General features: G+C 40.6%; 5 protein-coding genes and 2 long non-coding RNA genes across 11 annotated transcripts; 4 read left to right on the top strand and 3 right to left on the bottom strand.

Moving 5' to 3' along the window:
• The first annotated feature begins 43,553 nt into the window (after nucleotides 1-43,553).
• LOC118227235 lies at nucleotides 43,554-45,067 on the top strand. The gene is made up of 3 exons (XR_004765213.1): nucleotides 43,554-43,633; nucleotides 44,622-44,650; nucleotides 44,866-45,067. It is a non-coding gene; the product is annotated as an uncharacterized LOC118227235 (long non-coding RNA).
• Nucleotides 45,068-54,600: 9,533 nt separating this feature from the next.
• galntl6 (polypeptide N-acetylgalactosaminyltransferase like 6) lies at nucleotides 54,601-169,489 on the top strand. The gene is made up of 13 exons (XM_035417141.1): nucleotides 54,601-54,902; nucleotides 55,257-55,522; nucleotides 82,301-82,409; nucleotides 87,067-87,205; nucleotides 92,077-92,243; nucleotides 148,867-149,052; nucleotides 151,304-151,487; nucleotides 160,780-160,897; nucleotides 163,313-163,420; nucleotides 163,756-163,977; nucleotides 167,016-167,132; nucleotides 167,662-167,811; nucleotides 168,590-169,489. Exons 2-13 carry the CDS (start codon nucleotides 55,388-55,390, stop codon nucleotides 168,755-168,757), a joined length of 1,803 nt encoding a protein of 600 aa, XP_035273032.1. The 5' UTR covers nucleotides 54,601-54,902; nucleotides 55,257-55,387; the 3' UTR covers nucleotides 168,758-169,489.
• A 3,582-nt stretch (nucleotides 169,490-173,071) lies between these two features.
• On the top strand, nucleotides 173,072-191,484 carry galnt7 (UDP-N-acetyl-alpha-D-galactosamine: polypeptide N-acetylgalactosaminyltransferase 7). 2 transcript variants are annotated; one of them, XM_035419116.1, is made up of 12 exons: nucleotides 173,072-173,468; nucleotides 174,690-175,138; nucleotides 185,266-185,432; nucleotides 185,941-186,071; nucleotides 186,226-186,305; nucleotides 187,047-187,229; nucleotides 188,190-188,307; nucleotides 188,795-188,917; nucleotides 189,286-189,504; nucleotides 189,663-189,761; nucleotides 189,979-190,107; nucleotides 190,284-191,484. In XM_035419116.1, exons 1-12 carry the CDS (start codon nucleotides 173,346-173,348, stop codon nucleotides 190,419-190,421), a joined length of 1,959 nt encoding a protein of 652 aa, XP_035275007.1. In that variant the 5' UTR covers nucleotides 173,072-173,345; the 3' UTR covers nucleotides 190,422-191,484. The 2 variants fall into 2 exon arrangements, with proteins under 2 accessions (XP_035275007.1, XP_035275006.1); XM_035419115.1 differs by lacking the exon at nucleotides 187,047-187,229 and adding an exon at nucleotides 186,609-186,791 and having other exon boundaries at nucleotides 173,074-173,468.
• Nucleotides 191,485-192,787: 1,303 nt separating this feature from the next.
• On the bottom strand, nucleotides 192,788-195,017 carry hmgb2a (high mobility group box 2a). The gene is made up of 5 exons (XM_035419124.1): nucleotides 194,891-195,017; nucleotides 193,947-194,105; nucleotides 193,605-193,756; nucleotides 193,278-193,452; nucleotides 192,788-193,187 (listed from the first exon to the last, which is right to left on the bottom strand). The coding sequence occupies exons 2-5, from the start codon at nucleotides 194,091-194,093 to the stop codon at nucleotides 193,020-193,022; spliced, it is 642 nt and encodes a 213-aa protein (XP_035275015.1). The 5' UTR covers nucleotides 194,094-194,105; nucleotides 194,891-195,017; the 3' UTR covers nucleotides 192,788-193,019.
• Nucleotides 195,018-197,186: 2,169 nt separating this feature from the next.
• LOC118227977 (scrapie-responsive protein 1-like) lies at nucleotides 197,187-215,806 on the bottom strand. Of its 4 annotated transcripts, none has more exons than XM_035419126.1 (4): nucleotides 215,233-215,806; nucleotides 199,742-204,782; nucleotides 199,000-199,244; nucleotides 197,187-198,391 (listed from the first exon to the last, which is right to left on the bottom strand). In XM_035419126.1, the coding sequence occupies exons 2-4, from the start codon at nucleotides 199,916-199,918 to the stop codon at nucleotides 198,337-198,339; spliced, it is 477 nt and encodes a 158-aa protein (XP_035275017.1). In that variant the 5' UTR covers nucleotides 199,919-204,782; nucleotides 215,233-215,806; the 3' UTR covers nucleotides 197,187-198,336. The 4 variants fall into 4 exon arrangements, with proteins under 4 accessions (XP_035275017.1, XP_035275019.1, XP_035275018.1 ...); XM_035419128.1 differs by having other exon boundaries at nucleotides 199,742-204,762; XM_035419127.1 differs by lacking the exon at nucleotides 215,233-215,806 and adding an exon at nucleotides 213,875-213,914.
• LOC118227978 lies at nucleotides 207,813-282,580 on the top strand. Its single transcript, XR_004765389.1, has 3 exons — nucleotides 207,813-207,876; nucleotides 264,143-264,255; nucleotides 282,409-282,580. It is a non-coding gene; the product is annotated as an uncharacterized LOC118227978 (long non-coding RNA).
• Nucleotides 220,514-222,984, bottom strand: hand2 (heart and neural crest derivatives expressed 2). Its single transcript, XM_035419125.1, has 2 exons — nucleotides 221,716-222,984; nucleotides 220,514-221,219 (listed from the first exon to the last, which is right to left on the bottom strand). The coding sequence occupies exons 1-2, from the start codon at nucleotides 222,229-222,231 to the stop codon at nucleotides 221,121-221,123; spliced, it is 615 nt and encodes a 204-aa protein (XP_035275016.1). The 5' UTR covers nucleotides 222,232-222,984; the 3' UTR covers nucleotides 220,514-221,120.
• Nucleotides 282,581-288,358: the final 5,778 nt, after the last annotated feature.

Genomic DNA, 288,358 nt, shown 5'->3' with positions numbered 1-288,358 from the left:
GTGAAATTATTTCTGATTGAATCCCATTTGGAGGCAATGCATTCAGGGTTTAAAAGTCTAATGGTCTTACGCTCTAATATAGTCCACTGTGGCCAGCTTTGCTGCTTGGATTAAAATGACTACAGATAGTGAGCCAGTTCTCCTCTGTGTTATTGCAGATAACATTGTACCTACAGGGCAAGGAAACCAGAGCTTTCTGCTTAATTTAAAGTTCAAAATCACAATCTTTTTCTCATGACATTCAGAAGAAGATTATGGGTACTTATTACCTAACTATTTTGTAATTATTCAAAGGTAACTTTAAATTAGGTGAGCAGTTCCTGTCTAGTAACCATGTAACGCAGTTGCTATTCAAAGAACTATTTCTAACACGTTTTTACACTTCACGTTGAGTAGGCAGTTGCCTTGCACTGACCATGTACTATGAAGGTGTAATACAATTACCCAGGTATTAGGTCGTTTACTGAAATGTGACATGAGCCCGAAGTTAGGCTCAAATTTCCTTAAAATGAAAATGTTAAAAAAGACCCCATATGAATTTGTAGCTCCTCATTTACCTGAAATGGAACCATTGTGTTGTTTGAGACTTTTTAAAAAATGCCATTGCAAGTTTGTTCATTAATTTCTTGTAACCTGCATAGATGTTCATATTATAGTTTTAAACCTACTACATAAAGCAATTATAATAATTTCTTTCAGGTTTTTGGAGGCAAAAATATTAATATTGATTGTGTTGAACCTGAATATTGATTTTTAGAGCCTTTTAAATCTCAGGGTCTGACTTTATAATGCAAACTGCATGTAGTGTACAAAAAAATGAAGGCACTGGTGTGCCAGAAATGTGTGTGCAAGGGCAAAATGTAAACAGGGTTCTAATACCAAATACCAATGCAGGACTAAGTATGATTTTCCCATTAGCAGTCATATCCTCAGTGCTTATCAATGATTTATGGAGCTCTTCATTGTTCTGAAGATGCCATAAAGCACGCCACTGAAGACAAGAAGATGAGGTGGTTTGTTCTGCCATGAAGGGTCACGCATGACTTTCACTTCATAACAAGGGGAATAATCGATTCCCTTTCTGCTAGCTCCATTCAAACTAAACCGAAGACCTGCCAGCCTGATGCAAAGCTTCTGTTTTAATGCTATGTTTACATCTGATGAAGATAATGTACTGTACATGATGTACTGTACTGAACAATATGCTATTTTTAACTGAGATTCTATATGCTAAATGCCAACCTTCAGGTTAATTGCACGACGTGATAGATGAACATTCACGAAGTAAAAATTTTATAGAGTGCCTGAGAAGAATGATCTAGCAGTGTAAAGTGAATTAGCTGTGACACACTATATCAATAACAAAGTTTTATATAATACAATGGAAGTGGATTGATTTTTGGTTTTGAAATAATGGCATAAAATATACACTATGAACTAAAACCTGAGTATTAGGATAACTGGTAGTGTTCCCAACAGTCACCCTTCTCCTTTTTCCTTTATCATCCACTGGCTACTGAGATTGACACGCATCAAATTCAAAACCTTGGTAGATACCAGCCTGAACTCTCCATTCCGCAACCTCTGGTGGGGTCAGGTAACATGGCAACATGCTCCTCCCCCCTCTCACAACCCCAAGGTACAAGTAGCTGGTAGCAGTAATAGCACATAGTTACTACTCAGTGTTGACTCCCATCTGACCCAGATTGTGCTTCAATTTTTTACTTGACCAATACTCAAGTCAGGTGTTTGAAAACTCGGTGGCTAGGCTGACTGCCCTCATAGCCACACAAAATGTTTTTGAACATGCAGGAGGTAAATCATAATCGCTGAAACCCCCTGAGTATGAGTTTACCTCAGAAGGAAAAGGACGAGGATAAACCCATCATTTATCATTCAGATCAATACTCCAGTAGCCTGTCTGTACTGTGATAAGGGCATTACTCTTAAAGGGTCTTCTGAATGCAGTGGAAATAATTCACAGCTTAGGGTATAATCAGACAAATATATCTTAAGTTTTCATAAAGACCGGACTTCCATCAGTAACCTCAAACCTTGAAACTGTCAATCAATCAGAAAAGGCCATCACCGTCTGACAGCTGAATTTAATCAGAAATCAAACAAAAGAGCTTTTCAAGGTGGTAAGACTATGAGACGATATTTTAGACAAACCAGAAAGGTTAGAGCTGCTTAGTGGCTGTGATTGTAAAGATATTGAACACAAGCACTGGCTGAACTTGGTAGTTGCAGGTTTGTGCCTCAAGCTACTGTATATCACAAAGTATGATTAGAAAACCACAGTGGTGTGACCTCAGGAACATAGGTAGGCTTAACCAATCGCAGTCCTGAAGTGGCTTACTGACTGAATTATGGTTTTTTAAGGATGTGTCATATAGAAGAGCCCCAATGATCAGGCAACATCCAGCAAATAAAGCCGAAACAGGTTTGTTGTTCATGGATCTCCGGTCAACGTCCAGTGGACATGCACATTCGGTGGTGTATCTGATGATCTTGACCGAGACCATAGCTGAACTTTAAAATATTGTCAAATGTCAAACGGTGTCTTCTAACGGTGTCCAGATGCAACAACTTTGAAATCTGGCTACTCACAGGAATGCCCCACAGACTAAATTGGCGACGGTCCATGGGTTTTGAATGGGCTCGATTTTGCTCAGTAGCATCCAAATCAATTCTATGCCTGCTGTGAAATATAATAGGCTATATGCAGTCTGAGAAGGAGTCCCTGTGCATTATGAAATGTTCAGAAATATTTATTACCATTTCAGAACATATTACATGGTATTAACCCTTAGAATAGCCAAATCAAACCGTGCAGGTGGTAGGTGTGGGTAAAACTGATTGCATATTAAAAAACGAAAAAATCTACAGTTTTTTTTTTTTTTTGTGTTGCAGAGATGGTGTTTTTAAAATAAGCATGATTTCTTCAGTCATATGGATAGATGCTATGCTAAACCCTAGTAGTGCATCCAATCCCATCTTCAAAGACAAGACTGTGTCTACTAAACTGCTTGCTAATAAAACTTATTGTTGTAGATTAAATAAATCAGCAGATCAATCGGCAATGTTGTTCATGACTCTAAATTCATAAGAAAGACAGGTGACGATTACTTTGTCAAAGCTACTCCATCCATAGTCCACCAAAGTGTTTTCCCAAAAATGCAAGAGAAAGAGACAGAGAAGTCACAAGAGAAAAGGAACAAAACTGTGGACAGTTCAAGGGAAATGATGAAAGAGGTAAGCAAATGAAAACATTTGTATGCAATGCCCTGGTGTGAGTAATGACAGCCAAGAATATTAATTCAAGGGTGTTCTTGGGTCTCTGTTTTTTTTTTTTTTTTTTTTTTTCCTGTCCCCAGTCACTTAATCTCACTCAGGGGTTGATCCACTAAGGAAAAAGAAAATCTCCATGGAATGTACAGTAAGACAGGCCTGCCTTTAAGGCTCTTAAACAGGTTGGTGTGCAAGTGCTGAAATACATAGATGTATATTGCATATTGCAGTGTTTTGCCCAGGTTTTCATTGGAGCACTGAACACTGAAGGGAAATGCAGAGTTAATCATTGTTTCTTGAATTTATGGGCTGTGTATCAAAACTATGGCTGTCCAGGGTTTGGGTGAGGAAATTGAAACCTCAAAAGCACATTAGAAATAAAGACACAAAACAGAACTTGATTATTGCATTGCAGCCATGTTTGGCTGGGATAAAAAAACAATCAGATAGGGTTCATATTAAACATATTCATTACAATACTGATCTAATATAAACATTAGTGGTAGCACAGTTCTGTGCAAAGACATTTGAGCGGGAAAAAGATTATCAAAACAGTGACTGCGCATTTTGCTATTTCATTCATTTGTACATGCCAAGCCCTCTTCCCTCTCCCAAATAATCAGCATTCCAGAATGGGATAAAAGGGTTAAAGGTGGGTAAAAGGTGGCTCTGACCATGCATGACCACTCAGGCCCACTGGGGTTATAGCAATGCTGACGGCATAATCCAGGTCTGTGCCCATATTGTTCTCAAAATGATTATTTATGCCCCTGTCACAGGGAGGAAGTGATGTGCACTGAATTCCGAAGACGGCTCTGCGGAACAGCCGGTTACCGGCGGGAGAATCACGGGGGGGGGGGGGGGGGGGGTTGGGGGGGACGCAGCTATTCGGCAATGACTTTCCCATTCTGAGGGTGAAAATATGCGCTGAGGTAAAAATGAATAACTAAGCATCCGGCTATGCGTCCCTGTCGGTGACAGCGCACCCCCTGGGGATCAGTCAGTATTACACGCTCGGTTCAAGCCTTTTCCCGGCGGCGAGCGATTGAATTTCAATTTCCTCACGGTCTTCAGGGAAAAGGGCTCACAGGTAGAATATATCTGACACACGGATGCCAGGAATATAATGATATCTACAGTATATTAAACTCAGGAAAGTTATGTATATTTTACATTGATGACAACATGGACATACTTCAGCCTGGACATTTCTGTTTACCCTGGCTTCAACAGCAATGATGTGCAACTATTTCAGCCAAACTTGTCTTAACAAACTTGGATAAGATTATATGACAATTAATATTCAAATTCTGAAAACAATTCAAATCAATCAAAAATGGATGACATATATCATTGTGATGAAAGCTAAAATGTACCTTTCACTTGATGTAATATTTGTAATATAATAAATGTTAATTATCTATTCAAAACTAAAATTACAGCCAGGGTAGCAGAGTAGTGTAATAGTTGGAGAACTGGGCTTGCAACTCCAGGGTTACAGATATATTTCCCAGGGAACATTGCTGTTGTCCACTGGGTAAGAATGTCTGCTGAATACCTTATATTAAATTATGTAAATGTATTGTATGAGCAGTGGCTGATCTGACAGATGCTGGTACACAACTGAACAAATAGAACAATAATTCACTTCATTCTTGTTCTGGCCAATAAATTTCACACCTACAATTGTATTTAATCAAAACTGTGCTTATGCTAGATGACTCATGTCATTTACAATGCCAATTTTAATGGCAGTTTTAATATGCATGCATTTGCTGAAATAAATATATCAGTGCAATTATTGTTTGAAGTTGTCCCTCTAGTGACTGTTAGTATATGATATCAAGGACTCTATTCTACTATCAGTTACTTATACTTGCCTAGACTCAAATACTTATCAGGTTATGTTATGGATTAGTTTATCAATGCACTTCAGTAGTGGTGTTTTTGTCCCAACTGTGACCTTTCTATACTTACATTGTAAGTGGACAAATATGCAGTGACTCGCACCACAGCTGTCATGATAATTTGTGTGAGATATTTAAAAATTGTTACTTGAGTAAATAAAAATGCATACATATGGTAAGTGAGTAGCAATACAGTTGCCTTCAAAATAGTGAATCTCCTCACCACTAAAGACACAGGGACTAAATTACTCGTATGCATCTATCTACATTATGTTCATAAGACAGAAAACAGTATAAAAATAAAATAAAATAAAAAACTGTGACAAGTGGAAGGAGGAAGAAGGAATAGGGCTTCTGTGGCATCATGTCACAACTGCCCGTGCCAGTTGTGGGGTCATTGAGTCTCAGAAATAAAAGCGCACTACTTTGCAATCACTGAATGTGGAATGTGGAAACATCTCATGCCTCATACCTACCAAATTAAATAAAAATCTGTTTTACACTTGTATTTAATATGCATTTTCCGGCTCTGGATGATTAGTTTACCTGCACCCAGAAGACAAGTGTTGACTCATTATATCTCCACATATGCAGGTAAACACCAGGCAATTTTGGGGAATGGATTACAAATAATTTCATCTGAAATTGGTTTATTTAATATGCATTTTCCTGTTCTGAATGAGTAGTTCACCTGGCCCCAGTTAACAAGCTTGACTCACATATGCAGGCAAACACCAAGATTTATTATTTATTTATTTATTTATGTTTTTTTGTTTTTTTGTTTTTTTTTGCCATTTCTTTGTGTTACATTTCACTGGAGTTATGATAGACATGCCTGTATAATATCCAGTCACATGATGATTTGGACAAATGACAACATAACTTGGATTCACAATGAAAGAAGGTTCCGGCATTCATTTTAAGATCTTTTTGGAATTTGAATAATTCCACGCATTGAAATTATGATAACTGCTAACATGAACAAGAGGGCAATCCTGATTGAATCCTGTAGAATGGCCCGATTTTAAAGTCTAATTTCTTACATTTCTGGGAATGTAAAGCACTTCAGAATATGATATAACAGTTAGTTCTGAGCAGGTTTAAGGGTGTGAAGAGGATTACGATGAACAAAGAGCTATTATTTTCTGCCATAGAACGACTGCTGTTCAACTTCCGACTCAAGCTGTGTTATTATTTCCAATCCTGGAGGATGGTACTGCTGAGCAACATCTGCTGCTGGTGATAAAGGAGCTAATTCTGCTCATTCCAAGAGCGTCTCGTCTTTATACACTCAAAAAGTTCATATGGAGGAGCAGAGACAGTTTGAGAAGAGCGTGCAGTAATTGGAAACCACTGATATTGAGATGAATGTGACCTCATTAATGCAACAGGGAAAATCATCAACATAAACAGCATTAGGGACTTAGGGATCATCATCATCATCATAATCATCATCATCATCATTATCATCATCATCTCCATGCCAACAGATAATGTGGTGCACGTTGAGCACAGGGTCTTCCTCAGTGCAGTGTTCTTTCTGAATGTTCCAGAGGCCGGTACTGGAGGTGGTGTGGTGATGCTCATGCCTACCCACCCCAGATCACCCTCTGTCTGCCCCAACCCTGACCAGGGGCACTACTGACCCTCTGTAGCCACAGAGAGATGAGCCAGTTTAATTTCACTGGAAAATGGACGTGACTGGAAAAAGCACCTTCACGTGGAAGTCATATCATAACTTATGAATCTAGCTCGTCCACATTGCTTTAACAATGTATTTTTGAAGCTAAGTATATACTTAGTGATATTTAAAAATGGTGTGTGTGGGTTGGAGAAATGCACAAAACAAATGGCAAACGATAAGAGAAAACCAACTGGAAGATAAGGCTGCAGAAATTATATGTTTTTACACAAAGATGCAATTAATGTACTTATCTGTCATCTGGGTACTGCTGATATATAATTAACCGATTAAGCTTTTCAGTACTGAACGCTTGTGCATTATGCAGAATGACAATTATCCTGCAAGTGTCATGTACTGCCTTCTTACTGCTAGAAATCTATGCTTCTGAAAGTGAAAGCTTTCTGAAAGGTTTTTGCTTGAGATGCATGTTACCCATTTTAAACAAGATAATGCAAATACTATGTCAAGTGTTTGACTCAGCTCATGTTTGGACAGACCCCTCAGACTAACCTGTCCATGTTCATACTGCCTTGCCAAGCTCTAACGACCAGCATTGCTGTAGTCTTTTGTACCGTCTGCAAAATACTGTAAACGCAAACATTATTGTCAACAACAATTTTCTGACAATGTATAAGGTGTGACTCATAAAAATTGATGTGAGTCCCCAAAGCTGTTGTATTATGCATTCAAGGATTGACTGAATTCTGCAAAAGTTGTCAAAATTGTGCCGTGTTGTTGAGATGGCTAAAGCGACACTGTAAGGTGTCAGTGATCAAGTCCTCCTCTGAGTGCATTTCACAGAGACCTGCTGAATTTGTTTCTATGGGAACCTTTTCCTTTTTAGACCCAAGGGCTTTGGTCTGGCATTTTCAGTGTCTTTCCCTCATTTTATTGCACATTCTGAACGTGCATTGCCTCGCTGTGGGTGTTTCCAGGGAAACGCAGGTGCCCTGACAGTATGGGAGGGGCACCGATACTCAGGTGGAGCTGAAGCCCCTCACCTTCCTGTGAGAGACCTGCTCAGGTGAAGCGCGGTCAAATCCGGTCATTATTCATCATTACGGCCAGCCCCGTTTCTCAGAGGAGCCAAGCTGCGCGGGGCGGACCGTGCGGTCGCTCCGGCTCTTATTATTTCCAGAAACGCTCCTCACCTGGTGGGAAGGAAGCCATCACCGGCCCTGCAGAGGGAGGACCAGGGTCACAGACATCATCTGCCTGTGTCACCGAGGCTAAGCTCTGCATGCTAAACAGCTGTGGGGGGGTCTGGCCGCATTCACTTATCAGGGCAGGTGCAGACCTCCTGCACCAGGCCTCTCCCTGGGAGTCATGTGACCTTTCTATCTGCAGTGAGCCTCTCCAGGTCTCACGGCACACTTTTCACTCAAGTCATTTGTCTCAGTCAAGAAAAACTTAATTATTCATTACTTTCACCTCAGCCAGCACCTTGAGCTCAATTTAGCTCCAAAAGACATTACACATGCACCACATGGGTGCATCCACAATTCAATTAATGTTGTAATCGCACTGGTTTATATTAAAAACTCTGAACTTGCCTCAGCAACTCACAAACACTTGCAGAGCGTGACTGACACAAAGGAATGAGAGATGAGAATCAAATTACCGTTTCAAGACGCAAACATCATGTTTGAATCCCAAAGTTCATATACGACATGGAGAGATGCATGCGTATATGAGTGGGGAGATAAGCTTATCTCCGGGATCTTCTGAAGGGCTTCAGTGTTTGGTTACAGGGCTTGTGTCTCTCAAACAAGTTATGAATCCCATACAAAGAGGTATTTATCAGCATAACAGGTGAGTTTCAGAGTTCAGTGCTGGGCTATATCCTATTAAGGCAAAAATCAAAGAAACTATAGTCATTTCTAAGTGCTTCATGTCCCCTTTAATCTGCATTTATGATTATTATTTAGTTGCAGTACAGCATTTGCACATTATACCATCTCATATCTGGAAAAATACATTTGGAGGAAGTTTATTATGCTCAACATGCAGAAATGTAATGCAGTCATATGTCATCAACACAGATACATACAATTTACCAACAATGTTTCCATGGCAACAGGGCTGACACCATCCTGTTAAAATTCATAAATACTGGTTTTGTGTTACCATGACCACCTGCAATAACATCAGAACTCCCCTCCCTTTTATACAGTATTAGCATTTCAAGAAGGTGATAAATTAAGGCATAATTATTAAAAAGCCACTTTTGTGGTCTATGGCAAGCTGTATATCACAAGATAGCATAAATCAACATGTGCATGCTGATAGACTGAATTATGGTAATGAATTACAGCGCTCACAGACTCTTACATATTCACTTATGTACGCATTAATGTGCCATGATGAAGTAGGTAACGGCAAGCTGACACAGCCACAACAACAGTCTGTTTGGATGCTACAGTTATTACTTGCTTAAATCTAGTGCAGATTTGGCAATTTTGTTATAATAAATGTAAGACCTCATGTGTGTAGAGAATGGTATGAATTTTGTTTGTGGGTGTGGTACATGTACGGTTTTTCAAGAGAGAAACAAGACGTAAATCTGAAATTAAACCTGAGGCAAACCTAGTTACTCCTAGATTATGGAGGGAGAAAAATCCTGAAAGTGGTCAGTATAAGAAATAAAGTTTTATTTTATACCCTACCGGGCATGACCCACAATGCACTGGAGCAACAGAAAGCACAAACTATGCTTTAAAGACACTTCCCTCACAGAACAACATATAGTGGCTTACAGCACTCACATCCATCAGTCAATAATATCACTGTTCATTTCTTACCTTAGGCTAATCTAAATTATGAGTAATATATTTAAGGAAAAAGTTGTTTTCCATTTAGCACACTGTGCCTACTCTGAAGCATTGTTTGGCAACATAACTCACCAAGTAACACTATTAACAGTGTACACAGGGGCTATGGGAACTGATTTGCTGTTACCTGAAGGTGTATAGTGAGAGAGATTCAACACTGGTGAGAGTGCTAGTGATTAGGAGATTGTTGACAGTCTTTTAAACACGTAAGAAAGTGGGACCTTGATTACATCCTGTGATTATGCAGTCTAATGCTTAATTACAGCCTATGCCCTAAACTCAGTAAACACATGCATGCTTTTTTTGTTTTTATACAAAATGGCATGCCACTTATTTTCAAACATATTGACAATGTTGTTGGGCATTACATGTACATAATGACAATCAAAGCCACTGACTGCATCCTTGTCTGAGACTAACTGATTACATTTTTAAAAGCCAACTTAAGCGACACTCCAAAACGGTAAAATTGTGTCATTTTGATAAACAGAAAGGATCAGCTACAAAATAAATAAAACATAGCTGATGGTCCATTTTCATAAATGGCTGTTCTGTGCTAATGTACAAATCCGTACATACTGGAATAGTTACAGCATGCTTCTTGCAAGATCAATCAAAATTAATATCAATCAAAGATCAATCAAAATTACAAAAAGATAGGAGGGAGCTGATGTTCAATTTTGTATACTGAGGACCATTACAGAAATATTTGACATACTAAAAAAAACCAGTTATACATATGCATTATATTATATTGGACTGTACAGCAATGCATGACAGCATAGCAGGGGAGAGCGGGGCAAAACCTAACATGGGGTAAAATGTAACATTTTAGGTGGATGCATCAAGTTTGAAAGGCGTATTTCAGGGACTCTCCCACCCCCCACCCGCACATCCACAGTCAAAAACAATTACTACTATGCTGGAAGGGAATGTACATGTAAGAGCCACACTACTGCAAATAGTTATGTGCGTGAGAACCAAGCGTGGCCCTTCCATATTAACTCTTGCTGTCCACATTTACCACATGCACAGATAAATTTGGAGTCTTCACTGCTAAATCACTGGGACAGAAAAGTCCAGAGGCTACTCATAATTACAGCTAATTAAAATGTGCCAAATAGATGTGTCTAGAATTTATAACTGCTCATTAAACCTGTAAAGACATTGATAATTGGATATTAACCTCTGTAATTTTCATCCCTGTTAACTGCCACAGTGAATTGTGGAAGTAAGTTGGAACTTAAACATTGTATTAACAGACAGGGTAAAATAAATTGTGGGCTACAGTTTTCACTTTGATTATATAAACACTCCTACAGGTTTTTAAATGTTTCACTCTTGGCAATGGTATGGAAGTCTAAATAGGACTAGGGAGCACAGTTTCCATTATAAAAGCAGGCAAATCTTTAAAGTTGGCCTGTTAGGTCTGGTCTGTAGAAACTTTCTAGACCCCTGTGGTTTTCAGTCTAGGTCCGTCTGCTGGGAGAACAGCAGGCTTCTCCCATCTGACAAAGTGCTGTTTTCCACTGACCAGCTAGTCACATTCAAGAACAGCCACAGAGCATCAGTCACTAAACTCACCTCCTTCTGGTTTATTGTTTATGTCTGTGATATTGCAGGCAAAGCTTTGCCCAGAATAAGCGCAGGGGTAATGTAATCTGCTACTACGCGTGTCTGTATCTTGACAACAGCAATTAAAGCCCCCCTCAGCTGTCATCTCCTGGAATGGAGGGCATTCAATTTTCAACAGTTTGTCACCACAGCTTTCCCTCTCAGAGAATCAATGGGAGGTGATGCCCCTCTGTCAATCATTCCTCTGTCCCTCGTGTAGGTCCCATTCCAATGAGACCATGCTACATCACACTGAAGGGATTTACTGACATGTCTAACCAGCATTTCTCTTGCCGCCATCTTTCGGTTTTCAGTCTGAATATCTCAGACACGTGTCTTGGTTTTCTTAATGTTTGACTTTCAGATTTCTGTACATCTAGTCCATATATAAATCCTTCCCCACACCCACCTTCCCTTTCTCCCCAATCGAAGAACTCCTCACTGTAATCATTACAAACACTGAGTGTGGAAATGAGTTTGTAAACTTATAAAGCTTATAATAACAATAATAATAATAATAATACTTTATTTATATAGCACCTTTCATACATAAAATGCAGCTCAAAGTGCTTCACATAAAATGAGAGGGAAAAAAAGAAATACAAATAATAAACAATAATAATAATAATATAAAAGGATAATATAATAAAATAATAATTATAAAGTTTGGTGTGCATCTTCACTAAAAGCAGAAGTGTGGTGCAGGCTCATAGCTTAAGGGCTCTCTAATTGCAGCTCTCATCCAGAGAGCATCCTGACCCATAGAGTCAGGATGAGAGAGCTGTTCAGAGAATCCCACTGCTGTTTGCTCCTCTTCTCAATATCTTTAACTGCCACGTCTCCGCTAATTATTCACAATTATTGTTTGACAACCGTGATTAGATAACGGATGATGAATACTGATTGTATTTCATTTTTAAATAAACTTCTGACATCTACCAGCAGATGTTTGGCCTCTCAAAGTCCAATTAAGTTAAGAGCTGACCCATAAGACTTCGGGTCCCAGCTGGATTCTGGGTAATGGGATCTCATCTGGACCCTCCAGAGATCCCAGTGATATATTGACTGGTGCAGCCTAAACCCAAGTCAATATAACCAGTACTCCTGATGAAAATTAATTTTCTTGTTAGCAACTCTTCTTGTCTTCTTGAAAGTTGAGTAATTGCTCCCTGTGTAAGTGCAACACCCACTAATTTGTAGCCTTGATTTATAGGTCAAGGTCCTCCTGTAACTGCCTCATTACACTCCAACTCAGTCACAGCTTTTGTGGTCGTGGAACAAATATTAAAAAGAAACTAGACTAACTTATTAGAGAACAGCCAGCACTGAAGCACCTGCAACAGTGTCAGCTCTGAATATAAGCACCATCCCTGTCTTGGTTCAACTTCTGATGTCTCAACTATATTTGATCCAGCTGACCATGAGGCAATCAGGATTTGGAAATCCATACTGAAACGGGTATGTCAAGCAATGCTCACAAATGCTTATCCTTATACCTTTCTGACAGTTCATGTCAGCGCCTCAAACTCAACGCAGTGCCCACCGGTTACATCCTTGCCCTCCAGGATCTGTCCATATCCTTCGGTAACACAGTAGTGCTCACATCACTGACTGCCAAAAATCTTGGTGTAGTCCTGGATAGAAAATTATCTTTCACAAAGAAATTGTCATAGTATATCAAAGCTACCTTACCAGGCCCTAATGTTGTCCTGACTGCTGCAACTCTCTCATTGCTAGTCTCCCTGCTGGTCTCCCCTCCAGCTCATTTAGAACCCTGCTGCTCATCTCATCTAAAGATAGCCGGAATATGCCCGTGTCCTGCATCTCATCTCCATCCATTCAGTGGTAAGTAACTCTTCTCAGTAACTCTTCCCGCATTCACTCCACACCTTTTCCCCTAACAGTCTCCCCCACCTGTTAACCCTCGTGCACCACTCTCCAACTCCAGAACTCTCCAAAGCTTAATATCCCGTCACCCTGTTACCTGTTCTCTTGATCCTATTCCATCCCTCCCTACTTCAGAATATTTCCAAGGCTATCATTCCTTTCATCTCCTCTCTCACCAGCAGCTCTCATTCCACCAGCATGGTCCCTGCTGCTCTTAAGAGGGCCCATGTCAATGCTCTCCTGTCACTCACACTGGCATATTAAGCAGCAAATGGAGCTTCCCCTTCCTATCTTCAGACGATGGTCACATCATATACCCCGTTTTTTTATAAAACAAATACATACATATACAGACATAATATGTATATAGGCTTAGGTGCACTTAAGTTATCCATAGCATGACTCAATATGAAACGTATGCTTGAATTTTTATCTTTTTTCATCATAGATTGTTCAGTTCAGTTGTCACCAGAATTACCTTGCAGAACTGCTTGTGAAGAAAATGACTCCTGCATTTGTTTTTTAATGAAACTGTGGGACAAATGTTGATTGAATCCAGGCCAACGTCTCATGTTCAAAACACATTATTTTTTCCTCATTCTTTTCATTTTTCCATAGTACTTTTCTTCAGACACTGGTGATGTTTTGACTGCATTCAGTTAGTCAGCTGTCCTGACAGATTGTTTATCGAACTGGTGACAATCCTTTTTCCCTTCTCAAGCTGTTTCTGGCAAATTCATGAATGACTTTATATATATTAAAAAATTCAGTTTTGGTACTTTGCCTTCATCCTTCTGAAAAAAAAGGGTAAATGCAACATGACAGGTATCCTCCTCCGTTTTAAAGGTCTCATTATGTCTCATTGCGTAGGAAGAAATCAGCTGCACAAAGCCAAGGCTTATTAAAAAGAGCAAGCTTGAAAAACATGGGAAATGATCATAAACAAGACTGTGACAAGACAAGGTAGTATACATGCAGTATACAAAACCTCTTGTGCCCCTCTGTCTCGTTTGACAAATGTTGGACAGCTGGTCCTCGTCTGGGTTTTGATATTTTTTATTTTTTCATTTTTTTAGTTTTAGTTGTAGTAGTAGCGGTCATTGTAGCATTAGTAGTTGCAGTAGTCTGCTGTAATAAATTTGTCAATGGTAATTTTTGTCATGTTTAGGGGCTTGGGAAGAACACTAAATGTGTTTGTTAGGGGTTTGACAAAGTGCTCCACAAACACTTTAGCTGTCTTTGCATCAAATAATTACACAATAGTATCAAAGGTACACTGGATGGATTACTACTCTGCAGTAATATGATTTTGAAGAGCAAAGAATATATCAGCTTTCACTCAAGACGTTAATTTCTTATGTCAGCTTATCAGTGTGGGTGGCGAGTCTTCAGGGAATCAATATGTATGTTGTGTATGTCCATACATATTAGTCCATCTCTGTGTTTAGCAATGCATGAATGTAGGGGAAGCCTTGGATTTGGTCTCAGGCATAATAATTTCAGCTATGGGTCTCTGCTACCATTGTGCATGAGGAACATAACAGCCATTTGTCTCTCTTTTCTCCCTATGAATCATACTATTGCGGAACTCATGTTTTATTCAGTTCATGCGCCGGCAGAAAACTTCTCCCGATAGGAACAAATGAAGAACTACTTACTGCAAAAAAGTAAAGGTTCAGGACATTCATACAAATGCCCCCTACGTAAATCAGTAATAGACCACCGGTGCCAGAACACAGGTTGTTATTGAAAACAGGGCACAGCCTCCCCTGAAAGCTGTTATAGTACCAGAGACCAGATATTTTTTACATTTGTGACCTCTGGCCCAGTTCAGCCTATTTAAGCTCCACTGCATCTTTTCACTAATAGTCTCAACAAAGTCTGGTTAAAATAAGACAAACAGGATTTGCCGCCATTCGCTATTCTTATTTCCTTAATGGCCAAACCCCCTGCCTGTTTTCCCCTTACATTTTAACACTGTTCTCAGTGTTAGAATTGACTGCCTTTTCTAAAGCTGTAGGCCAGATCTGCCTCCTGCATTAGACGATTGCATGGTTAAGCAAACAATTTTTAAATAACTACTTCTTATCATTATTATAGTGTAATATCAAAAACGAATTAAAAGAATGTTGTCTTCAGCAGACAAGTGATTGCTTTTTCAGCTCAAGTGCAAAATTGAGGACAAGTCGGTTCAATGAAAAATAAAAATGGAGGTCCTTCATTTTCTGCAGATTTGGTTTGAGGTCAATGAACATTGAATTGTGGTACAGAACATAACTAAAGTACATGAATTATTGAATATTTGGAAGAACACATAATCTGTGCCTTCACGGACAATAATAATTTCCCTCTTACCTCTTGCTGTTAAGTGAAGCTCACTGTGCTTTAATCCCATTAAACAGACGACTAAGCATCCCCCATTTATCTTAATTAAAGTTCATTTCAATCACCGTCTAGTCTTTGGGACGTAAAGATTGCCCTTAAAGTAAGGTTCTTCACGTAGCAGCATGGCTCCCTGTGGACACATCCATTAATGGGGAATTACAATGCTGACCTGAATTTAGCCACCGCTGGAAGTAAGCAGTTTTCTCCTTTCCAATAAATCAAGCTGAAAAAAAAAAACAGGCGGAAGCTGCAAAGTTGTTCAAAAACTAAAGATAATAAATTCTCTTTAACCTTGCTTGAGTCTTATGATTCAAGATTTTCTAGATTCCATGGAATTGGCCTATTTGTCATTGTTTTTCCTGGACACGGCAGTCTAATCTCTGTGCTGGAAAGCAGGCTCCTGCTGGTGGAGGGAGTGTGTGTGGATTGCGAGACAATGAGGTGTTTGGGTCTGAACGCCCTGGTTTACCACAAAGCACATAGTGGGCAGGATGTGCCCATGCTGATGCCCCCTTAAACCAGCTGAAATTCCCTGTCTGTTCTCCACCCCCAACCGCTGCTCACAAAGCTGCCACCTTTACTCAAAATGAAGACCATTTCACACAGACATCACAGCTCAGCAATGACACGTTAAATCTCAGATCGAACACTGTCTCTCAAACTGCCGCCTGTGTGACTCAGGCTGGAAACTTTTGGTGCAAACCTTTCTTGCAGCACTTTTTCCATTTCTGCCTGAAAATGTGTTTTGTTATTTCCCATTATCTCTGTAATCTAACAGTATTGTGCATAATATTATCTTTGAATTCCCTTAAACAGGTGCCCAAAGCAATCCATATATTTTCTTATTGAAATGTCAGTGGGAATGGTTTGCGCTCAGAGATACACTCAGCTGCTCCACATAGGAGCTCAGATTTGGAGCATCTAGGATTTTATGCTTTCTCACTCTGGATGTGCAGTGATCACATGGCTAAAAGGCAGTTCCTTCCATTCCCATCTCTGCTTGTCTGTAATTTCATTCCCACAAATCACTGTTTGCTTGTGCTTTACAGATTCATCTTCGAGGGAGTTTGACTTTGTTTATTTCGTTTATGTGCTTGTGATCTGTGATCCTCTCTTCTCTCTTTCTCACAAGGCTCTCCAATGAGCATTTTATCGGTCAACAATGGCATCTGGGGGGAGATTTTGCTAACTCAGAGGCTCCCTGCATCTGCAGCATAGTGACATCATAGCCTCCGCAGCTTGGTTTCGACCTCCCAGTGGATCAACCAAAACAACCGTCGGAGCACTGCCAAGTCTCAGTTGCTGAGCCTACTTGTGTGCCCGCATTCATGGTCTTTATCTTTAAGGTTTCTGTGACCTGGTGTTAGACCTGTGAGCCAATGGGGGCAGTATTATCAATTTATGGTAGCCTTCACTTGCCATGTTGGAAAAATTTTGTGGCACTGTGGAGTTTTAATTGGAATAGCGCTGCCCCTCGACTAGTCCGGACGCACCCGATTGCCCATGACAACTTATTTCATAGCTGTTCTCCATGTCTGCAGGATTGACCACTATCCACCGCCTGTGGACGTGGCTGGTAGCAGTTGGCTCTGCCCCAGCAAGCTAGCTGTACCGTCGCACTTCCACCCACGCATAGTGTCTGATCTCAGAACCATCCGGCATATTCCATTTCTCCCCACAACACTGAAACCCCTTTCATACCTTGCTTCGTAAAGCTATTATCACCATGATGAATGATGTGTGCATCAGCAAAGAGTGACATGACAGTGGTGATTTCAAACGTTTCTGTTCCTGCCACGAGAGGAAGTGATGATTACAATGATTGCCTGTATCAACGGGTGTGAATAATTTGACCGGCACAATATTGCCCCATTTTTCAAACGTGGCGAGTCAAATTCTTCAGTGGAACATGACCTTTTGAGCTACAAATAATGCTGTTTTAGACACCAACAGCCTCTCTGACCTCTCTTTGTTTTATATTGGGATCTGTGTAAATTGGAAACTTTCCAATTCTGACTGTCAGTGTCTTTCAGAAAACATGGCGGCATCTTGAACACAGCATTTAAAGAAAGAGGTTACTAACCAAACATCAATGCTGGCTGCCGTGGTAGCAAAACAACAAACAAAAAAAATAAGATTTTTTTTCAATAATTAAACTTCCTGATTTGTGTTAATGAAACAATAGCATTTATAGCATTTATCATGGCGTGTCACCATCATGACTGGCATGACAGGGACTTTATTTCCCTATTGTATATATGCAGTATCTGCTGTAGTTGCCACAAATCATTAGATGTTTCAGTCATATGTATATAACTCAAAGGGCATAGAGGACAGGATTTTTTCCCTAGGTGCTCTGAAGAATTTCAGATTCAATAAAGTCACTTTGATAAGATGTTAATCCTCACCACTCATCCTCTTGTGTCTCTATTCAGAGAACCCCCTGTGTGAAAACAAGAGACAATCCCAAGGGAGATCAGGTCCCACATCTATAATTGGGATCTTCCGTGACCTCTTGTTTTGTCACCTTCATAAAACAAAAGTGGGCTCAGCATTAGACTCAGACCAGTGTAAGATTAATTGAAACTGCAGACGGTGATAACTAAATTATTTTTTTTTTTAACAAAATTATCTCATTATTATAATCCCATATTTGCCACTTATTTGTGATAACCTTGATGGCATTTTAATTATGAAACCATGCCTGTTTTTAAAGTATGACTGCTGCTGTGATAAAGACAATGCTTAGGTAGAAAGGGCAGGGAGATTAGAGCAAACATTTCCCTGGCTTTAATTAATTATACCGAACAAACTGCGAAAAGGCACTTCATTTCAGACGGGGATTAACTGTACTTTTTCACCCTCAGAAAATAGCATTGCAATCATTTGCGCTGCACACACTTGCACACACATACACTCACACACACACACACACACACACACACACACACACACACACACACACACACACTTAGTCTGGAAGACTAGCCCAAAAGAACATGATGTTTCAGAATTACAGAGAGTGGAAATTTGTAAGATGAAACTATTTGTGCACATATGACACTAATGTTAACTAACACATTTCATGATCATGTGACTAATGGGCAGAGATACCTGACCTCAGCTTGTTTTTTTACTGGCTAAACCAGCTTGTATGACACTCATATGCATGATCATGTGCATTTGATTATACATTGAAGAGATTTTACTCTGCTTGGTAGAGTGACAGCTGATCTCCTTTAATGGCTGTACCTCTCCATGCTACATAAATAAACATGTCTGATTTACAAACTACCCTAAACTCATAGAGGTCATTTTCCATGACATTAGCAAACATGGAGTTCCCTGAGGCTGTGAAGCAGAAGTACAATCACTGAAATTCAATACAATAAATGGTGGGCTGTTTTATCCTTCATGAAAAAAAAAAAAATTCTCAGTGTATTTCCTTAAAAACATTCCTGCATTTGGTGATCACACCAGGGAATATTCAATGCTGACAGTATTTCTGGGCAACCTGGTCATTATTCCAAATGCCAGTTTCTTCTCAGGGTAGTAAACACACTGACAGTTCTGTGAGTTCAAACGGGTTAGCATCCTACTTCACATGTACCATCTAGCCACACCTGTCAGAGTTCTGTGATTAATTAATATTCCAGCATAGTACTGGGAATTCCACCGCAAATCAATGTAACCTTTTCAGTTATGAATAATGAAGTAGAGATAACGTGGCCAGTGTGGTCCCATTCAGCAAGGCCATGTGGGTCAGGACTAAGTGATTAATGCTGGGAAGAATAGAAGCCTGGAGACATGCCTGTCAAAAAAATAAATTAATTAAAATAAATGAAAAAAACACTTTTTTTCATTTATTTTCTGGTACAGTACCATTGCCTCTTTAAGTGTAAAAGACATTCCTTACTCACCTGTGATGCCTACATATCTTACATTTAATTTTTTTTTTTTTAGAAGTATTATTTATTTATTTTTTTGTGTCTGGGATATGGTTCCAGTGAATGAGACATGATTCCAGTGAGTAGTGTGCAAGATCAGATGAAACAGACCTGAAAAGAATGACCTGTCGAATGTGTCTCCAAAAGCAATGACAGCTGTCTAATTTTCTCTTTGTTCTTTGCCCTCTGCACACACAAGGCACACTGTGACACGTGGGGCTCATGGGATTGATCACGTCAACTTAAGCTCTACTTGGTGCTCTCTTTTGAGTTGAATTTGGATGAGGTATTTACAGTGGTACATCAATATGGATACTTCTATATTGACCAATGAGTATGCGATTTGAAAGATTTCTCTGAAATGGCTCAACATGTGAAATCTTGCCCTTTGTTGCTCGGGACAGAAACCCACATCACAAAAAAAGGCTCACTCGACCGTTTTGCTAATGGTTTAATGCACCAACGTGAAGGGTACAGTAGACACGCATTCTATGCCCCATTGTAAATTCTCGCCATGATTCAGATCAAATCGCTATGAATTCTCCTATGGGAAGAATCATTCTGTGTCAGTAGCCCCAGCTTAAACTGAATCACAGAGATGCTTTGATCTTCCTCTTTTGGAGTCTCTTAATGGTGTCGTTTTTATTTTTTTTTAAATTGCTGAATCCTCCCAGTCTGTTTATTCCGAGAGGACGGGGAAGTGGATGAAAGTGTACTTCCAGGACCTTGAATATGTCAAATGTGCTCCAGGCAGCGCAAAGTGCCCCCAGAAACAAGCTCTTATGGCAAATTAGAGGACATAATAGCCCCAGTGTGTTACTGCATTACCAAAGCAGGAGAAATGGTGAGGAATGGTGGAAAATGGACGATGAGTAGTGAGAGACGGAGAGAGAGATAATAAAAAATGATGATATAAAAATAGAATGGTCTTAAGTGCGACACTCGTTTCATCGTTTCACAGCTGTAGACATTGTTGCACGACTGATGGTGGCATTGCCTACAATTATATATAATAATTGTCAGTGCAGTTTTGGCCTCAACATCAATTTGCAAAGAGCACCATTCTAAACCTTTGAAACATATAGTATGTCCGTGTCCATGTATAATTCCACTCCATACCATTCCAGTCCTTCAGTCGGGCACTCAAAATTATGGATGGAAAAAAAAATACATTTCAACAATAGCATAGCAAATACTTTAAATGTACATATATACACTCATGTATGTAGTATACAAGTTATTTCTGCATAATGTTTGTGACACTATAATCACATGAATTACTACACAGTTGGTATTGAACCAATGTGGGGCTTAACCAAGGGTTTTTAATCCACAGTAAATGTGTAAGTCAAGAATACAGAAATAGCATTGCGTAGGTGTGGCATTACACAGAAGTAAACAGGGATATGTCAATTCTATTGATTCAGGCAATGGATCGCAATTCAATTCATGAACTGTATAATGGCCATAATGGTCTATGAGAATTTGTGTCCATTAATTAATTGGATTTCAATTAATTTTGTGAAGTTACTGAATTTAAATAGTACCCTAAATATATATATATTTATTTATTTATTAATTATTTATATTTTACTCAACCCAGCTGTATCAGTAAACATCTTGCTTTATACACAAATTCCTGAAATGAATATGACCCTTGTGCACTCTGAAAAAGTGCCTGGCTAAATATTATTGATCCCAATAACAGTTGTTAAGTATCATAATGATACATACCTTGTATAGTGTTGCGTTACAAAAGCCATTTTTAAAAACCTTTAAATGTTTCAGAGTTTTTTTTTTTTCTTTGCTTTTAATGAAATGGAGTTAATCTTTCTACCGTGATAGGAAAGTACCAGCGGTGAAGCCAAGCTGATCATTCGACCCTTAATCACCACGGGAACGGAGAGGGTCACAGCCCTGACCACAGACAAAGGGCCTTGACACCTGGGCTTCGGCGCGGCCCGCCACAGCATCGATTTCACATTAAGCTGACAGCCCTTTCCACTGCGTCCTGCCACGGTCATATTTCAAGCATTTTACTCTCCGGCGATTCATCAAGGTAATGGCTCTCTCAGCCAAATGAGGGATTACAGTGTAATATTGACGCAGGAAGGGTTAGGAAAATAGCCAGGACTTCTGCAGTTTTTCTGTTCTTGCTGTTGTCATAGTTGCATTTTTTAGGGACTGTAACACTCTGTTTTCTGCTTCATTCCGAAAACCTTGTTAATTGTGGTTCATTGACCTGCTTATTTCAAGAAGAAACACCGTTAGTCTACCATGTAAAAGATTTATTTAGTTAATTAGTTATTATTATAATCATTATTATTATTATTATTATTATTGTTGTTATTATGTGTTTGGTCATGTGTGTGTATTTGTTTGTGTATCTGTCCGCAGCTAATCTTGCATACTACTGGGCCGATCAGCCTAATACTTGTTGTGCATGCTGACATCAGCCCAATGACCTGAATTCTCAAATATTTTGCAAATCGGTCAACGACAAGTATTTTATTTGAATTAATTTCAATCATTGTCTATTGAAATACATTGAGTGCTAACTTCTCACTACTCCTAACCGACCGGTAGGGGCCGCAAGTGATCAACAACTGCTTCCGTTTGGAATGAAAGACCAGAAACGTAAAATGTCAATTTCAACGTCAAAATGCCAACAAAATAATCCGCCAACTAACGGGGTACGTTAATGTTTGAATTTTGTTTGTTGGCATTTTCATGTTGAAATTGATATTTTACATCGCTGGTCTTTTGGAATTGTTCCTGTCCAGATTTGAAACAAAAGTGCCAGACTATAACGTCAACGTTAGCTCTGTCTAACACATCATGGCTGATATGAATGAAATTAGCTAACATGTCACCACATTTAGCGTTACTTCACTGAATCGGCGTTTTTGGGATTTTCAGTGGCAAAAACTTGTAATATTGTATTTGTCTGGTTGCATTGATTGTGTAGCCTCTATTGTTGCATCAGCAAAGCTAACATGCCTGGAGGAGATCTGCACTCTACTGAGTGCATTCTTCTAGTTGTTATTGTTATTATTTGTTGTTGTTGTTGTTTTTATGGTATCCATAAATCCATTTCACCCCTATTTTAGTTGTTCAACTACCATCATGTACATACATGAAGTACACGAAGTTTAGGGTACGAATATCTTCATTTAGAATGTGTGTGAATGAGGCCTTTGAAACTCTTATCTGTGCATTTATTGGTGATTTCAGAATTCCCCTTCACTAAACAGCACAGACTTTTAAAAGTTTCAGAAACTGCAGGCGCTAAAAATGCCAAAATTCTAAATATCAGCAAGACTGGCATTCCTTCATGCTGTGGGCTAGTTTCCAGGCAGCTCCTTGGGCATCAGCTCTAGTCAGCTGTAAACTTGGTAACCTAATTGCCAGGCAATTCCTCGGGCCATGCCCCTGCACAGCTGCTTATTTAATTAGGAGAACACGCATGAGATTCTGGGGGCATTTTCTTCCGGCAAATGCTTTGTATTTTTATTAATTCTTTTTTTTTTTTTTCATGTCATGTCGCTTTTTTAACAAGCTTCTAAAGTTTATCATTGCATTTCATTACTGCTTTTATAGCATACTTTCACAGTACAGTGCATCTAGAACTGAGTCATTGATGGAAATGTAAAATGAATCTAGTTTTCATATGAGTAAAGTCATTTTTTAAATCATATTGACAGCAGTTGAAATTTGTACTACCATATTTGGCTGCATACATTTAAATAGACTCTCAAAGGATATTCACTTAAGGATAAATGATGAATTGCTGCTATTCTATAAACTCCAACCCTCGGCGGTACTTAAATGCACATTAAATACTACAGAAGCAAGGTTTTAAAAAACAACTCTGTCCCCTTTAGATTCCAATTAACCTTCAGACCGTGCAGCACTGGGGAGTTCTGAGGGCTCCCAAAGAGTATAATTACATTTAACAGTCAACTTTGGTATCAAAGCCAGAAAGTTTGCTTGTCTTTAATCAGATTAATGTTTTTCCATGCATGGCACAATAAGAGATTACACAAGGAGAGTTTTCATCTTAATCCTATAATGTTATACTGTAGCTTCTGTGAATGTGTGTGAAGGGGGGGATGATGTGCACTTGGTGTGACTGATTATGTTGTGGGGGCGGGGGGGGGGTTGGCAGGCAATTTCACAGAAAAATATAAGCGAATGAAATGTAGAAATATTTTACATTGAGGGTCATGGTCTTTACAAGATCATAATACATTGCAAAGAGCACTATTCTAAACCTTTGAAACGTGCAGTATGTCTATTATGTTTAAGTCATGATATGTGTGCTGACCATTGTGCTGTACTCCTTTTTTAATGAAATGCCTAATTTTCCAGTAATGCCCTCTGATTCGTTACACAGACCATTTCCCATTCATGTATTTTAACTGTGTGTGTGTGTGTGTGCATGTGTGCAACGATGCATTGGGCCATGTACGTAATATGTGTTTATGAATAATTATGTCTGTTATTGCTCTCAGTTGGGATTTACTGATCAAAACAGACAAAAATTGATATTTGCTTTGAAATAGATTTCTTTTTAATATTTCATTAATTGAAATATGAATGCAAATGCATTAGCTGGTGACTGTTAATGAGAAGAACATCTTCTCATCATCAATTGCGGCACATATGGTGTTTGATCGTCACTGTACTATACAATTAACACGAACGGGATGAAGCACATGTTGCGCTGCTACTGCTACTGCGCACATCGTAATGCAATAGCATGTCGTTTCGACGTCATCTTCAGACAATAATACAAAACACCCTAGCCAAAACGCCCAAATTGACAAGAAAGGTGCTCCTATGATTGTGACAAGTTACATATGATGATGCAGGGAACAATATAATGAATAAGCATCAAGCTTAAACAAATAAATAAACAAATAAAACAATTTGAATTTTTCATTCAGTCTGTTAGGACTAAAAATAATATAATTGTGTCAACAGGTGTTGACTGTGTTAAGTGCATGCTGAGTCACAGGTGTTTTCCTCTCCTTACTTAGTCATTTGTGCCATCGCTCGGCCACTCAGAAGGATGTCATTCTGGAGCCATAATGGAGTAAAGCTGCCCTTCAGGGTCATTGCGTGAGCAGCAGAGCTCTGTTTCCCTCGCCTCTTTATTAGACATTTAACTAGCAATTACCTGTGCACCGTAACCTCCCCCACAGTCATTGTAAGCGTAGTGGTTGGTTACTAAATTAGACATGAGACAAATAGAGTTTGGGCAAATCTTAGCAGTAGCTAATACTAAAGGACCATTTTTCTTTCATCTAAATAAGAACAAAAAAATGCTTTCATAACACCGAAATTCCTGACCAAATGTTAAATACTTTTGAAGTCTTCTATGAGTCAAATACTTTTATTTTTACTAGAATAACACAATTGCATACAGTTATAACTTTGTGCTCATTATCCATGTGAAGGGCAGCCTTCTCTTTGAAAGTGACAGGACATAATCAGTTTCCCATCTCTAGCTGCCCGCAAAAGAATACAAATCAATGTCCGTACAGATTTGTTAAGTCTGGCTTGATATGTGAGGTCAGTGTCTGTTTTGAGTCAAGGCAAGGATCTAAGTTAAATACACAAACATGACTTTATTCACATGGCTCCCCATTAAAATTGCGGGTGTTGGTGGATATCCTGCTCCCTAAATCAGTTCAGGGAATTCAAGAGTGATGTTTATTGAATCTGTGATAGGAGAGTCTACGCAGCAATCAGCATTGCCAACGCAAATTCTCCCACTTTTCCCAGAACGTAATGAGATTTTCAGTGATTTTTCTATGTATGAGAGATGGGGTTGTATTGCTGTATGATGGACTCTTCACAGAGACAGAATGAAGTCTAAGACTGGTGAACAAAAAGTATAGCATTAGACACATTACTTCAATGAATGTATCTGACCCTGCCTTAAATGAGTCCGTACACTAACGGCACTAATTAGACTAAGATTTGTGTACTGAGATGTAGTCAGATTATCTTTTTTCCATTTATTGATATATTTAAAATCAGCCTATATTTTTATAATGTGTCGGAAAAGCATCCATCATTACATCTCAGTTCCTTTACTCAGAGGCCCAACACATGAATTGTATTCATATGAAATTGTGTTTCATTTCCTAGTGAAGCACCTGTACATACAAAAATCATTCATCAGAGGCTTCTGCCCTCTAGGCAACAGTTTGCTTTAGGAATATAGACCTCGTCGTTGTTCTTCACATTTCAGCCTACTGCTGGATTGCACTTCCAGAAATTTCAACATTCATTTGTTAGCCTCACCAAAAGTACTTGCGGCTCATATGTAATTAAATTTTAAGCCGAACACCACACAGCAATGTCTGCTCACGAACGTTTATTTGTAATATTCATGAGTTGCTCTGCTTCAGTTCGCGTAGTTTATCCTCTAAATTCCATTGAATGAGTTTTTTTTTTTCCTCATTTAACTTTTTCCCCACATTTTGGCTCACTGATTTCCTCAGGCATATAGAAAATGAGAAAGTACATACTGTCTAACACAACTAACCGTTATATCAGAATATATATTGTAAATTATGCATAAAGATATTACACCCGGATATGGATATTAGTTTAATTACTTTCTTTGGAAGACAAGATCTCATTATTTTTGTGATAAATTCAGTACCAAAAAGAGTTCTATAACCTTGAAAGTATGGTATAAATGTCATTCTGCAGCTTGTTAAGTGCCTGAGGAGAGTGGATAACCTGTTCCAACTGAATTTAAGGCCTTTTCTTCAGTATAAAAGCATCCTGATCAATGACTCATTCAGGGCTCAATATTGCACAGACAAAAAGGGCCAAAACAGAAATTCAACTCCTTCTCCAGGAATGTAGCTGCTCTGATACTATTACACAGCTTTAAACTATAACAAACAGCCACAGTTAACTGACCGGGATTCAGCAGAACTGAGCAAACCACCTGACACGTGGAATTTAATTGAGTCTCCTAGGAATGCAGTTTTCTCGTAGCATTTGTCACCAGTAGTGTCAGCAACATAAACGTGAAATGAACGGGCACAACAGTTCTGTGGTTATGGCCTCTAGTGGTTGGAAATCATTACTGCAGGAGCCACACAGTCAGTCAGTCAGTCAGTCAGTGCTCACCATTAAAAAACAAAAAAACAAATAGGAACAAATAGACAGCATATCACCTATGTAGCCCCTAGGCCTAAATATTGGACGTTGCAAGAAAAACAGTCCTTCCTCTCCTCCCAGATAGAGCCTTACAGCTTGACCTGGTCACTCTGAGTGTTTTCTTAATACTGAGCTACTCCTAAACTAAATATAATTTCCCTCCTGAACGCTGTCAGGGAGATTAGAAACAGCAGCGTGTCTGCCTGTTGTGGCTAAATGAAACTGAATAAATCCCTCTTCAGCATTCATTCATGTCATTCTCCCATCAGTCAGATTTCATTCTGTCTCTGGTTACATTGTGAGCTCATAGTGGCCTGTTGCTCAATCCAGATAGTACTGAATAGTGTTTATCATGCAGTTTGGTGCAAAGAGCCCAACGTCATATATAATCCCAAAAGAGACAGTCAAGGAACTAAACAATCTTTCAGACATTTCCTTATTCAAATGACAAAAAGTTATGTCAGCTGAGTTTTACTGTGGTTATTTTATTTTTTTAAGAAAAAAACATTTGCAACCCTACAACTAATGCCATAAATCTATTGTTAGATTTTATAAATGTTAGATTTTTTTTTAGATGATTTTCAAGGAAAGTCATATATTAAAAATTTTATAAATGTGTTTGTTTGCGTTCTATGTCTTGTTCCACCACAATAAACCCAAGGGAAGACTGCATCTCAATGGCATTCAGGGTTTCCCTCAAAATGAAAAGGAAGCTCTTTGCCAAAGATAACAGGAATATATTTCATGCAAATTACTTTCTGGTATTTTAGCTATTTATTCTTGTAAACTTATGATGAGTATTCATCATCAGCGAAGCACACACTCTGGTTTTATAAGTAATGCTTTCCTCTGGTTGAATTGGCAAGACATATTAATAAAAACAAGGACAAGGGGAAAAAAGGCATTTAAAACAGTGTACAGGTCCCCAAGTAAATGGATAAATTAATGGAACAATATATATTAATTTGCTCATCTGTCACAAATCTTGCTAAAACTGACACTTCACAAGAAATCATATGCCAATTGTAGGTGGTATTTTGGCACAAATACAGGGCTCACTGAGGAACATCTATAGCACTTCATAAAACAAAAGCGACCTCATTCAGTTGCTTCACAGTGGTCCTTTTTTAATAAGACCCTGTGAGCTTGCTAGTTTAAACAAGACCCTGTTAGCATGCTAGTTTTATGCCCATGGCCATCAATGCTACATGAAAGTTATTATTGTAAATAAGGATTTGGATGGATTCTTTACATTGTTCATTGGATATACTGTAGTTTAATTGCTGTCCGCAAAACACTCCTGTCTTTGCTCAAATGGCAATCAAACAACAAGTCAGAAAAGTTCCCATAATGCCCTCTCTTCTTGTTTTTCAATCTCATTTCATTTAATCGGTACTAAAAATGACCAATGTGCCTCAGTAATATCAAAAATAGTGGTACGCCGTTGTCTTTTAAATAACTTTTGCCTGCTCATTATTCTTTTATTAAAAATTAACTGTAAAACAGAATTGAATAGAATAAAGTAGAATGCAATCAACAGTAGTTTCTGATGTATTCAGTTCTAATTAAGAAACTAAGGAGGCACAAGCAAGAACAATTATAACAACATTTATGAAATGGCTCAACCCCTCTGACTTTAGTTATATTTCCAATGGCATGTACTCCCCATACAGTTTCATTTGATGCTCTAAGCAATGCGGTCAGGTTCGCCCATATTATTTTGTTTGCTTTTAACTACTAACTGTTCATCCATGTTCTTTAACTTGTGTAAAGATAAAAAAGTATTTAAATCATTGCTGATACTAGCTCTAAATCAATAAATTAAATTGTGGCTTCATATATTACACACCAGACCCATTCCAGAGATGCTGAATCCACAAAAACAGATATTGCTCCAGCTAGTGTATGCAAGCACTCAAAGCATTGTAATCAAGTTAGTGAAGAGTGTTAATAGGTAGTGAGTACCTATGTTGCGCTATGTGAGAGAGAAGGGCAGCTTTGCTAAGTGAAGATACATTGCTTCTGCAGTGCAGGAGTAGCCTTGTGTATATTTGCAATTAAGCAGCTGCTCTGTTCCGATCAGTTTGGATGTAGATATGGAGATAAAGCATAAAACACGAGATACCAAAGAAGCAAAGACGCTGAGAGAGACACAGGAAAAACAAAAGTCCGAGAACAGGGACTCCTAACTCTGAGGTATTGGTGACTGATAAAGATGTGGCACCATTTCACATTTCAGCCAAACATTTACTTTAAAACAGAAGGAGTGCAGCTATGACATTATACTTATGGATTAGCACTGTGTGCTTCCTGCAGAAGTGAGGATATGTTGTGTCTATGAAATACGCTACAGAGATTGTGTTTTAGTCTGTATCTGCATAATGAGATAATCCCTCATTCTTGCATATCCCCATGAGACACCACATTCAATGACTTCAGAGCCCCGTTAGCCAATTAGCCCACCGTCTCTTTGAGAAGGACAAGGAAACCCTGGCTTCTCGAAACCGCGGGGGCGGGGCTCGCAAGATTTCCCGGATTAATGAACTCGCTCAGGCGTGGCGCCGTTAGACCACTCAGCACAATTCATTCCCCAGACCTGGTCTTTTGCCGGCGTAAAGCGTACGGCCCGTAAATGAGGGTGTCCAGGAAGCCGGCACAGAACACGGGCACGGTCTCCGATTAATCTCCTCTTCTCATCGCCTCGTTTTATCAAGACTGATAAGTCCGGAGAGTGCCCGGAGCCTGGGGCTCCAGGTGAGACCGGAGTCGGGGGTTGGGGGGGGGGGGGGGTGTTGAGATATTGGCTCATTTGCTGCTCAGGTTTGCTGAGGGAGAGACAAAAGGAAACAGACACTGGGGCTGCTGGGAGAGCTAGGGCGCACAGCTGTGAAATTGGATTTTGTCCATAAGTGTCTGTTTCTGTTTGACATTTTCTCTGGAACCTAAGTAAATTACAATGGATCCCCTGCACTGATGTGATTCTTGTCTCTCTCCGGTGTGGATGGATTGCCATTCTTCAACAGAGACGCCTGTGCCATCGCACTTTCTGCAGGGTCTGCCCTTTTTAAAATGAAAGTGCTGGACGCTTCATCGAAATATAAAGCAAAAGCTTTCCAAATGATGTCATTTCAAGCTCACATATTGGGCACAGACTACACTGAGATAAACAGAAAAGGCAAAAAGCTGTTATTAATGTTATATGTGTCGTTATGTTCTATGGACGTTCTCTTCTTTTATTTGTCGACTCTCTAATAAATGGAGATTTATGAAACTCATAGAACAGCGGGTAAACAAAAATGCTATCCCATACAATGCAGGTGCCTAAACGGCAACACGGAACAGTTTAGGCGGGGTTATGTAGCACAGCCCAACACTGGTAGCTGCATTTGTAGCAGTATTTGCCAAAGCAAATAATTTAAATCCATTCCCAGCTTTGTTAATATGACAGTTATTACAATACAGGCATTATGGTCCAATTGCTGAATTGTGAAGCAATAACAATTTGACCCTCATTTCTGCAACACATTTTTAACAGCCTGTTTTCAAAAACCCTGCCTTTGCTACACATTGATATTGTGGCATACCTTTTTGGTGCTATTTCTCATAGATTTTTCATGAGCCTTTGTAGATATGTTTAGTGTGATGTATAGGTTTGTTATGTATTTATTATATCGGTATGTGATATTTCATGTTCCTACCAATTCACTGGTTTTTCTTCTACTTACCTTGCTTGTCTTCGGTTGGTGATTTGGTGGATACCTGCAAATGAAACAAGAAACAAGAAAACTAGATTAATTCAATGCAGGGAGAACTCACCGCTGACATTTGCATGTCTGAAAAGTTTGATTCTGCTGTAAAAGCGAGATGCAACAAAATTGGGTAGTTTTGCCTGTTTTATTAGCCTTGATGCCTTTCTCTGTGTAATGAGTTTATTTAATGGCTAGAACGATTCAGTTCTGTGCTAATATGTACTGTATTATCAATAAGAGCAACAAACTAGTGCCTGTCACAGTATGATCTGTCAGATACTACTGTCTTTACACAAGAAGACCATTGTTGAGAAGTTCAAAGCAAATGACACCCTTTTTGCATAAATCATGTGTTATGAAACCACTCCTAATCCAGGCATAATGTAGTTTTTAACCACTCATTCCTCAGCTTGCTTTGGAAGTCATCTGTAATCTGCGATACACAATAATAGCCTGTTGAACTTCAGCTGTGCTGAATGCAGTCGGCCTGATTTGGATGTGGCTGGTTGCATGTTTGCTTATTAAAACATAATTCATTTAATACAGCGTCTCCCGGGATGGCTACCACGCAGTGATGGGTCCGTAAATGGGATTATCTGATGCCTCCATGAGAATTATAGCACACCAGGGAGCCATTCTGTGGAAGATGCAGTAAAGCTGAGCGTGGTTTCCGGACTCCCCCGAGATCTTATCAGATAAACTGATCTAATGGGGAAAAGGATAATGCCGTGAGTCACCAGGTCCCACGCGAGGAGTTACTGACAGCAGTGTGCTTTATAGTTTTCCTAGCTGTGCATTCGTCGGACAAAGTGCAAAGTTGTTATAATGTAGATAAGGGGACCGCCAGAAAGCTACACGTAGTGTAACACCACTGCCTGTGTGTATCCGTGCACAACTAAACACTCAGAATAGAATTATGCTAAATGAGAGAAATAAATGCTGTGCAGCTAAATTACCTCAAGCTATTTAAGGTAATTAAACTGTCTATAAAATACAATGTTGTTTTGAGTTGTTTATGTTCAAAGGGAGAGTGTTTGTATTTTTATTATTTATTTAATCCATGACAAAATTGTTTAATTGTCACAGTCAGTAATTAGCAGTGGCTCCAGAAGTTACTGTATCTAGAACATGAGGTATATGAGGTGTACAGAAATAACGTACTTTGGCATGTTTTTTCCCCCTAAAGGAGACATTTACAATGACAAACGAGCACAAATTTTGCATTTCTACAATGACCTTTTCCTTATGTGTGGGAGTGGGAAAGAAACTGCAGTTCCACCCCAGAAATATTCTGATTAAATATTCTTTAAATAGTAATGAGGTGGAGGAAGTGTATAAATCCTTCTCATGGTGTGAGCGTAGCCCTGTGTTTGTACATGTTCCAGATCTTTGGACGCCTTAGGTGAGGGATTTTCATGTAATACTTACTGGACTAAAAGACTCATGGGCTGTTTGAGAACCACTGAATGTATTTAATTTTCACATTTCAAATTGTACTTTCACATTTGTTTTTGTTTCTTTAGGTACACACATTTATTTGAAAACCTTAACTATTTGCAAAAGCAGGCAATCGCAATTCAAATTATATTACGACTGTTATTGACATCGGTTCTCTACTTTGAAAGGAGTTGACAATCAATAGCAGTACTGTCACAGCGATCAATAAAAACTTCCACACAATGACTGAAATCAATCAAGTCAAATTATGTTCAATAAAGAACATGGGCCTGATTAGCCATCTGGTCTATTTCAGTGTTAAGAGCTTGGCTATAGAAGCACTAAGGTGCATTTTCACTTACAGGTGGCACCTTAGAGAGCAGCGATTGGGGGTGGAGAGCAGACGGGGCATTGGTGCTGGTTAGAGGGGCGCATCAGCATGGGCACGCCCTGCCCACTAACTGCTTTGTGGTAAACCCACCTCATTGTCTCACAATCCACACACACACTCCCTCCACCAGCAGGAGCCTGCTTTCCAGCACAGAGATTAGACTGTCGCGTCCAGGAAAAACAATGACAAATAGGCCAATTCGGATTCCATGGAATCTGGGGAATCTTGAATCATAAGAGTCAAGCCAGGTTAAATGGCAATTGTAATCCTTAGTATGTGTTCAAGCATCGCATGCCCCGCAACTTCAGCTTGATTTATTGGAAAGGAGAAAACTGCTTACTTCCAGCGGTGGCTAAGTTCAGGTCGGCATTGTAATTCCCCATTAATGGATGTGTCCACAGGGAGCCATGCTGCTACATGAAGAACCTTACTTTAAGGGCAATCTTTACGTCCCAAAGACTAGACGGTGATTGAAATGAACGTTAATTAAGATAAATGGGGGATGCTTAGTCATCTGTTTTAATGAGATTCAAGCACAATGATATGCGCAGGGTCTCGCTCTGCAGCAAGGGGAAAGAGGGAAAATACTGTTGAGTTTCTGTAGGTTATGTGTGTGTGTGTGTGTTTTGTTTTTTCCTAGTGTATAATCCCATAATTCACTACGGAGGGTATTTGACTGTCTAACCTCAATAAACAACCTACTTTAGAAAATGGCCTTGATCCTCCACATTATGCGAAAGTCAAGATCAGTTTATTTAAACACAAGGAAAGTGGTTTGAAAGTAACTTGAGGGGAAAGGCAACCAATGCTGACACTTAACAAAAGGAGAATTATGAGCAATGATAAAGTCAGGTTGTCTTATTTTAAAACATATTTGGCTGTAGCTGTTAGTGAAAAGGTCTTTCATCTTTAGTTGGCATGCACCAGGAGAACCTTTAAAGGTGATCCATGACTTTAAGTTCGAGAACTGCATTAGTCTGATTTACAGGGAGAGCACAATGGGGCATAAATATGGAGAATGTGCAGAGATCTGTGTTCCCCATGGATTTTTCTCCCAGGCCGGAGAGATAAGTTAGAGAGTCCCATTCCCACCGACAATCCCCTGCTTTGAACAATGCTGTGGCAAAGTTGTCCTTTTTTTTACAGCTGAAACATAGGTTCAGGAAAAAGTTTTAAAATTAAGTTCAAAAGTAAATTCTCCCTCCACTTTTGTTCTGTTGGCAAACATGCACAAGAAACCATCGGAATGTTAATTTTACTCATGCATGAAAGGGGTGGGGGTTGGGGGTTGGGGGGTGGGGGCTGGGGGGGGGGGGGGGGCAGTGTAGAAATGCGCTACAATTAACTTTGTTGACTCACCCCTGCCTACACAAGGCGGGAGTTTTATTTATCTGCTTTCTCTCGTTGCATGAATTAGCAGGTGCGCTACCTCAGGGGAGGAGCAGAGTTAAAGGGGAAATCTGCTGCTTGCCAGCTGCGCAGTCCTCCTGTTAACAGCTAGCTGCCGAACGAACGTGCGCGTCTGTGGTCTGTGCGCCCATTGTGACAGTCCTTCTCATGTGTTGAAGTGAGCAGGGGGATTACGGTCTATTATCTGATGCAAGGTCAGGCTGTGAGCAGTGCGCACTCGCTGAATGTTCATGAGCACGGAAACCTCTGGCCGCCTGACCTTGCCAATAGCTATGCTCATCTGCTCTTTTCTCTTCTTCTGTCGAGAGAGAGAAAGAGAGAGAGATAGAGAGAGTGTGAGAGACAAAAAGAGAGACAGGGAGAGAGAATATGCAGCTGTGAGTTCAGTTTCTCTCTTGACAGTGCTAAGTATCTCACTTTTTCGAGTATTCCTTCAGAGAGGTACCAGAAAGGCTAACGTATTCTGAAGAAGGCAACACCGTGATTCTGTTTCCTTTTTAAAAAAATTGTGCAACCAGTTTTGTCATTATGTGATGCACAAGCCTGTTGTTCTTTGTATTCGAATCCACATACTGCAGGCCCTCCCTTGTCCTACCTTCTGTTAAATCAAATGCCACAATGATACAGTTACTGTAGACTATAACACAGAAAATGCAGTAGCCTAACAAGCTCTGCCTTCTCTAGTATGTGCTGTACGTGCACTTGCAATGCCGCCGAATGAACATCTGCTTACACGAGTAATTCCGAGGTAAGGATGACCAGCCTTAGGGCACGGCGGGGTCCTCGGAGAGTCAATTTAGCGGCAGGCTGCAGCTAGCGGCTGCCGAAGACCAGATGGCTCCTCCGAGCAGCGGCAAACGCGCTCTTCCTCGGCCTGCGCGCTCTTCCTCGGCCTGCGGCTCCTCCGCACGCGTGTGGGGAACGCGCTGGAGTTCGTGAGGCGCACGCAAGAGCACACGGGAAGGTGCGGTTCGGCTGTGCGTCTGCTGATCCAGCACGCAAGGAGAGGATACCGACACCCAGCTCTACACAAACACCCATTCACTCCCCCAGTGTGATAAGTGCTGCATCACAATGTATAGCATGAACCACAGCGCAAAGAGAAGGAGTGGCTGAGGATGAGTTGGCAGTCGACAGCCAGTGAACAGTATGTGTACTACAAACATAGTACAACTGCATAGGAAAATAAGTACTCTCTACAATAACTCTGAAAAGAATATGGCCTATTTACACTCAAAAAATTAATTGTCTGGTACAAGTACATAATCAGTTGAAGTCATATATTTAATAACATACAGCCACTGTCCATAATATTATTATGCAAATCCAACGATTCTTCTTTTTTTTTGTTTTCCCACTCTGTTCATGTAATGAGACTAATTCTCTGACAGGTTTGTGATTTTAAAAATTGTTCTGATCTGATATTTCTTTTAGTTTTTTTAATGTCTGCCATGTCTTCTATTAATCTGTTCCGTAGTGCCTGTATCTGATACTTGCTTAATGTGGTCATGAATGCTGGCTATGACCCTGCATTATTGAGGCTATAATAACATGTGATATACTAAACAGATAAACTGATAGACACTAATGTACAGCGTGTATCCTAATATTGCATTTATGTAATTCATTATTTTATGGTGGTATTTTTGTCGATACTTAAGTGCCTTATGTTTTTCAAATAAATTGGTCTAGCTTCTTTTTAATATTAGCTTCACGACCACAAAAGCTGTGACTGAGTTGGAGTGTAATGAGGCAGTTACAGGAGGACCTTGACCTATAAATCAAGGCTACAAATTAGTGGGTGTTGCACTTACACAGAGAGCAATTAGTCAAACTTTCGAGTGGAAGAAGAGACAGGTTTGTAACAAGGAAATACATTTTCATCAAGAGCACTGGGTAAACTGACCTGGGTTCAGACAGCATCACTGTACACAATTTGAGTGCCGATAGGTCTTTAAAAATATGTTTCCTAACACAAAATAGTATTCACAAACAAACACACACAAACACATGCATGCACTTACACACACATTAGGTATGGTGCTGAATTTTTGATATGTTGTACAGTTTCCGAGTTCTCATTTACACCGCCCAGTTCCAGTTTACTCCACACCCACTTCCATTTTTATTCCAATGCAAATACTGATAGAAATAATTTTGTTGGTTGAACAAATACAGATACAAATATAAATAGTGGCACCTCCCTCCACCAATAACACACACATTCACACACACACACACACACACACACACACAAGGAAAAACTAATCATACATTGAGTGCAGTAGAAATGAAGCTTATCTGGTCGGCACAGCTGAAGATAAACTGAAGCAGAAAGATTGATGTGCTTTATACCATCCTGTGACTCTCAGCATCTTCCTCTCTCCACCTGCAGAGAACCATTTTTCAGGTGTGTAATAAAAGGCTACTATAGCAAAGCTGAAGATTGTCTGAATTCTGGGTGTTTGTGGGAAATGGGGGGGGGTGAGATGGGGGGTCAGTGGAGTCCTTGGGGGGTCCCAAATGTCACCATGATCATTTGGACCATCACCATTACTCAGAATCCAGCTGGGACATGAGGTCTTAGGGGTCAGCTTTTAACTTAATTGGACTTTTGAAAGGCCAGACATCTGCTGGTAGATGTCAGAAGTTTGGCATTTTAGGAAAGGAAAGGAAATATAATCAGAGTTCATCATCCATCATATAATCAGCGTTGCCACGCAATAATTGTCAATGATTAGTCGTGATGCAGCAGTTAAAGATATTGAGAAGAGGAGCAAAAAGCAGTGGGATTCTCTGAACAGCTCTCTCATCCTGACTCTATGGGTCAGGATGCTCTCAGGATGAGAGCTGCAATTAGAGAGCCCTTAAGCTATGAGCTTGCACCACACTTCTGCTTTTAGTGAAGATGCACACCAAACTTTATGCTTTACTAACTCCTTTCTGCACCCAGTGTTTGTAATGATTACAGTGAGGGGCTGTTTGATAGGGGAGAAAGGGAAGATGGGTGTGGGAAAGGATTTAAATACTGTATGGACTAGATGTGCAGGTTGAGAAATCTGAAAGTCAAACATGGAAAAAACATGAAGAAAACCAAGACATGTGTCCAGGGATGCAGCTATGAATTCTCAGGCCAGGGACAAAATATATTGGCAACACCCCCCCCCCTCCCCACCCCCCCAACTGCACCACTCCCCTTCACCCCCTCTGAAAGATGGTGGCAAGAGAAACGCTGGTTAGCCCTGTCAGTAAATCCCTACAGTGTGATGCATGGTGTCATTGGAAAGGGACTTAAATGAGGGACATGGAAATGATTGACAGGAGGCCATCACCTCCCATTGATTCTCTGAGAGGGAAAGCTGTGGTGACAAACTGTTGAAAATTGAATGCCCTCCATTCCAGAAGATGACAGCTGAGGGGAGCTTTAATTGCTGTTGTCAAGATACAGACACGCGTAGTAGCGGATTACATTACCCCTGCGCTTATTCTGGGCAAAGCTTTGCCTGCAATATCACAGACATAAACAATAAACCAGAAGGAGGTGAGTTTAGTGACTGATGCTCTGTGGCTGTTCTTGAAAGTGACTGGCTGATCGGTGGAAAACAGCACTTTGTCAGATGGGAGAAGCCTGCTGTGCTCCCACCAGACGGGCCTAGACTGAAAACCACAGGGGTCGAGAAAGTTTCAACAGACCTGACCTAACAGGCCAACTTTAAAGATTTGCCTGCTTTTATAATGGAAGCTGCGCTCCCTAGTCCTGCTTAGACTTCCATACCCCTGCCAAGAGTGAAACATTTAAAAACCTGTAGGAGTGTTTATATAATCATACAGTGAAAACTGTAGCCCACAATTTGTTGTATGCTGTGTGTTAATACAATGTGTCAGTCCCAGCTTGCTTCCACAATTCACTCTGGCAGTTACCATGGATGTGAATTACAGAGGTTAATAAACAATTATCAATGTCTTTACAGGTTTAATGAGCAGTGATAAATTCTAGACCCTTCTCTTTGGCACATTTTAATTGGCTCTAATTACATGTAGAGCAGCCTCTGGACTTTGCTGTCCCAATGATTTAGCAATAACGAATCCAAATGTAGCTGTGCATAAACGCGGAGAGTAAGATTAAATATGGAAGAACTCATTCAAACAACCATGCTATTCGAAATAATGTTCAAGACATAGCAATACCAATCTGTGCATAGTATATAACAAATTTGAATGCACCCACTGTCAGAATAGCTATATGGTCAATTAAAATAATTACTTTGCTGACCTTTGTATCTTACCGATGGATAATTTGATGTTCACCATTTTAAATAACAAATATTTGAATAAAGGATATCCATTAAATTTAAGTATCAATGAGGTAATGGTATGATGTAGCAATGTTACCCACATTTTGCCCATCCAGAATGTTATCTTTTTTTATATTTTCCATCCTAAAGAAGAAATTCAATTGCTTGAAATTGTTGCATTGACTCATCAATTATTATATCATGTTTTAGGGATATTCTGACATGATTCATTTTATGATCATCATTATTATGTTCAATGTGCATGTGGTTATCTCTACTTTCCGGTCTGCCTCATAGAAATGGTACAATACAAAGAATAATTTCAACATTGAGAGTTTTGCTTCTTTTTTCTGTCATTGACAATTTTCAGTTCAATGCCGTGCAATATTTTTACACACACTAAATAAATATCAAGTAGAGCATTTTAAAAACTGTGCATGTCTTTTGAAATTCTAATGTAGTCTAAATTTGCACTGGAAACCCCATGAGGAATTAAAAAAAGCCTGAAAGCTGTTACCACACTATCTTATGGCGAGAATTGGCTCTCGCTGAAAATAGCTGTCTGTCCAGAGTCAGCATTTACAAAGATTTGCTTCAAAAGGTTCTTTAAGAAAGAGGAACACTTTTGTCCAGATTGTTTTTTGATTACTGAGATACCGTACCATACAGAAACCACACACGCATTCACTCTTCACTCACTCTTTAAGTCCCTCACTGCTGGGCAACAGCATTGTTGAACTAGATAACTTGCAGGAATGAGCAGGTGAAGCAAGTTCTGTCAGGAAACTCAAAAATCACAGCCAACCAATCGGCCGCCCCCTTTAACCGCATACACACACATTTCCACAATCATCCAATTGCCTACACACAACACTCTTCTCTTATCCATCCAATCACAGGCAGACATCACCAATGGAGTGCCTTTTTAAGCCAACAATCAAATCTCTCAGTGCTGCTGCTTGCCTGAGCCGCTTTTGCATGTGTCACTGCTACTGCTCAGAATTGTGCTCACCCTCCACCACCGCGAGTACTACCTACCTTGTTTGGATCTGCTTCTAGATACCGAGGGGTTTTCAGGTATTCCTCCTGTTTAGTAGGGGAGATGTTTAGTACTCCCTGTTAGATAGCGTAGTGCATGCTGGTGCGCGCACTAATACCTGAGGCAGATCCATTCACAGCCAAACCAAAAATATGTATTTACATATCAACGTAAATATTTTAATACGTGAGTTGTCGTGACTGAAATGCATATTAGAGTTTGTACAGGCAAACAACAAAAACTGCAAAATGAGCCTTATTTCACTCAAAGGTGGATGACGCTAAAAGAGCAAAGACTCACATACACTTACGTAGATTATATTGTACATAGAGGCGCAAAAGCAAAAAGTGAATAAAGCTTAACCTCATACCTGTATTATTTCAAATCCAATGACCTGGAGTAGAGAGCCAACAATAAATATGTATGACACAAACGCAGAAAAAGACAAACACAAATACATTTTTTGGTTAAGAGCTGTGGTTGTGGTTAATAACTGAACCACCATTGCTGAATTATATTGCTATCAGAAGTTAAAATTGCCAAATGTAGTTGTTTTTTTTTTTTTTTACCAATCTATGAGCATTGCCTATACAGTAACTTCTCAATGACAACAGTATGTCCTGGCATTGTTATCATACCGCCATTATCTCATATCATATCCAAAACTGAGACTCTCCAATAAAGAGCCCGGATATCTTCTTCTTATCCAGAATGACTTACAGTTTGCATTTTACAGTACACAGATTCTATGTATAGAACTGAATACCACATTATTTCCCACACTGATGCTCTTCATTATAGATACACGTGTTTGTTGTTGCATTGAGTATATACGGTGGCATTTTGGTGTGTGGCACTACAAGAGAAATTTCTCACGGGAAATAATTTCTCAGGGGGCATGATAAGGTTTTCATTGTTTACGCATGGTAAGGGCTTTTAGTGTGCTCTTTCTTTACACTGTGATAAATACTCCCAATAAAAATCCTGACTGAGCTGTCTATTCATGAAGCAATCTCTCAGTCTCCGCCATTTTTTTTTGTTCCTTTTTTATCCTACTACCTCTCACCTCCAGAGTCCCCGCCATTTAAACTCCCTCCCTCACCACCCACGATCATTATAGATAACTATTGTTAGATATCTGTAATATTTTCCAGCGTCGGGGCCGGCCTGGTCTGGTTTTTAGGTACGTTTTGTCTAGTGCAAACAACCAGACAACGTAATAAGTGATCTTAGCAATTTGTGTATTTGGGTGTGACATTCATACACGAACAGGCTCTGTTCTGAAATATGAAGAAGTGAGATTAAGTGTATTGACTCATTCATGAATGTTTTTATGTTCTTTTGAAAATTAACAATTTCCGCTTAATATGTGGACATGTTAGCATGTGTGTATATGTGTGTGTGTATATATTCAAAATAATCACAGATAATGTTTTGAAATTAATTATTTCTGTGCATGCATGGAATGGCATGGGATATTAACGTTGCATCATTGTTTTTATCACCATTTCAAATGATGTAAAATGTATTGTGCGAGCTTTAACTGTAAAACAATAGCAAAATAAAATTACATGTGAGAATAGCTTTGCATTACGTTATGCATGACTCTTTAATGGTTAATTTAATGGTTTTATTAGTTGCTGAGGCAAGTTCAAAGCTTCTAACATAAACCAGTGCGATTACAACAGTAATTTAATTGTAGATGTACCCACATGGTGCATGTGTAATGTCTTTTGGAGCTAAATTGAGCTCAAGATTCTGGCTGAGGTGAAGGAAATGAATGATTAAGTTTGTCTTGACTGAGACAAATTACCTGTGTGCCGTGAGACCTGGAGAGCCTCACTGCAGATAGAAAGGTCACATGACTCCCAGGAAGAGGCCTGGTGCAGGAGGTCTGCACCTGCCCTGATGAGTGAATGCGGCTGGACCCCCCCACAGCTGTTTAGCATGCAGAGCTTAGCCTCGGTGACACAGGCAGATGATGTCTGTGACCCTGGCTCCTCCCTCTGCAGGGCCGGTGATGGCTTCCTTCCCACCAGGTGAGGAGCGTTTCTGGAAATAATAAGGGCCAGAGCGACCGCGCGGTCCGCCCCGCGCAGCTTGGCTCCTCTGAGAAACAGGGCTGGCCGTAATGATGAATAATGACCGGATTTGACCGCGCTTCACCTGAGCAGGTCTCTCACAGGAAGGTGAGGGGCTTCAGCTCCACCTGAGTATCGGTGCCCCTCCCACACTGTCAGGGCACCTGCGTTTCCCTGGAAACACCCACAGCGAGGCAATGCATCTCGAGCCAAATAAAATGAGGGAAAGACACATGAAATCCCAGCCCTGAGTAATTATCAGAGGAAGAGAGAATACTCCCATAAGCTAAATGAAAAGATCATTTTGGAACTATAGATGCACCCCCTGGTGTGTGGTGATGGTGATGGTGATGGTGGTGGTGGGGGGGGGGGCTGTTGGTACAGATAGAAATGCTGAGACGAAAAATGATTATGCAAAGAACTTAAGATGGTTAAGAAAAAGGCTTGCGATTAAATGACCCTTAAAAGTGAGATTGTTTCAGTGATAATATGACACTTAAATTAAGTACCCCTGGGAGAAATACTGTAAAGTTATTATTTTCTGTTCTACTCTATTCGTGACATCATCGGTGACCATCTGGTGTTGTGTAAGACTTCATGGTTGAGGTTTTCCACGCTGAAATAGTGGGTTTACATTAACCTCAGTATCAGTGGATTCTGATTATTGCATGTCTTCGTCAAACTATTTCTACATAAAGAAGAGAAGAGTACTGCCATGAGTAGAATTAACCCCTTCATCACCACTAATAGATGCAACTCAGCAACATTAAATTTAAACATAAATTATTCTAAAGCAGGATATAATGCCTTATTGTTCAACAGTAAGCCGCTTTGGGGTGTTATTAATGAAATTACAGCATAACATGATTTAATGCAGACCTAAATGGAAACAGGTCTCAGAGTTATTTTTTATGTTTCGGCATAGGCCTGTGTCACTCATGATTATTAAAGGATATGTAGAAAACTGCTCTAATTATTATAGATCTGAATAACCTACATGAACTTGAAGTATAATTCAATGAAGAAAAAAACAAACTTTTTTTAGAATTAATTAAAGACAAAAATGCAATACATGTTCAAATTTCCGTTCCAATTGTTCAAGTAATGTGGACAATAAAGTACTATTACCGCGGCTTTCCTTGTGTATGTTAATATGCAATGCTATAAACATTTGCTTTTGATGTGCCAGAGCTAATCTCTCAAATTAATCAAACTTGCTGGTACCAAATTAGTACATTGCTAATGTTTAGCCTTTGCTAATGGCACATGGGTCTTCCATGGTAGCTTTGCCAGTGCGAGAGCAGCTGGATCTTGGACCATAGTGAGACTATCTTCATGTGTTTTTTCTTTTTTTTTTTTCTGAGACCTAATGCCCCTTCTCAGGCTGTGGGGACATGATGCCACAGAAGAAATCCAGGCCTGCCCTCCTCCCACATCGCAACGTCGAATACAGATATCATTATATTCCAGGCACCCATGTGTCAAATATATTCTACCTGTGAGCCCTTTTCCCTGAAGACCGTGAGGAAATTGAAATTCAATTGCTCGCCGCCTGGAAAAGGCTTGAACCGAGCGTGTAATACTGACTGATCCCCAGGGGGTGCGCTGTCACCGACAGGGACGCGTAGCCGGATGTTTAGTTATTCATTTTTACCTCAGCGCATATTTTCACCCTCAGAATGGGAAAGTCATTGCCGAACAGTTCCGTCCCCCGTCCCCCCCCCCCCCATGACTCTCCCGCCGGTAAAAGGCTGTTCCGCAGAGCCGTCTTTGGAATTCAGCGCACATCACTTCCTCCCTGTGACAGAGTCATGAATAATAATTTTTTTTAAGAACAATATGGATACAGCTCCCTATAAACCCAAATGCCAGCAGAGGATACATCTAGACAAAGGCACTTATCTGGAAAGGCAGAAAAAATTATGTTGGATCTTTCCTGTGCCATTAGCCTGATAAATTTTGTACACGTTTGCATGAATCAATCAAACTGGACCTCTTATCATCATAGCCCTACTGTTGAGATCGGCTGCCAGTTATGTGTTCATACCAAAAACCTCTGCAGCAGCCTTTCCACAGTCTGGCCAGCCTGGTCAAGCTAAAAGCTCTAGCAAGTTTGTGCCAAGAGCAAAAACCAAAAGACACTGTTTGGACAGGCTCTAAATCCCACCCATACACAATGCCTCCTAAATTTTAACACTGTACTCTGACAACGTTTTTATATTTAAAAAACTAGTCATAACCCCATCATTGACTGTGACAGTACCTATTTACTTTGACTACTCTGACGAGGGCCTAGGAAATAAGAACGGTTCCAAAATTTTAAGCTTAACTAGAGCATCAGCAAAGCCCTGAAGAGGCTGTAAAAAAGAAGAACTGATGTGCATTCGCTCTCTCATTGGCGGTATGAATGTGGATCACGTCATCCTCATCATAAGCAAAGGCTTGTGAAACTGAATGAACTCAACGACTCGACTTTCTTTCACGAAGTATGAATCAGGTGAGTTATGAAGATACAGAGCATCACAATGCGGCTTGAAATAGGTGCACAGTAAAAATGTGCACCCCAGACATTGAGAAAAGCTTCAATTCACAGTCAGTGCAGGCATACATTCCATTGCTTTTATGCCATATTGAAAGCCTTAGGCGAAAGATGGTTATATACTGTTAACTTTGCGCTAATCACATCCGTATCCCCAGACTGTGACATGAGTGATGACCGATCCACAGCTAATATACCCCATACATAACAACACGCTGCAGCACATTGTGCTTAACAGCTGCGAATCTACTCTGTGCGCTACAGTAGATTCATAGAGAGGTTTCAGAGCAGTCAATAATTCCAATTAGTTTTATATTATCATAAAACTACTTGCAAACCTTGTCACTTGAGCAATGCATTGTGTAGCTTTATGGTGTCATTTGTTAACTTTTAATGTGGTCAATCAAAAAAAATGTCATTATGAATTGCCTTTGTCATAACATAAGGTGCAATAATAATTCAGACAGGATGGCTTCACACATTTTTCCCATGGCTTTATAACCTATGAGCATATATTACTTTGTCACAACCGCATGAATTTTTAATATTGAAGTGTTATAGTGCGGAGTCAGTTTAGATGAAATAGCTTTGGGATTTTAAAGTACTTTTCATGAACCCAAAGTGAAAATGGAAGTTAACCCACTCAAACTCAAAGCACAATTCGGCCAATTTATGGCTCCATATCAGAGCCCATAAGTGTTGAAAGACACTGCGATAAGGTGACAGAAGACAGACAGGGAAATGGAGGGGCTCATTGCACACTTCAATTAGATTTTTTATGTTTCTGTACGTCATATAAACTCAATGACCAGGTCACAAAACCAAACCCCGGTCAGATTAATAGCCAATTTTGTACACAAAGCATTTCTTTATCTTGTTCATTCTCTCTGTTCTCAGTTCTTTCAGTGTTTTTTCTTTTATTTTGGTTTCTCTACCTCTCTTTCAGACTTGTGGGAGACTGAGGATTTCATACAGGTCTGTGATGAAACTTCTACTTCCACTGCACTTGTGCTTTGTCTGTATGGCTGAGGAAAATAATACATTACTCTACATCATAGAGCACTGTATGTATTTTAAACATGATACCACACTTGTCAAATAAATAATACATTTGATGCCCTTGGAATCACTAGTGGATGATTGCATAGCATCAGAAAACTAATCAATTGTTCTCTGTCTTCCTTATTTAGAGCCCTGCCTCAATAGCACTGCTGTTGATCTGATGATACGTTGTATCTACAAGCTGTGGAGAAAAGTTCCGTTTGCAGGGAGAATTGTACGGCAAGAAGTATATATGAAATTGAAGAAGATTACACTCATAGATGGTGCCAGTGTACGGAGCTGGTATTGGACACTAGTCACTATCAAAGAATGCTGCCCGCACACTGCGCAAAAAAACAGACCAAGCAAGCATTTCAGCACAAGCTGTCATCAGTAGTTGTCATCCACGCAGCTTAACACAGTTTTTTTTGTCAATGCGGCTTAGTCTATAGCGAATGAACAGTCATGCAGCTGACATCGATTGGTTTCAATTAAAACTCTGTGGCTCATGACTCAGATTGTAGTCAGTAGGCAGTACTCTTGTGAGTAGCAAGGCTGTTCACTCCGGTGTTATTTTTCCACTGCAACTGCACAGCTGTGACCTTCTTTACACATAGTAGGAGTAATGTAAATATATGACTGAATGCAATGACTTGGGTTTATAGTGGAAAATATGCTTTATGATAGGAAAATCATATACGCATTTCAAGCTAAACATTTCAGAAATATCTACAGAAACTAGTCAAATTATTCCCCTTTTCTATGTTTTAAAAACTTACTTACTTACTTACCTTGTACCTTTGTCGCTATTTTCATGGTAAAGTCAAGAAACCTGAGCAAGGATTCAGGAATATGGATTGCAAGGGTATTTTTGAGACCTAAAGGTAATCAGAAAATGTGTTCATACCCATGGATGTAAAATATATCAGCTCTTGAAAATCAAAAGTTGCAAAAATCCATAAAGTCTAAGCATATATTAAAAAAAAAAAAAAAATCCATGATCTCAGTCCTAATTGAAAAAAAGGAGCAAACATTTAAATAAAATTTAAAAATTGTCATCTGCAGAAATATTAATTGAGGCATCAGGATAATGGGATGCCATTTGTTTGTGTCTTGATAGGAAACAGTGTGATGCTCGGAATTATATTCGAAATATAGCAATGTGCATGTCCCATTCATTGTTTAATGATGCTTTTACACATTTAAATAAATATGAAATGTCAATGAACATAAAATGTTCCTGGGGCTAAAAGAATGAGCATTATAAGGTTTTCACTTGACTGAACCAATAACCAGGAACATTTCCAACAAAATGACATGAGCTGACTATGATATTGCATACTGAATATCATGTTTAATGAATGACTAGCTCTTCTCGTGGGCATAACAACCTTACAGCCAACTGCTTAACTTTTTTCCCCCAATCTTTTTACGTTCGCTGTACGGGTCGAGTCACTGCTGTGACTTCCACATCCACGCAGAAGGATGCACTGAGCCGAAACGCCTGCGCTCTTTTCAAACACCAGTCCGGGAGTTCTTACAGCGCATAAGCCGCACAATACTGCAGGAGCGCTAGCGCCAATTGGCGGAGATGGGAATCTCTTACTGTCAGCGACTGGCAGCCCGTAGGCACCTGGCACGCTGTCAGAAGGAGCTGAAGCTGCGCTAACTCAGGCCCTGTCTGAGCCAACCGTGTCACCCCATTGTAAACTGGCGGTTTTTCATCAACTGACAACATAAGCCCAGATTTGAGCCCGCACATTCCGGGTTCCAGTAGTGCTTGCAGTGCATGCCTTTACCGAATGTGCTAGTCAGTGGTCATAGTCTGGCCTGTTTGTGTCTAAAATCTGGTCTCATCACTTTAAAAAACCTCTTTTGGACAATTTATGATTAAAAGCAGCAGTCAGCCAGTGATGGCCTCCTCAGGTTGATTGACATTTTTGACGTTTGAGGTAATAAATAGAAGTCTGGTCTTAGGGAAAGACAGATCAAGAGATATTTGTCTTGATTAGAGCTAAACCTGTGAATTATTTCCTCTGCCTTCAGAAGACCCTTTGGGAGTAATGCCCTTATCACAGTGCAGACAGGCTACTGCAGTATTGATCTGAATGACAACTTATGGGTCTATACTTGTCCTTTACCTTCCTTTACCTTTTGGCTAAAATTAAATTGAACATTCAGGTTTAATTTTTTTAAACATAAACATTCATTTTGTCATTTGCTACATGTGCTGTACATGTATTTTAATGTGGTTTGTGCCTTTTTTTCTTTTTCCTGACATTTGAAATTCTCAAGCATAGATTTAGGCCATAACATTCCATAACAGCAATGACCACTGGAAATATGGGAGAGGGCACATAAACATGAATGTTTTTTTTTTGTTTGTTTGTTTTTTCACTCCACTGTTCTCCAACTGAGCTGCATAGTTATACTGTAGAGAAATGTACACAGCTGGTGTATGCAGACAGAAGGTGTCCAATCACCTGGATGAGTCAATATTGCATGATGAGCCAAATAATACCCAGCCAAAGAGACATTTACCCCCAGCACCACTGCATATATAGGATTCTCTATAGCTCGAATGTGAATGAGGGCCTAGGATAGGTTGTATAAAATTATTTATTTTGTTCGTAAAACTAGTTCAGCATAAGTTAAGATAGGCTATAAGACCCTCTGGTTAACTTTGAGTCTATGTTAATAAGACAGCTGACAAAATATCATAATTTTAAATCTTAATTATAATCTGTATATCAAAAGTTTTGTATCCAATTTAAGTTACATTTTGTTTCTAATTAAAAAATAAATCTCTGTACTGATCTATGGCTGGTCATGCATGTAATGTACTCTTTTCAGCAGACACTTTATAAAACGGTTACATAATGAATTTCCATCCATCATATTGCATAATTAACCTGAAGGGTGGCGTTTAGCACATTTGAATCCCGGTTAAAAATAGCACGTTGTGCAGTACAGTACATTGTTCTCATTCGATGTAAACACGGCATTAAAACCGAAGCTTTGCGTCAGACTGACAGGCCTTCGGTTTAGTTTGAATGGAGCTAGCAGAAAGGGAATCGATTATTCCCCTTGTTATGAAGTGAAAGTCATTCGTGACCGGTCACCGCAGAACGAACCACCTCATCTTCCCGTCTTCGGCGTCACGCTTTATGGCATCTTCAGAACACGGAGGAGCTTCACAAATCACCCATAAGCACCGAGGATCTGGCTGCCACTTCAACGCCACGATCGCACTCAGCCTGTTTCCGGGGCTTTGTGGCTGTTAGGGTATTTAACACAGTGCAATTTCAAACACTCTTCTGGGGTGAAGCTTGTAATACTGATTTTTTTTTTTCATGTGATAACTTCTTCATATTTATGAGATTTTTTTCAAAAAATTATTTATAATGCCTTCAGAGCATATATACCAAAAGGAAGGTCATCACAGTGTATAAATTAGTAGCAATAAGCATACCGTAACGTACAATTGACAAGCAATTGCTCAATCTTTCGATGACATTATGGCCAATTATGCCCTACCAAACTGTCAGTCAAAGCCACCACTGGCTGGGTTTGGATTTGCCACCATACTGTGGCAGCATCCATACACGGAACCGGTGTCTTAATAGGATAAGCCACCCTGCAGCCCAGGAACATGCATTCTAATTGCCATTGCATCCACTCCTATGCAACAAGTCATACCCAATCCACCATACATGGCATAAAGAATTGTAGAATGTTTGCTGTACATTCTCCTGCTCTGTTTTGTAACATGGTTGCTCTCTGCAGTCTATTTAATAAAAGCAGAAAAGCTGAACAGTGTGGTCTACAGTGCACTGTCAGAGACCATTATGTTGTAAAGCCTTTCATGCTTTGGCTTCAGAAGGATTTAAAGCCAAAATAATTTCACCTTTAACAAAGACATATTTCAGTCTGCTACAATTATCGCATATTAAATTTGATCCTGGGCATAATTAGCCCTGGGTCATTTTATGAATTTTAAAAGAAAGAAATAATTGTTCATTTAAAAAAAAAAAAAAAAAAAAACTGAATGAATTAGTGCATGCAAGTCCCTGATCTTTAATACATTATCTTTCCTGAGTGCTTAACTGACTTTGAAAAGTAAAGAGGTATCCTCAGAATTCAATCCTTTCTTGTTAAAATAAATAAATATTAGATTGAAAATAAAAGAAGATTTAATATGCATCTCCTTATGTTTATCTCCTTCCTTTGAGATATAGCTAGAGATTTAAGCCTCTTTTTCAGAAACTGGATGGACTATTTCAGGTTTCAGAAATTGAGGACAGTGTATTGCAGTAAATGGTCATGCAAATATATCACATAGTTGCACATGGTTGCATCAAACTTGATCAACAATCAGAGATTGTAGCCATTTAGTCATTTTTGCAGCTCTTACCTTGAAGGACTTCATATTTATGATGTTTTTTCCACTCAATGCTGCTATATGCATTTACAAGAGGAATTTACAAGACAACATTAAATCATGTTTACATCAATAATATTAGCTGATATAATTGATAGTCCCTGCAACTGTTTATAACAGTAATCATTTATATATGTCCTGGCTGGACATGACAACTGTGTCATTGAAATAAAATAAAAAGTGTCGCATTTTATTTCAATCACTGTATCACAACATGAGGCAAGGTTTTTCATATTTATAAATGTAGCCTTTGGATTGTGGTAGTCCAGGATGTGTTCACGCTCACTGTCTACTTGACTGGTCAGAGAACAAGGTGTGACTGACATGTTGCAGGAGGTCAGGTTGAATGGAACTTGGGCTGACTTTGACTTTGACTTTGACCCCAGCGGCTGGACGATTTTGATGGTCTGTAACCTGTAAACTGATATTCGAATCTATATGTGGCAGATAAGATACGAAGGGATATATTTGATTGTGGTACAGATAATGGTCTCTGTGTGTTTTATACAGTAGTTACCTGCAAGAGGAATGCACACGCTTCTTATTCAGCAGGGTAATTGGTGTTTTGTAACCTGTGTTTCATAGGTAAAATGGATTTTCATTCTAATGTTATTGTCAATAAGCTTTTTCAAGTGTATCTGTTTGTGTGTGTGTGTGTGTGTTTGCGTGCATGTTTGCATGTGTGCATGCGTGTACGTGTGTGTACGTGTTTGTGTGTGTGTGTGTGTGTGTGTGCTCATGCGCTAAACATATCTCATTATCATACTAGTGTAAAAGTATAAACTAGGTGAAAGTGCTTATGTCTTACTGTATAAGGACACAGTCACAGTTCCCGCATTGCTCCATGTAAAAACCATCATAACTGATTCATCTACCTCATCCAGTGGGAATTCATGATGCAATCAAGCTGATTTTATGTTTTTTTTTTTTTTTTACCTTGGGAATATATCATAGGATTGCTCCAATTTTTTATAATTAAAGCTGAATTGTCTTTAAACATGCTTAATGTTCCTGTCCCATCAAATGTGTTCTTGTCTGGGACTTGATGGACATGTGGTGCTTATTAATTATGAAAAGAAGGAGGCTCCACATGAAGACAAAATCATTCCATAAATGATATTTAGATGTGGGAGCTTGATGAGATATATTGGCTGTTGAACAGATGAGGGTTGTTTTCAACAGTACTGCACAGATGGCATTCTTATCTGCAATCTTAGTGAGTCCCAGAGGCTAAAAATGATACTATTCCCATTGACTTTGGCAACCTTTTGGGATTATTCACCTGCAGCCACCACAGGAAGGGGCAAATCCTGCCCAAACATCCTGGCATTGTCCCCTTGGAGAAAACAGTGTGAGCCTTGGCTTGAGTTTTGCACAAATATGAGGGCTTCAATGCATTTATTCATCAAACTAAAGTAATATGTATACATGCAAATTGTATTTTAAGCAACCTGAGGCAAATATATAGAATATATACAAATGATGCATGTTCAAATTGTTTATTTGATTATCTTAAAGGTGCTGAAATACTCCCACTTACCAGGTACAAAGTGACTCATTATACATTGGGTGTTAATAACATTGTATTTTAAGCTACATTTATCCATACATCACCACCTGCACTGACCTATTTGTACGGCAGCTCTGTAACAGATGACTGCTGTGTAATTAACTAGAAGCCGACCCTGGCGATACCTTGCTGCGCATGATGTGCAAGGGAACCACGATGATGTAACTGCGTGTGTGATATTTCAATGCTGCAGTAAGGGCTCAGTGCACAGTGCCCCAGGGACTGAAGGGGGTGGAATGTTATATGTACACCGCACAATGGCACTCTCTCCGTCTGGAACTGGCACAGGTACTTTAGCGTTATTCCCTCAACAAAACCAGGACGACAAACTAAAATGAATTATATTAATAACAAGCATTTTTAACAGCTCCACCCCCCCTCCCCCCCAGTAAAAGCCTGAGCCACAGCAGTAATGTCCTGCTGAACCTAAAAAGAATGTCCATCTAGATCAGCAGTTTCTGACTGCCGATGACAGATGATACAAAGCAACAGCAAGCGCAACACTCAATCCCCTGCTCCCGCCTTACTGGAATAAATGCATATCTACAGAGACCGGTTCAGTAAATGCTGAACAAAGACGAACACTGATGACATGCTGATGGTTGAAATCCTGTATTTAATTTAGTTTTTTTTAATTGAGTTTAGTGTGAAAATTGTTCTGCCTGATGTGTTTGTATGTATCAGAATAAATAGCAGATACTGTAGAGCATAGCTTCCACTGCTGTGCATCCCTGTTCCCAAGGTGGCCTATTACCATACTGTATATGCAAATAAATTATTGAGTGTGCAACTAAACCTAGGAAATGCAAACAGAACATGGGTCAGCATGCAAATATTCCACCCAGGCCCTTGGGTTTCACATGAGGTATTTTTTGTTGATTTTTGTTATGACTACAACTAGGACTAATCTTTCCCATGAAGTGATCTAACATGAAACTCCTCCTCTCCTTGTGGCAGCATCCGAAAAACATTTTTTTTTTCTGTTTGTACAGGCATAAATAAATATGTTTGCAAACATGTACACACAAACATACACATGCATAAATTCAGGAGCACTACAGGAAGAGTGGTGCTGCAGTAGGAGCCTGACAGTCCATGAATAACAGAAGCCATCTCCTCTTCTCCCTACATTCAGTACGTCTTTTACTGTCGCTCCCTCGACTTGTAATTTTTCATTTCGTGCTGGAAGAGACTTCCGGTAAATAAGTACTTTTGGCTCTTTGGGTAGATCGATTTCAATAAGCTTCAAGTTTTCAAAAACAGTAATAATGAGCATTGCCTTGAAAATACTGGTTTTCCAATCATTGAAATGCATGCAACATCGCGGACAACAGTACAGCTATTTGCATTTTGAAAGTAGGTTTCAAAGAGCTATCACAAAACAAATATTTTATGAAAGCCTTAATGGAAACTATGGCATACACTGAAAAGGTCATTCTTGGATCAATTAAATTGATAGCATATAACCTATTCTATTTACATATTCTATTTTGCATATCTATTACAACCAAAAACTAAAATTTATTTCTAAAACCAAAGACCTCACAGCTTAATTATGCAGCTGACATTTGGACAGATGTAACATTATACTGTGAGGGCCGGTCATGTTATGCAATGAATAAGATACAAGTTGTGGTATTTTATTAAAGATATAGTCACATGGTGCGCATTTGCCTTGCACTCCATCGCAAGCTGTATGCTGATCTGCACATGATTTAGGGCACCCTCTGTTGGTGGATTCTTTAATATCTTTTTTTTTTTTTTTTTTTTTTTTTGGACATTTATAAATGAACAAAGTTTCTGAAAATGTCAACCTTTCACTGGAATGCAGGTTCAGTTTATGTTGAAAGAATGTCATTTCAATGTACAAATATTCCTCAACACAGTGTATACACCCTTGCATTTACAATTCAAAGAACAAGTGCAGACAACTTGTTTATCAGCACATGAATACAGTACAATATTTTGAGGTTTGAGAGCTAGATTTAGCCTGGCCTTTCTTTTTTTCTTCTTCCCTTTCGTATTTTTTTCTGTCAATAATAGGGGCAAAACACAAAAATAGCTCCAAAGAACTATCTCTCCTGCACGTTAGCCTATGTCAACAGGAACACACCATTAAAATCTAAATCAAGAGGTAAGGCCTCAATAAAATAGCAATTCTGCCAGTAGCTACAATGTGCAGTATACTTCTACATTGTATTACATGTTGCTTCTAAAGGTAAGTAAAGATGCTGTTCAATGCAACTGTAGGATTTTATTTTCTTTGACAGTATGCAGCTTTTCCAATGTTGAAAAACGAAATATCCTGTATGAAACACAAATCCTGCATATTCTGCGCAAAAGCAAATGATTAATCAAGCCAGAAATGTCAGCGGTTATTAATAAGTACATGGTATGCATAAATAATTCATAAATACGCACAATTCAAGGAGGAGCGACCACAGTGTAAGAAGGACAAAGGAGCCAAAACGAATAACGCAGTTTTATTAGGTCAGAAAGACTGGGAGGAACACGGGAAGCCACAGAAGGGAAGGAGAGGGACAATAAGTTGTGACTTTAACCTGACCTGATGACAGGAACGCGAAAGATCCGGGCTGTTCCCCAAACACATACAGCTCGGCAGACCAGGGAGCTGACGTCGCCGCTGTCTATGGTCCTGAAGCAATCCCAGTCTCTGGGAAATCACCGTGAATTTGCATGATTAAACCCGTGTGACTCACGCGGAGAGACAGATTTTAGAAACTGCATGAATTAACATGCTCTTTCAACCTGTGTGTTTCCTTTTGAACTGACATGTACTGACATTTTAATTAAATATTCAGCCAATCCTCAACGTGTAATGAAAAGTAGGCCTATATGTTTTTTTGTCATGGTGATAATTTTCCTTGTCCCTAATCAACATGTTATACCTATGTTGTTAACATAACACATGGGCTATTTATCAGTGCTGTTTATTTGGCTAGGGTGAACATTGCCAGGAGGATTCCCTTAATTAACGGTGAGCTCTGAAAGAGACTGATTAACAGTTTTCATCATGTACTCCTCTCCCAATTTGGAATGTTATTGCCCAGTTGTATTTTCCCCCTGAGGAGCTGTCAGCCTCAGTTAGCACGGGTATAATTTGACACCAGGCCTGCAGGGCACATCGCAAAACTCAAACAGCGCTTTAGCGAGATGAGCCACCCAGCCGCCTCGCAACACAATATGGGCCTGTATCGAAATGCAGCGGTTTGCCTTCACATCACTGACATAATCTTCTGTCTCAAAGACATTGAACAATAGCTAGCAATAGAGGATTAAATGAAGACTATTAGTTTTTTATATAGTTGAAGACTATTATAACTATTAGAACACACTAATTAACATTATGTACATACAGTAACACAGTTGTAATAAATAAATATAAATTCACACATAAATGTAAACGCACAAATGAGACTTCCATAAGCCTCAACTTAGATCACATAACCTATTTATGTCAAAACTACTGTAAAGTAGCCTATTTAAGAGCGCTGGGGCACGTTTGTCTCATAATGCCTTCTGTATCGAATAAGCAATGAGGGCGAGATACACAATAGCTTAATAGCTTACTGTATATGAAAAAGACATCCCTATCATAAAGTATATTGCACACGTTTCTTTCTTTTTTTAAACATCCATATCGAAAAGTGACAAGCAAAAACACGCAGCCCGTGCGGCCAGATTCTACTTTCCATTCATTGCTGGCCCCGGTATTTCCTCCTTTTGTTTTTAGTTTTTTTTTTTTTTTTGGCTTTTGCAGTGCTTCTCAGATCACTACAGATGTGGATGTCAGTGGTGTCCCACATTTTGCCTTTTTTTTTGGAAGTATCGAGCTTTCGGGATGTTTTCATGGTAATGCGTGGTGCACGTGGTTTGCAGTCGCAACATCTGAAAATGTGAGATTGTAAGGAGAGAGGGCGCGAGGAGGTGCTGAAAAAATCTCTTGTGGAAGAAATGCAGTTCATTACGCTTTCTCGTGTATCGGTTAAAAAGAGCCTAAGTTGAGCAAGTATATTTCCTTTATGTGCGCATTGTCGAAGAGCACCGTGGTTTTTATCGCCTGGTAAATTCTTCGTTTTTCACAACAGGACCGGTAATATGATGAAACGGATATCATCAGGGCTGATGTTCCAACATGCAAGGCAGGCTACTTAGTAAGTCGTTTTGAATATGCCATTGTAGCTTTTTGCGTTATCTTCTTTTTCTAGTACGAGTCGTATTGCAACTCCGAACTAGAATAAGTATAGGAACTAGAACATATTACCCTGTGCTATTCGCGTTCGCTCGTTTAAAGTAATAGATTCGCGACATATCTTCACTCTGAATTCACACCTTATGACATTCGGGTTAATATATCGTCCATCATCCTCCTGATAGGTGACATCACAGCTATACGTTCTCCTAATTAGCACATTTGTACCGCTGAATTCTGCATCGCACCTGAAAAGATATCAGCACAATTATATCACGCAGGTGCAGCAGGCTAATATCTGATTTCTGTGTTATAGGTGAAAGTTTCCGGTATTCCTGGGAAGGTGATTTGGTTATTTGGTCAAAGAATTTCAACGGGACACACGTGCGATAACCCGGCTTCTTCGCTACTGAATCTTGGATTTTACCGCTCCGGTGTTTTCTCACAATGAAGAGGAGACAGAAACGAGTACTTCAGATGGCATTTTTATTCATGATGGCTTTGATTTTTCTCCCAAACATTGGTTTGTGGTCGCTATTCAAGGAGAAACACCTGATGAAGTCGCACGAGACGGGAGAGCAGGTATTACTATATGTTGTCTAGCTATCTTTGGCACGCTGGAGTCATCAATAAGTTAACATGCTTTGGTAGTGTCCTCTTTTCTCTTGGATGTTGTCCAAGTTTTTTAGTTATGTCTTTGTTGATCCACCGCGCAAAAAATACAAAGCTGATTGCACCTGAATAGAACAATTGAAAAAGTTCAGGAGATAATTCCGTCATGACCCAGAGAATTGCAATGCAATGTGTCAATATTGAGTGAAATGTTCAGTGCAGTCGTGCAAATCATTTCCCAAATTGTGCAACGATGGCGCAAAGCCAGTTCTACTTGTTAATCGATAATACACATGTTGAACAAGACTGTCGTTAAGCAGCAATATGACATTATTTTATGCCAAGGTTTAATCATATAGATTGTACTATATTCAGTGCATTCTCCTGAGGAACACCTTCTCACTTGTTGTTTTCAAATGTAGGCTATACATAGAGAAGTGGATTTGTCACATTTAGTGGACACATTGAAAAGTGGGTTGAATTTAAGCTACTCGTTCATTTATGAATGCAGTAGGCTTTACAAATCTAAGACTGTCATTTTACGGTAATGAAAGCAATGTCCATTAATGACTGGACTGTAAGTGATTAATGGAAAAACATCCATAGGATCATCTCATCGAGACTTGTGATGTACCTGCTGGGACAAACACTGAAATTACTTTTTTGACCACGAACAGTCTAACAAATCTTTGTATATGTTATTGTCTGAGGATTTAGTAAAAGTAATTTGAACTTTAGTAAAAGTAATTTGGGTACTCATCCATGATCTATGGGTTTTCTGGAGTCTAATGTGCTAGGCACTTGCTCATCAAATGACACTATCTCTTGTCACAGTGACTTCCTTCCCCCACTCTGATAGTATTGCTGCTTTACAGTGAGCTGGAACTGTGTCCCCTCACCTCTAGAACTGGGGTTGAGTAACTCTTGACTTGCCTTTCCACCTCTTCAATATTTGACAATATGTTATGGATTACTGGTACAGTGGATTATGTTTTGGAACATATATATATATATATATATATATATATAATTACATTTTTTTATGTACATGGATTTTTAAGAGAAAGTTTAAAAAGAAATAAGACAAAATGTTAAAATAGCATTTATGCATTCAGTGTAGTATCTACATCAAATATCGAGTAGAGGAATAAATATAAACATGCTGTTATTGTCTGAGTAAAATTAACTCCTCTGTGAACTGTTCCTTTAGCTCTAACTCTGTTACTGTATTTTTTTTTTTTTTTTTTTTTTTTCACTTGCATGGAAGCACTACCTTAAACAGAGGGCAGCAGAGGGCCTGAAGCCATGGCTACATGGGCTCAGGGAAGCTTCAGTACACGGCAAAATGTCCAGTGTGCATTTAACAGAACGCATGTGGTCCCACTCTGGACCAGTGTTAATTCAACTCTAACCAATAACATTTGGACTATGGACCAGAGTGTGACCAAATGCTATCTGTTAGAGTTGAATTAACACTGGTTGAATTTTTCTGTGCTCGGCATCAGCCTGTACCATTTTAAACACCCGCTGTTACCTGGCACTGGATGCAAGGCAATCGTGTGCAAATCACATCAACGCGGATACAGTCCTTATGTAGATATAGCTCGCTCCGGGTGAAGAATTATCCGTGTCAGAACTGAATGCGCTGGGGTGACATGTGTAGTTGGCAGAGCCGTGTAATCTACAAGCTGGCTTTGTGAAGTAAAACATCAAGAGCTACTTTAGCTGTATAACCTTAAGCCAAGGATTTACCGCCTTCTTTAGGGCATGGTTCCTACATAAATTAGCTGTATAATTAAAAAGGGTAACATGCTATAAGCAAAACAGTAAGTAGTAATTGCTGTAAAGCAATACACAATCTATGTTATCTATGCTACTGTTATCCTACTTTGTTCTTTGTATTAAGTTGAAGTGTAGAGTGCACTTGTATTCAAAATATTATTTTTTTTCTTGTTTAAAGTTTAGTTGATGGCCTTGGGTTCTATCTGAGGTGGAGCTTGTGTTAGATATCAGATGTGTGTACGTGTGTGGCAGTTTGACTCTCCTGAGATATCTTTACGAGAAGATCACATATGAAATTAGCTTTTTCACATGTGAAAATCACAATTTCACGCAAACTGGGAATTTTCGCACGTGGCTGGCTTTTTTCACTTATGAATGAAAACGTCTACATGCAAAAAAAAATACATGTGACATGAAATCACATGAAATTCCACATTTTCACATGTGACTGACTTTTTAAAATGTGAAGTACAATTTTCACATGTGAAAGCAAAACATGTGACTTCAAATAGTAACGGTTTCCTTTTCCTGCTCTCATTTTATAAGTGGGATAATTTTTATAGTTCTGCACTCTTCACGTGTGGTTTTAGGACACATGATTTTTCAGCAAGTGATTTTTCATAAGGGTACTGACGTGTGTCCAGTATCTGTGTCACAGTGGGATTCATGGTTTAATGTAAATCAGCCAGTTAGCAGATGTACCGTGAGACCAACTTATGGTTTAGCACAAAAGTCAATGACTATAGAAGGACTGGGAGCAAGTGCAATGATTTTTACTGTAAATGTGCGACAAGCTTCACAGTGGCTCTAAATATCTCAGTTCTGCTACTCATTTGACAGCAAATAGATGTCAGCGCAGATCAAAAATGACTTAGTTTTGAGCTTAATTTGTGCCCAGTATCCATGTTATAGCCAAATAGGAGCAGCAGCAGCAGCAAGCACAAAACTGGTGAAGCTGAAATTGCGGCAGACAGTTTTAATTAAGAAAGGTAGAATGTGATTAATTCTGTATTTAATGCTTGAATCTCTCCAGATTAATCTGTTTGGATTGGAAGATGAGTTTGAAAGAGGGAGCGGTATAGTGATTTAGAGTGAGGGAGAAATACCCAGTTCAAAGCAGTGTGCTCCTAGTATTTCACTGCATTTAATGTTTTGGCATATTACGTTTCTGCACAATTTGTTTATTACTTTTGGTGTCTCTGCTCTCCAAAATGTGTGAATAGAAAGTGCCCATTTTCAGTAGTCCTTTTCCGTGCACTATTACATGTGTAAGGTATATGAAGAAAACAACATTTCATCTGGGGGTGAATCCGAGATCTAATCCCATTATAAAATTAGATTTTAAAAAAGTAAATTGCACTGCTTGGAGGAGGGCTTGCATTGCTAATGTATGCATAGGGATGACTGAATATGTTCAGAATTGTTTCAGCAGTGTAAATAATATAGAAAATGTCAAGAGTGCCAATGTATCTCTTTGGATACATGCTTAGTTGTAATTACTAGTTGTTAAAGGTGTTTACAAAGTGACAAAGGCGAATTTTGTGAATTTATTTTTTATTTTTTTGTCTGAAACCATGCGTCTATTACATACATAGTGCTCAGTCTAACCTTAGAGCACCTAACTTAACCTCACAATAGTTGGCCACAATTCCCCTATTTTATTAGTTCATACCTGAGAAGAGCACGCCTTCTAAATTCAGTGAAATACCTAGGCCTAATGTGTACATTTCAAATCTAAATTAATTCTGCAAAATGCATTTTTTCCAATTCTAGCATTGCCTCTTAAAATGAACTGCTGTTCATCCATTTCCATATCTTTCAAGCGAGCTTACCCCCCTGCTTTGAATAAATAACTGCCCCCCTTTGGCAGAGGGAAATGAAATATACTGAACATCAGGAGGCATGTTTGACTGGACCCTCATGCTTATGCAATATAAACATTCTGTAGGTATATTCACTATTCACTATTAATGAAATATGATTTGAGATTAGGCGTTTCCATTTCTCTTTTGTGCTGAGTGCATATCTCGTAGCATATTGCTGTGCCCCACTCATGCTTGTGTAAAATGGCTTTTATCTGCTTCTTGTATCTATGGTCTCACAGATGCCTCTTGAGTGCTCCACCAGGAAGTTTAGATGAAAGTAGATGACAACGTATGCGCTGACACAACATGATTGCACACCATTTCATTTCTCCCAGGAATAAGGTCAATAAACTATTCAGCGCCCTTCGAGATCCAGCTTAACTCTCAAAGTGAGCTCCTTCTCAAAGGAAGCAAGGAGAATCATCCTGAGAACCATCAAGCCCCTCTGGTGTGATGTCATAAGCATTCTGATTCTGGAAGAGGACCTTGCCAGCTATTGAACAGAAAACCTCAGAGACACATTAAGAATGTATAAAGTGACTCACTTTCAGACATCAAAGTATCTCACCACACACACATGAAAAAATAGGCTGTCCCAGTGCTTAGTTTTAGACTATATAGAATATTACAAATAGCAGCAGTTCCACATTGATCATAATTAATGTATCCATGAAGTAGATAAGGATCAGTAGTTCATCACCATACAAAGACATTGTCTGTTCATTTAGATTGACAATGTGAACTACACAACAACCAAATAATATATTTAAGAAAATCCTTGTAGTGTAAACAGGGTGTACACAGATAGTGACTGAAGCAGACAATCCTGGGTGAATCACGGTGCATTTTGGTCAAGAATGCGGGGACGGTAAATGAAATGGGTTTGTTTACAGATGCATACAGTTTATTTAACTTGCATAAGACTTCCTGTTAGAGAAGGAAACTTTCATTTGGACTGGCTCATATAGCAGTTTAACAACTCTGCAGCACTGTGTTTGGAGCTGAATAGCCCGGTGAGGCTCCCTCTCACTCACCAGAACCCTAAGGCCTGTGGGAGAAATGCACACAGTCTTCCTGACGGGTCTTTGAACGTGGTCAGAACCGACCTGGAAGAAGTCCCCAGTTAACGAATCACTTGGACAAGTCATGGAAATGCCAGGACTGAAATAAATGCTTCCTCTTTAATTTTACTGGCAGAGTAACAGCAAACACGTGCCATTAGCAAAGTCATATTGGAAAACGGGGAGGGAATCACATTTTTAGCCTCACATTAGCTGATTCAGAACTGATCTGGGATCTGTATGTGAATATACATTTACAGAGATGACGCACTATTCACGTTAATGAATGCCTCCCCTAATTGATAAGGTTCAACCAGTAGCAGGTGTTTTATGGCTTGTTTGTATTTGTCTGGTGTTATTGGTGTTATTTTATTTTCACACTATGGCTGTGTATGTGTCACACTCCCTTTTGATTATTCAATCTCATCTCATAAAGAGACCGATGATCTAATGGGATACGAATGAATAAAAGTAAGTGGTATGTTTCGATTTGTGGAGAAATGTAGCCAGATGGAGTAACTGCAATGAGCATGTGTGCCACCATGGTGAAGCTACATTATTTTTCTCTCATGTTTGAGTCAGACAATGAACAGAATTACAGTCTGGTAGCAAAAACGGCAGTCCTTGCGCGGAGAGCTAACGGAATCCATTGTAAGGTGTACCAGAGAGATAATGGGGTGAAAAGGCTTTTTTTCCTCAATTAGTAGCTCAGTCAGTTGCTCTTTTCATGAGGCATGAAAGGTCTGTGTGGTGAGACCCAGTTTGGATAGACCTCTGTTTTAAACAGTAATGCCTCGTTAGTCTGTGGCAATGTGATTGGGACCATGTCATCTGCATGTGTTCCATGTTTCTTCTGTTCTTCAGTGTTAGATGTGAGTTTTTCCTTTCAAATACAAAGCAGCAAGTGTTCTGGATTGCTCACGCTTCTGGTCATTGCCTCTGGTGTCTGTTATTGGTGTTTGTCAAAATGAGGACTAGAGTTGTGCTGGAGAAAGTCAAGGACGCCATTATGAGGCAGAAGAAAGAAAAAAAAACTGTCAGAGACATGGATCACACAGGTGGCAAACACAAATAACAGATTCCAAAGGTAATCAAAAGGCTAGAATTAAAACTAGACACTGAAAGCTCTCTTATACCTCCTAAGGAAGCAATTGAACACCTGACTAATCAGAAACACCTGTGATGCCATTTGTCCCAAACATTATGATGGGGGGGACAAAATGGGGGGACTATTTAATTTCTACATGGTGAAACCAAAACATATACAAATGCCCTTGAATAAAAGCTGGAAATATGCGCAAACCACATGTGAATTGTTTGAACACAAATCTAAAATTGTGGAGCACAGTGCCCAATTTTTTTTTTTAAATTCACCTTTGCCCCAAACATTATGTGCTTACTGTATATCACATAAAAAAGGGAACAAACAAAAGACAAAAACATTCTGAGCATGCCATTAGCAATGTTGCACTTTATGTATTTCATATTCACTTACGTCAATACAGCCAATGAGTGCCTGTTTGTACAGTCATTTGCTCCACTTCATATCTTTGTAAGTAATGAAATTCATTCATGGGCGAAAAAAAAAAAATGTTTAATGTCTTTTTACAGCATATGATTTTTATTTGCACGAAAGAGGGCAGTGAAAAAAAACCGCAAGATGAGCAAGAGACATGCAACCACTGCTGCAGTATACCTCCAGAGGATGTTTTACTGTCGGTTGCCATTAAATGGTCTGTATATTACGATGTACAGTGGATTTGAAAAGCTTCCCTAGTACGAGTGCGAGTTCCTGTGCCACCCCGTCATAAATCAGTGTTTCCTGTTTGCTCTTCTCGTTCTGTTGCCCTCGCGCTGTTAGAGGGGCCAGACACAGCTCTTTGAAACGTGAGGTTAGAAAAGCCTGTTACATTTAATGGCTTTTCCCCTTGGTCCCTGCTCTGAATTACAGCATTAAATCCACTTTACCAAGCGACACACTTCACTGAGGAAACACACCCTGTTAAAGGATGTGCTCTCGTAGCGCATGTAGAAAGTCGTCAGAGTAATGACCTGTAGTCACCCCAGCGTATTTGTGTCAATGAAAATAATGTTTCATTTAATAATGAACCCCCCTCTCCCCATCATCAGAAATGTTGTCCATAACTATACAGTTTGTATTGAAGACACACTTGTTTGTGAATGGCCAAGCCAAGGACAGAAAACTATAAAAGGCAGGAACCAGGATAAATGATAAAGAGTGATTAAGTAGACATGAGCAAAAGGACGGTCCAACGGGGAAAAAAAAATAAGTGCAGTTATAAGGAACACTACAAATGAACTGGAAGAAAACAAAAAACAAGAAGCACAATCAACCACGGCATGTAAACACAAGGAGGGCGACATAGCTCAGGTAAGACCGATTGTCTGGCAGTCGGAGGGTTTCCGGTTTAAACCCCGTCCTGGGCATGTCAAGAATTAAATAAGACAAAGTCAGTCCTGTACCTCCCTCAAGTAGTGCACCAGAACCATGACAACAGACTGTGTTTACCTTTTTTTAATGACCTTGTTTAAAACACCAGTGAAAGCTGATGTTTTTTTTTTTTCCTTTTCCAAGGACGTTATGTAATGTTGTCTGTCCGTCCGTCCATCCATCTGTTTGTTCTTCCGAGTCTGGAAAAATAATGGCTGGATTGGCATGAAATTTGTTTTCATGTTTTCAAAAAGAAGAAACCTGTTGATTTTGGTGACCCCATGACCTTTCCTCTTGCGTCACCATCAGACCAAACATATCTCTAAAAGTAATGATTGGATTGCCAAGACATTTGTTGTGAACATTCATGTGAGGCGAGACTGTTGTGCCTTGGTGGAGGTCTGCACTCTACCAAGGATTTTATCGAGTGTGCTTGAGTGCATTCTATCTAGCTTCTTTTTTGGTTTTTGTTTTAGTTTCAAATGTCAGTTCATGTCAAACTGAAGTGCTTTTCTGAAAGGTAATTTGAAGCAATCTTTTGTTGGAACAGGAGTCTTCTGAATCTTCTCTGAGTGTGCTCTGTAGGTGGGCTGGGTGTTCAAGTCTGTATTGATTGACTTTGAGGAAAATCAAACTTGCGCTTACTTCACACAAAGATATCTGTAAAATCTCCACACGAGTAATTTCATTTGCTTGTGTTTCTTGTAAAATGGATCGATTAATTTAAGCTTGCCCCAATAAAGGCTTGTAAAAAGAATGGGCATGCTGTGTATGACCATAGATTTTTAATTATGTGGTTCATTTTAGAGCAATTTGTATGAACAGTGTATGAGGACAAAAACATAGAAAAATCAAAGGGCAAGACATTGACTTTTGTGAGGAAAAGGCTGTGATAATTGCTGTTTCCAATTTTAGCAGAAACCCAATGGATACTGAAAGCTCATATACCCAACAAAAACAAAGTTTATAAAGGTCAGTCAACAATAATAATATCAGTAGATACAAGTTCCCAGTATTCACTTTGAGAGCATTTCACCTCTCAATATCATTATTCAATAAACACGTATAATAAATATTCATATGTGTAAAAGTATTAATTATGAATGATATAATCCATTTATTTTGGTGGTCTGCTGGCTGAATTATTTTAATCCAACCCGTGAACCTGTGTGGGTTTGTTGTCATGGTGGGAATGTGAGACTGGATATACTCAAGAGCACCAAAACGTTACATGAAAGTTTCAAAATAGAGACTGAACTAGACATCCACATGCGGAATGCTGTAGGCATAGTGACTGAAACGGTGACTGTGTGTGGGCCAGTTACCTACTTTAACTCACTGCACCGTGCTGCTCCACCACCACCTCACTGTAACGGAGCCAGCATTCCACAACCCCACAACACGCTCACCGAACATATCGCCTGAGCACTGTTGCCAAACATAGCGAACTCAGCGAGCTTCTTGTTCGATAGAAGAAACACACTATATGTAACATAATGCCCTGCCTAATGGATAAATGTTCTTGTGACTGCAATAATGGGCGATTTCACAACATTTTGCGAATCATTGGCTCCCGTGGAAAAAAAAAGACTTTCTTCAGCAGAACACTTATAATTGCTTCAGATCTGACAGTTGCTGACAACACTTGCTAGCTCTGCACATTTTGGCAGTCAGGAAGCCTCATTCACCCATCAGTAGTTTGTAGCTGGTGTGCTGTGGCAGCTGCCTAGCTTTTTTCCCTCCCACTGGCTACTATTATTGCTTGGTCACTTTCTCACTTGAGTCTCTGAGATGTAACTCAAAAAATGAGTTTCGGTGATGCAACTCAGTCCAGTTCTTACAGTGTTTTTTCACGAGCCTCAGACTCAAGGACTTGATTTCTTTTAATACATTTGCTGCTGATATCACTGTCCAGTGGTTACCTCAATAAAGCCCTTGATGCTTATGTATGAACCATTTATAAATCAATTAGGACATGCAGTCAAGGAGCTTACCATATAATGAGGAATGAGGATGAATGAGCATGACTAATGTGTTTCTCTCTGTTGTCAGTAGAGCATTGTGATTAGCTGATTTCAAATGGAAATGGATGGTTGAAAATATAAGATAAGCCCCTGTGAATAAAACCACTCAATATTTCTAGTGTACTGCTTCCATATTTGGAGGAATGTATTGAGACTAATATATCTTTAGTGACTATACTGAGTCAAAACTCAATTTAACAAGACCTTTTCAGCTTCTTTCTGGAGGCTTGATTTATTTATTTTTTGAAAGTGCTGCACGTAGACCAAACTATTTCCACATACTATTTAATAAAACTATATATGAATAAGATATACATAGATATCACTGATTAGTTTCTCATCCAAGTACTGGTTTGGGTTCAGCAGTTGGGCATGGTATAGCTGTTGGCTCATTGCCAATACATTGTACTGTGCAGCGGCGAGCAGCACAGCAGCCATGCATTTTACTGTCTGCACACCCACAGCTGCACAAAAGCAGACCTGTGACTGTGCATGTTTGTGTGAGAGTTAGTGAGTGCCTGAGTTTCACCATAGCTATAAGAGTAAATCATGCAATGTACTCATATTACAGGTTGATGTCATCTGGGATATACTGCTGTGTGTGTGTGTGCGTATGTGCGTATGTGCGTGTGTGTGTGTGTGTGTGTGTGAGAGAGATACTCTTCTCCTTGCAGTGGAGCAGCTGGCTCCCTTCCCAGAGGTGAAAATGTGCTGATTTAATAATGTCTTCAGACAATCTTCCCAGCACCACAAGGAACATACTATCCCCACACAAACCCACTCTTTCCCCACCCCAACACTGTCCATTTATTTATGCTGCATCCACTGTCCACTCACCACCTCCACCATACACACACCACCCTCATTGTACACACACCAACCCCACCATACAAAAACCAACTTCACTGTACACACACTAACCCCACCATACACACAACACCCCCACTGAACACCCACCCCCCTCCCCGAACACCCACCAACCCCACCATTCTCAGCCTGTTCTCAGCTTACACACAGCACCCCCTCTGTACACACCACCTTATCATCCCTCATTTCCCCCACACCAAGCAGAAACTGTGATGATGTGTTACAGTAGTAATAAACTTATCAGAGTTTCGAAATGGGTTTTTAGCTGTTTGCTCGCTAATTGCATATGCAGATTAAAGCCATGAATCAGCATCTTTCTTGGCACATGCCTCTTTGCTCTAACTATACAGGCCATTAAGACCGACTCCTTTTAATCTTAAACCCATCGCCCTCTGCTTTGCAGTTATTTATGCCGTCGTACACGTTGGCACTGCTTGCTCCTAATTGCGGTTAGCTATTAAGATTAATGGTTCAGCCTGGCTGGTCACATCTGCCAAGTTTATCTTTGTTTCACGTCAGATGGAGGTGAATCTGGCAGAGGGTTTTTAGGATTCTCCTGGGACGGATTGAGCAAACCCAATCTCCTCGATGGATTAGATTGGGTTTACCACTGTGGGTATGGCATGTGCATTAAACATGAGACCGAATATGAAAATAAATCTGTCAGAACTCATGAATTTCCTTCAGCACTTTAATGCTTATCACCTCCCTTATTTTCCTTTAATAATGTCTGTGTCAACAAGCCATTCTCAATCTCTGTCTGCTCTAATATTTATTTCTCCATTCCATTTTTTCTGTGTTCTGCCCACCCTTTTCCCTTGAATTTCCTTTTCGTAATCGTCTTGCAAGCAAAGATTAATTTAAATTGAACACTATTTAAATTTTGCTGTGACTAATGGTTAAAAAAAAATATATAAGCCCAAAGCTATGTTGACCTCATGACTGTGTATATGTAATGACTTCCGACCTTGAATAACTCCATGCTATTGGTCAAATTTAACAAACAAGTTTACAGATGATTTTTCATTATTGCTATAAGATTGTCAAGACACAGTAAGCCATCCTGCTGTAACATGATCATCTTTGGTGATGTGCACATCAATGTCTGTGTGAATGACAGGTCATTATTCACCTGTTTAAGTCCATGCAGTGTTTTCATACTGTATCTTTTTTTCAAGGGACCCAAATGCAAGCATTTCCATATTCATTTCTCAGTTTCATTTTTTAAAAAGTTGTTTCTTTTCTGCCCAATTATGTATTCTGTGGGCAGTTGGCTTGTTTGCTATAACACTCTTGGACTGAGCATTCTCTTGGCTATACAATGCTTCCTTCTCTGAGTGCTGCCCTTTTCATTTTTACTTTGTGTCGCTGGTTTACTAAATCCTGAAAAACACAGAGACTGCCCACTTCTGCTGGCCACAAATAACACCTGGAATTGTCCACTCAAGGCTGAAAAACCTGCGTGGGGCTGTTCCCCTGCCGACATTTGACCAATCTGGTGCCCTCGTTTGAAAATGTCTGCATTGGCGAAGCCAGTGGCATGAATCGATAAAGTGTTTATCTTCCATGTGGCGTACCGGAGTTCTCTACTTCTGTCGGCTTCATCCCTTGAATTCTCCGACATACACATCAATTTCTGTGTAGCCTTCTCCAGGTTGCCTTAGCCGTTACCAGTAGTAACCAAGCTAGAGCATCTTTGGTCTATGGGGTAAAAAAAAAAAGAAGCACCAGATCAATACACCTTTCCCCTTACCTATCAGATGCCTACGTAAACAATCATTCAAGTCTAAAGTAAACCGTATTTTCAGGTATTTTTGGAGCACTAAGGCTTTTCAAATGTTGCAATACCTGTAATATAATGATGCACATATAGTAGTATTGCTCCAAATCTTTGTGTGAAAATAAGCTCATAAACCCATGCATATGCAGTTTCCTGTACAAATGTGTGAACTTTCTTCTGTACCTTCGATCTTTAAATGTTTTTAATGTAACTCTTGTGGGCATGATAACACACAAGCGTGACTGTTAATACATTGATATGGATTTTTTTTTTGACATGCTGGACTAATCATTTCTGGTATTTTTTGGTGATTTGAGAGGGACGTTATACCCCTGGGAACAGGAATGGCAGTACATGTTTGAGAGGAACACTGAGAGAGGGGGAGCACTCTAAACTGATGAACTCTTTACCTCTGACGTATTGCAATATTTGGAAAAGGATGGTGGGATTAATTTTTTGGCCGTGCTGTCTTGGCAAATATTCCTGTATTAGGGAAAAAAAGAAAGCGAGGCGAATTGATCGCAGTTGTCTGCTAGCCAGCCTTCTGTGCATGGTGCGATTGGTGTGATTAGCCGCTCACACATCACCACCAACTGCTCTTCAGCCTCGTGTTTGCGATTCTTGATATGTGACACAAACTGCCATCAAATATGTACCACCAGAAGGACTTGCTTATGAGAAAACTACATCTTGTCAGTGCTCTCGACCAAGATGCTTAATTGAGACAGGCCTCTCTGTGTGTCTGATACAAGAATAATTGGAGATAACTTGAAAGAAGAAATGGTTAATTTTATTGTGCATGTGATGATGTTTCTGATTGATCTACCATGGGGCTGATTTGTATTTTGGTATAACAATAGTTGTGGTGGTTGCTTGGTATTGCCTTTGGGATGAAGCAGGCGTGGTTGGAAACTTTGCTGTTTCATATGTTATATAACACTGCCTCAGTTGGGGTCCATCTCTGTTGTTCTGTTCATTTCACAGTAATACAGGGTTCCTATTGCAACCACACAGAGTCTCCACAATGTAGTTACAATAAAGACCGGGGAGACGAACGGTTTTGCGGTACAATTACAAACGGGGCGACTGACGGGCGCTACATGCGATGGTGACAGTCATGGCAATTTGCAGAATTCTTCTTTATACCACAGAAAATATTTTTTTAACAAAATGGCCTATATTAAAATGTCCGCTTCTGTTTCTCAGGCGACTGTGGTGTGCATTGTGCGATGCTCAGTGACGTGAGGTCTGTTGTTATTCTTAATGTTTCCAGACATCAGGACTCCCCTGGGCCTACACCCGTGTACTTTAAAACACATCTCCTCTAAACAGAGCAGAACTCAGAGTAAGAGTATTAAATGCAGTGTGCGCTTCTCACAATGTGTCAGTATCACCGCACAGCAGAGTCTGGAGCATGCTTAAGTGCAGCAGCTGCCCTCAGTATTAATTTGGATCTGAAATTAGTTGATTTTTAAGAGACTCCTGAGCATAAAATGGCCCACTTTCTTCATTGGTCTGCTGAGTGATATTCTGGGGGCTCTTTTACTTTGAGTTGAATCGGAGGAACTCTCTTTCTGCATTTACTGTTTGATAACAGTAAGCAAACAACATCCTCAACAGTCACACAAAATATAAAAAAGAATACAACAAAATAAAACAGTGAGCTGATTTTCAGTGAGTTTCTTAGAAATGGAGCAAGCTAGCAGATATAGATGATGATATCATCATATCACTTCCTGTGTATTGCAGTAGCCTGTCAGGGAGGTACAGAGTAATGACACAGAGGCTCTAATTCACATTCAGTCTGGACTAGTTCAGCTCTCTGCCTCACTTACTGTGTTTTCACTCTTGCTAGGTCTGAGCCACAAGCCATTAAATAGCCTGTTACTTGTATTTATATATTTTTCTTCTGAATTATCACCCACAACCCCAGTCTTTTAATTGTTAATTTCTTCATATTCAAGAATATATCATGAATTTCGCTGAGTCAAAACCATGGGGACATGGAGCTGATTTTACTCTGAAATTAAGAGGGGAAAAAAGCATTCTCCAGAGCTAGCGATAGCACCAGGGAAGAGCAAACGAGTGCTCCTGATTCAGCTGCTGCTCAGATTGATTATATTTTGTTTGCGAGCAAAACTGGCTGTAATCATTAATGTGAGTAATTAAAAAGAAAAATCCTTGTGTAGCCATTCTCCTTGTTTGCCTTTTGGTCATAATTATAATGTAATAAGCTTAGATAAATGCCAAGCACATCGATTGTCAGAATGGAATATAATTAACGTTGTTTGCGAGAAGTGTGCAGAGAGAGAAAAGGAGAGAAAGGGAGATTTGAATTGTAAACGTGGGCACCCTGTTGTCCACGGTAGAGGGTGTTTTAATGAAGGTTAAACTGTGACCGCCACAGTTCACTTTAAAGAAATGGTCCCGCTTTCAAACCTGTCCTTATCTGAGATGGGTCTTAATGATGAAGCAGGAATATTATAATTGATGTCATGCATCAGTGCCTCCAGTCTGTCTAATAGTGTCACTTATGTCAGAGCACAGAAGGCCAAACTCATTTCTGACACATTGTAAAATGAAATTTTTACGTTTAAAAGTATTCTGTGAAACCAGCATGTAACCTTGCGTTTTTATTTTGGCAGGTCATTTCTGAGTCAAAATTCCCTGGGAGAAATTCATGAGACTTAATTGCTCTGAATGTCATTTTACTCAGGGTCTCAGTTCCCTTCAAAAAAAGCGGTTGATGGCGATCACGTCTGCACTGATTTGTAATCCATATTAATGTGATTAATTGCTCCGGTGCAGAGTACTGTGACAGCCTGCTATGGTAGGTCTTCACAGAAAATACTGCATGCTGAATTTGCACTATACAGAATAAAGTTAAGGCTTATCCTCCTGAGGTAAGACAGGGAAAAAAAAAAAGGTATTTCGGTAGTTAAATTTTCATTTTTTTTATTTTTATTTTATTTTGTTGAATGTCCCTTGTAGTGTAGGTTCCAGCATAGTAGAATATATGGTTTATGAAATAAACACCAGATATTCATGTCCCCTACAGGGGACAAAATAATGTATTGCTGGGACTTAGGATGTTAAATGAACCCTGATTGATTATGTGCATTTTAGCCCCTATTGTCATTATAACTTGAAAGGCTCTCTCATTTTAACCTAGTTAGTTAGAAAGATATTATCACCTTGATGCTTTGAAAGTGCTGAGGAAGTGTTTCTGTTACAGGAAGGCCATTGTGCCATTAATCATAATGGACTCATGCGTGGGGGGCACGTTTTGTGAGGCTGAGTAATTAAAGAAGCCAACGGGGGGTCACAGGTATAATATTACAGGGTGTGATTTTGGCCTTTGCAGATCCGAAGGGTGATGCCCTAACATTTAGAGCTGACATTCATATGTTAATCTCAGTGGGCATTGATATATTCCTATTAACCTTATTAACCTTATACCATTCACACAACTTTCTTTGTTAACCTCCCATGTACAGCTGAGCAGAAAATGCATTTTGTAAATGCCGTATAGTTGAGTCACTACATGCACACAGTGCTCTAGAATCCAGCTAGTACATTTATGGTACGTTTGAAACGAGTCTCCTAATGCAGTTGCACCATAATAGGTACCAGCTAGATCTGCTTTCCTTGCTGAGACATTAAGAGGACAATCCACCACATTACCACTGGATTGGCTCACTTACAAAGTTAATGTCACCGGGTATATCAGGGACGCTGACAAATTGACCAGTTTCACGCAGTATTTCGCATGGACATGAATTATACTGATTTCTTACCCACTGTAACTGTTACTCCAAACTCTCACCATGCTTTAGTTCTCTGTTCTGAACTTTTTTTCATATTTTGCCTCTGACTCTGATAGGATGGATTAAAAATAACTTTGACTAAAAGGTTACATAAATCTGAATGATATTCTGGCAGAATGGTACTTTTCTCTGTAATATGGCTATCAAATATCCAATGGAGAAATGAGGTACAAAAGGACATGTTTGCTGTAATGATGTTTGCTGTAACTGAAAGCTGGAATAGATGTTCATTCAAATACCATTAGATCTTATTGTCCTGCATATTGAGCATTCTATAGATCAGTGTGGAATCTTATCCAGAAAGGACAGATGTGGGTGAAGGTCTTTGTTATAGCCCAGGACTGCTGCAACTGATTCACCTCGTAAACTAATGATGGTCTTCAATCAAGACCTTGATAAGTAGAATCAGGTGTTTTAGTTCAGGGAAAAATAAAAGCCTGCACCCACATCAGCCCTTTTCGGATAAGATTTGACACCTCCGCTTCGGATGAACAAACTGGCCTGGTTCCTTTTCCCATTGCTGCATTAGCAACATCAGTAGCCAGAGGCATTCATTAAAGCAGAACTACAGTAAACATTCATTATGGCAGAAATAGCAGACAGCGCACAAACAACCAAACAATAAACATGCCACCATGATGTATTGGCTGTATTTGTCCTTGATTTCTCTTTGTGCCTTTAAGAAATGGATGTTATTGTGTGCGAAACATCACTGAGTCCGTAGAAAATTATGTCATAAAGTGTTTATGAATGCCTGACCAAAACTGTAATCAAATGGCGCATTCAGAATGGCATGTATAATGGAATGGCTTGTTTTGCTAATTACAGTTTTGTACCCGTACAGCAAATAATAGTCTATTATTTTCTGTATTGTTTGTCTGATGGGTTTTGGGTTATTGAATGTTGTTAAAATTATACATTTGACTCACTAGGGATGGCAAATGTAATATTATGTCCCTAGTTTAAAGCAGTAATGTGAAATGGGATTTAAATTACCAGCCCATGGCTGTTCAGAGCCCATGTACATAAAACATTATCCTATGAGAAAAAAAAGTGCCGCTAGTCTTAAAATCAACTTTGCAGAGAAAAGCTTTATTTATTTATTTCTTTATTTATTGATTGATTTTATTTATCTCAGCAAAGGTGAACACCAGAAGGATCCAGGAATAAAGGGGTCTCGCCGATCATATGATATGAAGGTTGAATACATTATTTTTCATTACATGTTTCAAGGACAGGAAATGGCTTGTTAGTTCATGGTGAACATACTTGTTTCTATGTCAGCTGGCTCACGGTATGGCCAGTAGTGGCAAGACTGACATTGGTTAGATGATCTGGATGCCCCTCAGTTAGATGGTGTCCTTGGCAACCCCTGTGTTCTTTGTCGTGTCCAGGGGAGGAGCCCTGTGCCCTAGGCCTTCAAAATGGAGGCTCTCATTCGATTCTGAAATGAAAGATGACCAATAAAGGGTGCCGGAGCGAATGAGTGGCAGCGCCACAACGGGAGCGCTGAGGGTAGATGTGGGATGACCCGCCCGTTCCCAGTCCTGAAGATCGGAGCTGTTAACATGGTGGAACTGCTGAGATTAGGCGGCAAACATAGCACGCCTACTGTCCCTGTCACTCTGTGATCTACCACACACTGAACTGTCTCGGCCCATATTTCATACAAGAGATTATGTGGGTCCCTTGCTCTTTCCTGTTTCCAGTTCTGTTACATATGAATGCACTGTCTTCCTCAGAGGCATTACTATCTCAAAAACCACCTTGGATTGACTGGCGCCCTGTGTGTGTGTGTGCGTGATTAGGTGTCTACACATGGTCTTGATCAAGGATGGTCTCTGCATGATTGAATGATTGAGCAATTTGTGTTTTTGAACATGCGAGGTGTAAATTAAGGTTACTGGAAATTGTTGTGGAAACTAAAAGATTCCTTAAACAAAGTAATGCTGTAATAAATAAATAAAAATAAAGTCTATATTTGGAAGGTTTGTTCAGTTGACCTTCGAATATAACTACTGAATTTGTTTTTCTGTTAGCAAAAATTGATTTATTATACATGCATTTGAATCAAAAAAACTGACAGTATCAGCATTTTGTAATGACCCTAATCTGCTTGCTTGGCAAAGATTTAGCAATAAAAATACAAGACAAATTCTAAATATTAAGTTAAAATAATTGTTCTCACCTTTTTGAGAAACCTTGTGCAGTGTGCCTGTTTTCTGTTTACCTAATTTAGACAGGAAGATACATTACAAACAGCCCTGGTATGGATTTCATATTGGCAAGCACTGAGTTACCAAATTGTCTTTGTGAAGAAGAAAAAAAAATATTGCCCCTTAATTGGCTCTTAATCCAGTTAGGTCAACGTTAAGGGCATACAGTATATTGACTGAATCCATGTTGATTATTATCAAAGATTATTGGGCACTAAGAGCAGCAGCATGCGTCTTCTGTCCTGTTCTCCTTCTCCTTTTCTGGGGAAAGTGCTAAGGTGGAGAAGGGGATAGGGGAAACTCTTGTGTGAATGCAAGCTTGGTAAAGCAGAGCTGAACTGTGTTAAATGTGACAGGAATTACAGGGCATCAAGGTTTTGGTCTGGACCTGGCCTGCCAAAGTACTTTTCCCTTTCCTGCACATACATCTCCCACTGCTTATAGAAATATGTTAATAGGCATAATGGGATGAGTCCATGAACACCCAAAATCTATGCCTCATTATCTTTCATAATGTGGTTGCTAAGATCCTGAAATTCATATTTTCATAGATTAGACTCAATTTGAGCAGACCATCCAATCATCATGTCTAATACCTGCAAGTGCAGAGTGGCATTAGAGAAATATTATTTTGGTCCCCAGGCTATTATTAAGCTGATTTTAATGTACTGAAATATAAAAACGTACGACATTGGCAGTCTGCACTAATTATCAGAGGTGGTGGTGAGTCTGCCAGGCGATGATAAGGTGTACCTACACATGATTCATGTGGTAAATTAGTTCCTCTGGCTCTCCAGATAACCTCATCTACACAGCACAATGTACATACAAGCGTCTGTGGAACTGCAGACAGTGAAGGACAGTCACTGTCTGGTGCTGCGGGGATGCTATAATGACCTTTCATTGCTTTGGTCCTTTTCCAGCCATAGGGAGAAAACAGTCAGATGTGTTCCTATTATTCAGTAATGTTCAGGGGCTCAGGTGGGACATAAACAGGGACAGTGTCCTTCCTAGAGTTACCAGGCTTGTGCACACTGGCTTAGCACGGACAATGCTGGGGGTACTGATCACTTGCCGACAGACAGAAGTATAGAATTCAGCCAGACAAACAGGTTTCTTTTAGGCCTGAAAGCTACTTTTGGTCCTGGAGAGAAGTGTGTTTCATTTCACTCTAAAACCAGAGTTGGCAAGTTTGGTGAACTGGCTGGCGTGAAATTTATTCCATTTGCGGGCGTTGGGGAGCGACTGAGGTCACGGACTGGGTTTCGACCAAGATTGTTCAGGGGCAGGGTTTGGGGTGATTCGTTTGGGTGGTGTGAGAGCATGAGACAGAGCCCGAAAGCGTGCCTCTCGCATTCAAAGAGCGAGAGACGGCAACCCTGTGTGAACTGAACTCTAAATAGGAACTCGGAGAGGGTGAGAGCTACAGAGCCGCGCGCTAATTGGAAACTAATTTAAATTGTCATCGACTCATTCATGTGTAAAGATAGGACATTGACAGCGCTGGCATGCATTTCATACATCATTTCTATGTTAATGTGAACAAAGCGGTGGTCTAAATAGCCGGCAGTGATTCAGTAAACCTGTTTATTTGACACAGCTGGCACTTTGACTCACTGGATATAACCACAGGGAAATCACAGAGGAACTGAATATGGAGAGACATTTAACGTCCATTTTTGAGCAGTGCTGAATGACACTGGAACAGTGATCCTGTAATTTGATGAAAAGTTTGATGGAGTCTTAACTGTTCAAAACTTCAGAAGTGATGTATAGCTCATAAGAATGAGCACTTGATATTGAGCATGCAGTTAGTGCAGCAGGTTCCTGTTGTACTGGGCACATACACGTGATCTGGAGTAGCCTACAGTGCTGTAGCAGTGGCACTGACCATGACCTGCAACACTGTATTGAGCTATTAGCCATTAGCTCAATACAGTGTCCTCGATATGTACTGTATCACACGGATCACTGTGATGCTGAGGAAAATAGCTGTGCTACTGAGCAGATCACTCCTGCCCCGACTGTATTTCAGGCCTATCCTCCAGCTGCGCTTTGATCTGCCACATGGCGGGGCGACGGCTTTCAGACACGGTCTGCGGAGTGGGGCGCCCCAGGGGCGGGAAGCAAAGAGGAAGAGCGCGCGCTTTCACCGCACCTCGGGGACTAAATGTCTCCTGAATGGAACCTTTGATCAGAGTTTAATAACCTTCATGGGTCCTCTGTGCCAACACACGGGAGCAAAGCACAGCCGAGACGCGGCTCCCGTCTGGAGAGTTCCGAATTCAGGGCGGTGCATTGTGCGAGAGGTCATCTGCAAACTTAAAAAGGAACTTTCTGTTGCTATTGAAGAAAACATACACATGGCCTGCATGTTGAATGAGAATTGCCAGGAAACCTGTGGAGACTTCATCAGAGTAGATGGCTGTGTGTAAAGGTAAATTTATTTATGTATTTGTTTAAATTTGTATTTGATTTTCTCTGAGGAGTCAGTTCTGAATAGAAATGGTGAACGAGGCTGTGTTTCAGTACGGTCTGATCTCTGTCTTCGGGTCAGGCAGTGTTACCCAGCTTTCCCATGACAGGTGGTGAATGTATGGGACGGAGCGTCAGATCAGATCAGTCCTTCTGTCAGAGCGCAGTAATGTGACTGTCACCGTGCTGAGCCCCTCTCTCACAGACAATGCGATGATGTAAGATGGAAAGATGGCCTGCTGCACGATTCTGTAGGGAAGGAATACACACATGCAACAATGTCTTCTCCATTTTGGCTTGGTGGTATTTGTTGTTCTGGTTTATGAACATTTCTGCTGGTATTTTTGTGTATTTGCACTTTAGTTCAATGACTGTACATTCTGTGAGGGTTTATATTCATTATTCATAGCTGCAGAATTCCTCATTGAAATAATAAATAAAAAGTCAGTAAAATGGCACCATGCTGTTATTCACATAAATAGACAGTCTCAGTATGAATTGGCAGTTTTGTTAGTTGGATACAATACAAATACATCCTACAACAAACCCAGACAAGGGAGGCATTCATAACTCTTCATTATGTAATATGTCTCATTATGTAATCTGCCATTGTGTGAATTACCAGCCAAGTATTTTGTACAATCCATAGCTTTGTGATGTTTACATATTATTACATTGTTGCATGTGTCATAGCCTCAAATTTGGCAGAAAAAAAATATTGAAATAAAATTGGACTACAGTGCATGTTTATTTATTGTTCTAAGGCATGTGTTTAAAGAGTCTCCTTGATTTGGGGGATTTGTGCAGTATTTCCATGTTTCATTTTTCTGATCATCTCATCAAAGTGTGAGCTGCTTTTGAAAACAATTGAGAAAAAAAGCTGATTGAAATTAACTCTTCAGTTAATCAAAGCATTAGTGAACTGTTCTTTGCTGCCATGCACAGTTAGCTTTTTACCGTGATTTATCTAAAAGAAATAGGTATGGACAGAAATAATATGTTGAGTTCTCTGTCTGGGGTTTCTTTGAATTCACCAAAGCAGGATGAGTGCTAAATGGCTTGACAACCATTTGAAACTACCGGGCTTGTGTGTCACCAGGCTGATTAAGGAATGGCGTTTGAATTTCTTTTTTCGTGTGAGTGATCCTCAGTAACTGTCTCCTTGGGGACTAAATTGGATTGGGAAGCAAAATGAAGCTTGAAAGCTCGTGAGTGAATGAAATTACAGACACCGTGTGACGGTATTAAATATTAGGAGACAAGCTGAGCGAGTGCGATAATCGCAGTTCTTGGCTCCTGCACTCAGAGTAATTTCACCAGGTGTTTAAGCTCTTGCAGGAGGTGAAACTGTGCTTGAGTGCGTGGTGTTTTATCGTAGCTGGAGGTCCATGTTAAAATCAGCCTCAGCAGCATGTGAGCGTGTGACACTGCTGCGGCTCACAGCAACACTCCGCACTCCACGCACAGATGCCGACCACCTGCTCCCATTGCTTGTAGAAATCAGGATTTTGGAGCCAGCCCCATATTTTGCCAACTCCATAGAGAACTGACTTTTGCCATAGTAGCCTACTGGTTTTGTAAGATCACAGTAGCCCCATATTTTTTAAAATAATTTAAATCTTCCTGTGTGTTCAAGCAGTGCCTGTATTCATAATACAATATTGCCAATGAACATAAATCCCTAAAAAAGGACATATAACTGCATATACAATATGTTTTATATAAAGAAAATAAGATGAAGCAGTTTTACAGCAACATATCAAAGTAGGCCTTTCATATTCAACTGCCTTAGTTCTAAATCTCTTCAGAAAAGATTTCAAGGTAGCAGGACACCACAGTTTTCTTTATTTTCAAAGCTATTTGTATTGCACTGTTAATATACAATGTCTGCATATATCTGCAACTTAAAGTGGTTATATAAGTATAATAATATGGATTTTTTCAAAGTTACCACAAAAAAACGGGCATATACAACACATAGTCTACGTGATATACATAGTCTTATTGAAATGAGCACAAAACAAAATCTTCTGAGAGAAATGAAGGTATAGTTTTATTATAATGTGTTTTGGGTATGGTAAATTTCATATTTTTAACCGTTCCCTGAGAGTCATACTTTGGTTATATCATGCATCCGAGCCAAGCTTGCTGGGAGGAAATCGAAACTTCACGCAAACACTGAAGCTCTTAAATGCTCTGACAGGAGAGGGACACAGCCAATGCCCTGCCACACGCTGATAAACAAATATCTCCGCAGGGAAAACGAAATGTTCTTGTGAATTTGGGGTTCCTCCTCCGGCAGAAGGATGGTTGGCAGAGATACAGAAGGACTTAGGCGATGTGAGCTCCACCGGAGTGGGTTTGGCTATAGTACATCCTTCACTAATAGTATCACACATGGCTGTTAAGCGAAACAGATTTTTTTTAAAAAATTCTCTGCGTCAGGCTCCTCTGGCACAAATATTGACTCTCAAGCAAACGGCTTCTTCATGTAACTGTATATTACCAGTATAATGTGACCAGGGAGTCAGTAGATTTTATTGAGCTTAATTTGTCCTACTGAATACACGGGTTATATTAAGGTCGCCTTATAATCCTTAATTAACACTTCCCAGAAACATAAAAATATGCTGTGTCGGTCATAAGAAGGGACCTTATTCCTTGTGCATGAATGCAGGCACTGCAAAACATGAACTAGCTGATCTTTATAGCATTAACACAGAGCATCCAGAACAATTTATTTAGAACATAGGAGAGCGCTTTGGAAAGCTATTCCAAAATAATAAATATGGATAACAGAACCAGCAACCCAATAAATTCATATAAACAACATTCATACATGTTCATGATTTAGTAATAATAAATAAGGCCTTAATATGAATATGAATATAGTGTTCCTAGCTTCAACATGAAAACAGGAAATATGAAAAGGAAGTAAGTGAACTTAATAAAAATCTAAAGATCCTTCCAATCGCATTTCCACATCTTTCATAGTCGAGTGGATAGATAGTGTAGGTCACCTCCAGCAACAGTGAACTCCAAATTTGGGAAATCCAAATCAAAACATGTCTTTGGTCAATTTGCTTTTGTTTCATTCTAGCTGGGTCAGAAAAGCCTCTGCACCCACAGGGAACACGTTTCCTGGAACCAGCAGAAAGGAGGCACGTTTGGAGGGAGCCTTTCTACACACCGCCAGGCTGAAGTGGGAGTGTAACACGTGTATAAATTCCATTTGATCATGAAAACATACCTCTCAGAGCTTTTAACACTTTGTTCGCAAGCCCAGAAGAGTACATCGCTACGGCAAGTCGGCAACCGCCATGTACAAGCCTACTGACAAAAGGTCACTCCTTCAGCAGGCCGATATCCAGCCTCCCTCAGCCCAAGGTTACATAGCGGTTAGGTTGTGGTCTACTGTTTTCTTTGTTTTATGTTTCAGATGTTTTACTTTCCATCAGTATAAAAAATAATGAGGCTTTCTTGTTCTCAGTGTGCTATTGTGAACATATATTTAATGGAACAGGCTATTAATGTAAATCTGCCTTGCTGTTACGTTGAATGCATTTATAATAGGGCTGTGCCTATTAAGATTTTAAAGGGTCTGATTAATGAACTAATGTTTTCATTGCCAGCTAATTTTACATTTTTTAAAATACGTTTTAAATTCATAAGATAGTTGCTGTTACAAAAGGGAAATGCATTTGTGCGTTTGTGTTGTTTGAACAGGTTTGACAGCTGTCTTACGTTTCTTGTGTCCTAAATCAGTGCTGTCTTAAACAATACAGTGTCACTATATTTAATAAATCACAGATGCCCAGGTTTAAATAAAATGCAAACTGTAAATTGTCAGGCTGAAGGAAAGTTGCATATTTCGTTTCTTCTCATAGGAAATGGTTTGCAGAAGGTATCTGAAGGACAAAACGTATGCATATTAATGTACACTTTATTTGTGATCATAATGAAAGAACATTTCTGAAATGGGAATACTGTTAGCAAGGCGGACTAGCCGTCTGGTAAATCTGGCATATGCCTGATGGCCCAGTCCTATTCTGGGTTGTGGGGCACTTTTGGGCTGTGATCAAAATCTCCCCCCCAAAACCTCTGGTCCACGGTCACTATACCCCCCACCCCCTTCCCCAATCGCTTTTTTGGATTAATAAAAATGCTTTGAATGTTAATCATTGCTTTTGCATTTTGAGCTCAGATTTGCATAAGCCAATAAATAAATTAAGGGTAGCTGTAATATGTCTAAATAAACATTTTAACACACACACTAACATATACTGGAGTCACATGGCAAAACATACATTACACTCTTTTAAGGGAACAGGGCCTGAGGCTCCACTGATGCAGATCTCTCTCTCTCTCTCTCTCTCTCTCTCTTGTTTGATGTCACCTCAGATAGCCCGCACGGATGATTAAGTCCCGGTTTCGGGGACGGTGGGCCCCGAGGCCCACAGTTTTGGATTTAATGGGGCAGGCAGCGAAGGCACCTAGAGGGGTGCGAAACGCTCTTGACCTGGCAATTATTTTTCCCGGTGTCCCGTGTCCACCGGAGAGTGCTGCAAAATGTCTCGCGGCGTGCCCCCTGTTCCAGAGCCCTATTACAGCAATGAGGGCGTATCGCACGGGGTGCAGTTTGGGACGCGGTGAACGTTCCTGAGGGGAACGCCCCTCGGACCTGACGATACGGTTTAACGTGCCGGCGTGCGGTCCTCCGTTCGTTCCTCATCCGTTACACGAGCGCCCAAATCTCCCTCATCCCTGACGCTCTCGTACCTCTGTCAGGAGCGCATCATTTCACGCGCCGCTGTCCGGGCTCCGCCTCGTTCCCTGCGCCATTTCACGCCCCGCCATTCAAACCCGTCACATCCCCGCTCCTCTCGGTCCAAACCTCCATCGCGTTCAGCTTTGCGTTCCGCTGCGCTGGAAGACAGCTTCTATTGTCTCACAAGGCTAGCATCTCATACTTCTAGATCAAGGCATTCATTAAGAATACTTGCATGTCCTGCTAGCCACTAGCTAACTGTATGCTTCCATGAAAATCTTCCATTTCTACTTAAAAACAATAATCATAATCATAATCTACACATTAAATAGTTAAGTTGTTATTTACGAGATTATTTCAATGGTTATTGCCATACCCATTTCATCACATTACACTCCAACGTTCTCATAGAGAGATACTTTTGTTTAGGAAGTTGTGTGAATATATAATTGATGACCTCACTTAATGAGCTGCAGTTTTTACTGTCCACCTCCCTATTGCTAACAATAGGATTTAAGGTGAACTGTATGACTGATAGGAGATCGTATGTGTTGATCTGGTCTCTTGTCACATATTAGTGATAAGGTTTTCTTCTGAATATAAATTTCTGAGTGATACTGAGTTACATTGCTTTGCTTATATTTGCTGGTACTCCTTGTATCTTAAAATAACTACTTCTGCAATGGATTCTCTCTATAGATGGCTGCTAGTACCAAGATAATGCAACCCTTCTTCACTCTGCTAGTTTTATATAATGACCGTGACTGGTCTCATGAACCTTTTTGGTTTTCAGTATGAATGCATATGATTTAAACAATCTCTTATAACAAGATGAAAAAGCTGCCATTCTATTGAATTGAATATCTTGAATATTTTGCTTTTGTTCTTTGTGGTTGCAAGGTAATGTACAGTAAAAGGGTCATAAAGGTGGAAAAACCATTATAATGAGGAGCAACGAGTATGAGCAGAGGCTAGCACACATGGGTGGCTCACTATTAATCATGCAAAACAACTTGTAGGGTTCTGTATAATAAATTATGAACGGGTCTGGTTGCCTGTAATTATAGCTTGCATGGCTGCAAGTCAAGGCCCCAGTGATTTCAAAAGACGGGTAATAGGCTGCATTTGGCAGGAATTTCAGTGACCAAGACAGCTTTCATGAGCAGCTGCGTCTTAGGTGACGTCAGTATGGTATTCCAAGGGAAAGACGTCATCAGAAAAAAGTAGGTGCAAGTGTGTACTCCAGGACTGTGATGTCCGTGCATTAATTTAGGCTTTCAACTTTAACCACTAATCAGTTGACTGCAAATTTCACAGCCCATCACCCTGTGAAGAGATTTTGCTTTGATGTTTCCTTTTTTATTTCCTTGTTCGTGTCCTGTGGGTAGAATAGTTGTGGTGATCCTTCACAGAATGGGGAAAGACACTTGCCATTCTTCTGGTGCTCTGTGTAAAATATAATTTGAGTCCACAGGAGGTCATGAACAGATTTTCATGCTTGAGGCAGTCAGAATGGGAATGGCATGTGGCAAATCTCTAAGAGCACATTCTGAAACTTGAGGGTCCGGAAGAAGGTGATAATGATGTATTTGCTTCTCTCTTCTCTCTCTTGTGCTGTCTCTCTCTCTCAGGGATTTCAATTAGGTCTGAATGAAGGACACATCTACACGTGGACAGATGGTCTCAGAAGGAGAGATTGGCATGACAATGAGAGCATCAGGAGAGATGAGCTTCGAGTTGGTGAGCAAGAGAAATTACTCACTGTCACGGTTACTGAAAAAGCCAGGCAAGAATCTGACACAGTACCACGCATAAATGAGCAAGAGGATGAGGTTGAAAGGTGAAATAGTAGAGAAAATTCAGGTGGACACACACGACTCTGAGCCTGTGAGCGGTGCTCAACTTTTGTCTGCAATAACTTGTGGACAGTATGGTACAGCTACAGCTACTACAGCTACTAACTGTACTGTTATTTACTTCTAGAATTACCGCTTCCTTACATTTGATATGTTGTATTAAAGAGAATATTACAGATACATTTTGAATGAAGGTTTGTGAGGGTTTGTGAATAATGCATGTTTTACTCTGAATCTTTCTTAAAATCATAGCCATAGTTTTGGCCATAGTATTCACTACACAGAGCCTACATAGGAGTGCTCATGAAAAAAAGCTTCAGTACCTTATTATAGCCTGTTTCCATTGCAGCTTACTTATTTTTCTCGATGTTATTTATTAATCTTTAAAGGCCAATGCTATTAGTGAATGATGTTAGTCTCCAATACAAAATGTCTTGGGAAGTCCTCGACATGCCAGCCATAAAATTGATTAGTCTTTGGTTGGTTCATATTTGGTTCCAATTGATACACGTAGTATTAGAGAATAGGAGAAGATACAATGCCATCTTAGCTTGGCCCTTCTTCTTTCCATTTTCCGTGTTGCCTTGGCAACAGCACATAGGAGGCCTTCTAGCTGTACTACTTATACAAACTTATTAAGTGAATCCTTGAGGTTAAATCACTGCATAGGACACAAAGTGCACCTAAGTATTACATCTCTGCATGGCTTTGAAAATTAATTTCATAATTGAGCAAATAAGCCATTAAATGTTTGTGTCTACTTTCTGTTAACTTACCAAAATGAATTAATAATGCAGAGAAATGGTGTAATATAAAACAGTATCAAACTCTAAAGACCATCTGGTTGCATTATCACTTGAAAGCTTTTACACAAGGTAGTATCCTTTCCCATAAAATAAGCACTATTAGTACTATGAATACAACTATTATTAATAATTGTCAATACACTAACTGAATATTTGGCTTATTATGGTTTTACCCAGCGCTAGGTAAAACTGGCAATAACCTTCACACCTAGACATATAATCTCTTGAGTAGTGCAGAGTCCAGATTTCATTTGAAAAAACTTTCAATTTGGTGCTGAGCAGTACCTGCAGGAGCACAACACAGCACTGCACAGTACCAATTTGCATTCAACCAGTTTGTGTTTAAATGTTTTCTTATGCAATTATGAGTTGTAGGAAACATGGAAACCAAATGAATTTGCTGTGTAATAATGAAAGCATCTCTATACATTCATGCTGGATGTTTTTTTTTTCTAGGATTTCAACAGTTTCTAAGGTTTTGGAATGAAATGCCTCATGTTCATTGAGTATCATTTTTTACTTTAAGCATATTTATCATACTGGCCACAGATTAAATGTTAAATTTAAGCCAACAGGTCTATTACTCTTGAAGTGGTGTAAATCCCCTATGTTGTGGATTCACTCTCCACCGGAATTCTCGCTGGCAGTATACTGTATGTAACTGCATTGTATCTGTTTGTATATCCCCTGATTTGGAATTCCCAGTGTAAACTGCAGGGTAGTCCCATTGCTGAAATACCCTCTGTCAGGGAGGGCACTGACTGGTGTTCATGTCTTTCAACTCGGTACTGCACAGTATGATGATGTAGCAAATACCCTGCCAATTGGCACCCTCCCTGGCAAATGTAGCATCTGCCGTTGGGACAGACAGGCCAGTCGACCCTGGCATTCTCACGATTCTGTTGCAGATCATGATTCCTGTAACTGAACACCACCGATTCAGCGGGATACCTGAGAGGTCTTCTGTTACTTCTGTCATTTTATTCTACAGACCACATGTTCTCTTTGGCGGAAGCATTGGGTCAGGAACACAGAATTTTTCTTTTTCTTTTTTTTCCTGCGAGGAATCATGTTTGAAAAAAAACTGGATTATCATGACATTTATATATATATATATATATATATATATATATATATATGTGTGTGTGTGTGTGTGTGTGTGTGTGTGTGTGTGTGTGTGTATTCACATTTTATTTTGTATAAAATTTTTGGTTTCAAAAGTATTTTTGTGTGGAAAGTGCCAGGGGAAGGTTTCAGTGATATTAAGTATTGGGATATTGTATAATAACAGTCACAGTGGCAAACATAATGAAAATTATTTATGAAGTCAAAGTCATCATCTGTACTGACACTTTGGAGAATATCTGCTGTGCAACTTTTTTTCAATTATTCTTATTTTCAATATAAGACACTGATGCAAGATGGATTTCAAACATATATATATATATATATATATATATATATATATATATATATATATATAGTGTATGCTTCCAACAGCCTGTTTGTTTTAATATTTGCAACTGATGTGAAAAGTCTACAATAAATCTATCGTGATTAATTTAATTTGCTATGGAATTAAATATTGTAAGATGTTTTTACTTACAGTATGTTTATTCATTTAGAAGTGGATGCCTCCACAAAATATTTTTGTTTAATAATCATCTCACTCTAGCTAGGAATTATTGGGCCCCCTGAAAGAATATTGCTCTGGGTCCCCTTTTTTTTAATAAATAGATACCCCCTCACCACCACCACCCAGCAGTGACAATGTCACTAGTGACAGCCCTGTGTATGTGGGTGGGGTGCCAGGATCAGTAATCTGACAGAATAAACCTGGCTTATTGTACTGTTCAATGAAGGTGAGATAACTGTGAGGAGAAGAAACCATTGTTATGAGAACATTATATGCACACTTAACTGTACATGTTGAATAGAGGCATCAAAAAGGGAAGAATGCTATTCAGTTGATGCCTATAGTTTAAATGTCTCATTATTTATTATTGTGAAGGCCTAAAGTAATAGATTCATCAAAAACATAACCAGCTTTATGCACTGCCTTCAGTAGCAATATGTATACACTCTCTTTGTGTCATCTTCACAGAATTGCAGGCTGCAGAAAATATGTTGAGTATATAAATCATGTCTAAATCAGTATGCTGTTTCTATTATCATATAAACATTTAAAAGAGGGGATTTAGCTGTATTTCTTCTTTCTTTTTTTTTTTGGGGGGGGGGGGATGTTCCACTCTTCAGAGATCAGAGAATAAAAGAAATCAGCTATGAGCATCACAGTTTTCATCTGAATGTCTTTGAGATTCAGACAATAAAAACTGTCAAAGCAAATTAATGGGACATTTATGAAGGGATGCCTGGTTTTATGGATAACAGCTGTGACACACATTTCTGACAAACATAAGGCAGATTTCCGAATGGGAGAGCAGCATTTGGCACATTAAAAAAAAAAAGAAAAAAAAACAGGAAAGAAAGATTCTTTAATAGGATTGCTTTTTCAATAGCTGATACACTGTTTGTAATAAATAGGACAAGAAGGGGCGGCAGAGTCATTTTAAACAGTTTATTCAATTGGTTTTCCGTTGAGAAAATGAATGTCGCGTTGCCTGCAATAATAAACCCAGTGTCTGCTTTAGACGTGGAAGTTTCAAATACAGTGATTCGCAAGGCTGTTACTTGGGCGTGTTTGGCAACTTAAGAGACAGCGATTTCCTTTCAGCTGCTGGACTGGATTGGCAGTGATGCGGAAGAGCATCCCATACCTCAATACTGGCATGATCTCCTCACGCACTTAACCTTAAACTGACCACTGGTGTGTGGACCTCTAGGATACTACACTGACACATACAGGGGATCTACAGAATTTCATAGAAAGAAAGATAAGAGAAGGTTTTAGCACATCTCATTGAGATATACAGGCAATCTCCAGCACTTCTAATTGATATGTACGAATAGCAACTTTCATGAAGATATACAATTCAAGAGCTCTAGTATTAGTCATTACTAAAGATGTCAAGTGCTCCTTGGAGTTGTAGGAGAATCAGTACAGTACAATCCAGCATGCAATGTCCTCCAGTTTAACTCTGCTAGGGGTGTCAATCCTTCATGTTTTTAAATTCAGTTATAGTCAAATTTAAATAATAAAAAAAAACTATAAAAACTCTTAAGTTTCTTCTAAATGGTTAAATTTTAATTTGACCCATACATTTTTAGTGGCATTTTTTAGTGCACTTGTGAAGTTGGTTCCTACTTTACTATGATGCCAAAATATTAAATATGCAGGAAATATTGAGTTGTTGTGGAGTGACTATGGCTTGCATACACCATTACAGTACATGCACCTATTAGCAAATAAATACTACACTGAAGGCCTTCTTTACTATGGGCATATTAATTAGTTTGTTAATTTCCATTTCATTTTTAGTGACTGTGGTTGTCTGTCTTTGTAGTTGCGCATGTAATTTTCTGTTCAGTTCCAGAAAATTTCAGCCTGCGTGAAGTGCATTTATACATACACATATGAAATTATAATGTTTTGGTGTAATATCATGAATGATGATGGGATAGACTGTCTTTCTGTTTGAAGGGAATTGTGGGATGCCACATCAATTTGTTTTCAAGTATACGTGCGGGCATCCTGTTTATTATAACGGAGAGAAGAGGAAACCATTGCCCCCTTTGTAGCCATGGAGACACACATATGTCCTGTTTGTCTTTTAGGTAAAGGGGAACAGGGGAAACCATACCCACTGACAGAGGATGAATGTGATGACTCTGTATACAAGGAGAACGGTTTCAACATCTATGTCAGCAACAACATCGCCTTGGACCGGTCTCTTCCGGACATAAGGCATCCAAAGTAAGTCAGCTGTTCCGTGCTCATTTTGTGCTCCTGTATCCAAAGATGGTGCCATTCTACCTTTGTATATTTCTATGGCTGTCATCAGGCAATGGGAGGACTGGAGGACCCTGAAAGTCAAAGGTGTTCTGTAGCATTAATAACTGGTCACCCATGAGATTCCATTTATGAAGTGATATAAAACCTCACAAAGTATAAAACTGGATTATATGAGCACAAGAGGTCCTTGTGCAGGAGGAAGATCTTAAAAGAACTCTCTTGTCTATCAATCAGCACTGCGGAGGATGGAGCTTGGCCAAAACCAGAGGTGCTTATTATCACCCAGGTTTGTAGTTCTACTGCTGCTGCTGGGTGATTAAGAGAATTGTATGGACGTTGCAAATTAGACCTATGATGAATTGCTTCGCAAATTATGCTCACAAGCTGCAGCTATAGAGTGAAAATTGATGGCTGTGCACCATTATGTTCATATCGACCAGATCACAAATCAGCAAAAGCAAAAATCAGATCTCTTGTTTGAGGGGGTCAAACGGAAAGGAGTGTTACAGTAGGCACATTTAAAAGCTGTGTTTTTTTCCCAGGAGGCCAAACAATGAAAGTAGTTCCTGCAGCTGCATGAAGATTGATAGGCTCATAATGGTTTCATACAGACCTCCAGTCTGACCCACAAAATATCACATGTGCATCGTGTGCTGTGGTTTTTGTACAGAGCCCTGGGTTTACAGGGCATTTGTGTGTCTCTTCCTAACAATCCGAGACTGACCCAGCTGTCAGTCATTTTCACGTGTATAATGGAAAGTGAAATCTTCTTTTCCAGAAATCCTAGGAGGCCATAGAGATGTGTAGAAGTCGAGAGAGGTTATGTCCATTGATTCCCCCTCTCATTGCGAATTCTCATCTGATGTGTGAATATTTGCTCTTGCCTAGTAAATACATGTCCCTGTAAATGTCTGGCAAATGCTCTTTGTAGGTGGATGTATCTGATGAAAGGTAATGACATAGACTCTGTTGGTAGTCCAAAAAAGGGAATTCCAGAAGAACTTTGCATTCGTTGTAGCCCCGGGTGCTGTTTAATGCATATATCCATCCATCCATTATCCATCTATCCATTATCAGTAATCCCAGCATGCATTGGGTGAGAGGCAGGAAAACACCCTGGACAGGTTGCCAGTCTATCGCAGGGCACACACACTATTCACTTACCATTCACTCACACAGTCATAATACCTATGGGCAATTTAGAGTCTCCAGTTAGCCTGCCTGCAGGTCGGGGGAAACCCAGAGGAAACCAACATGGACACAGGGAGAACATGCAAACTATACACAGAAAGGGCCAGGCCTTTGAACCCAGGACCTTATTACTGTGAGGCAATAGTGCTACCCCCTGCACCACCGTGCTGCCCCCTGTTTAATGCATATACTGCTCTGAAAATTTAGGTACAAAAAAACACCAGATGGACAAATTTGGGTGGCATTGGAGATGTCAAATTTAAGTGAAAGAAAAGAAAAATAAATTACCTTAACAAACTTGCCCATGGATAGCAAAAAAGATGCACTGACAATAATATTGATATAATATATTGTAGGTTAATCAAGATATTACCAAAAACAGGTAAAATGACCGTTATCCCAGGAAGAAGCAGATCAGAAGTTCGTAGTAAAAACAGGAAGATTTATTACGCAGCCGGCTACGGGAACAACTCAGAGAGAAAGTTCAAAATAGTACTGGTGGGTGATTAGATTTATACAGTTTAGAGTGGGTACATTTTGCATAATGTAAGAACTGGAGCGCTGCCTCTGATTGGTGATAAGAGGCTGTGCTTCCTTCCGATTGGACCATTCAAATTCAAACCCATCCTATCTATTCAAACAGGTTCCATTCACATTGAAATTGTAATACAACAGGGGGGCTCGCCCCCTTCCCCCCCGGGCCCCAGCGGAAACTTCCCAAACGCAGAATACACAAAACTGTCTGTTTCCCAACAATATATATATAGCTAATGATATGACCAATAGTAGAGTGTATTTACTGGTCTAGAAATTATTTTTGCATCCAGGATATCTAGTGCTCTGCTTGTTGCTTTTTTCTATTAACGACATACAGAATTACACTTTGGATGCCTTCTCTGTTTTTATTGACTGGGATTGAATCATCCTCAGTATGACTCTTGTTTATTGAACGCTCTAGTTTTCTTGCCTGTTTAAATGTGGCTTCATGAACAACATGCATCAAGGCTATTGAGCTTTGCTCCTTATAATCAGAATGGAACAATAAGCATGTGATTTTTGGTCATAATAGGCATCAGTGTGCCCTCAGCCTTCTGATACAGTATATAATTGCATATTCATAATTTTGAAACAGCCAGAGGAGCCTTTGAACTTTAGACTAATTTAAGCTTGACTGAATAATGTCTTAAGTTAAACAAAGGTTTTCTCTGTGATTGACTTTGCCCTTTGTGACCTGCTCTTGTCTCTTTGTGCACCGGTTCTGTGGCGATGCATGCTAAACAGCTTTGTCCCGCAGCAGTGTATTAAGCCCTGGTGGCAATGTGCTCGCAATTACACAAATTGTAATTGTAGGTACTTTATGGGGTTCGTGCACTGTACCGGGTTTGTTTCTATGACTGTAACTGAATTATACGTCTCAATTATGAGCACTCTTGTACTTTAAATTAATACCAGTAAAAATGGGGCATAGGGGTTTTTATAGACAATTGCTCCATGTTGGTGTGACTGGAGGAACAATGTATTTGTGTGCTGTAACTAGAGTCATTCAAAGAAACAAAGTACATTCAGTTGTTCTGCATAGTGTATGAGTCACTGGATGAGAAGGCCACTTCAAGCTGCTGGGTGGTTCATCCTCTTAAGGTACTGTTTCAATGTGTGGGTGGACTCTTAGACTGTGCCTGCGTGGAGCATACTGTCATTGACAGTAGCATCACCCAGAAAGGTAGGGATTCTGGTGGCCACACATATGACCCACGCCAGGGTCACCGCACATTATCACTCACCAGTGACCCCAGTGCTGCTTATTCAAATGCCCACAGCCTGCATGCTAACGCTACGCATGAAGCGTCTTCCTCTGACTCCTGTTTATGCAAGCTCTGCCACAGTGTGAAACAGAAGCAGTGGCTTGATATCACATTTTTCATTACAGTGAGTGTGAATCTGTGCTCTCCTGCATGAACATTGTATGTTTCAGCCGTGAGCGTGGCTGGTGAATGCAATTGAGCTTTCCAGATTGATAAGAAAATGGGGGGAAATCATTAAAAAAATCAACCAATCTATGGGGAAAATGTCCCCTTCCTCCAATCCCAGACACCCTGTTCTCAGGAACATGGCACAAATGCATCTCTTACAGGAGTGTAGACGTAGTTCCCATAGCTGCTGAGAGTGACTGAACTGCCCATTGGAAGCATAAACTACACCCAATCAATCTCATGTAGTTCAATATGTTATGTGGTTACCAAATTTTAGTTTAAAAAAATAAGTCATATAATGCATTTACCATTTGCCACAGTGCAAAATGTTGAGTGTGAAATAAACAGTGATAGTGTGCTTCTATCTCAAATGGAATATATTTAGTCCCTGTTGAGCTCGTATAAGCTGTTAGAGATCAATTAACTCTGTCGGAGTTAGTTAAACAACGGACATTTTAAAAGGGTCAGTGTTTGAGAATTATGCACTCAGTGTCATTGCCTGTCAGTGTTACTAATTACACTGTCTACCATTATTTGGATGCTGTTGCATGCTGGAGAAGAAATAAATTGTACCTTTGATAAACATAGTGAATATCCTGTGGAGCAAGATATGAGAGTTATTATAGTGTATCTACAGAGCGTCTGTTGAATTGCTTGGTGATAGACTAATAAGTCTCATGTCCTGCTTTACAGTAAAACTCACAGGCACTGTCTCTACTATACTAGACTATGATGTCTATTCTATAAATTATTCCAGTGCCCCAGTTTTGTCATGACATTGTAGGAAGAATGCCTATCTATCCTTATTTGGGTGAAAGATAGACTGCAGTTTAATTCCTTAGCTTTTTTTTTTTTTTTTCCACGGTAGTTAATAAAAACTTGTGCCACAAGTGTTGTTGGTACGAATTCATCTGACACCATCAGGTAATTACTATGCAAATCATGACCCTTTTTTTCTCAGCTGTTTTTCATAATGTGAAATTATCCTGCAGAGCCCAGTCTGATTCCGAAGCTGGCGTGTATCCAGACCAAATGAGTATGTCAAGCACAGATGTTGAAGCTGTTTTTTTTGTTTTTTTTGCTTTTTTTAATCTTTTTTTTTCTGTGCAATAGTTAAAGTACCTTAAGGCAGGGCTTTTACAAAAATAATAATTCAAAGGTGAGAGATAAATTAGGTTGGCTTGTCGAGTTTGTTGCAGGTGATAAATTACAAGACTGGGGTGAGCCATGAACTGGAACTTTATCTGACAGTTTCATCCTTGCACGAGTGCAATTAGCATGCAGCTTTCTGAATGTGTTTTATTTCAGTGCCTTTCTGAAATATTGATATATGATATACATCGGAACATGACGTAGTTAATTGTAATTGAATTGTAATTGCAATTAACAACTAGAATATAAAAGAATGGCTTTGTATTTGGTATAGAAACTATGGGAGGGGGGGATTTAGGGTGACACAGTGAGAATCTGTTTTTTCTTCAAGGTTCCAGGATCGTGTCTGTAGTTTTGACAGTTTTGAAGCAGGTGACGAGTCTCTCCACTCTCGTGTCGGATCTGAAAATCCCTCTAACTGCATTACGGTCTTGTCCTTAACCTCTGTGTTAATAGTGCTGTATCAGTCTCCTTGACAGACTGTGAATATTAACCACTTCTCCACTCCTTCCTCCTTAGTTGCAGACAGAAGCTGTATTTGGAGAACCTGCCCAACACCAGTATAATAATCCCCTTCCACAATGAGGGCTGGTCTACTCTGCTGAGGACAGTGCACAGCATCACCCACCGCACACCTGACCACCTCATCGCAGAGATCATCCTGGTGGATGACTTCAGTGACAGAGGTAGGCACTGTTTGAGCTCTCTGTTTAATGGATGCTGGTTTTTACCAGGATGCAATTTCCTTCCGCATCCTGTGGCAAGACCAGTGGGTTTCTGCATTACCCTGGCTTCCTTCAAAGCAGGTGATTCTTCCCTGCACTGTTTCTGGATCAGTGGGTACCTGCATAGCCCAGTCTGCAAAAGTGAGGGATCCTTCCCCGCACTGTTCCTGGATCAGCGGATAGCTGTACACCCCAGTCCCCTGACTCTACCCCTTTTTTGTTGCCCCCTTTACCCTATGGCTTACTGTACATGATGTTTAGGAGTCCAGCTGGTTCATGTGCTGATTCTCATCTCTCACCAGTCTCATCTCACTCCTCTGTGACTCTCTGAAACACCAAACAGCAGCATTAGTGAACATCAGTGGACCGGCATTGACCATTTGGGTTTTATTCATTGTCTCCTCCCCCACAAGGCTGGGATGAATCTCAGTGGAATCACAGGCCACTGACTCAGAACAGCAGAAACCTTCCATCCACGTGCCGCTCATACATAGCTCCAATTACGCATACATTTGCACCAGCATTTATTTCTCCCTTCTATTCACTGGCAGGACCAAGATCAGAGAACCTCCTGTGGCTGAATTCCTGCCTTTCTCACATTTTGTTTCTCTGCACCAAGAGGCCATTACAGATGGATTAAATGTGTCATGAAGTCAGGGTCAGTGGGCATTGAAATTAATACAGGAAGCTGGGGGGGGGGGGGGGGAGGAGGGAGTGGAGCAATTGAAAGGGAACCACAGAGGAAAACCAGGATTCTCAAAGTCAAGTCATGCTTTATGCCTGTGTTACTGGTCTGGGAATGGAGAGATGGCAGGTTCAGGGGAGGACATCTGTTTGCACTGGGCTCCCTGTGAGAGGGGATAACACCATGTGATGCGCAACCTCAAGGTGGTCATGTGATGTCTGCGAGGCCCACCAGATGGTCACAGCTTGTGCCGTACAGCCCAAAGTGAATCGGTTAACCAATGTGTCAAGTCTCTGTGAGAGGAACCTGTGTTTGCGGATGTTAAGCTGTGTTTGTGTGTCTGCGCGTGCGTCTCCTTGTCATTGGCTGGCTTTTCAAGGTGGACTGCGGAGTCGCTGCTTTAAATAAAGCTCGCTGCCTCACGTTATCCTTGCATCTGCAGGGGAAGTGTTGTGCAGAATAACATCCCTCACGTGTCAGCTCCTGGGTTCTCTCAGCTTTGACAGATTTCGCTGATTGCTACAGAGCAGGTGCATTGTGGTATACAGTTCAGTGCCAGCACTTCAGTGAAAACAGCTTTTTACTGTTGACTAAGAGGTAAATTGTCTGTAAATGTTATGATTATTTGCTCAGTTAATCCTGGTTACATGTAATTTTCAGCAGTTCAGCGGTTGGAAAAATTAAACAGGAACTGGGCTTGTAACCAGAAAGTTATTGTTCAAATCCTTGATTGGATACTGCCTTGTTACAGTCTAAGTACGGTATGGTATAAGGTATGGCATGTAATATTATCAAATTTCCCCCAGTTGTTATATAGTTGCATACGGTGCATAGGTAATATTTCAGATGTATCCTATGTGAGAGAATGAGAAAAGGGAAATTAATCTACCTGGTTGAAGTGAGATCTCAGAGCTAAATTTGGTTCTGTTTGTTCAACTTTAGTAAATCTCTCCCAACCTATATCACATCTATTGAGCTATTGTTTAGTATCAGGGCAAAGAATGGAATGTGACTGAAAAACTCCAATGGGGCCATTAGTGGCGATATGTGTTTATTATTTTTAACAAGCGGTACTGTTCTGCGCATTTGTATGCTTGTGTGTTTCTGTTTTTTTTTTTTTTACTTTGTGATGAATGGGCACTCCAGAAGGTATCAAACAGTTGTGTGGCTTTTTGGGCTGCTCTTTGCTGTGCGGAATTGAGAGGCTTATCACTCGTACCAGAATGCACTGAGGTTTGTTGGCCTTTTCCTTCCGGTGGAATTTTATTTATTTATTTATTTATTTATTTATTTATTTATTTATTTATTTATTTATTTTGTGTGTGAACAGGTTTTCAACCTGAAGTGAGTATTTCGATGTCTTCAAATATTCTCAGTGTTTATGCGCTTCTGTTTCCGTGATAACAAAAAAATAATACAAAAGAATCTCACTTGCAGTTCAACAACAAAGACTGAAAATTAGGAGTCAGTGTAACAGTGATCTTGTCTGTTGAAAACAACTACAGACTGAGACGTTATGTTTATTGACATGTTGGTGTGCTTTTCTTCACTTTCTAATGTGGTCACTTCTCAGTTGAAATAAGAAAAAAAAAAAGTTCTGTCCATTCACCTCGTCCAGGTGAAGGTCCGGCCAGCTGGTGATTGACCTTCATCATTAATAATGTTCATGAGCCCGTGAGACCAGCTGAGTCAGGGCAGCAGTACACAGCATCAGAGGAAGACAAAGCTCTAATCTGTTGAGTGACAGCCTGAAACGGCCTCATTACTCTGCAGCTCGGCAGAGGCCCTGGGAGCCCAGATCTGTCACTCATTCTCCTGCGATGGGGTATGCACAGTGGCTCTCATTGCTCTACTGTAGGAGGGAGCTGACTGACAGGGTCTTATTGCATCAACCCCACTAGACTGACAACAGTCTGAACGCAGAATAGAATGCTAATTAAATTCGAGACACACGGTATCCAAATATTAACTTTGGAATCGCGTACAGAAGTTTATAGAAAACTTGCAGTTTTGATTGACTGAATGGATACAGTGACATGAAAAAGTATTCGCCCCCTTCCTCTATTATTGAATATTTGTCACGTTGAATGATTTCAGATCTTTACACAAAATGTAATATTAGACAAAAGGAAACTGAGTAAACACAAAATACATTTTTAAAAATAATTTAATTTATTCAATGAAAGAAGTCATTAGAATGGTGGAAGATAATGAAATTCTTATGCAGAACCTCAGAAAAGCTGTTGAAGCTTAAAATGTACAAATGAATATTTATAAAAGCAAGTATGCATAAATCGTGTTCAATAATAACATATTTTTTAATTAAATGTGTTCCCTACGACTTTAAAAAGGAGTCATATTGTTTCCAAATGAATGCTTTTGTTGGCACACTCATGATTAATAACCATTGGCATCGCTTCTCAGGTTTATGAATTATAGGAATGATAATGGAAATAAATAGCTTACGTTCTTTTCTGATTTGATTATGTAATGCGGTACTGTATCTCAATGGAAGAATAGAAAAGTTGGGCAACCCGACAAGACCTGTACAGTGCTACATTGTGGTGTGAGTGTTACTAGTTCAGTACAGTACCAATTACACTCTAATGGCAGGATGACTGACTGGCCCTGGGTCAATACAGTGTTATACTATTACACTGAAGTATGACTGTGACCTGATGACTGTTCCTATTTCAGGACAGTACAGATTTACGCTCTCACAGCACAGTAAGACTGTGACATGATGACTGTCCCTGGTTCAGTACAGGGTTACGCTGTTGGAGTGGGGCATGACTGTGAGCTGAGGGATACTCTGTGCCTGCGCGTTTCCTCTGCCGTACCCGAGGTTGTGTCCACCTGCAGATGGTGTGACACGCCTCAGGCCCCTGGCCCTGCCTCCGACCGCGCGTGCGGCTCTGTGAGCAGGTAGCCTGCGCTCAGTCGCCGCGGCGAGGCATTAATTTGCACCGCCGTCCCCCGGACTCCAGCAGCCTCTCCCAGCAGTGAAGAAGCTTCAAATGAGCCGTGAACAGGTCCACCGAGTGTCCCTTCGCTGTGACCTTTTTAAAAGTCACAAAGGACCCCACTGTGGCGTTGGCCTTGCCCCACCACGGTTGCCTAGCGAGTGAGTGACATAAAGGTTGAGTTCAGTGACAGCTGCTATCCCCACTCTACACTGCCCCCAGAAGGCACCGTACAGAGAGCAGGAACCTCTCAGATAGAGCTACCGAATTCAATTTGAATCTTCCATTACTGTAAGGCCTGGGCTTTAAAAGCATCATTCATTCCTGTCTAAACTGGACCTTTTTTCTTTTTGGATGTTTGTTCACTTCATTATTTTTGTAATTCCTCTGATGTGCGGATAAATCGCCAATTACTAAAGACAATTTCAGCACCATTAGTTAATTCAATCTGTGTATATACAATGTTCATCATATAAAATCATGATTTTTTTTTGTTGTTGTTATAAATAACCAAATTTAGCCCCCAGTACTATAGGGTTCTATATCCTATTGGGGCTGATATTGGGTTTCAAAGTTCTTGTGGGTATTTTTATGGCTCAGAACTACTTAAAAAATACCCGCAAACTTTTTACATTTTGTTATCATTTTTCAGCACCAAACATATAAATAATGTTAAATGCAACATTTTTTTAAATACAACATAATTTGTTTCCTGATATTTTGATGTGTCACATTCCATGGGCTGTCAGGAGACATTACCATATATAGCTAGTACACATTAGACAACATATAACTACAAATTGAGGGAGCGTGTGGCTTTTATCTACACACATAATGAAGAATTATTAAGCAGAGCCTCCTGCTGCCTAATGCGTGTCCCCTGTTAAACATGCAAAGACTGCGTCCTCCACACTTCCTTCTGCACATCTCTCAGTTCGCCGACTGCGGGGAATTTGTATTCAGCTGAAAGGCTCTGTAATTAAAGATAGCATAATTGTGATAATCCTCCTGCCTCCTTAAGGAGTATCAACACGGGCAGAAAAAGGATGCGTGCTTTTTGAGAGGAAGTCTTGAGGAAATGAAAAAATTATGTTTGACAAAATGTTCCGTAATGCCTTTTAAAGGAACATGCAGCAGAGTGTATGCATTGCTTTTTCTCTAATTTTTTCTCTACTCGGGTGATCTGCTGTTGAGCAAATAAAGCACAGGGCATGTGGCTTGGGCTTCTGCAAATTAATCAAATGGATTTGACATGCATTGGCCACTCACCCTACTGTCAATGGCATTTATTTTCAGTTCTTGTACATTTAAACATTGTACTGTTCCTTTAATGTACAATATGTACAGTTAAAAAAAATAATATTTTGATGGCGTTTCAGATAATAGTCTTACAATAGGTACCAAATAGCATTCATAGAAATTCATACCATATATTCAAGGGTAGAATTAAGTTTTTATTATAAAATTTAAACCATAATGATGTCAAACTAGAGGTCATGTTAAAACCATTCCATAATTTAATGTGTTTGTAATCAGAAGATTCCATTAAATGTTTTGTTATAAATCACTTTACAACTGCAGTGTTGTAGTAAACACAATAAAGGTGAGAATAATCCATTGTCTAATGATTTCTGCATGGTAGGAGGCTCCTACTGTGATCTAACTACAGCAGGCTGCTGAAAAAGCCATAACCATCAACAATCAATTACTGCAAGCCACAGAATGGTTCATTTATTGCATTACTTTGAGACTAATTATTGAACAAATGTTCAGCCTTTCAGACTGATGTATTTTATTTTAGAATTATTTTCAGTATTAGTATTTGTTTTTTTTTGTGTGTGTGTGCGTGTGTGTGCGTATGTATGTATATCTGTGCTCATGTAAACATTACGTTTATGTAATAAATGCACTAATGTCTAAGAATTCATTAGCATTGTTTGTGTTGTAGCATATCCAAACTGCAGTTGTGTCATGAATCACATTAATAGCCCAGAGGTCCCAAAAACCCACAACTGAGCTGTGAATGGTGTCATAATGAGATTATTTTTGTTTATCTATAATGATTGTTGTACGATCCCTTTTCTTTTGGCTGAATTCCACCATTAGTATAATCCCATTCTTAAACCATCAAAGTTAATTTCCGCCTTGTTCGCTTATATATACATTCAGTATAATATGAAACAATATCTGAAGTAAAAGATTATTTGAACTTGACGCATGCAGTCATTTAATAGTGATGGGCAGTAAACATGTCTCTGCAGTTTCCATGTGTGTAATCATTAATGTCATGGTATGTAAAGAGAGATTGCTTATTTGTTATAACGTGTACTAATAAGTATTTATATTATAACGTGTTCTCACAACATATTTAATTACACATAAAATGAGTACACGGTCGAATAAATGTGCACCATCACATTTCCATTATTGGGTGTGATTGTTAATATTCTGTTATTCTGCTCACAGTGATAATGAAAGCCTGCAGTTCCCGTTCATATTACAATGGCAGTTCCTTTAGCGTGTTTCAGAGGCACAACGGAGCAGTCAGAGGAAGCAGGCGGTTAGGAGATCAGAAGAGACCAGACAGACACCCTTCTGATTCCGCTGGCTTTGCAGGGCCGCGGGGGAGACAGCGTGCGCTCGCGCGAACAGACGCAGATCCGATTGATTGCAGCCGGAAAAAGGAGACGGCGGCGGTGCCGTCGCGGTGCCCTTCATCCGCCCCCGCCGCGGCGCGAGCTACAACACAATCGCGCTCCCCTCTGCCTCCGCGTGCGATCTCAAAGGCTTTTCAGCAGTCACGTGATCCTGACCTTTCTGTCAAACTTCACCGAGTCTCCTTTCATGCTCTGCACTCAGGCACACTTTAGTTCTGGTGCATGAAAGAGCGTGGTCCCCACAGTGCCAAGTAGGGTCCATTTGAGCACATTTTGATCATGTTGATTAATGATGGAAACATGATCCCCACTGGGCCTGGAAGGGTTTGGCTACTATACATTGTGACTGGAAGGGTTCGGCTGCATTGTGACTGGAAGGGTTTGGCTGCGTTGTGACTGGAAGGATTTGGCTACATTGTGACTGGAAGGGTTTGGCTGCACTGTGACTGGAAGGGTTTGGCTGCATTGTGACTGCAGGGGTTTGGCTGCATTGTGACTGCAAGGGTTTGGCTGCATTGTGACTGCAAGGGTTTGGCTACTGTACATTGTGGCTGGAAGTATTTGGCTGCATTGTGACTGGAAGGGTTTGGCTGCATTGTGACTGGAAGAGTTTGGCTACATTGTGACTGGAAGGGTTTGGCTACATTGTGAGTGGAAGGATTTGGCTGCATTGTGAGTGTTCTGGATGGGCGCGAATACTGTGTGAGGTCAATCCGTGATTTGTGTGTCACCATGTTGATATAGTGGTCATTGAACAGCTAACTACATTAGTACTGTTTGTAAATACACGCGGTGAGAGACAGTGCTAAAAAGGTATTCAGCCAGTCCGTCTCTCAAAACTGGACTGACACTGAATCTGGCTTTCGTATTCATCCATAATTTATCAGATCAACATACAGCACTTATGTGATGAAGAAATGCTGTACTGTCGTTGACATGAGGTAATTCTTCATTTTGAATTTTATTGGTATGTTCCCTGAGAGCTCAGGTCAAGTCTGGGTCAGGTGTACTTGAAGGAGGTCACAGAATCCTTGATGGGCTTTCTCTGCTGTGATGAGTACTGGGTGCGGTTCACTGTGTCTTGCTATTAATTCCGGAATGTTCTACAGAGGTCATTTTTTAGAGGAAGCAAACAATAGCATGCAGATAATTATAATGGGACCAGTAATCGGCCCTTTTACATTTTATTTGAAGTACACTATTAGTACACATAGTAATGGTTTTTCTTGAATTTTGTTTTCAGATTATCTTTAATGCTGATAAGCTTATATGGTACATGCTTGTCTTATGTATTTACCTTGCTAGTGTTTATATACAGTACATTCACATAATGATTGAGTTGCTCATGATTTTAACATACTTGTTGATCAAGGCTTTGACCGCTGTCTTTTTCAAGGACACGTTTGTCTGTAATTTCTTTTCTTTTCCTTGTTTGAGATAGAAACCTGTCACTCACTCACTGGGGTCCGGGTGATCAAATACAGTGCTCTCCACATGTTGCGCAGTGAGTCACCCACCTGTCACTCACGGAAGGGACGACTGATCGAACACTCTTCTGCCTGTCGCTCACGGAAGGGTCAGCTGATTGAACATTCATCTGTCTGTCACTAGTGAAGCGGGCAGCTGATCGAATGCAGTTTTCCCGCTGTTTGTCTTCATCTGCATGTCAGACCGTCCCGTCGCTTGGCTGCGGTCTGTGGCTTGTGCTCATGGTCTAAGGCCCGGTGTCCATTCCTGCCTAAACTGAATCTTCCCCATTAAATTGTGGTTAAGATGGCCTACAGCTGTGTAATACAAGTGAATGAAGTTGAACTCCTGCCCAATTACACTGTTACAGTGGTGCTGTGTGTGGCTGCATGCCCCAGAACAGCATTACAGGGTACTCTACTACCTCAAAGTGACTCCACTCTACAATGTCAGTGGGTTAATGGAGACTTCAAGAGACCACTCGACTGAAATTTGCAGGACAACTGATTTGAGATGCTCATTTCTATCTCAACATCACTGATGCTCCTGGGTTCCCTTAGCAACAGTTACCTTTGTGAAAGAGAGGACCTGCCACAGCCCTACTGTTCCCTCTCTGGGAAGGAGAAAGAAAGCACGCTAGTCAACGAACCCCGCAGCACATCTGAGCCCTCAACAGATGTCCACCTCGGTGTCACAGCATGTCTGACGCTCATGATCCACGAAGAGGCTGCAGTTTTATTGACTCATTTCCTGCTGACCTTCCACCAACTGTTTCGGTAACTGAAATAGCCCTGCAGTCATAATGTCTAATATTATGTTAAGGTTTCCTTAGCCAGTCCATTTTTAAACCTTCTAATGCCGAAAGAGGACTGTTAACTCCGGTGCCTTGGTAGAACTGAAGTGCTGTGCGTATCTCACCACCTAAAAATCTCTGCAGTTCGTTGGTTGCATTTTCTTCGATTGGTTCCTTGCATTCTCTGATCATTTCCTAGGGTGTTACTAAAAAATAGTATTATAATAGGAATATAATTCACAGTTGACCTGCCAGTGAAACTGAATATAAAATGTCCTGTTTGTAAAGTGACTAGTGTTTATGAGAACTTGAATATCTTTCTTTTAGTAATGGTGTCTGAGCTTTGAATGCAGGCTATTAATAGCCTGACTTTATAAATGTGGCACATTTTCACAGATTTATTTCTCAGAGAGCAGTGATGAATAAGTCATTATGTCTTTGAAATAGTTATATATGATAATCACTATTGGGTGAAAGGCAATGGAGTATGGTTTTACGAACCTCGCTTTCAAAATCTCTAACATTATAGCATGAAATCCATTCAGTACAGGGGTAAATGATGGATTTAGGCACTCATGCATTGTGTTACAGAGACACACACAGCTGTGAAAAAGTAAAGCCAAGCCAACAATGGCTGATTGGATTGATGTTTTGCAAATGCAAATCTCTCTTCAAGCTCAATTTCCCCACTCCCCGAATAATTGAAAACAGCTGGAGATGTTCTTGAAATAGTGAGATGTGGGATTAGCATAATGACTGGGGACAATCTCCTTGAAATGTCTCCAGGAAGGAACTTCTTGAAAGAGTGTTGTGGAGACTTCCTCATTCAATACCCAGCACATAAATTGAACAAACTGCAGCATAAAATAAGGCTCAAAGCAATAAGTCCATTGGAAGTTGTCACGGCATATTTCTGTTACAATAACATGACAAATGCTTTACTTCTTTCTTTAGCACTGCATTTTCATTCGATATTACAGCTTATTTAGTTAATTGATTGAACTGGTGTGAATTAGTGTTAGCTGGATTCAAAACTGAATCTAAGGACATGGAAATATATGCAAATATGTGTGAATGTAAGAACTTTTCCATTATCTCTTAATGAACACATGATAAATATTATATGAAATGTCAGGATTGGACATGTAATATATGAATGTAAGTTGCTTTTTCCAATTATTAAGGACGTTAACTGTTCTTGTGATAATTAGCTGTGGCATTTTTCTTTTTTTTTAAGTAGCTATTAATTTGTCATTTCCACACCATTTTAATTTTTCCATGCATCATTAACAGAGCTGTCAGTTCTCCATCCCTCTATCCAAGACTGGACTTAACATGCTTAACAGTGTGATGATGGAGTCCAATACAGAAACAAGATGGAGTCAACAGTGCGTGTGCAGTGATGTTGGGTTATGGCTTCGCTGGGCCCAGATGAGTTAAAATCCCAATAAAAGCAGGGATGTTGCGCCTGTGGGTCATTTCATAGCAGGCAGCTGCAATATGGTCTTCATAAACTGCTGTCATTTTGAATAGCTGTCAAATCAATCAAAGTGTAACAAGGTTATGTCTTTAAACAGAGTGAGTAGGGCATGCTATGCAGATGCACTGAAAAGGCCTGTGTGTCAAATTTCCCATTCTGGATAATGTAAAAATGATAGATAAAAATGCTTATGAAAATAGAACTGGTATAATTTTATAATGTAATATAACAAACCAGTAAGGGTGTCTAACATCATTGTTAGAGAATCAGGCTTGTAAACTAGTGGATTTAATGCCCAGCTGGAATGCTGATGTTGTACCCTTGAGCAAGGTAGTTATCCTGGATTGTTGAGTAAAATATATCCAGCTGTATAAATGGATTGTACAAGTGCTATCTGTATAAGTCACTCTGGAAAACAGCACTAAATTGTGAACTGCAAAGTATTGTGATGTGTTCCCTTCAAGCAATTATGCTGTATTCAGTAAATCTAGAAGAAACACCAGGAGTGGCAAGAATATATAGCTCCACAACGCATGAACTTGCTGGCATATTGAATATGGCACAGATTTGACAATGTTAACTAAATCAATTAGCAGAAAGTTAATTAAAAATGAATCTGATTAATTAATCAAAATTAATCTTCCAGAGAACATTTTTGTTAATAAAAAATCTCCAAAGGTGGTGGCCACCATTTCTCTCTGAAAAATAGGTACCCTGGTGGATTGAGGTCTGAGTACTGAAAAAGTCAGACAGCTTATTTATGTGTTCTTTTCTTTTTTTCTTCAAACAAATATGGATGTAAACTAACATGACACTGCAGTAAGCATTTAGCTAGAGTTTGAAAACAGCATAGCAACAGCCCGGCTGCCTAATGCCACAAGGCCTGTTGAACTGTACTAACAAGTATTTTTTTTAAATAAGTTGTCTCAACAGAATTATTGAAAGAGCCAGAAACAAGCTGTGACAAAATTTGTTTTAATCAGGTAACACCGGTATAATGTATCATATTTGTTTTTGACTTAATGGGAACTGCTCATTTGAATTTTACCCTAATGAGTATTTTATAATTTGACAGCGGCAGTCCTGAGATTGCCATTGTGTCGGTGTGAAACAGTAATTATTAATGAATTCTCTTGCAGATGTCTTTTGTGGTGTAATTATTGCAATCATAATATTGTATAATTCCTAATTGCAGGACATATATTATCATATTTACTGTCATTTTAAGTACTAATAAGTTGTGTCAAAACATTTTTTATTTTTGACCCTTCCAAGGTTCCTTTGCTACAGGATATTATTAATTTGCCTGCAATGGATGAATGCACTGAAACTCGGGCCATGAAAAATAATTAACAATAGACCAAAAAACACAGCATAATATTATTAAATAACATTTAGCAGCTCGTTTGTATGGTGAGTGAGTTTGTCATCTTTATACTTTATTGTCTTCCATGAATACCTGTCCCAAAATGTAAGCCTCAAAGTGCCCAGTGTTAATTCAACTATAACAGTGTATGTGTCTAATACGGACCGTATGTAATCTGTAAGAGCTGATTCAACACTGATCACAAGACATCAATTTCTCCCATAGTCTCAATTTCATACCCCAATCAATGTAATCATATAAATGCAGCAATGTATGACTATGAAAACCATCCTTATTAGGTAATGCCATGATGAAAATACATAAAAGAAAGTTCATATTTGATCACTTATTTCTTTTATTTCTCTTTTTTCCCCTCGAATTTTCCATACCACCCTGTGCCATTCCTATGGAGAACTGCTGAAGCTAAGCAGAGCTGAATTTGGTTAGCACTTGGATGAGAGACCTCCTAAAAATATGAAGTTACTGCTAGAAGTTCTAGACCAAATAGAAACCCAAGGCCCCTTCAGAGTGATGGGGGCACTGTACTGTAGAAGGTACTGTCTTTCACAAGAGATGTTAAACCAAGGGCCTGACTCATTGCACATTTTTCAAAAGAGTTTAGGTGTTAACCCAAGTGCCCTAGTTAAATTCCCACACAGAACTGCTTCTCTACACCTGCCCACCTCCTCACCCCTTATGTGCCTGCCAACTATATCCCCTGATACCGCCCCCCCCCCCCATCCCCAAGCTATCACAGTGAAAGAAAGTTGAATTCTGGCTTGACTTACTGTACGTGCTTCAGTAAAATTCCAATGTTCCAATGACTTGTGTGTATAGGGCACTGCAAGTGGACCTTTTTTAAAACTTGCAAGACCTCACAATGTAACAGGCGAGCTAACGTTGATCTGATGTGTATCTCTCAGTGGCGGTGACTGGTAGTCTGTGGACTCCTGGGGCACTGTTAGGAAATAATGCAGCAGTAACAAGGGGAACTGTGAGAAGCATACTGTAAATGTGGTCATATTCAACTAATTAGAGAGCCAAACCTCAAGCCTGTTAGACTGCTCTCTTACAGAGGAGGGCCACTCAGGAGCACTGCAGCCTGGCTTAGTTTGGAGGGAGAGGGGTTATGCTGCTGTGAGTTCGGTTTTAATGAAGCCATCCACTGTTTCCTGTTAAGATTATAGAGGCACTTCCTGCAGCAGCGTAGAATGAAATGGTGCAGTTGGCGAATTAGAGACACACGTCCTGCGGCTTTAATTGGCCCCGTGTCTGCTCTGGGTCTCTGACCAGACAGGCAGGTTTTATTAGAGGAGGCTGTAGGCAGTGACTGGGAAACTCACATGATTTGATTCGTCTGGAAAGTACTAACATCTGTAATGTGCTCTTTTGCCATTCCAAGTCTTCCATTCTTATAATTTGCACGTTTGAACAAGTACGTTTTTATGTGATATTTAATACATTTTCAAATTATCAGTATAGCTTGTGTTATTTCAGTGGTAGTAAAAGAACCCATGCAATGAACTACCAGTTTAACTCTCACTCTCACACTAAATTAATACACACAAGCTAAAATAGTATACTCTTACAGTTAGCTAAATACAATAGTGCACCATTAAATTTAAGCCTATCCTCTAATATTTAACTAAAGTATTATCTGACATTAAACTGAAGCCTGTATTTTAGCATTACACTGAAACCAATTGTGTCACATTAAACTGAAGCCTGTTTGTTAGCATTAAACTGAAGCCTGTACTTTTACGTGAAACTAAAGATTGTACTTTCACGATATACTGTAGCATGAATATTCACATCAAACGGGAGCCTGTCCTCTCACATCAAACGCAAGTCCTCATTAAGCGGGGCGACAGCGTGGTTTCTGCCTTTGGACTCTTGGGTTAAATTTAATTAATAGCGAGTTTCTAATGAGAGCCTACCGCTAATAGCATGGATGAATGGCCTGCAACGGTCCCATTCACCTTGCGATAATGTTCCTACAATCAGATCAGGACTCCTGCCCTGAACAACGCCATCAGACCACATTAGAAACCTCCGAAAGAGATATTTCTTTTTTTATCTGCAAATTAGCAATGATTATCCCAATGAATGGGGTACTGGAGGCAAGCCATCTGCAATTATTATATCGCTGCTGCATATTGATTGCCTCTCCTCCAAAAAAAGTATCAGATCAGCTGCCCGAAGACAAAAGAAAACAACCCATTGCATCTGTCATTTTGTTGTCTTATCTGCTGAGAATTTGCTACTGATTTTTCTCCACTAGGATACTTTTTTTTTGCTGTGGCTCAATACAAAGGCATTATTGTTCCTGGAAAAATAAAAATCATTTCTGCAGGAAATGCTGAGGTGCCAGAGTCCTTGTACTTGATAATCTTTGTTATCTTTCAAAACTCAGCTTTAGTCCTGCAATACAACTTCAGTCTGTTCCTCATTTGGTTATCAGTGTATGCCATTTTATAGTTAAGCATCTTCAGCTCGGACAGAAAGTCATCATCATCATCAGGCATCATCATTGACTTTTACCTCATAATGGCATGATGTGTGCATTAACCATAAAGTACAAATGGTTTTTGTTAAATTGGGTGGTTTGATGCAATTTGAAAAAAGGGGGAAAAACTTGGGAAAACACCAACTTTTTTTTTTTTTTTAATTCAGTAAAATTACAAATGCAGGATCTACCAGAATTTCTGGCACCCTTGATAATGATGAGAGAAAAAAGACTATGAAAGAATGTCATTGTTGTTTACCGGCTTGATCTTCCATTCAAAATATGAGACATCTAACCTTTAAAAGAGGTAAAATTGTTCAAAGAAAAAATATCTAATAGAAGTATTTTGGGATTTATTTTTAGTTAATCTGACTCATTAGGAAGTTTTAAATGTTCGTCCACTGACTGCCTGTTTCACTGGGGTATAAATTAGAATTTTTGTATCAGAAATTACTAGTTATTTCATCACTGGCACGGATGTATGTGGAATCTTACCTGAATAATAGGCTATGAGGATTGCTTTGCTCTCATTGCACCACCTCATTGTTTTGAAATTTTAATGGGGGCTGTACTTGTCTCTGATTGGTTGATGTCGAACCCTTGCCAACAAATATTGCTCTCCAGTCAAGCTAGATGTGCAATTGTTACAATGTGTTCAGTGAGAAAGCATTTCCAGCAAACAGTGTCGACATAAAAAATCACCTGTGTATCATTACCTTTGGATGAGATAAAAATTGAGCTTTTTGGCCATAAACACCAGACGTGGATTTGGCATAGAACGAGGGATGGTCCTGCAGGAAAAAGCCTTATCCCCACTGTGAAGCGTGGTGGCGGATTTGTGATGTTGTGATGGGGCTGCTTTTCTTCCGAAGGCAGTGGGAAACATTTTAGTATGCATGGCATCAAGGACTCTGTCAAGTACCTGGAGATTTTAGACCAAGATGTGTCAGCAGGAGGCTAAAAGAGGGTCGTGGTTGGATCTTCCAGTAGGATAACAATCGAAAACATTCCGCAGAATCAAGCTTTTGCAATAGCCATTTCAGTGTCCTGACCTAAACTCCACTGAATACCTGAGAGGTGAGCTGAACAGGATAGCACTCCATGAAGGCCAAGGACTCGTAAGGAGAAATTAATAATGGATGAATGATCGCAGATCCCTTGCTATGTGCTCTCCCACCTCTTGGCAAAGGGAGGGTGCATGAAGTCCTAACTTCAGGGGTGCCAACAATTGTGACACATTTTCATCTGAATAAAAATGATTTTATGTTAATGTTTTTTTTTTCCCCTCCGAGAAATTGTTTCACAATAAGATTATATGATTTCCTTATATTGCTGAGCACAGAAAACTTTGATGAATGCTAAAGTGAATTTCACTTGCATTTTTGTTCATGTTAATTGAGGGTGCCAGTAATTCCCTAGGGCACTGTGGATAGTTTATAACAAATGATTTGAGAACAGATCCAAATGAATTTGTAGTGAAAGCTTAATTATACACGCCAGCGTTCTGCCCAGAAATGAGACAAAAGTGCCAATGGAACAATGCCTGTCTGGAGGCAGGTTGGGCAGCAGGAAAAACTGTGGATTCACTGAAGTTTGCATGTGAAACTAATCACCACTTCCAAATAAGGTTGCATTTTTTGCTAATCACAGCTTTCACATGATACTAATCATATAATCAAAGCTGGCTGCAGTTTTGTTTTTCTTTGATTTCACTTTTTGCCATTACATATTGGATTCAAAACCATGCATTGGATTGAATTAGTCTGTATCTGTAAAGGATTGTGCAAGATTTAAAAGTGAGTGCATTTTGCTCAAAACAAATGAGAGAGTGTGGTCTTGTGCAGGATATTGGCAAGAACAATCTACACAGCAAAATGTTAATTTTTAAAGAAAGAAAAAGTAGTAGGAGTACATTTAACACTAATAGAGCACATGTTGTACTCATATACACTCTTCCAAGTTCACTGAGCTCACTGTTGGTTCAGAAGTGCACTGCTGATTTAACATTAGGAATTAATTTCCATTGAGCCTCAAACCTGTGACTACAGTATTTTCAATCATGAATTTGTGCACTATGCAGTTGATTTCCTTTACCACTCCATTACTATTGGTGCAATATTCTACATACAAAATCATCAACTTTCTGCAAGGAGACCCTTCTGATTGGTTGTCCACGTGAATAGTATGAATTAATAATGAATGAGACATTGTAGCAGAGAAGAGTACTATGGAAACATATCACAGTGTATCTACACTAGCAAAGATACAGTTGCATTCTGGCACCACTTGCTAAAATGACACAGGAATGGATTTCAATGCTGGTGTCTGCATAGGTCATGATACTGAAACTTTATTCTTGATCAAGTTGGAGCTGGAAGTATATTGCAGGCTGTTTTAAGACCTTACTGATGCTCTGAATTAGTTGTCTTTGAGGCAGTCTGAGTTATATGTAGAATTATCAGACAGCATGGTACCATTAGAGTACATGTTTACTGCAGGTCCAGTAACATTTTTCCCATTTTTTATTTTATTTAATTTCTTAATTTGTTCTCTGTTTTGAATGACATTCACTTTGTAAAAATCACATTTTGTTCTTCTAAGAGCAATAATTTTCATAAACCATTTAGCCATGGGCTGTTCCATTAATTGGATATGTCAGATTTCAATGTTGTTAACTGTGCTGCAGCAACAATCGCAATGGCGAAGTACAAAATAAGAAACCCTGTCTCTGTGGACTTCATGATTGAGGCCAAAGAAATGGAGGTCAGAAAGCATATTTCTAACTTATTTTATTGGAAATTAACATAGCCTGAAGGAGGCCATAATGCTTGAAACTTTTTATTGTAGGCCTGCAGTGTGCAATCATTACTGTCACTATTGGAAACAACTTAATTGTATGGATGGAATTGAGTATTTTACTCAAATTCTGAAGATGCATTCCTTCATTGTTCTAAAGGAATGCATTTCAGTACTAAGCATTTCAGTTTGATCTTTAAATACAATGTGTAGAATATTCAGAATATGCCATATATGCAGTTAAATATTAATACCAATATGTAATTATTAAGACTGCTGTTGTACATCACATTGCTGTGCTGTGTTTTCAGTGAGTCAAGACGGTGTTAGTGTCACCGTGAACTGTGAGATGTGAGCTGTGGATGCAATCGAGATCTATTCCACTGAACTCAGATCAGCAAAAGTGGTTTCTATGGACTGCTTCATTCCATCCAGCTGAATTTGAATCAGCTAAAGTAATATCTTTGGACCGCTTCATTTTCTTCCACTGAACTGAGATTAGCAGAAGGCCATACAGTATATAAGGACTTCCTCATACACCAGCCAGGTCCCATCAAGCAGAATGTTTGCTCCTCTCTCCCTCTCCCTCCCCCTCCCCTGTAGAGACCGGCGCGCTCTTTGTTTAGGGCTTGTCCAGCAGCTCGCCCTGTTATCAGTCAGGACAGGTCACCGCGGGGTTCCCTTAGCCGCGTTTGTGCTATCCGCAGCGAGAAGCCGGCAGTTTAATGAGCAAACAGGTTTTCAGGATATCGGCATTACATCCCGAGCTCACTGACATCTGGCAAACAGGTAGCACCCAATGGGAGCAACACAGCCAGATGTCAGACCTGTGCCCATACAACCGCCGATGTGCTGCAATTTAATTGGTCAGTGAAATGCCAGGGGTGGGTTGGGGGGGGGGAATTTCATTTACTCAAATGGTAGGTACTTGTTTGCACATAGAATTATTATTATTATTATTTTTATTTTATTTTTTTTCAAAGCACTCCCATGTGTGTTCTTTGACAGTGGTGTCACCAGCAGAATATAGCATTGCGTCGGATTTGAAATATTGATGCGCATTTGCTTGTTTCCATGACATTCAGCTTGCCAGTATAAAAGTAAGATTGTTCTCTCTTATATGTTTCGTGTGTGAGACGTTTCTCTGAAACGAGTATGAGTGAAAGCTTTGTTCCTTCACTGTTGCAGGTAGGGTTGGTATTATTTCATTACAGTAACAGCTTTCTGTATCACATTTTCATTGCTAGACTGTGAAAACTGCATATTTCTCCACTTGCCATTATGAAATATTCATGCCCATGTCATGCCCGGTTTAATGTGCCATCACAAATGACATGTGAACCCAGATGGCATGTACCTGGTCTGGGAGGCAGAGCTAAAGAGGGACACCATCATATTTGATGGCAGACATGGACTGTGAAAGTTCTCATTAGTTGCTGTGGGTAGATGCTAGATTTAAGTCCATTGCTGTCCCAGCACCTTCTGCTGGTCAGTGGTTGCCAATATTATGGCGCTTTGAGTAGAATATGTGAGCCGTTCCGGGTTGTGTTTACCATGTTTGAACTTGTTTTAAGGCAAGCAAAATGCCAAAAAATAAATACATTTTTAATAATCCAGTACAACACAAGGCCATGCAGTATGCTACATTGTCATTGTCAACAGACAGCCATGGTGTCTTGTTCCACAGAATGAATCGATATCATTTCAATCTTTCAACATTCCTGGACTGAGTAGTAGAATAGGCAAGGACTAAAAGGAGGCAGGGCAAAAGTGAGTTAGCAGAATTGCTCGGCAGTACTTTTACTTCAGTGCGTACATAATGCAGCAAAATTAGATTTTCAGGCAGCTGTTTATTACAATCATCTCCCATTTTATAACAATTTTTTGTCCTTTACCTAGAACAATGCAAAAAGATTTTTGTTAGCAACAAAGAAGTCCATCACACACATTGAGTTATGGACTCTGGTGTTCAGCCTATCATGTAAATAGCTGCAAATTGTAAACTAGGCAACATTCTCTGTTTGCTCCATTTTCGCCTTGTGTTTTCTCCTGTGCTCGACAAATGCCATGTAAACATTCTCATTAGCCTCTGAAGATTGATTCAGTATTGCCTTATTTGTAAAAGTGCCACAAAGTCAATGGTTTCAGAAGTAGTGATTTTACAAGTAATTGTCGCTCTTTACAACTAAAGTCAATTCCATGGACACAAGGTTAAAGGAAGTTACGCTTCACTGATCAATACCAAGTTAATCAGAGCCTCACACTTTGCCTTGTGTACAGTGTCACAGTGCCAGTGCATGTGATATTTTTATTCCAGACCTTTACAGATTTTATTTGTTCATCCTTTTATTCATCTCTGCAGAGTTGATTGAAAGCATGCCTGTTTGTCTTGGTTCTGGGAGCTCAGGGAATAGATGGTGGTCGGAAATGTCAAGAAGAGTGAATGGAAGCATTGCACGTACCATTTCTGCCATAATGTCATGCAGGAGGCTCAGATGGTTCGTAGGCCACGCCCCCCTATTCTCTATTTCACTGCTGTCTGCCCATCTGTACTTCCCTGGACTCTGATTGGCTGCAGTCAACCTGCTAGCATTAGTTGTAAAAGATGACTGCTGCACTAAGACTGAATCAAAATGTTAAATTATTATTATTATTATTATTATTATTATTATTATTGTTGTTGTTGTTGTTGTTGTTATTAATTTGCTTACTTTAAAATTATTTTTAGTTAATTTTTATATATTCATTTTATCTCTTGGAACCTTTAGCTTTTGTCTGTTAGTATGTTTTGTTTTTTTTCATCAGCGCTCCATTGAAAAAGAGACCCAGTGTGATTTCCCTTTATAAATAAAGTTTTGCAAGTAAAGTGGCATTTAGACCTGGGTCAGTCTGTTGGACATAGTGTTCCTCTGGACCACAGAGACACTCTGATACAGGAATTCCATCAAACCAACTGTCATATAGATTAGTCGTTCCCTGCTAATACAGCATGCCATGCTATTGGCGAGAGTTGTGGCATAAATTCACCGGTGTACTGTAGTCTTCCTAGCCTGTCACTGCCATAATCACAGAGGAGGAGAGATACGCAGTACAAAGGGTCTTTGTGGAAGCCCAGCTCTATTTTATAATTAAAGTGAACTGGGAGGTTCAGTATGAATGCGGTGTTACCCACAGCACTTCATTTTTCACCCACGCCTTGACTAAGAAATACTGAGGAAAAAAAAACACAATAATCTTTTTCATTGTTTCATTCATTGAGATCAAAACAGTATAAATGAAAACACTGAAACGATACTGCAAAGGACATGTAACGTGCTGTCGTATCGTATTATTGTTAATTTAGTTGTAAAGTGTGCATGTTGATACCCCCCATACACACACACACACACACACACACACTGATTTCATTTTCTACCCGATAGTTAATACATTGATTAATGACACTGATTAAACTCACCTGGTGTCATGTTATCGCAGATATAAAATCAGTCCTAATTAGAAAGGAAGAATACAAACCTACAGGACTGCTGTCCTCGAATGCCAGATTTGAGTATCCCTGGGCTAGCACCTTGACTAGCGGCTTTCCTGCAGGAAACACTGGAATGTTAAAACACAATGCAGAAGAACTCACACTACTGCACGCATAAGTCAATAAAGGCTTGTTTATTTAATAAAATTCATATAATAGGTTATCATTCTCATGAAGCTTAAGTAGAGCCATGGCATTCCATGTTCAGTGAAAGTGGAATTCAATACCCTGTGCATACTGTGAAATGAGTGTATTCCAGAGGACAAATCATATCACAGCTTACATAACTGAGCTGGATTGAAGAGAATAAATTCATATTTCCTGAAGCATTTCACCATACAATGTACTGTATAAAATATATCTCTGGAGACTGAAAGTCAATGCATAAATGTCATTGGTAAGCCCTCATTTATTAGTCAGAGGGAACAGGCGGAAGTGTACTGAAAAGAGAATGTTTCTGACGAGATACACTGAGGGAATTTAAATTCACTAATTAAGCATTGACAGTAAAGACTGTGTACATATGTCACAGCCTCTGGGAGTAAGAATGGAACACCACTACATTTGAGAATCTCGCCCAGATGGGTTAGCGATACAATTGTCATTATATTAATGGGCGACTATCAACACAACAGTGCTTAATGAGTCATTAAGGGGGCAATCGGAATCAGTGCCGGCAGTGACAAGAAGAAAGTGATAGGGGCATCAGAAGATAGTTAAGCAGCTAAAAAAGTTCATATGTTTCAAGACGCAATCTCTCAGCACAAGGACTGATCACAATGATCTCCCGCAATACATTCTACAACTGGCATAAAGGTTGGCAGAAATATAAAGCCATTTGATTGGTTCATAAATAACAGTGACAAGGTCATTCATTCGATACTATTCTGTGAGAGGTGATGCTTTCTATCTTCTGAATGTACACTTCTGAATAATTAAGAAAGTTCTCAGGAGTTGAACTGGGAGTTCATTCAGAAATAAGAGCGTGTGTTCTGTTTGAAAGTAGTATCCAGCATCAGTGACCATCAGGGACTAGATTAATAACAGAATAAAATGGTACTTTGTTTACCCACAGCTTAAAGCCATATCCTCAAACCCTTTGAGGATATTTCAATTAGAAAAGGAAATAGTATTCACCTTTAACATATAGGCGCTGTGCGACCATTTTCTGAAGGTCCAATCAATTCGAAAGGCACAAGTCTGTGTTAACAGATTACATTCCCTTCTGTGTTCCGCTGAAACAGTCTTGTTAAATACATGAAGCCTTCTGTGGTTTGACAAAACCTTTTTCAGTCCCCCATTTTTTTTTGTTTTGTTTTTTTGCATGGTTCAGGTCCTACGGAATTTTATTCTGTATTGCTTATTTTATTGTGTTATTATAGTATTGATGATTTTAAAAAATGTTTCATTAATGTTGACGATTCATACAGCTCCATGGCCTTCCGTATGAATTTTGCATACAATGGTATAATTGTCTCACTTTCTATTAGAAGGAGTTAAAATGCTGACTGGGAGAATTATAGCATGTCACGTCTGTTCCCATCAAGCTTTGTGCCATGAGCAAACGGCCTTTGATATTATTATTATTAGGGTAAACAATTTCCCTAAGCTGAGACAAACAGGGCTATCAGCAGCCCTGGGAAAAGTGTTTAACAGCCAAATGATTGAATCAGAACAGTCCAAGTAAATAACATGAGGCCAAGAGGCTTTTACATGGCCTCTTCCTGCGATTGGGAAACAACATTGGCCACTACAGTGGTTTTACAAGTTCGCTGTTCAGCAGTGTCCTGTCCAGTTTCCGAGTTATGGCTCTAATTAATTAAGTACATTTTTGTAGCGTTTTGTTCTGGCTCTGTATAGGCATTTAGCAGCCGCTCATAACAGTGCGGTCGATTCATGCAGCCGTACATTTACAGAAGCAATTCAGGTTACTGTAAGTACACTGCTCAAGGGTACAACAACAATGCCTCATCTGGGAATTTAATCAGCAATCTCTGAGTTAACAAGACCAGTCTACTGACTTCTATACGACGCTGCCATATAATGTGTAATATAATATAATAGGCCTTATAATATAAATATGTTGAAACCTTTCACAATGTATCGGCAATTATACTAATTAATGTCACTTTGTTTTGCTGTATATTTTGCTTACATTGCAGGCGCTATGTGCTAACAACACTGATGTACTATGAGGCACATTAAGGTCCTTTACCGTAAAGAAAACACATTAGACACATCTAGGCAAAATAATAAAACAGGAATGAGCTAGTGAGGAATTGTACCTGTTGAGATTGACAAGCTTGTTAACCAGGACCCTAATCGGTTTAAGGCTAAGTGTTCTGGCTCCCGTATTTGTATATGCTAATGCTAAGAGCCGATCCTAAAACACAGCAGCCATAGTATGGCTACAGCTCTCTCACAGATATGCTGAACAAACCCAGAGTTTGGAGGGAAGAAGATGGGTGTAATCGGTTTGGGAAAAGAGGGGTGGGGGGCAGGAGAGAGGTCTGTAATAGGAAATAACCAGACTGTCACTAGACAGGTTTAGCGGTCATTCCCATGTCTTATTTTGAATGGAGAAAATATTACCTGAATATTAAATATGAATCTGAGTTATTTCAAGACTAACAGATAAACCGGAACACCTAATCACACATGCACATATGTGCACACCCACACACATGCACACACACACACACATATGCACAATCAGGCTTTTGAAGAATACTGGTATATTTGTCAACCTTGTGTTCATTAGCAAATAAAAATACATATCGAAGAATTATACTAACCTCTGTTTAAGGATACAAATACAACAACTTTTCTTAAGTCAGCTTTTTTTTATATCTGAGAAGGAGTGATTTTTCACAAGTTGCTTTGCTTTTCTCTGGGGCAGTCTTTTTGTCTTTATGTCCTCACACACACACACACACACACACACACACACACACACAATGCCAGTGGGCTGGGTGACCTGTAGAGCATCCGCCCGGTAGCACAGATGCTGATTCCCTCCAGAACATTCCTCCCTCTCTCCACACTGACTCCACACTGACGCTAGCCCCAGGCTAGAGAAGGTTGTTCTGAGAAACACATACATATTTAAACTGAGTTTTAAATTATTTCAGAGCGGACCGCATCCCCCGTGTCAGTAGATTACACCAGCACACTCTGCGCTCGCCTCCGGGCATTGAAGGACGAGAGAGACTGTTATTACCTGACAGGTGTTTTCAGATGAAGGGCATCCTCATTCATACGCTTTATTAAAGTCTGTGACTGCTAAACAGGAACTGTCATTCCCTGGGTGAGTGCGAGCCAGTGCCCCCCGTCTGCACATCAATCGCTAAACCGATGCCGCAAACCTATCAGGCCACTTGAATATAGCCCGCAGCCAACAGGAAAAAACAAATAATTTAAGAGCAACATTGCTTTTAAAATTGTGAGCCTGGCAGGGTTGTCCTCATGAAAAACCAGCAAACAATCAATAAGCATTCAGAATTTCAAATATCAAACCATCATGCTTCCAAGACACGTTTTGAAAGACACAGGGCACTAAAACACCTATCCTACCACTAAAATATCAACCCACATAATATCTGAGCACGTAACAATGAAATGCAGTCCCTACCATGCAGTATGTGCTGCTGTGCAAAATCAATATTCAAAGTCTATGCTCATATCCAACAGAACTTCCTTTCAAAACACACATCGCAGAACTGTTTGAATTTAGTGGAAGTTTATATTTATTTCTTAGTCAAAATATATGGCCTCTGTCTATCAATGGTATTTCATGTCATATATTAATAATATGACATTTATTAAAGTCATGGTGTTCATGCTTTTCATTTACCTATAGAGTATAGACTGTCTAGAAATCATCCACCATGGCGCAGTTCCTGGATATTTAAAAGCCCATAAGCAGATTCACTCACAAAATGGCTGGTTTTCTTTGTGACTGCAAAACAGCCACAAATAGCTGCAATAAAAGCACAATGTGTGATTTACAGAGTGCTCGCAATGGATCAAAGTCACAATCAATAGCTATTCTCTGCTGGTAGCAATGGTTTGTGCACTTGTTGTAGTGCGTGCAATTTTCTTAAATAAAGAGGCTGGCATGGCTGGCTTGTCTGTGGACTGGGGGAATCTAACAATGAGAGGATGAGGACAGTGGTTCCATTTGGAAAATGTTGATTTGAGGGATCATCATTCTCCCATTTTACCTTGAAGATTTATTTATTTATTTAGGAAATAACAGATTGAAATCTTGCTATAACACATTACAGTTCCTGTGTTCATACTCTGGGTCCAAATTTGAGCAACCTAATGTGTTCATATGCAGTGGTGATTTGTGTCTTGCACCTGTACCAAGTAACAAAGATATAAACTGAAAAGCAATGCATTATGGGTGGCTGCATGTGATAGAGGCCCCTGACGTATGAAAGGTGATGTTGTAATTGGATTGATTTACTCCATGAAAGAGTGCGGTGTCACATGCAGGAAGTGAGGCGGCTGATGTGTCACTGTTATCAGGGAAGTGCGGGACTGTTAAGAGAGTGCTAAGTCCTAACCCTGACACTTTCAGGCTCTAGAAAATAAAACACACAGCAAGCAGCAGGGAGATCACTTCAATATACATATCACACTATTCGCTGGCACTGATACAGTACATCTGCAAAGATTTACCAGGACCAGCACCAGTGTGACTGCGACTTCAGGTGTCAGCTCCACATTGGGCGCAGGACTGCAGTGAGACAGACTTGTGGGCAGTCATGCTGCCTGTGAGGACTGCAGGCTAGTAGTGGGGAATCTCGCTAAGCCCATGATGGAGACCACTGGGGTGAAGCAGAATAGCAGACTTGGTACAATATGAATTTTAAAACAGGCACTAAGTGTTGTTTTGGGTAATGGGATTTTATGAGCCCATTTTCACCACAGAAGGCTATGGTCTCTGTCCCCAGATAAGCTTGACAAAATCTTTTTTTTTGTTAAATTATATATTTTCTTCAAGGACTAAAAGTTAAAATGAATTGTGAGTTACGGTCCTGTGATAAACCGGTATCCTCTGTAGGGGGTTGACTTCAAACCACAGAAAAGCAGATAAGCTTCAACCATGAACCCATTCAAGCTCCAATATTTAATTACCGTAACAACAGAGGGTTCTATGTGTGGAAATGTGATAACTGGCAGTAATGTGTGAAAAATGGAGTGACTAGATTAATATATGACCAGAACTTTATGGTCTCTCAGCCATACTGTCAGTCTCTCAAGATGAAGATGAGTCAAGGAAACTGAGCCAGGGAGTGTCTGAAAATATCCAGAATTTCTGTGTAACACACAATGTGTGCACTTCTCCCTTGCACTTCCCTTGAATCATTGTGTAAAAAGTGGCATTGTCTTTACATTATTATTTTCAGGTAGAGTTTTATGGCTTACAGGTTAGGTGAACATGGGAATGATGATATTTCATGCATATATTTCTGTGAAGAGCCCCAGGAAACACACTGGATTGATATCCAGTGCCTTAGATCAGATGTATCTTATTTATATCAGCCTGTGAGATGGGAGCCTGCCTTTGTTTGAGGTGTTACATGGGAGTTTGAGTTCACAGCATTTCAGTTACACAGATCTGCAGCAGAGGCAACTTCAGAGCGTGTTCACAAAGGACTAAAGGAATGAGAAGAGAGAGAAGAAAGAGTGGAACATATTATAAAAACCCAGCCTTGTGGGATATCCTTGAGAGCTTAACAAACGAGAAAATAAATTTGCTTGAGGTAATTAGCTTTCTAACCCGCTGAAAATGGCGGCTTTTCAAAGACGTTCAAATTATGCATGAGTCCATGCATGATGATTCATAGCTGCAACCTCAAAAAGCCATAACATGTATCAAAACTTCCTCTGAAGCACTGCTGTTTTGGTTAAAATAATGGCCATAATGTTGATGTTTTGGCATAATGAATAGCGTTGGTGTTTTGGTGCAATGAGCTGTATTAGTGCTTTGGTATAATGATCACAGTGTTGACAACATAGAATAGTAAACAGTGCTGGTGTGCTGGTATTGGGAGCAAATTTGTGTCAGTTAACTCAAATTAATATAAAAGCTGACTGTTGAACACATCAAAGTAGGGGAGTTTCACAAGTAGCTTGGTTTGGAGAGTATACTCTTTAAAATAAATAAATAAATAAATTGGCGATAAAGTTTGAACAGGTGCAAATGAACAATTCTTTTTATATGCAATTTAGGCAATTTAGCTTTTTGTTTGATTGCCAGTTGCCTTCATAAATGCATGACCTACGACAAATCCATTCCCATGTGAACTGCCAAAGCACATTTATTTTGGAAGTGTTTTAATTCCTGCTCATTGAAGCATTATAAATGTAATGTTCATTTACTGCCAGTAATATTAGCAGCTGGGCACGCCTGCCATGTAGTTGTTCCCTTGTGTAAATATAGTGAATGTTTCCCTTTCAAAGTTAGCTTTCGGACCTTTCCACAGATAGATGCAATGAAATCAACGTTTGCACCATAATCCATTCTCTCTTTATAGTGAAGATTTATGTTTTTTTAAATGTTACTTTAATCATAATCATAATTTTTGTGTGTGTGTGTGTTTTAGTCTAGCCGTTGATATATCGCACATTGCTAAGCTACAATGTCGTTTCAACTGGCTGCTGTTCACGTCACACTGAAAAGCTAAAATGAGTGTGATGTAGCATGTCTCTGCTACCCATAAATCCTGTTCACATAATAAGCATGTCTGTTGCGTGTGTGAATGTTTATTGGTTGATGAATTGTTCTCATTAAAGCCAGTTCCTTGCTGCCTTTGAGTAATGGCCTTTGATCCCTTTCCCTGGTGTTGTTTAATCTCCTCAAGCAGGAGGCTACATTTCCTACATTTCCCAGGCTAATAGACCCCAAATTGATATTTTAAAGCATAGGGAGAGAGAGGCTAGTGCTTTGGAGAGCTATGGGGGAAGGATTCATTCCTTTGTTATCAGAATGGGAAAGATCAAATGCTGAACCACCACATCATATCATTTATTGGCCTAGATGACTTGCATCTGCAGGATACAGGTTGGGGGCTATTCATTTCCCCAGTGGCCAAAGAACTCCCAATCTGAATTAAAAGAAAATACAGACCAGATTTAGGAGCACATCGGCATGACTCAACACTCCATGGAAAGGTTTTTTTTCTTTATTTCTTTATTTTTCCACATCGGTGGTAGTTTGTCTTTGAGCCAATAACTCACTTTAGCGCTGAAGTCTTCAAGAAGCTGCTAAATGATGCTCCCCCCTCCCCCTCCCAAGCTATTAGTCTGTTTGAAGGGTGTTAAGCAGTATAGAGTGCAGTAAGTAAAGCTTTTATTTTGTAAAAAGACTGAGTTCCTCCAAATCTGTGCAATGCCCATTTAGCATAAGATTAGAAACAGTGCTTCGGCGCTTGCCCACCTTGAACTAAGGCGGCTGCAGAAGAAGCTGATGAAGCAGTGTGTCTGCGCTTGGATTGTAAAAGGTCTGTGTGGATTTTACCTGACTGTGTCTTCTGCTACCTTACCAGAGTGCACAGTGTCTGACTCCCAGGGGCGTCCGCTCAGACACACTGATGTTTTAGGCTCCTGCTCTTTCATCTCATCTCAAAGGCAAAGGGAAGGGCCAGGGAGACTGACAGGAAGTCCTCACAGGGAGGTCTCTGTCTGTGCAGTGAAAGTGTAGGATCCAGAACGCTGATGTTCATAGGAAGAATGCAGCCAGCCAGTATCTGTGCAGGACAAGTGTGGTATCAAGGGAATGATGGAAGTATTTCCTGTCAGACTTGGTGGGGTCATTGCAATTTCCATCCCTGAGAGAGAAAGATGTGGGTGAGAATACCATGAGGCTGGTGACAGGCGCACCACACATTCCCCCTGGGCTTTCTCCATCCTCTCAGAACCCAGCCATCTGCACACAGTTTTACGCACGGTGTGCTCGCAGTACACAAGATTGCTAACATGGCTGCAAGTCTAAATGGTCCAGGACCTGCACAGAAAAATCAGTGTGGAATGGTGATGTCACTCCGTGCAACCAGGTCTCAGTTGGGAGAAAAATTGCTTGAAAAAACAAAACACCAATAACTGACAATTATACTGTGTCAAAACAACTATACTGTATTAAAACATTAAATAACAAAAGGCTATTGTATACGTGTGTTTCATTTAATTAATGAGCTTTTTGGAGCTGTTAGGTTGTTTAGTGCTAATAACTTTCCAACTGTTTTAATTCAACCCAAGCACAGAATCCAATCACTAGCACTGTTGGTAGCATTGTTGCTAGTCTCTCGTCACAAGAGAAGATATTGGCACTTGGCTCACCTCTGGCAGCCAACAAATGCTATGCTAGCCATCAAAGAATGCTAGAGATTCTCACAAATTAGGTGTATTTGGTGAAATAAGGCTTAGAGCACTGTGGTGAATTTGGTAGAGGAAGGACTTTCTGCTTTTATCCGCAGTGTTTTTTTGTTTTTTTCCCACACACTCACTCCTTCCTACCGTGGCTCAGAGAACCAGTCAGGTGTGCAGTTGTAAGAGGATGCATTTGGATATTTACCTCAGGAGTTTCACTTAAACTAAGCCAAAAGAATAGAAAAGCAACTGACAACTGATTGTAACAAATGATGTGCATATTTGAATTCAGGTATCCCTGAAAAGAGATGAGCGAGACAAAGAAATAATAAATAAATAAATAAATACATAGAAAATCTCCTGGAGCCCAAGTTTATATTTATGTGAACAATAGTGTAAATTTGTCCTCAGAGACAGTCTGAGAGGAGGACATGAAACTCCTGTTTCCCGAAGACTGTTTTATTTCCCAGGAGAATGTTGGCAAATATATGTATCTATTGTGTACATCCATCCTAAAGTGAAAGACAATAAAGGTTGCTGATGTTATATAAGGCCTGATGGGGGGAAAAAAAACAAGGCAATGGTGCTCTCAGTGCCTCTCAGCTAACATTTGGAAAATTTGATGGCGGCACTTGAAAACAAGTATGGCTTTTCAAAACTTTTTCCAGTGTGTCCACTGCCAAAAGATGGCAGGAGAAAACATGTTGCGATACAATGGTAACAATAATGCAAATAAAAGTCATTCAAAGCCTATTCTCGCATTCAGATCACGTTAACTACCTTGTTCCAACTTGTGAACAACAATTTATTCAAGCCGGAACCCTGAAACCATGGAAAAGCAAATACCTTGCTGCTTGCAAGGCCCTCACGTTGAAACTACTTTCTTACAAGAACCACAGGCTGAATTCTGTGAAGTGATTATAGACTGCATTATTTTGTCTGTGCTGTGTTATTCCAAGCAAAATGCACAAAAGCCTTGCCAAATAACGAACCTTGGGTCACCACAGAGTGATGAATCAAAATAAGCAGACACAGTCGGGAATGGATTTGGGCTTAGGCTGCCAAACAAGTATTATAGATAGATAGCTAGATTGATTGATTGACTGACTGAGAGACAGACAGAGACAGACAGAAAGACTGACTGACTTTCCTCACAATTTCTGTTTGGGAGGGATTTCATTTGTTCTGAAAGCATGGAGTGTGTCTGGTGCATTGGCTCACAGACCAAATTGGCTATTACTTCTCAAGTGGTTAGCGGCTCCCTGCAGGGCATTAGTGATTTAATATTCAGCACCTGATTTAATAAGGTAGAGACGTATCTGTTTCCCCGCATAATGTCCATCATGCTAAAGGCCCGAGCCTACACTCTTTTGTTTCAGTTGCCTGGCTTTTCAAATGAAAAATTATCTTTGCAATGAGAGGGAACTGAAGGATATAGTTTTGCTGTAAAGCATAACGACTGCTTCTTCTTAAAATTAAAGCGCTTCTCCTTGGTGCCCGCAGGTTGATGTCAAACATACTGCTGCAGCTCCGTCCCCTGTAATATTCTGCTATTCCGTTTTATTTTTATTTTTTTTCCTGCTGTGTGAGAGTTCAGTCTGAGTCAAATTAAATGGCAAACACTGTGCATCGCCCTCATTGTTCACTCAGGGGTCTCGTTCTCTTTTTCTGTGATGTGGCTCGGTTACAAATTGAAGGCGACGCTGCCATTTGTCTCACTCTCCAACACATATTTGCCGTGATCTGAAAGTGAAATAACTAAAAAAGGATGTGTTGGCAATGAAATGCAACGCTTCAAATTCTCCGTGATTGTATTTGTAGTTGTTGCGTCTGGATTTTAACCTGTCTGATATACAATCATTTATAATCTAGTAATTACAAATCATAAAACAGAAACATTTTCACAAGTGCTTTTGCCAATTTAATACACTCCAGAGCCTCTTGAAAGTACATATAGTGTACATACATACATTAATCTGTTTGTGCGCATATGTTCTTGACATGGCTAAAGCCAAAGACATGGCTAAAGCAGCTCAGCACTGGATACTGTTCCAGAAGATTCTACTAGCACATGTGGATTTTTGTGAAGTTTACTGTCATTTAATGATTTATTTTTCTGCACCATGAACCCAATTGTTGCATGGAACCCTCCAGCAAGCTGCAACCCTGGCAACCCAGCCTATCCCAACTGTAATAGCACAAGGCTAACTGTGTCCTTCACTGTAAACACATAGTTGGTTAGCTGAGGCTCAAGTCTGGATCAATAAAGCCCAACCTGTACTTGTGGTAAGAATTTTGATTGACAGAGCCACTCAGAAGCCCTTTTTTTAAGTCAGTTTAAGTTCCATTGGACAGACAGTAAACTAAATTCACCATACACTGTGCACTGTTCAATGAACATGCAAATATGGGAGAAAGGGGAATGAAGAATAAAGATGTGCATTGTGTGCTCTGTCTCATAAAGATTTGCCAGGCAGACTCAGGGGATTAGATGTATAACAAGTTGATTTTCCCCCATTCCCAGAGAGCTGCACCCATGTTACTGCAGTTATGAGCTCCTGCAATTAAACTGTAACAGGACACAAAGAGAATAGACTGGCTCAGAGACTGTTGCGTTTGTCCCCATTCCTCAAAAATGAAAAACTATATGAAGTTAACCAGGCTTCACACATCATTACAATGGGAACTATTTGTGTCAATGTAAAAGAATTCAGTTTCCATGATATTGCTCAGAGAGCACTGGTTCCCTTCTGCAGAAAATGAACACGGTGACTTGCCGTTTTCGTGTTGGCAGGAATTATTTGTTCGTGATTCAGGAGTGTGTAGTTCTCCAGAATTAAAGAACCGTGGCCTGAATGGAAGAGAGATTCCATTATCATCATTACCACACTGAAGATTAAGAGTGGTTTTCTATGAATGTGTGTGGAAATACAATGTCAGTTGGCTTACTATTATTGTTTCACAGGTGAAAATAAAATAGCTGATTTTCATTCTGGCTTGATTCATGTTGATTTGGAGAAACTTGGCAAGACATGATGTGACGAGACTCTTGTTCATAGGATAAGTATGAATTTTAGGGTATGGGAAATTTGTTAAATAGATTCAGTATGAATGGGTTGTGAGACCAGTGTGTGTGTGTGTGTGCATGTGTGTTTTTACATTTGTGCACATGTAATTAATGCCAATTTTGAAATGGGACAAGTTTTTAGATGGTTGTATTTGTGAAGGGTTCCTTATCTTGTAAGATGACGTAGTATTGATTAATTCCTTCTAACATATTATTTTTGTGGTGGGATTTTGCTTTTATGTTCTAACTTTGATCTAGAGTACATGGGTTTAAGAACAAAGGGTGGCTATGCACATTTTAAAAAGCATTGCTCTTTACTGCATATGAAAATGAATCCTCAACCTTCCTGAACCACTCAAAACCACAATAACCGTAATAATAAATGAACAAGTGAATGCTATAGGCTAGTTGAAAAGAGTTTCACTCTGTGTATGTCTCATCCCTTATTCATTATCAGATAATCTTTTTTCTGCCGTTCCTGAACTCAGACAGGCTTGCTGGCAGGGTGCTTTGCAACATAAAGAGTGCCAAACAGCAAGACTCTGAATCCTTGATCCCGGAATAATAAGATACATTTCCTTTCTGTGCTCTAAAAAATGTGTTATTTTTGTTTAAAAAAAAAAAGGTAGGTTCACAGACACCTTCGGAGGGACACCGGGATAGCTGATATGAAGTATAAATTTGCAGCCTGCTGCGTCTTTGTTTTGAACAGGAAAAGTTTGACTGGCAACACTGTATGCCGCAGGAAAAATGATCTTTTTGCTGGTGCCCTGTATGACTGGATAACAGAGACAAGTCAGCCTTAAATACTGTTCTGCGGGAAAGAATTTCCTCTTTGTTTGCTCAGTTGCTTCTATAGCTTTGATCCATTTAAGCAGTGGCTCCCAGCATTTCTCTATTGTGTAACCACATCAAACCTGACCTGTGCCATAGGCCGATTTTATGCACGGCATTGAGACACCGTTTTTGAATCAATGAATATGTGGAATTGTTTTATTTCATCCTCTTGTCAGTTTGTTGTATATAAGCTGACATACACGCACACACACACAGACACACACACACACACACACACACACGCACACACACATATATATATATATATATATATATATATATATATTTGAGAGAGAGAGACAGTCTAAGACTGAAAAAGAGCATATTTCACAGGTATAAGGATTTCCTTTTTTCTTTATCCTGTAGTACCTGAACCATAGCATGGAATTATTTTTATTTATTTATTTATTTATTTATTTTTCTGGTGTGATAAAATATTTAAATGGCTGTGGCTTCTTGCCAATGTCTCGCAGATTTCAATGCAATAAGCACTAAGACTGAACCATCTAGGACCATGTTTACTAAACATGCCGCAAATCACCGTCAGTGCCACAAATTTCTGCGTTGCTGCATGTTTTCAATTTAGCATGGTATTTACTAAGACTGGGTATGTAAATGAGCACTGCTGCAGCAAGTTAATTTAAATGCACTGCCGGTATTTAAGAATCGTCTTGCACATGGTACGAAAGCAACAATTTTGTACCACTTCGTCTCTGGTGAAGTTGGGTTTTGGACAGGTGTCAGGATCCATGTATACAATGGATTGGCACTGTCACCTTCAAATGTTAACACATCTCATTAATAAAAACTTCAGAACACTTTAATATTTCAAGTTGTTTAATTCCGTAACACAATAGCCTACCATCACCAGAGTCACCATCTCTCAATTTGCCTTAGCCATCAAAGGCAAAGGATTTGCAACCAAGCGCTAAATATAACAATGCTATTTCTGATTTTGTTAATTTGTACAATTATTTTTGCTGCACACTCCAAGTATTTCCGATGCGTTGCTCTGTAATTGTAGACTGGATATGTTCAGTTGTCATTTCTCTCTGCTGAACTAGTGCAAAAGTAGTGATGATATGTAAATAACAGCAGGAGAGAAATCCAAGCATTTTACTTGAATGAAAAAAATTTGAGAAATAGATTCAATATGTGTTGTGTGAAAGTGCCTGTAATGTGTGGACTTTAAATGCATGTACAGGTATACCCTTCCATGCATATGTGGCGTAACTATGCTCTCCAATTCAGGTTGCATGATACAGTAAGTGATTTATGGTCACAGTAGGAAAATTAAGGTTGTATTAAAGGGTGCTTAAACTGCCTGTGTGCTGAATATTACAGTGCTTTGTTTTTGGTGTTTTAATTGGAGAGTTGACTGTGTCTTTTTAAAATGAAAAAAGAAAGAAAAACACAATGCACCAGATGTCCAGTGGGTACCAGTGTGGATCGTAATGCCTAATAGGAGCCCAATAAGTACATGATGAAAAAAAAAACTTGCCCAGTAGCTTCTGTTTGACGAATGTAGCTATGGGTTTATGGTTTCATCCCCAGAAGTAGGCACAATCCATTTGTGGGCCTACAGTCCTCGTTATGAGAGCTTTTTCATAAAAGAAACTTTCTTTATCTTTACTTTTTTGGTCTGTTTTGCATCTGTTCCTGGACCTCTTGTGGATGTGACTGTTTCTGCAGAACTTTTTCTCTTTTCTGTCTCACAGCCTTGGGAAACAAATGGACTAGCACCAATGATATTTTTATATGACAAACTTTTGAAGGGTCAAAATTCCTCAGGGTATTACTGAGAACCAGCCAGGGGGGTGGGTGGGGGAGGGGAGGGGGGATTTGCTATCGATGAGTAAACTCATAAGACTTTGACAAGGTGGACATTTCTGCAGGGGAAACTTTAATGGCCATTTTTTACTTGGATTGTTAAAGTTCATGTATCGCCCTCTCAACAAATCATTCTGAGGGGTATTATTCTTATGAATATGTTTTTACTCCTCAGCTCTGTCCTGGCTTCAATTCTGTTGACATTTATATAACATTTGTTTAACATCTCAGTTGTGTGGGTGGGAATAAACATACATACATATACATCCCTCCCTCTCTCTCTCTCTCTCTTTATTATATATATATATATATATATCGAGAGAGAGAGGGATGTATATGTATGCATGTTTATTCTCACCCACACAACTGAGATGTATATATATATATACACATCTCAGTTGTGTGGGTGGGAATAAACATTCATACATATATATATAAAATCATTTTTAGGATATAGGATTACTAACTAAACATATATAAGGACAATTGTTTTTATTAGGTTCTCTGGAAGCTTAAGTCTGCATTTCACAGGCAGTATATCAGATAGGAGCAGCTGAGGACAGGAACACAGTGAGCATCACCACGCAGTTGTATAGCCTGCAGCTTTTGACCATGGATAACATGAAGGCAGGCCCATGTAAACTCAAATGTTTCTAATTTCAAAAATTTTATTTTCAGCGAAGTATATTTGCCTCAATTAATATTGTTGTCCGGTGTTTTAGCTTTTGACACATCATGACATATTCTTAATATTTATGGTTGAGGCTATAGTAAATACCTTGCTGCATTCATTCAAATTGGGTGAGTAACACCCAATAACCGTATCCATAGCATGTATGGTATGTGCTTAACAATAACTTATAATTGTCTGTGTTGAGTTCAGTAAGGCAGTCTTCCCACTTTCATGAGTACGAATAAGTGGAGCTGTAACCTGTAGCCACAATTCAGCCACTGATCAGCTGAATGCAAGGACTTGCGGCTAGCTTTGAAGCGCTGCCCTCTCAATGTCTTGTTCCTGCTCTGCAAGTCAACTCTAATAGGGGCTTGACATCAAGCCAAAAGCACTAATGACCTTTATTTTTGTGGCTTGATTTGAATGTTATGAGTTGGATTGTAACGCTGTGACTCTTGCTTAAAGCGATTCAAAGAAGGAAATAATGCAAATCTGCTGTACAAGGTTGTCACGGTGACATTCTTGCTTCTCATAGCCGTTGGTCTCTCCTCTCAGCTGGAGTGTCTATTTTATGTGCTGTGAGCCTGACCTTAAAGGTGGTATCTGACCTTTGAGAAAAACGTTTTGTATGCTGATAAAAATCTGTGGCAGGTTTTTAATATTTAATATCCCCCGTGGCCCATCTGTGATCGCCCTCCCCACACCCACATGGCCAGGAATCCAACAGAGATGTCCGGTCACCGCGGCGATGACCCAGAGAGGCTGTTGCATCAGCGCTATGCTGCTTCCTCCCACCTGCAGTTAATACACTGCAGGCTGTGTCCTTCATCTCCTGTTTCAGGTAATGTCTGCCCTGCTCTGCTTCAGCGCTGAGCTTCTCAGCTTTCTTTTCAGTGAGAGGTTCCTTTTATTATTGCGCCTTTGCCTTTTAGATGTTATATTGATGGTACTTACATTCATATTAATATTGTTTCATGTGTCTGTGAAACATGAATTAATTTGAAGGCGTGTCTTCTCTGTCCATAATGAGTGATACAGGTTGTATTGCTCAAACAAACACGAGACATACTGAGTAAGCCTATAGCTATATTTGTTTTTGACATATTAACCATACAAAACCTGTTCTCCAAAACATTCCGTCAACTGTAAAAACAATAAGCCTCTGTGTTTGTTCGGACCCTACAGACAGCCCTCTGCCCTGTATCTCTCCACAAGTCTTTCAGAAAAAAGTATGGAGCTGTGGGCTCTGACAGGGAATCTGTAGAATTACTTTCCAATTTCACACTTTCAGAGAGAAGTCATGCCAAATGGGTTTTCCATTTGTGAGGCCTGGCTATTTATTCACCAGCAGTAATGAAGGCATGCAAAGTATATGAAGAGTTATGAGACAGAGCTCTACTAGATATCAGCTCTTTCAAAGAAAAGAGTGATGCTCAAAAGAGTGGGATATACTTACAGTAGATCAGCATGAAGCCTGAATACCTCTCTCCTTTCATTTAACGTATATCTCTGTTCTTGTCAGCCTCAATACTGGTTACTTGATTTTTATAACAAAGAAAAGCTCAAACACCGTTGGAATGAATTAACATACTACAATCAAATTCTTCCCTAGATAATAACAAACCAAACCTCTGAAGCAGCAAACCAAACCTCTGAAAAAACATGTATTAATGAAAATGATAAGTCGGTAATCCAGTAAATTGCTTCTTGATGGACCTGCTTGGCCTCTTATTCTGATGAAGAGAAATGAGAGTGCTTTACAGAAGGGGTTTACGTTATATATGCATGTCGATAGTTGTGGATTCAAAATCACCTTGCTATGAACCCTTGAAGTATTTGCAGTAAAATGTCTTTCACTTTTCTATGAATCTACACAGAACTGTCTTACACTGACACAACTGAATTAATTATTGGCCAGATTATATCAACCACAGTGAAATTTATGAAATAGAAAATGGTATGTTTTTCAGTTTGCAGTGAAATACAATATGCTGCACTCAGTATAAAAGGACTAAATCTCACAGTATCTATGGTCTTCAGGTTTAATCATCTCACTTAGTAGAAGGGAGCAGCTTGTAATGAATTCTGTAAATATGTTTCTCAGATGCCAATCAAACCCGATTTTCTGAACTAGCAGTGGAACCATCATAAACCATCTGTTCAATTTGATGAGCATCATTCTGTTGATTTTTAAATATAGACCATTGCGAGTGTAATTGGATTAAGTAATTGCATTGAGGCCCATTGTTCATTATGACTTTTATTTGTGTGGAATAATGGAAGATATTTTTTGTAGTTTTGTTTTGAACACCGCGGATGTGTCCAATCATGCATTGAGAAATTTGCAGAGATTGATTGTAAAGTGGAATGTTATCTAAATAAATTCAATGAATGAATTCAGTTTGCCCTTTTAGAAAGACAGCTGTGGAGGCAATTATCATTCACTCTAGATACGTTTTTGTTGTTTTTGCAAATGACGGTTTCTGATAATTCTGTATTGTGCTAATATTGAAAGCTATCTGCGATGGGGGATTTGTACCTAACACAAAACATTTGAGTATGTAATACAATGCAGTACTGAAATGAAAAAAAAAAAAAAAAACAGGTGATTAACATTCATATTTGTAAAAATAATGCTACAATAGTCTGGGGAGTTCTAGCGAGTTCTACCTGATGAAAATACCCATGTGCCAAGGGCCCATTGTGATACAGTGTCATGTGAAGCATGAATTATATTAGCGGTGGCATCGTTTCTTCTGTTTGTTTTTAAAAAATGTGCCCTCAACGGTGTGTTTTTTTAATAAATTATCCCAGTAGTGCTAACATTGTCACAGGTAAATTACTCATGCTGAGGTGGTCTCAGTGGTGCACATCCTTCAGACTTCCAGGCACTAAGGGAAGGTATTTGCCGCAGAGGGGACATAATTGAGTGTGACACCACTGTTGTTTTCTACTCACACTCACTCAGATTCCATCTCAATCAGGTTTCATTCTCAAATAAAAAAATCTATTATTGTAAATGACTGTAGGGCTTTCAGCTTGTAATTAGATCTGCACAATTGCATACATTATGCACCAGGCCACATAATTTCAACAACACCCTATAGTTACAATGAACATGCTATCAAATAAATGATATTTCCTGTAATAAGATTCTGCTTTCTGCTTTCTTTCCAAAGAACATAAACTAGCTTCTCAGACAGCACACCTAAATAGTGTTGAGTATAAAGGCAGTGAATTTTATATGCATTTTACTCAAACGCACACATGTGCACATATGCACGCATGCACACACAGATTAATAGACTGAGAAGCCAACAAGTTCTTAAAAGCTTTTCTTCAATGGGATTCTGCTCTGTTCCACAGTATTTAGTGTACAACATGAAAGGAGACCCAGAAACAGAGAAACATGCAGTTCCCTGATAGTTTTCAAAGTAGTTGTGTGTTGTCTTTGCAATGTCAAAACTGACATTTATATAAGTATCAGGGCTTACACTGGGCCAGATTGATTCTAAATTCATTGCAGTACCTCAGCTAGAGTTTCCCTAAATAATAACGAAGAGCATTGATATTTATTTAGCCATATAAGGAACCTATTACCACATCCCACTTTACACAATCTAGGAAAAGTGATGGATTCATGTACTCTATGTACAATACTGCCAAGAATTATAAAGTAATATACTTATTTTTTTTATTTATTTGAGGAATATTAATACTGCAAAACAACAATTAACAGATGTTGTGAGACCTATTTGCTGGAAAAGTGAAAAAGAAAAATTCCTGCTGAACTCTATCTGTAAGTCTCTCTGGATAAGATCTGCTAAGTGATTGTAATGTAATGGCACAACGATACGAGCAGCAGGGAGGAACTCGCTCCGGGGGGGCCTCCTCTCTCCCAATCACACTAGACTTGACCTGACTAATTGACTGCCCTTCCTTTTTAATTAGAGGGTTGTAATTAAGTCTCATTCGCCCTCGGAGACTATCTGACCCCCCATGTATTAGCAAGAGGAGGCACACACTGTGATCGGTTTGATGGAACGGGGCAGAGAGTGGAGGAGAAGCATGCTCTGTACAGCTTTGTGGAGCAAGGGATTGAGCGGGGGAGAGGGGTGGCGTGCCAAGCTTGGTGGAGAGGGGACACTTTGCGTTCCCAAGGAAACGTGAACCACAAGGAGCAAAGTAAAGGAGCAACTGCATTCGTTTGTCTGGCGGCAGACCGTCATGTGCTCAGTAGAGGGTGGGCTCTCCCTCTATAGCCAGGTTTCCCAAAGAGTTCTTCCCATCTGTTTTTTTTTTTCTTGCTGCCGTTTGAGGGTTTTTCTCCCCACTGGGTTTTTTTTTAACCACATGTGCTTGCTATTTGCGGGTTCAGGCCTGGTTTTTCCTTGGTTCTTGCTCTATTTTTGCTCTTGCTCTGTTTTTATATTTCTTATGGTTGTAGTCTTTTAGCACTCCACTTCTACTACCTGGAATGGCTGTCCTAAACCCTTTTACATATGGAACCCACAACATTGCCGGGTCCAATTGTCTGGGTTAGGTAGTGGTTGCAGCTAGGCTCCGTAAATGAAGACACTGTATGCTGTTAAAGGCTACGTTTATTGTTCGGAAACAGAGAGGCTTGGAAAGAAAATTCTGGAAGCTATAGAGGCCATGCAGGCCTAGTGTTCTGGTCAGGAATATCGTAGCCTTTCATGTGCTTTACCCAGGAATGCTGCTGCTTTTGTTCACACTAGAGCTGTGGCAGATTTTCGTAAATCTCACTCGGTCCTGACCTGGCAAACTCAAGGAATGTCTTACAAGGAAAATCGACTACTGCTCCTGTTCACACATGTTGCTGACATTAAAAAATTGGCAGAATATTTACGGGTTAAGATGCATGTGGGAAAAGGGCTCTAGTCTTTCTCAGCCTGCCCTTTTCTCCTTCTGCTCGATCTAAGAAGCGATGGAAAGTGCTTATTATTTGTCACTTTCTGTAACTCCACATTGCCCGCTGCACTCAGATGATCAAGCTGACAGCAAGCACTTTTCTTTTTTTAGGCGCAACATGGATAGAACAGACTTGACATCTTATTGGGATTCATCATGCAGCTGGCAGTAATTCCGTGGTGTTTCCTATTTCCTGCAATGTGAATATGAGTGTATGTTGTTGCGCTAACATCGAAATTACAACCTCCAAAAATACTTAACTTGGTTTCCCGTGATCTGAGATCATCCGGTTGGCTAGCTAGATAGTGGCCAATTTGTTATTAACTTTCGCCAGGTTGCTAATTAATTAGCTTAGCTAGCCTCACACCTATCTGAGATATATACAGTACTGTCTGATGGTGATTAAATATCCTTTAATTAAGTATGTGTGCAGTGAGTACTGCTTTTGTTACGCGTGAGGAAAATAGTATAATCATTAGCTCACAAGAGTAATTTTGATATAATATGCACCAGTGCAGGGGTATCAAACTTAAGACCAGGAGGGCCACAGTATCTGCTGGTATTTGTGGTTTCCTTTCAATTAGCTGCCAACCTTGAAAACAAAATGTGATGAAATGGATTCATCAGCCAATCAGTGACTGAAATAAATCAGAAAACTCTATGGCCCTCCTGGATTGGGTTCTGTCACCTGTGCCCCTAGAGAGAGAGGAGTGGGATGCCGGTATCCAGACTTCACAAGGAACAGCGAGATAGAGCTGGAGTAAAATATGAATTTGTAGGGAATGACAAGGGTTTGTCATCCGACAGCAGAGAAACAAGACAAAAGTCTGTGAGATTCACGCTCCAGAAACTTTTGCCTAGGGGTGATGTCGAAACTTTTGTGACAGAATCAAAAGAAGTGTCTGTTGAAAGTGTTGTGGATCAGAATTTGAACTGTCACGGAGCAGTCCAAACTCTGTGTTGAGTGCATTTCTGCTGAGGCAGAATAAGCTTGGCAATGGACTGATCCTTAATTGGACCAGGAGAATATACAGAATCTGCTCCATATTTCAGATATCATCACACTGTGTACCATACAGGTGCTTTTTCCACATACCTCTGCATGGCCAATTTATCTGACATCACCTTTCTATCCTAAGAAAAGTTTCATTTTGAGTGTTCCTCTTCGTTCCTTGTTGCTGTACAGTCTGTGACCTGAAAAACTGCAGCTATGACTTTAGTGTCATCATTGTGTGTGATTGCATCTCTATGAGTACTATAAGCACTACATTCACTGTTTTTTTGTTTTGGAAAATGAACAGCAGATAAGCATTGTGTACCTCTGTTTTCTAGGTGGTTTATATGGTATTATATTTATCTGTCTCATCTTCATTCTCTCCCCTCCTCTCTCTCTATCTTTCTCTTTCTCTCTCTCTCTCTCTCTCTCTCTCTCTCACTTGCACTCTTTCTAGAAGCACTACATATATAGCAAGCCACTCATAATTGTCCTCCAGATATTTAGATATTTTAGGCAATATTTCCTTGTGCGATAGATTCCACACTCTTAAAATCTGTCACTGATTATGAAGCCCTATCATTGACATCATTGAATCCCAAAGCAGCCAGTTGCCTTTCTGGAAATCTGCAGGTCTTTAAGTGACACCTGTGTGGTGTCAGGAAGACAGACCTAGAATGATAAATCTGCAAGATCTAGGGACTCCACTGAGCTGCTGAGTGACATTCGCTTCCCCCAGTGTTTAATTAATGGAGATGACCAGATTGCTTTTATCTTGCTTCACCAGGCTGATTAAACTGCTTCGCTCATGGTTTGGTAACCAACACGTTTTTTTTAATGACACCGCATAATTTAATTTTATTACCTCTGACTTACACCTCAGAGGTGGTGTGCATACGTGTCTGCATGTTTGTGTTTGTTAATATTATAAGGTATGTTTCTGTGTGAAGTGTTACCGTACTATGCTGTGATTTTGGTTTTCTTAATGCGGTTGAATGAAGCCAGCATCTCCTGTTGGAATTGGGAGAGTTCTTCTGCTGAAACGTGTTCAGTTCAGAGCAAGCTCATGCCTTGCTCCCAATGTTGACTGGAGTGCTGTGGTGCTCTCCTATACTTGGAGCAGAGAGTGGTGTCCCTGCACCGCTGCCTCTGCAGTATCTCTGATGCTTCAGAACCTTCCGGACGGATGTGGGTCGTTGTGGCTGTGTGGTGTTCGGGTCTGTGCCGCCACCCTGTTCACCACAGTCACATGCAGTGCATCTCTGTGCTCAATTCTGAACCTAAACTGCTAGTCCAAAGGTCTTTGGTCTCTCAGCTGAAAGAGCCACAGGAAGGTGTCATCACTGTCACAAGTGTGTGGCATGATTGGTCACAAGATTTCTGTCTTGTTTGTTTATAGATCTTTGAGGTAAACTGGTCTCCATTGCTGGTGACATGGTAACTACGGAAACCATTCTCACAGGACATGGATGCTTCTCATGATTTGATTTTGTCCCATTAATTATGTCACATTCTATTTTCATGGCCAGAAATCTTTTCCTAGAGAAGTTTCTGTACATCATCTCTCCTGCTCACAGCAGTGCTTAATCTATTTCTCCCAATGTCAGTTGTTATTATGCACCATTCTTGTTTAAATTGTTTGGAACAGGATCATCCAGAAATATGGAGGCTCCTTACTTAGATGGTACCAGCAGTTGAATATATCAATCTTAGTTAAACTCTCCCCTTTGCTTTGTCTCTGCGAGGGTGAAACAATCTCCTGCCCATGTAATCGAGTGTCAGGATAAATCGAGCATGATAACCTGATAAAGCGCAGTGATTGCAGAATAGATAGTTTTATAATAGCTTTGCACAGTCGATATATTCTCATGTTTGAGTGCGTCTTACCTCATCCAGGCTCAAGAAACCACAGCACTAAACCCTGAATATTGTGGTTCTGTGAACCATCAGACCGGCTTTTTGGCAATCTATCAAAACCCAGATTTGATTTTTTCAGCACTGTGCCATTTTTTCATGCAAGCTGTGAATCAACATTCAAATGGAAAGGATATTTCCATAAGCAATGGAATAAATGGAAACATGTTAATGCACTGTATTTTGTATATGTACTTGTAATGAACTGTTCATACCCACTGCCTGTTTCGCCTACTGTGCCACTATAGTTGTCATTTGTTATGGAAGATAAACCACATTTTGAAAATGTAACAGCATGCAAAATAAAAATAAAAACAATGTATTGTGGTTCCTTTTGAGTACCTTCCGGAGTACAACACACTACAAAGATAAAGACAGGGTGTCCAAAATAAGTCTAACCAGCAGGTGTCTGAGCCTGAAGCTAGATGTTTTACAATCTTAAAGCAATCTTTATAGCAAGCTATGTAATGCCATGAATGGAATTTGTTTGATTTCTAATAGCTCACCCCCAAAACGCATTTCTCACTGGAGGCAGAGTTGTGGGCAGGCCCTTCAGTTTCTGGATGGCTACCACCAGTCAGTACAGCAAATCTCGTGGATAAGCCATAGTATAGCCAACATCCTGGGAGGTGTCCAGACCAGGTGTCCTTAAACGGCATCTTTCTGAGGATTCTATGTTGTGGACAGGTGTGGGTGGGGGTGTGAGATGGCAGTGCTGCGAGTTGGGGCTTCACTTCTTGTTTATAACATATTTTTTGTGGCTCATTTGTTGATGCTAAGGTGCTAAGATACTTGGAGCTTTTATTTGGTTTAAAAGAAAGAACTTTGTTTTTTAACACTGTACGTACGCTCAGTTCACCTCAGAAAGAGCCCTGACTGCTAATTAAGTTTGTTGGCAGCCATGACTGAAATTCCTGCCTGATACTTCTGTATCTGTGGAAGATTCATTGATTGCAGTTGGGAAGGCGGTTGTGTGGGCACCATCAAGTTAGAGCAAATGAACCAAGCAACTTTTGTTTTTCTTACCAAAGTACTCTAGAAAATAGTATAAAATTGGATCTAAGATAAAGACTTCTTTGTATTGAATTACTGTGGTTTCTCAAATTTGCCAGATATTAATATCCTGTAATATTCTCAGTATAAAAATAAAATAAAATAAAAACTGGAGAATAGATGGACAAATATGGGCTTCTATTATCAGCATGAATTTAAAGCGAATTTGCACATTAAATATGTATTATCTTATGACCTGTGCACCACCAGCATTGAAATAGCTGCAAATTTCACATTGTGAGTTCCACTTCATCACTGGGAGTTTCACCGAGGGAGGGGTGGGGCAGTATAAAAGCCATCTTTCACACAGCTCACATATTTTTCTTCTGTGCAAATAGAAAATACAAAGGACAAATTACAGAAATATTAGATGAATTTATTTTCTTTACGTTTGATTTTTTTGAGCTAAAGGGTTGAGTCTATTACACAACATAAAGAAGCACAGAGGTGGAATAATACAAGTGCAATGTGAATTACACTGGAACTTAATTTTAGTTAACTCCCCTCTGGCAGAAACAGGGGTCTGTGCCTTGAGTCATTGTGCGCAGTTGAGGAAAGGTTCATTAATAGTTGAAGCTCGATTAGCGCACAGATGGAGCTGAAACCTGGTGAGCTTCTGCCAATAGCAGCTTGGCAGTAAACTGGTACATATCAGGTCAGCACATCTCCAAGTTATCCAAGAAAATGTTCTCTGTTAAAGCGCTTTTTTATAGCAGCTTCCTCTTCTTTTTCTCTTGTTTCCAAAGTAAAAATAATTTTTAGTTGTCTGCAGCTGACAAAATCCTTTCTGCAGATGCCATAGTCAGTGTGAGATTTAAAAAATCCTTTTATAGAATTATTCTGCTGCTGATTATGATATTATTAGGGACCAGCACCATAGGTCCATAGGCACCTATTGTATTTGGTTTTTTCACTATTCTTTTCCGCCATGAGAGTCTATGGCGGCCTCTAGAACTGCTGGGTAGACATTTGTGAAATTTGGCACACTGACAGAGGACAGTCTAAGGTATCACCTCACTGAATTTGGGATCAGTACATTAGCCCCTTGACACAAAGGCCAAAGTTGGACTTAAGCTTTAGGCTATAACTTTTCAACTGTTATGCCTGGTGTTATGATTCTTTTTTATCTATATTTCTTAGGTGGTGCTGAGTGCAATGCACATTTTAAATGTGTCCTCCTAGACTGTTGACCGTATCACCATGACATTTTGGATGAGTCATCTTCAGTAGGTTGACCAAAAGCTGTTTTTGTTTATTTGATGTTGATGGTGCCAAACAGGAAATCAGCCATATTTTTGCAATGTATTGATGCCGCCTTGGTACCCCTCTATGCCAGAGGGCCTAAGGGACACTCACCAAGTTTCATGAAATTTGGCCACTTGGGGTGCTATACCAGAAAAAAAAATCTCTAAATAGCAATTACTCTGGAATGAAAGTAGACATTTAAACTAAACGTGTCGGGGACAATTGCAGTAAAAGATATTAGCTGCCAAACAATGCAGCCTTGGGGTCAGCTATTTTGTTTTTCAGCCATATTGCGTTTAGTTGAAGACACATTTATCCTCCCATCCTTGAGTTGTGGCCCAATCTAGGTGTAAATGTGGTTATTAGCTCTTTGCACCATTGATTTTAATAGCCTTTAAAAGAGTTCCTTAAGAGTTTTACAGCTCAATTGGTAGTCCTCTATAGTGCCACGCATGTGCACCTTTTCAAATGGCCAAATCTCATATCCCATTTTGCTTGTGCAGGTAAAGTATGGCTTGTTTTCTTCGTCTCAGCAAAACAAAATAACTTTCCCATGAGTTCACCTGCCACCATTTTGGTGAAGACGCACAAACAGGAAGTGAACGCTTGTTAGCATCACAATTAAATTTCAAATATATCTTTGGCTGGAGGCCCTGAGGGTGCCCAGGCAGAACGGGGTGAACACAGCAGTGCCATCTAGTTGCCAAACCCCAATTAGACGTCTATCTGGCGCCATCGATCCTGCTTCAGTGAAACTTGAAATTATGCGCATATCAGAGCCTGGAGAGTAAAAGTGTGTCGAAGGTGCCACTGTACCCAGTGAGCTGAATCTGACATTTTGTCCATCATAATGCTTGACCCATTCTTTGCTGCTTGTAACTATTATTATTATTTTTATTTTTTTATTTTTTTTAATGTATGTGTAGGTTAATTGTCAGTTTGTTTTATATAAACCTTATTGGTTTTATTCAAACTGATTTATTATTCTGGAGAAAAAGAAGTGTTCTTTGGTAATATGTTTCTTTGCATATCCTTGCATATAATCAGAAATTGCCTGCTTCCTCATGTTTTCACTCAATTGAATCATAAATGGCAGTTTACAGCTCTAGACCTAGTTGATTCTACTGATCAGAGAATATATTATGGTGTAACATTTGTTCTTGTCCTTGATGTCTTGTAAAGATTTCACAATACATTACGGAGGGATTTTAAAAGAGCGTACTAACATTGAGACACTGACCCATTTCAAACGACGACTGAAGACTCACCTCTTCAGGCTGCACCTCTCCCCATCCCTCCCTACCCCCCTGTAAATGACTGTAAGCTTAGGGTTGTAACTAGGCAGCTGTTTCGTAGGTGACTTAGGTGCATTAACTGTCTTAACTACTGCTTGTATTTTTTCCATAGACTGCGTTGTTGCTGTTCTCGTTTGTGTTAGTGTTAATCAGTTTAACCTTCAGTGTCCAAGTTGAACTATGCGGTTGTTCCCTGCACTTGGACCGGTACTTCTCTCTAGGGGTTTCGTCATACTTGTTCCTGGTTATGGTTATACACTTTGTTGTACGTCGCTCTGGATAAGAGCGTCTGCCAAATGCCTGTAATGTAATGTAATGTAACATTAAAAGCTGAAGCACACCCTTATAACTGCCCCTGATATCTGCTGTTGGAAGAGATATGGGATGCTGTCCCATAAAGTGTGTCTGTACGTGTGACATACTTTCACGGCCTGTAGTGGACTCTCACATTTGGGACAATTAATGTTACAACACAAAGGCCTTCAAGGTTGCGTCTGCAGCCTGTGTGCATTCCTAATAAAGAGCCTAAACATTTCTGATCATTGATCAAGCAGTGATTAATATTTAGTTAGATGTCTTATGATGTTTTCGAGAAAGGAGTGTCTCCTTGATGTTTTAACGATCTTCACTCTGTTCCTTTCCACCCGACTCCATTGCATGTAGCCGTTTCTTCCGAAGCTCCAGAACCTCTTTAATTGGTTCCAAAGGGTGTATATTTGTTTTCTCATCTCTTCCACTACATCTCAATTTATTTTAATGACCATCCTCGGTTCATCCCATACATTCAGTTACTTTGTGAGGTTTCAACTCCAAAAGCTGTATCATCATGTATGTCTGATGATGATGATTAAATTGCTATTAATGACTTTTATCTCCATCAGAAAGAAAAAAAAAAGAATAAATCATACTAAACTCAAATCTCTGAGCTACATAGCAGCATATCGACTGTGTAAGAATATATTGTTCTAATATTGTATTATAGGACACAGGTCTGGACTGAATCATTACCTTTGGTGTTGTGTGAAATCTCGCGCTGGACATAATAAAGAATGCTGCCGCCCACAAAACAGTGTTGTTTTGATTGATTGATGAACACCAACCTTGGGCAATATAGGCCCAGTCATTCTGTATGCGCTATATTTTGTCATTTGAGAGTAAAGAAGAACATTAGCGCCGCTGTTTCGTATAACCTTGTATAATGTCATGGCGAGAGAAGGGATCGCATGCGCTTCGACTGCAGAGCTGTTTTAATGATGGACGGCCTTATTAATAGAACCCAATTTATTTTGGTCAGCAGGAAATTATACTTTAACCTGTGGCAATGTCAGCCCCAGTTTATAAAGAGCAAAGCCGCATATGCAGTATTTCCTCTACTGCGGACGTCAGAATTAAAATTCCTGTCAGAACAGGGGATGATTCTGTGTCATTAGAGTCAAGGAGGAATATGAATAAACGCTAATGGCTGAGTCGCTCACTTTTTCCATTTAAGAAGAGATTTAATGTTTTAATTGAAAAGGTGAACACGATTACACCAGATCAGCTTGTACCCAACTTTCTGTCTGTCATGTAATATTTATCTGCTGTATCTCATTGTATGGTAAATATTTGTAATTTTGAATCGTTGTTATTATCATTACAACCATTGCTCCTAGCTTAGGGAAGCCAATACTAGTTTTCTATGTTCTCCATCACACCTAAAAACAAATTTCCAATTTGATTTTATACTGTCTATTGTGTTCTGGGATTCTAGTTAGAAAAGGCCATCCATGACTATACTGTAGCTGTGTAGCCTGACATGCACAAACTTCAAACATGACCAATGAAGTTCAGGGATGTGATCAGACCCTGCTGCAGTCATGACTGTCTGTTTCTGGAATGTGGAAGTTTTCCCTAACATCTGTTTATGGGTAACTTTCTGTTTTAGAGAGCCTATGTTTTTTGTTTTTTTTGTTTCTTTCTTTTTTTGCTCTTGTTTTTATATTGTAGATTAACGCTCACTCGGGTAGTACACGTGTTGTTGTACAAGCTAGTTTAATCTTCAGTATGGTAGCTAGTGTAATGTTCAATAGGGTGTCAATCTTGTGTGGTGGCATTTGTCTTCTGCCAGAAAATAGTTTCTTTTTATAAATCCTCCTGTAAGTGCACCCTTTCACATGCTCTCACGTTTTCTCTTATTCCCTTCTCTCTCTCTAATGCACACACTCTCTCCCTCTACTTCTCATAATAACAATGGTCTTTCTCTTCTCTGTCTGTCTCTCTCGATTTCTATTTCAGCCTCCATTTCAAGATTTTGTTTGTATTTATGCTGCAGGTAATTATTACAGTGATTACTACTGTATGTACCGATATAAAGGTAGATGATTACTGTTCATTGTGGTTTCACATAATTTGGATTAAACATTTTTAGATTAAGGGGGGTCATAGTCTGCAAGATCCCTCTTCTACATAACCATTAATTTATTTAAATTAGGCAACTCCACAAGGCCAGAACCAACAGTATTTGTCACTCAGAAGACGGGAATTTGATGTTAGTTGCAGAATAAGGGAGTTTCAGCCAGTAACAGCAGTAATCTGTGGTTATGAGGCTTGAATCTGCTGTCTCAGTTACTCTTCTAGCAATGATATGATTTTATAGCCGGAATCGGCAGTCGCAGTCACCCTTATGGTAGCGCTACTGTATTTTATAAGTCTTGGAGGAGGGGGACATGAAATGATCCTTTCTCTCTTATTCTTAAACTAGGCTGTTCCTCGTAGCACAGGCTGTGCCTTTTCAGCACTCCTCTTCACATCCGTTCAAAACATAAGGTTTTATTAAGGACTGGCCTCGTTCTAAAATTTGTCCACGCTCCCATAAGCGAATGTCCATTGATTTTAATATCCATTTCTGCAGTCGCATTGGTTTTATCACCACTGTGGCATATATAACCTGTGCTTAGCCTGGGTTAACCTGGGGCTTTATCCCCAATCCCCTTATTTCAGAAAGGAGCGGGAAGCCTGTGACAAGGTTAATAATTTCACTGTTATGCAGATTTAAGAGCACAATGAGTTTGCTTGGCAGTGATTCTGTCCAAATCAACAGCTGCAGTTTTATTGGGTGCCAGAACTTCTTACCCATCCCAAGCACAATGATTCATACATTTTTTTTTTGTTTGTTTTCTTTAAGGGGGGGGGGGGGCGGGGGCTTGGAGGCAGGTAGTCTATAATGAACGGTTAAAGGAATCAGAGAGGTTTGCTGTCTCAGTACAGCAAAGGTTGCGAGAATCAAAGATTGCCTCTCTCCTGGCCACTCTGGGCGATCAAAACACATGATAGATTGTCAGCAGCAGCCAACCAGCATGGGCAAACCTGAGGGTTGCCAGGTGCGCCTGTGTCAGGGCGTGTTCTCTGCTTTTAATCACACTGCCCAGCACGACCCGGGAACAGGTGTTCTGTTATAGCTCGTGTGGATCACGGGTACGAGTATTTCTGAATGTCTGAACGGATCACATTCCTAAAAATGAATTCTGCCGTTTTCTGTGAGGTCTTTAATATATGGTCCTTGAGCCGATGCTGGAGTTATATTTACAGTTAAAGTGAAACTGAAAAGCCTGTGATGCTTGTGTTTACTGATATGTATTTGTTTCACAGTTGATTTAAATTGGTTGTGTTTTTGTTAGGTGGTGGCGGGGGGGGGGGGGGGGGGGGGGTTGAGGGTGAGGTGGAACAGTTTCCTTTTTGTGGGGGGGGGGGAAGGGGAGGCGGGTTCTGTTTCTGTGTTTAATGGAGCTGGCCCTCTGCCATTTCATTTAGATCTGTTTTCGCTGAATAATTGCAGGAGAAGTAGGTTTAAAAAGCCATGCAGAAGACTGATGGCCCCGTGTAATAAAACTCGTCGGGGTGTGCGTGAGGACGCGACGGGACCGTGTGCATTCTTCACCCCCGTCCCTGTCTGGCTGTGCTTCTGGATTAACTCCAGAGCCACATATATTCTGCCGCATTAGCTGCCATGAATCATATTTTTATCGCTTAAAATAAAAGTGTTGCGGCGATGTCACGCAGCAGTGATGCATCTCCCCTGGGCTGTGGGAACAATAAAGGGTCTGAGCACGGACACCCTTTCTCTTCTTAATTTCGCCCGTCTGTAGCATTTTGCAGCGCCGAAGCTACATAAATTTGCTGCGGTTTTTATCAGACCAAGGTTACTTTTATCTATCTTTCATGAGGTATGACTTCTATCCACCGCTTGCTTTAAAATATGATTATCTACTCTAGGCCCAGAGCTTTATTTATATCTTTTTCTTTAGCTCTGTGAGTAAGATTGAATAAATGTGCTGTGTACACCAATCTATCATCCAAAATGTAGAGCGCTGTGATAAAGTACAATTTCTACAGATAATGGTTAAACACCTTCACTCCCTCATTGGATGATTCCATGAAGAGTTCTAATATTACATTTTTGGATTATTTATTTACTTAAGATGATTTACTTTTATTTACTTGTTTAAATATTTAATAGATTTTACTCATTTAGATTCCCTGATAAAAGCTCTTGAGATTTAGTTTCTCAGTCTTAAGGGGACCGTTTGAGCGGCAGTGTTTGAAATGCATGGTAAAACATTGTGTTGTATTTGGCCACCCACCAGTGAACAGTATATTGAAAATTTACAAAATGATAGCGTTTGCTATTCAGACCTTCAGCCACTAATACATTCATCTTTTCATCCAACAATTAATTCACTTAATGGTGAGTACTCTTACTTGTGTGAAAATTATGTTTTGTTCTGTTTAATTGCAGATGTGTGTACGGATTAAAATGACACAAATACACGCCACTGTTACCTTCTGAAGCTCAAATTATTTTTACCGAGACAAGCTACCTTTTACTGTAATGGATTTTCAGCAAATAGCAGCTTCCTTCTATGTGTGTCTGATGGGGTGATTGTCTGTGATTGTCACTTAAAAAGGTACATAATTTACCAGCAAAGTTGTCTCCTCCTTTTGACTGTCAGACTGATGCCTGGAATGAATATTTTAAATGCACAGTAATTTTGCCAAAATTACCCACAAAGTGCTCCTCTTTTTATGTCTGTTCATCTGAAGCAATCTTCCCATCCATCACTTTCTATGTGTTATCAGTGTGGACTGTGAGCTATAATCTTGCTAGCGAGGGTCTTTTGGGAAAACAGCCTCTGAATGAACATTCCAGATGACTTATTTTGCTTAAGGAGGGCGTAGAGCACTCAGTGTCAGAACACTCAGAAACACTCAAAAAACAAAAAAAAAAGGCCATGTTCATTCGCTCATTAGTACTCATTAACATGGTGTGAAAATGCATTCATTAACTGAGCTGGACTCTTCATCGACTGCATTTAAGGGGCTCATCTTCATACCCCCCACCCCCCAGTGGGCAGGTAACAGCTTTGTGAAATACAGGCCCAAATCACACTGAGAGATATACCCTCTAAAATTAGAAGAGCAGACCCAGATAGCACATCAAACATACCAGGCAGGAATATGACCATACAGTGACATCCTGATGGCATAAGGCTCCATGATTTCAATAGCACAATTGGAAATTGGTCTCCGTCATTAACATAACCTTCTGGAAAAGATTATCTGGATTTTTATTTCATTATGATCTTGAGTTCTTCACTCGAGCTTCAGTTGCCCAAGCTATTATTACGGTCATTGCTCATACTCAATTCCTCACCCCCTACAGAACTCTACGTGACCTTCACTGACCTCTTTCATAAACACACACATCCAGAGACTAAACACAGGAAATAGGATCTGATCAAACCTCTCCGCTCCAGCTCCTGTTTAACATCACAATCACCAACATCACAATTACCCATGAACCCACAATCAGCCTGTGTATACAAGCACACAGAGGCTTTAGTATTTTCACATCCTCTTCATTAAGCGTGAAGCCAGCAGGCTGAAAAAATGAATGCTGCCAGACGTGGTTCTGCCCTGAATAATTGTGATTTGTCAAAGAAACACGTGGGAGAATATAAGCACCTTTCAAGGGGCATTTTGTAGTAACTTGTTCATTTTATTTCAATGCCCCCTGTACAACAGTCTCATCAATACAGAAATGAAATTGAAATTACTTTATTTTTGTCCATTCTATTCCAAGAATATATGAATTATACATTTTCTAATGCCCTCACCATAAAATATGTTAAAACTCCTAACTTCTATGGTTTGTACAGTCACTGCTTAGATACTGCTCTTTTGAGAGGCATTCCCAGCACTTTGGTACAATGGCATTAACAAAGACTACAAAGTGTGTATGTGTGTGTGTGTGTGTGCGTGAGTGCGCGTGTGTGCATGCGCGGGTGTGTGTGTTTGTCTGCTGTTTCTCTTTTTGGAGAGTCTTTGTCACTGTGTGGGGCCCAACACAGCCACCAGTGCTGGGGGTAGAGATGACTGTCATTCTGTCCCAGCTCTCACACCCCCCCCCACAGCCCCTCCAACCCATGCCCCCCCCCCCCCACCCCACCTTCCAAACACCCCCGCCCACCCCCACCCAAGTCCCACCCAGCAGAAGTCTGCCTCCTCCTGCTCTGTGTTACACTTTCGAACCTCCCTGCAGGGTTGACTACAATACTCTACAAAGAGCAATTTAATCCTCCCTCGTCCTTTAAAATAGCATTTACGCTGACATTTAACAGCATGTCAGCCATTTTATTAGTACTGCTTATTTTATTCTTCTTCTTTTTTCAAATGGTAAATGCACTATTTAAAGATGCCATGTTAAAAAAAGGCATTATGTTCAGAGTACAGTAAAATACCCAACTAGGTTTCAAAGTGCTGCTTTTTAAACACAAAATATTTCACAGGAATGCATGAATGTTAATGGACATTAAATGTTAAAGGAGTTCTTTTAACTTTACCTAATGATTCATTCAACATGCAATGCAAGTCTTCATTTAACACGCTAACAAATAGTCGGCATTTTGGTATTCAAAAGTGGGAGGGAAAAATGGGGGTATAAAAATGGTTTGATTTTTTGATTTCATCATCTGTGTTCGTACAAACAGGCCTGCTGTTTTATAGCACTTTCATGGGAGTTGGTTTCAAACCCCAATTTTCTATAATTTACTCATTGTCCACACACATCAGTTTTATTCCAAACAATAGAGTCTTATTTTTTCCACTCATTTTGATACATGCAAAACTGTTAGTGTTGCCAAGACACAATTATCACTTTTTAATAGCTCTCACAATGGTAGTGTGGGGGAATATGTAACCCACTGTTCTTGGAACCCGAAGGATGAAACATTTCAGTTAATGTCTTCAAAAAAAAAAGCAACAATTAAAGTGAGATATTTTAGGCTGTTTTCCCACTGCATTAAAAATTGATCCAGTGAACCATTCCATTTTTTCCAAAGCACTTTAATTAAGAATTAATGGATTTTACAGAGCAGAAATCAATGGAAGACAATGGATGTGTTTTATATAATATTGCGTATTAATGCTAAAACGCAGATATCGGTAATCCCATTGAAACGTATCAGTCAGAGGAAGTCAACAGTGTTTATACGAGTTAAAGACTCTACTCAGTGACCATACTTCAGCCTTTATAATCAGGTGGGAATCATCCGCTGACTTGGAAAATGGCTTTTTTCTCAGGGGACATCAAAGTTGGGAACAAGGCCATACTTTATCACAGTGTGTCATGGCAGTCAGAGGACTATAAAACATGGCTTCTCCATAACTGTTTATTTGTCATTTCTCGCCCACCTCTGCAGCGCCTGCCACATGGTTGGCATGCTTCATACGTGTGATTTATAGCCTCATTTAATCAAGCGTGTGCAGGGCGCTGCGATATAGATCTCTCTCCATCTGAACTTCCACTCGGGCTATTTCCAGTCTTCACTGTGGCGCGGACACTTTCGCAGCATTAGACATTCTACCAAGAACTGGGGGCATTCACTGAGTGCTGAGTTGGACATTCTTCTGTTCCTGGAGCACATTCAGTGAGAGCTGTGCTTTACTCACCTGTTCCTGGAGCACAGAGCACATTCAATAAGAGCTGTGTTTTACTCTCCTGTTCCTGGAGCCCAGAACACATTCAGTAAGAGCTGTGCTTTACTCACCTGTTCCTGGAGCACAGAGCACATTCAGTAAGAGCTGTGTTTTACTCTCCTGTTCCTGGAGCACAGAGCACATTCAGTAAGAGCTGTGCTTTACCGTCCTGTTCCTGGAGCACAGAGCACATTCAGTAAGAGCTGTGCTTTACTCTCCTGTTCTGGAGCACAGAGCACATTCAGTAAGAGCTGTGCTTTACTCTCCTGTTCCTGGAGCCCAGGGCACATTCAGTAAGAGCTGTGCTTTACTCTCCTGTTCCTGGAGCCCAGAGCATATTCAGTAAGAGCTGTGCTTTACTCTCCTGTTCCTGGAGCCCAGGGCACATTCAGTAAGAGCTGTGCTTTACTCTCCTGTTCCTGGAGCCCAGAGCACATTCAGTAAGAGCTGTGCTTTACTCTCCTGTTCCTGGAGCCCAGGGCACATTCAGTAAGAGCTGTGCTTTACTCTCCTGTTCCTGGAGCCCAGGGCACATTCAGTAAGAGCTGTGCTTTACTCTCCTGTTCTGGAGCACAGAGCACATTCAGTAAGAGCTGTGCTTTACTCTCCTGTTCCTGGAGCCCAGGGCACATTCAGTAAGAGCTGTGCTTTACTCTCCTGTTCCTGGAGCCCAGAGCATATTCAGTAAGAGCTGTGCTTTACTCTCCTGTTCCTGGAGCCCAGGGCACATTCAGTAAGAGCTGTGCTTTACTCTCCTGTTCCTGGAGCCCAGAGCACATTCAGTAAGAGCTGTGCTTTACTCTCCTGTTCCTGGGGCCCAGGGCACATTCAGTAAGAGCTGTGTTTAACTCTTCTGTTCCTGGGGCACATAGTACATTCACCAAGGGCTGTGTTTACTCTCCTGTTCCTGGAGCACAGAGCACATTCAGTAAGAGCTGTGCTTTACTCTCCTGTTCCTGGAGCACAGAGCACATTCAGTAAGAGCTGTGCTTTACTCTCCTGTTCCTGGAGCATAGAGCACATTCAGTAAGAGCTGTGCTTTGCTCTCCTAGTCCTAGAGCACAGAGCACACAGGCCAAAGAGAACATGAGTGCATCCTGGTTTGTGGTCTGGGCATGAAAGTGTTTGCTCAGGCAAATACAGACCCTGTTCTGGGATGGAGCATGAAGGCAATGGTAGCACAGTGGTGATTGGTTTGGTTAATCAGAATTTTTTAACTCAAAGACCATCTATGCAAATGTGGCTGGTTACTATTCTACTGAGAGCACTTTACCATGGTCTGTAAGTGGCTCTGAAAGCAGTTATTAGAGTGAAAAATGCAAAAGTACATTCTTCTAAGCCTTAATCACATGTAGGCTTTGAAGTATGCACAGAATATATGTAAACCTGTTCAGCCTCAGCCTGAGCTTCAGCTTTGATTATGCACCGTAACATAATCAAAGTCAACCATTAAAAATCCTAAACTGAACATGTTAATGATATACTGTGCACAACATCAGACAAAATTATTATTTTTAATGATTAGTATAGCATCTATGATATAACATGCATACTCTGTAAGATGTCACACAGGATCAATATACCGTGCATGATGTCACACACACGGTCTTGGTTTTACGATTATGATGTAAAGGCACAAATATTGATTGCATGACTCTACCCTTTGTGTGGCTCTGCATGTCTTTGAACACTCTTACCCGTCAAAGGATTTCCATTGACCAGAGTTACTTCAGCATTTTTATCAGCAGTAATCCTGGGCTGCCCATTGTTAATGCAGTACATGGGTGTTAATCGGGGTCGAACAGTGCCAGAATGTAGGAGAGAGATAGTACTCAGTCAGATTTGCACGATTGTGTCCCATCCATTTAATAACACCAACAGAACATGTACAACTCCTGCCAGCTTTACTCTATGTGGAACAAATAATTGTGTGCAGATAATTAGTTAATTGAATCTGCGGTATTACTGTAGGCTACATGGAAAGGAAAATGCTTCATTTTTACAGCGTTGAGTGGCCACCATTGCTTTTGGGGTTCCCAACAGAAGGGTGGCACCTTTAGATATAGAAAAGGTGTGTGATATAATTTATCTTTGTGCATCTCATTTACAGAGCACCTTAAAGACAAGCTGGAGGGGTACATGGCACGCTTTCCAAAGGTGAGGATCGTCAGGACCAAGAAGAGGGAGGGGCTTATCCGCACCCGCCTGCTAGGGGCTACCGTCGCCAAGGGAGACGTCTTAACCTTCCTGGATTCTCACTGCGAAGCCAACGTAAACTGGCTACCTCCTCTGCTCGGTAAGCATGAGCCATTACCACCTTCCACACCAAGAGGGGAAATGTCAACGCTTTTCTCCATACTGTCACCGTCGCCATGGTTACATGGTGACTCAATGCATACCTTGCTTTGATTTCTAATACATCACTTGAAGATTTCTTTTGTACTAGGAGAAGGAATCCATCGTGTTCTAAAGGCCCATCCCCACAGACTGACCTATTACCATTTGAGTTTTTAAAGTTCTGGGACAGGGACGTGTGGTTTAATTTTCTGGAATTTTCCGTTTGCCAAATGGCGACACTTCCCCATTGCGCCGTACGCACAACACGGTGGGTTCACACTTTAAATTAGGCTTGAGAAAGCTCAGCGGTGAGCCTGGCTGGCGGTGAAGCTCGGCAGGCAATCAAGGGAGGAATAAATCAGTGGCGTTAACTCCTCTTCTCCGTGGTTTTGACGCGACTTTGTTTGAATGCACATGAAGAGATAAGGGAGCACGCCTCCAGTTTTTATTAAAGAGGATCTATTCAGGACTTACAGTCGTGCACTGTCATTTTGTACTCTACCTTACTGGCTTTTGATAAGCTCAAAAGAGATATATGGTTTCAATAAGGCTCAAAAATAGAGTGAAACAAAAGAAATGCAGAGGCCTAGTAGTCGTATAATTACTGTGGTCAAAGATAAAAAATACAATATCTGTCAGATCAGCATTAGAAGACCACTGGATTACCCCGTGACCACCCTATTTGGGACTCATTGTCATTCAAAAGCATTTTTTATTTAAATCCCATGCTCTGGGCAAATCCTGTGCTCTAAATTTATCCCCTTCTTTGGGTTTTTATTTATTTATTTTTTTTGCTTGTTATCTCGTTTTAATTACATAGGGCTGTTTGTTTGATATGGGACAGAGCTGGCACCCAAGTCTGTCATGAGGATTCTCTGCTGGACTACTTAGCACCAGCATGTGAAATCAGAGAAACAGAAAGCCGGCGTTCTGCCCCAGTAAGCACGTCAGATGTGTATTTCAAAGGCCTAAGGGCAAACAAACCGGCGATTGAATTCAACAGGCATCAGTTGGTCTAAGGCTTGGAGGAGGCTGCTGAGAGAATCCATAGGGATGCCATTTTTTTATTTGTGAGTAACTCAAAAATACCCTATGAATGGGAACAACCTGTTTGTGTGTATGTGCGCGTGTGTGTGTGTGTGTGCATTTGTTTATCTGGGTTTGCGCATGTGTTTTGATTTTTGAAGAAAAGGGAGTTGGGGGTACACAGGCTGTTATGAACACCTGCATGGTGTTCTTTTTATTTAAATTGTATGCATTTACCTGCAATGTGCAGAATTCAACCATTCAGTCCCATTACTCATGTGGGGAATCGCTGCTCAGCCCGGTCCTTAATGGGCGGCAGTGTTTGTAAGGGTTCCTTTCTAGTCAAGTGCTTAGCTGCCTGATTAAAGCAAGCATTGCCTCGCTCAAATTCACCCTCCCTTGTCAATGCAGAGGCAGCGGCGCTGGCAGTCTTGCTATTCTGTGGTCCTATAGGACCGGAACGGAGACGCCTCAACACATTTCTGTCCTTTCTTTCCTGTTCATAGCAGCATAACGATACCACACTTTCTTACGAAACTTAAAGTGAGATATCTAAGTGTCTGTTAATGAATGTGTGTCCCATGCAAGGCCTTCCTTTCGAGATCTGGGAGGCCCCACAGGCTCAGCTAGCGTAGCTGGAGATGGAGACAGATCTGGGGCGGCTCAGGGGCGTCGAGCGGCAAATTCATAAACGGGCCGGAGCTCGGCCGAGGGGCCCCCGCGGACTAAACCTACTTTTCATTTGCTCACATAATTGTTTCTAATCGCTGACCAGCTGTGCTCGGTCCCATTTTCAGACGGCTGGTTCCGCTCACTTTGGCGGGCGGACGTGGGCGTGGGGAAGGCTGGTACAGACTGCAATGACCAGGACTTAACCATGACATAACCTCTCTTCTTTCCCAGAAAATCTCTCAGAGATGGAAGCTACCGTATTGAAATAAAAGATATTGTATTCAAACACAACATATTCCATTGCATTGTAGCACAAGTATTGCATATATTCACAACACATTGTCACTTTTCAAATATGGCAATATACAGTACATATTTTTAAAAGACGTTACTGTGAAATAAATGTATCATTATATTTATCTAAAAAGTCAAAACTTTACGGTATAGTGCCTTGTATTCCATTCCGTAAGGAGTGACGTTCTCATCCCTCTTCCCGCCATTTTGTCTGACAGACCAGATCGCCCAGAACCCCAGGACCATTGTGTGCCCGATGATCGACGTCATCGACCACAACCACTTTGGGTATGAGGCACAGGCGGGCGATGCCATGCGGGGCGCCTTCGACTGGGAGATGTACTACAAACGCATCCCCATACCCCCCGAAATGCAGGGTTCTGACCCCAGCGACCCCTACGAGTAAGTGTACCCCTTCCAGAGGGTATTCCCCTCCTCATTGTGTTTGCTTATTTCTTATGTTTTCTTTTTTTTGGGGTTCTTTGCTCGTTTTTTCTTTCCTTAATGACTTAGGTCATTAATTAGAGTTTAAATAAAGTATTTATTTATTTACGTTGAAACTTGGACTTCAAATGTCTCTTGGCAATATGAAGACATGAAATGCAAAAATACACACAAGTACACAGTAAAATGTTCATTGTAAATTGAATCTAAAATGCATTTATATGAGTCTTAAAGGGATCAAGTGGACAAAGAGAAAATAATAATAATTATAATATTGAACATTTTACTGTGTATAATAAAAAAACATAATGAAGTCATCAATAAAACAATATAAGATACCAATTTGAGTAGTTCTTTTTGTCAAATTTCAGAGTAGGTAAAAAACAGTCAACTCATATTTAAGATATGTGAAAGGAACATTTTTGTTAATGTACAGTATATACTGTCAGGGTTTTGACATGCAGGGTTCAAGGTCCTGATGAAACCTGTGCAAAATGGGTTAAACTTGGTTAAATTACTTATCTACATTTGCTATTTACTCTGTACTGTACTTTCAGTGTAACATAGTTAACATTAATAACAGTGAAATATGTTGGACACAATATTTTCCAGCACATAAGGAGTACACTATATATAGCAGCATGGTCATTTCCCATAAGGGCTGTGTCAGATGAAGCTTCTCTGTCTCCCTCTGCCATATGGTTCCTCATATTAGTAGAATGCGTGCCCACACTCTATTCGAGAACCTGTTGAAGCTGGTATATAAAACATTTGTCTAAATCCCACTATGTTTAATGCCTTCAGAACATGTTGTAAGCATTTAATAAACTGTTGGTAAGCGGGTAGTAAGTAAGCATTATTTCCATTTTGTTATTGGTAGGCATTTACCACATTTGATTAGAGGTGACTAAATTGTATTTACCAAATATGTTAATGGTAGAACTGGAATGAATTAATTCATGATACAATTTTGAACAAACTGAAAAATTGGAAAATGAATGCCCACTTATAACCTGCTCAATATGTGTTTGCTGACTACAACTAAGAATAAGTAACATTTCACTAATAAGTACCAACGTGTTCATTAACTGTTCTAATAGTATTAATAGGTGCATGTAATAATGTGTGGATTTGTATGGAATGCATGAAATTATCCACAGAAGTTCATGAAAGGATAAATGTTTTCACTACCTCCATCTGGCTTTATCAGCTGGTGAAATTACAGGTTTTTAGCATAATAACCCCAGGATGCTTTTAAGATGTTTTTTGCACCAGATGTTAAACTGAAACTACAGTAGCAATCAAATACAATTTAAATGCTTTCAAATTGGTTGATTTTTGAGGATATATAAGACATCTTTAAACCAAAGCACTGGTCTTGAATTTACATTACCTGCCAGATGCACATATACTGGCCTAAATGGAAATATATTTGAAGCTTATTCATATACAATTTTATAAATAGAACATATAACATGGAACATATTTGGGCCCATATGCACATTTTAGTAAAAAGAATCTGGCAGCCAAGAAGTTGGATTTTGCAATTTGTCATATTGCAGAAAGTTCTGACATGCTGCAATGTTCTAAATCTTGAAGTGCATTGTCTGCATAAAGGAAAACTGGAATCGTCCATGGGCTGGTGAAGCTGGTATGCAAGAAAAAAAACTAATTCTCACATTCTCAAGGCATGGAACTGTAGACAACAAATTTAGAATTGCAGGACTTCCCCATTGATTTTGCATACAGACATACAGCAAAACGGCTTTCTCCGTTTCTGTCTGTTCGCATTCAATGCACGTACAGCCGGACAGCTTCACTTGAAGGCTGGAACCTTGCGCGCTGTTTCAAACTGTGACAGCGTTTTTCTGCATTGGGAAAAAGGGCACTTCACAAGTCAATAGCCTGGAGAAAATTGTGTTCTTCACACTCCATAACGGCAAGCGCATTCCGGAAGGTATTACCCGCACCGTCTGTGCCTCTGCGGAGGATTACAGATAATTATACGGCACAGGAGAATTCAGAGGGCCGAAGTGGCCCGGGTTTCCTCTGAATTAGCCCCCGGTAAATTATATTAAGATGAGCTCTGTGATAGAATGCGCGTGTTGCCCGCATCGCATCCATTAAACAGTCATGAGCATCTGCGCCTCGCTGGTGTAAGACTACCGGTGAATGCCGAATGGTAGATTGGCTGTTCTATATCCACGGTTCATTGGTCTTCCTTCCGACATCCTATGTGTGTGTGTGTGTGTGTGTGTGTGTGTGTGTGGTGCTTGTGTGCGTGTGTGGTGCCAGAGTGCTCTGCCACTGGTTCCACTTGATCCCACAGGTTTGATTTGACTGGAATGCGAGCATGTTACTATTAGCCATCTGTAGGATTTGGACTGCTGACAGAACCGCGCTTGGCCCTGGATCAGGAGTGTGGCTTCATCAGCCAGCTTTTACCCTTTAGGAGTAATTCCTGGCAGGCAGGGAGATTAGATTATGCTTGCCCCGAGACCACAGCCTTACATCTCAGTGCACAGCTTCGAGTGCAGTGTGGATCTCCATTTTTTTTTTTTTTTTTTTTTAATAGAAAAATCCCTGGCACATGCTAAGGCTAGAAGTGTAAGTCAGGAAAAGTTAAGCTGACATTCCTCTCTTGGGCAAATGTAAGTGGCTTGCGTACAGTTGTCACAAATGTGATGGAAAATGGAAAATGACTGTTTGGCCAATTAGACAATTTACCTTTTAATTGTTTTTAAAAGAGGCACAGAAGTGAAATGGTTTAGATTTTTTCTGACACTGTCTGTTCCAGAGCCAGAGCCAGAACGGACCCCATCAAATGCCTCATGAAAAGGTTGCCTAATGAAAAGCGTGCTAAAAGCCATCGGTGCCGAAAGATTCTTCAAAGCGTTTTAAAATGGCCATAGAGCGTCTGCCACAGCACCTGCCAGCATTGTCGTGTGCGGAGCAGGTGGAAAAAAATATGTCTTAATATAGATCTTACTGACAGCTACAAGATGAAAGGGGCTAGTCTATTCCATTTGAATCTACGCTCATTTGCAAAATGGCTGATCTGCGAGGGAGACAGATCTTTTTCGCGATCCATCGTAGCGCTAATTAAATTGAGACGATGCGGGTTAGGAAGGACCGTGCTTTATGACAGCACCTTTCAACAGCAATTATCTCAATCAAAGTATGTCCCACGCGGTGTGCAAATTTGGACAAGTGCGATGACATTTTTGAGTTTATGTCACCACCTACTGGTCAGACCTGCACTTTTCAAATAAACCACATGCAAGGATGAGTAATGGCACAGGATGCACTTAATCCAGCCTGTCTGCGTTTATGCAGAAAAGGCCATTGGCATGCCACAATGCACTGGAATCACTTACATTTGCTTTTCAGTACAGATGGGGAAAAAGTTAACTGTTCATATAATACTTTCAATTCACAAGTGAACGTTTTAACATCACCTGTACCTTCCATGTAGAGAAAAGTTCACATTCAGGAACTGCTCTCTTTGCATGGCTATTTTGTAATAAATGATAAATTGCATTAGGGAATGCGGCCAGTGCATTATAGAAATATCCATTTAACTAATTGTTTGTGGCAACTTAGGCAGTAAACAATGACAATGATTTCATAAACATATATTTCAAATGGTTTGAATCACAAATCCCACTAATTGAACTGTGCCTGTGAATTTATAAGCTCAATATTCTTGATGAAAAGAATGAATTCCTTTCATATTTTCCCTTAATTCATTTTTATGACCTATGCACCTAAATTATACCCTTTATAATGTGTAAAGCGTGAACTAGGCCTACTCTTGGAACTTTTAATATTCTCAATGAATCACTGCACAGAATAAATTATGTCAGTTTTTTTTCACACAGTGACACATGCAGTTGGGAGTCAGCTGTTTATTCTGTTTATTTTTGTCATGTAATAAGCATGTATGTGGCTGTTAAAAACATGAATCTTGTGTGAAATGTGCCTATACCTATACTGGATTATTTTCTTAAAACTGCTGACGATGTCAGGATAATTAATCCATGAATTTAATAATTGCTGTGGCTCCTAATATTTAATTGATGTAACTTAATGTATCCCCCATATTAGCGACTTGCACCAGCATTTGTGTGTCACAAAAGCAAAAACGGAATTGCACGCATTGTTTGGTGTTGCAGTGCGGTCGGTTGGTTGTTCTCAGCAGTAAATTTGCGGTCTCCCAAAGCGGGTGCTGGTGATTAATGGCGTTATGATAATGTAAAGCAAAGAGACATTGTAGCCGGGAGCCCTCGGCGGGCGGAATCGATGGGGGAGATGGGGACGTTGGCAGGGCTTCGTCTCTGGCAGCGGTCCTCGAACACACTGGTTGTAGCCTTTGGCCTTGCGTAATGTTCTCCACTGCAGCGCATTATGCAGCTAACCCACCTGGGTCCAAGTCAAACTAATTGATCCGCGTAAATCACCATACGTAAATGCATCCTTCTCTCGGGAGCCGTACACAGTTCAGCCATTTCGAGAAAAGGTTAAAATGTTTAGTCGAGGAAAAAAAGAGGCAGAATGGGGGATGGAGGCTGTCCTAAATGTGGTTAAAAAAGGAGCAGCGGGTCCCTCTGTTTGTAACTATAATTTCAGTGGCGTTTAGCTAATTACGCGCGACAATTTCCTGTTAAATCATTTCTTAATTAGCCTAAAGCCCTTGGTGGATGACCTGAAATATTTGTCAGCATGGAGCAAATAATGTCGCTGTTGAAGGGAACATGTGGGTTTCAAGTGAGATTAAAATGTTAAACACGAACGCATTTTGTTCTAAAGGGCAGACCGAGCTGTTCTGCGAAATAAATAAATAAATAAATAAATAAATAAATAAATAAATAAATAAATAAAAAACAACAACAACATATGAGTCAGTTTATCCTTAAATTACCATATTTATAATTGGACCTTGAAGTTAATTTTCTTATTTTCTGGGAAAAGTCATCACCGTGGCTATTTAACATGAAGCCTGAGGAACATGTTTACCATGATGTATCTTTGATAAGCCACCCTGAGTGAATTACAGAACTCTGTTGACTTCACCGAATCATTAAGTTAAGGACCCTTTGTGAAGGTGAGATGATATCTGATTAAATTTTCTCAGGGTGGTACAAGTGCAGTCAGTAACTCTGAATAATTTGGTAATTTCAGGAATCAACAGCAATATTCAGTGCATAATTACAGTGTCATTACCGCACAGTTGGGACCAGAACTACGGCATGTTTTGGGCCCAGAATCCCTACCTCAAAAATAAATGGAAAGCTAAATATTTTGCGCAGTTTTCTTGTGATTTCTTGCTGTCTCTCCCACTCACACAAGTACACTGCAGGGTCAGATCAGAAATCTTCCTTGGAATTTAGTGGATGTCTACTTTCGCTATCACAAGGAAAGGTTTCTGATGTGCATTTTCTGGGATTGCAGTTCCATTAGACGGAAGTGTTTTGGGGACGATTGTCCATTCCGGTCATTCTCAGGAGGCCTCATGGCATCGATCCGGATGCTTCCGTGACACCAAAACAAATTACATAGCTGATCGATATTGCAACAGCTCCTGCTTCGCACTGCTAGAAAGCACCAGTTTGCCCATTGTGGTGTTCCTTTTGCCTGTGCAGCCACTCGCTATGTTAGCATTGTTCTGTTGAGTTAATTATTAGGTACAGCTATTTCTCGCTGTCTGTTCACTTGGCTGTCTAAGCATTTAGTAATTAGATTATTATGTTCTCAGTTGTGTTTCATTAGTTCATTTGTGTGTTTAAGTTCATTATTCTCCCTTAGTTGTTGCTTGGTCTTGGTTTACATGCTCTAGTCTCACACTTGTTTCTGTGTTGCTCTCGAGTTACCCTTCTCCTGTTTGTTGTTTTTGTGTGTTAAGTAAAATTAGTTCCTGTTGTTACCTATTTTTGTTTCCTGTGCCTTCCTCTGCATGTGGATCCATATCTGTGTATTGTTATAGGTATTGATACAAAACCTTTTAGCACACGCAAAATCAATAACATGACCAGTAATTGGTCATAGTATTTGTTTTGCACCAATCACAGGTTGTGTTATTAGTTTAGCGTATGCTAAAATGTTTTGCATATATTGAAGGTCTTAAGTAAATCAGGCCTTAAATGTTCTACTTCATTTTGGATGTATGTGCCGTAGATATAATTGCCAGTGGTCATTACTTCTTAACTGAATCTTGTTTTTAATGTTTTTCAATTCCTTTTCTCCGTTTATTAGATTTAAGGAGTTTTCCATTAGTGATTGCTTTGTATTCTTTATTTTCTGAATTCATCATTTCATTTCACTTCTGGGCATAGAAGAGAATGTGAAAAAGGAATGAGTCTGAGACTTGTGGGTCTGCGATCCAGCTGCAAGTCCACTTTACATGGTCTTAAGAATGGTCTCCCAGCTGGATCCCAAACCTAAAATCATGTTGTTGTTTTTTTTTTTACCACTCCTGCAGTGCTAAACACTTTGCTTTGTAGCAGCCCTTTGATAACGGTGCCAATGGACCTGCGGTGTTATTTCACCCTCATTGCCGAGGAAACCAACAGCTACAGCACTACAGAGCTGGTTCCAGCTACTTGGAAACAAACCATTTATTTATTTATTTATTTTTTTTGCAGGTTGAACCAGTGCTTCTTTTGACAATTCTAAAAGGCCTATGGGCCAGGAGAGCATAGTCAAAGCCAACCTGTTTTCCAAAAAAACAAAACAAATGCTTATACAAATATTCATTTTCTCTCCATGCGTTTTTTTTTTTTTTTTTTTTTTATCAAGCAGCAAACCCATTGCTGAAAAACACAGGCTGATTAACACCTTTGCTGGCCACGTCAAGCCAGCCTGCTTCCCGGGGCCCTTTCTCATTTGCGCCTGGAAAGCAACTGACTTGGAGGGTCAGAGGCACCGGTATAACTGTCAAAATAACTGATGTACCCCCTGTTGTTGGCAGTCGGGGAGGGCGGGAGGGACATAATTTAGCCAGGAAAGTGCTGGCTTCTCGATTGCTCCCCTTAATTGAGTCAGCTGCTATATTTCACCGCTTTATTAAACTGGAAGGATGTGAGGCCAAATGGTATTACAAGGGAGCAAATTGATTTTGGCACCCCTCTGCTCATCGCAATCACGATCTTTTCACAACCTCATTATCCAGTTTTGTGTGTGTGGGTGTGTGTGTGTGGGGGGGGGGGGGGGGGTGTGGATGTCCAAACCCAGTCCCCAGGGCTGTTGGTCCCAAGTCCCCAACACAGTGGACAGGCAAGCGAACAGCACCCCATCTTCCTTCCTGCTCCCCTTCCCACCCCCCCCACTTTGCATACAATTATGAGCTGTGATGTCACGTGCCACCTGATGGGTCTACACATAGTTAAGCGCAGTCTACACTGAAAGGATAATGTAGCTGGATCCCTCTCTGTTCAATTACATTCTGAAATATGTGCATTATATGTGTGCTTTTTATTTGGCTTGCTTACTGTAAGGAGTTACTGCTCCTTATAGCTGTGTAAAAGGGTATTGCCCCACGCTCATCAATCTTTGAATCTATTGATCATTTAAATCTACATCGATATCAATATCTGAATATATAAATGCAAAATTGCTTATATCCGTGTTTAATACTATAATCTTAGATGTTTTGTTTTGCATGCATTCCCACTGTGCAAATGTACTCTCAACCCCTTTCTAATGAATGGTGATCCACAATGGCACTGACAAGCCAACTCCCTCATTATAATCCAGATCTGTCATAAAGCACACCAGCTCGCGGAGGCCATTTCTCCACTACAAAGCGCGCGGAGCATTTTTTCGCGGCTCTGACTCCTAATTACGGAATCTAACATGAGCGTTATAAGGAGCCGCAGCTTTCATCCTCACCACACACACCCTCTCTTGTGTTTTTGATTCTACGTTGTTTCTTTGTTTTTTGGTGCAGCGCGATGAAAAAGCCACCATTGCGCTCGGGGCTTTTTTCTTGCGGAAAAAAAAGGAAAAAAAAGTCCAAATATATCTGGGTTTTGTGAGCGGGAAGCCTGTGTAGTCGGGTTTTTTTCTCTTTTTTTGCGTGAAGCAGTTTAACGAACCGCGTAGCCGCCAGCCAGCTTCCCGGGTCTGTAATTGTGTTGAAGGAGAAGCCGCGGGATGCCTGAACAGAGCCCCCCACAGCTCGGGGAAATACCCACTACATCGCCCAACCCTCATTTGCACCCTTTCCCTTCCCAAAAACTCTTCTATAATTCAAAGCCTTTTTTTTTCCTCTGGTGATATTGCTGGCTTTCGTAAAAGGTTTGGATAGCGCGGTTGGGGGCGAGGAGTAGTGAGTGGGTGCAGCGCCTTATAAAAAAAAGAAATATATATTCCTATAGCCTCCTGGATTGCAGGGATTTCTCAGCTGAAGTTTAATGAAATGTAAAAGATGCTTCCAGTGCTTTCAGGGTCAGAATTCATAGAGTGTGTAAAGTACTGAAAGACTGTGAAATTACAATGATAAGGGGTTTCAGCACACTGTATCTAAGCAAGGGAAAATACAAACAGGCAGGGATTAAGGTTTAGGATGGGATGTCTCTACTTCAAATGCTAGAATTAGTAGCTTTAGTGGTCATAGACAGAAATGCAACAGGATCCTGCTCTTCACATTCTTGTTGAAATATAGTATTCGGAAATACAGTATATGTCAGAAGTCTGGATATTAACATCTTTCTTGATCTCATTGTGATGGTAAAATAGTGTGCATTAGACTAAATTAAGTAAAATATGCTGATAGGTTGGCATTGCTCTTTTGTGTGTGACAGACAATGATTCTGAGAGTGAACAGACCATTCTCCTTTGTGTTGGGGTTACAGCATTATTCTGTGGTTAATTTACACATTAAATTGGACTCATTTTTAATGGTGGTAATTTTACAGAATATTGATTGTTGGAATATAAAAAGATCCACCCTTCAGATTTTGGACTGTTTCATTACATTTGATTACATGAGGTCAGTTGATTGCTTGAGTCGGCTTGTTAATTGCAAATGTTTGTAAAAGCTGTGTTGTTTCTATTTATTGTTTGTCAGTAAGAATTCATGAGTAATTGATAACGAATAATAATATTACTTGTTCATATTTCTTGCTCTGCCTGAAAGTGTGAATGTGGATCTCTGTGTGATGAGTCACTGTTTACACACAAATCAGGTGATATAACAGCAGGTGATTCACTGAGGCGGTGATTCTGCTCTTCTTCTGCCTCCCACCCCCAGATCCCCAGTGATGGCGGGAGGGCTTTTTGCTGTCAAACGGCAGTGGTTCTGGGAACTGGGGGGCTATGACACAGGACTGGAAATCTGGGGCGGAGAGCAGTATGAGATCTCCTTCAAGGTAAGAGCAATCAGGAGCGCTGGTATATCTCAGAGAGTACATGAAATCTTCAGTGTAAGAGAAACCAGGAACATGGGACAATGGAGCAGAATATATAAAATCATCCATCAGTGTAAGAGAAACCAGGAACATGGGTCTATGGAGCAGAACATATTACATTTTCAGTGTAAGAGAAAGCAGGAACAGGGTTCTGTGGGGCAGAACATATGAAATCTTCAATGCAAGAAAAACCAGGAACAGGGTTTATCTAATAGAGCATGGACAGTCAATTAAATAGACCCCTTCTTCAAGAGAAGCAAATCCAGGAGAAGTGGTCCATCTAATACCACACCAGCAAGGTGCAGAACACAGGGCTGAGAGCAGCACTAAACCCCACCTGAGTCTCCCCACTAATGCCACGAATGTAGCGCAACTACTCATCAATGTTCTGAGGGCAAAGGAGAATTCATAAACACCGCCCCCTACTGACAAACACTGTCTGCTTTGTTGTCAGGACACATTTTATTTGTAAGCTTATCACTAATCATTAGTCTTCTGTTTTAGTGTTTTTCCTTTTTGGCTTGGTTAATAGTCCTGTAAGTACTGTGCTTGAATAATCAATAGACATTGACAGGTAGTTAAATCTCTTTCTTGTATCTAATGTTGTTCCAGATACCCCAGTAGAGTACTTAATGGCCAGTACTGTCAATACACTAATTTGTAAGACGAGAAGAAAGCTTGAATGTTTAGTCACTGCACCCTAAACAAACTTTTGGGATGAAGAGTATCATGGACAATATCAATAATATCACCAATATGCCAGGGTTATAAAGGCAACAAATATTTTATCTGGCCAAATTATCGCAATTATTTCTAATTGGTTTCTTCATGAAATGCATGGATTGTTAATCCAGAACAAATGAAAGCAGGTTTGCAGTACATGTCAGTATATATTTAAAAGCTAATGTTTGTACACTTCTTTCATGCCCATAAGTTATCATTGCTTGACCTTGTACTGTGGCCATCTATCATGTGGGTGCTATGTTTCAGACATCTATTTTCTACCAAAGGGAATATATCAGGCGGAATCATTTTTTGTTAGAGAGCTCCAAAAAAATTAAGTCCCAGTGCAGTGTAAATAGACTGGTGAAGACAATGATTATGTCCAGGTTGAACTTCAATCCCAGATAATCTGATTATATGGTGTTTGATTGTTAGAAGCTCAGAGGTGATTCCTTTTTAAATCCTGAAAAATCAGAGGGAAAGGATTTAGAGAAGACTTGTTTATTGTGCCTGACACACCTGCCACTGCTCGAGTTTTTCATTACATTTTTTTTTTCTGTTTGTCTGTAATTGGAATGCAGGCTTTTCCTCCTTCGTCTGAAACCATGGTAACAGCTAAGCATTCAGACGCTAAATTGCCTCAGTCCAGGTTTTTCCCTGAATTTTCTATTGACCATTTTTCAAGAGAGAGCACTTTCATCAAGTGTTTTATTTTGTATGTTTATAGCAGTCCTTTGTTTGTCATTGTTTGTCCTCAAAACTGAACTGCCCTTACAATGCTTGATACTTCAGACGGCCACATTTTGGCTCTTTTTTTCTGTCTTCAGATAGCACATATAAGATTATTCCATAAAAATGAATTTTCTAATTTGTTTAACCCATGTTGGGTTTTCATTTAGTATACATAAAACACTGCATGTTAACATTTTTCTGCCAAATAATTTTCACATGAAAACCAGGCTTTTCATTTCCATCAGACATGATCCAGCTTTGGCCAAGGTTGACAAAACCAGCTGAACATTTTTTTCTTGATAAAATGTGTCTGCACTCAATGAGACGATTCAAGCAAAAGAGCTGCCACTTTATACATATGAGAGATCTTTATGCACAAGAGACACCCTTTAGGAACAAGTAATAGGTTGTAGGAATTGCATTAATACAAAATAAGTTGTTTATCTTCACAGTTTAACAGTGAACTTAAAATTCATGAAAGCAGGCTATTAGCAGCATTGGATAATAGCTCTCCCTGTTGTTATCAGCATGATTAAGATCCAGGAGCAAATTAAATGGTATTTTTTTCTTTGTGTGTGTTTGTAAGTGTATTGATTGTCTCAAAGACATTTGGTCTGGGTGACCTTGGAGGTTAACAGATCACAGTTTGGTAAGATGCTGGGTACCATATTAGTATAAATATTATCTCATTATTCCTTTAACCCTTTGAGTAGCCTTTTTGGAATGTTTTTTCAACATTCTAAGTCAGTGTTTTAGAACACCGTTCCTTTCAGTCACCAGCAGTGATTGTCACATCAGCATTAGAATTTTCAGTTAAGAACATTCTAATCAATCATTTGTGACCTCACACCTTAAGGGGTTCAATGAGTTGGTCGTGCTTATTTGTGTGTGCCTGAAGCACGGTGGTCATGTGTTCTCCAGGTGTGGATGTGCGGCGGTAGCATGTACGACGTGCCGTGCTCCAGGGTGGGTCATATCTACAGGAAGTACGTCCCTTACAAAGTGCCCTCGGGAACCAGCCTGGCCCGGGTACGTGAACCACAGCCTTACATCCTTGTGTGATTTGTGGGCTGTTTGCTACATGCACATGTACATCAACAGCTGTTCAAAGTCACATGCAAAGTGATAACTTTTCATTTGTTCATTTTTTGCCCCTTCTGATCCTAATTTACTTTCTCAAACAACTGCTGTTAAATCTTGCACATATGCTTCTTCACTGCAGGTGAAGTTATTGATGTGCTTATGGTTACAGCATCAAACAATTAATGTTAATGTAGTTACAATGCAGACACACAATCATACTGTAGCCAGAAGCCATAGGGGATCCTGAATAACTCCCCAAACCCCCCCCCCCCCCCCTCCAGAACCTGAAGCGCGTGGCAGAGACCTGGATGGATGAGTACACAGAGTATATCTACCAGCGGCGGCCAGAATATCGCCACCTGTCTCCTGGAGACCTGACTGCGCAGAAAGAACTGCGGAAGAGCCTCAAGTGCCACGATTTCAAGTGGTACATGACCAACGTGGCCTGGGACCTGCCCAAATATTACCCCCCTGTGGAGCCCCCGCCTGCCTCCTGGGGAGAGGTGAGACACCCCCCCACCCCACCCCAAAAAAAAAAAAAAAAAAAAACAGGAACATGCTCTTTTTTATTATTCTTATTTTTATTTCTTATAGATGCTAAAATTGCGAGGTATGGTCTATAATACATGGAAAGGGGGTTATAAAAAAAAACATAAGGACACACAAGATTCATAATCAAGAAAGATGGAAATGCAGGTGAACATATGAGCATTGATACTTTCAAATAAGAAAATAATTATAATACGCATAACACCATAGCATGTCATAGCATCTAACCACTAAATGGATGACTGTGCACCAGTCAGAAAGAATAACCACAATGGAATCCCATCCTTGCCATAAAAACAGTGTAGAACTGCCCACAGATGTGAGAATTCCTCTGCTGCATGAATTCCTCCTATTACTGTTTCATGTGAACAGAGGGTTGCAATTATAGGGATGTGCTCGATTGTAGTGTAGCAGTTAGAATGTGGGAGATAATGAAACCCCACTACATAGGCCTCCCGTTGAAAAAGGCCTTGTGATCACAGTAAATACCCCCATACATTGTTCAGCGCGTGGAAGGGGGATGGCGCTTGAAGGGGGAGGGAAGGTGGCAGCATTCCCGTGTGTTGAAGCACGCAGGGGCGGTGACGGGTAACGCTTCAGATTACACGCGGCTCGTCTCCAGGAGTAGCAGGCTGCGGGACGTTACTCGGAGACGGGTGGGAACGGGGTGGAGACGGACGAAGGCGGGGCCGGGGTCTGCAGCTTTCAGGATGCAGCTCCGCCCACCTCCCAACTGGTGATAAGCCCTTCGGCAGCGCCTCCGTATCTCAATGACATTTGCTATCATTACTGTCCCCAAACACTCCTCTTTCCTCTGCCTTTTCCATTTTTTTTTCTTTCACGCCACGGTGTCGCCGCAGACAGGATAGAAATGAACTCTGGCGTTTGTGGTTTTCTCGCCTGTGTCCACTGATCGGACGGCGCACGGGTGTGCACTGATATATTCCAATTGATCGTGTGGTTTTCAGCGCGATGTGTCTGTCTTTAAGGCTATGTATTTCGAATCGGCATTCATTTAAATTTATTTGTGCGACGTTCATTTTACTGAGTAAGCAACTGACAATTTACTCAACACTTCAGTCAATACAGTGCTTAAAAGGACATTTGTGATGTCATGATGTACAGTACACTGATGAGCCAGTAATAGTCTATTGTAGTTGTTAATCACAGGCAGTATTCAGTACTTGGATTCAGCACTTAGATTGCTGAGACTGTTATCTCATTGGGGTTCGGATGCAGTCAGGTACACCACTTCATGAACTAATAGTGCGTGGAATCCTTTGGGGAACACTGTACTATTTCAAATGAAGACATGTCTACACGAATCATGTCAAAAAAAGATGGTTGACCATGTAGCGTTTATTCTGTATCAGAAATATTTGATTCCTAGTTCTGTCCTGCCTGAGGCTAGACCATCTGCACACGCATTTTCTAATACTGAATGTATGTCTAAAAGGACAGTTTCCTCGTCTATTCATAAACACCCAATTCCAGCAGGCCATTAGCCGTGAATGCGCTGGACCGTTTATCAAGTCTGTCTGCATTAGTGAGAGGAGACATTTTAAAGGGTGGTTGACAGTGTATATCTTCAGACTCTGCCAGAGTGAAAATTTATGCCCGGTAAATATCCCCTTTTCCCGGCGAATGACTGTAACTTTGCCGTGTGGCTGACAGTCTCCGAGTCCCGGCTTCTCCATTCCCAGCCAATCACCCTGTCTCCCCGCCTGACATACGGTCCAATAAAGGGGCTGCGTCGGTCTGGCAACCCCGGGGTGTGCCGCTGGATCTGGAGATGTGTGCGGGTGGGGGTAAAGGAGGAGAGCGCTATTGGTGGGGAGGGTAGCAGGGCAGATGCAAAAAATTATGTCCACTACCGGGCAGTGTCAGACCACCATTAACGCTCTTGAGGTTTCAGTCAGGGTAAACAGGCTGCTCACTAGCGTCGCAACCCCGATTCACCACAGGAACTCTCTGCTGAGGCACTTCCAGCACCAGTTCTGAGCATCACTGCTCTGAGAGCTAGCGCTTTAGCTGGCTACGCCACCCAAGAGCCTGAGTATTATATTACGCATGAAAACACCAGGCTGAACTTGTTCCTGAATATTCTGCCTTTCTCATTCTTTTTCTGCAGGCCAGTATTTTAAATGCAGGTATTATATTTCAAATCAGGCCCTCAGTTTGCCAGAGGAGGGTAATTGTAACCAGCGACAGTCACTGCCCAGAGCTGTTATAGCAAAGGAGGACAATGGCCACAGTGGTTGGGATTGTAATGAGTAGGATGGTGAGGGAGGTGGGCCACTGGGATCATAACTGTGCCCCCGCCCCCCCCCCTTGCCCTGTTAGCTGTCGAGCACAGCTCATTTTTCGGAAATAAATTTGGCAGAAAAAAGTAACTTTGCAAATATGCCGGCAGGTGATTCAATAAGATCTGTGAGATACAACACAACAGTGTATGCCTGCTGGAACTTGCAATCTTCAGTGTGAGTGCCTTGTGCATTATTGTGATTCCACATACTGTGCGCGAACTTAAATTGATTCGGAAATGAGAGAAGGCCAGTCAAGTGCGAACACTGCACAAAAGAAGGCCTGCTATCTATCTGCTATGACAATTCATCTTTTTGTTCCCATAATACAGCAGCGAAACGAGTGAGTCTCGAGAACAAAAAGCACATGCCAATTTAAAGACAGTGTCTGTGCCCATCAGTATTCTGGGTAACCAGCTGGACTCCATGCTCTAAACATGGGACCAGTTAACTCTGCCCAAATTTCAGTAAGTGGGTTCTGCAGGAAATCGTAATTTGCGTCTCTAAGAAGTAAGAAGATTTTTTGGATCTTGAAAGCAATAAAAACCTTTTCCCCAGCCTCTCCTTGCACCAAGATGGAACTGCCCACTTTAGCCAATCACAGAACAGGAGTTACCCAGAGCGGTGATCAAGTAGCTGCAGCGCTCGCTCGTAGCTGACCTGGGATCTGCCCGATCTCATGTTTTTAGATCCGGAACGTGGCGTCGGGCCTGTGCGTGGACAGCAAGCACGGGGCCACGGGGACGGAACTGCGGCTGGACACCTGTCTGAAGGAGGGGGCCGAGCGCACGTGGGCACACGAACAGGTACCGCACGGGCCGCCCCGACACCAGGGGCACATCCACCCTAAAAAAGGCTCTTCCATCAAAGCCAATCTGGCCATGGATGGGACAGCCTTCTAGAGCTCCTCCATTCTACCTTTCTGAAAGCAATGAACTTATACAGCCAACAGCCATTTTCATACCAGAAACCCATGACTGTATTAGATGAGTGGTGCGCAATTTTAATCAATTTCAATGTTTTTGACAGTTATTTTACTAAATGGCTAGCTTTTTCCCCCATAAACACGTTTTTAATTTATTTATTAACATTTAAAGAAGACATTACAAGATGTATTATAAACTGAAATAAATAAAGGTGAATAATAATACCAAAAAATGGAGAACATCTGCAAAGATAATAAACTCAATAAATTACAGGTTAACTGGGAAAAAAACTAAAGCATAAAGTAAAATGTTGTAGTTTCTGAATGAGGCAGTTTGACATGACTGTGAACATCTGTAAAGGAGCGCAATCCATAAACCCCGGGTTGATTCTGCCGCTTTGCTGTGGCAGATCTTTACCTTTGGCTGGAGAGAAGACATACGACCGGGAGATCCTCTTCACACCAGGAAGCTGTGTCTGGACGCCATCTCCAGCAGCAGTCCCGTGACACTGTACGACTGCCATGGTATGAAGGGCAACCAACACTGGCAGTACAGAAAGGTGAGGTCAAAAAACAAGTCACTGTCCTGTCACTGGCACACCAGGGCTGTGTGTGAGTGACAGAGCTGGGCTTGGACTAGTTCAACCTTGCCCTTACAAAAAGACAATATAATACTATGAGTTATACGCACAAAACCATTAACTTCATCAATGAATGATACACAGTAAATGGGCTGTGTGTGTGTATGTGTGTGTGCGTGTGCTTGTGTGTGTGTGTGTTTGTTTTAAGAATGATTAGGGTAAATTCTAAAAAGGTTTCAGCATCCTTATTAATGAAAAGGAGTTTCTCTTTTAACTGTCTTTGTGTACCTAATTCTCAAGCGTCAACGCAAATATACTGATTAGTGAGAGGAACTAACAATCAGAGCCTGTCTTGATAAGGTTATTAAGAGCAACTGAATGTCTTATCATGGAGTGATTGGAATTGTGTTGATTAATACACTGCTGCTTTTGACCTACAGACTTAAGGGTGCAGTCCACTTCTATTTATAAATATTAAATCCATTATGTAAAACACATATATGCACTGTATGCATTTTTATAAATATGAATAATTCCTACTTTCCTGTGCAAATTTTTGAAGTGTTTTACTGTTGCTTTTTTGACATTATGTTGAACATTTATTATGCTTTACATAGCTTCTGTAAAATAAAGTCTTTTTTCCCATCGTGGCCCAGTCGTAATGTTGTGGAGAAGTTGTTTCTGTAGATATGGGAGGATTATTACATTACCGTGTTCGGATGACCACGTCAGTCCTTTTTTATCTCCCCTGTCGTAGGATAAATCTCTACAGCACCTGGTAAGCAGCAGCTGTATGGATTCCAGCGCTGTCGATAAGAGGATTTTCATGAACAAGTGCAACCCACAGTCTGAGACACAGAAGTGGCTCTTCCAGCATATCAACGTCACCGTCCTGGACAAGTTTAACAGCCCCGCCAGTTCCTAGGGATCGCCCTGGGAAACAAACAGCCAATGACCATCCTCCTGGACTGCCGGGTTGCTGGGCAGGGGTCTGTTTCCAGAGCAGCACTTGCTCTTCTGTCTCGAGGTTCCCGTCTCAGGAGCTCCAGCGGGGAACAGGCCGATCGGCTGACCAAATTCGGCGAGCTCGCTCGCGAGACGTAGCTGTTGGAGAGGCGACCGGAAGCGAAAAAGAACATAAACGCGACCACAGCCACCTTGCTGGTCAAGGAAAAGAAAAAAAAAAACTAAAACATCTTTTTCTAGCTCAAGGTCCAACTCAGGTCCAACCACCACTGCTACGCGTCAGAGAACAGTGGTTGTGAGATTGAGAGAGTGGAAGAAGGAGGAACATTCTCAGTTTTTAAAAGCAAAGGGCGCATGATGGATTTGTCAGGGTGTCTCTTTGACACCTTGGCTCAATCCTTGACTCTGTGTTAGCACTTTTATAACGTTTTTCATTATTGTTTTACTAATGTGTTCATTTTATATATATACATCTTTTTTCATTTTACAGCAAATCTATCTGGGTATATTTGATTGGATATATTGTTTCAGGTTCCCGTGAAAATAAGGTTGTAATGAAGTGTGGTAATCTGGTATATACATGAAGTAAAGTCATTCAATGATTATAATGAAGATTAATAATATGTTTTTTCAGCTGTGTTCATTTTTTAAAGCCACAAATTATAAATTAAACATGATGTTGAAGAATGGGCATGGGATTTTTTCTGAGTGAGTCTGCATTGCTGGGTGCATCCTTGCATCTGGGTAAGAGAGAAAGGATAAGAGAGTTAAATCTAATGGTGGTTAAAATATATTCACCGCTGTACTTGTGTCAAGACTGTGAATAACACTAGAACCATGGGAAACAGTAAAAGGTTGTCTTGGACATATTAAATTCATCCCATTTGGTCTTGACCCCTAACATATACCACTGTTAGGGGTCAAGACCTATAATGTGATGCCTGTGCACCCTCTGCTGGTTTATATTGTAAAACACATCAATGGAATGATGTGGTGTTCATAAGTGCTTAACACAACATGATATATACATTTTACAAAGATGTCTTATGTGGCCTAACATTTGAACATATGGTATATGCATTTTAGAACATTTTCAGACAGAATAGTATTATACTGGTTTTGTTACCCCAAACTTCAAATTTTAGACTGTGATCTGTGTCACCATAATTGGAAGCAATGTTTAAAAGTTGTCAGTTATGCAGCACTCTATCTCTTATGAGCAGAGTATTCAGTTCCAAAATAAATCTCCCCCCCAGCCACATTGTAATCATATGAAAATGATTTAGAGAGAGAAATCTCAGTTCAAAAATTAGATATGCAAATTAACTTGCATTCCGTTACAAGATTATAAGCATCGTTTTTGAGCTGCTTTACACTTCTGGCACCCTGTAACTTAAGCTAAGATACATCAGTGGACATGTTTACAATTATCTTCATGTATCTTGGTTTCCCAAATGATAGGGCAGTTGTGGGTTTCTATTTATGTTTCTTGTTATGCGCTCTACTCAACCACTAGGTGGTAGCAGAGTTAAAGGGATTAACCCTGACCTAGTTGGCAGATATGGTGAGTGGAGGATTTCGGTTTGTGGCATAGCATTTTTGAGCTAAATGTTTACAATTGTCAGTCCGAAATCTAACGTCTGTTGTGATATTGTGGATAATCTGCACAGCCATTAATGCATTTGTCTGGCTGGCATTTGTCTGGCTTTCTGAATTCACAGTGAGGTCGTTTCTTGGCTGTATCCATTATCACAGCGAGCGACTGCCTCAGTATTTTCTCAGCTATGATTGCAATATTACTGCATGTGTAGATGTGAATACTCATCACTTCAGATAGTAAGTATGCCACGCTGATGAATTATATGATTACTCTGAGTGCAGTGCCTACATTAACTAAACTTAAATGTGGGGACAGTTTTATTCCTCATCAAACAACTGAGAGTGCAAGCAAGGTGCCTTGATCAAAATCCATAAGGCACAATAAGACCACAATTAAAAATGCTGATTTACTGGTTCCTAAATTAAAAATAATTCCAAGATCAGATCGATTACCAACCCCCATGTCCTCAGCCTGCGATTCAGTGTAAAAGACTGACACCCACTCAGGTTTACGACAAAAAGGCAAAGTTTGTTTACATCTATTTACACAATGTTAACAGGATAACAGAAGTTGTGAAGGAAATTACCTCACAGTGTAGCGGTTGAACAAATACGGATAGGATCAGTGCACACCCTGAAAATCAACAAGTGATCGGACAGCCTTTAGGGTGGGAATTGGATATACACAGCCCTGTGTTGGTTGCCACATTATATACATATATATATATATATATATATATATATATATATATATATATATATATGAATGATGAATGAAATATTGCATTTATATAGCACTTTTCCAGATGCTCAAAGGGCTTTTCAGTGATGTAAGTGCACCCACCAGCAATGTATATCACCCACCTGGGTGATGCACGGCTGCCATTTTGTGCCAGAACGCTCACCACACATCAGCTGAGGTGGAGAGGGAGAAGACAATTATTCAATTATTTACCCAACCCAATCAGGGGATGATTAGGTTGCAGGTTGAAAGAGGCAGAGAGGGAATTTAGCCAGGACACCAGGGCACCCCCTAGTATTAGCAATGAGTGTTACGAGATCTTTCATGACCACAGTGAGTCAGGACCTCAGTTTTACATCCAAAAGATGGCGTCTCCTGCAGCATAGTGTCCCCATCACTGAACTGGGGCAATGGGAATTATTCGACCACTGAGAAAAACACTCCCTACTGGCCCACCAACACCACTTCCAGCAGCAACGTAGCTTTCTCAGGAGGTCTCCTATTCAAAAACTAACCACAGCCATACTTGCTTAGCTTCAGCCATTCAGCAGGAGCAGGGTGCATGGTTGTATGGCTGCCAGCCCTATACACTGCATTTCCAAAAGTATGTGGATACCCCTTCTAATTAGTGGTTTTGGCTATTTCAGGTATACCCATTGCTAACAGGAGCATAAAATCAAGCAAACAGCCATGCAATCTCCATTGACAAACACTGGCAGTAGAATGGGTCGTACTGAAGAGCTCAGTGACTTTCAACGTGGCACTGTCACAGGATGCCACCTTTCCAACAGGTCAGCTCATCAAATTTCTGCCTTGCGAGAGCTGCCCAAGTCAACTGTAAGTGATGTCATTGTGAAGTGGAAACGTATAGGAGCAACAACAGCTCAGCCACAAAGTGGTAGGCCACACAAGCTCAAAGAATGGGACTACCGCGTGCTGAAGTGTGTAGCGTGTAAGAATCATCTGTCCTCAGTGGCATCACTTACTACACAGTTTCAAACTACATCTAGAAACGTCGGCACAATAACTGTTCATCAAGAGCTTCATGAAATGGGTTTCCATGGCTGAACAGTCATACACAAGCCTAAAATCACCGTGCACAATGCCAAGCGCCGGGTGGAGTGGTGTAAAGCACACCCCTATTGTACACACAAGCATCTGAAACGCATTCTCTGTAGTGATAAATCAGGCTTCACTATCTGGCAGTCTAACAGATGAATCTGTGTTTGGCAGAATGCATAGTGCCAACTGTACTGGCCCAAATAGTGCCAAATGAAAAGTTTGGTGAAGGAGGAATAATGGTCTGGGGCTGTTTTTCATGGTTCACTATCTGGCAGTCGGACAGACAAATCTGGGTTTGGCAGAATACATAGTGCCAACTGTACTGGTCAGAATAGTGTCAACTGTAAAGTTTGGTGAAGAAGGAATAATGGTCTGGGGCTGTTTTTCATGGTTCACTATCTGGCAGTCGGACAGACAAATCTGGGTTTGGCAGAATACATAGTGCCAACTGTACTGGTCAGAATAGTGTCAACTGTAAAGTTTGGTGAAGAAGGAATAATGGTCTGGGGCTGTTTTTCATGGTTTGACTTGGATATAGATATTACTGTTCTTGTATACAGAAACTAATTTTTTTTTTTTTTAAATGTCCTTAAATAAAAACTGATAATGTGCACTTCAATCACATCGTTTGATTACAAATCTAACATTGTGGAGTACAGAGTCAAATCAATAAAAAAAAGATATGTCCCAAACGTTATGGCGTTATGCAGTCTATATCAGAAGTACACAGCAGACAGAAGATATTAGACTAGCTAAAAGTATTTAACACAAGTTCAGTTCTGTTCTCATGTGAGGAGGTCCTTGGCTTGAAACCAGTTTTCTGCTTGAATTTAAAACCTGCAATTTATTAAACCTGCCTGTGGCTTCCTGGTTCGGGGCTTTACATCCGTGTGAACGAGCTGCAGGCGTGGATACAGCGCCGATGAGATTGGGAAGAGTTTGCTATCGTTTGGAAGTGCCGAAAACTTTAGATCGCAAGGCGGCGTGACAGAGGGGGGCAGTCGCAGAGAGACCGTCCGTGTGTGCTAAGAGGGATTCGATCGGGAGAGAGAGGCAGGGGAATCTGCGTGTGGACGGACAGGGGCGCCACGGCCGCTCATTCTGTCACTGTAGCCAGCTCGCTGGATAGATAGTTATTCTCAAAATGAGATTGAAAGTAGGATTTATTCTTCGTAGTCTAATAGTCATTGGCACCTTTTTAGGTCTGGTTGTGCTTTGGTCTTCTCTTTCACCGAAACCGAGCGACGATAACCCTTTCGGTAAAGCGGTAGGTATCCGTTTCTCTGGGCTAAATTATGATGCATTTTTACATTGGTTTGTGTTCATTTGAAAATAATCTCGAATTTAAACATATAGCTATATTTGTCATGCGAGCTTTTTCGCTAGTTAGCTAGCTAACGTTAGCCGACAGGCTAGCTAGTCCGGGTCGTTGTCATGGAGATCTCTCCGTCTTCTATGTTAGCCTACAAGCTAGCCAGTTACCACTTCAGAAATGGGTCGTTATAGCCAGTTAGCTAGCTTGTAGCTACCGTGTTACTGAGAGTGGAATATGACACTGATACGATTTGTGTACGCTATCGATACAGTAATGAATGTCGGAGCTAGCTAGCCGGTTTACTGTCTAGCATGGCCTCATCATAACAGAAAATAACAGGCAATCAGTATGTTCTGCATATTTTGCTAAAACAGTAAGGTTGGCTAGCTAGGGTTGACAGAAACCTATGCTGCATGACAGGATCATCGGTCATACTTCGCTGCACAAATATTGTTAAAGCCGTCAGATAAAATAATAAATAAGAAATGAAACGCTGCTAATGCAGGGCAAATGAAGCACTGGTATTGTTGTTTTGCCTTATTGCTGCTCTTTATGTCCAACGAAAAAGGCATGCATTGCCTTGTGCAGCTAGCTAGCTAGGTAGCCGGTTTCAATGCGTTTTTAGCTGAAGCAAATGCTGTCAGGATGGTCTACAGGGATTAGCACAGTTGCTGATGCAGCAGACTTAGAAAGAACACGTTCATTGACTGTGGTTAAGCCTGTCATGTGGATATTGGCTACGTAACTAACTGCAAACAAAAGTAGCTGCCCCAAAAGCTTGAATTTACTGCAGATTTAGCTTGTGCGTCTAAAAATGCGTTTTTTATTGATTTGGTGTTGCTGGGGTTTGCAGTTAACACGCACCAAAAACGTGTTTATGTGTCGTATGCCTATTTCCTTTTAGTTCCATGAGTTCTGTCTTTTGAATGTCAGTAACTACTAATTGTATGAACTGTGTATGTATTGAGCATTTTGAAGTATGTATGGTACATTTAAGTCACAATCAAATGTGGGAATGTCCAGGCCTTGGTAATTATGCTTTGGTTTGTTCTCTCTTGAGTTGGAGAAAAAAAAAAAACCTATGAATGGCCTTATATTGGTGTATGAGAAGTACATGTTTGTGGAGGCACTGAAAGCAACTATTGGTTTTACTTCTCCTTCGCTTTTTTTCAGGATTCTAGAGATGGAGCGTTACCCAATGCCAAAAATGATATAGTGGACCAGTTGAAGCCCATCGTTCCTTGGCCTCGGGTGGAAGGTGTGGAAGTGGATCTGGAGTCCATCCGTCTGAAGAATGAGGGGAAAAAGGGCTCTGACCAGAACCCCAAGGGCGGGGCGCAGAACCAGCAGAACATCATGCAGAAGCAGTACATCACCTTTAAGCCTCACACCAACGCCTACTCTGACCCGGTCCTGAGGCGCGGCACATTAGGGAACTTCGAACCCAAGGAGCCCGAACCCCAAGGCATCCCCAACGGACCAGGGGAGGGCGCCAAAGCTTTCGTCCTCGGTGCTGAGTACAAAGATGCTGTGCAGACCAGCATCAAAGAGTTTGGCTTCAACATGGTGGCCAGTGACATGATCTCCCTGGACCGCACCATTAGCGACATAAGACATGAAGAGTGAGTATTGCCACAGTCTACACCCCCCCCCCCCCCCCCGCCCCCTCTCGGTGTGTGGTTAGGTTGTCTTGCAAAACATACCTGCTGCTCAAGTTTTCTGCTCCAGGTGGTGTTCTGTGGGCTAACAGTGCATGGGCTCCTAATCTCATGTCATAGCCTACTTCATGTGGTGGTTCCACCAGCAGGGAAAAACACAGGAAACAGCTTGTTATGGTCTTGTACAGGAGCTGTGGCTTTATAATTTGTTTCAGTCTAGACCAGTACAGTAGCTGTGAGTGATCGTAATTTGTTCCATCATAGGCTAGAACAGAAGCTGTGATTAGATATACAATGTTTAAAGTATAGGCTAGTACAGGAGCTGTGATTGGATATACAATGATTCAGTATAGACTAGTACAGCTGCTGTGATAGGACATAATATGTTTACAATGTTGGAAAGTGCCGGAGCTGCGACTGGGTGAAATTGGCCAAAGTTTCCATTCAGAGTAGCATCCACACAACCATCACCTTGTGTTAGTCGTAAAAAGGTACTCAGTCGTAAACTACCTAGTGACCCAGTGTGCTTGTTTCTGTGTTTATATGCAAGTGTCTCAGTGCTGCCAAAGAGAGATGCCAGGCTACGGTTTGAGACGGTTTTTCACCTGCTCTGACCCCATTTTGATTTTATGCTTTAGCCTATGTGCGACAGATGTTGGATATGGCCCCAGTGACCATTGGGCTGAGTGCTATGTCAATGAGCTGACTGGGCACGAACACCACAGTACTCGGCATGCCTAGTTCTTTCTTCTAACTTGGAAAACAAAATCAGCTAGATACTGTGCCTCTGAAGTATTTAATAGGCTATACGTTTTGAGGTTTACCTTACAGCTTTAGAACATTGAGTGGGGTTACAGATGTTTGTCCTTGTTTTAGGTCACAGTTTTCTTCTAGTTTTAGGTGTAAAGTTTTAGGCTTTTTGATGAAAACATTACAGCTCTCCTGTTTTGGTTTTTGCTTTGTTTAGTTTAAGCCAACTTAAAATTCATCATGAATTCCTCAACCGGCCTTTTTTTCCTCAAGGTATTTGTGTAGTTTCAGTGACAAGCGTTATATTTGCTTTACCTAAGTCGTGCACATCGGCAGCAGCACTGCTGTGCTTGCTCAGAAGACCTGTTTTACAGGGGAAGAATGTCAACCATTTTGCAGCTTGTATATTCCGGCAAATTTCTGCTATTGGATTTCCCCCAAAGCCACGGAGTTGCATTGTTTTGTGCGAAAGGTGAAAGGTTGAGCTTCTGTTAGGAATGAGTTTCGAGGCCATGTGAAGCTGAATGAATGTTGGTGTTCTGACAGTAAAGAGAAACAGTGAGCGTAGTACTGAAGGTGGCAGTGTCTGAACTGAAACGCCATTGGGTTCATTCAAAAGACTATGGGCTGCTGACACGTTTCTCACCATGCACACGGTGACGAAGGGTGGAGTTCCTCTGCGAACAGGTGTGTCACCAGCCGAGCAGCGTGGGCTCGGGGTAAATGATTGATTGAAATCTAGGAGTGGCGGCTTTTTGAAAACGATGAAGCCACCGCTGACTTGCCGCACGAAGGCTGAGACGTAACCGGGCGACGGCAGGATTGACGAGCCTTCCGCCGCTGTGATTGGCTGCCTATACGCAACAGTCTCGCTGAGGAAATGAGAGCAGACTTTGCCCGCTGCAAAATGTCAAAGCTTTCAGGTTGTTAATGGTGCCGTACTTTGCTGTTGTGCTGCTTGTATGACTAATATTGCTGCCCCATGTAGCTTGTATCTATCTATCAGTTTGTCCATACATCCGTCTGTAGGTCAGTCTTTTGTTCACATTTTCTGTTTTCATTTTGACATGCCCTGTACGTTTGTTGTTATAGTGCTGAGCGTTAGCCTGGCTGAGGCAGTAGTACTTTCACAGGTCAGTCCAGTTTGGCAGGCCCGTGTTTCTCGTCTTTTCTCTTGCATATACAGGTTATATTTGGGCTCCTCTGCCCTGGATTGGAATGGGTGCTGCTCAGCAGGTTATTAACCAGCTATTTTCAAGCAATCCTGAGTCACAGTGTGTAATGACAAACATGACCTTTACTGCCCGACTGTATTCCCTGCAGTCATATTGCTTAAGCCATTGGGCTTGTCCTGTTTAGGCCGGTTTTGTTCATTCATTCATTCATTCATTCATTCATTCAGTCATTCATTCATTCATTCATTCAGTCATTCATTTGTTTGTTTTTGGGACAGTGGGATCATCTGGAATTCAAAATTTGTCCATTAAAAAAAACAGTGAGCAAGTATTTGTAAGTTTTCACAGACTAAGGAAACATCTGTCTCGTGGCTAATTTAGAAATGATTCAGGCCAAAGCCTACATCCAACCGGACACTTAACTTTAATTCCCTCATGGTATCCACCCAAGTGCCTTTTAACACCTCACCTCTAAGAATAAAGCATTTAAAGAACTTCCAGGACCTTCGCCATGATTATTTTATGGTCTTAATAAAGTAAGTGTTTTCAGGGTAGTGTTTCCGAGCCCTGGATCATGACCCTGCGCTCCCTCTTAACAGCCTGGCCACAGGCACTTGGGAGGTCTGACCGAGCACTGGAACCTCATTAAACCGTAATAGCGGTTATAAAACGCGGTTATAAAAATGGCTGTAAAATCCCTCGTTTGCGGCGTACTGTATGATCGCTGTGTACTCTCTCAGCGAGTTGAGTTGAGTTGAGAGACGGGGAGAGAGGTCCTGACCGCGCTCGCCGCGTTTCTTCGTGGGCCTGTGACTCCAACACAGGAGTCTCAGCATGTCGTATCTCAAAGGATAAGAAGCCATTGGTTTTCTGTTTAAAAAAAATAATAATTAAAATAATAAATAAAGGAATAGAAATTGGTAAACTGTGTCACACCACTAGAAACTGACTTGCCATTGGACAGGCTGTGACACGCTCTGTCAGATTTAGCGATAGCCTGGCGTCACTGAACAGCTGGGATGAGTCATGTGATATGCCCGTTTCTAAACTGCACTCTCCTCCATTTCAGACGGTTGAAGCGGTTGGGCTGTCGAGCAGGCTGGGCCAGCCGGGGTTAGCTCAAACAGGACCGTCTGCGGTCGATTAAAGCTCTGCTTTAAATTCTGCGTTTGTATGACGCTCAGAATGGGGAAACGTAACAGGCGTCCCTTCCTATGATGCTTTTGTTTGCTTTGCAGTCCGTGCCTTGTAGTACAAGAGCTCAACCCACAGAAAAACAAGGAAGTGTCACTAAATTAACAGAACTACAGTGGTTAATCTCGTCATTTGAAAGTCAGAAACTCTTGTTTCACGGTGAGACCTGTGGCCTGGGTTCCGTTCATTTGTCCTTCAAGATTTTTGGCTGGACTGCAACAGCGGGGCCAGCCCTACAAACGCGAATGTCTGTGACTGAGTGATGAAGTTACGCCATTGGTCGGCCAAGTTATGAAGTGTGATAGATCCATCCATATAGGCCTACTAGGTTTTGACTTGGTCTTGTTGACTTAGAAATATCCGAAGTGCAAGCTGTGCTTCTCTCCGTGGTTTACAATTCCGTTTTTACGATTTAGCAATTCAGCAGATGCTCTTACGCTAGAGTAGGCACATTTAACATGGCTGGAAATCCATCACTAGTGCTCGAGTTCAGAAGAGCTTCAGTCAGATCAAGTACAGTGCCATGTGTTTGTGAAGAAAAAAACACTTGCATGTAATTGTGAATCAAAGTGAAGGACCATCATTGGACCCAGGCCTTGGACCACTTCGAGCATTGGGCTGCGATCATCTTTGGACCAAACGGAGCTTGACCCGCCCCATTCTCCTGGTTTCGGTGTGTTTCGGGGGAGATTGGTTGGTTAAGACAGATGCTAGAGACGGGAAAGCTCTCTAAATAATTTAAAGAACATAAAGAGATGTGGTCAAGGTTACAGAATGGTAAGGTTCTTGATAAATTTGTCTTGTCTCCCACAAGTAATGGGTCAGTGTGACCGCCAGTGGCCTTTGTTTTATAATAATACGTCTTATCCTGATGCGGTTTAATGGCTTTCCCAGAGCTGATAAGCAGCCCCGTAAACAGAAATGAGTGCCTCTCTCACTCACTGAGTAAGTAGTGGGCGGGGGATGGCCTTGCCAACTTGCTGATTCTGACAGCGGATGTGGAGACTTTTACATGGTCCTCGGGATGCTTAGGCTACATACAGGCGTAGCCAGATTTTATTTGTACTTCTTGCAGGTACTTAAATAAATTGTATTGTAAGACTCCTCATGGTTCACATACATGGGCCAGGCTACCAGTGTGTGTGAGTTTGAGTATGTGTACATGCATGTAGCACATGTGCATGCGTATGGAAATGTGGATTGTGTGCGGGGCTGCCGAGTGCCTCGTCCAGTTTAGGCACCGTTCTGACACAGGGATGGGCCCCAAATTCTCACTGTGGCCAGTAGCCCCACAGGGCAACACGTAATGGCACGGGTCTGCACCTCATGGTCCTCTGGTGACCCCTGCTGGTCGATCGGGGAACCTGCAAGTCCATCTAAGCTGCACATGAAGAGTCCTCCTCCTGCTGAGCTCTGTGTGAGCCTGAATTGAAGGCTGCACTGTGATAAGCAGTGGATCTTAGCGTCAAGTGTTTTGGAGTCAAGTAGGTGCTCTTCTGAACTCTCTCGAACCCACAGCCAAGGGGCCAGTTATGAGCTCTGATATACATTTGGCCGTTCCAAACGTAAGGATGTGGGGTTTGTGATTCAGAGAAATCGTGGGAAGGACTGTGCCTTTGTGTGCCACAGGCCTACACCGTCAGGAGTAGGAGCAGGAGACTCGCGCAGACCGTGGGCTTTAAGCCAGGCTGTGAACAAAGGCCTCCTCTGTGGGGCTCACAGGAGAGTCAGCACTGCTCGCTCTCTTAGAACGCGCTGCGGCTAACGCGCCCGCGCAGTAAACGCAGCGGAAAGGGCCCAGTGCGCAACACTGGCCCACTGCGGAGGCCCTGCTAATGCTAACGCTAACACTCACGCAGTCGACAGCTCACCGTAACCCTGCAGTAGGATAGCATGGTAAACTGAGTAAACAAGTGGGCTAGCTGACAGAAGGCCGCAGGTTCTGTTACCAAAACTCCCAGCAGGGCACTTTATCAGAACTGTCTCAGCACTTTTCCTGTTGTATTCCTGTTGTATGTTATGTATAAATAAGTTATGTGAAAACAATGTGGCTATGCTGCTGCCATTCTGTCGGAGGTTATCACTTAATATCTTATCTCACGTGAGCTCATGGCAGCGTACCTGGAAATGTAAATCGATATTAGATTAGTCTAGTATGCACACTATGTCTGACACAGGCATTGTATGAAGTACAGTCATTGCATGAATGGCAGGTTCTTGGCCAGGAGCACAAGGGGTTGTTTTTGCAATCCTGGTGACATCTAAAATATGGTGAAATAATACAAGTCAGGCATAGACCATTTTTATTTAGGGTAAGGTGTTTTACACATTCCATATAAGGGAATTGAACCGTTTAAGGTGTAAGATCACAAATACGTGATTAGAATGTTCTTAACGGAACATTCCAATTCCAACATTCCATTCACTACTGGTAGTTGAAAGCAATTCAGTTCTGGAACACTGACTTAGAATTTTGAAAAGAAACATTCCAAAAAATGTACCCTTAAAGGGTTAAACTCTTCAGTCATTTTATTGTGTTACATTTCTCATTCAGATAGACTCACTGGGATTAGATTCAAACATTAGCCACTTCCTCCCAGGTTCTGTTATTGTACAGTGCTCATATTTTTTCTGTATAAATCTGTTCTGTTCCTGTCTCATCACAACACTTAATGCTGTCTGAAACACGCTGCTTGTGATTATATCTTGTGCAAGTAGCTTTTGCCCTCCCCACAGGCAGCCGTTTAGGAAGGAAATGCTCTTCCGCTCGAATGAAACCAGTTTCACTGCAGCCCTTGTGATTTCCCAAATGCACAAAAAGGCACTACTCCAAATTACTGCAAGTTCCTTTCTAAATCTATTTCTGTGCTAATATAATAGGAGGCCAGGACATTGCTTTTAATGTCTGGAGCCAGATAACCAAAATAGAAATGGTTCAGATGAGCTATGATATTGCGTAAAGTAGATTGTCAGATTGTTTGGTTGTCTTGCCTGTTAACTCTGTGCCTTTAATATTGGGTATGTCCAGCAGATGGCACTGCGGGTTCAATTTCTGCAAGGCTTTGAGTGCCCACTGTATATTTTCAGGGAAGTGTCCAGTTTCTTTTACGTTAGGGTTAAGAAACAGAGATCAAAACTGGCATCTGTGCTCGAGAACTCAACACATTACAACTTCAGATTAAAACTATCCATCTTAAACTGGTGTGGATTCATGTTCTGGCCTATGATATATAAGTTCATAAATGAATGGTTTTGTATCGCACTTGTCCATGTGAGAGGATGGTAGCTACTCCCCCACTCCCCCCTTTAAACATACAGTTATGAATGTAGAAGGATTAAGTGGTTTCCACAGGAGGCCCAAAGGGTCAGGAACTCGGGACGCAAACGGCTATATTGATGCACTCCGCCATTTCAATTACAAGGGCTGAGAGACAGCTGCTGGTCCATTCTAAAAGCATGGCCATGATGAACAGGGCTGGGAAGTGTAACTCTTCAAGTGCTCAGAGTGTAGGCTTTAGCTCTTAGCACATCAAGGAGGGCCCGTCAGGGCTATGTAACCGTGTAACTTGGAGATGAACTTTCCAAGAGCACTTTGTGCTTTCTCAAAATGCCAAGGAGAAGTAATTTTTTTTCCCCACAATACTGGAAATATTGAAAATTTTAGCAGTACGTCTGTACCGTTAAGTACATTTTTTGCCAAGCGTTGTGAGGCATGTACCCAAAATGGAAGAACACAGGTGTTTTGAAATACAGAAAGTGGAAACATGAATAAATCTCTTGGCTAACGTTAATATGGTAAACTGTGGACAAAATAATGTTTTTCCCTCCCAGGGCAGCACACCATTAGGAATTTAGGCCTGAGAGCCTGATAATGACACCATAAATGTAAAAGGTAAAAAGCGAATATTTGAAACTGCAGACTTGGTTACTGGAGGCCAGCCCACCCCCCTTGAGCGTGTGTGAGAGCCCTGGTGAGGCTGAACTCTTGGGGGGGTTACGGTTGGGGATCCTGACTGCTGGAATGTGACGAGCCTCCATTAAGATTCCAGCGGCATTATATCAGAGCCGCGCTTGAGGTGGGAAGACAGCTGACCTCGTTCTCAGAGACCTTTCCCGCTTTTAATTCTGACAGAGACTGACACCGCAGACACGCATACACACACACACACACACGCGCGCACACACATGCAGTCATGCACACGCACACACCCGCACACCTCAGCTGCCTGCGCCGGTCCCACTCTGGTTCCCTAAGTCCCATCATGTCTGGATGATCAGCCCATCCGAATAATGTTGAGATCTTGGACTGTAGAAAAAATATGGACGAAGTCACTGTGATGTCACCCAATGACTCTCCATGGGCTTGGTGAAAAGGGTTTTGAACCCCGGGAAGTGCAGTTTGTGGGCGCCGCCAATGCGCCAATTGGAGTCAGAGACTGCGCACTGATAGATAGGATAGTATATTAAGTCAGCTGCATAGCCTTGATGACTAGCACTTTGCTGTTACCGTTTCTGCTCGACTTGTTGAATGCACATTGAATGCATGTAGGCTATGTGCTTATCTTTGTAAGCTCCTCTGGCTGAGAGCATCTAGCCTGGCTTTTTAAGCATATAAGCACATAGTGTATGCTGTTAATCCGTTTGTTATCACGTGCCTGCAGTCCTTTTAAATACGGCAGCTGAGGCTGGCTCGAATATTCATCTGAATCCCGCAAGCCCAGCTGCTCTGCAGCTGAGCATAATGGCCGATGTTAAAAAGCAGTCCTTTTCTGTCAGTCCTAACCACCTTTGGGGCTATTTTTATCAGTGCTGTGCAGGTGCCCTGATGACTCGGTAGGCTCAGGGTACGAGTCATCCACACGTTTCAACGATCAGCATCTTCATTTTCCAAAAAAACAAGGTCCAAAGACGCAATCCTGTTGACTTGGGGAAAATGCGTATTTTTAATTGCCCATTATATTCAGTCAAGGACATTACAAAGGCTGCGGGTTCAATTCCCAGGGTGGGGCACTGCTGTTGTAGCCTTGAGCCTCAGTAAATATCCTGCTGTATAAATGGACTGTATGTAAAAACAATGTAAGCTGTGTAAATGGCTCTGGATAAGAAGAACGTTTGCTAAACAGATAAAGTGTGTAGCTTAATTTAATATGCAATAATGGGGGTCTCGTTGGACACATTTGGTGTATTTCACATTAGACAATTAATTCAACTAAATTTCACTTTAGAATTGATTTGTAATAGACCCAAAGATCGTTTTTGGACACATACTGAGTAGTTTGTGGGCCAACTGTACAGTAAGTTTGGGGAAAACCGGTGCCAAAATGCACTCTGGCCCTGGAACAGACCCGATATTTCATTGATGAAATAACGCCCATGCTTTTAACAGCACTGTAATGCTACTGAGAGACTCGCTAACTGAAGCTCAGCCCTCAGCTGCGGAACGACAGATTGTTCTTCCTGCTGAGGAGCCGGTTAGCGCTGCGGCTATCGCTGGCACCCACGCCGAGCCGAGCCTTCACGCGCATCTTCATCGGTCCAGTCAAAACACGGTCCTCCTCTGTCATTTCCAGCGCGAACGGCCGGCTTCTCTGCGGGGAAAGTGTTCACGCTCGGCCTAGGGTCTGCGTAAACATGATATTACGCTGATTGCTTGCAGCGCGTTGTCTTTGTAAACAGCATTTGGGCCTCACAGCCTAGAATTATTCCGCTGTCCTTTCCCCCCTCAGGGAAAGCCTGCCTTCGAAAGCGCTGTCTTTGATCTGAGTGTACCGCTTTCTAATGGCAGAAAAAAGCCTTTATTGTTATCAGGTAAAAAGCATGAGCTGCAGGCCACTCCAAGCTCAAATAAAAATACGTAATTCTGAAAATACAACAATAGTGCATGAAACCTGAAGGTTTGTGAAGGTAAAACTTGTAATTAAGTGAATGTGTGAAATGGTGGCTGAGGAGGGAAGTTTAATAAAGCTGAACCTGTAAATACTGTCGTCATGCACCTTTCAACAAGTGCTCCACTGTGTGAGTCTGGAGTCTTTGAGCGGTGAACGCGCCTCTCTGGGGAAAGAAAGCCTGCGTCTTTTTTCCCTTGTGCTTTTTGGCACCGAGACCTGTTTACAAAATGGTCAGCGCAGCCGAAACGAAAGTGAAAATGGAGATCCTTTGGCATCTGAGAAATGGGAGAGGCTGAGAAACGGGGGTGGTGTCTGGCAGAATATTCCTCTTCTCTCTGCAGATTAGAGGGCCTGCCGCTTGGGGAAGGCGTGCTATCGAGCAGGCCTGGGGGCGCTGATCTTCGCTCGATCTGACGAGGGCACGCTGGAACTCGCACGGCCGCTGAGGAGCAGGCTCTCACAAAGAGCCGTTTCATCCGCCGTAGTGTAACAAGCAGGGCCGAATACCCGAGTTCAGTGTGCGCAGGGCATTGTGGGATTGAAATCGGTGAACGTTTGCGGGGGCGGGCCACCTCGGCGTGGAGCGAAGGAGGTCACATGGGAGCTTTCGGCCTATCGGCTGCTGCGTTAATTCCGAGCGCTCCGCGTGGCACGAGCACATTCCAGGTTCCGCGGCGCCTGTGTGATCGGCATGTAGCATTAGTTACATAACGCTTTCAGGGTTACCGAGGGGGAAAACACGCAGGCCTAAAGAAACTGGTGCCCACAGCACTGGAATAAGCAGTCGATCCTGGTTTTAGTACTAATTATAATTCAGCAAGACTGCTTGTCCTTACCCAGAGTGTCTTATACATATACAGCTTTAGATATTATCCATTTGTACAGCCCTGTGTTCACTGCTGTGGCTCTGACTATATTCCTTGGTACTGGGATGCAATGGCAGTGTCCCACTTGGGATTAGAACCTGCAGTCTCTGAGCAATCTCATACTACACTATACCCCAGGTCCCTCGCTGGCAGCCCCACTCCCTTTAACGACCAATCCCCCCCCCCCACCCCCCCATCGATGTCGTCCCCTGTCGCAGGTGCAAGTTCTGGCACTACGACGAGAACCTGCTCACTGCCAGCGTGATCATCGTCTTCCACAACGAGGGCTGGTCCACGCTGATGAGGACGGTGCACAGCGTCATCAAGCGGACCCCCAGGAGATACCTGGCCGAGATCGTCTTGATCGACGACTTCAGCAACAAAGGTGAGGCTCGCGTGCCAGCACAGCAAGGCACAGTGAGGCACAGCGAGGCACAGCGAGGCCCAGCTCGGCTGCCCCGAGAGCCGGGGTTTGTTCCGCAAGACCTCTTCCTGTGTTTCAAAGTTACCGGTGTCTCTTGTGCAAGTCTTGCAGCAGGGCCTGCTCACCAAGCATAAATCAAATGTATATTAACAGACAGCTCATAGACGTGCATTTACAATATTTGCTGATGCTCTTGGACAGTGCGACTTACAGAAGGGCTTTCCAATAGCATTGCATCAGCATATTTAGTGAGAAAAGAAAAAAGAACACTATTGGCAAATGACTACTGTCCACACAATTACCCTAAGCCTTTTTTAAGCGTTAGTGAGGGAAGCTATGTTTAGGGTTAGAGTAGGTCAGTGCCCTGTCCAAGGGTTAGATTACGTCAGTGCTCTGTCCAAGCAGTCTCTGAAGAGGTGGGTCTCCACGGAAACATGCTGTTGGGTGTGGGCGGGGTCTGTCCCTGCAGTGCACCTGAAGGAGAGGCTGGAGGACTACATCAAGCAGTGGAACGGCCTGGTCAAGCTGTTCCGCAACGAGAGGCGCGAGGGCCTGATCCAGGCCCGGAGCATCGGGGCCCGCAAAGCCACCGTGGGCCAGGTAGGACCCCCACAAACACTTAAGCATAAAGTATGATTAAGGTTTATAGCGAGCGTGCTTAGTATACTGTGTGTGTACGGATGTGTCCCGTAGGGAGGCTGTGCCTAGTCCTGCTGTGTCGTGAAATATAATCTTACTATTGCGTTTTCCACAGGTTTTAATTTACCTGGATGCTCACTGTGAGGTGGGAGTGAATTGGTATGCCCCGCTGGTCGCCCCCATATCCAAGGACAGGTAGTAGAACCCACAAAGCACAAGTCACCTTACCTGTAATGTTCTGACTGAGAATAGTCTTGTAGCGGTTAATAGCAATGAAAATCATGGACTTATTCCTTCTATGGTAACAGTGTGAATAAATTACAATTCAGCCACAGCTAGGAGTGAACCTTCGTTAAGGAAACCATTTTCAAATGTAGTGGTTGCACTGTTGTGACACTGATGTTGAAATGGCCTGTCTGTTTTGTAGGGTGGGCGGAGACGACTTTAATGTTTTTTTGTTGTTTTTTTTTGTAATGTTGTGTCTCATTAATGTTCCAGAACCATATGCACGGTTCCTTTGATAGATTACATAGACGGCAATGATTATACCATAGAGCCACAGCAGGGTGGGGATGAAGACGGGCTGGCCAGAGGAGCCTGGGACTGGAGTTTGTTGTGGAAGAGGGTCCCCTTAAACAGCCAGGAAAAGGCTAAGCGAAAGCATTTGAGCGAGCCCTATCGGTAAAGCCCCCAGACTGGTGCACCCCTCCCATTCCCACATGTACATCTAAGCTCTCCCTCTCTCCTTTTTTTTTTTTTTTTTCATCTGTTCTTCACCGTTTGCCTGCCGTGCACGCCACCATGCATGGATCACAACTGACCGCATCCGACACCCCCCTCCCCACCGCCATCCATCCATCCATCCATCCTGACCGACGCACGCCCCGCCCTCATCCCCGACACCCCGCCTGCTAACCCCGCCCCCCAACCCCTCAGGACCGTGTGCACGGTCCCCCTGATCGATTCTATTAACGGTCAGTCTTACAACATCGAGCCGCAAGGCGGAGGGGACGAGGACGGCCATGCGAGAGGAGCGTGGGACTGGAGCATGACATGGAAGCGCATTCCGCTGAGTAGCAGGGAGAAGCAGAGGAGATTAAGTATAACTGAGCCTTATCGGTAATTCACAGAAAAATTAAAAGGGCAACAGATACCGTATATGACTGCATATACAGTATTGTGGATGCCACCTGTGCATGGCTCCTTTAATTCGCTTGGTGAAAGGCTCTCCTCTAACAGGCGTTTGTTTGACGCCAAACTGCACGAGAGCACGTACTGACATGTTCCCCTGCAACGCGAAGCCCTCGCTTTCTGGGCGTCACTGCCGTGCCGGAACCTTCTCTAACGCCGTACTGACTCAAACGGGTGCTTGTGTTATGACTTGCGTCGCACTAATTCAGAACTGATCTCTCTAACAATGCAACAAATCCCACCAATGAAATGTTTGTTTCTTGCTGTTTCTGCCAGTTACTTTTGGAAATCTAAGGAACTGTAAATATCAGACTTGGGGTCAGTGCCATTTCAGTTCAGTCATTTCGTAAAATGAATTAAAAATGCAATTAATTTACCGAATGACTGATCCCAACCCTGATGGGTACTAATTTCTGGGAGGTATTTGATGTTCTCTACAACTTTTATTCAGGGAATCATATGGCTTCTGAACTTCAGTTGCTTTTGTGTTTATAATGATATTGGCTTTGCATATATTACATACGTACAAGCTGAATGGAATGCAGAGCTATTGAATCTCTGGGTTGTTCAGATTGAATGTATCTGCAAAATGAAGACCGTATGTACAGTATATACATATATATCTGCAGTCTTTAAGTAAGAGTTCCTCATGGTCATAAACATCGTCATGACAGCCACCTCAGACGGCGGCAGCGAAACGTATTCTTCACATTCCTCTCTGTGTCTGAGCTCAGCTTGATTCCCCGCCGTCCGTTTTGCCTCAGCGAAGCCGTCCTTTGAAGCGCCTGTTGTGTCCGCCCCAGCGCCGCGGCGCTCGCGGCTGTGCGGAATTCCCGCTCGGCGCCGGCGGTTCCTGTCGGGCGGGTCTGACGGCTCTCTGTCTCTCAGGTCCCCTGCTATGGCCGGAGGGCTCTTCGCTATCGAGCGAGACTTCTTCTTCGAGCTGGGCCTGTACGACCCGGGCCTTCAGATCTGGGGAGGAGAAAACTTTGAGATATCCTACAAGGTGAGCGGCACCGCGCTTTTTTCGCCAATGGTTTTTTTTTTTTTTTTTTTTTTGTTAGCGCCGGAAGCTAAACTGAACACACTAGCCAATGCCTTCGCCGAGCGTGTCGCGGAATATGCATACTCTTTATTTGCTTTTGAACAAGGGGACGGCCTGCTTTGCAAATTTTTGCCCCGGTTAGAACAGGAACTCCTCATCACGTTCAGTACAAACTGAACTTACGTATTCGAAAAAGCCAACAGACCATATAATTACTGCTCTAAAAAGGCAATTATGGGGTTTTTATTGTTAGCAGGCCTTCCTTTAGGAGATATTATGCTCTTGGCTTTTTTCCAAACTGAAATGTTTCGATGGCGAAAGAAGGAAATAGAGTGCTATTCCCCGAATGCTATTGTTGAAACTGCCGGTGTGCTGGGAGACATTTTGGATCATTTGAAAATCGTTTTGGACGTTAAGAGTAACGCAGCGCCCATTGCGCCCTCCCCAGATTTGGCAGTGCGGGGGCAAGCTGCTGTTCGTGCCATGCTCCCGGGTGGGGCACATATACCGCCTGCAGGGCTGGCAGGGGAACCCGCCCCCTGCCCACGTGGGCTCCTCGCCCACCCTGAAGGTCAGCCCCTCAACTCCGAATTCATTTACCTGTTTATTTATTTATTTAATTCAAACCTGCTTGCTTTCAGAGGAGGGCCAATAAAAATGTTTTCCTGCCTTGATTGGTCCTCCACTGGTACTTGGCTGAACTACTGGATTATTTGGACTGGTGGACCTTCAATAATTTTACAATTGACAAAGAAGGACGCTTCTTTGATTGTAAACACAGGTCCACAGCAAGGCTAAAATAAATCCTGCATAGTGTGCCTTTTAGGAACGCACGATACCCATCAGATGTAAGAGTACACCATTACTGAAGAACCCAGGGCAGGGAAAACGAGCACAGGCCAACCGCACTCCCTCACGCTCCCTCTGTCATTCTGTCAGAACTACGTGCGTGTGGTGGAGGTGTGGTGGGACGAGTACAAGGACTACTTCTACGCCAGCCGGCCCGAGACGCAGACGCTGGCCTACGGCGACATTAGCGAGCTGAAGAAGTTCAGGGAGGAGCACCGCTGCAAGAGCTTCAAGTGGTTCATGGATGAGATCGCCTACGACATACCCCAGCACTACCCGCTGCCCCCCAGGAACCTGGAATGGGGAGAGGTGACCTTTCCCCAGAAACTCCCTGCCTCTGCGACACAGATTTCATATAAATGTTACACTGCCAATTTTGAAGTGTGTGATGATCAGCTTCCAGAATGTAGCTTGCTCACGTTTTGAATGCAGTCGAGATGATTGTGCCTCGGGGCGCTCTGTTTCAGATACGAGGTTATGAAACCAGCTACTGCATAGACAGCATGGGACACACCAATGGGGGCAACGTGGAGATCGGGCCTTGTCATAGGATGGGAGGAAATCAGGTAAAGCTACATCTTTCGCATTAAAAAAACACCACTTTTCAGATTGATTGCAGATTTTGGTTACATCTGTCTATTGTTTTCACATGATAAAATGACATTGTTGCCGATCACACTCCTGTAATTGGCGATCGGCGGTTTCACCAGCGGAAATGTAAATGGAAAGCGAGACTGTTTGCTTCTTCGTGTGTCTATACGAATGGGCTCTGCGTCGTTTCAGCTCTTCAGAATAAACGAGGCCAACCAGCTGATGCAGTACGACCAGTGCCTGACCAAAGGGGCGGACGGCTCGGCGGTCATCATCACGCACTGCAACCTGAAGGAGTTCACCGAGTGGAAGTACTTCAAGGTCAGAGTTCGTAGTTTTCTCGCCCATCAACCGTGGGCAATATGTACTCACGCCGGTCATCGACATTGGGTTATGTGCCCTTCTTCTGTTAGGGCTCCTAAAATAGATAGGCATTTTCAAAAGCACTGGAGAAAAAATTGGACTGTATAATTTTTTTTTTTTTTTATTTGCTGCAGGATCTCCACAGATTCACACACATGCCCACAGGGAAGTGCTTGGATCGATCCGACGTCCTGCACAAGGTGTTCATCGCCGACTGCGACAAGACCAAGAGCACGCAGAAGTGGGAGATGAACAACATCGTAGCCGTGTAGAGCTGCAGCCTGCGGCGACGTGAGGACTGTGTACAGTGGACTGGGAAGAAAGATAATACCCTCCATCCACCCCCTTGCATCACAGCTGCTTTTCAAAGTTATGTAAAGTGTAAAAAACTGAAATTGCAAGCAGTGGCAGTCAGTCGCCCGCTTCTAAAAAACCAATTGTACTGATTATCGATTTGTACATCAATGACCGTTTACATCCGCTCTTCATGCTGGTTTATTTAAAGGTACTTCTGTGGGAATTTTGCTCAGGGGTCTAAAAAGCATGTTGCTTTTAGAACTGCAAAAATGTGTGCCCGGGGTGAAAGGTATGGTAACCTGGTAAGTTTTAAAACTCTAAATACTCTTTTTCCTTTTTAGGGTGAATAAGGTGTACACTCTCTGACGTGTGTACTTACAAAGTGTGTCAGTCCCTCTCAAGTGTGGCCCTTGTTGGACCTACTAAATGAAGCGTTGACACCAGACTTTGATTATTACTGAAGATGCTGCCACTTTACTAATATAGATTTGTCACAATTAAACTCAGTTTGAGTGTGTACATTTCGGGCATGGTTATGAAGAGTAGTTAATAGTTGTAAAAAGAAAATTTATATTATACATGAATGTCTTTTTTTAACAATTATGGCTAAATACAGACACAGTTAAGTGAGGAGTTTATTTTGTTTAAAGTAAACAACTCCCTCTTGGATAGGGAATGTGAAACAAGATGAGCAATATTGTAATATTGGTCAGTCTTATCAACCCTAAAGAGGAAAATCTGTATCTCGTTGTGAATAAGCGTACATTCATGCGTGCATTATTTCATCTGAAATGTAAAAACATTTTGATATTGTAATACTGTAAGTACTTAATTGACCACTGAATACCAATCATTGAAACGCTGTGTATGAGGCATTGCTTATCCATTAATGTATGCAAATTTTATACAGTGTAAATAGATATTTGTTTCTACGCTCACGTTTGCAATAGTGAGTCCTGGATGAGGATGTAAATATCAAACTTATGAGAAGCATCGGTTCTCAGTTTCTCTGGGAAATAAACATTATGTTTTTACGTGTTTCTTTCTCCAAATCTATGGGTCAAATCAATGTCTGTGCATGTTTTAAATGATGGTGTTAAAGGGGGGAAAAAAACAATTTGATGTGGCAGCATTAATCTGAGACTCTGGAACATAAATCAAGATGCACAACTTTGGATCGTTAGTGTTACGGTGATTGGCTCGTCGGCATTAAGTGTTTTATTTTTGTAAAAAGCACTCGTTTGGAAATTACAGCCTGGAGCTTGCAGCAGCTACCATATCTGCTCTTGTTCCCAATGCACTAGGAGTGCCTTGTTACTGGAAGCCAGTTTAACCAGTTGAAAGGCTGTCAACAGCACAGAGAGCAAATGACTTCACTGCTGGTGGCCTGCACCATGTAGATTAGATTAGATAAACTGCTAGTAAGATTGCTGTTCCGTGCACGCCAATGACTTGGCAAGTGCCAGCAGAGACTTCCTGTCTTTAAAGGGGACAATACAATCTATTAAATTTCCCACTCATTCACTGAAATCTGAGATGGGAGTTTTGTGGTCACACCCTTGCTTTCACATCCAACGTTCTTATGTACGTACACTGCTCCCAGAAATTAATTCCCAGAATTGGTGCAACTTGCATAAAAGCCCATCACTCTTTAGATTGGACTTGATGTTGTTCAATTACATTTGCACTGGCACTATATTGTAGGCTAAACAGATAGAGCCGTTCAAGCCACCTGAATAGCAGCAGCTACAGAAAAATTGTGTTCACCATAAACTATACCAAGGGGGCATACATTTCAGAATACAGCAAGTCTCCAGGTTTTAAAAAACTAAATATATTCTTATGCTGAAGCAATTCAGGTCATGTACTCTGCTCAAGAGTACAACTGCAGTGTCCCAGCTCGAAATCAAACCTCTGAGGCATGCCCAGTTCCCTAACCATTACACCACATTATCGCAGAATCCCTCAAACCGAGCGTCTTGAGATTAGGTGAAAACTGCAACATCTTGTTCCCAACAGGACAATTCAACTCATTCATAGAAAAATTGAGTGAGAGCAGCAGTTAGGACTGCACTGCAGATTTTGCCAAATCTTTTAAAGACGAGGAAGAATTTGATAGTGAAACAAAATGTGACGTCTAAATAGCTTAGCACATCTAACATTTCCAATCCACTTAAACCCAGTGCACATACAGAACCAATTTCAAAACACTTAAGTTGGATGTAATCATATACAAAATTTTATTATAAAAAAATGCAATCTACAGTTAGAACAAAAAGTTTAAAGCTCAGAGTTTAAAAAAATGGTTTTAAAACTCCTTGACTACATAACTGTTTTTTTGAATGCTCAACAGCAGTGGAAACGAGAAAAAAAAAAAAAAAATTCACCCACACCCTCCCCATCCGAAACAAAGAGCAGTGCTTTGAGGATCGGTTACTACATTTACAAAACAGCACAGGAACCCTCACGCATCACATCTCTGTACATGATCTGAGAAATCAGAATGTTAACAAAGTTGCATTTTAAGTTCATTCTTGTTTTGTAAATACTCCGCCCGGCTCAATTTCCCAGCCCTAATCGTCATCCTCGTCATCGTCGTCGTCGTCATCATCGTCCTCCTCGTCGTCATCATCCTCATCATCATCGTCTTCATCCATTGGTACCACCTTCTTTGCGGCTGGCCGACCGGGGCCCCCCTTCTTGCCAGCGTCCTTGCTCTTAGCGCGGTAGGCTGCAACGTCCTATGGGGGGGGGGGGATAATTTTAAATCTCCCTACAACAGCAAGATGGAATGGGATTCATACTTTAAAACACTGCGACATACAACATACCTTCTCGTACTTCTCCTTCAGTTTCGCAGCCTTCTGTTCAAATGGGGCCTTGTCTTTGGGCGTCTGTTTTGACCACATCTCACCCAGTTTCTTGGCGATGTCACCAATGGAAATGCCTGGATTCTCACCCTTTATTCTTGGACGATGCTCAGAGCAAAACACAAAAAATGCAGATCTGTTGGCGGGAAAGATGAACAAACATCTTAATATAGGCAATATGGCAGCTTCAAAATACTAACTTTATTTATTTAACTTATAATGAGAAGATTAAGGACACAAACATTATAAATGATAGTCCTAAATGCAAACCCACAAAACAGTACTTACGGCGGCCGCTTGGGGGCATTGGGATCCTTCTTCCTCTTCCCTGCCTTCGTAGTACCTTTCGGGGGCACGTAGGTTTTCATCTCGCGATCGTAGCGTACTTTGTCACCCTTGGCCATATCCTCAAATTTTGATTTCTCTTTTGCTGACATGGCCTAAAAATAAACCTGGCCGTTAATATGAAGTCACACTGGACTACAGGCGTTACCCAAACAAGATTAACAAGGAAGTCTGTCAGTATTGAAACAGTTAAACTGTTGCGTCACCACAACGTCCCACCCTATCCCCTTCCCCCATCCTCCCGGAAAAACAAATGTTCAACATGGCCGCTGCATCGCAACTTACCTTCCACCGTGCAGAACATTTCTTAGAAAACTCCGAAAAATTCACAGAAACATCCGGCTGTTGCCTCTTGTGCTCCTCTCTGGACGACTGTACGAAGAATGCATACGAGGAAGTCTTCCCCCTCGGCTTATTAGGATCTTTAACCATGACTGCAGTAGTCTATACAAAATAAAAACAATTGTATTAACATTAAATTTACCTGCGACAACTAAATATAGCATGCAGTCTACACTGAAGCAGAAATTGGGTTTGTAACAATCTATAGCAATCGAAAAAAAGGAAGTGAAGCACAGACTTGCCATGTTAAACTACTCTAAATTCTGAAATGTATTCAAGGTATGCCGTTGCGAGCACTCGGCTAGTTGCTAACCCACTAAGGTTAGCCACCACAGCAAGAACAATGCATATCCCTCCATCTTGTTTCCCGCCTAAACTCTTCCTGAATCTAATGTAGCGTTAACTAAGTTACAACGCGAACTTCAGCTTTAACCAAAATACTGGTCAGATGACTATCGAAAAATAACACGAAGACAAACTTTACATAAAACAAACAAAAAACAGCAGCTTCTCAACATGAGGGTTGTCTAGTCGGCTAATGTTAGCTAGCTTGCGACCTCGCAATTGTTGAGGGGAGTTAGGCTGCATGCAAGCATTCCTAGATATCGAACAAGCAAACTTAATCGTACTATTGTTTTTTACGAATCTTTACTAGACCTTTAAAAACTTTGTGCTCGTTTGAATTAACAATATTGGCTAACTATCTCGTTAACATTATATGTTGGAATGTGGTGACCATTACGGAAATACCACTTTTAAAACTAACGTTTAATCGTATTAGTGCAGATTTAGGCTTTCTAATGAGTATGCATCATACTAGAAATTGCAATGACTATAAACATGAAACGCATTTCAAAAATATGGGAGAGGGAAACAAAACTACTTACCTCTATCAGCCACAAAATTTCGTACTAGAGTGCACTTCCTAACTTCTTACCGCTGTTTTTTTACTTCGGATTAGGTCACACAAACTTGATTAAATGCTACCAGGGCACCTCCCCTATACTCCTTAGTTGGCGGCCAGAGAGCGTTCAAATTCGAATCAATCCGCCATGTCAAGAAATGCAGGGTTTGTATTGGTCAACTTCACCTCCTGTGCGAAAAGGGTAGGCTGCCACATCCTACAGTGGCGTGCGAAAACTCAAGTCTTCTTGTGATTGGTCAAATGTGGGATTTAAAATCGATGGCGCTAAACGTGAAGAGAGCAGTGTTGATGTATTTCATTACATTTTTAATTACAATAATGAACACTGGTGTGTGTCAGTCAGGGAACAGGGACGGAAAATAGAAGTGAACTGAAAAACTGTGTGCGCAATAAAGGAGAAACCGTCATTTTGTTGTTTGCGTAGATGGAATTGTGCCAAACTTAAACGAAAGCTATGGGGGGAAAAATGCCGTTTTGAGATTTCTGTAAAAATTACTGTTTGAACTGTTATGGACACTGGGTGAGTGGGCGGCAATAAACTACAGCGGTGATTTCAACCATGGCCTACTGGCGACGTTTCGTTCAGACGTTCTAGGCGTGTTGTATGAGCTAGTAACAAAGTTGCACAAATGAACTCAGCGGGAGAATAGCTGCCAGTTATTCTGCTAAATGAGCTCCACCCGCTTTCCTGCGTCTTCATGCAGTGAAATCCACGCGTATCTTTGTTTTGTTTTTCCAAGGGATGCTCTATTTTGAAACGCATTAATTCCGGTGTTATTTGTGTTTGAAATTTTGTTCGGCTAAAAGTTAATAATGATTGCCAGTTTGTACGATAAACAGATATAGAAATTAGTTGGTAAACATAGCTGTGAGTCGGTTCGTTGTTCTGTGAAGCAGAAGTATACGCACAATACAACAGTACCAATTGGATCCAAGCCTCAGTTAAGTGTTTTGTTTTACTTTCAGTTAATTAAGATTTATAAACCAAAATAACCAATCTATAGTGGTTGCCAATATTCGAGAGCACAGGTCTCAATTAGGCTAGTAGAAGCAGTCATAATCACACAGAGACTCAAACAGTCAGGACTCAGGAGACCTTCCAAAAAAAGTGTTTTACATCATGCAAGATGCTCCCATTAGAAAACATTTAATTGGAATGTATGCATTGTCCACACTACTGTGATCGCATAACCACATAACGCACATCCTTCGGTTATTAAATTAGCTATTTTTCAAAGAAACAAATAGTGATAATGTCACAGTCATAGGTATCTATGCAGGTATTTATCACATCATGTAGTCTTTTAAGCCATTCTTTCCATAAGACAAATCAAGAGGGTGTTTACATAATGTGAATAGTTTCTTATTCAAGAGTTTGTGAAGAAAATTCTGTTCAATATTCCATGCTAGTTATCAGGTTGGGACTGAGGCAAAAACCAGGCTATTGTTTGATAGCTCTAATAATATCTCTACTTTCCTTTGTAGGTTTACTTCTTGAATTCCTCTGGGCCAGATCTGTCTTTCCTAAGAACACAACAGAGTCTTTTCTAGAGTTGTAACAGATCTTCAATTTCAATTATCCTAATTTTTATTTTTGATAGCATGTGCAGCATGTGAAACCCGCAGTTGCACTGTAAGGATGTGTGTTCTTATTTGTGTTTTTTCTGCATTCCATTCTCTTCACATGCATGCTGTTATGCCTTGTTTGATCTCGTATCATTGATAGGAGCAAGTCCAAAGAAGAAAAAAAAAACCTGCAACATTTGAGATTATGGAAGTGGACATGAAAGCATACACGCAGCAATTTTACTGGCTTAGCACAGTTTTCTGTTTTGTTGTTCTGTAAAAGTAATATTTAAATGGTGTAATGTGTTCTATTTGCTCATCGGCCCCCCTCCCCAAATGACCCAGAATAACCCCACCCCCTCCCTACAAGCTGTTTTTCCAAAGAGGTTTACTTTAATCTGTACAGTGCTTGTACATTGAAGACTTTTTATTGCAATGTGTTGGTTGCACCTCCTGATATGTCAACCTACCCAGTCTGCTATCACTTTAGCAGATCAAATTTGAATACTGGTTTGCAAGAAGAAACTTGCTAAAAATGAAACTAATATGATTTCATTCACAACGGAAGCATGAGAAGCTAGAGGCAGTTTCTTGGTTTCACATCCTGTTGTAATGCTGCCACACACATTTCAGGTCTACCAGTATTAATCCTACAAAAAAACTTAATTGACAACACAAGGACACTGCAAATGTCTTTTTTTGTCATATTCTTTTTTTTTTACAATAATGCAGTACAATTTAAGGAATATATTGTGACATTTAGAGCAGCTTATAAACACATTCCATCTTTCTTTATTAGTTTTCCTATAGATTAAAATACACTTTGCTAAATACCAAGTTGCAGAGTTTAAAACATAAACACCTTGTCTTACAGCCACCAGATTGAATGTAATACCAATGACATTGTTATACAGCATTGAGTTTGCATAAAATGATAATTACGGCAGCAGACTCTGTTTACTGAGTAACCAGCGAGTCTGCATTACTTTTGTGTTATTACTCTTGTTAAAATACTGATGGTAATGTGTTGGGAATGGAAAAAATATATAGTTGCACACTGTAGTTCATGAAAAATGATACAATTTAATAATCAAAACATTAATGTTTTGGCCCAAAGGGGTGTTCCTCAGGATGTCATCATAAAAAACTGTCCACTGCAGTATGTAGGCTGATTTTTCCTATTGATTTGCATTCTGCCCAGCACTTGTACCCATACAGTATTTTGGACATGAGTGTTCTAACTTAGCTCATGTTTTTACAGTGCCCATACCGATAAAATATGGGATTTATTTCCTTTCGTAATAGTTCACTCATGTCCATTATCTAAGCGTTCCTGCTGGTATAACTCATCTTTCTTTATCGGTAACGTATAGCATTTCCTGAAATGTCACAGTTGGTGTCAGTCTAGTTAGATATGACTATACAACTGTAGCAAATCAATCACAAAGAGAGGGCTGTTCAATTGTCATAAAGGTAAGAATAAGACTTGCATGAAATATGTATGACCAGTTTGAATAGCTGCTGTGGCACATGTTCAGTGAATGTGGCCAAATACAAGTAATGCTCATATGAAATTCTAATAATGTTACATACATTAGTATAGTGATCCATTTATGTATCTCATTCCCAAATGAAACACGGCCAGGCTGATTTGATTCCATGTTGGTGCTGGCATTTTAGTAGGCTAATAATTTGGTTATATCCATATAAAATACAAAATGAACTTCACAGCGCACAGGTCACAAGAGCTAATTGTATAGCTATTCAGACCAGCACCAACATGGTGTCAGGTAAGATTTTTCCATCAACTCAAGCTGAAGGCCGACTGCAGACAGATCTCTCTCAGCGAGTTTTGCACGGTATCACAAAGGAGATCTTGGGTCCGAAGAAAACATCCCTGGAAATAGAATGATAGAAAGGATGAATTTATTAGTACCCTTGTTTAACATCTTAGCCTACTGTATGATCTTCTGTTCTGAACTCTTCCTGGCAATAGCTTGGCAGACTAAATCTTGACCAAATCCTAAAACCTGTTTAACATTTGATAGACTTACATAATTAATTTCACACAAAAACAGGCAAAGCGGCCTTGACCTCGAGACCTTTCTCTTAAATGCTTATTTGGATTTCGGTACTTTAAAGCGGAATTAGCTGAACATGTTTAAATCAATTACACTTAAACGACTAGCAACAGAAAATACTTTATATCAGAAATGTATATTAGGCCTACCTGAAACCATGACATAAACTGTGTGAATGACCTTTTAACTAACTAGAAAAACACAACCCACTCGTTAAAAAAATATTAGACCGTGTATTAATAGGTGACTCGGTTATGATAACGACAATGTAGTCTGTGTTCAAGAACTGCCCGAGACTGGATCTTATTCGGCTGGACCATGCTCGGCGCCTACCAGCCTGCCCTACTGAGATTTGACTCCACAGAGAAACCCTCTGTTTCACTTTGAAACATATGCTCCATCCACTGGTTCAAAGTGGCATTACCTGGGACAGCAGAGAAGCTCATTGAAATTGCAGTAGCAGACCATATCGCATTTGTTTCCTTCCCAGAAGTGATTCTGGAGAGAATCGATGGGTCGCATCAGATCGATGCCATTTGCGACATGGTGACAGTTTCTGTCCTTCAAAACCTTCTTGTAGCAGGACACGCGACTTGAAGGCATCGCGTCGCTGGTCAAAAGTCCCAGCAGGAGAATAGCAGCAACAACTGACGGTTTCATTTTATCAACCTGAGAAAGAGCTTACAGTTAAGACGAATTCTGTCAAGAACAATTTCCACAACGCGGACGGCTAAGTGATCAATAGTTTTGTAGAATTCCAATTCAAGTGTGTAATTTGGAACTTCTGCAGCCTACAGTTTATACGGTACTGCTGTCAAAGAATTAGGTTAATTCCAATTTCTCAAAACTAAACATGCAAACAAGATAAATTGAATTAGGCTACTTCATTACTACTACTATTTAAATATCTAAGAAGGCTATTTACACACCACACAACAACGTCAACGATAAGGATATAGTCTATGCCACATGACTTAAATACCTATTTATGATAGCAGGCTAGTTCTGATGAATTGCATTAAATAATTGCATTACATTGGACACATGTAGGTGCACGCGTCCATCAACAAATTTCTGTCAGAAAGGTTTTTAAAACTTTTATATCAGTAGGCTATTTACCTTCCAAATATGCCAATATATTGAAGCCCATTCAAAATGAACCTTACCTTAAGTGTGTGCTCGTTGCCGAAGGGGTCAGGTTCTGTGTGGATTTCTTGTGCACATGGGGGTTTGTATAAGACTTCTACAAGAGGGCCTTTGTGCCCTCTCTCAGCCCCCATGCTAAGGGTGACAGTTTCTTCTCTCACTCCACTTGCCGCGAGTAGGGAAATAACCGCGCTCATTGATTAACGCAGCACATAGACAGGAACAACATCGGCATACATTCATCGAGGTTCAAACGCCCGGTTCTGTCCTTTTGGGATGCATGTCGTAACTGCACGGAGAGCAGTTTTAAGGTAGGCTTCATAATGAAGTTTGCTAAATTAAATAGAAGAGGTTAGATCTAATCAAGGCTATTCATCAAATATTTTGAGATTTCAATAGCTATGATTATCACTGTTGTAGCATCGGCCAACAAGAATGGGAAAAGTCATCCATTGTTTTCGTAATGCTGATCTCCCTCGTCGAATTGTTTTCTGCCTACTGCAAAAGCAGTTCACAGTATTTGCCACACCTGGCCACTAGAGGGAGATAACTATATACAATGGTGAATCTAGGCAGCCGACTGGTTAAAGCTTACATTTTGGACGAGACCTCAGCTCAGCTACAAATGAATCTCAATAAACCGCATTTTCCATTAACAAAAATGACAAGTTACTCACTCATACAAAGCGCTGTCTATAAGTTATTAAATCTAGCAAAATCTAGGCCTGTCGTTAAAAATATTGATATCAAAATGAGGCCAAGTTACAACAAACAATTAGAGAAAAGCTCCTTACCAGGACACTTCGGGACTGGCCCGAAATAAAGAACACTGGAGGACACTTTGCTCAGGGCAAAAGACACTGTTTAATTAACAGGGTAGGACTGACGTTTTGACCTGTTTTCGTTTGTCCTACCCTGTTCATTAATTAGTGCCTTTTGCCCTGATCAAAGTGAGCTCTTGTGTTCCTTATTCCTAAGCAATGTTACCCAGTGTTATTATTAAAATGTAAGTTGGCCCTGTGTTTTTCTTTTCTTTTTTCTTTATCCTACCATCTGAAGAGGATGTGGTCATTCAAAATTTGTGTCACATAAATTATCTCATTGCAAAAGGCATCACTTAAATGAATGTTTAAATTAAATGAAGTAGTGTTCAGGAAAGTGCGAAGGATAAAATAATAATAACATTTGTATTTGACTTCACTCCATTTAAAAACAATTTAAAGGAGAACGTACCAGAAAGAACAACCCCTTGTAGTTCACACAGTGCAGTGCCTTGAGTGGTTGCTAAAATAAGGACCCTGGTTTTCAGTTGACCAGGATTTTTAGGATTTGACTCCATCCTCCAGCGGCAAGATATATCTCATAATGCTGCCAGTCGAGAAATCAAGAATTCAGTGAACAAAATGTTTCATTTTTAGGCAGCTAAACTACAGAACCATGAATAAGATCAATCCCAAAATGCACAACAGCCAACCAACTGTTCAATGTTGCAGAACTTGTGTAACTCTGTCAATAAACTCTCCAGAGCTACACACCTACACGGCCATAAAATAACCAACGTTAAAAGAACTGAATGAATAACAATCATCCACAGAAAATCAAAAAGACATTTCATTTTTTAAGAATTACAATGTACCCATCTGAACATTGGGTGGCAGTGTAACATAATGGGTAAAGAACAGGACTTGCACCTTGAAGGTTGTATGGTTGATTTGAGCCACAGTAGGAGGGGCAAATTTTGTCATCTGGGATTCTCCTGATATTTCTTCTCACAAGGGTGTTGTTTTTTTCTTTTCTCACCACCATTGTTTTTTTTACTTCCCACTGGGGAGTGCCCACATTGTACCCTTGAGCTACTTAACCGGAATAGATTCAGTAACCTGCAAATTTCAGTGCATTCATTTTAGGTATTAACTGTAATACAAATTTACTGCAACTACTACTTCTATGACTAATTATTATTATTATTATTATTGGGATAGCATTAACTTGCTGTCTTATGAAAATGTGCTTAAAATATCATATCCAGATGTATATAGCAGCACCAGGGTAAATTTATTTTCAATTTTCAAAATTCATGAAAAATAAAGATACAGTCATTGTATTGAAAATGATATGCAATGTTTTATGGATTTTTTTCAATTAATGAATTCAATTTCAATTAATTTACTGCATTGGCTGAATTGCATGAATGTATTTGACTCCAGTGCTGGTGTATAATCCATGAGATGGAATAGCTCCATTTGCATCTTCAATAGAGTAGGCCTCTCTTAGGTTTCTTCATTATTTTACTTTGCGTGTTCATGGAGGATGAAGAGATGCAGGAGACATCTGCTGAGTTATAAGCTACAGAATCTTGTCAGCAAAATGTAAGGTCCCTGCCTCTAACAGGGTAAAAGTCACTATTTGTTATTTGTTTGTATTTTAAAATGAGTGTGAGGGCAGTACTTGTGCTATTTTAAATCATGGCATTACAAAGCGAATGTAAAATTTGATTCAGTTACACTTGCAAAAAAGCTTACGGTGATACTTGTTAGGCGGTGTGGGAGTCCTAAACTTTACTCATTGATAAATCGGCATGACACATTATCATATGAAGTGTCCCTATTCTCACATAGCAAACTTGCCGCTCTGCACAAACAATCACTAGGATGACCCGCTGAGTCTTAAAGCAAGCCATGGGTGCAGAATCTTGTCATTGCCTCGTGATGTAATTGCCACCATCATTTTGAAGGGAGCTAAAGTATCTATTTGGCTTGAATATACTCATGACATTCTGGTTATATACATCCACCCTATAAGCAAATGACACATTTAATTTTAGAACTCTGCATTTTCCATTTTACTGCTCAGTTTATTTTTAGGTGGCAAAGAATTGGTACTCGTACTCTAGCACCATCTGGTGGTGTCATTTTACTCACCCACCAGCTTTTTTAGGGAACTGTCACCAGCTTTTTTGTTATCTTCCTCATACACAATCACTGGACATTAGCAACGCTCATAATGCAAAATGACTGTAATGTTACATTTTTAGTTTATTAATGTAACAAGACATTTTGTTTACCATTCAACGTTAACCAAACTGCATACTGAAATTATCATCCAAATAATAGTGTATTGGGTTGAGATAACTACATTTTATTTCAAATTAATCACTATATAATCTTTTTTTCAAATGTATCATGATACATGATTCGATATAGATATGCGAGTATTTGCAGGGTTGTTCAAGATGTTTAAAGCAGGATTTTTTGACCATGCTGAAACAAGCTGCTTTCCATTTGAAAATGATCCTTTCTGGAATCAATAAAAGGGGAAGATGAGTTTACATGCCAGACCCCTCCATCTTCCTTCAAACTGCATGCTCACAATAGCAAAGACAATGCATAATTGTTCTCCTAAATGGAGGATGTAATTGTTTTTTTCTTTTGTTTCAAAAATAGATTAATGAAATATCTGAATTGTGGTATGATGTAAAACACAGGCCCCATGACAGCTGTGAGTTCACTTAAGTCCGACATGATGGAGGAAGTTTGGTCACATTTAATACCTTTGACATGCACTGAATTTTAAAAAGGCTGTAATGTAATGCGCTTGGAATAACCACATTGCACGCAATAATGCAAACATGTCAGTACATAACGCTTATGATTATATTATATGAAATAGTGATTAATGTGTCCATGTGTGTGTGGACAAGTACACACGTGTGTGCATGTTTGTGCACATGTAGGCGTGTGTGTGCCTGTGCGTGTGTGTGTGTTTGTGTTTGTGTGTGCGTATGTGTACAAATATCATTTTGTTATGCCAATCTGAAATCCCTCCGTGATGTGACACAGAGCAGGTACAATCAAAGTCAGACAGCTGATAGGCATCACTGATGCAATGCAGAGGTGTGGGCCCACAGCTGGAATGTCACCCTGGTCTCTGAAAATGGCAGGATCAAGTGTGAAAAGGTAACTGGCTCCCAGCTGATAAAATGAAAGAAGTGAGTTGAGCCAACACAGCCCCTTACACTACACACTCGGCTTAACAGAAAGAATATCAGACACAACACAGCAAAAAGGAGTTTTTCATTTTTAACTAATGTCCCAATGCTGTGCCTTCTACAGAAATCGTCAGAGAGACTGATGAGAAATCACTTAGAACACTTACATCTAAGCACTGCATTAGATACAGTCAAATGATACTTTCACATATCCCTTACTGTGGTTGTAAATAGCCTTTTGTTATTAAGGTGAGGTTTGATGCCATTTGTTGAGGTAACTTTATTATGTTGAGATTTTAACTTTCCCAAGGCAAGCCACTTATTTAAATCTAACCATTACATATTTTGTTTTTTTCTTGTTTCATTTTTTTTTCTTCTTTTAATTAAAATGTGATGTCCACCAAATTCATTTAGTCATGGAAGATACAAACATGTGACATCAGCCAAACTGCATAACTAAAAATGTGTGCCTAGAGAAATTCAACATCTCTCTGAGCTGACATAGAGGAGGCCAGATACATTAATCAAAATGCAAATCAATTTTGCCATTCATGTCCCCTACCTATATTCTAAGGTTTATATAAAATATATTCCCTTTCATAATTAAAAATGTATAGATTTCTACCTTTGCATGTCGGGAGGCATATTTGTACAGATATGCTCATGGTGTGATTAAACTCATTTAACTTTTGTATCTGTTTTTCTCGAAACTTCTGTCCCACCGTCAGCTAAATGATCATGTTGAGTTGCTCTGTGAATTGCCGTGAGCGATCTTTGTCTGAGAAACACACAATTTTTCTGCCCAGCGTAACTACACTTAAAAAAGGTCAGGCAGCTCACATTTGCAGCGGAACTAGGGTATGTTCAAAGAAAATAAAATTGCATTTATTAAAAAAATATTTGTGCATAAAATTTATGTTTTTAATAAATCGATTTCGGTTATTTCATATCACATGGCATCGCAGAGAACTGTACAGCTGGTGGTGATTGGTTAACGTCAGTTCTTCCTTCTCCCAGAGTCGTTCTTGTTTGATCTTATCTGGACTGGTGCATCTGTGACACACAAAAGAGATCTGAAATAGCAAAACACCAATGGATGAGTTGTTTCCAAACGAATGCAATAAATCACATCGCTGAAGACAGATAACCTACAAGCGCTTTAATCTCCTCATATGTTCACTGTATAAATAAAAGCATTTGGTATGATCTTGACACAAGCTACAGCTGGCTATTGTGTATGCCTATATAGTTTACAATGAGCTCTACTATATGACGTGATGTTTATGGTCTTAGTTTTTTCACGTAGCCTAGAACAATTAGGGCAAAATTAAGGCGCATACTTTACACCGCTAAAGAATACAGCAGGGATGTGATAGGCTATAGGACAACATGAAGTTACAGATTTGCGTGAAAAATCACTGCGCTCTCTGGTTACTATGGCACCAGCCAACACAGAGGTGGCCTCATCCGTCTTTAACGTACGGCGTTTCGTTTATAGCTGCGACCCAGACATGCTGTAGGCCTATTATTATGACGACGCTTAAATGTAGCCTGTTTAGCTATAAAGGTAGGCCTATTTGACGATATAAAATGGCACTCTTTGCATTAGGCTTTTGGTAAACGCAATATGGCATACTAAACTCGATTAAAATTAATATATTCACATGATTGTTGTTGATTTACAGTTCAGAAGCTCTCTGCTAGCCTATTTGACATCCAGGATCCAGGAAACGTCCTGTTATCGAACGCAATAAAAACCAATCTCATGACTTCGAGAAATAGCACAATATGGTGTAATCTAAGAACGTGTCGCTGACACAGAATCCGCTCTCTCGGGGAATTCATTGGAATTTCAACCGTGCGCTCAGCATTATTCTCTCGTCTTCAACTTGTCACGGGTGTACAACCCAACAGGGTTTTTCTCTCTTAGGCTACTTGAAAACGTGTATTTACAATTTGTAATGTCTCCACTGGGCGTTGAATGGAACCTGCAATCACGGCTAGATGCCAGCTCACTCTGCCTTGGAAAAAAACTTAGTCCAGGACTCCAGGCACCAAGTCAGATATTTCACATTTAGAAATATGTGCAAAACTCATAAACGGCAAACCACCTTTCACATAATCCTGCCTTCGATTTATTTATTTGTTTTTCCAGATTGTTATGTAAATAATTTATTTGCCAGTTGGTTTTTGTTTCCTCATCAGCATGTTATTTGTTAATAATAATAAAATAATAATAATAATAATAATCGTCATCATCCATCACACCAGAGAGCCCTATGATAAATATTCAAAACAGCGAATATATTTTCAACTTAAAGAAACAGGTCGAAATATAGAAAACCGCATTTTCAGTGACAGTTTGGGGCAGACAGCTCTCAAGATTCTGGAATTTTAAAAGCATTGGTTATCAGTCGTCTGGGAATTTGAGCAGTTGCCACCACTGCCGGCCAGGCGAACGAAGCAGTAGAAAGGCGAGACGTGAGCCGATCGGTCACAATTCCACGCCATCGCACAAAATGATGATGTTCACTGCTGGTTGTCTACGAAGTGTGCACAGTTAGTGCATCGATCCGCTGGCGTGTAAGTCAATGGTGCACTGACAATGATAAGAAATTCTAGAAAAACCGAATTAAAAGTTGAGTGGATACTGAACATGTTACTGCGTTTACACTTGGTAATCCAGTACACCAGATTAGAAAAGCGAATCTGCACAGAACAGGTATAGGTAAGCATCACATTTATGGAGAGAAAAACAGCGCAGTGATATAATCAGCCAATCGTCCTCATTGTATCAAACGAGAGACTGGTTTGTCAATTTGCAGGTGGAAAAGACGTCCTTACACTTAATGGGGAAAAGAGAGCTCGATGGGCGTGCTTGGGCTGTCCGTCAGATCTCGGATATGCTCTGATGACCTCACGTCCTGTGACAAATCAGTATTAACCACTGGCGCAGAGCTGCAAGCGTTTGCGTTTCTCGGGTAGGCCATATTACTTCTCTTTAAAAGATAACTGTTTTTTTCTACTTTTTTTCTACTCATTTTCCCGAACTATGTCCACCATGCTGATAGTTAATGACGATATTTTTTCACATCTTTCTTTGTGGCGCTTTGGTCAGCCCGAGAACCACTGCACTCTACTTTTGCAATTAACCAAGGCTCGTTTGCGTGGCCGCATTAGACTCTATTGCAAAGCAGAGTGGAGCTGCTGTCGCTCGGGGTAGCTATCCTTTAAGGGTATTGGCTGCCAGAATGCACGAGAGAACTCAGGATGATGATGTGTGGACAATTTATGGTGCTATTCTGCAGTCTATAAGAACGTAATTTTCATTTCTGCCCAAGATTCTTTATTAGGCTTCTTCAAACCATTTTACTCGCCTGTAAATGTGTATTATTGCAGCCTTATTTTGTAGTTTTATTTAAGCCAATCAAAGTCCGGAGTTTATGTACATATTACAATTTATGTTTTGCAAGTTGCCAAGTATTTCTGGCTTGATATGTAAGCGAATTGAATGGGCTAAGCAAGGCGACGCCGCCAATATATATGTAAAACCATTTCGATCACACGTTGTTAAAAAAAAGCCAATAAGCAGTCAGGCGTGACCATAAATTTTACATTTCGAGGATATGCTAGTACAATCAGTACTTGAATAATAAAATAAGCATGTCTATTAGGCTTATGCATGTATGCATATTTTTGTAGTATAAAACTGTTATCTGAGCATCTTGTGTGTTTCTGTAGAAAATGACACGTTGCACCGAATAAGAAACCCAAGCCAATAAATTATTTTTAATTTAATAAAGCGGCCCCATTTACGTAGCCTACAGTCATTTACATTTGTTCTAAATGAAAGACGTGCTACTCTTCGCGGTCGTAAATCAGACATGCTTAATGTTTTTTCTTTAGGCCCTGTTGCACTGCACGAAAATCCAGAGTTAGGGTTTTGAATTTGGGAATCTTGTTCCAGGTCCTTGATGCCTGAACCCATTCTTTGCATAATATGATGTAAGAGGGGCTGGCCAAAGAGAGCAGACCTGCTGGAATACGATTGGAGGGGAGTGGAAACCCTCAGGAATTCAGTGATTTGTACCAGTGGATTGGCTGGACCACAGCTGAGTGGCAGGGCTTTTAATTCCACTTTGCAGAGTGATCAAGGTCAACAAACAGGTATCTATACTGCCCTATTTGAGCACAACCTGCACAAGGCACACAACAGGCACTGTAATGTATTGGTGGAAAGAGGTTTCATAAACCCCACAATAGGTGGAGCTAAAATGAGGTGTCACAGACTTTGAAATAATCCAAAGGATTTGCTTTCATACAGCAAAACAAAGTGATTGAACAGTTTACCATAACTTTAGCCATTTTGGGATTTTGTGATGCCACACTCTCCCATCACTCTTACAAAGGCCGCAGAGGAGGAGTTGGCAGGCACTTTGAGCATCAGGTTGCTGGTTAAATGTCTACATGATAGGGTTCAAACTTTGGGGTGGGAGATGTATGACGAAGCAAAGCAGACCAGACGTGGAGCCCAAAACTTATCTTGAGGAACAGTTGACTGCAGAAAATAACAGATGTGGTTTTAACGTAGCAAGAGAATATGTAAAGGTAGCATCATATTTTGATGGGTAATATTATACTTGGAGGAATATCCAGGGAGATGCGATGACAAATTAGATTTATTTGAAGGATAATGAATCCTTTCATTTTGCTGTGAAACCTTTTGCAGCAAAAGTGTGATTTAATGCATGTTTACTTCCCCATGAATCATGCAGAGTGCCTAGCAGTGTGTCATATGTCAGCCTTAGTGTAAAGGTGCAGTAGTTTATGTCTAGTCCTGGATTATGCGCTCATGACAGAGATGCATGTGGAACGGGATGGGGTTCAACAATCACCATGGTTAAATGCAGGCTCCGGTAGGCTGCTGGAATTGCCTCCTGCAGTAGGACCATGATCGATAGGACAAAAATGCACCCCCAGTCTCTCAACTTCTCAAGCTTTGGGATGGGCTTGCAGCTCAGAGCAGAAACTTGTGGGGTTGCCTCTTTCTGTCTCCATGCCCTTTAACCTCTACAGGCTCAGAGTTTCAGAACAGACTAAAATCGGTGACTTGTGTAGTTTGGAGGCACCCTTGGCACCCAGCTTTACCAGAAATGGTGCAGCATTTGTCAAAAATGGCTTTCTTCTCTGGGCATGTTGCTGTCGTCAGGCATTCAAAGTAAGTCTTGTTGTATTGTTGGCAGGTATACAAAAGGAACTGGCTTTGCACTATTGCGTACATAGTTTCATTCTCACTGGTGTACTTTTGTGAAGCCTTCACTGAAACGTATGGTCACTGCTGTTTCCAAACATCAGACTTCAATCAGGATCTCATTGCAGTTTAGCCTAGGGCAGCATTCCTGTGTTATATTTATTCTTTGCACATTGGTTGTCCCGTGTTGTCTTATGTGTTACCAAAATGACCGCACTGATGTCTGTATTTCAGTGCTCTTCATTTTTACTCGGATTCATACACAACTTAAAGTTGTGCAGACAAACATTGTATTTGATATTTATACACATGAATTCTTTGTCAGTCCAGCAAAGAATCCATGTGCATACATTGCCTAAATTGTCTCCCACAAACAGAGCAAAGGAGCCTATTTAATATTGCCTGGCCTACAACAGTTCTCTTCGTACATTTACAATGCACTGGGACATCCACAATGGTTCTGAAATATGGCGCTACATTGAAAACACACAGCTTTACTTGAGACAATGTCCTTTTTTCCAAACCGAAGAGACTATAGGCAAGTTTTTGTCCAATGCAGTGGCGTCCAAGTGGCGTATGAGCTTTTTAAAATAAGAAACACAAGGAAACGGTCTCATTAACGCGAAGCTTTATACCACAGACGCTCACCTGGACCGAGAAAGTTAATTTTTTTCAGAGAACACAATGAGTGTTCCCTAGTTGGTAAGGCCAGTGGTAAATTGTAGGCCGGAACTTAATATCACAAACTCAGATTTTTACCATGAATTTTATGTTGCAGAAAACCATGACGAAAAGTGACATTTGAAAACGCAATCAATGCAGACAACTGATTTATTTGCGGTTTAAGTGACAATGCGTATCGGTGATATTTTGGTGGACCTCGGCGTTTGATTCGCAAGCATGTTTCTTGACTTTTTTTGAAGTCTGCAAGGTTGTTGAGCGTAGAGAAATTGAAAAATTGAGCTTGTCGACGTTACGTTCACGGCTTATTCAACAACAACGTGTTAGTGCTTCTTTGAAGTTTTTTTTTTTTTACTTTTTTTAAATTTTCATTCGAGAAATTGAGATACATAATGCATTTAGGATATCCAGCTAAACGTAGATTAGCCTGTCATATGTAGACTACAACTGTGGAGCATATATTAAAAGTAATGCAGAATGCATGGTGTAGTTAAAATAGAAATAAAAAACAGCTAAATATATCCATATACATGAGGAAATTCTGGAATCGTGGTTACATTAGAGGCCCATAGCCTTTGAGAGTTCGCAAACAAAGACGGCCAAGGCTATTCTTCGCGTTTGTGTCTAACTCGCCAATGGGATAACTTGAAATAGCTGCAACTACAGGTAATGGGTAGCATCACTGGATCTCTACAGATGTCGCAGGACTGTCCATCGGTCCCTGGTACTCTTTAAAGGCGCAGCACGACAACATGTTGGGAGGCTGCGAGCCATCTGGCTGGGAAAACAAAAATGATAAACTTGTAAACTTTGCATGTGGGAAGTGAAACCGAATATATATGGACAAGTGCGCTCTTTAGAATATGACCATTAGTATTGTCTGACAGACTTTGAGGACCGCAACAATTCGAGGTGTTGAGAAATGTCCGTCAGTGTCATTACCGACTGAATATGCGCACGAGTACATTCTTTTCAACGAATCATAATTGATTTGTTTTACGCGTGTATCCAAAATAACTGATATCTTTAAACATTGTATGCTCTGTAACTTAATTATATATTATTGTTTTCGTTGCATCTATACCTACCCTATATGTTTTTGTTGGTCTTTACAAAAAAATCTAGTCTTATCCCTGTAATGCAATTTTACGGCCATCACCTGGCCCATTAAGTTAGTGCATTGTCTTTTTTTACAATCAATGTTCATTTAGCGATCTAAAATCATTCAGATATTAATTGCAGCAGAGTAATACTGAAAAACTATTACTGTTAATAAACGTACCTTAACATGGTACAATCTAAAAACATCCAATTAACTTATCGTCTCTCTTCTAATTTGTGACATCGAGAGTGCCAGAAGATTTATATAAAACTGTACAATTGTACAATTAATACGTTTAAAAATCTGGCTACTAAGTGTTAGTGAGGAAGTAAAACATCAATTCGATGGCACTCTATATGGTCTCAGATGTAGGACTACCATTTAATTTGCAATGTAGGCCAACGCATTAAATGTTCATTAAATAACCTATTAACATACAACATGTAAAAGTTCCAGAGATATATCAAATTGCGCTTAAAGAAAATTCAAAATTATGAATAACATTCAATAACACTACAACAATGTGATGTGTATCTAAAGTCCTTTTGATTGGCCTGTGGCTCACCTACACGCTGGGAGGTACGCAACAATTCAGAACATTTGGCATTTAACTCTTGAGCTTTAGAGCTTTAATTTAAATGAAATTATAATTTCTTGAAAGCCTTAATTTATTGCCGAGGTCAATTGAATGTAATATCAGTAGGTGAAATTGGTGCGAAAAATATACGTTTATTCATTAAATGAATATCAGGCTATATATAAAAGATGAACGATGAGGGTACTGTTTATTTATTTTATTTTTTTAAGTGCTATTGTTTTTGCAAATGTTTGTTTCCACTGTGATCTTCCATTCTAAAACGAATACTGTTTAAATTCCAGTGATAATGTCCTGTGATAATTTTAACAAATAGCCTATTAATATAAAGATATCAGATTAAAATTTAATTATACCGCACTTATATGTATTGACAAGTAAATAAAACATTTTTTTTCTGGAAAAAAAGGCCTAATTACATTACATTACATTACATTACAGTCAATGCAAACGAAAGTAGATTATTGCACTTTCAAATGAGAAATGAAAGAACTGCATAAATTCTGACGTCTGACGGCAACAAACCTGAAACAAACATCAAATGATTGTATCGACTAAATCACACTTCCATATGTTGAGTCAACATTCTAGCTAACTTTCATAAATTGTTAGCTTTTACACGCGTAGGGACTGCATTATCTCCTCCGTCTCAATCGCCATAAATTGATGTCTGTCAATATAGCTTCGAGATGGAATCTGTAAATTACTGGAAATTTGATAAATTTGCAAATACTGGAAACAGCAACGATAGGTACATGTGTCCTGAGATGCAGAACAAACGTGGGCCTATATGCCTACATAAATTTAAACACTGTTATAACGCGGATTAGACTTTCTGACGGAGGCAATGCGGGTGAAAACAAGTGATTTTTTGAATGTCGGCTTTCGACGTCCTAAAAACGGTCAAAATCGATAGTGCGTCACCAGGGTTCTGTATTTTGAGCGAAGGGGCTCTTGTATATTTAAGACTACTCTTGTAGGCCAGTAACCCAACAATTCTTGCAAGACTAGGTAATTAGTCGGTCAATACTTGGTAATTGACTGGCTCCAAAACATTTGTCTGACTTATTATACATAAATATTTTAAGCAGTAGCCTATCAATACTTTGATCCGTAGCTTGTGTTCACAATTCCGCCGAACCTTCCCACGATCCTTAATCATATCTCTTATCACTACGTCTGAATTTATTAATGCACATACATGTATCCTCCTAATCAATATGCTCCCTGTGAAGGGGCAATACTGACGCTTGGCATTGAAACAAACGCCAATAATTTGATATAAAATTGGATAAAATATGTGCCCGGATGACCCCAGTGTGATTATCTGGATTATTTACTCGAAGTTAATTAAATTTATTTTACACACACACACGCACACACACACACACACACACACACACACACACACGCACACGCACACGCACACACAACATTAAATGAATGTTTCGTGTATCTGATGTCCGCAACATGTTCATGATTCGTTTGGGAAAAACTGGGCGTACAATGATATGGTTGTTCATCAGACCGCTCCTTCCTACGTTTTCCATTCCACTTAAATGAATGACATAAATGTTTCGAATCTGCCCGGGGTCATTCGGTGTCAATCCGCAGCGTTTAGTTAAAAAAACACGACTATTAGGCCTAATAAATGTTAACAGGGTGTCCCATCCTTAATTATGGCCCGTCTTTTTAAAAACCAATTGAGGACATTGCTGATACATAACGATTACGTAATGGGAGAGATCTCTTTAAGAGCCAGCATAATAGCAAATAAAAATGCATGGAAATAATTCTAATGTGCTTCCATTCCATATAGGCTTACAAATGCATGATATCGCTTTAGTCGAAACGTCCCGTTTTATAGTTAAGGAATAACAAGATAAAACATTTTGATCATAACGCACAGCACAGAAATGTAGCCTATAATGTGTTCTCAAGCTTACATTTGTACCTTCTCGATACCAATGCTTCTGCTTTTAGCCTACTTTTTATCGATTTGTAGACGGACGATTTATGGGTCTGTCAACAAGTTGCAAAGCGTGGACACCAGAAATGAGCCGATCATAACTATAGAAATAAAGCTATTAGCTATAGTCATTACTACAGTCTCTTGTAGAAGAGGCCTATGACGTTCAGCATTTGGCAGTACTGAAGTATAAGCGCGCACGGGCACTTACGATTCATCTCCCAGCTCGATGGAATTATACAGCCAGAAATAGTAGCCATACATAAATATAATGTGGACGTGTAAAGGTAGGCTATTGCACGTTTAATTGAGATCTACTTTGCAGCGAACATAAACTGAATCGTACTTTTTATTTTGTAAATGGCATTCGATTTTTTCGTCGCTCAGTGTGTCGCCTAATGTAAAATATGACCCTAACATACGCAGGCGTATTAAAGTTCTATGAAATACCATACAAAAGTTTCAGTGTTTGAAGAAAACATTTTTACAATGATATTTTCCCGTCCTTTAATTTCTGCCCAATGAATAAATAAAATCGAGCTAAAAATGCTAAATGTGTATACATACCTGTACACTGTTGTAAATGTTTTCATATGCATCTTTCACTCTGTATCTTTTCTCTCTCTCTTCCTGCGGTGGATGTTCGGTTTTTAAAAAACATATTGTTGTTGCTTTGTCTGGCCTTTTATTTTGAAGTACAGTCATTTCTGTGTTTGAACGATCTCCCAATAAAAGAGGTTATTTAATCTCAAATATCTCTCTCACTCACGCGCACGCAACGCACGCACGGACGGACGCAATACACGTGTAGGTGTGCGCTTGGCATACATATAATCCTATCCTCACTCTCACTGTCATCTTGAATCTAAAACAATGGCGCTTTTGTTTACTTTGGTTTAATCTTTTATTTGCTGTAGCTGGAAAAGAACATGCGACCTAAAATGCAGCCATTTATTGGTCGGCGTTTTCCGCGTGGCTGGATTTATGCTCACGTTTAAGGGTTTAAAATGTTTATCACCGACAAAACAGTGCAGTCACCTCCCGCTTGCCGGAATAAATGGAGTGTTAGAAGAGTCCCTTGAAATGACACGCAAGCCCTGCCACTTGGGAGGTCCGCCTCTCCTCCAGCTACAACGAATGCGCTGCAGGAAGCTCAAACAGTGATCAAAATTGCTCGTGTTGAGAAGCCGGAACATATAAAATGCGAATATATACAATACACTATTAATTAGATTCACCTTCTTAAATGCAGACAAAATAAATAAATAATAATAAATTTTTTTTTAAAAAAAGGAAATCTGGGCAAATTCACAATTTTTGTTCACAAATTCACATTTTTTTGTTAGGAATGGTTCTTGATGATGTTTGCATCCTAAGAAACGTTTGGAGGCTCGGGGGTCCAATAATTGTTTAATTAATCACGAGGTTTGTCTAAACGTCTATTTTTATTAAAATATATTTAGGAACGTAAAGGATTAAATAAATACATAAAAAAGCAGGTCCTTAACAATCCTTTCGCGATGCAGTAAATGATTCTTCTTTCCCTTGGAAATGATAAAAATAAACACTATGCTTTCAGATAATTCAGAAAATGAATGCAAATGAAATTAAACATTATTTTAAATTATAAATGCATCGTATGAGGGGAACATTTATTATTATTATTATTATTATTATGAATGAATAATCGTATTTATCATATTTGCCGATATAAATGTGCTGTTAATGATGGAATTTTATTTTAGGCTATGCTGTCTTTTCCCTGAATGAGTAAAAGTATTTGAATTAATTTAAGGTAAACACTAGTGCTACAATTAACAGTGATTTCGAATAAATACGACGGAGTTTAGAGGTTACACATTGATACCCACATTAATATCACAGTCGAGTCCCCGAAAACAGATTCGGTATCGCGAATCCCTTACCTGAAGACTTGAGTCTGTATCCAGGTCTGCAAGTCGTCCGCCTCGTGATGGACCTCGGGAGCGGAAACTTGAATCAAGAAATCGACACAGCTTTTCTTCCATAAAATGTAAGAATTTCTACCAGCTTAGTGTCCGGCGAGCCAGCGCTCTGCTGAGCAAGAAGAAGGTTTTTGAGGACGGTTTGGAGAGTGAGGGAGTTTTTTGGTGAGAAACTCAATCTCACATACAGTAGCGGCTCCATCTGGGAACTGTCACGACTGACAGCACCATAGGGCACAGGCCTGATCTTCTCCATAACATTACACAAAAAAAGAGTAAGAAAAAAGTACAGTTCGACAAAAAGGTCAACTGTCTGGTTGTACCGTTGCTTTTGGGAAAGAAAAAAAAAACTTCTGGACAAAGGAACGATGGAGAGATTTTCATTTGTTTAGTCTTTGGTTTATGGTAGCTATTACAAAGAAGTAGGCAGCTGTCTTGGAGGCGATGGCCAGGTCTAAATTTACTTAAGCCAGCACATGCAGTATGAAGAGAGTGGACGTTTAATCTCATGTTTCCTTCGGGAAAATCGTTGTGGACTTATGATCTAAAACGCCACTAAGTTTACTAGGTTAGTAATAATAAATGCGACCATTGCTTCAAACGCAGGGATTTGAAGTGTCAGCTCAAGCCTATCCCCATCTCCGTATTCAAATCAAAACGGGACCTTTTTGTTTCATTGACGCTTGATTCAACCACAGAAACCGCGTTGGCCTTAATTTCTTTTAACTCGATTACTTGAGCTTTACTTGAATTCTATCATGGTCGGGTATTTCATAGTGAGTTAAAACGAAACGTGCCCTGTCAGTATTATTATTTCTGTTTAATAGAGGACGCATATAAATACTTGCAGAAATTCCTTGATGATAGCAATCTGTAGGCTACATACCGTTACGTTGTTTCAAATAATACGACAGGCGAGGTTAATGGTCTGTTCAAGTAAACTCAAGTAAAGTCACGAAGGAAAAAAGAAATGAATACCATCGTGACCTGTATTTTACGCTCTATAATGCTAATTTCGTAACAAAAATAAATATAAATTATTTATTTACTTATTATTTTCATCAGTACTGTTTACGGTTTGGTACTGGACAAGCATTTTGTGACAAATCAACTACTCACAGACCATTTTGTGAGTCAGTTTGTGGTAAATACGTGTTATCCAGTCAAGTTCAACTAAACATTCCATAATCTTTATTTATTTATTTATTTATTTATTTTAAATGACCAAATAAATGGCGGACATGCGGCGATTTTCCGCTGAACAGGATAATTTGAGAGGATGAAATGACATGTCGGCTATTTACCCCGTCTGTGACCCGCACAGATAACCCGAAGGTGATGGAGTCTTAAATGTATTTCAGCGTCTGGTTCTGAAACAGGTAACATAATTAAGAATGAAGCTAGGGAGTTACAAAACCTTTGTCATGTCGACTTCTTTTGACAGTTATATAGGCCTAGTGTATACGTGGGAGAGTTACCCTGCCTTAAGGTACCCAGTAGCTTGTACTTCTTTGTTAAACAGAAAACAGGTTGTTGCGCAAAGGGCAATACTCTATCGATCATATGAAATTGCTGTGGCTTATTGCGTGCGTGCAGCCAAATCAAACCGGTTAAAAATGTTTATGCAGCCTAACTTATGCTTCCCTATACTGTATAGTGCTTAATGAGCAAAACGTTATGGTGCATGAAATTCGTGGTGGAAAGTGTAAGAACCTACTTTTTTCCCTTAAGTCCTCAGGATTGGCTGAATCCATCGCCACCCACGATCAACATTAAAATAGACCTATAGATAGTGCTTAAACATAATGAATGTGAAGTTTCATTCAGTATTTTTTACAAAATAAATATTTATAAAATATATATAAAGACCTATTTATTACATAGCAGAGACGAAACACTGGAGAAAACTTGCATTTGTGGTTATTTAACTTTTTTGTTGTTGCTCCGTTTCTGCTAAATAATGACAGAGAAAACAATAAAATACGAGGTATAAGGCTAGAAATTTTTATACAAATACATTTCCACAGGCCAATTTAAAGAGAAACTGACCCACATACCAGACTATGGACCCTATTGCCTTTGGAATGAAACGTGCAGCGTGATGACGTCTACTGCTGGAGCACGATGGCTCCTGGCCGTCTGATCTGACGTCAACATGTCTACGGCCTCTCACTGGAAAGACAGGAAAGAACTGGAGGAGGGCCCTTGGTTCTAATCGTTAACAGATGCTTGTAATACCAAGAAAATCTTATGTTGTGCTTGCGTTCTACAGTGTATTGCTTTCAGATCTCTTGCATGTATCGACCGTACCTTGGTTTCAAAGATGGTATGTCAATAAGAACAAACCTTCAACTGTAATGCTGCTTTACGTCAATAATGATATAGGTATCTTGTCATTTATGTTCACGTCACAATTGGAAAACTTATTTTGAATTATTTAAAGGTGGCTAAGCGTTCAAACTATGTAGATGGAGGAGCAATGGATTTCTAAACCAACTTATATTTGTAATGTTTAATACAATTTAACTTGATTTCAAATATGGAGTTTATTTGGTTAGTTTGTAACAAGAGAAGTGTTTTGATACATTTGAGTGAGGGTGGTAAAATAGGCGGCAGTATTTTCCTTCAATGGCGGATTATGAAGTCCTGAGAGAACAAATCTGCTCATGCTATATAAGAGAGCTGTACCACTTCGGTCACAGCAATAGGTCACAATAAGGTCATGGGTTTGTATGTGCCCTTCAACAAATTGGAATATCCCGTTAATATTATCTTAGACTCCATCTTGACATTGACAACAGATTTGCTTCTTCTTAGTGAGCCGTCTTTATTTCAGCATGCTGGGTTGTTAGATTGTAAATAGATATTCTATCCAAGGTAACTTGTAACGAATGTGTTTTTTGTGGGTTAAAGTATTTATTTATTTATTTATTCATTTATATTACTTGCATATCATGGCAATCTCCGTGCCACAAACTGATATTATTAGCCTATTAACACTCTATTTCAATCTGTTTTACAAACAGAAAATTCCACTGTAAACTACCCTACTTCCATCAAATTCAACACCATTTAAATAATACGACTTAGTAGAGAAGCTTATAATTAACCTAAAAATAAAGGATAAATATCATGTGGCATATACAATTGCCATAAAGACTCGAAAAAAGCGTTCGATTAGAAAATAATAATCATAGATATTGACGAAAATATACCATGATCGTCACGACCATGCCTGTTGTATTATGGGCCCTAATCCATCGAAGTCCATTGAAGTTAAAAGCAAAAAGTAGATACTGTAGGAAGCCGATTTCGTAGAGCGTAACAACTTGGTCATTGTAAAACCCTTCCTGATTAAAACATGCAGAAAGTGTAATTCGCCTCCAGTATATCCCTTTTTTGCTTTACGCTTATATTTAATAAGCCATACCCTTCCATCGTGTCATTCGCCCCTGTGTTGTTGCAAAGCTTAAATTATAAGCTCCTATGAGTATACAGGATCATACCAGGTAAACTACTTTAAGAAATATGATTTTTTAATTTAAAAAAAAAAAAATTATCACCAGGCATGACAAAGGTACAGGTCGAACATCGCTACTATTTTAGGGGTCTATTCACTCTATATCACTCCGTTCATCTTGCATAAAACATTATAGGTCTAACAATTTTATGTTTTATGTTAGGCTATTGTACTTATTTAAAAAAAGAAAAAATAAATACGAGAACACCAAATGCAATATAGTTGCATAGTCTACATTTACCGTTAGTTAATATCTTGACGGGGGGTGAATGGGGCTTGAAACTAATCATCGATTTTGAAGATATGCTCATTGCAGTTGGGTTTGTGGTAGATTGTATCGGCCCCCGAAAGCGCTTCAGCGCCTTGACTTGATAGGCACGCTATCAATCAAAGCAGAATCCTAGAGCTGCTCTCTACAGTCCCAGTCCCCTTTATCTTTAAGCTTTTAACGTCAAAATATACATTTTTTTCCGGCTCCGGCCTGTCTAGTGATTTAGCTAAAAAGAGGCTTTAGAAATATTTAAAGTGATTTTCAAATACCACCGAATTTTGGAATTGGCCTACATTATCGAAGTGTGTACAATTAATATGTGCGTGCACAGCTTGGACAAATACATAAATAACTTGATACCAAAGGTTTATTTATCAGAAAGGACTTTACCCAGCGTATTGCGGTGTATCGATTTAAGAGAATATGTGATGCTAACGAGTATACAGTGATAGTTCATGATTTAATTGACGTTCTGTAACACTGAGGAAGGCTGAGCTGATTTCAAGCCTTGTACTGTTACTTATAACAACGCGTCCAATAAAAAAGATTCACAGTAATAACGGTTAGTGTTAAATCAACTCTTACAGAGTACATGTGGTCCCTATTGGTCTCATATATACTTTGTTGAGTTGAGTTGAATTAACACTGGACATTTTACCGTGTATAATAAAAATAATAATCATCATCATAAATTCGTATTTAATTATTCGCTGCAAGGCGTATAAGAATTTCTATAACACAACGATCAATTCAGTGAGACAACAAACTGTAAACTGGCACTGGGTTGAACAGTCCACGTGAATAATTCGACGCATTTAGAATAAAATATCTACTAGTATAGAAAACAGTCCCATTCGCTTTGTCGACATTTAATTCATTGTAACTATATTTATCATTGTTATTACTGTGAGGCAGTGCATTCTTGTCAGTGATCATTGGGTGCCATTGGTCAGGTTTCGGCCTTGTGTTGTGATCATCCGAGAACGCATAACGCATGTTACTTAACCAGCCTTTAAAAACATTAATGACCTCAAGACATGCTATTATATTTTATGGCATAGCTCTGCATATAGACATTTTGTTTTCTTGTTCGTTGTTTCATGGTACTTGGATCACCTATGTTTCAGCGTTCTCATACTACCGTGCTCTTATCCAAAACATGTGCCGGTTCGCCGGATGCGTGGGAACGAGTCTATTTGAAGAGCTGTTGTGGATGTATCGCGTGAGCGGTATTTCACTTGACTGTCACGTCAGGATAAGTACAGTAGTAAATATTTTAATACCGTCTGCTGAACTAAAAAGCGCAACGATTTAGGTCACAATGCATATATATGCTATTAATTCTACGTGAAAGATAAATAAATGAAGAAAAAAATGAATCTTTTTAAGAAAAAATAACAATTATAATTGTAATGGCAACTAAGCACAAATAAATGTTCTGCAGCCCAAAGTCAAATATTTAAAAAACGATTTTATTTTTAAATGGATCAGAATTCAAATTATACGTTGTATATTACTCAGTATATGCAACAAGGGGACTATGTTTAAAAAACACAGTGGTTTATTGTATTAATTACATGGTTTGCATCTCCAATATGATTTAAGTCCCATGTTTCTGGACGGAAGTGCACTCGACTGGACTTAACAGCTGTTTAAAACATCATCAAATACGAGACGACCACAGAATGACAACATAACACTTCATGACATTTTTTTTTGTTGAAATAAAACATTTGAACTGCGTCACTTTTTCAGTTAAACTCCATTAATATCTATATCTAGGGGGAAAGGGGAGAGAAAGGGGAAAGAACTCGCACTTCACGAACACGTCAAACATCTGTTTGGGTTTCCACTTCAACAACGAAACAAACATTCACCACATATGAGACGACAGAATCCCTTACCAAATGGCTCTCCTCCTCTTAAAATGGAATGGTTTTCTTCAAATATCCACTCTTCATTGCGGGAAATTGCACATAAATATTCCATTAAATAAAGTCAGAGTACAAAACAAAAGGAAAAGACTTTTCTTTTCAAGTCTTTATGAGAAGGGGTCTTTCACTGTTTCAGTTCCAGTGCCCAAACATGTTGCGGCCAGCCAGTTCTTCCTTTGGTTTTCTTATCGTTGCTGCTTGCTGAACTTTTCAAAACTTCATTCTGTAACGGGAAATGAGCAATACAGACCCTTTATAGAAACAATAATAACAAAAATGGAGGTGTGTGAAATGTTTACATATTTAGACGTCTCCCCCGCGCGCCCATTGGCCTGCATGGCCTGCTTTACACGAGTAATTGAAGCGTCCCTTTGTTTAGTTTTAATGTAAAAAATATGTTTTGGTTATTATATCAACTTGGAGTCATTCATAACCCTGACGGGTTTTGTATATGTTTGTGCATTAGGACTGTGTGAAGTATTGTACAGCTCAACGTAGACAGTTTTAGGTTAATATTACTGGACGTTTACATAGGCTAAATAAAATTACCCACTGTCTCGCTTTGCAATACACATGACTATACTTGTGTGTATTTGTATGCATTTGTGTGTGTGTGTGTGTAACAAAATAAAGTCACCTACAACTCTCTGTTTCAGTAGTTAAACTCTTATGTATCTTCCTATTAAGAAAACATTGTATGGCGAAATAAATTCCCTTACCACTTCTTTCTTTCTCCTTTCCTCTTTGACGTCTGTCTTTTTGAACTCCGCTTTGAAGGCCTCTGCTTCTCCGTGCTGCTCGTCCTTGTCAAGAATGTCCATGAGGTAGGCGATATAGCTCGTGGCCAACCGAAGGGTTTTTATTTTGGACAGCTTTGTGTCTGCGGGGACGTTAGGAATGCACTCCCTGAGCTCTGCGAAGGCACTGTTGATACTCTGAGTCCTGCGCCTTTCCTTTCGATTTGCCGTGGGTCTCCGTTTCACAGGACGGGGCACCATCCCAACGGCGCCAGCTCCCGGAACACCCCCGTAATGCGAGTGGTCAAGACCAGGGGCACCGTTGGCATACTCGGGGCTGTACGACGGTGCCATACTGTAGTCAGGAGGAGACATTTCAGGATGGCTGATAAGCCACCCGTGGAAGTAAGGGTTTTCTTCATGGCAGCGACTAGCGGCGGCAAAGTAGCCATCGTGATGCACCACCGAGTGGTGAGGAAATCCACCAACTAAGCTCATGGTAGAGCAAACCAATGACTTTTACAGCGGACCGCTAAAGGGATATGCGTTTGTCCTCGCAGTATATCGGTGGTGTCTCCAGAAGTTTTACGCACAGGCTGACTCTCCATAAAATTACAGTCAAAAGTTCTTTATAATTGTACTGTACACTACAGTCATTATACGCGTCTGTTAAATATCAAATATACCAAACACAGTAATGCACATGGGGTAATAAATGTTCTGTCTCTTCTGACCACAACCAAAGCCAAATGTAAAGCGATCTATCAAAAGCGCAGCAATCAGCTACTTACACGCAATTTCTCCATTGTCCATTTCCAGAGCGAGAAGGCTCCCTTTGCTTTACTGAGTCTCAAAGTACACGGTCCATGTTAGGAACTGCCTTCATTGGCGCTTGGAGTACGTTCTCCCCAAATCCGCAATGTATTTACACCCTTTTTAGAATTTGGGGATTGAGGCGCAAGAGGACAGTCCTCCAAAATCCCTGTCGCTTGTGGTAACACTGTGCACAGCTTTACTGTTGCTCCGCACTGCAAGAATTCCTCCGTTTGATCTCCATGTCACAGCTTCATCTTTAGAACTGCTTGGGTTAATATATGTGGTCAAAACGTTTCTAGGCCAATCAGAATGCAGAGAAGGCGGGGCAAAAACGGCATTGCTGAATGTTTATTCTCCTAAATTTCAATGTGCATCGCTAGTGCTGCTTGCTTCATTTTCGCAATAGTAATTAATGAATGGAAAATAATTCAAATAGGCTACTAACAAATCCTTTACTGGTTTATCAATATGACCAACATATAACCGTCTTGTTTTTCCTATTATAGTTTTAAAAAATACTCGTTTATTTCTATTTAAGTAGCTAAATAAACTCAAAACAGTATTTAGTTGCGAACGCACACATTCTGTAAAGGAATAAAAAGCACAAGCCATTGACCTTCATGAAAAGGTAAATGGAGTAAAAGTGGCAAGTGGCCTAAGAACGTTATTAATGGAAAATAACGCATTTATGCAGCTTCGTTATGGGAAGTGATTCTCATTTAATAATGAGCGTCTCTTTCGTGCTATTATGAGATGAAATGAGCAAGAGCTCTTTATTGCGATCGCATCTTTTATTCCATATACACGTGCATATATCATGGGCATATTCCGTGTTTCTAGATCTAATCCTGGATGTGCGCTACAGAAATGTTTGAAGTATTTGTCAAATTGTCAATACTAGCGTTGCCTACACAGCACGGTGTGACATCAAAGCACTGGGGCGTAAATATGAATGTATGACTCGTTTGGCTGCTTACTGTGGTTAAAAACCCAGACATAAAATTAATTTTCAATGTTGGTATACTTTTCATACATTTGTTGAACGTTCCATGTATATATTGGGTGAATTGTGTATTGTATCAATCTGTAATAATTCAACTTGAATATATACATCTTCATTAATGTTCCTATGTTTTATTTCTGTTTAACTTATCCCATACGTGTGGGACAACGCATATAAAAAGATCATTGAAAATACTACTTTTTCAGAAAATCTTTATTATTTTTTGATATAAAAATAAATGACATTTATATCTCGTTCGAAGAGAAACTATTTTGAAAATCACTTCTCACACATCCATATTTAAAAATTGAGGAAAAGGTTTAATTAAAAGCTTTAAAAGTTACTGTCTTTTTTGCTATTTCTAGATAATGGGCTTAATAGAGGAGTATCTGAAACGCAAACACATAAAATAATGTCCTTGTCTATCAGGATATACAAAGACTTGCAGGCTATACGTCTATATTTATTCATTTAAGTCCAAATGTCGCCATTACACCCGTGAACGTTTTACTTTTTTAAATAATATGCCACACACACGCTCAGACGCGCGCGCGCGCACACACACACACACACACACACACACACACATCTTTGTCCTCTTCACTGAGCAACAAGACTCGCGACACTATGTTGGTAAACTTTGTTGAAAGTAAACATATATACATTGAATGAAATGGCGATAAGCTATTTCAGAAGCTTACTGTTATCGGTTGTTTCACTGTAAATATATATATATTTTTCAGTATGTTACCCATATGTCAGACACACTCTACAAAATAAAGGTGCATCACTTCAATGGGGTCTTTTTTTAAAGCAAAGTATAATGTACATGTTATTAATAATATTCATCGTTATGTCAAATAATTTGGGCTACGGCATACGGTAGCCTAATTGTTTCTAACATGATGCCACCCTACACGAAAACAATATTGCATTGAAAATGGAGGAAACACTTGATGTAGATGCCCACCAAAAATGTAATCAACCGATGTTCAAAAATACACGACAAACTCAACAGAGGATGCCTTTTAAAATGATGCACGATTTAGCGAACAACATATTTATAAAACGGACTACACGAAGTTAGGCCTATTGATTTGAACTACGGTCGTGGATTACTTGTATGTTTTCCCTAGGTTCTTTTTTTTAAAAATGTTGTTGTGTAGGCCGTTCGTTCGTTATTTTAGTCACTGCATGCAACCATAATTTAATTATGAGTAGATGTTTTAAAGGTTATATTAGAAGACACGGCTTATTTTTGACACTGCGCCTGCAATAAACGTAAGTGTCTTTATTATGCCTCATAGTCTATAAATTATAAGTTGAAGAGGTAATATATAAACAAACACGTATTTAAGAAAAAAGAGAAATAAATAATTTCCAACGAACAATATATTCACACATTTATCATGCGATTTATCATTAAATGTATACATATACCACGAAATTTCCGAATAAGTACTGACATTTTTCCCATAACGGTGTATTCTAAACCTTGTTAAATCAGAGAACACTGGACAAAATAACTCGTTATTGGAATCAATGATCCACACTTGTTGATATCTAATAATGTTGCTGTATGCCTTCTTCGGTTCAGAGATTTTAGGTCCACAAACGAATATGAACGTGTGTGCTTGTGCGTGTGTGTGTGAACAAAATCACAAATGCACGAAGAATGGCACATGATTTATATTTGTTTAAGTGTTGTATGTGTGCTCCAAGTGTAATTCATCTGGCTGAATGGAGGTTCTTTGAGTAATTTGGATTCGTCGAGTCTCCAGTTAATGACATGTAATCAGCCTATAGGTCACTTGGTCAGACTCCTGTTACAAACCCCTCCTCCTCTCTCTGATGTGCTTTCAAACTAAATTTCGTATAAATAAATAAAGTTATACAGAACCAAATATTTGAGCACGGGAGAAGTGTTTGATAAATGCGATATGAATTCAGCGGATCCATAGAGGAAGGTCATCGTGTTAATGCGGAGAATTTAAGCCCAATTATCTGAAGTTTTCCGGGCAAGACATTGCAGCCAATGAATCTTCCGCCCTTGGTAAGCTACTTGAAAGTAACAAACGAAAAATCGGTATTTATTTAAAATGGCGTACCGGTATCCATGTATACATGCGGATTTGTCTAAGATGTATTTAGGCAGGTTGGCCTATGGCAGTCATCTGAAGGCCCCATAGCATATTGCTAATGTAGAATTGGTACCACAAATCTCCCAATTAATTAGATGATTAATGCAGTTAGTATTACCTGTCGTATACAACAATGTTCCAAAAATAAGTTATAGATTTACAAGACACATGATGACACCACTGAGATGCTAGGGTATTGGAAAAGTATGCCTATTTCAGTACACGAACAGGTGAACATACTCTGTTATTTTCGTTAAATCTTTTCGTGTAGTTGGATTCTACAGCAAACAAATTATGATTGAGTATGATTGATGAATTTAAAACTACTGTTGGTTATTATTCATTAAGTAATAATGTTTCTAAATTAAATATGTTTAATGATGTGTGGGTGGGGGTGGGGGAGGTGGGTATTCCCTCCCCCACCCCACCTACACCAAATGCCAGTACTTTCCTCTAGAGGTCTCATTAGGGAAGCCCTCATTGCTATTTCCAACGTTTCCTCAATCAAGTGGCTTTAAATATAGCTGCACAAACAAACCGGCGCAAAGTACGTTAAAAAAATGTCACCCACAATTCTCCACCATGGCATTATTTACCGTGAAATGTACCATTGCACATGCAATTCAGTCTGACAAGTTTGCCTGTGTGTTAATTGATTGGTTTCACCCAACAATAGTCTGATTTCCACCTACTCCAGCAAAGCTACAAGGCTCATTCAAATCTAGTTGCAGCCTTTGAGGACATTTTAAATCAGGACAAACTTTCTTATTTTCAAAATTATTATTTGTTGTATTGTTGTTGTTTTTTGTTTTTGTGTAACACGCAACAGTAAACATAAATAATGCATGCCTATTATTAAATATTGTGATTGAATTTGAATAATGTTTTATGTCGTCATAGTGTGATGTTTTTCCAATATTAAACTAAAACGATTGCTTTACATTTCTTGTTTAAACTGGGGCACCAACTGCAATATCTATTTGGCAGTTCGGGGTGAGTCTTGACTTATGCCTTTCAGTTGTTCACATGCTTTTCATGGTGCCATATCTTTAGCCTTATCCAGCAGTTTGATGTCAGATTTCTGCATATTGAGTGCAGTTAAAATGGACACATCTTAGTGGGTTATTCAGAATGTTATTGAAATAATGCGGTAAAAGGGCATAAGTGTTTTTTCTAAACATTCATTTTTATGACTTATTCAAATAATTAAACTGTACCATCAAGGAACATTGTTTGATGCCAAGAGGTTTTTTGAAGTAGTCCTTTTGTGGGTACAGTAGTGGTTTTAAAACCTTTTTTTTTTTTTTTTTGGCAAGGAGCCTTCTCTTTAACACAGCATCTGAAAGGGAAAGTAATTTACCTTATGAATCTGTGTGGCTAGAAAACATGACTTTAATACTGTATACTGTTAGTTCACTGAACAATTTGTAAATGATGATGATGAGTATTTACACAACAGAAAGGAGTTATTCATTATGCTTCTTCTGTTTGCTGTTTTCCATGTTCCCATCGAGTATTATTCATTTTTGATAGGGTGTGGTTGGTGCAATACATAAACAGTTTGTTTATAACGTTTGACATTGTTTTTGGTATTTGCTTCACAATGACAAATCTCTGTGTTGGCTGTTACTGTTAGTTACTGCACGGTCGATGCCTTCATTCGGTCAGCGTGCTTTCTGTTTAGGAGTACATGAAGAACCATACATTCAGGCTAATCAAACCTTGGCTTGAGAACCTTCAATTTCAATGGATGGGTGAGGTGTTTAACCAGGAGCTGGAAATGCTTTGGTTTTTACAAAAAAAAAAAGGACAACTTTAAGATTTAAGTTTTTTAGATTTTATGATGCAATATTGTCGCGCACCCCACTCTATGTACTCCTTTTTTTGCGATGTTGCATTTTTTAGCAGAAGACACAGTTGTGTTTATATGTTGTGCATTTTGGTTGATTTGAAAAAGAAATGTTTGATGACTCCCAGACTTTGAGTGATCCGAAGGTTTTTTGTTTTTTTTCTCCCCCTCCCCTGGCCACGAAATGAAACTCCTATGTTCTCCTGTATGCATAGTATTTTCTGCAAAGTCATCTGCATTCATTCAGTCTGACAGGAAATATCGAAACAATTAATGAATTATTTGTTTTATGCAGATACTTTGGCTCTTCACAAATGCTGGCGAGAGTAAAAAACGAATTTTCTCATTTTTTTTTTGGATATTAACAAATGTGATTGCTGATCCAAGTAATGAAGTTTAGTGATTGCATTCAAACATTTGGAAAATGTAATATTTTGTTTTGTCTCAAGTTCACAGGTCAGGCCATAGAGCCACTATGAGGAGATTATGGATACATTAGAGGATCCATTGATAAGTCAGTCATTGGTGCAGCGAAGTTACCATTTGCATACTTGAATGCATTGCTTTAAAAGCCATATATTCGTACCCAGACATGTAAAAGACTTTTCTGGTTTCTAAAACTTGGTTCCTGAATATGGAAGTCTCTGGAACCATATAAATACCCATGTACAATTCTTCTGGGTGACAAAAACCTGACATGCTATGGTATCCTAGAGGTGTGGTCATGGCTGTCAGTTTTAGGTTGAACAAGTCCTCTTTTCCTCTTGTGGGGATACCTGGGTATGTTAGATTGTCATTCAACAAGAGGCTTTTGCCAAACCTTTCCATGTTCTTGGCTCGACTTAGATGATAATGGGGTCTTGGAGAGCCTGGTTGTAGTTTTGTTAATTATGGAATTCAGAACCTTGTAGAGGATAGGATAGGATCTTTACTGTACCCACAATTGTTTCTGGTCAGTTGAGGAGAGTGTGTGCACAGTCCGATCCTTAGATTAAGGGTGACAAACCTGTTGCTCCCTCTTTCAGAAATGACCAAGCACTTAGGCCTGCCACTAAGGGCGGTCGAATAGGGCAGTCACACAGGACTTTGCATCTGTGAGGGCCCTGTGCCAGACAGGGATGTTTTTGCTTATTTTTATTTATTTTTTGCTTTTAAAGGTAGACCTTGTGATATGACATCAGGCACATAATGGAACACAGATTGTACAGCGAGCTATTGCAAACGGCAGTTGCGCACATTTCACCATGCTCCTTTGTCTGTCTGACAGGGTATCAACATTCAGGTGTGACATGTTTTCTCCCCCCCCTTTACTATAATTGCTGGCACAGCAGCAATGCTCCATTTGGGATTCAAACCTACAACCTCTACCTTGCACGTCCAATTCTGTCTGTTACCACTAATGTGTACTGCTGCATATATAACTGGCAGTCCCTTGACTATACAGTATCACGGGTGTTGGTTATGAATAAGAAATTAATATGAGCAGAATGTTAAAAGGACTTGAAATGTTAAGGAAAATGACTCAATGTAAATTCAAGGAGAGAGCAGTACCATTAGAGTGTAATTCATTGGGAGTGGAGTGGTCTTAAAACAGGCATTGACCTTCGTGTGATGACTTCACCTTGTCTGGGACAGGCGATTCTGCTTCCTTCTTCACTCGGGTCCTCCCACACTTTAGCCTTCGCTCTCCACTCTTTCTTCCCTCTGGTTTTCCCATATAGCTCTTCCCCATAACCATTATCTCCATACAGCATCGCTCACTCCCGCTCAGCTCCTGTCACTTAAACGCCTTTGCTGCCTCCATAACCTCATTTCTCAGCTCCTTACCGGCCCGGGCCTCCTCCGACAGCATTCTCCTTATCCCCCGTCATTCTCCTGTCTTCTCCCAGCTGGATGGCTCTCAGCCCTGTGCTGGTTGGGCCTGTCATCTGTTTGCAATGTCCACTGCAGTGGACAAGGGGAAAGAGAGAACCAGATCCTGTTTACTGGCCATCTGGACGCATGGTGGCACATCTTTCTTAAACTGGTGCTGCCCCATTTCTAAGGCTTCTCCTGCCAGCCACATTGCACCTTCTATCAATGTCCACTACTGCTCCACTTTTGTTGTTCCTTGGCCAAAGCCCACGTGCCTGTGGGGTGAATGGTTCTCCTTAATGAACGCTCTTATGTTCCCGCGTTCCCACGTTCTTTCGTTTCCCACTTCTCCCCCAAAACAAACCCCCCTCCCAAACTCCAAAACTTTCCAGCTGCTCTTCTTATGAATATGTTCCCTCTGATTGGTTGGCACTGCATGCCAGGAGCATGAGAAAGTGAGGGAGCACAGAAACCAGGTAAATCTCCCCAGCTCAAGTTGAGCCGTCTCACCACGGGCCTTCCCATTGTGTGGCACGGAAGACAGGGCTGTAACCCTCCAGGTGGTAAGATGAGAATGTCCCTCATGTATGGAAATTCACACATGGGATTTCACAGGTGGAGGTGGACAAGGGAACTTGATAGACAGGCATGATAGGCAGACGTACTATATAAGCTCTTAGTAATCATTGGAAATAAAGAGTGGCTCTTATTATTGGAGTGACAAAAAAACTGAATGAAATTCACGAAGGATGACTCCTTTTGAAGTAAATAACCATCCTTCCACTGCAAGTTGGTGTACAGTTTTCTTAGCTCGTGATCCTCTGCAGTATCTTTTCACCAGCAAACTTCCTCTCCCGGATCTCAGAGTCCTGTGCCGTGCTAGTTTTCTGGCAGCCGTGATTCACGAAGCTGAAGGTCACTGCAAAGACAAATGGGACTTAAGTCATTACTTCAGATAACATAAAACGACCGGCCAGTTTATACAATACATTTCAGCTCCAATACAAAAGAGAGGATTTGTTCCTTAATCAAAGCCATGTGCTTAGCCCAGTGTGTTCTGAGTACAGCAGTATGGCGCCTGTGTTTGTGAAGAGCTTAATATTCTTATTAATCTGAAACGTCATGTTTAAGCATTAGGGTTAGACCTCCATTTCTGTCTAGCTTGTTTTCTAGTTTTAACTGCATCACATAATTATGTGCGCATAAGTGCCAGAGCCAAGAACAGACTTGTTTGTGTTTGTTAGAGGGTTCCTATTATTGAACATATCCAGGCCTTATACAGATTTTTTAAATACTTTTCAGAATCTACTTGGTATAAAAATAAAACGCAACAGAACAACACTGGCTGTTTCATTCATATGCAGTCCTTATGTCTCTCATCTATAATTATGGTTGTAGCAGACCTGCAGTTTTTACTATTTTGTAAAACAACGAAGAACAATGGAAAATGGCACTGTGAACCAAAATGTTTTTCCTTATGGAAAAACTGCAGTCATGTCGCCTACCTGAGGAATGACCATTTACTCTGGACAGAAAGCTCCTCCCCTGTCTTTGCTGTTTTAGCAGTGAAGTTGAAAGTGGTTGATAGTGTCTCCTTTATTGTCCCCTTATGTGATTGAGATCATATGCATATTTTATTATGTTCGTAGTTCCATAGGTGCTGCAGTAAACACTGAATTTATTGTTGAATTTATTTTTTCTGCAAAAAAAAATCACCTTTCCCCACCATGTTATACAATGCTGTAATTTTTAAAGATCAGATTAAAGCTTACATTCAAACAAGCATACAAGGCTATTAACATTAGAGGAGAAATGCTATACATGATGATACATAGTTTACATGAGAGATCATATTCAGAATTTAAAGAAGGCTAAGGTAAGGTGAGCCTATACACTACTTGTTTGCAAAAAAAATTGTGGAGAATTTATTTGAATTGGGTTTAGTATCTCGAAGCCATATTCAATATTGCACGTATCCATGGAAACCACATGAAACAATGTCTTGGCACTTAAAAACATCATCACATTTAATTATAAAAATACTTAGTTTTCTATGTGCTCATTTCCTTTTGTATAAATGCAATGACATCCAGTTCATCAATTATTAGTTCATACAATAGAAAAATAAAGTGGGACCCAGTGAAGACCAAGGATCTGGTTTGAACAGCAGTGTTGATCAGATGATCGATGACTGGTGTTGTGGAGAAGCGTGAGCTTTTTGGAACATGAGCTCTGTTCAATGGAGCATGGCAATGCCAAGCAAAGCTAGACCAGTTCTTTTTCCATTCATGTATTTTTACAGAGCCAACGGGGAAAACTGGATTCCCGTATTTGTCTTGAATTGGCTGTGTCACTGGGCTGGAACCGGGCCACGCGTTTTCGCCCCTCTGTTTGGGCCTGTTGTTCCGACTCATCAAGGTGGGTGACCCCCATACTGGATTATTAGGATTTCCAGAACCTTCTGCCTGGTCCATCTGGCAACGTTTACGCTATTCAAACAAAAGCCAGTGGATTTTGGCATGGAAGGTATTACAAAGAGTCCAGTTCAATTAGAAAGGCTTGATGCGCAGGGTCACTGATAATACGTTATTGTTTTATTTTACAATAGGCCCTGCCAGTGAGCTTCTGCTGCTTGCACTTCATTTAGGGTTGCACTAAAATAACTGCCTTTTCCTTTTTCTCCCCTCTTACGATCCCTGGAAAAATGAAAAGGATTTGAGCAGTCGCTATATACTTTCATAGCTCAATGACACCAAGGCCATATCCATTTTATAAAAAATGTGTGGGGGGGGGGGGTGGTTCCTAATAATTTAAGCAGATGCTCTTATCCAGAGCGACTTATGAACATGCAGGAATAAACAGGGGTGCTACGGGGTCATTAGAGTGAGTGTGCTGATGAGTGTGCTAATGAATACAAGTAAATGAATAGTTGAATGAATGAATGAATGAATATAGGAGAGGTTGAAATCCATAGACCTCAAGAACTGCAATCCTGTAGGCATGCCCCCATGGAAGAATTGTGTTTAAAGACCAGCTGTGATCATTTCAGTTAAATTCAACAGGGGAAATACTTGAGATTACCAGGTCACAGTAGTAGACCATGCAATGCTTCTTTGGAACTCCAAATTTTGCATTTTACACTAATTCACTTGTGTCCTGATAAAAATGGATATTTTTCCCCAAAATCATGATCACTGCTCCTTTTTTTTCATGATCAGTTGCGTCATACAGTGCACCGTCCTACCCAGGCAGTCATTCCCCTCTGTAGCTTTGATTAAAAGGTGCTGTCTCCGCTTCATTCCCTTCCAGTGACTCAACATGGGCCTGAGTGCTGAGTTTGGGCATCGGGGCCTTTTTCTAAGAGGCGTTAAAGGAGGAAGGACATTCCTAGACGATGAACCTTAATGCACGGCATGCCTCCAGTGTTGTGAAGAATCATCGCTGAGCAGAGCTGAGCTGCGTGAGCGTTATTGGGAGCTCGCGGTCGAGTGAAGTCGCCACGGCCGCCGTACATCACGCACGCTCGCCCTCCCGGCCCCCGGCCATTATCCGCCGACGTCGTGATCCCCGCGCACAAAAAAGCGCGCCGCTCTAATTTACTGCGCCGTGATAGATTTACGCCCTCCTCCCCATTAGTGTGTACATTACCCTCAGCGTGTTATGCAATGGTGTTAGGAAGATTTAGGGAAAGGATAACAAGCAATAAATTTGACGTCTTTTGCGGTGAGAACCTTTCTGCCGTCCGTCCCGCCGTGCTCCCATTGGTGGTGGGGGGGGGGGGGTTTAAAAACACGCCTCTCGGGGCTTGGGTGAAAACGTCCCGAGGATGAGGGCGTGGTCCCATCATTAACCTCCATGATGGTCTGTGGGTACTTTAGTGAGGACTGCGAGAGATAAGGGCACAGAATACCAGCTGAGACTTGTGCTGGAATGACCAGCACCGGGAACTTAAAAACACTGTAAATAAATGCCTTGTGTATCCTTCTGTAGGAGCTGGGCTCTGATTTCAACATCATTTCACTGTCATACCCCCTTTAGAAAGACTGTACTCAAAACGCGAATTAAAGATACATCCATTCTCTATACCCGCTTATTCCTGGTCAGGGTGGTGCTGGCGCCTATCCCAGCATGCATTGGGCGAGAGGCAGAATACACCCTGGACAGGTCTCCAATCTATCGTAGGGCACACACACCATTCACTCACACACTCATACCTATGGGTAATTTAGAGTCTCCAATGAGCTTACCTGTATGTCTCTGAACATGTAAACGAAAGGCTGAGATTTGAACCTGGGATTCGAACCCTTCTTGCTGTGAAGTGACAGTGCTACCCACTGTAGCACTGTGCCATGCTCTGTATAAACATACGCGTTATTTATTGTTGCTGACTCTAAATCTTTTTTTTTTTTAAAGATTCCCTGAGTTAGTCATGGAAGGTGTCAAATGAGCGAACTGACTTGACACCTTCCATGGAAGGGATGGCGAATTCCATACAGCTTGCGCATTTTCCAGGAATTGAGTTACAGATGGTTACAGCAGATCACACACTGCAGTCCTGCATGATTTCTGTAAATACACACGAAGCCAGGTTCACATTGTTTCTGAGAGTACCGGTACTGTGTGTCTCAGAGTCAGAACCTCCCTGTTTATTATGTCCCTGGCTTGTGTTCAGCTGCCTGTGAAGACTTGGTATGGTGATGTGCAAAGTATTTTCTATTAGCTTAGTTTTGATTTGTAAATAAAGGATCACGCAGTGTTCAGTGTGTAATCATACAGAAAAAAACAATCATGACGTCAGGTTTAAATTCAGTGCTTAGGAAATCTAGACAATGGAAACAAAGGTACAACAGAACCATAAGAGAATCATATCTCTGCTCTGTGAGCCACAACTGCACCTGAATCTGGCTAAACAACCAGTGACCGCAAATTTAGAACAGCAGGTTGTAAGACTAGAGCCCAGAAGACATGTTCCCATTAAATACCTGAGCAACACCTCATCTTCTAGCAGCTGCCATGCATACCCTACCCCCCCCACCCCCCCTTGTTGTCCTGTCTCTGTATGAGTTATTTGCCGTTGATGTATTTCTGTAGCACATTGATTTTTTTGACTTTCTTGTTTTGTGAAATTTCAGTGATTTTTTTTATTGAATTATTTATAGGCTTTTAAAAATTGTTTGGCTTAGCTTTGCACCACTGAGCAACTCTAAACGCAAATGGAGCATTCCTTAACCGATTACCTTACCTGAATAGTCTAAGTTGTAAGTTTAGGGGCATTTCTTCTAGTTTCACATGTTTAATAGTAACTGATGCTTAAGATTTTAATTTGTATCTATGGGAGCCACGAAACGTCTCCAGCAAAACACAAAGATGTTTGGTCTGTTCTTGAGTCAGTAATGAATTATATCCATGTTTATTCAAATGACAGTTCACCTGCTGGTAGTTTTCGCTGCATTTAATAAGTGTCTAACTGAAACAATATTGTTTCAAGGAGATTTATTCTAGTTTCAAATGTTTAGTTGAGATAACTAATGCCTCTGGCGCAAATGAAAAGTACAGGATGTGAACCTAGACGTATTTGGATATTGAACTGTTGAATACATTTTTAAAATAATATTGATATCAATCGATAATTTAGTCCCAATTTATCAATTCCTCAAATTTTCTTATCATCCCAGATGTATGAAGAAGTAATATCTTTCCCCCAAAACATTTGGCAGTTCTTTTATATATATATATATATATATAGTGCTCCAATAAAAAGCTTAGGCTGAGATTTTCAACAGCAGGAAGAAGAGAGAGGTCAGGTACTTGGCCTACAGGAAGTGCTGCTAGTGGAGATATTTTACTAATAAGTCAGTGGTGACAATACATCAGTTGCATTTGTATAGCACCTTCCGTCCCTTTTAAGGAGATTTAAAGTTCCTAGAGTGAAGGGGGGAAATGGAGAATCACATCAAGATGCTTTACTACCACCTCGCCTCCATTTTTTTCCTCCCAGAATGCTCACCGTGCACCAGCTGAGGTGGAGAGGGGCGACATTTATTAATCCAGTTTAAACTGGTGGATGGCTATATTTAGAGTGCTAAGGTGGAAATTTGGCCAAGGACACAGCGTACCCCTGTTGAGCCTTTAATAAAGCCCACTGTAAGTCCGGTAGCTCGTTTCAACATCATCTCACACGTGCTTTTTGTGTTTTCATTCAGTGTTTTTCTGGTTGGTCAAGAGGGAAGATTGCCCCTACTATCCCACTGAAATCACTCACAACATAGAAGGGTTGCCAAATTGACCGAAAGTCCTGCATCTGCTTATTCTTGGCACACTAGACTTTTCATAATTACTCGAGCCTTGCCGCTGGAACAATGAGGCCAGCTCATTTCACAAAGGTAGCCACATTCAAATAAACCTTCACGGGAGAATATGACTGAAAAAGGTAACAGGTCGGATAAAGAGGGAAACATCTCGTATCTCATTCATCAATCCCTCGCGTATATCCCGTCAAATAAACTCTAAAACAATTTACTGGAAATGTACACAGTGGAAGTGCCAACGTTAACACGTTCTTAAGACTGGACAGCGGCCAGATCATTTTTCAGACCCAATATTTAATGTGAACTAAAATGTCCTTTCCATTGGAAGTGTTGAGAATAACTCGCTTTCCTATATTTGGCCACGAGCTGTAGTCGGAGAAACAAAGTCTGATGTCTGCGACGGTCTCTTTATTTCAAGCATGATGAATTGCTTTCATTTGTTTAAGTGCAAGTGGCAGTTTTAGTGTTCTTACTATAAATTTTACATAACTTCTATTGGCATGCCGTATTAAGCCTGCGAGAAACAAATTGTACTTTGCCGTTGATCCCCCTTCCCTTGCTTAATTGACGGAATCTGTCAGAAACGAGGCAAATTTAGCGGTGAGAGTTTGTGCCCCCAGAATGTGCCGTAATGGGAGTCATGGCAACGCTCCAGGTTGTCTGCCAAAATGCGCTCCAACTTTGCATTTTTGGAGAGAAATGAGGAACGTAGTGCTGCTCTCACACTGCATGAGAAATCACACTAAAATGCAGAGGATTTCAAAACTGTGATCAAACTCCTCCATTCTTGGCTTTACTTTAGCAAAGTATTCTTGACACATTTGGGAAGGTGGGAGGGGTGTGATATCAATAAGGTACAGTAAATTTTAGCCAAAATTCACAATTGGATTTAAAAGTTTCAAGTGAGTTTCTTCACAATGTGCTATTATGTTCTCACATAAATGTAGCAATATGCACAGTCCTTGAAGGCATTGTTTCTTCAGTTCCGATAAGAACCATCTCCAGCACCATACAGCGTTTCACATTTCATTTTTAATATCTTTAATGCTAGAGTGCTAAGCATTTTTGGATTTCTCGGGGAAACAGAGCGTATTTATGTTGATGTGTGAGAGGGATGCTGATGACGGAAATTAATCTGTTCCGGGTCCCAGATCATATGCTCTCCGGGACGCGTAATTGAAACAAGTGTCAGAGCTGCGCTAAAGCAGCGCTACAGGAACACATAGATCAGGAGGCGAAGTAACTTCCTGGTGGATGACTTTCTACGAGCGCTGAGCATTCTTCTCCCCGGGCCCTTTGAAGCGGCTGCTGGAGTCGGGCCTAAAAGCAACGCTTTTGCCGAATGTCAAGACAATGAGATCGCACCAAGCCGCGAACTTCCCTGCACTGAGATAACTCTGAAAACAAGTGGCCTTTTCAGGAACTTCATTCGATGCGTGGAGATATTTTATGGCAAACTAAACTGAACAGATGAGCTGGCTTGACATCAGTGCGCAGTCACTTTTTTTGAACTAATTAAGTGCAAAAGGGATTTTTTTGTCCAAACTGTATGACATAACCGGAGGATCGGTCCAGCCTCACTCCTCGATGACTTAGCTGGTTGGAGATCCTCCCATGACTATTTTTAAGGTCACCTTGAGCCTTTTTAAAAAGATTTCAAGGATTCAAACCTGTTACCTTCAGGCCACAAGTCTAGTTCTTTAAAGACTGAGGCCACACCTTTCAGAAATGTGCTGTGCATTTGTTCCATACTGGCCTTTGAGTCTCATATCATGTCAAATTTTGCCAAAGAAACAAGCTTGTCGCAGCTGAGAGGAATATGTAAGCTACATTTTACTCAATTGAGTTTGGCTTCATGGTCTCCTCGCCTTACCATAGTCATTCCTGTATGAAAAGCTGCTTTTATTGAATTTAGCTGAGTTCTGAATTCAGAGCTACCTCATTTTGAAAAATAATTGTGAGCTAATGTCACGCAGCACAAGGTTTCTAAGGTTTTCCGTGCTTGTTTTATTTGTCTGAAGTATTTTTTTCCCTTTTCACTGAAACCACTCATCTTTTGAATTGCCCTACATGTCCCCATACTGGAACAAAAAAAAAAAAACTTCCAGTGTTTATGTCTAAATCCTTTTTTCCAGGACGCAGTCCAACAATGCTTCCAAGGCCTTTCTTTCATCTGTGAGCTAAAGAAATAGCTTTTCTTTATAAAATACACTGTACAACGGGGTTCAGGATGTTGAACTGTCAAGATTATCATTGTTTTCATCAAGGATGAAATCTGATGAAAACATACCTCTAAACAAATAGTTGTTTCATAAATACTTTATGGCTCTTTGTGAGAGTTAAGCATAAAATCCTACTTAATTAGAAAAAATAACTTATTATACCAGTAAATTAAAACAGATTGCTGCATTGTTCCAAAAGGAAATCTAATTTACGTGTAGGAAAACTTTGTAAATACTTTGAGGGTGACAATAGATTACCACAATACACTGAGCACAGAAAACAGATGAAAATGTTCTGATTTGTACTTAAATGTTTTTATTACATGGTCTAAGACACTGAAGTAACTGCCTTCAGAGATTGAGATAATGAAGATTTCTACAGAAACACTGGTTTACTACTTTCCTGTGTATCTGATTTCCACTATTTATTCACAGTACACTTTATGGTAATGTTTCCTGTAACCTTAAATTATAAAGAAATTTCTCTCTCTCTCTGTATCTTGCATGCACACACAAAACATAAGAGCCATTAAATAAATGTAGACAAATAAGGAGGCTCACCTGGTTACCCTTAGCAACCAGCTGGACAGTATGTTGAATAACAGACAGTGCTACCATATCAGATTTATGGGTTTCTGAGCTATTATAGTTTTTAGAGTATTTACTTATTGGGCCCAGTGGAATGTGTAGCAGTAATTGGTCTGCTACCACTTTGTTTATTTTGAAAAGGTACTGAATGCATAAATGCAGATATACTTAGCTGGTGGAAATGACATGGAATAGAAGAAAATGGTCCCTCACAATGATGCTACTGCCCTGCAATAGACCTGACCAGGGTGTGTTCCTACCATTCACTCAGTGCATGCTGGGATAGGCTCCACTACCCTCCGCGACCCAGACCAGAATAAGCGGGTAAAGATAAGGGATGGATGGATGGATGGATAAAAATTCTACTGCACATAATTTCTGCTAAGAAATGTGAGATTTTGGTGAACCCCATTTAAAAAAATTAGCAAAATTCCAACAAAGCCACCTATGTCATTCCCCTTCCATGCAGGACTTCTTGCTTGCTTGCTTGCTTGCATAGCCATGTACACGGACATTCCTGCTGTTCGCATTTGTAGAGTCGAGGTTCTGCAGCCACAGTATGGCTTCAGTCCTGAAAAAAAAAAAAATACTAAAGCCAGTGCCGAAGGCGGGAATCAAAATCAGATACCATCCATGGGGGGCGAATGACACTGGTCAAAACAGGGCAGCCCACCCAGAAGAGCCTGCTAACTCCACGTGCAGTGGAGGCTTGCCCTGTGAGATTTACTGTGGCTTTACTCTCAGAGGCAACTGCAAATCACGCTGCGTTTGATTTGTTACCTGCTCACTGTCTGGCTATGGGTCAGGCTTTGAGACTGGGTCAGGTGTTATTGAGAGAACACGGTGCCTCTGATCATGAGGAGAGCGTTTGGCGACGTTCTACTGTCATCTGAATGTCCTGGGCAGTATGACAAAATCAAACCGCCTATAGTATGTCATGATGACTTGGTGTGGATTGGGGCAACCACCAGCAAAACATTTAAGTGAAGGGTGGTAAATGAGGAGTTTTCACTGCCTGGTGAAGTCTCTGAAGTCTATGTTAGTTTAACCATATTGCATATTATGTGGCATTTTTTGAAAATATTAATTGGTCTTCATTTGTCTTATCTCATTTCTTTGGAAATGTAAACTACAAGAAAGCTGAATCATGTCAACATGACCTGATATCCCCCTTCTTAACAGTCTGGCCCTGTTTTCGTGCCTGACGTCTAAGTAGACTTTGTTTTTTCAATTGAGAAGCGCGTGGTTATATTGTTTTAAATGAACCATGTGAATAGAGCATACAAACAAGCTTGATTTATCCTCACTGTTACTGCTTACGAACATAGTAGTTTGTTATTAATCACGCATGTGGCAGGCAAAAATGGGCAGGTGTTTGTGCTCAAATACAATTTTGTTTTTATTTCCTTCCTACAGTATTTAAGGCTTGCCTTCTTTCTGAGAATCAGAGAATGTGGCAGACCCTCCAATAATTTAATAAAGTTTTATAATATTCTCTCCACATTGAAATTACGCATGGGATATGTACAATACAAGGGCCATGAATAATATAATTCATGAATAATGAACACTGTTAACAGATAAAACTATACCCCTAAATCTGTAAACAAAAGCCACAGTTCTGCTATCACTGATGATTTATATTAAAAAACCTGATATTAATAAGTAATGTTCATGCCTTGTTTACATTCACAACCAAGTACAGGAAACAATTTTTAGAAGTTCTTCTGATAAATGATCGTTCATAATTCTGGCGTGGGCCAAGTTCATTCCTTTCAGTAAACAAAACTACATTGTGAAGAAGACTGTGATAGTGACTGGAGGACTGTGAACTTTTCCCCTCGTTCCCCGCAAATGAAAGTCATTTTTAATCAAATTCGCCCTTTTTTTCCCCCCATGGACAGTACTTTGGCCAGTTCAGGCTCCTTCAGAATAGAATCACACAAAAAAGGGGGAAAAAAATGAATGTCCTTTAATCCTTTAGATGGATCACTGCCTTGCATGGTCATAAGAGTGTTTGGGAATTTAGCTTTTTTTTTTCTCTCAAGAGCAGAACAGAAAGGCAAGCCTCTTCTACAGTAGCATACAGTATATACAATTGAATCGCAAAGCTGAATGATACTCTGTTGGATCTAATTGCCCTGAGAGATGTATTTGCGCAGGCTGCGTTGTCGTAGGAGCTCTTTTGGCCACACTTCGCCTCTTTCTGCAGATTGCACTTTAGCCAGTGAATGTTTCCTTGGTGGATTCCCAGGGCTTTCCACAGAACTTAGCACATATTCTTCACACTCAACCTCACTGCAAAGCAAAGCAAGTTGCACATGAGAGGTCCTCATTTTTTTCTCTTTTTTTCTTTCTTTTTTGCATGATTTTACTCGAGTGGATTTTGGATTTTATGCATGGTAGCATTTTAAGGCCCACTTCAGAAACACAATAGAAAATGATGCGTTGTACAAAAATGTGCAGTCACCCTATGTTTCAGCAGTGAATTAAAATGGGAAAATTCACTGCCTTTTTACAGAACATGTCAAGCCCCACTCATCCAAGCAAAGCATACTCTAGTCTTCTTGTGCACGGAGGCTTTTTTTTTTTTGTCATGTAACTTTTCTGTACAAAGTGCAACCATGTCCTGCAGTCACAAAGGAGAAAAAAGAGTCTGGCTTTCTGCATCATGTTCGCATTTCAGCGTGCCGCTCTCTCACATGGATGCAGATTTTGTCCCGTGCGAGTGCTGTCGCTTGGCAACAGGCTCTCGAGGTTTATCCAAGTCTTTGTTGGGGTGGGGGGGCGGGGGAGGGGGAGGGGGGGGGGTGTACAGGAAGATGCGTTCCCCGGATCCCCAAAACACCCCGTCAGTCTAAGACAAACCATTTCCTTCATGTCTTTATTCTGTTGCCAAAACTCAAGATTCCACATTATGCAATTTCTCTTACAGTCGGTGCATATGAATCATCTGTTTTGTGTGAAGATGGAAAGGAAAAAAAATATTTGCATGCTTTTCAAATAGAATGTTTTCTGCAGCATAGCTAATTGATTAAGCCAGTAACGTATTAATGCAACTGCATTATATAAAGAAACCCAACAGATGGCCAAAGCATTACATGTCTGGTTCAGGCATTGTTTGAGGGTTGGTTTTGTATATGTGTGTTTGTTTTGTTTTGTTTTGTAATGAAATAAAGGAATCCTTAAATTAAATTCTCCATTTGCACACTAAAACATTTAACTATTACATGTTAAGAATACTTTTTTGTATTTGTGGATGATAATTTTTTTATCCAACAACTGTGTTTCAACATAGACACACCTTAGCTTACATGCAGTTACCTCATTTTGATATTTTGAATAGATACTACATGGGTTTAAACCTATTCGTCTAGACACACTATACGTTCGAGGTTGCAATGAGTCCCATCGTACTGTTGTTCTTCATACCTTATATGTAACAAATGACTTGTAAGCACACATTTCCCTTGATATGAAATTAAAGCCGACGACAAGCATCTTGAGTAGCAAACGTTTTTATGTGACTTTATTTGCGATGTTGTATTTAACTGCTTTGCTGGGTGGAACTAAAGAGAGAGAGAAAGGAAATGAATTAGCCAGCTCGCAGATGTCTTTTAAAAGAAAGGACTGCATGACAAATGTTCGCTACCTCGAGGCCTCCATGTGAAATGCACCAAATTGGGGAAAAGCACCAGGATACTTGCTTTATAGTGATCTTATTTTTAGGGTCCTGCAAAGTGCATAAATTGCATAAACCTTAAGAAGCCAACTTTAATCTTTGCTGCCATCATGTTTTGCTTGGGCCCTGCTGAGCTCAGTGGTTGAGAGGTCATCATTCCAGTTGGTGAATTTGCTTCCTGTGTGTTGCCTTTTCCAAAATGATAAGTTTATGTGAACGGGGGAGGTGGGGGGGGGGTCAGCACGTGATCCGGTCATCGTGACGTGGCGTCTCATGGACGTGCTGTGCGGCTGACATCGAATCCCATCCCTCCCTGAATTAGCCCTGAACTGCATCTGCCACTCTTAGACTCTCTCCTTCTGTTTCTCATTTTCTTTAATGATGGAGTCCTTAAGCCCCCGATTCCAAAAAAAAAAAAAAAAAAAGTCACTTTAGGGCATTTTTTCCTTTTCTTCTTTTCCATGCTGTATGCTTTCCCATGCATTCATGTTTAAGTCCTAACAACTTTATACGTGCTTCCCACATATAGATCTCCCTGTTAGCACATTTAAGAACAGCTGTGTTAAACATAATGGATATGATAAACAAATCCTAATATCCTCATCACTAATATGCAAACTCTACTGTTGCTAAATGCTTCTCTGTTGGGGTGCTTTAAAACAACATTACTTCCTAATACATGCTATGCTAGCCAATAAAACAGTCTCCATATAACGGTTAGCATATAAAATGATCGGACTGAAAACATAATGGTGTGTACCAGAAAATTATGCAAAGGTATGGCAGAGCATTTAACCCTTTAAGGTGTAAGATCACAAACATGTGATTATAATGTTCTTAATTGAACATTCTAATACTGATGTAACAATCCATACTGGTAATTGAAAGCAATGGAGTTCTAGAATACAAATGCCAAGACAGACTTCAGATTTCAGTTTTCAGAGAAGGCTGCATTCATTTTTATAAAACTCTTAGTTGCTTAATGTTTTTTTTTTGTCTTGGAGAAAAAAAAGTAGTTTAAGAATGGGCCTATAGTGGATCATTACATGAACATAGCCTAATACTGGTGGGGGCCTGCTTGCTTTTAGCCTGTTGATTTGTCTGTTGGCAGAGAGAGCAGTGCTTGTCTTCATGTAGATCTCTTGAGAGTAGTACAGTAATGGGTCTTAAAACCACAATCACGGCAATAGCTAAAGCTGCCCTACATTGGCAGAAGAGAGGTGCTAAGGGAAATTTATTTAAAAGCCTAAAAACAAACAATAACACCAGTGAAGACAGACCGTGAAATTACACAAATCCCAGTAAGCATGCCAAACATGACGGTCTGGATGGCGACAAGATCTAATAAAATAAATTAAATCTCGACTGTGCCATTCAAAATCTATTAATCAGTATTGGGATGGGGGTGGGGAGTCTATGATGTCAGCAACCACAAATTAATTTGATCAAGGCATAAGCAGCAAGGGGTACAGAAGATCATGGAGAACAATACAGTCACAGACAACAGTTTTCTGCCAACTTTCTTTATGTCTTTGGCATACCAAATTTCAAATAGCTTAAGCAATGTTAAATTCTAAAATCATTGTCTTTAATGAAAAAGATCATTTCCACATTGTAGAGAAGTACAGATTTCTGCATGTGGGGAAAGAGTGCAGATTTTCATTTAGAAATAACATTACCGACCCTGAAACAATAGCCTTATAGCATGTCCTTAGACATTGAATATTCACATCGTACTTTACTTCAAACTAGCACCATCAGCTACAAGTCACACTGCCCACCTTGTTTTAAGGGAAATCTTGTCCATGTCTCCTCCCACTATCTCCAGGCCTTGTCTGTATTCGATGGCTCCTCTGTGTTGCGGGCGGCTACAGCTCACAGGGAATAGCATGTTGGCTCCTTCATGCATTAATGCCCAGGATGAGATGCTGATCATTTCCTTGTTCTGGGTCACTGTCTGCAGCTTGTTATCTCAGTGGGAGATGGGCCACAGGCAGGAGAGTTATCCTAACGACGCGCCCCCCTCTCGACGGTCCCCTCCAAACCTATGTCTGCCACCCCCCAATCCCCCCACCACCCCCCCGGCGCATCTGCCATGAAGTGGAGCTCCCCAAGGGTCCAAAATGTGCCCGTATTGAATCTGTCTGCCAAGTGCCACATTGCCCCTCCTCACGTCATCTTCGAAGCGTCCCCTCTTGGCATTCCTGTTCCCCCGTGCCTGCGTTTCGGTGAAACTAATCCTGACTCAGGGCAGCCCCGAAGGGCGGGGCTTGTGCGGGCGGGTCACGTTGTTTTTGTTCTTTGTTTGAGTCCGTCGGTAGCGTGCGTTCGGGGGTCACTGGGTCCGCCGTTGGCAGGATACGCGGGACCTCTGCCTCCCTCCTCTTGCTGTGCTGGTTTACCGTCCCCTGCTGTGCCACAGCAGGCCAGGGTTGTACTGTAAACACATAAATCTGCCTTCAAAGACGGTATGCAACTGAGAGACAAACTGAGAGAAAGAAGGAAATAGAGGAGTGTGGAGGTGGGAGGGCTTAACTCTTGACAGTTTTACTTGTTTTAGCACTTTGAGAAGTAGCAGTGATGACATGGCGTGGGCCGCACAGCTAATCAGAGGTGTGGCTGTTTGTCTCTGAAAATAAAACTCAGTGCTAAAAACCACACCTCACAAAAACCAGGCAGAATTGCACTCGTATAGTACTTTACTTCTGGGACCTGGAGGATGTATATCTCCCACTTATTCAAATAGTGCTGTTCTTGCAGGCATAACCTTTATTAAAAATGGGATTTCTTATTAATGATTTATTCTTATAACCGCAAATCTATGAAAGTGTTACTTCTGGGTTTTGTCGGACAGCATTCTTCATTCCCTGTAGCTTATATCAAGGAGAAGCATTGTGCTAAAACACTTCAAGTTGTTTCATTTGAACAAGAAGGCAAGAGGGCTAAAACAAGTGCAATCTGTAGTAAGTTGTAAGCCAATTAATTAATGTCTAATAAGGTGCACGTGTGCACCTATTGGAAAGCATGTTTTTCATGCAGAATAAAGGCATTTAACTTTCAACAAAATACTCCTATTGGGCATGTTCATAATGGTTCACAAGACAGTCTGCTACACGAGACTATTTGGATGTGATTCTGATACACTGGGATTAAGAGCTGTGTTTCACCAGTAGGCCTAAAAGCAAACAGGTTAAAGATGGTGCTGTACTCAATCACACATGAACTCAGCAAGACTTCTCTTTCGGGTTGAGTCTAATTTATGCTAATAAAGTATTTTCTGAAATCCTATATCAGTATGTAGAGACATACTCATTGGTAATGCTTACCATGATGTAATTCTGTGTAGATGATTCCTAAATGAGACCAGCGGACAAATTCCAGACCCTCTGATAATTACTGTATTGGATTTGGTCATTTCATACATCAAATTAAAATGGAAGGGGTTTCTAAAAATGGCAATTAAGCAGCTCGAACGCTTGGTCATTCTGCTGTAAAAAACTGCTGTTGTTTCGGTACTGCAATTGATGAATTTGGGGTCAAAAAGCAAGGTAATAAAAACAGCTGAGATAACACAAAACTTAAAACATTAAAGTATTGTTTGGTGGAAAACCAGGTGGTAGATTTACTTCAGTTTTTATAGACCAAATCTTCTTGCGGTAGTAATCTACTGCAAAGAACCACTCCAAATAACGTAATCCTGCAATTTTGTCCTTAGTATTTAGTAATGCTTGAGATCCATGCTATGCCTGCCTACTTGATTGACTGCAGCCCTCAGATTGACTGTGAAGGTGTGATCATTTCATACAGCCTCCCTTGTTTGTGCTATAGTTACAATCTTGGGGTGGAGCCTGAATGTCTGCCAAGCTTGAATTGGTTGGATTATCATCAACTATTTCACAAAGCACTGAGACACACCACACATCTGGGTGGGTTGTGTCAAAGAGGTCAAAGGTGTTCTATTCAGAGCAGCAATTAACTGACATTACTGTCATGTCCTCCCATGAATGCTCAGGTTAGAAGATTCCCCATTGTTGTGTTCTCCTGGGACACTGACAAACAGAGAGACATATGCCTATGAAATCAAGAAAGAAAAATGGAGACGCTGTGGTTTCTGGTGGGTGAGATGTCGTATAAATGCCCTCTGACTATTCACTTGCAGAACGGTCATAGAAATCTTGTGAAGTAGTGAGTAGTACACTATGTTAACTAACTGATATAATACATCATCTGAGGTTATGCTGGTGTAGTCTTCTCTTTATTTTAGTCTTTCACACATCCATGCTTGCTTTCTGGAGAGGGTTCTTGACCTGTTCATTAGTTGCACAGGGTTTTTTTTAATTTTTTTTTTTTAACAATTGAAAGTGGTCTTCCATAGTCTACTAGGTTGTTTTCGTAGTCCAACAGGTTGCACATTGTTTTATTTCAAATCCATTGTGCTGGAGTACAGACAACAATAATTGTGTCACTGTCCAAATACTTACAGACTGCTCTGTATATATTTTGTATGTGAACTAGGCAGTGTTGAAGTGTAGAAGAAGCAATGTGAGAACACTCATTCTATAGCTGATGTGAGATGCTATTGCAGTCTTTGCTGGGCTGTAGTAGACTTTTTTTTCCAAGAGTAGGCCTCATCCCTGATTTGCCTCTAACGTGTAAAAAGCTTCCAGATGTTTACCTTCACTTAGAACTTTGGACCCGGAAGGTTAAAAACCAAAGCAGTGTTACTCTTTGTTGTTGCAATGACATTACTCTCTCTGACAATCACTGTCACATGACAAAAGAAAGAAAAAGCTCTTTAACGTGGTGCACTATCATCATCATCATCATCCATCAAAATCACAATCATCATCATCGTCATCATCATCAAGTTTCTTCAAGTTATGGACAAATGCATTGTGGCTGAATTGAACAGAGGCTTAGGTTGTGTACAGCCAGTTAACTGGATGCAAATCAAGAAAGAAAAATGGACGGTTGATGACCGACCTGTGAAGTTTGCTCAGTCCCCGCACATTTGCTGGTTAGCAGTACCAGACCAGAACCAGAACCATATTCAGTTACCTCATTCTTGCCATCATGAATCAGCCTGCTTTTTCGCATTGGCTGGGACCACATATACCGCAGAACTGCAAATTCTTTCATGTTTGATGCTGTTGGGAGTCTGCTCAGCGTAGCACTGTGCCACTGAGTTACTCATGCTAACGGGAGGAGAAGGAATCCTATTAAATTGATGCAATTGAGTAAACCAAATAATCTTTCGCTGGAAAAAGTAGTGGATCACCGAAGTCATTGCAGCCCAATCAACAGACGTGGTCACAAAACCCGAGGCGCGGGGTGCCCCGTGAGTCTTTGGCGAATTATCCTCCCGCGGGCCTCCCGATAGCAAAAACATCGGCCCAGTGCGGACGGTGAAAACCTGCCGGCCCGTCCAGGGTTTTCATAAACACTGCCCCAATACCTGTCATGTAAACCCATCGTTTCCCCCCACGAGCTCCCCTCTGTTTATACTGCGCCATTCTTACATTTATTCAAGCGTTGGCTTTCAATAAACACACGGGGACCTGAGCAGATTCATTTGTAATTTGTCACCTGATATTTATGGGATCTTTTTCATTCTAAGCACTCCCTGGGAACCGGCAAATGCAGCGTAGCTTTTCTTCCGTGCTGCCGTTGTGTTTTATTTGGTGGGAGAAGAAACCCAGAGAGCCGTTGCAAACGTTACCCAAATCCCCGGGTCACCCGCCCCAAATTAAAATAAGTTTTAAAAGGAAGTGTGCTAAGAAGTACTTATCTGTGTTTAATATGTTTTCAGTATAATATACGGATGCATAAACATGGCATTGATAAAAATTACTCGGAGGACAGATTACAAAATAATTAAAGCCAGCGTTTTCCAAAGAATGTAAACTTTGCTAGGGTTTTTTTTTGGTGTTTGTTTTTAAACAGCTGTAAAGAGTGCTCCCCGTCCTGCCAACTGTAGGCAGCTGTTTGTCACTTCCATTTAATAAAATGGCCTCCAAAGGAAAAATCCACTTCATGTATGCTAATGTCTGACTTTCCAGCCCCGTTCTCCTGCCCTTAAAAACTGTCAAAGGAGCAGGCTGGATAGAATCCTGATCCCTTTGGATTTGTAAAAGAAAGAGAGAGAGAGAGAGAGAGAGAGAGAGAGAGAGAGAGAGCGAAAAAGAACCAGGCAGCCGAATTTCTTTTGCTCTAGAAATGTCATAACTCTTGAAAGCGGAGCATTACCACATTTCCATATAGTATAAACCTGTAATTCAAATGTAATACACATATGCCACCACATGATTTGGAGATTTTGGCAAAACAGTGCAGTGGCTCGTTAACACCCCATCAGAATGTAGGGAGGAGACCAGACTATTCCACCATTCCAGACCTGTCATGGGGACCCCAGTCCAGGGACCTCAGTCCAGGGACCTTCCGGCACTGTGTCGATCCTGGTCTTAGGGACATTAAAATTGTTTCTGTCTATTTTGTGATCAGGACAGTTCCATATATGCTGCATATATTTTTGAAAACAGCCTTTTTTTTGTAAGACTGTGTCATTGACACGCAATAAATGTACTAATTCTAAGCTGCCATTTTGGTGACTTCACAGAAGAGACCTCATTGTCAATGAATACTGGCAAAAAACCAGAGCTTATAGAATAGACTTTATCGACTGTGTTCATTGTGGAAAAGCTGAGCCGTTGCTGTTTACCAGCCGTCCGTGGATTCGTGTAGGTTTGTAACTGTACGATTCACAGGCTTCACCATTCTGGAATAGGAATAGCCTTTTCCAAATCCGCCTTGTCGTTCTGCTTCTGGTGTTTTTGTCTGCAGTCTGGGATGTCTATGATAGCTCGGCTCTTGCCGAGCTGTCCGTCAAGCAACGATTCCCATGGCTCTTCACACTCAGGAAGAGCACTACTGTGGCGGTATCTAGAATAAACACACTGTTGCCCTCGAAAACAAGCCTTTCAAAGAAAACCTGCCAATCAGCTTATGGATACAGGCACGGGCCTAAATATTTACTGCCAAAATACTTCTGAATCGTGGTGGTTTTCATCCATTAGTGTAATTCATACAAGATCTATTTCCTATCAACAATGTAAATAGAATCACAATGTAAAATTTACATAAAATTATTTATGGCAGGTAGTAATTAAACAAACTGTTTAGTGTAGAACCAATAAGATGATAGATTAGAGGACTATTAATTGTATCATTTATTTTAGCATTTTTATTTTACTTTTGATCACTATACTTTTAAAGACGAAACAATATAAGTTGATCAAATGTCTTTGTCTTTACTAGGGTATATGTGCCATATGGGCCATATGTGAGCATGGCCACATCCATGCTGATTGGCTGTGCAGTGAAAACAGGAAGAACAAGCATTATTTCAGCCTGCCTCACTGGCTAAAGGGCCACTCGTCGAAAGCAGCCATTTTTCTCCTGGAGCCGTTGACATCGCCCCATTCCATTACAACTCGCTTCTGTCACCAGTGCTGTCGGATGTAAGCTCGCAGCATTCCGAGCATAGCAACCAGGTTCTTTTTTTTCTCACGAGCTCCTACAAAACAGCAGCCAAATCTATAACAGGGCTCTCGCAGGCAAAAAATCAAAAATAAAAGCAGAAAACGAGGAAGGAGCAGTGATTGCTAGGAGTTTATGGAGAAGGCAGCGGAAAGGCAAACTGCTGGAAAATGATGGTGTTGGGGCAGGGTTGGGGGGGGGGGGTGTTCCCTGGCAGCCTGGATCCCCACTCAGATCCAGGGCCCCAGATTTGGAGGGAGAGAGGATGAACCAAACGGCAAGGTCAGAGCGGAGCCAGCGCGCTTCCCATCGATCAGCCCTTATCTGGGCCGTCTGACAGTTCAGAAGCACAGCTGGGGGGCGAGCCTAGCTGTGGCCCCCCGGGGGCAAAGCGGGGGCCCTCAGCCCGGCCCCGTCTGCTGCCTAAACGCACCCTCCTCCCCCTCCCCCCACCCATCGCTGTACGGGGTCAGCCGCGCCTAAGTTATGGCCATCCCAAAATGGCTGATAAGGCCAATGGGGTCCGGCCAAGACGCTCGGTAATTAAGGAGGAGCGTGGAGATAAGCTGGAGAGTTTTCTGAATCGGCTCAGGCTGCCCCCCCACCCCCACCCCCCCCCTTCGTGATTTGTGAGCCCCTGTCCCGGGTAAGAGGGGGCTTTGAGGTCTTTGTGTGGGTGACGCGGCCCACCATGCCCCTCTGTCGGGGGCCTTAATGCCACGCTGTTCCGTGTGGTGCGCACGGGGGCTTTCCTTGGTGGTCCCCGCAGTCACTTCCAAAAATGTTCATTCTTCGGATAAATCCAATTATTGTCTGACCCTTTGGTGGTTCTGTGCCACCATAACTAATTACGTCTCGTGTCCACAATGGCTGGTTCAAATCGCTGCGTGAGTCAGTGGCCTTTGGGAAAAGAATAAGTGGTTTGTTTGAACTGTGGACGTTTTGTGGAGGGTCCCACAATCGGGAGGGTTGTCTCGTAGAATGGATGGGCTGGCTGCAGTGTAGATAGAGACAGACTTATCATTAGCCCAGGGAGAGAGAGCGCCTCAAAGGCTGCTAGCTTTGACCCTGGAACTGCACTGGCGACAGTGACTCCGAGAGACATCTTTTACTCTGCTGCTGCCACCGCTACTATTACTATCATCAGTATTGTTAGTACCGCTGCTACTGCTATTCAAATTTTTATGTTCACTTTCATTTTCATTGGTCATTGTCATATATAGTAATAGTAGCAGAAGTATTACCAGTAGTAGTAGTGTTGTGACAGTAGTAATTGTTCTCTTCCTCATTATCTGCTCAAACTAGGGATTCACAAAGGTGAGTCGATTTGACAATTAAACACGTACTCTGCTTGACTCAATACTTTCAAATAAGAGCACAACTCTAATTCATTAATCAAGGAACTAACCCAAGTACATATTAAACAGGTGTTTCTCAGGTTATTCAGGCAAAGAGATAAAAGACTAAAAGAAGAATTTTGCTATTGTTTATACTCCATTTTGCTACTGTTGTTGTTTTGGGTCTGAATGTAAATATGAGGCCTGATTCTGTTTGAACTCCTAGTACAAAACTACCCAAGTCTACGAAGGGTGACCCCCAACATCTGTACAAATTAGCCTTTAACTAAGGACACCCTTATTTAAAATCTGTGGTGCATGAATTGATTTTTACCTTAAAGACCCGTTGACTTTGATCTGCTTACAGCATATGCACATTTATTTATTCTGCCACGAGTGCATTTTGTGCATTTTCTGTGAAAGATGTGACAACTATTAGATTTGGCTGTGCTTCACTGAATGTAAATCCACCGTAGCAGTACTCTTAATGGATAACAGAATAGGACAAGAAGGCTGAATTTTCATGTGTGTCAAATTCAGAGAAACCGTAATAAGATCAGTCTCACCTTTAAAAAGTTTGCATTGGCCTATTGTTCTTTTTCCAAACAGATGCTCCGACTCTGTTGAAGCTGTCGATTTGTCAAGCCCCTCTTGTGCCTGACTTTTGCCTGTGGCTGTTTAAGAGGCTCTCACTCAAGCTTCTTAGAACCACATTACATTCAACCACAATACACTTTATCCCCATCTTTGAAGGACCAAAATTAACATGTCTTACTATACGCTGCTTGCGATTATAAGATTATAGTCTGACAGCAATCAAAGTACCTGAAAAGACTGTCATGCACAGAGTAAGAAAAGGTAATGCCGGCTTAATTTTTCCCATTGACAGCTAAGGACAAAGCACCCAATGGTTAAAGTTGAATCTGTCTGTACTGTCCCTCAGTAACATGCTGAGGAACAGAGACTAATTCTGATTGGCCGGCATACATGCCAGTCAGGTCCAATGCCATGCAAAGACAGTAGGAGTCTGACTCATGCGCTTGAGATCAAAGCTTTTCCAGACAGGGAATGTGGTATCCCTCAAATCTGGCTCCTTCCTTCCGAGGGGGAGACAGGGCCATTGCAATTGCACACATGCCCTTACCGTGCAGAAAGACTTGCTGCGTATCAGTGGGGTCCCGCATTCTGTTCCATAGAGATATAAACGCGGCCATGTCAGTGAAGTGAGACACTAGAGTTCAGTCAGGTATCACCTCAAACCTGCACTTAGCGCATTGGCCATTTGGCACCTATGGCATTCTGAGGTTTTGTCATTTTAGGTAGTTCTGTGCTGCTATACCACAGTAAAGTCTTCTCAAAAAAAAAAAAATGTTTGTCACAGACTGTAAAACCCCAGGCTCACCCCAAGGAGAGTTTATGTTAGTTCACTAGAATATATAGCAGGCCCATTTTTACGACCTACAAAACACGCAATGATTTACAGTGTTTAGAATGACACACATTATGTGACGAATCTTATGTTCCATTCAGAGATTACGACCCAGTTAAACCGAACAGTCAAAAAAAAGAATAAAATATACCGAAATATAAGCGAGTAATTGTGTATATATTACAAATGGTACATACGAATGTTAATGGTTTAAGACGAGTGTTAGCATCCTGTGAGATATGTGTGCTTGGCATGTGGTTACTGTAACAGTAGTCTGAGTGTGACTACTTGACGGTTCCGTGTGATGTCAAATATACTCACAGTTCACTCACACAGTGAAAAAGCTGAGAAAAAGCTCACGCTCACAGACAGCTAACAACTAGACAATGCTGAGAAAAAGCTCACGCTCACAGACAGCTCACAACTAGACAATGCTGAGATAGCTCACGCTCACAGACAGCTCACAGCTAGACAATGCTGAGAGAAAGCTCACGCTCACAGACAGCTCACAGCTAGACAATGCTGAGACAAAGCTCACGCTCACGGACAGCTCACAGCTAGACAATGCTGAGATAGCTCATGCTCACAGACGGCTCACAGCTAGACAATGCTGAGAGAAAGCTCACGCTCACAGACGGCTCACAGCTAGACAATGCTGAGAGAAAGCTCACGCTCACAGACAGCTCACAGCTAGACAATGCTGAGAGAAAGCTCACGCTCACAGACAGCTAACAACTAGACAATGCTGAGACAAAGCTCACGCTCACAGACAGCTCACAGCTAGACAATGCTGAGAGAAAGCTCACGCTCACGGACAGCTCACAGCTAGACAATGCTGAGAGAAAGCTCACGCTCACAGACAGCTAACAACTAGACAATGCTGAGACAAAGCCCCCTTCGGTGCCAGACTGATAAGGCTCTTTGCATGTGTCAGTCAGAGTGGAAAATCAGGGTAATGCGGGGTAAAAAGTCGGCCACACAAACAGGATCAGGCAAGCCACCTACTCTTTATCTCAGCCAATCGGATTCACCCAGGGAGCTGCAGCCACCGCGTCAGATAACACAGGAAAAACAATTAGGGGAGAAGCTAACCGCATAGCCCATATTCATTACTAAAATAATGATGTCTCAATACTGGATGTGTGGAGATCTTGGAAACAATAATGATTCACTTTACATTCAAATACCATGAGACAGAATGGCATGAATGGCTACTGTTATCAAATATGAATTATGAGGCTTTTCCCCCATTTTTCACAACACAATAAGCGCAGCCTGTTTTACGGTACAGAATTGTAACACCTACGAAAAGAAGGTTATTATTGCAGCTCATGTTTCAGGGGGAAAAAAAAGTCATTTTATAACACAGTAGTTTTTGTCTTCACTGTTATTTTAATCCTGTCTTGTTACCAAAGTTTACAACTTATCACACCCCCAAAAAATAAAAATAAAATAATGTATTGGCTGAGCCAGACTCACAAAGCACTAAGGTATTTTGTCCATGTATAATTTTTTTTTTGATAATTGCAAAACCTATGAACTTGTTGTTCTGGGTTGCATATGTTGATATATTATCCTAAAATGTGCTCCATACTGAGACCAGCTGAAATATTCACCAAAAATAATTTTTACAGAGATGCAAAATGTTTGATTGAACTATATTCAATTGCAGTTATAGTTAATGTACCACAGCTGAACTGTATGAGGTCAGTGCTGTTGTTTAAAAACCTTTACCATAATGGTTAGCAACAGCCAGCAAGGAATAAATAATAATAGACAAAAGTAAAAAAAAAAAAAAAAAATGTAAAAGCATTTTTGTTTTTATTTCTGTTGCTTTGCAATCATATAATTATTTAAAAAATAAACGAAACATTGGCAAGTGCAATACCCCACACTTGTGTGAGATCTCTCTTGATATGAGACATAATTTTACGGTGAAGGAGTTTGGGCCTACCTTGTAGACGCCACACTTTGCCTGGGTCATGGCCTATCTAAAAAAACAGAATCTGAAAAGTCGACTAATAGCTTAAAGCTGTTGATACTTTGACTTCAGAACAGAAGGACACACATTCTTTAGTCTTGGCTGGTAGGAGCCCTATTACTATTAGTGAAATTACGCTTTCACAATTGCAGGGCTGCCAGGTTTCCCTTGTGTCATTTGAAGACGTCCCAAAATATCTTGTGGGACAAGAGTGCATTTGCACAGTGATTAGGAAGAAAGAAAAACATCAAGTTGCCTTTGATATGATATTTTGTTGTAAAATGTGCGGAACACTTGGTGTAATTTTACTGAGCTTTTTACAGCTTAAAGCCCCACATGAATTTTCTGCTTCTCTCAATTTTCTTCTGTCGTCAATATATACATTAAAAGTGCACTGAGCCCATATTCATATTCATATTCATCCATATTCATGCAACTCCTGATGTTTGAATGTGGATGCCTTTTAATATGTGAAACCGTGGTTTCATAGATCGGCTGCTCAAATAGAGTGAGCCAGAAAGGCATTAATGGACACCGTTATCAAAGATGTTCATAGCAACACAGTAAACACACACACACACAAGAGCAGCCCTAGATACAGACACAAGGCCAGTTATAAGGTAGAGGGTTTGAATTGTTTATAACTGCTTTTGATTCCTGTATTAAAAAAAGGCTCTTATCGCCGCTCTTGACTATTTGCCACAGACGTGGTGAGGAGTCTTAGACTGAATAGTCGGAGAAACGACTCCCCCTCTCGTCTCCCTTCCAAGTGGAGTCACTGAAGTGTTGTAACGAGACCTCCCACTCTTTTGGGATGAAGAGCGATCATGGCTGATCCCAGGGCTGACGAGCGCTTTAACAGTTACAGTGCATTCTCTATGTTCTGGAGTCTTACACTTTCCAGCATTCTAAATAATGCAACTTTAAGTATGGAGTCATACACTTCCACACGATTACCATGCAGGTATTTTTTAGGTTTAGGTTATCTTTGTGAGATGACTGAATAATAGTCTCATTCACGGTGCCTTTGGAAATCCGCTCTGTGGTTGTGGCTTTGTGATGGGATGTGTCCATCTGTTTGACCCTAAAAAGATTAAGGGACCAGGAAACATGGCCCTAATGAGTCTGTTTTTTTTTTTTTAAGACAACAACCTTCTGAGCTTGGCTCCTTTGAGTGCGATAAGACGGTCACTCTAGCGGAACATGAAATGAATGCTCTCCAGTCTTGTCATAGACTCCTCAAAATGGATATGGCTACCCTGTGGGGGAAAGAAAAAAAAAAAGCTCCCAGAACTTTCCTGCCATTCACAAAGACATGTAGTGAATTTTCTGAAATTCATATTGATTTAGAGCATCATTGCGTAGTGCAGTGATCAACAAAAAATAAATGTGTCAGGCATCAATTTAATTAACCCAAAGAGCACGTCATAGAATACTGAAAATACTGAACCAGGAGACTGTGAAGTGAATAAAACCAATGTCGTCTTCCACGTGGGCGAAAAGGAATGTTGCGCAACCGTGTTGCTGGTGGAACCGACGCTTACATCATTAATCTCAAGATGGCCATATCTCTGTGCTCCCTGACATCATTTCCTGGCTTGGCCGTGGTTATAATTAGTTGTGCGATAAGTCTGACGCTGTTGAAAAGTATACAGGTCCTTTCTTTCAAAACAGTAACGACAAGGTATTTAATAACTCACCGAGGTCTATTTATGCCTCCACGGCAATGTGGATTAAGGTAGACACAGGGGGCTGACTTGACTTAAAGCTTTGGATTTATACAGTGTCGTGACTGAATCTTTTTCTCCTTTAACCAGGGTTGGGGGGGGGGTGGGTGGCTGGCAGTGCTTTTTGTTGTGTCACACCGAACAATATGAGAGGCCGAGCTGTTTTGGGAGGGGGGGGGGTTGTTGAAAAGGAAAAAAGGCCCCTGCTCTCCCAGTCGCTCCCTCTCACGGGCAGAGAGCGCGCTCTGTGATTTAGGGCGAATCATCCTGTTTCCAATCCCTCGGCCCTCTTCCTGCGGAAATGTAATTGCGGGAGGCGCGGAGGGCCCACGGCTCGGGCAGAGCTCTCCGCGTCGCCCCTAGAGGGGCCAATAAAAGCCCGGCTTTTATGGAGACTCGCCCAACCTGGTGCCCTTTATCTCCCAATTGGAGGAGACAGTGGGCCGATGCGAGGCGACATTTCGTTTCATAATGATCGGCCTGCTGAAAATCTGCTTCACGGCAACAACTGTGCAGTAGGCGGATTGAATCCACATGGCATCTCTGAAGTGTGGATGAGAGTATATGAAGTGAGCAGTAGCCTATAAAAAAAATAAAAGCATGTTTAATTTCACACGAGCCATAAATAATATAGAAAAGTGGATTGATCTTTGAAGTAGGTAGTGCTAGATCCTATTGGTTGCCATTGTATTGTGAGGTTCTTGGATGGCGTTGTAGAATAGGTTTGTTGCATTGGGGTTGTTAAAGTGGAAAAAAGTGATTTCAGCTCACAGTGGGGGAAATACCAAGTCCTGCTAAATACTGACATGAACGTGGCAGGATGCTGTGGTGTACAGCACATAGTTTACAAGTGTAAAATAAGTTAAATCAGTTTGGCAGGATTTTACATGAATTCAGACACCAGATAGACAGGGTGAAGTTGGTCACTGATACTAGTGAAAGCATCTTTGCTAATAAAGCTCTGTGGATTCAAAAGCGACTGAAGCGCAATCTGCGTGCCTAATGCTTATAGTCCCCATCCAGCTGCTGGCGGTTGTTTTTTCAATGCTGACAGCGTCTTGGATGCGAAACAAGGCCAAGGATCTTGACCTCACATCACTAAATGTGTTTGAGCCTGAGTGGTTCTGACCACAGGACCTTTGAGGTGTTTATTACTGTCTCTGAAGTTTTGGGACCGTGAGATCTTTTCCCCGTCCCAAAGATATCTTGTTGACAGAAGACAGACACCCACTGTTGGGTTTTTTTGGATTTTGGCAATTGACATGCAGTTTTGGTACAGCATTGCAATAAATGTTGTCACATTATTTTTATATAGTAACACTGAGTCAGGACAGTGGTGAATTAAAAGGATTTGAAAATGCATTAAAAGGATTAAAGCAATTTAAATGTTTATTTTTGCAAAGTAAAAGTGATTTGGGGAGTGGTTCTTTTATTTAGCTTTGCGCTAAGTGCATAAGTTTCGAGACTTATTAGACATAAGTAGCGTTATTAATGTCCATGGCATTTACCAATGATGACATCCCACTTGATGCATCTGTCATACTGAAAATTTATTTTCAAAAAACATGTATTAAGAGTCTTGAGTGGTGGTGGAGCTGTATGCATTTGATTCCAAAAGTGACCAAAACAGTTTTCAATGGCTAATTTTACAGAGAGGGGGAGAGAGAAAAGTGTACTTAATTTCACACACAAAATGCTGGATCAATCAAGTAGAAATTGTACCATTCATTTATTTCATTCATGTTAATGTCAGTGCCATGCAATTGTTTATTTATGTATTTTTGCTTTGATTCTTCATGGTGTGAATTTGACACAGTTTAGGATGTCGAGCATTGGAAAATCTTACTTGGTGCTGCAAACTGAGTCCTGCATGATGCAGTTCTTCATTGTTCCCAGTCCTTAGGAAACGCAATTCCTCCAGCAATTTATAGGGGTGCATTCCACCTCGTATATATGTCAGACATTTCATCAGTGCTGTGCTAACAGAGGAAGGTGGCATACATCAACGGCTGCTTGGCTTAGGACACAATATGTTCATTTAGAGCTTATTCCATCTAATTAAGATCGAGGAACACCGACTTTAATTCTCCAGCTGTTAATCAATGTGGTTTTTGTATTCGATTTTTTTTTTGGCCATGCCCAGGGAATTCTCTTCAACCAACTAAAGGCTTTATTTTGGAAATAACCAGTAAGATTGGCACACATTCACTTGGAAAAACAAACGTTCTTTTGGTGGAGAACTTTCATGGTAGTGAAGGAGGCTTTAGGGAATTTTTTAGAGATCCAGAACCACTGACCCCTGTGATTTAGTTTGGCAGTTTCATCAGAAAGATCTAACAAAAGCATATTTTTTGCTGAGAGGATATCAGGTTATTGATGATGAAACCTTGTCGGTCAGCACCCAATCTGTGAGAAGGGGCACAAATATATAGGCTGACACAAATATATGTCCTTGAAAAAACATATAATCACTTTTTAATCTTCAAAGCATAAATTGAGTTATCAAGTCATAATCACATTTTAATTATGTAAGTGAATGATAACCTGTACCACATCTTGCAATAGTAATATCTTTCAAGTATGTCATTGGATGTTGCCACGGAGAATATTTTATTTGTGTATGGATGCTATTTTAACGCACGAGGAGCAGCACATAAAGGGAAAAAATAATCTTGACAGTTTTCTCCTAGCGTCTAACTGCGGCTTTTAGATTCCACAGAGTGCATGCTATTGCTGAGTAAATAGGTCTGCAGCAACTGATAAAAAGCTGATAATCCAAGAGACTGCAGTTTTTCCACTTGTATACTCAATGTATCTTTTTCCCCTCATTGGAAAGTGCTCAGAGATGAAGGATGTTTCCCAGTCACTTGGGGGAAAAAACAACTGATTCAGTCTGTATGTAATAACTAGTCTTAATTTTCTGTGCTCATGGTTTAATGGAGTAGCATATGGCTCATTTGTGAAATGCAAGTTTGTTTGGATGACTCTGGGATTTCAGCTTCATTCTCATCCTAGAGGACAGGTCACATCCAATGGAAGTTTAAATATGGCAATATTCAAATGAAATTGAGCATTGGACAATAAAAATAGAATTTCTGAATTACGTGCACAATTTTAATTCAAAACACATTTTTAAATTTAACTTGTTTTCATATTGAAGTATGAATAATTAATGTAAAAATGAAATGGTAACGTCTAACTGCCATTTACTATTACTTTGCAGCTGTAACTATGCCATTTTAGCCCCTTCAGACCTGAATTATGTTCCAGGGATGGGAAAAATAGAACTATGTGTTTTCCCCATACCAAATGCTTCCAGAAATTAGATTCAGTCAAAATAATTTTTTATTGCAAATCTTTAATTGTTAAAATAAAAAAATGAGAAAAAGAAAAAAATCAGTGTTAGCATTAGCATTTTCACTTCCACATTATCCTTGCCAAAATTTAAATGATCTTGGATCTGCCATGTCCCAACTCTCAGTTCTTCACTGGGGGTGTGGCTTCCAGGCAGTGGCAGAGATATGAGAAAAAATATGATATCATCAAACTCAAAAATGCGTCGCTTCCACTGCTATGGAGTAAAATATTATTGAGCAAAAAGAGTTAACGTTAACTAGAGCATTAATAGCAATGGTGCACAGCTAACAAATTTGCATTAGAATTTACAAAGTAAACACAAAAAATTCTGGATTTGCAAATTTAACTACCACCAGCATATATCAATACTTCAGTTCTTCTACAGTGCTTAAAGTTGGTTATTCACCTGGGATGTCTGAAATGTAATTTTTTTCCCTGCTTTTTTGCCAATTTGTTTCTAATTTGAGTCACCATCTCCAGTTTCAGGCTTCGCTAGATAAGGCATGCCTTCTTGCATACAAAACTTTAGCAAAACCCTTACATGGAACACTAATACTTTTTAGCTGACTACTTCTCTCTTGCCTGAGAATTTGATGTGTGACTGTTAGCCATGATGCGAGATTGACGTAAGCGTCATCTGGTTCATGTTAATTTAGTGATAATGCGTGATGCTGTTAGAATGATTTACAGCAACAACAACATGCCCTACTTCCCCCATCTCACGAAAACGCCCTTATCGACTGCAGTGCACCCCTTCAGCTGTGATTCTCCTCCATAGCCTTCGCAGAACGATACTGTCGTGGGACCATGTGCAATGTTTGATGTCAGTGGCAGTGTTTGATGTATACTGTGGTAGCACATGCTAAACACAGATCATTGTCCACTGCCCCGTCAGTACATTATTAAATTATTTACATTAAATATTTTTTTTGTGTGTTACATACACAGATAATATACAGAGCTCACATTTCCTCTCATTGTTTATGCATATCACAGCTGATACCTAATCTAAATATAGATTATAGATATAGATTATAACCACAAACACACACGTATATATTTATTTTTATGCTTATCCAAATTTTACTTAGCCGAATACTTGTTGAGGTTAATACCGTTCTGGTTAAGCACCTTTCTCAAGGATACAGCTACAGTTGCCCAGATGGGATCTGAATCTGCAACCCACTGGCTTTGGTCCCTGTTTACCCATCCACTAAACTATACTGGGCAGGAGTAATACCAGTAATACCACGCAAACACAGCGCCGAGCGGCTGGACACGCTCCCTGCTGACTCGCGGACTCCAGGTGCGAGACGGGCCTTGTGCCTGGTGGGCGGGGCTTGGGCCTGAGGCAGTGTCTCCCGCCACCGAGTCTGAGTGAAAGTAATGATGTAATGACGGTTAAAGAGCTACTTAGTGTAATGGCTGGCTGCCTCCCTCACCTTCCCCTCCAGCTAGGAGCCATTCAGTGACAGCAACCATGTATAAGGTTGACCTAAAAGAAAAAATTAAACACTACAACGGTGCTTATCTTGCTTTATCTGAGCCCAGCAGCGCCCCTCCCCCTTTTGACGATATTGAAATTTTAGGGAATATATTTACTAATTTTATGAAAAAAATGGGACAAAAATGCAAGATACTTACCCCCCTGGTGAAATGCACCAGGCCTAAGAGCAGGTGAATGGAATTTTGTGTCCTGAATCAGAACTGACTTCTGGAAATGATGCTGCCACTGCTCTTTTACCACATTTGTAATATAAAGACTAAAATGTTTCACTAAAGATGTAAACACTAAAGATGTACTTCACATGAATAGTTGGAAAAATTGGTTTTAGTATGTGTCTAACTGGACCTTGTATGCCTACAGTGTTCTTTCAAAACTGTTTCATACATCGTCTTGACATCCAAACAACTATTTTAACTTTTCATAGAAGCACCTGGTGCTGACTGAATTAGAGACCGGGAATCGATCCTGATCACTGCCACAGGACACCCGCTGCTGTCCAGTCAGGTGGCCCAAAAGAACAGGTGGCCGCAGACATGATTAGATTTTCTCCCAACGCTGCTTCTATCTGAGCCGCCAAGTCTCGGCACTCTGGTCTATCGCCGAATCTCTGAAAGTCAGGTTTTGCGCGCTGCTGCGGGGGGAGGAGTTTATTTGCAAAACACTGTCCCTTCTTCCACCACTGGTCTTGTCTTATCTGTCATCGCTATGGCGATGGAGCCAGTGGCCCTTTTTTCGTGTAATTACGGCTGACGCGGCCTCTGGCAGGACTGGGCGGTCGGCGCGTGCGAAAGTCGCGGAAAACAGATCAGCCGCTATGTCCCCTTTTGTTCCCAGAGGCCGAAGGCCCGACTCGAGGCCGCTAAGCCAATCACGTTATCCCATTGTGTCCTCGGAACGAGATTAAAAGGGACACATTTATGACGCGGATGTCAGCCCCCTCGCATCGCAGCCCGGCTTAATGTTTTTATTTTCGAAGAGCTGTACAGTGTGTATACAGCATTAACCCTGTGACAAATGCGGAACTGCCACGGCTAATTGTGTGTGCGCTGCAGTGAGCTGTTGCATTATAACCACATTACTGAGCTGACGAGGACTTAATGCCTTCCCTCTGTGACCCGATTGCTCCCATTTTCAGCGAAGCTCAGTGCTGAAATGTTGCACTGTGTCCAAACTAATGTTGCAGTGGGTGTGTCTGTGTTTCAAATGAAAATACATAGCGCTAAATGTGAATGTTACGTAAGTTCGAAGAGCTCTGGACGTTCTTCCCCGCAACCTCACTTGTAGAATGACTCTTATTTTTCATATTCCACATGAACAGAAGATAAGGTCTGCTGTGTGGAACATTCTGCAGTGGAGTACGATAACAGACCAGTACCTTCCGCCGCGCGGCTTTTGAAAGGATTGCAGTGGGGGGCTTTCAGAACGTATAAACAATTCTGAATGTAGCCGGCTGAGAACCACAGGAGCCAAGACTAAAACTGATTAGCTACAGCAATTTCTAAGAGCTTATATTTTTACACACGCATGCACTCACGCATGCACGCACACATGCACACGCACACATAATGGTTTACACGTGCATGTTTGTTTTTAATAAATTATTAATAATTGAAGAATAATGTACAGTATATGGAAGTCTCAGTGTATATTTTGATATTGCATAATATTGCATATCACAGTTAGGTCCTACATTTACATAAGTGTAGCTATGTTTGCATGTGCACGTGTATGTGTGTGTGTGTGCGTGTGCATGTACAAGTGCATCTGTGTGTTTAAAACCACCCATGCTATTTATATCTATCTCAAAGTCAGGGGAGCTTTTGGCAATCTTAAAATAGATCCTCGTCAGTCCCGTAATTATGACCCACAGGAGGTATCGCTTGACAAGGCACAAGGCCTGGGTCAAAGGTCGAGCCCTGTCTGCTGCCGGGGTCTCTGTTTTCAGACCCTCCCGCAGGGCGCCGCCCCGCTGGACCACACCGCACTCCTAACCCGTTCCTTTTGGCAGAACGACAGCAACAACCAACATTTCCACGGCGACCAAAACGGCTTTCTGCCATTTTGTTCACTTCGGTGTTTGTGGAATACTCTTCCCTTCTGAGAGACCGGTCCTGTGTTTTTGTAACGGTCTCTTCCCCCCCCCCCCCCCCCCCCCCCCCGCCCTCCACCCCTGTGTCTTGGTGGTTGATTGGTAATTGTGATAAAGCGCTTTGTGCCACGAGCAAATTGAGCCTCCGGAGCCCTGGCCTCCCCATAATTGATCGTTTGTCTCTCTGCTCACATCCTCGAACCGTGTTTGTATTTTTTTAAACTTCGACTCGGAGTCTGACTGACGGCATAATCAGTGTTTGTCAGTGTGACTGCGTTTCTGCACTACCTGTTGACCACGTCGCTGTAGGGATTCCAGTCTTAGCATTCCATTGATCGAGATCCAAGCAAACTCGTGTGAATGCTTGCTAAAGGGAAACAATTTAAGTTGGCGTACTGTTTGAGTGTTTCTGTCACGACAAAGTTCACTTTACTTCAGCAACATTGTAAGTGATGTGATTACTTTGAATATGGGTCAGTATCATTTGGTGTAACAATAACGTCTATCTGTATGAAAAAAATATTAACACTTACACATTACCATAAGATAAATACAAAAAGGTATAAATGACCAGTGGAATCTTACCTTTTGTTTAGAAAACATATAAATTAACTGTCATATTAACTACTACTATTATTACCAAGTAATATTAACAAACAACAGCTGTTACAACTGATACCACTCCTGTTACTTCTGTCACATCTACTACCACTATGATTCCTCCTTCCACAAATGTTTTTGAGGCATTCCACGATAGCAACTGCCTTATTCTTCCAAATTATTATTCCATGGCTGTAAGTTGTTTTCTCTCGCAAGGATTGTGATCATGCAAACGATATCCATCAGTCTTTCTGACAGAAACCTGGAAAAGGTGGTGAAAATATCACAGTATCAGACTGGCATCAATCACTGTCATTATCCACCATTTTATTATAATTGAGCGGCCCGCGAACATATGCTACCCAGTGTTCCTCTTGTCCCAGGTGACCTTTGACCTCTGGCAGCCTTGAAGAAGATAGCAGGGGTCACGGAAGCCCGGGTCTCAGGGGCCTGCAGGTGAAAGGAGTTTAACCTGTCATCACGACTCGTCCCGTGGGTAGGTATGCGTGTGGGGGGGCGAGGGATTTGGGGTGGGCATTCGGCAGGACCTCCAATCACACTTGGCAGCGGCCGGTACGCGCACAATGCGGCGTGGAGCCTCCTCAGAAGAATGTTAAGACCAGTCATTTGTAACCATCGTTTTTTCGGTGGGGGGGAGGCTTGCCCACATGTTCCTGTCTGCGTTGAGTTTCCCACGTTATGTCACATGACAGAATCGAGCCCAGATTTGGGAAAGAGCGCAGGTACTCAGTCCACTGGTGTTTTTCAAAGCAGCACTTTGCGTGCTGTGTCACCGAACGGATCGTAGCTGTCAGAGCTACTAAAGATCACCTTAACTCTTGATATAAAAGAACAACTGTGATGCATAACAATACACTAACATACCACTGTGGTGACCAGAATACATGAACAGAATATTAACATTGTGTTCCAGCTGGTGAATGAAAATATTACAAATGCATTTTTTTCATTGCTCAAAAGCACCACACATGCATGAGCCGGATAAATTCCGTACATAAATGTAGGTAAACGGACCGATTTGGACTCGAAGGATATTGTCTGGAGTTTCTCACTTCTTGGACTCATTTTCGGCTCGGCGGGAATTGCAGTTGCTGTAGTCATCACAGAAAAGCTATTCGCTTAAGTCTAATCTGGAGAAGCAACCGGCTTTATAATCTTTAACAGGCCGTAAATGACAGACTTGGAACTCTGTGAGAGCCCGTTTAGCGTTCTTTGGCGTTAACACCTCGGGAAGCATTATTCTAAGATTAGCGAACAATTAACATTCCTACGGCGGTTTTATTGTGGCTGTTGTGTTGGAGCCCACGGTTCCTGAGTGTCTCTTCACAGGAGCACGAGGGAGGGGGGGAGGAAATTTATTACGCGACGTGTGGAGGGAAGATTGTCAGGATTTAAACGGCTGGAATCGCCGCGGCGGCTGAACCGGAGCCTGCGCTGGGCGTCCTGGTCACCGCCGGCCCCTTTGATGTGGTGATTTAAGGTCCGCGGATCCCTTGCATCTCGATCGCGGGGCGCGGCGGCGGCCGCGTCTGCCTCGCGCATCGTCCTGGACCTTTTAATCTTATTCCTGATCAGCGACGAGGCGACCCTCAACGGTCTCTGCGAATAGCCGTTTCCCAGTCCTCTGGCTTTCCCCCCTTTGATCATCCCAGGATGGTGCGATCAATCAGATCCAAAAAGAAATAGTAAACGGGCGAAAGAGTGGAAAGGCTGCCATTGGAACGGAACTGAAGGGTCACAGCGAGCATTTTCGGTTATCCTGTAATTTATGCCGTCACGTGGCCTGATATTCTTAGCAACGTTCCCTCGCTGCGAGGGAACACTGACCACCTTTCAAGCCATCGTGCTGTGTGGTTACGTACGTGTGCTTTGGGGGGTTTTTTCGCTGGCAATTTGGAAAGCCTGTTTGATTAGTGTCTAAAAGTGTGCATTAGGGAGGATGATAGCTTTGCAAGTTGACAGTAGAGGACTAGCAAACATGAATGTACCAATTTTTTTGTTTTGACGCAAAGTGCTGGTTATCAGGTCAGTATGTGCAGATCAGACCAAATGACCCTTAGTGGAGGAGAACACCTCAGTCACTTTTCCTCTGTCCGGCATGGAACCATCACTTTGAGACGTTAATGATCTGGGAAATGCTTCGCTTATTTAAATAGACGTTATGTGACCACAAATTGTGCACTTTAGCAGGGGTGGACCGAGTCACTAAATATAAACACATACAGTGTGGGCAGGCCGTGAGTGTTGTGAATACATAAACGGAAACCAACCTGCACCGTGCCCAACTATGTGATTTGCACTCAATTACTGACAAATTCAGAATAACTGCTGGGCAAATCTGATACTTTGTTACTGGCTCAAGTTTGAGCCTCAGCTTCCGGATCTATCTTGCTCATGCACTTCATAAGTCCTCGAATGGCATGCAGTTCCTCACAGATTAGTTTATTTACCAGGAGAAATAAACTGTAACTGATATACATATGACTGACATATGACAGGCATGGATGCAACTGTGGGCATTTCTAGGAAACAACCAGTACAGCGGTGTTGTGGTAGAGCCACAATGGCGTCGCCTTATGCTTTTAGTGTGACAGTTGCAGGTCTGCTGTGAATGGTGCACTTGGAAGTGTGCAGAATATTGTTTTTTTTCTCCAAGGTGTGGAAAAGTCCTGAATCACAGCTCTGATGAAAAAAGAAGAGATTTTTAACTTATATTTACACTAGTACTGCAGTGTAAAATTTCAACCGAGTGGGTGATCTCAATTAGTTATAAATGAAATGGCGCAAAAGGCGGACCTATCAAGAAACTGTATTTTAACATGTATGTCAAAGAGAACATAAAATCCATAAGAAATATGCATATTTGAAACCAGACCTGGACATACCAAACACACAGGCTAATGGCTTAGATGAAGTTTGCTTTGTCCAACCAAATACTTTCCATGAGTTTTCCAATGCATTTGCCTAAGTGAGTTTTCCTTTAGAATCAATCCTTCACCAATCAACCAATGGAGGCAATGCACATTGTATAATATACATCAATTGCACTGACTGCTTGCTGTCACCTGAAAGCTAATCAGTTTTTATACAAAAGAGATTACATTGTCTGCATGATCAATGCTTATTTTAGAACAAATTGTGAATGTTGAATTTTAGGATGCCTCTCTGTTTTCGCAAGTTCCTGTTATTATTTTTTCATGAAATAATGAAATTATGGGAGTCACTTGGAACACAAGGTGCCCCTAATTCCCCTTGAACTCGGAACTACTTTGCCATTAATGACATGATGGGTGAGGTCTAGGGAAGGGGGCTTTGTCATGGCAATTTAAATTGGTCGTTATTAATAAAATTAGTTATAATTGTGCGAAAACATAAACTCGGGGTGACCAGATGATCACAGGGTGTCCGTGGAAACATTTCCAGGAAGATGAAGTTTGACTGGAAAATGGGAGGCACACTTACTTCAGTTTGGGGTTTCCCAGGCAGCTGGTGACTCCAGTGGGATGATGCCGGTGTCACTGATAGCACAATTACTTTCAACATGCCTTCCACCCGGAGAAATACCATTGTGATGCAATGGCTCATAATAGAAGCCTACACAGAGGAAATTAGGAATAACCACGTGTAGCTCTACCCAATCAAACATAAATAACCTCTATTTTTATTAACCAGTAAAAAGGAGAGAGGATCTGTTGTCTCAAGAACCAGACAAATACGCAGGCATACACTTAAACATTTGGCTTAGAATATCATATGTGGGTGTTCTTGCTCTTATCTGAGACATTATTTTGATATTTCTCAATATGTACTGAGCTCTGAGTGACTCAGACATAGAGAGACCCAAGCTTCTATTGCAAATTCCCACTTACCACCCATTTATGAAGCAACCCTTTCAAATTCACTATTTTACTGGGGTCTTTTGCTAGTTTTAGCATAATCAGATAATGATCGGGTTTGCTATATGCCATATGATGCTCTCACCAGTTGTCAAAGAATTTTCCACATCTATTCTGAATGTGGTCCTAAAGTTAAGAAGTCAAAATTGCTCTGTTGGCAGTTGGACCCCTTGTCACTTTCAAAGAGACTTGAGGCTCAGGGTAATTGGGCTAACTATGAAATCTGTCCAGATAAACACTACTCCCTCAGTAGCAAAAATAGAATTCATTCATGCATTTAATCACCTCAGTCACACCCTCTATGTTCCAGAAACTTCCTAACCTCATTGTGAACCCTATTGCCTTACCACCAAACTCACTCTATCTACTACTGTCTCTTTCTCTCTCTCCCTCTTTCTCCACACTTTCTTTTTGTTTTCAAAACTGGCACACCTGGCTTTGTGGAATGGACAACTGGTCCACCTCCTTCCTCCCTTGTCTCAACATCCCACAACCCCCTGATCCACCCTCAAAAGTGGGATGGCACTTCTATGTTTGGCAGGCAGGCAGGCAGGTTGATGTTTGGCTCCAGGGAGGCAATCTCTCATCCCAGAAATACACCGGTCGCAGGAAAGGGTATTAGCTTCAAGTGTGAAGGCTATCTCTCGCCTCACAAAGATCTCTCCGAGCTTTGGTCTTCTTCAGCCATTTTGCTCTGCTGCACAAGTGCCCTAACTCTTAAAGCACAATCTTTAGACTCTGCATGCAATACCGGTGGGCCACAAAACACGCATTTCCAGTTTTCATTAGTTTTTATAAATTGCCCATAATGCCACAATAAAGTCACAGAAAGAGTAGTACCCTCTGTGAGATGTGTGCTTTTCATTCTTTGCACTCAGAACGAGAACCACCCCCCCCCCCCATTCACTGCCCCAAAACCTACCCCCCCCCCCCCCCCCCCCCCCCAACTGCTGGCTGTTGTGGAACTCCAAGAAAGATCAAAGCGCTTCATGTTTTCAGCGTTTGAAAAATTGAGTCTGATTTATATGACATGAATAAAATTGTCAGTTTTCACAATTTCCACAAAGATGAGCTTATGAGATAGGAATGATGGGCTCTGAGCGGCATTTGGGGAACAAGAGGTTTCTTCAGCTCTGGACAAAGGGCTGTCTATGATTCCAGTCAGTGGCCACAGTTACATGTACAGTATTTAAGCACTGATGTTGACCTTTTTTATTTCAGTGAAGATTTGTCCATGCATTTTCACTTTAAACTGTCTTTTACTCCTAGTGTAGAGGATCCTTCAAATTAAAATGAATAAGAAGTATGAAAATAAACTAAGATAATACAAAAAAAAAAATATATATATATGTAAACAAACTTAGCAATACATTATGAAAATATTATAAAAAGCCATTATATTATATTTTTTTGTGAGGTATTCTTCACATATTGTACTTTATTTCAATCTCATCCGACACCCGCCTTAAAAACAGAATGTTTAAAATGGATGAACTCTTCATAAATGTTACCCATACACCCGCGATGCTGTTGTTTACGCATTTGCCGTTTTCGCCCTGGTGCATTTCCTGCGGCAGGCTGGCTGGAGGCCACTGTGGTCGGTAATCATCTGGCTGTTGGGTTTGAAATGGAAAGGATTTTGGCTGCGATTGCAGATTAAACATGAGGGGGGTAATTAGCCCTAAAAGAGGAGATCATTTTGCCCTAGCGGGAGGGGGGGGCTCCTGTTGTTCTTAGCCCTTCTGGAAAATGTGGATTTTCCGATGATAGCCGTTTAAAGGTGTCACCGTGGAGCCAGGCTGAATTAAAGGGGGGGACGCGGCACAGTCTAAACAAGCAATCTTCCCCATTATCACCAGCCTGACAGCGTAATAGAGAGAAGCAGGCCTTGAGACTGGTGTGACAAAAGACCCAACATCTATCATTGAGCGATGTGCTTGTTTTCCTCTGGAGTGCCATTTGCTTTTTTGCCCATTCACAAAAAAAACCTTGTTACAAAATAAACTCCTTCACAAAAATCCCTTTGTGAAGCAATAAATATTTCCAAATAATTATTAATTGAAAAATAATCTGTCTGAAGAGTGAGGAGGCAATGTTCAGTATCTCTTCCTTAAAAACAATAGAACAATCTGCACAATATTTTTTTCTTTTTTTTTTTGATAACCATAGAATTGTCTGACTGCTCTCCCGTCTCTTTCCTGGAACATTCCAGTATAAAACATTTTAAATAGAAGACACTGCACATAGCATTCAATATGAATTTTAAACTCAATTGCACTCTGTGACCCATTCTTGGACCAACATACAATTGAAGGAATTGGTGAAGGTAATTACAGGGGAAGCTTATTATGACAGCTAAACACAAATGAGAAAAATATGCTATATATAGGCACAGGTCAGTATAGTACATATCCTTTGTAGACATTTCAATAAAACTCCAGCTCTATCCTTGACATTGGCTTTCAGCCAAAGCAACGGTGTAAGTACTGTAGCTGAGGCAAGACAACTCCATCTTTGACTAACATAACGAGGTGCCACGGCCGTTTCGATAGGTTATGAAGGTAAATGATTTCATCTGCCCGGACCGGGCAAAACCGGCAATCGACGGAAGGGGGGGGGGGGCGGGGGGGGGGGGGGGTGACAGATCGGAGAGGAGAGTGGGCGGGGCTTAACAGCGGCCTGAGCCGGTCCACTCTCCTCGGAGGTGGAAACGGCTAGTTAAGAGTTATTTAATCTCCAGAGACGTCTCCCCTGCCTTTAAGTGGAACCTTCTGCTGGGAGCGAGCCCTGTGAAAGCAGGCAGCTGGGCTTTGTCATGCGTGACCGGGGACATTCTTGTTAGTGTAGTGTAACCTTTTCTGCACTAACGCAGATAACACTGGCACCTAGCTCCGCTCTAATCTCCTACCAGTCTCGGCCCTTCCAGAGCTGGGCCTTGGGGCACCGGGGTTAAATTATCCCAAACTCGCAGGCCGCTCGCGCTGGGGACTCAGAGGGCGGTCTCTGGACATACAGTCAGGAGTGACCTCACCACGGAAAAGAGCAGCAGGTCATTTCTGGCTAATCTACCTACCCCAAGCGGAGGAGCAGTGAGAGACTGCTGTTTACTCAACTCTTTATTTCATTACACAGCTCTGATGTGTCCTGGTACTTTTCCTCTTTTCTTTTGTTTATTTTGAAAAAAATAGGTTTATTGTGTGTTCTGATGAAATCGACAGTATGGCGACACATCAGCGATTGACTTGTAACTGACGTCACCCTTTATCTCTTTCCCTGTTGCTCTAGAACAGTACCCTGAGGAAATATGACGTGTGTGTGTGTGCGCGTGTGCGTGTGCGTATGCGCGTATGTGTGTGTGTCTGTACTGTAAGCCCATAGATACGCTGTTATTTACAACACGACTGCATGTATACTCATGTATAAAAGGGGGAGGGTGACGGCGGGCGTTTTATGTAGAGGTTGTGAATCCGGGCCAGACTGGGGCATAGCAGCAGGGTGCGGCGATGGGACATGTGTCCTCCAGATGCCCGTGAGCGGGGGCGCATGTGAGGCTTACTAATGCGAGACAATAACGCGGGGACAGCGGGTGTCAGCCCGGGAGGGGCCCGCACCTCATCACCCCGCGGGCTAATTGATTCCCAAAAATTAGCCCAGGCACCATGAAAGACGGCCATAAAAAAGTCTGGGAATACTGACTGACTTAGTGTGCCAGGTTTTCATAAAAAAGTCAAGACCCCTCTGATCCTCTCTCGCCCCCCCCCTCTCTCTTTGCTCTCTCTCTCCACACTTTTTGCTTCCAAAAACTGGCACACCTGACCTTGCGGCGTGTACAACTGGGTTACCTCCTTCCTCCCTTACCTCAACGTCCCACAGACCCCCCCCAATTCCACCCTCAAAAATGTAACTGGGGGAAAAAAAAGTGCAAATGGGAACCATATTTGCCCATTCATTTTTTTTCACCCTCACCCTTCCCCCCCCAAAACAGGTTTTTTTGTAACTGTTGTGATTGAAGAATTCCGCATTAGAATCACATTATGAATTTTCCCCTTCCTGGATGATAGGTATAAATCATTTTTAGGCTTGGCGCGGTGTCACCGGTCATCAGTCTCAGCCTCCCCGGGGGGTGGGGGGGGTGCGGTGCTGCTGGTGTAAATGAGATCCAGGGCTCCCCGCGGCCTCTGACAGCTCAATCGCGGTCTCCCCTGTACCTCTGATCCTGCCATCTGAGGGATGCAGGAGCCCCATGTGATATGATCCCCCCCCCCCTCCATCCGGGGACCTGTACTGCGGTGACTGGTGTATGAAATCACGACAGATAAAGAAAGCTCTAAAAATGGCAGGTAAAACAACACCCATACCAGCGCTACATATGGATATATGCAGGACAAGACAAGCAGCAGTCCAAAAAAGTCAGCAAAGTGACACTCTCTCAATCGAATGTCAAACCAATCAGCTGCTCTGTTGCTCTTTAATATGTTATACCAAAATATGAGATCTTTACCAGGTTTATCGTTACCATCGTTCCAAAATGACCCTCAAAATATCTTTTCAGTTTCATAATGCTAGTCCATTTCTCAATCGGTATTTACTCAGCTATGATCCTGCAGAAATATTACCAAACAGCTAACCCCCAGTTGAATATAAATCTACGAAAACCTTTATTTCAACATTATAGTTCATAAGCACATATCTCTCTTGTGCTGTTAGACTCTATATAATCGACGGGAGGCAGGTTATTTAAATGCTCTCTGGCAATTTCAGTGTGTAGTGAAGACTAAGATAAAACACTAATGGCTTTTCAGCTTGTAGTGAATGCTATGCTATGACTTTCTACTGAAACAGCTCACTGTCATTTAGGAAAGGGAACGAGAGAGGGACGGCATGTGTACTTCCCATTTCAGATGACATGCTGTACATTTTATAAAGAAAAAAATGTGCAGACACAACCATGAATCTGATTTGCAATTGAAGCTAGATGCAGACATACTGTAATACATTCCTGATATGTGATTTTTGAATTAAGTTTGACTTTTTGTTTGTTACATTTCCTTTCATATATTATTAAAGCTATGTATCCTTTTTAAATGCATACTGCGTTGTGATAGACCTGCTTCGATGCTTTCTTGAAAGATTAGGTCTTCACTGGTTAGCAGTCAGCTCAGATTTATAAAATAACTGAACAAGAATATTTTTTAAAGCACATTTGTCTTGAAGTAGTTTTATTGACAACAGGAGCAGAGAGAATTGCAGTGTTGAGTGTTGAGTTCTGATTATTTCTTTCAGAAATGCTACCCTTTTCATGTGACTTTTCTGCGGTGTTTAATTTTCTTTGAGAAGGCAGGCTGGGACACCTGGATATAGGAAAGCCAGTCTGACCTTGACTGGCTGATTGGCACAATTCCCACTGTACATATTAATGCAATGCCCGTGTAAATATTTCCTTAGTTACCACGCTCTGTTGCTCATCATATTTTCCCATATTTATATTGTGTTCGTACTGTTTAATAGGTTTGACTTGTGTACTGAAAACAAACTTAAACTAAAAGCAATGTTAATTTCATTCATGGAAAAAAATAAAATAAATTATTCCCCATGATTATAAATGATATTAAAAACAGACAGACTAAAGGGCCTAAAATGGTATGGAAATGTTTTTTTCTTTTTTCTTTTTTTAGTTAAAATATATGACAAATGTTAGTCCAAGCACTATTTTCAAGATTTGTATGCATTCTTCTCACCATTATGAACATTAAACAGAAATTAAAATGTGACAAGTGATGATTGCATGTTGTATTTAGTACTATTTCAACTTACTGATTAAATCGCAACACAAATTTAATGAAAAAAGGCAGCACACAAATCAAATTTTAAATAAGGAGATTAATTGTTATGTTCAGATTTTGACACATTTACATTTACAAAGAGTCATCAAAGAACAGTGCTTTTTTACACTGTCACTGTCACAAATACACTTTATTGGATTGAGTCAATGTCTGATTGAAAGTCATAATTTCAAATGAAGAACTCAGATCTATTCCAAATTCATTGATTTATTATTATTGTTGTTATTTTAAAGTATCCTGTTACTGTGTATTTTCGCTAAAATTAGTGAGCTGCAAGACAGACAAGACAAGGTCAGGACAGCAGCTGCAGAATGCAGTAAAACAATAACAATAAAGAAAAACAAGGTAGTTACAATCTAAAAATGAAATTAATCTTAATAACTTTGATATTTTTTACATTACTCCTCATTGTGATCTCCATCAACTTAGCACCACAACCCCACAATGTCTCTCTCTCTCGCTCTCTCTTTCTCTCTCTAGATTTTTCTGTTGTGTTTTCTGTTGCACCACACCACTGACAGCCACTAGACACTCCTGCTATTAATAACCCTGAGTGGCTGCCACTTTGATAGATTTCATCAAGCAACTCTGTTCCATTATAAAATGTGGAAAGAGAAAAACAAAAGAGGATTGATTAGCAAACATTAGGACAGCATTGGTGTGCTGAACAGCTTCTGGAAAAAATGTTTAATCCGTACTGGGCCACTTGGAGCCACCTGTGGTAGTGTCATATTAAACAGCAACAGACCGAGCAGAACATTCTTGAGTTCTATCTGATGCAATGCAAAGACAAAAACACTTTTTTTTTTTTCATCACTCTCTCAATTAACACAGTGTTTGTAGTTAATTGTATGGCTGTCAGTAAGTGGCTGTTTACTTAAACATTGCTTTAAATTTTCTGTCCATACATGTGGCCTTCTTGTCTCACTGTGTATAGGCTAGTCTCTTCATACTCTGTGAATATATCAGTGCCCCTCTATACATCACCTTTAATGTTAGATGATTCACAAATCTGAGGTGGATGATTCTGTCCAGTCCAAGTGCAGTTCAGTTTGTCCTTAACTCTGAATAACAAATATGAGCAGATGTTTTCATCTCTGATCTATACATCAGCACGCACTCCACATTCACTGATGTACGAATGAAAAAAAAATGTTTCGGAATAAAGGAAAAAGTCACGTTTCAATAATTCTTTACTCACTCTTAAGCACAACGTACATTGAAGCTGGATTAAATTGGGACTAGTGGTAGAAATTCCACGTCCACTTCCAGTGCAGGAGTTGTAGTCGGAGATTCTGGCTCTCAGTGGACACAAGTGTCCCCATTACGAAAACGCGATTACTTTGGCTGTGGATGAAGCAATCTGTTTCTTTTCTGAAGGGAAATACTGTATTTTTAATATGCCAGATTTTGCGCAACTGCGAACAGAATGAGATAATAAAAGACTCGAAACCTTATAGCTACCAATGCACACCTTAGTTAAAATAAAATATTTAAATATGTTTTGTGCTATCGTTTAGATATTTGTTTGGCTTAAATGTTTTTGAAGTTTAAGCTCACCAAAGGCCAGCATGTGATCATTTAAATTAATTGTGTTATACATCTTAGGGTGAATCCTATTGTATTAATAAATCTGCATTCATGCTAAGGCAGACAAATAAATCAAAACTTTAAATAGAAAGCGGCCGTGTCTGTTTTGTGTCAGGGCAAATCAATGAATGTTGGATATGACCACGTATCCCCGGGCACGTTCTACCCTCTCTCTCTCATCCTCTTCCAAGAAAAACCGTAGGCTAGATGGACATCAATTACAAACCCCAAATCCCGTTAACCCTTTTTAACACAGAAAAACCAACAGCCAAATGGCCAAGCAAAATCACGCTGGGGACGAAGTTAAATGAATTAGCTCAGAGGCAGCAAGGTATCTGGCGAATGTCAGCCGATCTCTTGTCTGTTGATTATGTTTTGGTCCATACTCTGTTGTCAGCCGCGATAGCCAAAGATTGTTATTATTTTCTGCATGCGTATGACGCGGACAATTTACGGAGCCTGTTTGGCTGGAAATCGGGTTAAAGTGACTGAGGGAGAAGTCGGGCAGCAGTCTGATTTAATTAGCTGGAGCAATCAGTAGTTCGGCCTCAGATTTATCGTTTCCTGTTTCCCTGTAACCCTGTGCTCGAGTATACTGTACGGACGTGGGGTTGAAGAGCGGGTTTCATACTGACCAAACAATCCCCTTATCAGCCATGGCTAACAAGCGGGTCACTGCTAAATGTATTTATTTAAACATGGAGAATGTTTCCTTCAGCAATTAGGAAATCCTTAATAGTATCCGAACTCAAAGGGATGTTTTGAAGACAGACTTTGACACAGGAAGATCATTCATTTTTGACAATGGAGCGGTCCATCGTTCCCGAGGGCTTCCACTGGTGCCACGCGTAAGAGAGAACTAGGGCAAGATATTTGAATCGCGTTTGCATGCTCGTACCGCTCTTTTTTGAGTGGTACAATCATGCCGCAGAACTATATCAGTACTTTTACGAATCTCAGACCAGGCCAAATTATTTGCAGTTTATTATGCATATACAATTGCATGCATGCATGCATGCATGCACACACACGCACACACATACACAAAAAAGAATATTAAAAAATCTGCTTAAATTTTTGGGTCATTGTTTCTGGGGTGGAGAGAGAGAGCACTCATCTGAGTAATTCAAGTGCTGGCAAATCGCAAGCTCACAAGCTCACAAACAGGAAGTAAAGACGGGTAATAATGTATTTTTAAAAATATGCTTTTCACTTATTTGTTTGGTTTTTTCCCAGATTTTTTCCCCAGATGGTAGCTGAACAAGTATTTGGGTACCAAATGTACCTGATTCATACTATTTAAAAGCTGTCTAAAATAGAATAAATACATAAATAATCATATTAAATGTACCATGAGTGTACGGATCTGTTTTCCTGTTCAGTTGTGACACAACGTGTCAGTGATTGTATTTATTTAAAACTAAAAGTGAAGTTTGTTTAATCAATGGCAGCCATACATAGGTGTAAAAACGCGTCAGGTGCAGTAACTGTCATTATAAGCATAATCCCTTATACCCACTTCCTGTCTGATAACATTGACAAGTTCCATTTACACATAAGGATAAAAAGAAACATCTCGCGTGAGGTAATGTATAAGTTTACCCTAATATCATGGCAGGATATGATTTTCCAAAGAGGTTTCCTCTGTTATTAAAAAAAATAAAAATAATAATAATAATAATAATTGAATTTAACTCAAAAATACATATTTATTCTTATTTGAGTTACTCATTTCATCCTGAAGATGAAAAGGCATTGTTCATAGTGGATTTCACTGTTTGTTCATTTAAAAGCAAAGGCCATTTTGAAATGATTGTTCGATTTTTTTTAATGACCCTATAACACATATAAACTCAACAAATTCAAAATAGGACTGTTATTATTTTTTATTTTTTAAATTTAATCTACTATTTTGTCTGGTCTTTTGACCCGCAGAATAAAATTAGACCAAAAGTCTGACCAACCACAATTTGTTACTGTCTTTTAAGTCTATCTTTGATGCTAGCTGTCATCACTGAAAATGTAAAAACTCAGACATGCAGTTACACCACAAGAGGAGAGAAAATTTTACATTGAGGAGAGAACAGAGAACATTGCTGCTTTAATAAATCACTTTATAATTAATCTGATCAGGATACAAATTTACGTACATGTGCTCGTACCTGCAGTGCTCAGCGATTTCATAAAAAAATGGCCAATTTCAAATGAATGATATTTATATAAGAATAATAACACCAAATGTTTTCTGCAGATCTCACTGTGATCTCCACGGAGCTCAAGAGAGCTTCTGCATTTGTCAGAGTGAACAATGAACAGTGGGGATGTACAAACAGCAGAACCAGGTAGTTACAATACGTACCTCACCTCCAGCTCTGGAGTGAGAGAGAGAGAGTGTCTGTCATTTTTAGGGGACAGATGCTATCAGATACTGAGGCCGACCTCGTACGCTACAGTGGTCAGCCGTGCTGCCGGTCTCCTCTTCAGCAACAGGAACAAGTGCCGAGGGTCCAGCTGTGACCCCCCCCTGGGGGCGAGCCGGCCCCCCTGCCGTCACCTCCCGACAGTTTTGGTTGTTAATGACCACAGTCAGGCGTCTGCCAGCTGCCTGGCACGGGCTCTAAAACCCGTCAGGTCCCGGTGATTTAGGGCGTCCAACGCCAGGCCACTGCGTAAACACATAATTGCGTTAGACCCAGAAACAGACACCCCGCGCTAATGACTAATCAAAGCGAGGGGTCAGGCAGAGACTGGTACCACCAGCAGGCTGCTGGAGATGGCCACAAACGGATAAGCTTTCTGATAAACTCTTCTGAGATAAGCAAGGACTCCATCCCTTTGTTTTCCTCATTTCTTTTGTTGATGTTAGGTTAAGACACACCTTTGATGGAGGATACACAAGTATACATGTATTTAGATTTAGAACACTGATAACTCAGTGAGAAGTTTTTTACTGAGCATTAACTGGATAAGTATGCACAGTGGAAACACATTATTGTTCCATAATATGCTATGTGCATTAAGTATAATTGTCCTCCACATGTATAGCTGTAGGAAGTGGCTGTCGGTGTTCTTAGCATCAAAAAAGACCACAAAACTTCAAATCTTTCCTCATTGAAAGGTGTAATATTGAACTAAAAAAGTGCACACTGCCCTGTTCAAAAGCAAGCATTTCAGTCACCAGCTTACATCTGTGCCTACTGCAGCAATATCTGCAAACGTATGCCAACAAATGACAATCGGAAGTCTTTAGGGAAATAAGACCATAGGTTCCCTACAACAGGTCCTGCAACAAATCCTGTGACAAATTTTCAAACAAGAATATAATAACTTTATCCACAATTTGAGGCACAGTGAGCAGATTTTGTGAATCCATTCACAAACCTGTGGTAAGCCAACTGTAGACTACTTATTTGAAAATATTTCTGTTACCAGGCGTGTAAACATAGTTTGACAATATTATAGTGTTATACTATTCAAACCTAAAAAATTCAAACAAGCCAATAATGACAATACTTTACAAAGTCAATTTCCCATTAATGACTGAAATTCACGGCTCATATTTTTTGGTAATTACATTGAGTTTGACACCATGAAGATTCTGCATAATGCAGATCCATTAAATGCAGTGCACTTAAAGTGGACCAGAACATTGATTCTGGTATAAAGAAGTTGGGGTTCCAATCAAATGTTATGACCAGATTTTATAGATTTTTTTCTCCCACAAGAACCTGTGTGGTCTTGTCAGAGAGAAACCATGGTTTTTACTGTTTGAGTGGCAGTTGGGGTTCCAGGTAAAGCTTTCGCATTATAATCATGTGGATTCAACTTCTGGGTCAGCACAGAATAAGTTTGATTATTTGATTAGATGAAATACACTAATACACTAATTGGCCAGCTTCAAAATTGTGCTTATTTCTCATTTACAAAGATTCAGAAATTCTTCCTAATGACAATCATGAGAAATTAATTTCCACTTTCCTTTATAAATGAACAAACTGTTAAACCCACAATTTATTGCAAGGTGACTTGTAGTACTTTTTGCCTAGAAAAAAAAATATTTTTGGAACATATTCTTCTTTGAGTATATATTGTTTGAAGACGAAGTGAGGCATCAAAACACTTCCAAAATTAATGAGTATATTTAAAAGATATACTGAAAGCATATATTTTTTATTTACAAGTGAGTGTTGCTTCCTTGTTTGTGCATTTGCACTTCTTATACTGTGATCCAGACTTTTTGCTGTCTCTGATTTCTTTCTGTTTTCACATTAGGGGCTATGTCCTTTCTTTCTTTCTTCTTTTAGTCACTCACCTGAGTAATGCATTTATTTAGCTCCCATCACTTATGGCTTAACCTCACTCAACATAAAATGAACTTGCTTTACTACTGAACAAGCTAGCAAGGGAACCATCTGGTTTGCCTGTTGCAAAAAACTGAGATTATATAAATATATGGCTAGCGAATGTTATAGCCACATACTACTTAGTCTCTTTGCTGTTCTTTTATTTTCAATTTATTTTTCACTGATCCCATGCACATTCTCACTGACACCGCGTTAGTGATGGAATCCATTCAGGGCAGTTTTGAATTTAAGGAAACGTCACCTTTTTTAATGTTTACGCCCTGGCATGAGTCCTGCGAGGTCTGACAAGACACAAAATGCTGAGTGAGCAATTAAGGACAGCCACAGTCAGTTTCACCATTACAGAGACAAGGGGAATTTGAGGCGAGCCCCAATGCAAAACATTGCAAAGCATGAAGCCACACACATAGTGACGATTTCTAGATGTTTCCAAATTTTTTTGGTCAGGGTTGGGGGGGGGAGGTATGCAGCATGTGAACACCGAGGGGGAAGTGGGGGGGGGGGGGGGGGGGTCAGCCTGGCACAAAGCACTCCATGTAGAAGCAAGCGGCAGATACCTTTTACCGTTCTCTGTGGAACACAGGCCCTTTTTCCCTTGTCAAATACTAATCCACTCAGACAGACACGGCTTCCTTTTCCCACCGATCGGAGTTTACCTCTCCACCCATTCCTCAATCCCATTGGAGCCGAAATGGAGGATGTGACTACAGACCGCAGAGACATAGTGTACTGAAGAGGTGAAACCAGCATCGCAGTGGGGGAAGCTACAGTAAAAGAAGAAGAAGAAGAAAAAAACCCCACAAGTCTTTCAGTCACAGGAAATGAACTGCGCTTAGAGTACATACAATATGGCTTTAATGAAGCTGTAACAGGTTTCATTCTTTTTTGGGGTTTTATAAAAACAACGCGTTGCACTCAACTCGCCGCCATCTTGATGCCTCAGCCTCCCCACAGGCACCGTATAACTGATCCTCCTCAGAGAGACATTTTTGGCTGTAGTAAAAAGGCCACAACCACAGCAACAATGTCAGCAATACTACGTTGTTGTTATTATGAGCATCTTTTTTTGTACCTGTTTTGTCCTGTATCTTTTGTATATTAGTTTAATATAATGCATCTTCTAAACTTGTTTCTGGAAAACTGAAATCTCCAGGGACTGTGGTTTAAAGTATAGGAGGGGAAATTTGAAAAAAACTGAAGTGGGGTATTGTTGTTTTTGGGCGAGCTAGCCCTTTGCCTCTACTCCTTCCGTAAAAACAAGGTAAAGGTGCTCTCCCCACAAACACTCACTTGGCTCAATGGATTTTATGTTAACTAATGAGGTGTGAAGTATTTCTCCGAGTGTGTGGCATGGGCCATAAACGCTGAGCAAGGAACCGCCTGTTTTGAGCGAGATGGCTGAGGCCACTCACCTTTACTACCAAAGCAAACCTGAAACGGTTTTAAAAACATACTTGCACATTACAACAAAAATCCCTCAGTTTCTTTAATGGGCTGAGTTTGGTAAATCCTAACTTAGGTAAATAGTTTCAGAGGACCAAAATCAACACAGAAGTAGGGTAACATCACCATAAGGTTAAGACGAGTAAGGACTTGGAATGCTTAAGGTGATTATGCATATGCGGAGTGTAGCACAGTGGGTAAGGAACTGGGCTTGTAACCGAAAGGTCGTAGGTTCGATTCCCGGGTAAGGACACTGCCGTTGTACCCTTGAGCAAGGTACTTAACCGAAATTGCTTCAGTATATATCCAGCTGTATAAATGGATACAATGTAAAATGCTATGTGAAAGTTGTGTAAGTTGCTCTGGATAAGAGCGTCTGCTAAATGCCTGTAATGTAATATGCATATGCATACAGTAATAAAATAGTTCACAAGAGGATACAAGGTCCGTGCAGTATTTAACTGCACTTATGGAGTTTTTCCTTACTGTATTGTATTTACCGAGCAATTATACTTTCTTTCAACTGTGAAATTGCTTTACAGTGTCTGTTGCCCTCCATCAATATTATCGCAACTGGTCGTTACTTAAGTTTTGTTCTTCCAATCAAAAGTTCCTTTGTTACACATACATTTTCAAGTTACGTATAAATCGCCTCGCATGGTGGTCACAGCAGCATAACCCTTACTCAACTTGGAGTTTGGCGACATTGATGCTAATGTTGTGAGCAGTGGTCTGGAAGATTGTTTGTGGCCTGATGTTTCTAACCATCCTTTCAGAGTGAGTCCCTGAGGGTTTTACCAGCAGCCATTTTCTGTGGCGTACCAACACAAACCCTTTTTCAGCAAATGAGGTGTATTTTGTTCAGGGGAGTAAAACATTGCCTCTGGCCTCTTTTTTTTTTTTTTTTGCTGGTGTTTTTTCACAAACATGTGGCCCCCTCTGGCCGTGCGACCATTAGATGGGGGTAATTACGAGGAGGGGGCGCGACAGTGGGACCACACCGAAGCCACGGCTACATAATGAGGGTCCAGACAGGAAAGGCTCACTCCGTCAGTAAGAGTAAGAGAATGTGCAGCAAGCTTACGCTTCTCAGCGGACAGCCTCTTAGGAGGAGAACGCTCGATATGACACAATACTATTTGAAAACGGTTAAAAGGGGGATGGGGCCAATGACTTAGGCCTGTAAACCGGAGATTTTAAAGGTCCTTCGTGTGAAGTACTGGCATTGTTATGAAATGACAGCACGTACTTCTAGCTGTCAGTTGCGTGTCTCTCTGAGATATATCAACTTTTAAGTTAGCAACAATGGCGCTATCGCGACCAATCACAACAGCAATGCGACACTATTTCAAGTATTTTACAGCCCTGTAATCGGTGTGACATAAATCTCAAATGCTGGCGTGACGTGGGAAAGTTACTCTACCACCCAGGTGCTAACACCCCCACCCCTCCAAAAAAACAGTTCTGTTTAACATTGGTCTCTCCTCCGCAGCTTTCAACAAGGCTGTTCCAATGCCACCATCAGTGCTTAGACGCAAAGGCTTATGGGAAACGTTGTTTCATACTGTGCCATGGATATTAACATCTGAGCTTCAATGGGACAATTACAGCACAAATGAGACAGAGTAAGGAAAGTGTAAAAATGACAATATAGTGACGAGACTGCTGTTTGCATCTGTGCATGAATCGACGTGGGGTTGACATCACATGCACGTGGTGTTTTGAAAAAGTGCTCCCATCAAAACAAACCAAAGCTGGGAACACGGCGGCCATGTTTAAAATGAATTTCCTTTGCAGTGAGGCGCCGTGAAGCGCTAGGCTCTCTTAGCCGTCTTCAGCCAGAGAATGAGGCCCGTGCCTGCTTTTCCTCAGGTGTGACCATCGGTAAGGGGAAGAGTCAGGGAACACTGGAGGAAAAGGGAAGCCATTTTCTGGCTTGCGGGTACACCGTATCTGCCGTACACAGCTTGGTGGACTGGAGGTGGGTGGGGAGGGGTTACTGGCACCAATGTCACCGTTGGGCCGAAGGCTGTGGCCCCAGCGTACATCAAAGGCCCCCTGTCCCCATCTGCATTAAGTCATCTCTTCCCCAGCGCTGATACGGACAGCTGTACACAATCGAATTGTTTCAAGGGGGGCAAAAAAAAAAAACAGGATCAAGATACCTGTTCCGCCAGATTTTTCCGTCAGCTTTGATGCCGTTGTCTCAAGGATAGAAAAAAAACAAAAAACAAAACGGGGAAAAAAAACTCCTGCCTTCTGAGTGGGTAGGTTTTTTTTTTTTTTAATTTGAAACTTAATACACTTCCATTCACAAAAGCGTGCAGTAAAAGGATCGCAGTGACCAGGATTTACAATGCACGTAGCCGCCCTGGAGGAAGAGGCCATTATCTTTGTCTCACTACCGATGTTGAAATATATTCCCAGCTACTAGCTGACCCAGCCTGTTCCATAAAAACGCCAAAGCCCCTCTCTGGCTGTTGGTGGTCTCTTTCCAGCCCTGGCCTTTTACTGCAAAAGGGATTTTTGATTGTGCCTTTCCACTAAAGGACCCTCTAAGAGGCAGAAACTTCAAAAGGGCATAATCCAGGTACTGAGTTTACTTTTAAGTTCTGGAGACCTACATCTGGACAAGCTATAAACCTGTGGCCACTGAAACCCGAGGATGATGGATTTTATGCAGGCCTTGATTAGTATGTATTTCCTCTCAATTTAGTGATACATCACTGGCACCAGCTTATTAAATTCGGTTTTTTTAATTAATTGTTTTTTTTTATATATCAGAACCTGCAATGGTTTCATCAAAAACTTGATTTGGTCTCAACACAACACATTATGTCCACTTTCAACTGTGTAGGGGCAAAATTAAGCATCATTTTCTGTTGCTTCTCTACAAACGTTTTGGTTGTGTCTGAAATCAATGAAAAATGCAATTGAGAAATGAAAGCAGACCACATAACAAATATATTGAATAAATCCATATAAAAACAACACAAAATCAAAGACCAATGCATATACAGATGGCTTTAAATATCTGTGCAGTGAGTTTCCCAAAATGTTCAATTTCATTAGGATGTCCTAGAGATATATTAGATTACAGTTACTCTGACACCAAAATCATTTTTAAAATACATTAACTTAATGTATATTCTCTAAGACTTAATCAGAGCTTTAAATACTGCTTATAATATTACTGGGAATGCAACAGGAACACATAGGCAGAATAATGTATCAGACAAATGATTTGTTTTGCAGTGGAAACCCCATTTAAAACCACAATAAATATATACAATTGTCTTAATCTGGAATTAATATCTATCTCGACATTAAATACACAAATGAATGGTTGTTGTTTGTGCTCTACTGAATCCGCTAAGCTCCTCATTCCCTGAAGCCGAGTCTAGAATGTGAGCAGTTGCTTGTGTTGGGCTACATTTGGATTTCTCTCAGGACAAGCATGCATGTATAACTCTGCTGGTCGCAGCGCACGCTCACGAGCATGCGCGAAACGTGCACTGAGAAACCCGGGACTGTGAGCAATGTCTCTGGCGCGAGGCGGAGGCTCTGGCACCGCTCTCTCTGTGCATCCTGCCAGCCTCTGCGGCCGGGCTGGGCGTTCCCTGCGGGCGCCGCAGAGAAAGTCGGCCGACTCGGGGGCTGCCCACAAGGGGTCCCCGGGCAAGTGCCGGCGGCCACGGAGCGCCCAGGGTCGCCCCCCCTCCCCACGGGATCCTGCGGTTGGGGGGCTGATTCATTGGGAGAGAGGGGAAAAGTGGTGGCAGCTCGGAGAGATCAGAGTGGGGGGATTAAATGCGTATCCATCAATGTCGTGTAGAGCTGTCAGTAAAGGGCATGATGCAAAATTTATGACAGAAGATCAGAGAGTACAGCAATAACAGGCTAGGGGTACACAGTGGCCCAAGTTTCTGAGGGGTGTGCCCATGCATTTTCTCTAAGCAGAAACCTATTATAATGGTTTACTTGGTGTACTTTTCGCATTTATTATCATCCGACCTGTTGTTTTCCCTTGGTTTCTCATTCAGAAGTTGTACACGTGCTGCTGCCCTACACGCTTTTAAGTGGAGTTGATGATGCCACCTAGTGGTGGCAGAAAGGTTTATTATTTTGTGGATAACTGTGCCAGGGTAGTTGTTCCAGGGCCTAATAAGCGCTTGTTGTTGACTATTAAAATTAAGTTAGTGACCATTATTTAAAAAACTAATGTTGCTATATGAACTCGCGTGCCTGTAAATGTATAGTTTATATGCGTACATGCACATAATGATTGTCAATATTACTATTTCAGATTTAACAAGTTTTAATTAATGCAAATTGTTTAAAATATGTGATTGCAGATTCAATATTTTATTCCATATCAATGTGAAAACGTCAACAAATATGGCCAAAGCTCTAGTAAGCGACAGTGCACATTTAACCACTGTGAAATTCTGCTTTGGATAAATTGAACGTATATGCTACAAAGCGATAATGAAAGCATTACTCACTGAAAAGGGAGACACGTTTTAGAAAGAAAAAAAAATGAAATTCCCGCTTTCATTGAGAAGAAAAGTATTTTATGGATGTTGTGTTACCGAATGTGAGCATGAATTAAGATACTACGATTATGGTCTTCTGTCCCTGGTAGGAATGGAAACCTCAGTCACATTTGTGGTGTAATAATTAAAAGCAGAAGAATGTATACCCAATATAAAATATTTTAAGCAAGAACTTCGTGTTCGTATATTTCTTTGCCAATGATGCTGTACTGTAGATATTGGTGAATCCAAAGTTAAGTCAAAATTCACTTGTGATTAAATGCAATTCACATATTTTAATCAATCTGCGCATTGCCGAAACGCATTGAATAATTAATTGGTTATGTCATTAAGGACATTTATATACAGATGGGCACAAGGGATTTGTGAAATCAAGCATTATAGTCTGCTCCAGTCTACAGCATGTGATTGAGACATTCGCATATAATAATGCTTATATGTTCAAACATGTTTTATAATCGTACATTATTTTCAATATAACATTGTGACCGATGTTACTAAGTTTTATAATCTAATAGTTTTAGTGATAATAATCATTGCATTGAGTAATTTTTAAATATTCAGACGCTATTAATTTATCGTCCTGGCGCTGCATGCCCTGTCGCTTGTCCAACAAATGTTATCTTTATCCTCGAGGCAGTATATTTATCATAATTTCTACTCCGATATTCTAAATTTACCAGGTTGATTAGCGTTGTATAAACAATGTCTGGCCCCAGTCAGACAACTGGAGAACGAGAGCTCAGCCTGGAAGCCTTGAATCATCCAGTCGCTTCAGTTTTCCAAAGAGGTTGGGAGTCAACTGCATTGCATTCGGGAACTAAATGATAAATAAATAAATAAATAAATAAATAAATAAATCATACTTGGTCGCAATTTCTGTTTTAGTTGACTAATCTGATAAGGGAATCGTTTACATTACTAGCAAAAGTAGCCTACATATATTCCACATATTAGGTAGGGTAGGCCTACTTATAAAGAAAAAACTACAATACAATGAATAGACTAGCCTACATATGGAAAATAAGTAAAAACATTTAGTCAAATTGAATCAAGAAATCATAAGTAAATGTTTTGATAAACTGCGCGCCAACACCAACAGACAGAGACACCGCGTTCAACTAAAATGCACTTGCATACAAATAAAATCTCTCTCTCTCTCTCTCTCTCTGTCTCTCTCTCTCACTCACTTAAGAAAAGATATCAATTATTCAGTTATTAATTTATTAGGTCAGAGCCAACAATCAATCCTCGTTTCTCGAAAGTGAATTAAACTAGAAAAAACGTTTCGTTGAAAAAGCTACGTTTTATCTTAGTTTCACGCAGTGATACATAATTTTACCCCAATGGGTCTGCATTTTGCGATAGGCCTATGTAAAAATACTAGGCTGGCTAATCTGTTTCCCAAATGTGCATTATGACGTAATGGGATGTTAACTGTGAATTAAATTCGCAGGCTCGTACTGAAACTCGCAATCGTGTACACCTCACATGGGTAAACTTTTTAAAAATGCCTGTTGGAATATACAAACATTGGACTATGTGCAATAATAATAATACATACATACATACATACATACATACATATCTGTAGTTAAACTGAAGTATAATGCAACCAGAATGAACATTCTATGTAAATATAGGCATATTAGCAAGGCTATTTTCAAGTAATGCAAAAAACGGGTATTTCCTTTAGCGCTGCTGCTCCTTCGGATACAATAACGACGCTATTTTGCTAATGGGCCTAGGCCTACTTGTTATTTTTAACACACGCACAGTTTTATAAAGTAGTCTAATGTTCAAAACGTGATGTTGTTCAATGACTTTGACTTATGCTGCAGCGCGCAGAATTGGCCAAGATGAGGTGCGAAATCCTTTAAGTAATTGTCTAGTAACGTTGCAGTAATTCAGCGGTCTGTCTCTCAAATTGCATTATTAGGTCAACGGTTGAAATGAGCCGGCTCACTTTTCCCAGGCTGATGATAAATGCTTTTAGACCCGGCATACTCGGGACGTATCCACGTAATTCACCTTACTGTGAGAGGGAGCCAACAAAGGTGAAATTTTCTAGCAAGGATCCATCGGTGAACCTGCTCTTTGTCACTCTGCCTTGGAGAACCAGGGGTCCTGTTGTGGGAATGACCCGGGCTGACCGGTCAGGGCGAGGAAACTGATTGCCCGTCCGTTAGGGTCCCGGGGCAGACCTGTTTAAATGCAACAAACCCAGTCTGAAGCCCCATCACTGTGATATGTAAGCCCATGGTGGTCATGGTACAGGTAAACTCATGATATCAATAGGCTACAGGGGGGAACATTGTTAATGTTTCGAGTGATTTAAAAAGCTAAAAAGCGTAGCCTACCACAGGCCTACACACACTCAAAAAAATAGAAAATACATGATTTAAACAGGGTTTATACTACGATAAAGCAATGCATATTAACCGAATTAGGCTAATGTAAACGCCGGCAACAGTCAGGAGAGGAGCGGTAATCTTGATATGCAATTTTAACATTTTGACAGAAGCACCCATAATTCTAAAACATGGCAAAACACCGACCATTAAATCCCCAGACTGATAAATTAAGGCAATGTACGCCAGTGGACATATCGGACCCTTTTCTCATATGATTTATATAGGCCTACATTCTGATTGACTTAAATGATAGGCGACGTATTTGCATACGTTACAACGTAGTTACATAGTTGCACAGACAACATCATTTGGAGTAACACACTGTTCAGGTCTCTGATGTAACACGATGTAAATGTGTATATTTCGTAATTACACACACCTCTACGTTTTAATAAGTGCACCTTCCTGTTTTACAATGTAATAATGTGTGAAAATAAGGCTGGGCCTGGTTTTCAGCAAAACCAATTAGAAG

This window comes from Anguilla anguilla, chromosome 5 (genome assembly GCF_013347855.1).
Source record: "Anguilla anguilla isolate fAngAng1 chromosome 5, fAngAng1.pri, whole genome shotgun sequence".
Taxonomy (NCBI): domain Eukaryota; kingdom Metazoa; phylum Chordata; class Actinopteri; order Anguilliformes; family Anguillidae; genus Anguilla; species Anguilla anguilla.
Note: the sequence above shows the minus strand (reverse complement) of the source record. Positions and strands in the feature narration are given on the sequence as shown.

What these genes read in the sequence shown, in the direction of transcription:
- galntl6 (XM_035417141.1), top strand. Translation starts at nt 55,388, where the DNA reads ATGAAGAGGAGACAGAAACGAGTACTTCAGATGGCATTTTTATTCATG. An exon ending in CGCACGAGACGGGAGAGCAG is followed by an intron (nt 55,523 to 82,300) that starts GTATTACTATAT and finishes TCTCTCTCTCAG; the next exon opens with GGATTTCAATTAGGTCTGAA. An exon ending in AACACTGGCAGTACAGAAAG is followed by an intron (nt 167,812 to 168,589) that starts GTGAGGTCAAAA and finishes CCCCTGTCGTAG; the next exon opens with GATAAATCTCTACAGCACCT.
- galnt7 (XM_035419116.1), top strand. Translation starts at nt 173,346, where the DNA reads ATGAGATTGAAAGTAGGATTTATTCTTCGTAGTCTAATAGTCATTGGC. An exon ending in GCAAAGCCACCGTGGGCCAG is followed by an intron (nt 186,072 to 186,225) that starts GTAGGACCCCCA and finishes CGTTTTCCACAG; the next exon opens with GTTTTAATTTACCTGGATGC. An exon ending in AGTATAACTGAGCCTTATCG is followed by an intron (nt 187,230 to 188,189) that starts GTAATTCACAGA and finishes TCTGTCTCTCAG; the next exon opens with GTCCCCTGCTATGGCCGGAG.
- hmgb2a (XM_035419124.1), bottom strand. Translation starts at nt 194,093, where the DNA reads ATGGTTAAAGATCCTAATAAGCCGAGGGGGAAGACTTCCTCGTATGCA. An exon ending in AATGTTCTGCACGGTGGAAG is followed by an intron (nt 193,757 to 193,946) that starts GTAAGTTGCGAT and finishes GTTTATTTTTAG; the next exon opens with GCCATGTCAGCAAAAGAGAA. An exon ending in AATGCCCCCAAGCGGCCGCC is followed by an intron (nt 193,453 to 193,604) that starts GTAAGTACTGTT and finishes TCCCGCCAACAG; the next exon opens with ATCTGCATTTTTTGTGTTTT.
- LOC118227977 (XM_035419126.1), bottom strand. Translation starts at nt 199,918, where the DNA reads ATGAGCGCGGTTATTTCCCTACTCGCGGCAAGTGGAGTGAGAGAAGAA. An exon ending in GCAACGAGCACACACTTAAG is followed by an intron (nt 199,245 to 199,741) that starts GTAAGGTTCATT and finishes GCTCTTTCTCAG; the next exon opens with GTTGATAAAATGAAACCGTC. An exon ending in GAGCTTCTCTGCTGTCCCAG is followed by an intron (nt 198,392 to 198,999) that starts GTAATGCCACTT and finishes TTCTATTTCCAG; the next exon opens with GGATGTTTTCTTCGGACCCA.
- hand2 (XM_035419125.1), bottom strand. Translation starts at nt 222,231, where the DNA reads ATGAGCTTAGTTGGTGGATTTCCTCACCACTCGGTGGTGCATCACGAT. An exon ending in AAAGGAGAAAGAAAGAAGTG is followed by an intron (nt 221,220 to 221,715) that starts GTAAGGGAATTT and finishes TTCCCGTTACAG; the next exon opens with AATGAAGTTTTGAAAAGTTC.